General features: G+C 52.0%; 8 protein-coding genes across 15 annotated transcripts; 5 read left to right on the forward strand and 3 right to left on the reverse strand.

Moving 5' to 3' along the window:
• The first annotated feature begins 227 nt into the window (after positions 1 to 227).
• On the forward strand, positions 228 to 49,943 carry MYO15A (myosin XVA). Its single transcript, XM_055306436.1, has 65 exons — positions 228 to 3,845; positions 5,970 to 6,052; positions 6,623 to 6,686; positions 7,502 to 7,611; positions 7,957 to 8,031; positions 8,285 to 8,375; positions 11,862 to 11,867; positions 12,180 to 12,283; positions 12,410 to 12,473; positions 13,371 to 13,484; positions 13,938 to 14,099; positions 15,366 to 15,479; positions 15,950 to 16,008; positions 16,122 to 16,245; positions 16,495 to 16,590; positions 16,986 to 17,117; positions 17,558 to 17,683; positions 18,342 to 18,419; positions 19,175 to 19,323; positions 19,440 to 19,485; positions 19,646 to 19,770; positions 20,067 to 20,184; positions 20,513 to 20,688; positions 21,133 to 21,217; positions 21,950 to 22,003; positions 22,100 to 22,181; positions 22,260 to 22,390; positions 22,840 to 22,935; positions 23,923 to 24,158; positions 25,768 to 25,949; positions 26,101 to 26,173; positions 26,383 to 26,574; positions 26,898 to 27,058; positions 27,171 to 27,265; positions 27,820 to 27,946; positions 28,145 to 28,212; positions 28,289 to 28,366; positions 28,523 to 28,703; positions 28,812 to 28,944; positions 29,255 to 29,360; positions 29,534 to 29,606; positions 30,991 to 31,112; positions 31,539 to 31,598; positions 32,047 to 32,122; positions 32,453 to 32,568; positions 32,656 to 32,774; positions 33,602 to 33,743; positions 34,392 to 34,503; positions 34,593 to 34,667; positions 35,135 to 35,313; positions 35,872 to 35,987; positions 36,248 to 36,320; positions 36,599 to 36,671; positions 36,911 to 36,984; positions 37,207 to 37,289; positions 38,660 to 38,790; positions 39,755 to 39,849; positions 40,089 to 40,166; positions 40,509 to 40,605; positions 42,288 to 42,448; positions 43,759 to 43,892; positions 45,912 to 46,045; positions 46,421 to 46,554; positions 47,461 to 47,601; positions 49,823 to 49,943. The coding sequence occupies exons 1-65, from the start codon at positions 228 to 230 to the stop codon at positions 49,922 to 49,924; spliced, it is 10,614 nt and encodes a 3,537-aa protein (XP_055162411.1). The 3' UTR covers positions 49,925 to 49,943.
• A 5,270-nt stretch (positions 49,944 to 55,213) lies between these two features.
• Positions 55,214 to 80,810, forward strand: ALKBH5 (alkB homolog 5, RNA demethylase). Its single transcript, XM_055306565.1, has 4 exons — positions 55,214 to 56,576; positions 65,725 to 65,805; positions 75,477 to 75,632; positions 76,445 to 80,810. The coding sequence occupies exons 1-4, from the start codon at positions 55,807 to 55,809 to the stop codon at positions 76,620 to 76,622; spliced, it is 1,185 nt and encodes a 394-aa protein (XP_055162540.1). The 5' UTR covers positions 55,214 to 55,806; the 3' UTR covers positions 76,623 to 80,810.
• Positions 80,811 to 87,097: 6,287 nt separating this feature from the next.
• LLGL1 (LLGL scribble cell polarity complex component 1) lies at positions 87,098 to 104,862 on the forward strand. Its single transcript, XM_055305701.1, has 22 exons — positions 87,098 to 87,241; positions 90,590 to 90,687; positions 92,827 to 92,908; positions 93,001 to 93,131; positions 94,137 to 94,295; positions 94,374 to 94,536; positions 94,615 to 94,750; positions 95,079 to 95,133; positions 95,304 to 95,458; positions 95,533 to 95,756; positions 95,931 to 95,998; positions 97,070 to 97,223; positions 97,298 to 97,402; positions 98,119 to 98,411; positions 98,731 to 98,878; positions 99,106 to 99,259; positions 101,152 to 101,447; positions 101,975 to 102,239; positions 102,426 to 102,540; positions 102,697 to 102,809; positions 103,294 to 103,414; positions 103,572 to 104,862. The coding sequence occupies exons 1-22, from the start codon at positions 87,161 to 87,163 to the stop codon at positions 103,648 to 103,650; spliced, it is 3,195 nt and encodes a 1,064-aa protein (XP_055161676.1). The 5' UTR covers positions 87,098 to 87,160; the 3' UTR covers positions 103,651 to 104,862.
• Positions 104,863 to 104,880: 18 nt separating this feature from the next.
• On the reverse strand, positions 104,881 to 118,023 carry FLII (FLII actin remodeling protein). Its single transcript, XM_055305700.1, is given in 31 exon segments — positions 104,881 to 105,317; positions 105,403 to 105,468; positions 105,558 to 105,663; positions 105,760 to 105,866; positions 105,952 to 106,080; positions 106,181 to 106,241; positions 106,319 to 106,473; positions 106,612 to 106,858; positions 106,971 to 107,110; positions 107,220 to 107,408; positions 107,650 to 107,841; positions 107,927 to 108,031; positions 108,547 to 108,718; positions 108,813 to 108,896; positions 109,131 to 109,205; positions 109,325 to 109,407; positions 109,975 to 110,154; positions 110,428 to 110,640; positions 110,841 to 110,914; positions 110,917 to 110,973; positions 111,131 to 111,278; positions 111,672 to 111,756; positions 112,439 to 112,596; positions 112,690 to 112,865; positions 113,208 to 113,311; positions 113,487 to 113,648; positions 113,774 to 113,859; positions 114,175 to 114,255; positions 115,812 to 115,883; positions 116,198 to 116,308; positions 117,919 to 118,023. Coding segments are annotated over 31 exon segments (3,816 nt in total). The 5' UTR covers positions 117,982 to 118,023; the 3' UTR covers positions 104,881 to 105,182.
• A 1,167-nt stretch (positions 118,024 to 119,190) lies between these two features.
• MIEF2 (mitochondrial elongation factor 2) lies at positions 119,191 to 124,670 on the forward strand. 7 transcript variants are annotated; one of them, XR_008661989.1, is made up of 5 exons: positions 119,191 to 119,617; positions 121,667 to 121,821; positions 122,013 to 122,193; positions 122,703 to 124,122; positions 124,213 to 124,670. XR_008661989.1 is itself a non-coding variant. In XM_055306654.1 (4 exons), exons 2-4 carry the CDS (start codon positions 121,678 to 121,680, stop codon positions 123,755 to 123,757), a joined length of 1,380 nt encoding a protein of 459 aa, XP_055162629.1. In that variant the 5' UTR covers positions 119,191 to 120,729; positions 121,667 to 121,677; the 3' UTR covers positions 123,758 to 124,670. The 7 variants fall into 7 exon arrangements, 6 of the variants coding, with proteins under 6 accessions (XP_055162629.1, XP_055162630.1, XP_055162631.1 ...); XM_055306654.1 differs by having other exon boundaries at positions 119,191 to 120,729; positions 122,703 to 124,670; XM_055306655.1 differs by having other exon boundaries at positions 119,191 to 119,908; positions 120,597 to 121,821; positions 122,703 to 124,670.
• A 4,920-nt stretch (positions 124,671 to 129,590) lies between these two features.
• TOP3A (DNA topoisomerase III alpha) lies at positions 129,591 to 157,167 on the reverse strand. The gene is made up of 19 exons (XM_055306019.1): positions 156,981 to 157,167; positions 152,023 to 152,082; positions 150,638 to 150,711; positions 149,743 to 149,818; positions 148,599 to 148,707; positions 147,305 to 147,448; positions 146,989 to 147,159; positions 146,608 to 146,708; positions 145,574 to 145,648; positions 143,848 to 143,930; positions 142,481 to 142,688; positions 140,719 to 140,904; positions 140,400 to 140,529; positions 137,429 to 137,542; positions 137,156 to 137,321; positions 135,091 to 135,240; positions 133,127 to 133,249; positions 131,635 to 132,281; positions 129,591 to 130,271 (listed from the first exon to the last, which is right to left on the reverse strand). The coding sequence occupies exons 1-19, from the start codon at positions 157,158 to 157,160 to the stop codon at positions 130,093 to 130,095; spliced, it is 2,976 nt and encodes a 991-aa protein (XP_055161994.1). The 5' UTR covers positions 157,161 to 157,167; the 3' UTR covers positions 129,591 to 130,092.
• Positions 157,168 to 158,124: 957 nt separating this feature from the next.
• SMCR8 (SMCR8-C9orf72 complex subunit) lies at positions 158,125 to 170,688 on the forward strand. The gene is made up of 2 exons (XM_055306021.1): positions 158,125 to 160,497; positions 165,538 to 170,688. Exons 1-2 carry the CDS (start codon positions 158,144 to 158,146, stop codon positions 165,989 to 165,991), a joined length of 2,808 nt encoding a protein of 935 aa, XP_055161996.1. The 5' UTR covers positions 158,125 to 158,143; the 3' UTR covers positions 165,992 to 170,688.
• SHMT1 (serine hydroxymethyltransferase 1) lies at positions 170,502 to 197,315 on the reverse strand. Of its 2 annotated transcripts, none has more exons than XM_055306023.1 (12): positions 197,153 to 197,315; positions 190,047 to 190,161; positions 188,125 to 188,270; positions 183,694 to 183,809; positions 183,186 to 183,346; positions 178,967 to 179,048; positions 177,829 to 178,041; positions 176,298 to 176,414; positions 174,839 to 174,961; positions 172,565 to 172,681; positions 171,884 to 171,994; positions 170,502 to 171,538 (listed from the first exon to the last, which is right to left on the reverse strand). In XM_055306023.1, exons 2-12 carry the CDS (start codon positions 190,140 to 190,142, stop codon positions 171,366 to 171,368), a joined length of 1,455 nt encoding a protein of 484 aa, XP_055161998.1. In that variant the 5' UTR covers positions 190,143 to 190,161; positions 197,153 to 197,315; the 3' UTR covers positions 170,502 to 171,365. The 2 variants fall into 2 exon arrangements, with proteins under 2 accessions (XP_055161998.1, XP_055161997.1); XM_055306022.1 differs by having other exon boundaries at positions 197,031 to 197,315.
• Positions 197,316 to 244,828: the final 47,513 nt, after the last annotated feature.

Below are 244,828 nucleotides of genomic sequence, written 5' to 3' on the forward strand. Positions count from 1 at the left end.
GCGGCTCTGGAGGAGATGAATTATGGATCCACCCTCCCGGAATCTGGTCACAGCCAGAAGAAGCTTGGCTGTCCCTCCGCAGGCCGCCCAGACCAGTCCTGGTTGCTCCCAGCCGGAGGAGGCTGCACGTCCAGCAGCGGGCAGGAGACACACTCCGCGTGTCCCCTTGTCTCCAAGTCCAAAAGCTTGTGACCGGGCCGTAGCCCGGCGGGGTGCAGGCAGCCACCATGGCAAAGGAGGAAGAGGATGAGAAGAAAGCCAAGAAAGGGAAAAAGGGGAAGAAGGTGCCGGAGCCGGAGAAGCCCAAACGGAGCCTGAAGGGAACGTCGCGGCTGTTCATGGGCTTCCGGGACCGCACGCCCAAGATCTCCAAGAAGGGCCAGTTCCGGAGCGCCTCGGCCTTCTTCTGGGGCCTGCACACTGGCCCACAGAAGACCAAGCGCAAGAAGAAGGCGCGCACCGTGCTCAAGTCTACGTCCAAGCTCATGACGCAAATGCGCGTGGGCAAGAAGAAGCGGGCGATGAAGGGCAAGAAGCCGTCCTTCATGGTCATCCGCTTCCCGGGCCGGCGCGGCTACGGCCGCCTGCGGCCGCGCGCACAGTCGCTCAGCAAGGCGTCCACGGCCATCAACTGGCTCACCAAGAAATTCCTCCTCAAAAAGGCCGAGGAGTCCGGCAGCGAGCAGGCCACGCTGGACGCCTGGCTCAACCGCGGGGACTCCCGCGTGGGCTCCCGCAAGCTGCCCTTCCCGTCGGGCGCCGAGATCCTGCGGCACGGAGGCCGCCTCCGCAGGTTCCCGCGCAGCCGCAGCATCTACGCGTCGGGCGAGCCCGTGGGCTTCCTGCCCTTCGAGGACGAGGCCCCGTTCCGGCCCTCGGGCTCCCGCAGGTCGCTGTACGGGCTCGAGGGCTTCCAGGACCTGGGCGAGTACTATGACTACCACCGCGAGGGCGACGACTTCTACGACCGCCAGTCGCTCTACCAGTACGAGGAGGAGCAGGAGCCCTACGTGGGCTACGGCCGCTACGGCCCCTACGGCCCCGCCTGGCCGCCCTACGGAGACGGCGCCCACGGGTACCCGCCCGGGGACCCCTACGGGTACTACCCCCCGGACTATTACAGCGGCCCCTACTACCCCACCTACCCCTACGGCTACGGCTACGGCTACGACGATTATGAGCCCCCGTACGCGCCCCCGGCGGGGTACGCGTCCCCCTACAGCTACTACGACGGCTACCAGGGCGATCTGTACCCCCGCGGCTACTACCTGGACCCCTACCTACCTTATGAGGCGCCATACCCGCCCTACGACCTGCCGTACGACGTGCCCTATTTGGACCCCCACGGGGTGCCCTATGGCGCCCCCTACGGCATCCCCTACGCCGAAGGCATCTATGATAGTGGGGGCGACCAGGCCATCTACGCTCCAGAAGTGCCCTACCTTTACGCAGAGGAGCCGGCCCTCGGGTACCCGTGGGTGCCGCCGCCCATCCTGTCGCCCCACAACCCGTACGCCCACCCCATGGATGACATCGCGGAGCTGGAGGAGCCGGAGGAGGCGGGTGGCGAGCGGCAGAGCACCTCCTTCCGCCTGCCCAGCGCCGCCTTTTTCGAGCAGCAGGGCATGGACAAGCCTGCCAGGTCCAAGCTCTCCCTCGTCCGCAGGTTCCGCCTCTTCCCGCGGCCCCAGGTGAAGCTGTTCGGGAAGGAGAAGCTGGACGTGTCCCTGCCGCCCTCCCTGGACATCCCTCTGCCCTTGGGGGACGCGGACGAAGACGAGGAAGAGGAGGAGATGCCCCCGGGGCCCTCGGGGCCCTACGCGCACCCCTTTTGGGGCTTCCTCACCCCGCGCCAGCGCAACCTGCAGCGCGCCCTGTCCGCCTTCGGCGCCCACCGGGGCCTGGGCTTCGGCCCTGAGTTCGGCCGCCCCCCGCCTCGCCCGGCCACCTCCCTGGCCAGGTTCCTCAAAAAGACGCTGTCGGAAAAAAAGCCCATCCCGCGTCTCAGGAGCAGCCAGAAGGCGCGGCTGGGAGGCCCCGCGGTCCGCGAGGCGGCCTACAAGCGCTTCGGCTACAAGCTGGCGGGCATGGACCCCGAGCGGCCCAGCACGCCCATCGTGCTCAGGAGGGCCGAGGCGCGGACGCGCAACAACAACAACTCCCACCGGCCGCCCGCGCCCGCACCCGCACCCGCACCTGCACCTGCACCTGCACCTCCGCCCGCGCCCCGGCCACCCTCCCACTGGAGCGCGCTCCTCCCCCCGCCGGCCACCCAGCGGCCCCCCAGCCCCGGCCCCGGGACCCCGCCTGCCCCACCCTTTGCTCCGACCTTATCCGGCCTGCCCCGGCCCGTGTCGCCCTACGGCTCTGTCCGCCGGCACCCGCCGCCCTGGGCCGCCCCAGCTCAGGTGCCCCTCACGCCCCCCGCCAGCTGGTGGGGCTTCATGGAGCCCCCTCCTGTGGCCCCGGAGGCGCCCCCCAACCTGCTGGCCTTCCCCGGCCGCCGGCCCTCCTTCAGAGGGTCCCACCAGCGATCTGCAGCCTTTGGCCTCCCCTGGCCCCCGCTGCCCTCGCGCCAGCCCTCCCTGAGGAGCCTGCCTGGCCTGGGCTACCGCTCGCCCATGGGGGGACCGTCCCCTCAGCCATCCCTGCGCACCCGACCCTTCCAGCCTCCCTTCTCGCCCCCGCCCCGCCGGCCCCACTCGCTCCGGGAGCCCCAGTCTCCGCGCCGCATCTCTGGGCGCCTGGGCCCACCCCGCTCACCGGTGCTGGGCTCCCCGCGGCCACCCTCGCCGCCTCCTCTGTTGGGCCACGGCTCCCGATTCCGATCACTCAACCTGCCCTCGCACCTCCCGCACACGTGGCGCCGCCGAAGTGAGCCGCCCACCAGGGCTGTGAAGCCACGGGTGCGCCATCCCTTTCATCGGCCTCCTGGGCCTGGGTCCTGGCCGGCGGCAGCAGTAGCAGCCCCTGAGCGCCGGGAGAGCCAGAGGGAGCCCGAGGACTCAGAGACACCCTGGATGGTGCCCCCACTGGTCCCCAGCTGGGATGTAGATGTGCCTCCCACCCAGCGACCCCCCTCGCCCTGGCCAGGAGGTGCAGGCAGCCACCGTGGCTTTTCCAGGCCACCCCCTGTGCCGGAAAACCCCTTCCTCCAGTACGTGGGCCCTGTGCCGGCCCCGGCTTCCCAACCTGAGGACCCAGCCTCGGACTTGACTGATGTCTTCCTGGTTAGACACCACGATCCAGGGCCTGGACAGTTGGTAAAATCAGCCAGCTCGATCCCTGAGAAGCCAGAAGAAGAGGCCACTCTGGAGGGCCTTCAGCCACCAGCAGAGCCTGAGCCCTCAACCCCGACACCTCCCAAAGACTCCCCGCCACAGCGGAAGGCGCTAAGGCTCAGCCTCTCCTACCCACTGGCCACCTGTGAAAAGATGAGAGCCACGTGGCCACCATGGCGCCGCTGGGGGACACTGCCCAGCGTCCCAGCCCCCTTGGCACCTACTGGGCCCCCAGGGCCCCTGCCCAAGGCGGGTGAGCGGCGCCAAGCAGGCCCTGGGCGTTTTGCTGTGGTCATGCCACAGGTGCAAAAACTCAGTGCTTTCCAGCGAGTTCGTCCTGCCGCCCTGCAGCCTCCTGTCCAGGTTACCCAGGACCCAGAGCCCAGGCCCAAGCCAAGAGCCTGGAGTTTGCTCTGGTCTTGTTTCTGGCTGCCAGCAGAGGCCCATCGACCCTGGCCACCACTGCTCACCCGCCCCCAGTCCTGCCGCCTGGGCCCTCAAGGCAATTGCCTGCCTCATGGGGGCCCCTGGGAAGAAGTTGGCCCCAAAAGCTGGTGGAACAAGGTATGAGGGCATAGGTCAGAGGGAGAGCTTGGGGGTTCTGTCCTGGGAAGTGGAGGCAAGAAACAGCCTCACGACCCTGGTGAGGCGCTGCCTGCTTGTGCCTCAGTATTCCCATCTGTAACCTGAGGAGAACAGCCTTTGGGCTCCCCAGGAGATGCCGGCACAGGCACGCACAGTACAGAGACTCTGGAAACTTCTCCTTGTCACTTGAGGAAAGGGATCTTGTCCTAGCCTGTGCTCTGGGCAGCCTAAGTTCTGGGTTAGTCTGGATAGCACATCTGTCCCCAGCAGCCCCTCACAGATTTTGTCTGAATACAAGACCTCAGGGCTTGGCTGTCCACCCTGCCTCATCCCCACATCCATGTCCATACTATTTCTCTTGCCACCTACTGACCCTCCCCCAGGATGAAGTTCCTCTCCTGAGTTGTTGCTTGTGGGCAGTTCCCTGGGCTGCAGGATTCTGAACTGTCCAAGGATGAGGGGCTCAGGAACCAAACTTGTAGCATCCTCATTGCATGGTGAGGAAACTGAGGCCTAGAAGGTCACACGGTGGATCAGGGGCCGAGTTAGGAGCCTGTCCAGGCCCCCTGTGGAGTGCAGGGCAGGTGGCTTGTCTGAAGGGTGCCAAGCTCGTGCCTGGCTACCACGTTCATGGCGGAATGCGAGCCTGATGCTGGGTGGCCCTCAGTGGAGGGGGGTGGTCACCGGAGACTCCCCCGGGACGCCTGGGGTAGGCGGGGCATGCAGGGGTGGTGGGTGTTTCTCAGCCTCTGCAGACGATGCCCCGGGGAGCGGGTGGCTAGCCGGCCCGGCAATGGCGACCGGGGCAGCCTGGCTGTTGGGGGGGCCCTGGCCCCGGCGCCGGGTGCCCCGTGCTGTGTGGGCTGCAGCATTGTGGGAGCGGGGCGCGGGGCGCCCAGGGGTGAGGGGCAAGGATGCCTGGGCCCTCCTCACCCTGGAATACGTGAGTGGCTGAATTATTCAGGGTTTGTGGCCACTGGCGCACATGGCCAGACGGGTGGGCGGGAGGCCAGGGCCTCAAGGGTGATACTTGCTGTGCCCTACTTAGCAGCCGGTGACAGGCATGCAGCATGCAGGGCTCCCTCCTGGTGTCCCCTTTCCTTACCTGCTCCGAGAAGGATGCAGGCTGGATCCGAGAGGCTGGAAAGGCAGGATGCACACGTGTGCTTGCGGTCATGCGGGTCACATGCAGGCCTTTGTGCCTGGGATATGTCCTTAGGTATACCGTGGCCAAATAAGGGAAGCATGTATGTGTAATGTGTCTGTGCCAGGGTCTGAGCAAATGTGGCATTATTGGTGTCAAGAATGTGCACATAAATGGGCATGGTGGCAGCAGGTGGCATCAGGACTTTTGTCTTGAGCCCCCCAGGTGTGGTTGAGACAGCCTCAGCTCTCTATGCACACGAGAATGTATCAAATGGACATTGAGAGCATGTACCTATGCATGTATGCCTCTAGCCAGGCATCCCATGCCTGCATGCGTGTCCATAGGCAATTTGTAAGACTAGGGGTGTGTAGGAGTCGCATTAGCTGCAAATGCCTTTGCATTTGGGTCTGAGTGTAGGGGTCTGCATGTTTGCCCTGGGCTGGGTACAGGGGCCTGGTGCTGAGTGGGAGAGTCTCAGTGTCCACCTTCCTCAAGGCCCCATCCACCAGGACATGGATGTTCATCAGGTTGTCACATAAGCAAACATTTGGGGTCCACCTGGGGAAAGGGTATCAGTGTTGGAGAACATGAAGTTGGGAGCACTTCTGGGCAGAGGGAATAGTGTGTGTGTGTGTGTGTGTGTGTGTGTGTGTGTGTGTGTGTGTACACGTGGGCACGTGCGTGTTCTCACCCCCAGGTCAGGACACTTGAGAGCACATGGGAGCACCTGCTGCAGAAAATGCATGGGCAGAGGGCAGGCATGTGCTCCAGGAGTAAGGGTTGTATGCGGGTTCTGTGGGGCTCAGTATTCCACAGCAGGGAGGCTGCAGGACCCAGCCTGGCCTTGGCCTTGGGGATCCTTCCTCCCCAACAGGAGCAGGTCCCAGGCATGTCTAAGATAGGCGGCCACGCATGGATGCCCTCCAACCAAGCCAACCACAGACTCTCTCTCATAGATGCACTCCATCCGCAACCTGCCCACCACACGGTTCCACGAGCAGTGCCGGGAGGATGGTGTGGAGGACATGACGCAGCTGGAGTGAGTGGAGCGGGGGGTGGGGGGCTCAGCAGGGGGTCACCACAGGGTTGCACACTTCTGGCCAAAGCACCTCCTCCTGCTTGGGGTGCCTCTCACCTCCTGGCACGTTTCCAGTGCTTCTATTTCCTCATCCGTGAAGTGGGAGCCATGCAGCATCACAAAGCCAGAGTGTGTGTGTCTGAGCTGTGAGTCAGATGGGCCTGAGTTCAAATCCCAGCCTCACCACTTACTGGCTGAAAGACTTTGACACTCTGTGCCTCAGTTTCTCATCTGCAAGATGGGGGTGGATGGCAGTTACTGTGGGATGCCCAAAATGTCAGGGTTATGTTGGTCAATATCATCTCCCAGTCACAGTGACTTGGCCCTCACGTCTGCTTCCCAAGAGCATCCCCCACTCAGTGAGGTGGGGAGGTGACTATCATATACATGGAGAAACTGAGGCACAGAACAGAAGGAACTTTCCCAAGGTCTCACGGTTGGTTTCAGACACAGGACTTGAACCCAGGCCTTTTTGACCAAAGCCCTGGACTGAGGGGGGCCCTGATGTTTCCCCTCTTCCTGCCCTCCCAGAGACCTCCAAGAGACCACTGTGCTGTCTAACCTCAAGACCAGATTTGAACGGAACCTCATCTATGTAAGTCATGGGGCTGGCTCTGCCCTGAGCTCAAATCAGAAAAGTAGCTGCCTCTTGGGGCCACAGTGGGAAGCACAGATTTCTCCTGCTGAGCTCCAGATGTGTGGCTTCTGGTTTGAACTCTGGGGTTTCTATCATTGGAGTATAACATGCTAGAGCCCAGGGCTCTAAAATCCAAAGTCCTGAAACACAGAGTCTTAGAACAGTGGATGCCAGAGACACATCTGGAGACAGGAAACTCAGAAGTGTGACCGCTTACTGGGAACCTAGTAGATAAAGCTTCCAGAGACCTGGAATCCATAGGCCTGGATCCCAGGAAGAGAGAGAGGTGGAAGGGGGCCGGAGAGATGGAAGGGGGCTGCTGGCCCCACAACAGTGGGCCAGATGGCCAGAGGCCCAGAACCACAGAGCAGGAGGGAGGGCCGGCCACAAGGGCTCTTGCCACCTCAGAATGCCCCGGGCTCCCAACTCCCTCCCCACTCCAGGCAGTGGAGGTTTGACCTCACTTCAAGGCAGAACCTTCTGGAACCTGGCCCTGACTATGCATAAATGAAGTACACGATAGCTGACATAGCCACCTTTGCAGATTTGTGGCTGTGGGGTTTTGCTCACTTTAGCTGCCTCCCAGCCTCAGCCTGGTCCATTTCTCAACCAGAGTAGATCCCCCATCAAGCTTATGAGAGGGCCCCTGGGGCAAACACAGAGGCTGGGCAGCCAGACACCTGACCCCATGGAAACGGGGCTCCAGGCTCCTGGAAGCTGGGGAGGAGGGCCACGAGAAGGCATAGGCTCTGAAGCCCCTGCCTGCCCAGCAGACCTACATTGGCAGCATCCTGGTGTCGATGAACCCGTACCGAATGTTTGGAATCTATGGGCCAGAGCAGGTGCAGCAGTACAATGGGCGGGCCCTGGGAGAAAATCCCCCGTGAGTGTCTCTGGGGTTGGGGATGGGGTTCTCCTCAGGTCTCCTGGGTCCCTCTGCCTGAGCCAGGCAAGTCCCTGCCTGCCCCTAAGCCAAGGGTGGGGGCAGCTAGTGGCTGGCAGCCCACCTGTTGGGCCCAGTTGGTTTTTCCCCCAGTCTGGCCACAGTCCTCTCCACGTTGTTGGCCATGGTGGCTCCGACCAGAATGGGGGCAGGGAGCATTTCCCCAGGGTGGAGGGTGGAGCAGAATTGGCTGCCAGGGTGGACAGAGATGCTTTCCTACCTGACCCTTCAGGGGTTTGAGAGGTGGAGTCCTGTCCCAGTGATACCTGTGGCCTGTCTCTCCAGGCACCTCTTTGCAATTGCAAATCTTGCTTTCGCCAAAATGCTTGATGCCAAACAGAATCAGTGCATAATTATCAGGTGGGTTAGGCTGGGGACCTTTGTGTGCATGGGGCAGGGTGGGGGCTGGGGGAATGTATGGGAGGAATCTCAGATGACAGGTCTGCATCAGGCCAGACCTGCTGTGGGACCTGGGAAAAAATCGCTTGGCATCTCTGGGCCAGCCCGCCATGACCTCTTGTGTCATAGGAGGTTCATAGAAGGGTAGGGGTAGGGGGAGCCCAGAAGAGGCAGTGAACTGGTTGATGCTCACTCTGCTCCTTTGCGCTGTCAGCGGAGAGAGTGGCTCTGGAAAAACTGAGTCTACCAAGTTGATCCTGCGCTACCTGGCCGCCATGAACCAGAAACGAGGCATCACACAGCAGGTGAGTCTGTCTGTTGCATGGTCTGTCTGATTCCCCAGGACTTCCAAGCTTAGTGCTCCCCTAGAGACAGGCTCCTCGGCCCCAGTTGGAGGATGGGGAAGCCGAGGCTAGGGTTGTACTGTGAGGGCTCCTGGGACTCTGGCTCTTTCTGCCCCCCCCTCCCCACCCAGGGCACACCTGCCTGGCCAGAGTGGAAGCCCCATGGACATGGGCGTCACTCCATTTCTCCTACCTGGCCTTACCTTCTTGGTGGGCTGCAGTAGATGCTGGGGCACTGAGGACATGGGGCCAGGGGAGTGCAGGATTGGAGCATTGTGGAGAGGGCCACGTCTTCTCAGGTTTGGAACCTGAGAATGTGAGACCCTCAATAAAGCTTTTCCGGGGACTTACTGTTTGCCAGGCCCGGGCTAGGTGATGGGGAGGCAGGTGGCAGCAATACAACATTCCCACTCTCATGGAAATTTCATTATAGTAGAGGAAACAGAAGGAAAAAATACACAAGTAAATTATGTCTATGTGAAGAGGTGGGAAGTTGCAGAGGAAAAAAAAAGCAAGGAGGAGGGTGGGGAATTTGGGGGGATTGTAATTTGCAGCATGGTGGTCTATGAAGACTCTACTGAGAAGGTGAGGGAGGGGGCCCTGAAGACACCTGGAAGAAGACCAGACAGGCAGAGGGAAGAGCAAGTGCAAAGGCCCTGGGGTACAAGGAGGTCTAGTGTGCACAGGGGATGGCAAAGTGGTGTCATGGAGTCCAAGTGTGGGAAGACAGTGGCTTGGGCCAGGGGGTACTGATGAAGATGGTGAGCACAGCTAGACCCAGGTGCAGTTTAAAAGGTCAGCCAATGACTTGCTGAGGGACCTGTACTGGGGTGTGAGAGATGGGGTGGAGCTGTCATTAGTTGTGTGGGCAGGGCGGTGGAGGAAAGACAGGTACCCTGAGGAGTCTGCTGGGCGTCCACGGAAATGATGGGAAGGTGGTGGATACACCCATGTGCCTGGAGCTCAGAGAAGGTGAGTCTGGAGGTGAAGGCCCCTCAGCTCAGTCTCCAGAACCGAACTCTCAGACTTCCCGCCGCAGGCCATGAAGATCGGCAACGGGCCAGTGTCCCAGCCAGTGGCAGTCTGGGCAGGTGATCCAGGGACATCAGGTGGGGGCTGCGTGACCCTTAGTGGGAACTGGGTCAGCCCAGACTTGGTAGTCCAGAGGGGTCCCTTCCCCCAGGTCCCTCTGATGCCTGCCTCGGTCTGCTGCCCCTCCTATGCCAGCCTGGTCCTCTGGGGCCCTCCCTTTGCTCCAGGCAGGGTTTCAGAACCCCTCTGTTTAGACTTCTGCAAGGACTGGCTAGTAGGCAGGGAAAGGTGTGCACTGAGTACCGCCTACATGCTAGTGTTTTAGTTATGTTGTCACGTTAGGGCTGCCCTGCAGCCCTGGGAGGCAGGTTCATCTGTGTCCATATACGGACTGGGACACTGGGGTCTGGGAAGGGAGATGACTTACCTGATGTCCCCAAGTGTGTGTGTGTGTGTGTGTGTGTGTGTGTGTGTGTGTGTGTGTGAGCTGAGATCTGAAGCTCAAGGCAGAGAGCTGTCTTGGCAGGGATCAGGGAGGATGTAGCTGGGTCTGGGAGTTTCTGTGCCAGGCATTCCATAGATGCCAGTTGAGATAACCTGGGTCCATTTCCTAGCTGCTGTTCTGCCCTGCTCATGTAATCTGACGGTCCTTTCCTAGTGTCGGCTTCAGGCATGGCTGGATCCAGGGTCTTAAACAATGTCCCTTGGTTTGGCTCCACCCTCCCCATCTACAGGCATCATTCTCAACCTGGATCAGCAAGACAGTGTCACAGTGTACCACCCAGACTTCCCAACGTGCCAGTGAAAGTCTCAGGGTTCCCTCTTGCTGGACTAGATTTGGCCATAATTCTAGCTGGACCCAGCTGTGCCTCAACTGGCTGAGGCCCAGGCCACAGGCTCTGCCTCTGGGCTGAGACTGCAACAGGCGTTGCCTGGGGTGGAGAGTGACTGGGTGCCGCCCAGCCCAAACTACAGGCTATCACCCCACCTGCGGGTTGAGTAGAGGGCCCCACAGGACCACATGGGGTCCAGCCCAGCAGTCCTCTCCCCAGCCCCTGGCCGGACACTAGGAACAGAGGAGCAGCTGCCTCCCACTCAATGCCCTCAGGGGGATTCCAGAATAGGAAGTAATATAAGCCAAAATCCAGGCAGACCCCAATTCACTGAAGAGCCCCAGTTCAGCTCTTGTCTGAGAGCCCCAGTTCAGCTCTCGTCGGCTCCTGCTCTCGTCTGGCCCTTGGTCTACTCCTTTGTGCAATGGACACGGTATTTCCTGGACTAAATGGGACCATGAGAGTGAGCAGGTGAAGGGAACTGGCCCCTTCCCCAAAGTCACACTTCTGCAGAGAGTGGGCCTTCTCTGCTCCTTTTCTGAGAATTTATCCCGAGGAAATGACAACCCGAAAACACTGTGTACACAGTGACACGCATGCTTGTCACAGCGTTGTGATCTCATTCGTAGGACTCTGGAGTCCCCGGGCACCTTACCTGGCCTTTCCAAGCCTTTCTCTGATCTGTAAAATGGGTGCATTAGTACCTACCTCGCAGGATGGTTAACAACCATATAATTAGAGCAAAGGGTCTGGCACCCGGTAGGTGCCTAATAAACGGGAGCTGGGACTATCTATACCTTGGGCAGCTCTGCTGTCCTAAAACGCTGGTCCTTGTGTCACCCGTTTAGCAGATGCTCCTGGTTTGGTATAGATGCTGGGGACCTAGAGGTTTGTACACGGACAGAGATTCTTGCCTGTGGGGGCTGATGTTCTAGTGGGAGAGACAGGATACAAATAAGTGAGGTGATTTGCCAGCGGTGCTGAGGGCTGCAGGGGGAGGGATTTCTGGTCCAGAGGCTGGTGAGGGCCTGGGTGCCGAGGGAAGCGTCAGGGGGCCATGGTGCAGTGCAGAGCAAGGGAGGGGAGAAGAGGAGACAGAGTCCCCAGGAGCTTGGCTTTGCAGGGTTTGGAGTCACAGCAAGGGCTTGGCTAGAGCCTGAGTGGCGCGGAAGCCGTGAGGAGAAATGTGACCTACCACAGGTTTTCAGAGGACCCCTTGCCCCCAGAGGAGCACAGCCAGGATCAGGAAGGAAGCTCTTCCGGGAGCCCAGATGGTTGACCACTGGTGGTCCATGGGGATGGGGTAAAGATGATATCCCCAGAGCCTTTTGGCAGGTAGACCCCGCAGACTCCCACACCCCAGGGCCACACTGCAGTCCCTAGGCCCAGACAGCTGGGTTCATGGGTTTGCTCTCACCTGGCAACCTCCGCCCTGTCCACCCCAGGGGTCCAAGGGGTCTGTGGTTACTCTGTGGTCTAAGGCCCTGGTGGCCTGGAGGGAGAGGGGTTCAGTCCCATGGGTGACCTGCTTCTGTTCTTGTCCCTCTGTCTTCCTCTTCCTCCGTCCTGGGCACTCCTGAAGATAAAGGTACTTGGAGTGTGCACGTGTGCCTCTGAGTGTGTGCACACACGCGTGTGTGGTGGCAGGATGGGCAGGAAGGGGCATCCAAAGACCTGTCCTGCCTGGGGGCTGCTGTGGGAGGGGTCTGAATGTGGGGGAGCATGAGGGGCAATGGGGGACACTGGGGACACCCAAGGGTTCTACAGGGAGTCCACCTGCAGTGGCCCCTCACACAGGGGGTCTTCATGGAGGTCTGTGTCTGGGAACACCTAGGGGCAGCCCCAGCTGTGCTCCCTACTCCAGGCCCCTACAACAATTCCCACATGTTCTGGGGTCCAGATCCTGGAGGCAACACCCCTCTTGGAATCCTTTGGTAACGCCAAAACCGTCAGGAATGACAACTCCAGCCGCTTCGGGAAGTTTGTGGAGGTCTTTCTGGAAGGGTGAGTGGGACGGTGGAGGGAAGGACCCCCAGGGGCCTTGCGGCCCACCCATGTCCTCAGAGCCCACACCAGCCACTCCCCCCACCCACCTACCCTGCACAAGCTGACTGTTCTCCCCGTCTCTAGGGGCATGATTTCTGGTGCCATAACCTCCCAGTACCTGCTCGAGAAATCCAGGATTGTGTTTCAGGTGGGCCAGACCCTCCCAGGCCCTGTATGTTGGGTTGGGCTAGGGGTAGGTAGGTACTCAGAGCCTGGCACCTGCTGGGGCTGGGGAAATGTTGAATTGATGAACAGAGATGTGTGTGTGTGTGTGAGAGAGAGAGAGAGAGAGAGAGAGAGAGAGAGAGAGAGAGAGCAGGTGATCTCACCCCCTATAGCTACATTGCCCCTTTCTTGTCCCTAAAGCACATGATCCAGCCATGATCCTCCTCAGGACCTTTGTACCTATGATTTCTTCTGTCTGAGCACCTCTCCCATACACCTGCATGACCAAACCCCTCATCTCCTCCAGGTCTTCCCTGAAATGTCACCTGCTCAGGGAGGCTGTCGCATTTAAACCAACGCCCCTCTCCACCCCACCAGAACTCCCTGGCCCCTTCCCTGCTTTATTTCTCTCCGGAGCACTGTTCTCCATCTGACATGTCTTATTTTGACCAGTGATTTGCTAAGTGCTCATCTCCCCAGCCAGCGGACAGGCTCTGTGAGGTCGAGGGCTTCTGTCTCCCTTGCTCCCCACTGGGCCTTGAGAGCCTGCACCAGGGCCTGTGACACACTGGCACTCAGCCGCCCTGGTGGAGCAAACCATCAGGAGGCCCTGTGTGTTGTGTGGCCCCTCTGGACCGTGAACACAGCTTACACAGGTGTGTGTGCCCGATGTGCACAAGAGAAGAAAGACTACCTTGCTCTTATTCCTCCAAGCAAAATTAAATACTGACCTGAGCTGCCTCCCTACCACCATCTGGGGCCTGGGCTCACCTCTGGGCCCTTGTGTACCAGTATGGGCCAGCACACCTGGCCTTGTGTGTGTCTGGGGGTCTTCTACGTGGGTGGCTCCTTTCTCTGCACCCACCCTGCTACCCTACAGGCCAAAAATGAAAGGAACTACCACATCTTCTATGAGCTGCTGGCTGGGCTGCCTGCCCAGCTGCGACAAGCCTTCAGTCTACAGGAGGCTGAGACCTACTACTACCTGAACCAGGTGAGCAGTGCAGGCGTCCGAGGGCCCCCGGGTCTGGCATCCCTGCCCCATCACCCTGGGTGGGCTGAGAGAACCAACTCATGGTGTCCTAATAGCCAGCAAAGGCAATGGGGGTTGGGGGCCATGATTTTGATTGAAAGTGTCTCATCATGACAAGGGTGACAGGCATCTTTAGGGTCCTAGGGGGTGTGGGGGGCTACCTCATTTCATTTCTCTATAGCTTAGAACAGAGCTAAGCAGCCTGGAGTTATGGCATTTCCCCCTTTGAGCCTCAGTTTCCTCCTCTGTGAAATGGGGACAGCATAATACCACTTTTAAGGGATGTTGTGAGGACTAGACGAGCAAACACATGTAAAGCACTTGATCAGGGCCCGGCATGCACCACCTGCTTGGGGCCTCAGGGCTGGAGGGCCTGGCCAGGGTCCCTGACCCCTGGTGCCTGCCCTTGCCCAGGGCGGGAACTGTGAGATCTCAGGGAAGAGTGACTCAGATGACTTCCGCCGGCTCCTGGCTGCCATGGAGGTGCTGGGCTTCAGTGGTGAGGACCAGGACAGCATCTTCCGCATCCTGGCATCCATTCTGCACCTGGGCAATGTCTACTTCGAGAAGTATGAGGTGAGAGAGCCCATAGCCCCCCATGGGGCCCTGACACCCTCAGGAGGCAGGTCATCTCCTCAAAAGCTTGGGAGCCATCTATATTTGCTTTTTGGGGTACGCTGTGCATGTATCATTTGTTATCTCCCATGACCCTCCAGCCACCATTGGAGTTGCTCCTCTTTTTTTTCTTATTCATGTATGAGAGTTTTTAATATATGTGAAGGAAGTCCACCCTTTGTCTCTGATGTGAATTGCAAATATGTTTTCTAGCTTATTATTTCTATTTTGATTTGTATCCAAGTTTTTTGGTGTTTTGCTTGCTGGTTTGTCCTATTTTGTTTTGTTTTTTTGCCACGTAGATTTTGAGAGTGATTTTCAGGCATTTTATTTATGCATCATTTCTTATATAAATTTTAGACTTTTAATCACTTTTGGAGACAGTTATTTCTCTAACATTGTAACAGCTTTCTCCCATAATTTTTTATGATGTGTGTGTGTTAACATTTAATCTTTGGCTCACCAGGCATTTATCCCAGGAAGATGTGAGGTTGGAATCCAATTTCTTTTTTCCCACATGGTTACTTAGTTATGCTAATCCTGTAATTCAAGATATACAATCATGCACTAAATTCATGCACTAAATTCTCACACATATTTATGCCTAATTCCTGATTGCCTATTGTGCTTCATTAATCTATGTATTGTGTTTCTATCCCCACACTGTTTTTTTTTTAAAGATTTTATTTATTCATGAGAGACACACACACACACACACAGAGAGAGAGAGGCAGAGACACAGGCAGAGGGAGAAGCAGGCTCCATGCAGGGAGCCCGATGTGGGACTTGATCCCGGGTCTCCAGGATCACACCCTGGGCTGAAGGCGGCGCTAAACTGCTGAGCCACCTGGGCTGCCCTCCACACTGTTTTCTTTAAAAGATTTTATTTATTTATTTGTAAGAGAGTGTGTGTGTGCAGGCAAGGACAGAAGGAGGGGCAGAGGCAGAGGGAGAAGCAGGATGTGGGACTCGATTCCAGGACCCTGAGATTATGACCTGAGCCCAAGAGAGATGCTTAACCTACTGAGCCCCCCAGGTACCCCCCGAGGCCTTAATTCCCCCCAGGGGTTTAATTATTATAACTCTAACATGTTTGAGTATCTCACGGGGCCCCCTTCACTCCCCTTCTATCTCAGGATTTTCCTGGTTTTTGTAGCTTACGTTTTTTATACAAGCTTTAAACCCAGTTATCTAGTTTGAAACACGCCACTGTTGGTGTTTACATAGACAGACGCGCAGGAGACCGCCTCGGTGGTGAGTGCCCGGGAGATCCAGGCTGTGGCGGAGCTCCTGCAGATCTCTCCCGAGGGCCTGCAGAAGGCCATCACATTCAAAGTGACTGTGAGTCCCTGGGCACCGTAGGCCATCAGAGCCTCCTGCCACTGCTTGGACAGCATAGGCTTCTCCTTGCGCCTCGATTGTTCTCCCTTTTTCACACCTGCTCATGCTTAAAGGCCCAATGCAGGCATCACCCCACCCTCCAGGAAGCCACCCCTGACCCCAGTGTGAGCTGTTACCTGCCCTGGGCTCCTACACCCTGGCCCTTTTTCTCTTCCCAAGGCTGATCTCACTGGGTCTGTCTGCTTATGCCTCTGTCTCCCCCATTAGACTAGCAGCCCTGCCCCCACCAGCATAGCCAGGCAGAGGGGGGATGAGAGGGTCCTGTTCTGCCCCTGGCCAGCTGTGTGCCTGAGACCAGTCACACCATCATTCTACCTCCCTCCCTTTCCCATAACTTCCCTAATCCTCTGGGGGGCTTCCTGGAGGTGGTGGCCAGCCTGCTGTCATTCAGGGGCCCCATCCCTCCCTAGGAGACAATGCGAGAGAAGATCTTCACCCCCTTAACCGTGGAGAGTGCCGTGGATGCCAGGTGAGGCCTTGCTCCTCCCTGCCTGAGCCCCTAATGCCTGCCCTGCCCACCCTTCACCCCCCACCCTGCCTCCGGCAATGTGCCCACCTGCCCCAGCACCATCTCTGACCCAGGGATGCCATCGCCAAGGTGTTGTATGCGCTGCTCTTCAGCTGGCTCATCGCCCGGGTCAACGCACTGGTGTCCCCGCGGCAGGACACACTGTCCATTGCCATCCTGGATATCTATGGCTTTGAGGTAGGGCTGTACGGGTGGATGAGGGACAGGGGACCTAAAGCCTCCTCTCCCCTTCTCTGCCTACAGCATCCACTGTCATCTGCCCCTGATTGCCTCTTATCTCCTTCACTCACTCTCAAGCACTCCCTGAGGCCATGGAAGGCAGGGAGGGCCCGGGGAGGCTGGGGTCGGTGAGCAGAGTCTTGGGTGGGGACACCTGGGCTGCTGGCCAAGGAGGGAGCAGGCCCAGCCTCACCACCCACCTGGCAGGACCTGAGCTTCAACAGCTTCGAGCAGCTGTGCATCAACTATGCAAACGAGAACCTTCAGTACCTTTTCAACAAGATCATCTTCCAGGAGGAGCAGGTGTGCACTCCCATGCCCATAGCACTCCTGTGCCCTTCTGTCTGGCTGGTGGGCCTCCTTGGAGCCAGACAGGAAATGCTGGCTCTTTAAAGGCAAATTGGAGGTGGTCAGGCGGAGTGGAGGGAACCAGCACATTCAAAGGCCCGTGCCCTGGATGGGGAAGCTGCTGGGTGCTGAGCCAAGAAAAGCTCTCTTGGGGGATCCCAAGCTCTGCTGGGCTGTCCCAGGTGGAGGGTGGAATAGGCTCAGAGATGGTTCATGTTGCCCCTCCATGGAATGAGCTTCCTATGCAAGCAGAGGTGCCCCGGCCAGGCCCCTTCATGTGGATCCAGCCTGGGAGGTAGGGTGGATGGGGCCTGGGCAGGGCCAGGAGGCTGAGCCCCTGACACCCACAGGAGGAGTACATCCGGGAACAGATAGACTGGCGGGAGATCACCTTTGCTGACAATCAGCCATGTATCAACCTCATCTCTCTGAAGCCCTATGGCATTCTGCGCATCCTTGATGACCAGTGCTGCTTTCCCCAGGTGAGCCATTGGCACTGGGTGAGCCTGGTCTGCTCGCTCAACATCTCTGAGCCTCATGTCCTCATCAGGCCCGGGTCCCGCCTTCTTCTCTGCTCTGGCCTGGGGACAGGAGCTCAGAATACCCAACCTGCTGATCACAACCCAGGGTGACTGAGGCTGGTTAGAGGGCAATGGGCTGCCAGAGTGGGGTACCAGCTTGGGAAGTCACAGAAGGCTTCCTGGAGGAGGTGACCTTGAGGTTGGACCTCAAACTCAGATTGGAAGACACAAGTAGGGACGTCCACTTAAGCTTCCCCACCTAGGGCAGTGGGCAGTCAGAGGCAGCTGTGACTTGCTCCTCCCCTGTGCTTTTCAGGAAACAGGGCTGCAGGATTTGTCACAAGCCCAGGGGCAGGGTGCCGGGGTTCCCTGCCCATCCTCTGACCCCTGCCTGCCTCTAGGCCACAGACCACACGTTTCTGCAGAAGTGCCATTACCACCACGGCGCCAATCCGCTCTACTCCAAACCCAAGATGCCGCTGCCCGAGTTCACCATCAAGCACTATGCAGGCAAAGTCACCTACCAGGTGAGACCCAGGACAGCCCACCCAGCCTCCAGGGCCACCGCAGTTGGAGATAGAAGCACAGCGGGGACTGCAGACACTCCCACCTCTTCTAGTCCTGGGCCTGCTGATCCTCAGCTGTGTGACCTTGGGCAAATTGCTTTACCTCTCTGAGCCCATCTTGTCCTCGAAATGGGGATCATGGTAGTGCCCATCTCATGTAAGTGTGGAAGCCTAGGGCTGGGGTGGATGTTAAAGAGTAGCTGTTATTAGTAGTGATGGGGTCACTCAGTTATCTCAGACACATTCCTGCCCTGGAGGTGTCTCAGGCCAGGATTCGAAGCTTCTGTGCCCACCTGGGCCTTGTTTTCCTCATCTGTAGGACACAAAATAGCATCTTTCACTGAGGATGGGGCCAAGATCCAGACAGTCATGTGAAGCTAGAGCTAGTGCCCCCCTCCCCGGAGGATTGGGAGGGGACTATGGCAGGAGGAAGGGTCCAGATAGGGAGGTAGAGGCCCAGGGGGGGCAGGGCCAGGGTCCCCAGGGCCTGGGAGCCCCTGACCTGCTGTAGGGAGGAAGGAGGAGGCTGGGAGCAGGCAGGCTGAAGCACACTGGCATAGGCTGTGCCCCCAGGCTGTGTGGGGTCCTACCCAAGCCGCCCCACCGTTCCCCCCTGCAGGTGCACAAGTTCCTCGACAAGAACCATGACCAGGTGCGCCAGGATGTGCTGGATCTCTTTGTGCGGAGCCGGACACGGGTGAGCCTGCCGGGCCTCCTGCCACTCCGTCCCCACCCCAGAGCACCCAGCTTGCTGTCAGGCCCTCTCTCAGTCCAGGAAATGCGGAAGTGCCCCAGATATCTGGTCCTGCCTCTGGCTCCCCCTGGCTGCAGCCAGGCTGTGATCCTGATCCCAACCCAGAGTCGGCCTTGCTCTGGGCTTTCTCCCATTCCTGGTCCTGCCCCATGAAGGGCCATGCCCCTGGCCGGCCCCTCTGGATCACCCCGGCCCATCCTGGCCCTGGCCACCTAGCCGTGCCCACCCTATCCCTCCACTGAGCGGTTCTCCCAAATGGCCCTGTTGTTCTTAGCCACCCACCCTATCCTCTGAGCCTCCACCTTCTTCTCTGTCCAATGGGCACCCTCCTCCTGAGGTCGTGGTCAGAGTTCACAACGATGTGTGTCACAGGCCACCTCAGGGCCAAGTGCACAGTCAGATTGAAGAAAAAAAGCCAGCCCGACCATGGGACAGGTCTCGTGGAAGGTGCTGAGCACCAACTTGAGAGGCATGTGATCCAGGAGGACAGCAGCCTTGCAGAGAGGGCCGGGGTCTAGTGGGTTAGTTTTCTGATCCCTCTGGTTTGGAGATTGGACTCTTTTTGTTTTTAACTCTTTTTGTTGTCCCCGCCCCCCACCCCACCAACCTGTTTCCTTGTTTCTGTCTCTGCCCCCTGCTCATCTTCCTGTCTCTCGTGCCTTGACTGTGGCCCTGGCCTGCTGCCCGCCCCTGCTCAGGTGGTGGCACACCTCTTCTCCAGCCACGCCCCACAGGCCACCCCTCAGCGCCTGGGCAAGAGCAGCTCTGTCACTCGGCTCTACAAGGCACACACGGTGGCCGCTAAGTTCCAACAGTCGCTCCTGGATCTAGTGGAAAAGATGGAGAGGTGAGCATGTAGGTGGGGGGGGCACCCAGTCTCCCCTCTGACCCACTCTGTGACCCTCAGGGGTCAGCACCTCCTGCTCTGGGGCCTCACAGTGCCTTCCTTCCGCCCCTGTGCAGGTGTAACCCCTTGTTTGTACGCTGCCTGAAGCCCAACCACAAGAAGGTATGTGATGGCTGAGGCCCCTGGGAGAGCCAGATCCTCCTCATGCTGTGTGACCTTGCAAGTGGCTGTCCCTCTCTGGACTTCCATCTGCCCAGCCCACTGTGGGGACTATTTGTGGTTGGGCCCATATGCAAACTCCTTTTCTGGGCCTTCCTTACAGGAGCCAGGCCTCTTTGAGCCAGATGTGGTAATGGCACAGTTACGCTATTCAGGGGTGCTCGAGACTGTGCGAATCCGCAAGGAGGGCTTTCCAGTGCGCCTGCCCTTCCAGGTGTTCATCGACAGGTATGTCAGTCAGGGTGGTTCCTGAGCTCCACAGCTCCATACCCAGCTCCCCCATGGCCCCAGGAATACAGAACCCAGGCAGGACAAAGCCTGCCATGCACAGTTGCTCGGTTGTGTGCTGTGCGAGATCGTTACGCTAGCTGTCACATAGCGATGTACTTCTCATTCTGCTATTTTTCCTAGTTTTATTGTGTATGTTTGGGGGGAGGGGGCGGATTCCAAAGGAGTAATTTTAAGTTATTATGCACAATTTCCAGCAGATGGCAGTAAACTGTCTTATTCAACCGAAACCACAGGTACCGCTGTCTTGTGGCCCTCAAACACAACCTGCCGGCCAGTGGGGACATGTGTGTGTCGGTGCTGAGCCGCCTGTGCACGGTCATGCCAAATATGTACCGCGTTGGTGTCAGCAAGGTGAGTCCCGCCTCACGTGTGGCCCTGGGAAGCCCTGAGTTCAGGAGCTTTAGAACTGGAGCCTGTGGAATGAGAAATGGCCCAGCCAGAGAGCAGTGGCCCGGAACCAGCATGGTGGACTTGGTCAGCGGTCAGCGGAAGGTGCATCCTGACTCCAGACCTATGCTCGGGGGCTTCCCCCTGCCTGGCTCCCCATCACTGCTCCTTCAGCCTCCCCACGCTCAGCGCATCCCCAGCTCCAGGAGGCCGCCCATCTGGTCTATGTATCTCCAGGCCTCCCAGAGGAGGCCAGCCCCTCCATGCCTCAAGGCCCGCCTCCCCTCCTCAGCTGTTCCTCAAGGAGCACCTGCACCAGCTGCTGGAGAGCATGCGGGAGCGTGTCCTGCACCTGGCAGCCCTCACGCTGCAGCGCTGCCTGCGCGGCTTCCTCATCCGGCAGCGGTTCCGCTCCCTGCGCCGCAAGATCATCCTGCTGCAGAGCCGGGCCCGGGGCTACCTGGCCAGGTACAACCCACGCAGGGCAGGACTTGCTGGTGCCTCTGAAGAGGCCTTGCCTGAACTGGGGTATAAGCTCCCTGTCCCAGAGGTGTGTGAGCTGAGTGTCAGGGCCTCTCTGCAGGAAGGGTGTCCGGACTCTGTCTGCTTTTGGATGTCCTGCCCACCTGCCCCCTGGCCCCAGCCTGCATCCCGGGTCTGGGAGCCCTGGGACTACAACCTGATGGGATGTACACACTCCAGGCAGTTTCCTCCAGGACCTGCCACTTAATTTGCTGTGTGACCTTGGCTGAGTCACTGCCCCTCTCTGAGCCCCATGGGGCTTGTATAGTGAGTCATGGGCCGTGATACGCAAGCCTGGTTGGCGTGGGCATCTCTGCACCTCGGTCACTCTGCGATCCTACGCCCTGCCCTCCCCAGCCCCCAGGACACTTCTTTACTTCCCACCCCTAGGCAGCGGTATCAGCAGATGAGGAGGAGTCTGGTGAAGTTCCGGTCCCTGGTGCACACATATATAAACCACCGGCATTACCTCAAGGTGCGGACCTGTTGCTCCCCCTGCTCTGGGGAGTCAGGCAGCAGGGAGAGGGAGGAGGCCCTTAGCCCCCAGGAGGAGACTGTTGACCTCAGACAGTCTTGGGTTTGAATCCCCACTCTGCCACTCACCAGCCAGGACTTGGCCTTCCCCACCCTCACTTTGTCTGCCTAGCCCTGGGGTTGGGGGGTGGGGGTTCAGGGACATGCTGCACGGGGAGGATTTAGCCTGTGCCGGGTTCACAGTGAGGCCTTCAGGAGTTGGGTGTGATGGAATCTGTCAGCCTGAGCAGCGCCGGATATGGTTTTACTCTTACCTTAATGCCAGTGTTGGCCCGTTGTATAAACCCACCCCCAGAAAGACAAGGGTAGTCCACAGAGCCTTGAAGACCCACCTGGCCTCCACTGAAGGCTCTGTGGCATGACAGGAGGGGAGTCCACCCCGTGTCTCTGGGCGACTGCAGAAATCCTCCTGGGGGTCTTTTCCTGTCCTGAAGTATTACTTCCTCCGCCTCTTGCCTCTCTTTCTCGCTCTTTCTCCCGTGCCTCTCTGTTTCTCTGGCCAGAGCTTTGTGCCCTCTTTGCTGCCTGTAGGGGGGCCAGTTGCCCCCTTTGCTTCTCTTGCCAGCCACCTCCCGTGGGTTGGCTCGGGCTGCCCCCGGGGCCTGGCTGGGGCCTGCCGTCGCCTCTGCCCACCGTTCTCCTGCCCCCGCCTTGACCATCTGCTCTCCTGCAGCTGAGGGCAGAGCGGAGGCTGCGGGTGGAGGAGGCCCGGCTCCGGGAGCTGGAGGTGGGTGTGGGCTCTGGGTGGCAGCAGGGACCAGAGGGGAGGCCGCCAGGTGGGAGTTGTGGAAGGGCCGCCCCTCACGCTGCATGGTCCCCGCAGGAACTGAGCAAGCGGGAGGTGGTGGCCGTGGGGCACCTGGAGGTGCCCGCTGAGTTGGCGGGACTCCTGCAAGCAGTGGCGGGTACGTCAATGCAGGGCGGTGTGGGGAAGGGGTGGGCAGGCACAGAGTCTGGCACCTCACACCCCCCTCTCTCCACAGGCCTCAGAGCAGCCCGGGGACCCCGGGTGGCCCCTGTGCGGACTCCCCGGCTCCAGGCCGAGCCCCGTGTCACGCTGCCCCTTGATATCAATAACTACCCCATGGCCAAGTTTGTCCGATGCCACTTTAAGGTAAAGGCTGGCATGAACCCAAGCAGCCCTGGTCAGCAGGCACTGTTGTCAGCCTGGGGCAGGGTCCTGGCCATGCCCTGTGGCATGGGCTCATACCCAGAGCCCTTGACTTGCCGGGTCATGAGGAGTCCAGGGGCTCCAGAGGAGGGCCAGACAGACATGGAAGGCCCCCAGGGACTTAGGAAGTGGCCATTTGCCAAGTACCTCATCCCTGCTTTCATTTCGGGCTCTCCAGGAAGAGGGTCTCCAGGGGGCTCAGGTGGCCTCCACCACCAGTGAACTGAGGGCCAGTGTCTGCCTCTCTTCAGGCTTCAGTGTCCCCATCCACACTCTGGGGAAAGGAGCCCTTACCTCACTGGCTCTCATGTCCCTGCCTGGCTCAGAGAAGTGGATCCAAATGTACCCAGGAGTCCCAGCTCTGTCCCCACGCCCCTGCCCTGTGCCCGCAGGAACCTGCCTTCGGGATGCTGACACTGCCCCTGAGGACACCCCTCACACGGCTGCCAGTAGAGTGCCATGCAGAAGCTGTGAGCGTCTTCAAGTTGGTAAGGGTCCGCCCAGGCCACCTTTGAAGTTATAGCCATGAAGCCTCTTGACCTGCCCTCCTGGGTCCTCCACTAACCCAGACCATTAAGCCCAGCCTTCTTCTTTGGAGGAAAGACTTATGGGCGAGGAAGGGCATGGAATCAGGGCTCCTCTCTGGACTAGGGTTTGAGGGTTGAGAGGCTTTCTTCTCCCAGCCGTCTTCCTGGCAAAGAGGCTGCCCCAGAGTCTCCACGGAGCTTCCCAGGGACACCATGAATAGATCCAGGTCCCCTCCTCGAGGGCTTCCTAGTCTGAGGAGGGGAGGCAGAGCAGACCTGACTACTCCATGGACAGAGGTTCGACATGGAGGCTGGGAAGTCTAATTAGGTTCCTAAACCACCTCTGGACAGAATCAAAGAGGGCTTCCTGTTGGCAGGGGATGGGGGTGGGGTGGAGCATTTGAGCTAGTTTGGAAGGAGTTAGAATCTGCCAGCCAGGACAGATGGAGAAGTCACCGAGAGAAGAAAAAGTTGATGTAGTCAAAACACATCAATTAAAGGAAGTCAGAAGGGCAGGGGCCGGAGACTTGTCTGCCTTGGATTTTATTCTAAGGGCCCCAGGGAGCCAAGGAGGGTGCTTCCATGGGAGGGAGTGGTCAGATATGAATGTTTAAAAAGTGCTTTCTTGGGGCCTGGATGGAGAAGGAGGTGAGGGATGGAGGCCAGAGATGCAGGGAGGGGCTAGGGCTGTTTGGAGAGCGCTAGTGGAAGGTTCTTGATCAGGAGAGAAAAGTCAGTATGCTTTGGATCTTGAGTTTTCTCATAGTTAGCATGAACCGCCTGGTCATTTGGCACAGGACATGGCAATTACAGTGTAACATGGGGGGGGGCTGTTACATGGGCTTTCCTGGGACTCATGGGAAGGTCGAGAGAGGGGTGCATGTTGGGGATGGGGCCCTGGCCCAAACAACCTTCCAAGAGGCCCAGGAGAGTCTGTTTGTGATCTAGATCCTGCGTTTCATGGGCGACCCTCACCTGTATGGTGCCCAGGAAAACGTCTTTGGGAACTACATTGTGCAGAAGGGGCTGGCGGTGCCCGAGCTCCGGGATGAGATCTTGGCACAGCTGGCCAACCAGGTGTGGCGTAACCCCAGCTCCCACAATGCCGAGCGGGGTTGGCTCTTATTGGCTACATGCCTCAGCGGCTTCGCACCTTCCTCGCGCCTCAGCAAGTACCTGCTCAAGTGAGTGGAACCCGGCAGGGCCAGGGCTGAGAACAATGATGCGGGCCTGAGGCCCCGGGGGGATGTCAGAGGTCAGGCCAGGAGTGAGGTCTCTATGCTTGGAAGCTCAGGCGTGAGGGCCTGTTAGGGTCCGTTCTCTGTCTCCACCAGTCTCAGAACAAGAAACAAGGGCAGGTGTTTACTATGGAGGGTAGGGCTCAGGTAAACTGGATAAAGGACTTGCAAAGCTCAGAGGATGGCAAGACCAGGGCATAGGGAATTTGGGGAAAAGGCACTCATCTCTCATGTCGTGGCAGTAGAGCCAGGTGGTTAGGAGTATAGACTCTGAATGCAAGACAGTCTGGGTTCAAACCCCAGCTCAACCTTCAGAATGCCAGCATCTTGATGATACTGAAAATGACAGTGATAACATCCCCCTGCTGGGGGCAGCCCTGGTGGCGCAGCGGTTTGGTGCTGCCTGCAGCCTGGGGTGTGATCCTGGAGACCTGGGATCGAGTCCCACGTCGGGCTTCCTGCGTGGAGCCTGCTTCTCCCTCTCCCTCTGCCTGGGTCTCTGCCTCTCTCTATGTGTCTATGAATAAATAAATAAAATCTTAAAAAAAAAAAAACATCCCCCTGCTGGGTGAGAAGGATGCTTTGAGCTCAGGCAAGCCCTGTGTGCAAATCCCAGCTCTGATACTCACCTGCTGTGTGACCTGGGGCAACTCACTGCCCTTCTCTGAGTCTCTTTCCTCATCTGTAAATTAGGATTGGTAACAAGACCACCTTACAGGGTGGCTGTGAGCCTCAGAGCATGTAGAGCTTCACCTGGGCCATGCGCAGTAGGTAGGCAGCTCAGTGGGTCAGTCTTGTGAATCTGTGGCAACAGGTTAGGGCCACTGCCTTCCTTTCTGGGCTTGCAGTGGCACAGCTCTGGGTTCCCTCTTGCGACCGCCACCGAGGGGCTACTCCATTGCTGCTCCAGCAGCAGAAAGGGAGCCAGGGAGCCAGGGAGCCGGGCATGTGGAGTACCTGCCCTTGGAGGGGATCAGTTTTGTTGGCCCTGGGCCAAGCTGAACCCTCACGGCATCACTTGTGTAGAGGAGAAATTGGAGGCAGGCTCGGAGGGGCCAGATGATCCCCTGGGAGGCTTGGTGAAGGCATTGAAAGCCAAGTCTTCCAGAGTCTGAATTCTTGCCCACATCTTGCTGCAACCCCTACCTTGTCAATGACATTTTGCTCCAACAAGCTTTGGTGGACCTTCCCTGGACCTCTTTGGCATGTCCTTGGACCTTTGTTGGCTTAAGATACCTTTGGCTAGCCTGGGACCCTTTCAGCTTAGTCCTAGGACTCTGGGATCGTCTGAGATTTTTTTAGTCTAGCCTCAGAACTCTGGGGCTAACCTGAGGCCCTTTGAGTTTAGTCCTGAACCTCTGGGCTCTCCCAGGACCCCTCCAGTATCATCCCAGAGCTCTGGACTATAGCTTGGGACCCTTCCGAGCTAGCCTCAGAGCTCGGGCCTTCTCAGCTTCACCATAGAGCTCTGGGCTCAGACTAGACTTAGAATCCTCCTCTATCGTGGGCTTGCCACAGATCACTCTTCATCCTGGTTTCAACTCCTATCCATCAGGTTTGTGTCCGATTATGGGCAGAATGGCTTCCAGGCTGTGTGTCAACACCGCCTCATGCAGGCCATGGGCCGGGCCCAACAGCAGGGCTCTGGGGCTGCCCGCACCTTCCCCCCGACCCAGCTTGAGTGGATAGCAACCCAGGAGAAGGCCAGCATGGCACTGGATGTGGGCTGCTTCAATGGTGAGCTGTCCTTTCCCCACCACGCACTGCCTTCCCTCCTCCCTCTCTGCCTCACAGAAGGGCACAGGGATGGGACAAGAGTGGGGAAGCCTAAGAGTGTGTGCGGGCGGGGGAGTAGCAGGACTGAGCCCAGCACCCGCCGCTGTCCCAGGTGACCAGTTCTCCTGCCCAGTACATTCCTGGAGCACGGGGGAAGAGGTGGCTGGAGACATTCTGAGGCACAGGTTGGCTCCTGGAATAATCCCCGCCCCAGCATGCCCTCGGGTACCTGGGAAGGAGGGAGGGGGAGAGGTGGGAGACCAGACCCCCCAACACATACATACACAGGGTCCACTCTGGTCATGCTTGGGGGCTGGCTCATATTCCAGGGTTTCTCCAGGCAATACCTGTTGGTTCCATCCCTCACTTCTGTCCCTCCATGTGCTCTCACCAGGGGGCTGGCAGATGGCTGGCGGGGCTGGACAGTGGCCATGAAGAATGGGGTCCAGTGGGCCGAGCTGGCAGGCCACGACTACGTGCTGGACCTGGTGTCAGACCTAGAGCTGCTCAGGAACTTCCCGAGACAGAAGTCTTACTTCATCGTGGGTGCAGAAGGGCCCATGGCTGGCAGGGGAGGCCCGAGAGTGTAGGTGGCTACCTGGACCCTTCAGGCACTTGGTCTCCCCTTGCATGAGGCTTTCCTCCCAGCTGTTGGTTCAGAGCTGAGTTCCAAACCTAAGCTTTAAGTGACCTCTGCACCTGGTGTGGGACTCAAACTCACAACCCCAAGATCAAGAGTCAGACGCTCCGCTGAGTGGGCCAGCCAGACACCCCGGGGTCCCACCTTTAAAAGGAAAGAGCCACCCATTTTCAGAGCCCAGAGGAGATCATGGTAATGATAGTGGGGTCATTCTGGGAGGGCTATCATCTCTCAGGCGGTCAGCCGCTCCATGTTCCCCTTCCCTACAGGTTGTTTGGGAACAGCTGGGACTCAGATGAGGACACACCCACCAGGCCCCAGACCCAGGGATGCGTGCCCAGAGTGGCTGACTCCGACGGGTACTGCAGCCACAACGAGGACGGTACAAACGGGGAGAACAGGGCCCAGAGAGGGACAGCCACCCATCGAGGCCAACCAGGAGGGGCCACTGTCTCTGGTCGGGTGGGATCCTGGGGGCCATGTGGGGTGATCAGCAGGAGAAAACAACTTGGTTTTGTATCTGGCTCCCCCTCACCCCCCAGACTCAGACAGCCTGGGAGAACCCTCGGTGCCCCACAGGGGACTGGACTGCTACCTGGACAGCCTCTTCGACCCCGTGCTGTCCTACGGGGACGCGGTAGGGACGGGGCAGGGTGTTGGCAGAAAACTGGGACTGCATGTACATATCTAGTCACACACCCACAGGAGATGCAGGAGCCTCTTGCAGCCAGGGCCAGGGGGTAGCATGGGCCTAGGTCTCTGCTGGGGGCCAGGCAAAGGTTGAGGGTGCGCTCATGGCTAGAGATGCTCCTGGCTGATCCCAGAACCACCCACGGCTAAAGGTCCAAGGCCCTTCCTCCACCTGGGGTAGAAGCCAGCCCCATCAGGTACCCTTGCTCATTCTGGAAAGTCCCAGGAGTCCCTCCATGGCATGATGTGCAGCCCTGAGCAGGGCACAGCTCCTCTTTGAACCTGTTTACTCATCTGTGAGAGGGGGTGGATTGGGTGGATTTGCAGGGCTGGTGGGGTATTGACTGGGATGCTACATGAGCAGAAGCTGGGCATAAAGCAGACACTAGGCTGATGTGGGGCCCCGGGGACAGAGGAGGTGGCTGGTGTCAGATGCCCGTTGCCTTGGAACCTCGGGAGTATGGCAGTGAGGCAGATACTTGAGCCACCTACTGCCCCCAGGACCTGGAGAAGCCAACAGCCATTGCCTACCGCATGAAAGGGGGAGGCCAGCCTGGTGGAAGCGGCAGCAGCAGCACTGAAGACCCCCCCAGGAGGCCTCCAGAGCCAAAGCCAAAGCCAAAGCCAAGTCAGTGCCTGCCCCTAGAGTGGTTCCAGGGTAGGCGAGGGGAGGGGGCCCTCCTCCTTGTTCTCAGGGGCAGAATGGAGGCAGCCACTGGCCCGTTGGGACTGAGACAGCCACAGGGTGGGGGTTAGCTAGGGAATCCCCACTTCCCCCCATGTCCTGCCCCTTGGGATCCATGCCCTCTGACATGGCTCCCCGCAGTCCCAGGCCTGGATGCCTCCACACTGGCTCTGCAGCAAGCCTTCATCCACAAACAGGCCGTCCTACTGGTGAGTGCTAGCTGGGCTGTGGGAGGTGCCCTGAGTGCAGGCCTGCCTGGTCACCCCCACCACCACCTCTTCCCAGGCCCGGGAGATGACCCTACAGGCCATGGCACTCCAGCAGCAGCCGCTGGGTCCCACCCCAAGGCCCTTGCCTCCAGAGGTGAGCCTGGCCTACCCAGCTGAGCACTGTGCTACTCCAGGGTCTCACCATGCCTCTCTGGGGTAGTGGCCTCAAGCCCATCCTGAGCAAACACAGGGTCCCCGAGAATAGGCCAGTGTGTCCCAGGAAGCATACTCTACTCTTCATTCTCTGCAGAAACCCCTAGCGCCAGAGGCACAGCCCAAGTTTGTGGGCACTGGACCCCCGGCCAAGCCTGTGCTCCTGCGCTCTGCTCCAAAGCCTTTGGCCCCAGCCCCTCTGGCCAAGGCCCCAAGACCCCCCACCAAGCCTGTGGCTGCCCCCATTCTAGCTCAGGACCGGGTTTGTCCAGAAACCAGTGAGTGTCCTATCCCAGCGGGGGTGGGCGGGATTGGGCATGTAGCTGTCCCCTCCTCACACCAACTGTGGCCTTACTTTGTTCCCTACCCCTATCCCTCACCCACAGCTTCGCCCTGCCCGGATCTAGTCCGGTATTCAACCCTCAACTCGGAGCACTTCCCTCAGCCCACACAGCAGATCAAGAACATCGTGAGGCAGTACCAGCAGCCACCCCGGGGAGGCCGGCCCGAGGCCCTCAGGTCAGCTCTGCCCCCACCCCAGCCCTCTGGGCCAGTGGCCTCCTCACCACACCTGAGTGGCCACCAGCTGGGTGCTCCCTGCCCAGCAACCTTCAGGGAGTGAGTTTTTTTATGCAGAAGATCCAGATGAGCCCTTGGGGTGGAGAAAGAAAGGCCCAGACCATGCTCTAGGTTGTGCTGTGTGACCTCAGACCAGTCTATAATCCTCTCTGGGTTTTCATGTATGATGATAGAGATGGGGGTGGAGGAAAAAGTTCCCTATTCTAGAACTCTGTGGCTGGGAAGAAGAAATTCCTATGCAATCCACCAGGAAGGATGGTGGAAAGGTGTTTGTGAAGCGGCCAGACCCTCACGAGGAGGCCCTGATGATCCTCAAAGGGCAGATGAGCCACCCAGCAGCAGCATCTGGCAGCCAGGTGAGGGGCAGATTTGGGCTGGGCCCAGACAAGACAAAAGACAAAGTGGGGTGTTGGAGAGCCTCAGAAACCAGCTGCCCCTGTCAGCTATGACCCTGCTGCTGCCCCAGACCCTGTCCCCTCCCTGGGGACCCCCCATGACCCCCTGAGCACTCTCTTTTTTGGGCGGACAGGTGCCCAGAGAGGCTGTGGCCTTGGTGAAACCAGTGACCAGCACCCCAAGGCCATCCACGGGACCCACTCCAGGTGAGGGGCTAGGAGGGAGGAAGGGAGGAAGGGAGGGGCAGAGGGCTGCTGTCCAAGCATGTGAGTAAGTCTGTGTGAGTGCAGGTGAGTCCTGGTCTATGTGTCAGTGGCATGTGTGTGTCTGTGTCCCTGAGCCATGTGGACATACTGTGTGGACATTTGTGTAAGTATATCAGCACTTAACTAACAGTGACTTCAGGCCACACCCACTCTGGCCTTGCTACATCCTCACTAAAATCCTTCAAGGAAGTACCATGTTTGTCTAGGTGTTGCAGATGGGAAAACAAACACAGAGAGGTTAAGTGACTTGCTCAAGATCACACAGCTCAAAAGTGTCAGACCGGGATTATAAACTCAGCCCTCAGGGGGCACTGGATGGCTCAGTGGTTGAGTATCTGCCTTTGGCTCAGGGCACAATCCCAGGGTTTTGGGATCAAGTCCCACATCAGGCTCCCCTCAGGGAGCCTGCTTCTCCCTCTGCCTGTGTCTCTGCCTCTCTCTGTGTCTCTCATGAATAAATAAATAAAATCTTAAAAAAAAAAAAACAACCCTTCTGGCCTCACAATTGGAACCATAATCTCTGTGTCCTCTGCCTCATGGTAACCACAGTGTATCTTAGAAGTTATAAATCAGTTCACATCATGTCCCTGCCACAAACTCTCCCATGACTCCTAGGATGAACTCTAGACTTCTCAGTATGGTCTCTGAAACCCCGCATGATCTGCCCACCTCCCCAACCTCATCCTCCCCCCCCCCCATTCTCCCCTTGGCACACTCTCTTCCTGGAACACAGCAAGCCCACTCCTACTTCAGGGCCTTGCTAGGTACTTGCTGTACCTAGAATGCTCTTCCCCAAGAGATCTTTGCATGTCTGGCCCTCCTCATCATTCAGGTCTTGGCTCAATATCATCTCAGAGAAGTGAGCCGGGTCGCAGAGATGGATGGAAGGACTCTCAAAGACCAGCCCCTAGACTTTCCTAAGTAGCCCAGTTCTCTTTCCATCCCAGCTCCTAGAACTGAGATCTTTGAGCCTTTGGGGTGGAGAAAGAAAGGCCCAGAACATTTAATTGTCTGTTCTACCCACACCTATCATGAGACTGTCAACACAAGGGCAGATGCCTTGTCTATACTGCTCAGCATGGCACCCACCCCCAGGCTCTAACACAGACCTGCTGCATACACTATCTATATATGATCTATATATGCATTAAGTGAAAGATTGAGTCATTGTATGATTGTGCGTGTGTGCCCCTGTGATTGGTGTGTCTGCAGCCAGGGTTGTGGGAGACCACTTAGCCCCAGCCCCAGCCCCTTCCCTGACAAGAGGTCGCCCCCAATCCCCTTCCTCATTGGCCCTGCCTCTTTCACTCACTGTGCTTCCCAGTGCCGCCTTCGCGGTCTCTGGAGCCCCCTGAGGAACCTCTGCAGACACAGCTGCACCGCCTGGTGAACGCCAACTTCTATGGCTACCAGGACGCCCCCTGGCGGATCTTCTTGCGCAAAGAGGTACCTGGCCAGGCTGAAACCAAAGGAGGGATGCATGGGGTGGAGCCACCTCTCGGAGTGTGGGCAGGGAGGGGGGTGGGGCTAGGGTGGGGCCAGCTAGACCCTGGTCTAAGCTACACAGTGGAGTCAGAAGCCAGGGGCCCAGGTGGTACGGAGCCCACTTTATTTTTTTTTTTATTTATTTATGATAGTCACACACAGAGAGAGAGAGAGAGGCAGAGACACAGGCAGAGGGAGAAGCAGGCTCCATGCACCGGGAGCCCGATGTGGGATTCGATCCCGGGTCTCCAGGATCGCGCCCTGGGCCAAAGGCAGGCGCCAAACCGCTGCGCCACCCAGGGATCCCCGGAGCCCACTTTATCTGCAGGGTAGGAAGCAAAGTGAGAGGACTGCCCAAAGGGACTCACTGGAGCCCCAATCCCACAGGTGTTTTACCCCAAGGACACCTACAGCCACCCTGTGCAGCTAGACCTCTTGTTCCGGCAGGTGAGGTCTACTCTTTCCTTTCTGCCTCAGTGTGCTTATCTGGGCAATGGGTGCATAGACTAGCCTTCTGCAAATCTTGTTTCTATACTCTTGGATTTAGGGTCCTTGACCATAGTGAGGATGGGGAGCTGTTCTGAACTTCCCACCCTTACGGACAAGCCCACAATTTGATTTAACCAGACACACAGTTTGAGCTAGATGGGACTCAGAAGTCAAATCCCAGCCCCAGTATGTAGAGGAGGAAGCTACTGTCCAGGAAGGGCGGCATGGGTTGTGGAAGAGAAGATAAAGGAGAGGGGCCTTTGTAAATGAGATCTGATTCACACAGATGACCCCACTGCTATGAAAATAGGACCCTCCATGTCTCCACTCACACTGGAACAGTCCAGCCTGGGTTCCCAGCTGGGGGAGTCTCACAAGCCACCTGCATCATGGCTCATTCCCACAGATCCTCCACGACACACTCTCTGAGGCCTGCCTGCGCATCTCCGAGGACGAGAGGCTGAAGATGAAGGCCCTGTTTGGTACCACAGGGGATGGGAAGGGACACGGATGGGGCAGCCAGCTAGAACCGGGCCAGGCCTTCTCAGAAGGAGATTGGGGCTGACAAACCCAGCCCCATTCACCTCCCATACAGCCCTCCCTGCTCTACTTCTGGCCTCTTCCAGGGCCAGGCTGCCAGTCTGAGTTCAGTTTTGCCTAATACACTGTGTGGGCCCTAGTTGTGGTTTCCCAGTGTAGACATGGAGATCGCCCTGTTCCAGTACCTTCCTGCTGGGTGTCAGCCTTCCTCCCTGCAATGTGGGCTGGCAGTAGAGGGGAGAGAGGGTTCTGACCCGATCTGCATCCCTCAGCCCAGAACCAGCTGGACACACAGCGGCCCCTGGCACCGGAGAGCGTGAAGCGGGCCGTGGTCAGCACTGCACGTGACAGCTGGGAGCTCTACTTCTCCCGCCTCTTCCCTGCCACGGTGCGAGTGCCCTGCCGGCCCCCGCTCACCCAGGTACTCCAGGGAAGAGGCTAGAAGACTCTCAATTGTCCCTTATCTCCACCCCAGGGCAGTGTGGGCACTGGCGTGCAGATCCTGGCTGTGTCCCACATGGGCATCAAGCTCGTAAGGATGGGCAAGGGCAGCCGGGAGGCTGGCGGGCAGCTGCAGGTCCTGCGCACATACAGGTGAGCAGCGGGCGGGCAGGTGAGAATGGGGTTAGCTGGGCGTGGGCATGCCGGGCAGTAGCATCTCCTCACCGACTCTCCCCAGCTGATTGCTGAGTGCCTGTGATGTGCCAGGCTCTCTGCTGAGCCCTTTAAGCAAGTTCGTTTTACAGATGGGGAAACTGAGGCTCAGTGAGAGAAGTTGCTTGTCTCAGGTCACATAGCCAGGAAGCAGATGAGCTACAACCCTGGCCTGCCTCTTAGACTACACCCCAGCCTTGCCCTCCCAGAGCTCACTGCACAGTGGGGGTGTCTGTGTTGTGAACAGCTGAGATTTGTTATACAGCCGAGTTTTGTTGTACAGCCAGGAATGGAAAGCGTGTCCTGGCATAAGACCTCCCTGAGTCCTTGGACCCCTCCCCTGCCAGCAGCCCCTTTTGTCCTCTGTCACACAAGAACAAGAATAGAACCTCATTCCTTGGTTGCGGGAAAGCTCCTTGTTTTGAAAGAGGCAGAGAATTTGGTCAGTGGGTGAAGGAGATAGATATGTGCGGGCAAGATCTGGGAGGTTGCATTAAGAGACAAAGGAAAAAAAAGTAGAGCAAGGCCAAGGGTAGTGAGGGCTGGAGTGTCGGTTCACGGGTGATAGGAAATGAGCCAGGGCCACAGGCAGGATGGGGTACGGAGGCTGGGCAGGCTCCCAGGTCCCTGTGGCAGGCGGCAGGGCACTCAGGTGGGGCTGGGCTTTGGGAATGGTCCAGGGCAGGAGCAGAGGAGCAGGCCAGGTAGGGAGGAAGGTGCCCTCTGGCCAAGGAGCCCTGCCTTCATGCCACTTTCCCATTCTCCAGCTTTGCGGACATCCTGTTTGTGACCATTCCCTCCCAGAACATGTTGGAGTTCAACTTGGCCAGCGAGAAGGTCATCCTTTTCTCAGCCCGAGCTCATCAGGTCAAGACCCTGGTCGACGACTTCATCCTGGAACTGAAGAAGGTCAGGGTCCTTCTACAGGGGAGGTCCCTCCTCAAGGGACCAGGGATGGAAAACAGGGTTCCCCTGTGTCATTTACACACCAGCCACGCCTCCCTGAGAAGTATGGGTGTGTGCGTGTGTGTGCATGTGCACACGTGGACTGGGCAGCCCTCAGGCCTCAGCAAGGAAGCTTTGGTGAGGGAGTGGATGGGTAAGCCCCATATGTGTGCTGATGTCCACCTGTGTTCATCGGATTCCAGCCTCCAGCCCTTTACAAGGCCATCCCTTTGACTCCCATAACATTCTTCCCTCTCTCACCTAGGGAATGTCCCCTTTCCCATGAGTCAGGGTGGAATACCTGTGGAAAAGAGGAGCGGGGGGGGGGATCCCTGGGTGGCACAGCGGTTTGGCACCCGCCTTTGGCCCAGGGCGTGATCCTGGAGACCCAGGATTGAATCCCACGTCGGGCTCCCGCTGCATGGAGCCTGCTTCTCCCTCTGCCTGTGTCTCTGCCTCTCTCTCTCTCTCTCTCTCTGTGACTATCATAAATAAAAAAAAAAATAAAATAAAAACATTTAAAAAAAAAAAGAGGAGCGGGGGAGTGGCCCCAGTCCTCTGGGAGGAGGGGGATGGGACTGCAGCCACTCACCCTGCCCCTGGCTAACCCAGGACTCGGACTACGTGGTCGCAGTGAGGAACTTCCTACCTGAAGACCCAGTGCTGCTGGCCTTCCACAAGGGTGACATCATCCACCTGCAGCCCCTGGAGCCACCTCGAATGGGTCAGGGCCATGGGACACCATGGGTATGGGTGGCAGAGGCTCGGCAAGGGGGCCTCCCTGGCAGGTGCTGACATGAGCTTGACCCGCAGGCTATAGCGCCGGCTGTGTTGTCCGCAAGAAGGTCGTGTACCTGGAGGAGCTGCGGCGTAGAGGCCCCGACTTTGGTGGATACCCTGGATCCCCCAGTCCAACCTGGAAACCCTAAACAGCTCATCCTGGCTTCATGCACTCACATTGCAGATGCTCTGTGGGGGTTTCTTGGTGCCCCAGGGGGGCCTGGCCTGGCCGCCTGCTGTGGCCCCAGCCAGTTCCTCCTGGCGGCCCCCTCACCCAGCCCTCTGTCTGCATATCTGGCTGAGGGCTCTCTGTGAGTGTTAGTTACTGTTTCTGTGTATGTGGCCTGGGTCTCTCCGTCTCTCTGCCAGAGCATCCACAAGCACGTATTTTCTGGTCCACCTCCCACTGACGGAATGCCTTTCCTTACCCTGTGTTCTCAGCTGCAGAGTCTCCATGGCCTCCTGCACAGAACACTGGGGCAGGGGCAGGAGGGTGCTCCAGTATCCCTAGAGGGGCCCCTTAGTCCTGAGACGTGACCCTTTTGCTTGTCTCAGACCCTTTACCTGCCCCCTAGGCTGGAGGTTCGGGACCATCCACGGGCGTGTGGGCCGCTTCCCTTCCGACCTCGTGCAGCCTGCAGCTGCCCCTGATTTCCTACAGTTGCCGGTCGAGCCAGGCCGGGGCCGGGCTGCTGCTGTGGCCGCTGCTGTGGGCTCCACAGCTGCTGCATGGGAGGTGGGCCGCAGAAGGGAGGTGAGACCATCAGAGCCGGGCCCACGGGGCTGAGACAACGGGGTGGTCAGCTTGATGGTGGAGGCAGTTGGGAGCAAGGTCAGCCGAGGGTATGGCCTATCCCAGGATAGGCGGAACCTGATAGGGCCAGCCAGATGTGTGACCCATGGCAGGAGCAGAAATGATTGGAGGTGTGGCCAGATGGGGTCAGGATGGTGGGGGTCAGCAGGGTTGTGATGAGGTGGGGGGGACCCAAGCATATGGGGCAGGAGCAGGTGTGTGGAATGGAGCCAGGGAGGGGTGGAGTAAGGGGCTAGGTCAGCCAGGACCAAGCTTTGGGGAGATGGAGGGGGCATGGCCAGAGGCGGCAGGGGGTGGGGTCAGCTGGGCTGTGGTAGGAGTGACTTGGTGCAAGGTGTCAGGACTACCAAGTGGGGGTGAGTCTAGGTGGGTGGGGGTTAGGGGTGGCCTGAGAGGGTTTGGACAGAATCAGGCTGGGGTTGGGCATGGTAGCTTTGAGCATGAGCAGGTGGGGCAGGAGTGGCAGGACGGGACCTCTTAGCTCTGGCCCTCCTGCAGGGTCCCCTGGTCAGGGCTGGCTCCCCTGACCATGCAGACGATGGCCTGACTCTCCCACCATACTCGATGCTTGAGTTTGCCCAGAAGTATTTCCGAGACCCTCAGAGGAGACCCCAGTGAGTGGTGGTCCCAGCCCTCATGCCCACGCTGAAGAAGGCCCTTCTGGGGCTTCTGGCAGCCATCCAAGTGGGGCTGCCGCACTTCTGATGGGGGGGAGGAGAAACCACTCAGATGTGAGGTCTGCCTGCAGCCTCAGCTTCTGGGAGCCTTCCTGCCTGGTTGACAGACATTGGGTCAAGAACATTCTGGGTGGAAAGGGGATATAGCCAGAGGCTCAGAGGCAAGACTTGTGAGTAGCACCTATCTCCTGTTGCAGGGATGGCCTCAGGCTAAAATCCAAGGAAGGTCGGGAGTCCAGGACCTTGGAAGACATACTCTGCTTCACCAAGGTGTCCAGCCCCAAGTGTGGTTCCTCATCTGTAAAATGGTGATGCAAGAGCCCCTTCTAGGTCTTTGGTGGGACAAACAGCCTTGTCCTCAGTAGGACCCCTCCCAGCACCCCAAGGACCTAGTTCCTCCTAGGGCAGCATCTCCCCCCAGTGCCTAACACGCCTGGCGGCTTTTTTATGATGTGACCTCTCCTGTCATAACACAGGAGGCACCACATGGCCCTCCTTTCTGGCTTGTCCCTCCACGGTCATGACACGAGCCCTTCCTCCCCTCGCAGACCCCACTGCAAGAGTCTCTCATCGAGCTCAGTGACAGCAGCCTCAACAAGATGGCCACCGACATGTTCTTAGGTGTGGGGGTGGGGAGGGCCTGGGCCAGGTGGGATCCAGCGTGGGACCCTGCTCTTCCCAGCCCTCTGGTCCTAAGGGTCTCCCCCTCAGTTCAGGCCTGGGGCCACATTTACGGAAGAGGAACCTCCAGCTGCCCCAGGGTCGTACCCTCCCAGGGATGGCCCCAACCTTGGTGTGCCCCGGGGTGAGTGGGCAGCTGGGTGCCTGGTGGCCCCGGGTGGCACAAGTCTTTCCTACAGCTGTGATGAGATTCATGGGTGACGCTCCACTGAAAGGCCAGAGTGAACTGGATGTGCTTTACACCCTCCTGAAGGTTAGTCCAGCAGATTTTGGTGGATGCTCCCTTGTCTGCTGTGTAGCTCAGTTTCCCCATCTGTCAAGCAAAGTTGCAGGACATTGGGGTGGGGAGCCCAAAGAGGAATGCACCCTGCAGTGGGGAGGGGGCTGAGGAAGGGACACCAGGCCTTTCTCCAAGTGCACACCCTGTTTTCATGTGCCTGGTGTGTGGCACGGGCTCTGGCATGGCCTCCTTCAGCTGTGTGAGGACCACGAAGTCATGCGGGACGAGTGTTACTGCCAAGTTGTGAAGCAGATCACAGACAACACCAGCACCAAGCAGTGAGTGCGCTGGGCCGTAACCCCTGTACCCTACTCCCCACACCGTGTCATTGCTCCAAGAGGGGTCCGTTCAGTCTCTCCCCCTGTACCCAGGTCTTCCCTCCTGATTGTCTCCCACCATCCTCTTCCTCACTCAGTAGACAGAGTACATGTGTTTGGAATTGTTTGTCCAAGATTCAGTTTCTTTTACAGGTCCCAGACCTGTAAAATGGCAATGATAATCTGCAAGTCCAGATTCTTGGTTGCAAGTGACAAAAGCCCAATTCAAGCTGGTTTAAGCAAAAGAGGATTCAGGTGACTGAAACCACCAAATATGGGTTCAGGCATGGCTGGATCCAGGTATCATTGGGAAGCAGGCTTTCTCTGTAATCGAGCCCTGGTTTTCTCTGTGTTGATAGTGTTCTTAAGTAATATCTTCTGTGCATTAGCAAGATACAGCTCTGGAGAGACATTTTTCAGCTCAGTAATCTTAGGAAAAGCAAGATTGATCCAATTATAGATAAAATTCCCAAATCCAGTCCTACTGATTTGACTTGGTCCTGTGCCTATCCCTGGGCCCACTGCAAGAGCTTTGGCCAGAACTGGGTCAAATTTCTGTCCCTTAACCAATCACCATATTCAGAGGAAGGCTGATCTAACTGGCCAGATGTGGATCAACTAACCATCCTTAAACCAATCATTGTGGCCAGGGGCTACAGTGTTCTAGTTGGCAGAGCTGGCTTCCATGCCAGTCACCAACTCACAGTGACCCAGGGTGGGAGTGGATGCTTAAAGGAAGCCCAAGTGCTGTCCCCAGACCCCAGCGGACCCCACAAATGAAACCCTCACATCCAGGGCAGTGTGAAGATGAATGTCTGCACAGGACCAGCACCCAGCAAGTGCCCAGTGTGGGATGCTCTTGTTCACCAGATCTCCCACCCATCCCCATCTAGTCTACCTCCCCCACTGACTCTCCATGCCTCCGGGAATAATAGAAGCACTCGGCATGTCCTCCTGCCCCTTCCCACCCCCAGGCCTTCTCTGCCACTACGTGCACACAGGCCCAGAGGGTTCCTCCAGTCCCCCTTCAAGGACCTCCACCGAGGAGCCTCCCCAGAGAGATTATACCCAGGGAATACTTGGTATTCTGTGCAGTCCGGCATGTCACATCAGGGGCCTCATCTCCTGCTTTCCTTGTCTCCCATCCTGGATTCCCAAGCACAGTGTACCCTCTGCATGGCTTTGGCATCCACCTGCCCTCCTCTCACTAGCTAGGGAGGAGCACCCCAGAAAAGAGGAGCTGCCTGAGAGCCAGAGATGTCCAGCCCAGGCCCAGGAAACTCTAGGGCTGTGGCCACCTATGACGTGGCCCCGTGTGTGTTCCCCAACAGGGACAGCTGCCAGCGAGGCTGGAGGCTGCTGTACATCGTGACTGCCTACCACAGCTGCTCTGAGGTCCTCCAGCCACACTTTGTTTGCTTTCTCCAGGATGTGAGCCGGACCCCAGGCCTGCCTTTCCAAGGTGAGGGGCCCAGTGAGTGCTGACTCTGGGTGGTGAGCACAAGAAAGGGATTTCTAGGGGGTGCTGGAAGTGGGACTGTGTGGCATGTGGGAGGATGAAGGAGGTAGAAGGGCCAGGAGAGCTGGGTGAGGCCCCGTGTCTCTGGCCATTACCAACCAACAAGGGTCTGGAGTGGGTCTGGGCAGGGGTCAGATCCAGCTGGTGGCAGGGTCTCAGCCTTCCCCCTGGGAATCTGGAGGAAAGGAGCCTGTCCCCAGCCTCATCCTGACCCTTGTTGCCATAGCAACCCCTGGGGTCCCCCTAAGAAAAGGGTTAGGGCTGTGTGGTCATCATGGCAGTCACGCAGGAGACAGGGGACCTCACTCTGCCTGTCCCAGAATCCTCCGCTTTGATTCAGTTAACACTCCCAGACTCTGAGATGAATAGATCCTTGAGGATAGGCTCCCCTGAGGAAGGGCTCCCAGATCTGTGGAGGCAGCAGAATGTGCCCTATAGGTCTTGCCTCCACCTCCTCCCCGGAGCAGAGCGAGAGCACTCTTTAACCCAGAGAAACAGGTGGTGGCGGGTTCTGCACTGCTCTGGGTAAGGGCGGGGGTTGGCAAGGGGGTCCCAGCTGGCAGGGCACAGCCGCATCACCACAGCCACACAGCCTATGGGGGACACACCCTCTGGCAACAGCTGGAAGTGACGGCTGTTCCCAGGGTTCACAGGTAGCCAAAGGGACCATGGGCTAGACAAAAGCCTTAGCCACATGGGACGTGGGTTCAAATGCAGCTCTCACACTGCAGCTCTCAACCTTGGGCAAATCCCGCCCCTCTAGGAACTGTCTCCTCAGCTCCCACATTGGAGAACAGAAGCCCCATAGGTTGTAGAGAGAACCCAGTGGGCTCGTGGCTGGTGGCCACAAGAGCCTCTTTCTCCCACTGCCTACCCTGGGCAAGGCCTTGACTCCCTGTCTCTGCAGGGATTGCCAAGGCCTGTGAGCAGAATCTGCAGAAAACCCTGCGTTTTGGAGGCCGCGTGGAGCATCCCAGCAGCATGGAGCTTCGGGCCATGTTGGTGAGTGTGGGGTGGGGTCAGGATAAGCATGAAACACGAGCCCTGCCCAGAGACCCTGTGTGTACTGAGCACTCAGAAGTGGACAGTCAGGCCTGGCAGGTCCAGGTGCATGAGTGTTCCTGCGCATGACTGTCTAGAGCCCCTTGACTTGGGGACTTCCATAGCGGCGGGGGGGGGGGGGGCAGGGGGCAATTGCTGGCCCAGATCCCAGGACCCAGCCTCTCTCCTCTTTGTGCCAGGCGGGCCGCAGTTCCAAGAGACAGCTCTTTCTTCTCCCTGGAGGCCTTGAACGCCATCTCAAAATCAAAACATGCACTGTAAGTGAGGGAAAGTTTCTGACAGGTAGATGCCAGAGGGGTAGGGACACCCCAGTCTCTGGGGTGGGCCCCAAAGGGTGCTGAGCCCCTGTCAGTGTCTTCCAAAGCTGCACAGGGCAAGACTTATTTCTCAGGGAAGCAGACCAAGCCTCGGAGAGGTGAAGGTCATACTGCTGAGGCAGAGTTTCAACCCTGAGCCTCTCAGGCTCTAAAAGCTGTACTCCGGTGCACAAGTCCAATTCTCAGGTCTCACAGGGTCCTTCGTGTCCCTGTGGAGGGCCTGGGTGGCCTGGGAGGACAGGTCCACTCTGCTGGCCCAGCCGTACCCTTTCTTCCCCCCAGGTGGCCCTGGATGTGGTGGAAGAAATCTGTGCTGAGATGGCTCTGACACGCCCCGAGGCCTTCAGCGAGTATGTCATCTTTGTTGTCACCAACCAAGGTGAGTGGCTAGGAGGACTGAGCATGAGGGCCCAGTCTGGAGGGCCCAGGTCAGATGCCACTTCCTCCAGGAGGCCCTTGGCTGCCATGCATAAGAACTTTTCTGGGGGCCAGGCACCCCTGGCTCCAGATGTTGGTCTTGCCTACCAAATTGGAAGTTCCTAGAGGGCAGGACCTGCTCCTTACATCCTAGGAAGTTTCCTAGAGTCTAGCCTGACTTCTGGAGCCTGCTGTGCAGGGGTTACTTTCTTTCTCTGAGGCTGTGACAGTGACAGGAAGAGCCTCTCCCGCAGTTCCCCGAGCCCCTTCTTATCTGCCCAAGGCCCCTTCTGTCTGCTGCCCACTCTAGACCATGCTCTTGCCCCCTGTCACCTGTTGGTCAGCTCCGGCCACCTGCACCCAGCTCTTGTCCCTGCTGCCTGGGGGTTCTAAACTGTGTGTCCTCAGCCCTGCCTGCACTGGGCCCAGCTAAGACGGGGGAGGGTGGTAACAAAATGGTGTTAATAACTGACATTTACAGACCAGATATGGTGGCCCAGGCACAGGTCAGAGAATTTTAATTGTAGAAACTCCTCTAAGTCCTGCAACAACCCTATGAGGTAGAAACTCTGGTTACCCCCGTTGACAGATGGAGAAACAGGCCTGGGGAGGCTGACTTAGTGTCTTATGGCTGCTGTAACAAATTACCATGTATTTAGTGGCTTAAAACAGCACAAATGTATTATCTGACAGTTCTGAAGGTCATGAGTCCTGAAAGGTCAGCAAGGCTGGCTCCTTCCGGAGGCTCTAGGGGAGAATCCAATTTCTTGCCTTCTCCAGCTTGTGGACACTGCCCACACTCCTTGGGTTGTGGCCCCTTCCTCCATCTTTATAGCTAAGAGTGTAGAATCTTCAAAACTTCCTCTTTCTCTCGCCCTCCTACCTCTCCTTCTGAGGACCCTTGAGATGACATCAGGTCCACTTGGTTAATCCTGGATGACCTCCCTTTCTCAAAATCCTTAATTTAAGTACATCTGCTAAGTCCTTTTGCCATGAAGGCAAACATATTCACAGGTTCTGGGGAGTAGGACATGGACCTCTCTGGGGAAGGGGTCCATTTTTCAGCATGTCACCGAGGTTAAGGGATTTACCCAAGGTCACACAGTTAGGATTTGAACCCAGGCAGTCTGGCCTCTAGAGTCTGGACTTTCATCATCGATGCCACACCCTCTCTTTGGTAAAATGTTACTGAAGGTGTATGATGGGGAGCAGAAATGTTAAAGCAAGAAGGAAAAACTTAAACCTTCCTCACAGACTCAGACCTTGCTCCTTGCCAGCCCCGATCCTCTCCACACTCCACCCATTCCAGGAGGCCAGCAAGGGGTCTCTCCTGAAGGAGTTCTGTAGAAAGGTACCCACTTGGTCTCATGATTAGAGGCCTGGGTGCTTCTCCATGTCCCAAGCCGCCTCTGGAAAGGAGCTGGGCTCCCCCTGAGCATAACCCAGGGCACTTCCCGAGACCTAGGTACACTCTAGCTTTGCTTGGAATTATTCTCATCTCTGCTCATCAAGAGAGACCAAAAACACAGGGCACCCTGTTCCATACACATGCTCTCCCTTAGGGAGGACTCCATGTCCTGAAACAGGGAAGGGCCTTGCCCAGGGTCTGCACATATGCTCTGCAGCCACCCCCACTCTCCACAGGCCAGCATGTGTGCCCACTTAGCCGCTGTGCCTACATCCTGGACGTGGCCTCGGAGATGGAGCAGGTGGATGGGGGCTACATGCTCTGGTTCCGGCGTGTGCTCTGGGATCAGCCTCTCAAGTTTGACAATGAGCTGTACGTGACCATGCACTACAACCAGGTCAGCACATGTGGTCCACCCCACTGCTCTGGAACCTTCCGGGCTCCCCTGTGTGTAGTCGGAGTCACAGCCTTGGTATCTGATGCCTTCGTGTTTTCAGCCCCATTGACCTTCCTTCCTCCCTCCCTCCCTTCCTTTCTTTCTTCCCTTCTTTTTTTTTTTTTCTTTTTTTGGAGAGAGAGAGAGAGAGAGAGAGAGAGAGAGAGTATGTGTGTGTGTGCAAGCAGTGGGGAGGGACGGAGGGAGAGGGAGAGAGAATCTCTGGCAGATGCTCCGCTGAACATGGAGCCCGACATGGAGACTCAGTCTCACAAACCAGAGAACATGATCTGAGCTGAAATCAAGAGTCAGACACTTAATGGAATGAGCCCCTCAGGGCCCTCCCCCTCCGATTGACATGTCTAGTCCTAGTGCCTATATCCCCTGTGTGAACTCCTCAGGCAGCCTGACCATGCCACCCTCTCCACCTAATTCGTGGGCCTTTACACGCACGGTCACATCCCACCTGCCCTGTCTTTCCTGCACCTGTGTTCATCTAAGTTGATGGCAAGGCTGCCCCCAATAGCATCCCTTCCATGAGGCTGCTCTGACTTCCCCTTTACTCCTGATTCCTCCTCTGAGTGCTTGACCTGCCCCAAAAGCCTGAGCAGCTTTTGCTGGCATTGTTACTTTTGTCTTTGTGTTATTCCTTCATGAAACTCAGATAAGTCAGGATCACGGAGCTTACAAAATCTGGGTTCTCCCCTCCTGTGCTAACATTTGTGGGTGATCGGACAACATTTTATTGATCTGGTGCCAAAGTCTTGGCAATTCTGGGTACAGAATGTTGCACCTAGCCTCTACGGCCATATGCTGTGGCTGTTGACCACCAGCCCTGTGAGGTCTGGTCCAGTTTGAGTCGAGCTGTGACCTACAGGCCAGGAGCAGCTCTTGGGAACTTGGGAAAATGTAAATCCTCAAGTCTTGCCCCAGATCTAATGACTCAGAGTCTCAGAGGTGCTTCCCAGAGGTCTGCTGTAGTGACTCTGTGCACACTCAGCTTTCAGAAACCCCAGCCCCCAGCCATTCCTGAACGATACAATGCAGATGTCCATGACACTCTTCCTTGGCCACTGTGGGGACTCCCACGTGGGCTTCAGGGCCACAGCCCTCACAGCTTACCCTCACGTGCCTCTCATTGGTCTCCAAAGTCCAGCAGGCAGGGATTAGAACTATTAAAATGACACATGTTCACATCTTCCTCTGATGAATGTGATGAATGCCTGAGTGCAGGTCTGACTGCAGCCCCTCATCAGAATTCTCCCCCACAGGTCCTGCCCGACTACCTGAAGGGCCTTTTCAGCAGCGTGCCAGCCAGCCGGCCCAGCGAGCAACAGCTACAGCAAATGTCCAAGCTGGCCTCGCTGCAGCACCGGGCCAAGGACCACTCCTACCTGCCCAGTGTGTGAGCACCCCCCACCTGTCACCGCCCCTTCCCCATTCCCCGGCTCCTCCCAGAGCTGGCCATCCCAGGCCCCAGCACTCTGCTCTTGCACCAGGGTCTGTGAAGCTGGCTGGGAAGGAGGAGCAGTCCTGGCCCCGGGGCCGAAATCTTCCACCTGGCCAGCCCTGGGAGCCTGGGACTCAGCCTCCTTCCACAAGAGGTTGCTTCTGGCAGGTCTTCATAGCTCAGAGAAAAAGAGAACAATAAAAAAGCTTTGGGGATGCACAAATGTACACATTTCTGTGGCCACACAGAAAGATTCAGCCACAGAAACATTCACCGCGGTACAGCAACCCCAATCCCCAGCAGCAGTCGATTCCTTAAATAAATTCTGGGAGTCAGGCAGCCTTCAAATTGACGTCCCCAAAGAGGTGATAAATCAGTCATCCTAAGACTTTTAGTCTCAGAATGTTTTTACTCCCTTAAAAATTGGACCCCAAAGAGTTTTTGTTTATGTGGGTCACACTATCAATATACTTAACCATATTCAAAATTGAAATTGAGAAACGACTTAAAATATTGATTTATTATTTGAAAAGTAAGGATAATGTATTATACATTCATATAAGTAATTGTATGTAATAGTAATTATAATAACAGGTGAGAAGCAATTATAATTCAAGGAACATAGATTAAATTACACATTAATACAAACTACTTATAGAAAAAACAACTATTTTCCCAAAAAGTTTTAGTGAGGAGAGTGGCGTTGTTTTACATTTTGCACATCTCTTTAGCAACTGGCTTAATAGAAGACAGCTGGATCCTCAGATGTGCTTCTGCCGGCAGTCTGCCCTATCTCACATGTCATGTGGCCTCTGGCAAATTCCACCTGTGAAAGAATGAGAGGGAGAAAGGCCAGGCAACTTTTAGCGTCTTAGCGTGTTATCAAGGATGTGGCTTTGACCTCTCATGCCCTCAGCCACACCCTGAGAACACCTGGTATGAATCATGGTAAGATAACGTAGGTACAGCATATGTGTAGGAGCTCATTATATGGTAAGGATTCGGTATGTGAAGCTCTTTTTATGTTATAATTTTAAGCAAAAGGCCAAGGAAGCACATACAGCTATAATCCCAATCCTGGAAAAAAATAATCACTGAGTTTTACTTTTTTGGAAGGCATTTTCATGCCTCATCTCAGTTCATCTTTATTTTCTACTTTACAAAGAAAGAAACTGAGGCCCAGAGAGGTTACAGGGTTTCCTGAAGCTTACCCAAATAATATGTGGGGGAACTGGGATCCAAACCAGGGGAGGCCGGGGCCAGATGGCAGGCCCTCACCTCAGCAGTACAAAGGAGGGAAGATGTTGCCCTAGGGTGAGGGGTCTCTTGGAGGAAGGAGGCTCCCCTGGATTCCCCTTAACCATTCCCAGTTTGCAGCTCAGAGCAGCTGGGATGCGCTGGGACTGCTCTTGGTGTTTGATTTCAGATGCCCCAAGGCACAAAAAAAGGGGCTGCCCTGAGGGAAACTGTATGTGTCAGACAGAAGGGACTGGAGCCGGGGTCTCTTGGCCCAACGGATCCAGCCTGGAGCCCTGTGCTTCTCTGCTCTGTGCTCTGTCCAGCTGCTGGTGGTCCCCTTTGAACCCGCTCCCCCTGGCAATTCTTAAAACTATGGCCTGGGCTTTTCTTTGGGGATTGGGGCTACAAAAGGACTAACCTACCTTGGGTTCCAGCCTCGGCCCCCCAGTCACCAAGTCACCATGTGACCCAGGGCTAGTCAGGGAACTTCTCAGAGCCTCCATCCCTCCATCCTCAAACAGGGAGCCTAGTGGTACCAGCCATAGTTAGTGAGTATCTGCCCTGTACCATAGCGCCAAATGAGCTCTTGGCAGGCAGCATTTAGTCCTCTGGGGAGGTGCAGAGATCACATCCACTGGGCCTAGCACCTGCCCTGCAGTGAGGATGTGCTAAGATGGTGTGCAGAACACGAATGATAGTGGGCACTCAGGACCTCACTCTTCCCTCCACATACAGGCGAGAGATCCAGGACTACATCCCGGCCCAGCTCTACCACACCATGGCCGGCTCGGCCTGGCTCAACCTGCTTGGCCAGCACCGGCAGCAGACGCAGGCGCTCAGCCCCCACCAAGCCCGCGCCCAGTTTCTGGGTGAGTGTCTGGGGCTGGGGGAGATAATTGTGGGGCACTCTACCAAGGGGGGGGTCCTGGAGGGTGGGGTTGAGGCACTTTTTTTCTTTGCACAATGGCATTTTTGGTGCTAGCCAAGCTGAGCAACTACCTGGAAAGAACACCTTTCTAAAATGCTGACCAAGGCACCACCTAGGACCTGGGAGGCCCTGGGCAGATGGGGGCGGGGGGAGCTGGAGAGGCAGAAGGAGCCCTGGGGGCGGTGGACATGCATGCTGGACACAGCTGAGGAAGACTCAGGCTGCAGGCTGGCCATGCAGGGACATGGTTGTCATTGCTGAGCCATGCCAGCCACACTAACTGACCACCCCACCCCACTGCCTCTCCCCACCCCAGGCCTCATCAGCGCCCTGCCCATGTTCGGCTCCTCCTTCTTCTTCATCCAGAGCTGTAGCAATGCGGTGGTGCCAGCCCCCTGCATCCTTGCTGTCAATCAGAATGGCCTCAACTTCCTCAGCACTGAGACCCATGTGAGTGGCCTAAGCCTGGCCCTGCCCCTGGCTCTCCCCTCCCCGTCCTCTGAGCTGCACTCCTCTGGGAGTCATCTCGTGGCCTTTTCTCTGCGCACACATCCTTGGTGTTTTTGTCGTATTCAAGTTCTCTCTTCTCATAAGGACATGGGACAGATTTGAACTGAGACCACGCTGCTGGTCTCATTTCAGCTTCTTTTCCTCTTTAAAGGCCTTGTCTCCAAATACCATCATGCTCAGAGGGACAGGGTGTTAGGACTTTATTGGAGGTGATTCTAGGAGATGCTGGAATGAGGAAGTGAGACCAGGAAGGGACGTTTCATACACCTTGGGAACACACCTTCTGGAAGGCTGTATGAGCAGCAAATTCCTGCTGTGGGAATTGGCGCTCAGTCCAGCTGGGTGCTCTGGAGACAGCCTGAAACACACCTCTTGGAGGATGTCTTCTGTTCTGGGGGTGAGGGAGCTGGGGGGTCTACCCACCATGTTGCCCTGTCACTTAAGGCATTAACTCTCATTGCTCTGGGTTTCTGTGCATGGGCTCCTGGTTCACTCCCAGGGACAGAAAGAAAATTCCGGATAAAGAGGGGGCAGGTTTAAGAAACAGCTTTGGTGTGAAGGTCAGGGCACCACTGCCAGCTGCTGCATTCCTGGATGCCAAGCATTCAGAACAGTGCCTGGTACCCTGTAGATGGGTGGATCAGTGTTTGCTGAATCTGTTTGGCAGGTGAGGAAACGGAAGTCCAGAGAGGTAAAGCAACTTGCCCGAGGTCACACAGCAAGTCACTGGGGAACTGGTACTCCAACCTGGGTGTCCTACCTCCTCCTGATCTGATCTGCAGGGGAGAGGTAATGGTGGGTAAGACTGTCCCACCCACAAGCCTGTCTCTTCCCCTCTCCCTCCAGGAGCTGATGGTGAAGTTCCCCCTGAAGGAGATCCAGTCGACTCGGACCCAGCGACCCACGGCCAGCTCCAGCTACCCGTATGTGGAGATCGCACTGGGGGATGTGGCGGCTCAGCGCACCATGCAGCTGCAGCTGGAGCAGGTGAGTGCAGCCCCAGCACCCAGACAAGCACCCAGCCCCTCCCTCAGGCTCTCTGCTGGGCCTGGCTCCAAGATGGATTAGATCCAGGTTGTGCCCCGGGGAGCATCCAGCCCAGTGCTAGGGACAGAGCTACCCCAACCCCACCGAGCACAGAACTGCAGGTCACTAGGGTGGTCTCCCACGGAAGCATCTTGGCAGGGTTGCCTCCTCTCTTTACCACTCTGGCCTCTGCTCTCACTTCCCGTCCCTCTGCTCCCAACACGGAAGCATCTTGGAAGGGTTGCCTCCTCTCTTTACCACTCTGGCCTCTGCTCTCACTTCCCGTCCCTCTGCTCCCAACACGGAAGCATCTTGGCAGGGTTGCCTCCTCTCTTTACCACTCTGGCCTCTGCTCTCACTTCCCGTCCCTCTGCTCCCAACCCTGGCCTCTTCCAGCAACTTGATGCCAAGCTTGTCCTCGCCTCTCTGCCCTAGACCCTTTGCACTCACTGTCCCCTCTACCTGGAGTGCTCATCCCTGGTTTGTTCTAGGGCACTCTCCCTCCTTTCCTTTAATTGGGTGTCAGCACAAGCATCACCTCTTCCCAGAAGCTTTCCTTGATCCTTCTCCCTGACATCTTACTATCTCTGCCTTGGCAGACCTTGTTACGGCTTGCAGATGGGTTATTTGTTTACATATTGTCTGTCTCCCCCACCAGAATGCCAGCCCCAGAGGCCAGAGCTGTGTCTCTTTTGTCCACATTGTGTCTATAGCACAGCATCCGTCAGGTAGTAGATGCTAGTAAGTGGTTGGTAGGATGGATGGTTGGATGGGGACCTTTTTGGCTTTTCCACTTCCTTGCAGACCCCCAGCCCCTTTGTGTTGCTGCCTCTGCCTCTGGCATGCTGGGGTGGGGGTGCATTCATTCATTCACTCATTTAACACGTAAGCCACTGGACATCCCTACGTAGCAGGCTCTGCCCCGGCTTTGAGGATACTGAAGTGACTGCAACCCCCTCAACCCTGGCCCTCATCCAGCCCCATGTCCAAGAGTCTCTCCAGTAAACCATGATCAGTGCTGAGAAGTTTATAGCTGAACTATCTGGGATGTAATCAGTGAGGGCTTCCAAGAGGAGGTGACATCTGAGTATAGTGGCAGTGCAGCCAACAGACCTAGGTATGCATCTCACTCACCTCTGACAGGCTGCATGAGGGGATCTCAAGGCAACCCCACTTCTGACTGAGCTTCAGTTTCCACTCCTGTCAAGTGGGGCCACAGTGCCAGTAAGGGCTCGCATTGTAGCATGTGGGTGGGAGGGTTGGCTGGCACATTGGCTGGAGGAGGGGACGCCCATCATGCATACTCTGATCTCATCCCCAGAGGGGGCCTCCAGCGTGGGGCAAGCACCACTGACGTCAGCACAGAGCACTTCAGAGTGTGGCCTTGGGCCTCCTACCACCTGGGTCCAAGTCCCCACCACCTGCCTACCAGCTGTGAGGTCTGGGGCAAGTGGCTTCGTAGCTCTGGCCTCAGGCCTCAGTTTCGTTGCTGGTGGAATGGGGTGTAAAAGTGCCTCTTAGGGACACCGTGTGGCCTAGAAGGGGTGAGACACAGGAAGCTTTCAGGACAGTGACTGGCACACAGTTACAGCTCAGTGAGTGTCCTTTATCTTTACATCTGTCAGAACAGCTCCTGTGGCCCCTCAGGGATCCCTGCGGGGATGCCACCGCCGCCTGTGGTCTGAAAACCACAGGCAGGTGGATTTTCCACAATTCTCAGCTGCCTCTTCCTCCTGACCCCATCTGGGAGCCCTGAGGCCGGGCTACAGCTTCTTCTAGGCTCTAGGTGCCAGGTGGTAACCATGGCAACCCAGCACTAGAAACTTACCACTTACTGACTAGACTAATAGTTTTTCCATTTAAAGGGTTTATACATAATAAAATCTCATGGAATCCTCCCCACAGCCCTGTGAGGCAGGCCCTGGCAAACTGAGACCTTACCCATGAGGCCCCTGAGGGGTCACACAGGTCATATGCAGCCAAGCTGGCAGATGTACTTGGTCTCCTGGTTACTTACCCCTTCCAGCCCATAATCCAGCATTCCTCCTTCCCTCTCCTCCTGCTCCTCCCTGGACCCTCAAGGAGGTGGGGACAAGGGTGGGACTCACTAGTCCTCTCTCCCAAGCACATCTCACCCCAAGGTGATTGCTGGGCCTGTGGACTCTCACTGTCTCTCCTGCAGGGCCTGGAGCTGTGTCGAGTGGTGGCTGTGCATGTGGAGAACCTTCTCAGTGCCCGCGAGAAGCGGCTCACACTGCCCCCCAGTGAGATCACGCTGCTCTGACCCAGCCCCCAGTACTCCAGCTGCCCTCAGCCAAAAGGCTTGCTGTGTGGCCCCAGGGTAGTTACTGGGCCTCTCTGGGCCAGTGACCCCTGGAAGGGCCCAGACCTTTGGTGGGGAGACCAAGAGGCGATAGGATGAGTGACCTCAGTCCCTGGGAACCCAAGCAGACAGATCTAGAGCTGAGATGGAATTGCAGTGTGCAAATTTGGATCAAATAACAGGAGGAACTTCCAAAGGCTGGCCCATGGGCCTTCCATCACATACCCACTATGGGCCCACCCCCTGGCTCCCCACTGTGGCAGAGAAGCCCCACACCAATGGCCTAGTCAAAGGGACTTTGCATTTGGTTTACCCAGGATCTGATGTTCAAATCTCAGCCTCTCACCTGTCTTCCTTGAGTGCTCCCTACACTGCCGCTCAGCTTGGATTGTGACCTTAGTCATTTCTGTGCACATAAACTGTGTGCTTGGCAGCCATTCCTCCATCCATGCAGTTGCTGAGTAGCTGGCAAAGCAGCCTAAGGGAAGAGACAGGAATTGGATGCCCAGCTGTGCCCCTGACTCACTGCTCACAAACAGAGCTTCCAGTAGAGACCTCTGTCCTAACCTCTCCCTGCACACCCCTATCCCCCCAACTCCACACTTCTTAGGTAGCCCCAATCCCAGGCCCCCACCACTGGATGGGTCACATAAGGTTTGAGAATGGCAGAGTGGAGGGAGAGAGAAGTTTCACATCAGAGTCTGGGGAGGAAGAAGTCTGGGAAAGGCTTCCCAGAGAATGGGACATTAGGGTTGGGTTTTGAAGGATGGGTAGGCATTTGCTAGGAATAGATGGAGGGGAAGGGAGTGAACATTCCAGAGAAAACAGTGTTTATTCTCTATTGTATCCCCCAGAGCCTAGGATAATGCCTATCACAGAGTAGGCCCTTAAACAATGCTTGTTACGTGAATGAAATAATAAATAAATGTTGCTGGAAAGTACTGGTGCTTTGGGGAACTTGGGGAGGCAGGAAGCACCAGGTTTGGGAGAAAAAGGTGGATAGATATGTGAAGGCAGAAGGAGCTGGAGCCACGGTGCCTGAGGAAGGATGTATTTACTCTTCAGTACCTACGAAGCGCCTACTCTTTGCTAAGCAAATGCCAGACCCTGGGACCTGCTCACAGTTAAATTTTAACTATAAACCATGACGAGATCTGTGAGTGGGAGTTAGCCAGGTGATGGAGGGAACAGCATGTGGACAGTACTCGTGGAGGACTTGAGACCAAAGAGGCCGGCAGGGGTGGATTAAAGCTTGCAGGCTACACCAAGGGTTTAGGATTTCATCCCAAGACCCATGAATAGCCTTCTAAGGTTCTTCAGTGGGAGAGGGGGTAATCTGCTCAGCTCAGACTTTGAAGAGGTCATTCTGACCACAGATAGGGTGAATGTAGAGGGCAGGGAAACCAAAGCAGGAGCTGCTGTAGTGTCACCTGGGAAATTCTGTGCTGTGGACACTGGTGGTGACAATGGTGGTGGTGACAGGCGGGGAGAAGTTGGCTTCTCTGGGGTGTCTATCAGGCTATCCTAACACAGGGAAGGTCAAGGAGGAGCCCTTCATACGTATGTCGCAGGGCTGTCCCACGGTCAGCACCGTCGGGTTGGCTTTCTCCACGGGCAGCCCCACTGAGATGAATCCAATGCATGTAGCTGATTTGGGGAGTGAGGGAAGTAGAAAAGGAGCCAGAAAGAGTGTATTTATCCGTAGGAGGAAGGGGGCTGGCAGTGCTGCAGTCTGCCCAGGTGAGAGGCGAGAAGCCTTTTGGGTTCCAGGTGCGCCGCCGTGTGGGTGCGGCCCCTGGGAAGTGGCTGCTCCAGGTTGAGTGGCCCCGCTGATGCACATGGAACCAAGAGGAGTTTCCTATCCCTGGCCAGACTGCAGATTTATGAGCTGGAAAAGCAGTTGAAGTCTCAGTTTTGGGGGCAGTTTGCTCCATAACATTGGACAACCAAAACACCAGAGCTTTTGGATTTCAGGACCTGGGCCTTAAGACATAAGACTCATGTTTTAATAGCTGTTCTGGGGACGTGTGGTAGCATCAGCAATCTAAGTCCTGGCAAAAGGAGGTAACAGACCCCACAAGGCAGAGTGGAATGGCAGGGGTGACAAGAGAGTCAGACCCTGCTATGTCCCCCAGGCACTTATGGGTATCACACGAGGCCAGGACCTAGAAAGATAGGAACTCCAGGTAAGTGTGGGGAGGTCCAGAGCAAAAGGGACCAAGCCTCAGGGTTCTTAGCCTAGTGTGTGGTGAGAACAATACAGGGGAAATGTCTAGGTGGCATGGGAACCTGAGATAGTCAATGGGTAAAGGCTTGAGGTCCCAGATCAGTGTGCCAGGATGCACCATATTTGGGCATCGAAAAGCCACCAGAGGGCAGCCCGGGTGGCTTGGTGGTTTGGCGTGGCCTTCAGCCCAGGGCCTGATCCTGGACACCCGGGATCGAGTCCTGCATCGGGCCCCCCGCATGGAGCCTGCTTCTCCCTCTGCCTGGGTCTCTGCCTCTCTCTGTGTCTCTCGTGAATAAATAAATAAAATCTTAAAAAAAAAAAAAAAGCTACCAGAAGGACTTCATGGCTTTCCCTATGCAGGACAAGGGCTAGACTGGGTCCGGTTCTGGTGTCCACATACTCCCCTTGCTGGCTCCCCCTGCGGAGGGGTGCCTCCTGCTCAGAACCAACAAACCTATTAAGAGAATCTTCACTTGGTAACTGAAGGCCCAGGTGGTGGAGCCAGAGAGGCCGGTGTTTGCTGATTAGCAGTGTGGCCTTTTGCAAGCCCCTTGCCCTCTCTGATCCTCTGCTTCCTTCTTTGTTAACTGGAGGCACTGCCAGAAGTCTTGGAACAAATACTTTCTAAGTGGTCATTGTGTCCAGGGTGGGGGAAGACTTTTCTTCCTTTAAAAAGCCAATTCTTAGCAAGTTTTTACTCTGCACCAGGTATTGTACATACATTGACCCATTTCACCCTCAAAGTACCCCCAGTGAGGTGGGTACTATTATCGCCATTTTACATATGGGAAAGCTGAGGCCCACAGAGATGAAGCAGGTAACCACTAAGCGGCCTAGCCTATATTCAAACACAAGCAGGCTGGCTCCAGAGTGGGTGCTGTCTCTCACTGAGGCTCTGAGAGGGTTGGCTCTGGCTTAGAAGAGTCAAGAAGGAGCACACGGAGCTCTGGAGGATGGGTCTGGGATGGGAGGGGTTGTTGAGACCTAGAGAAGGGGGATACTTATCTTTGCCCAGGTGAGGGGAGCTGGGCTCCACAGAGGAGTCTCTGGAGGGATTTCCTCATTACTGAGATGGTGACCTCCCTGTCCAGCAGGTGTAGGAGCAGAGCTCAGGGCTCCCATGTTAGAGGGCAGTTTAGAGGTGAGTGCTGGGCTTTTGAAGGGCCTGAGCCCTCACAGGCCAATTGTCCCGGCTCAGGTGTTCAGTCCTGGCCGAGGAAGGACTGAAGCAGGAGGCCAGGCCGCCTGACCACAGCCTTGCCCACTGCCCACCTCATCACCTGCAGCTGCCTTCCTACCACCACCACCACCAGCACCCCACTAGGCTGTGTCAGAAAAGGGCAGGAGTCAAACTTACTACAGACTTGGTGCCTGCTCCATATTCCCCAGCACCTACTGCTTCTTGGGAAGGAAGGTGGCCCAGCAGGGACTTGGGGACAATGCTGGAGTCCCAGGTGTCCGGGATTCCCCATGCCACGGGCCCTGCTGGCCTTGCCCAGCAACGGACACAACCCACATCTCCCCACAGGAACCGACAGGCTCTTCAGTTTGGAAACTGAGATCCTGACTAGAGGTGTGCAATCCCCTCTGGTTAACATTCATGACGTCATTTCGTTCTCACAACTACCAAATGAGGTGGGTACCAAGGTTATTCCACTTTACAGACCAGAAGACTGAGATTCAGAGAGGGCAAGTCACTTGCCCAGGGTCATACAGCTCTGTCAGGAGGTCAAGAACCAAACCCGGGCCTGTCAGTTCGGTGGTTGGCAAGTTGGGGGGAGGGGCGACGGCGGAGAGGATGCAGAACGGGGCAAACGGCCAGGGAGGCCAGGCTGAAGGCAGATGCCCAGGCCAGATCACGAAGCCAGAGATGGCACTTCACTTCAGTATCCGGGGAGGCTGCTAGGAAGGTGAGCCGAGCCTCACAAAATCAAAATGAAGGAGATGGGTGGAAGGGGGCTAGCAGTGCTGGAGGAAGAAACCGCTTGGGCAAAGGCCAGGAGGCGTGACGGGGTTTCTGCAGACCCGCGCAGCGCCAGAGCGCGGCCGGCGCTGAGTTCGCGGACAGGGACGATGAAGCGAGGCCGGGAAGGTCTCGAACAAGGGCTCTGAACGCCAACAGAACAGATGGACTGGATCCCGGGAGCCGCGGGAAGTTTTCGGAAAGAAACCCCCGGCTGGGGTCCCGCCCCTGCGCGGAGCCGCCACGCCTCTGCTCTCGCACGCACCCGGTCCGACTGACTGCACGGCTTCAAAACTTTCGAAGTGTCCCTCGTAATCATCTAGAGCTCTGCCTCCACCCTGAGCCTACAGGTCCCTTTGAGCTTCCTTCTGCCGTTCAGAGGAGGAGCTCCTGTACCCATCTCCAACCCGGAGCAAGACGGACGCCAAAACCCCGCGCGTCCGCGGCTGCGCACGCCGCCACCGGGACGTGACTCGTGGAACGTCCACTCCGGGCGGCCGGGCGGCCGGGAGGCGGCGGGGGTGGGGGGCAGGGAGGTGCCCCCTCAGTCCAGCGTCCCGGGCCGTCGCCGTCTGGACGCAGAGCTGGGGCCCGGTGCTCTCGGGCCCGCAGTTTGAGAAGTTTCTGCTGGTTTCAGAAGTTTCCTAAACAGTCTGAGGGCTTTTCTCCGTTGGCGCCTCCACTCAGGCACTTACGTAGCCACCCATTTCACCCTTCAGGGGTCCTCGACGCCCTCCACGCAGCTAATTAAGTGACGGACGCAGTAGCCAAGGCGACCGCTTGATTGACAGACATGAATGCGAACCAACTTCCGGAAGCTCCCGTCTGGACCCGCCCGGGGCTTGGCCGGTGACCCAATGAAAGAACTGGAAACGGCAGAGGGGGCGGTGACCGGGCAGCCTAGGTTGTGGCGGTTCCCCGGTGGTTGCGCGTTGAAGGCTGAGGCGTTTTCGACCATTTGGACGATGCCGTGACGCAGCATAGCGACGGCGTTGACAGCGTGAGCGCACCCCTGTGGAGGGAGCCCTTCGGTCGCGGAGGTGGCGCGTCAAGGAGGCAGGTTGCTATTTGAGGGTGCTCCCTCGGAGCTCTTCAGTGAGTGGGGGAGGGGCGGCGGACGCCGAGCGGTCCCCATCTGCGCTTGCGCCGGCGCCTCCAGTGACCCGGCCTACACGCTCGCGCATGCCCGCTGCGCGCGGAGCCGCGGTGGCCGGCGGCATTGCGCGTGCGCGCTGAGGAGCCCGCTGAGGAGCGGCGCTGGCGGACGTCGGGCGGACGGCCCGTGACGTCGTGAGGAACGCTTTAAAGTGCGGGCTGGGCCGGGCGTCCGAGGGTCTGGCTGGGAGTCGGGTCGGACCTCCGCAGCGGCCCTCCGCGGCATGAGGCGCTGCCGGCGCCCTTGCTCTCTGGGACGTGGAGAAGGCGGCGGAGGAGGAAGTCCCGTTGCCGCCACCGCTGCATGACCCACCGCCCCTGAGGCCCGACCCCGCGCCCACCCCCTCGACGCCCCCCGCCGGGTCCTCCGGCCTCGCATGGGGGCCTGGCGCTGAGGAACCCCTTTCCTCCGGGGGCGCCGGGGCGCGTCCTCCGAGAGCCATGCCCGGCCGCCCCTCCCGCCCCGGAGGACCCTAGAGCAGCGTCGCGGGGGCCATGGCGGCCGCCAGCGGTTATACGGACCTGCGTGAGAAGCTCAAGTCCATGACGTCCCGGGACAACTATAAGGCGGGCAGCCGGGAGGCAGCGGCGGCCGCCGCCGCCGCCGTGGCCGCCGCTGCCGCCGCCGCCGCCGCCGCCGAGCCTTACCCGGTGTCCGGGGCCAAGCGCAAGTATCAGGAGGACTCGGACCCCGAGCGCAGCGACTATGAGGAGCAGCAGCTGCAGAAGGAGGAGGAGGCGCGCAAGGTGAAGAGCGGCATTCGCCAGATGCGCCTTTTCAGTCAGGACGAGTGCGCCAAGATCGAGGCCCGCATCGACGAGGTGGTGTCCCGCGCCGAGAAGGGCCTGTACAACGAGCACACGGTGGACCGGGCCCCGCTGCGCAACAAGTACTTCTTCGGCGAGGGCTACACGTATGGCGCCCAGCTGCAGAAGCGCGGGCCTGGCCAGGAGCGCCTCTACCCGCCGGGCGATGTGGACGAGATCCCCGAGTGGGTGCATCAGCTGGTGATCCAGAAGCTGGTGGAGCACCGCGTCATTCCCGAGGGTTTCGTCAACAGCGCCGTCATCAACGACTATCAGCCCGGCGGCTGCATCGTTTCTCACGTGGACCCCATCCACATCTTCGAGCGCCCCATCGTGTCCGTGTCCTTCTTCAGCGACTCCGCGCTCTGCTTCGGCTGCAAGTTCCAGTTCAAGCCTATCCGGGTGTCAGAACCTGTGCTTTCTCTGCCGGTGCGCAGAGGAAGCGTGACTGTGCTCAGGTAACCCATCTGGGAGGAGGGGCGGCCCTGCATCCTGTTGCCTTAGCTACCCACTCTCACCCAGGAGGCAGCAGCAAATAGGAGCCCGCGCTTTTACAGTTCTGACCCTTTCTTCTGGTTTCTGGGAGAGGAGGGTGAAGAGGAAAAAGGGGTTTGTGTTTAAAACATGTGTGGGAAGAAAGTAGGGAGCGGTCAGGGAACCAATCTAGAATTTTGTATCCTGAGGGCAGGTTTGGTGTGATCACAGACTTGGCCAAAATTAATACAAAGGCATCTTTCTAGAAGGCTCAGATTTTCAGAGTCTCTTTCTGTGTATGACTTTAGCAAGTCCCTTTTCTTTTCTGGGCCTCCGTTTCCAAATTGTTATTTTTTTAAAAAATGAGCTGTTATCTGAAAGTCTTTCCAGCTCTGCCGTTTTGGGTTGTTTTAAACAGAGGAACCGTTTAAGGATTCCTTAAGAGAAAAGGCAGAGAAAAGTCCTTGAGAGTAGTAGATACACATTCTTTGTTCCTAACATGGGGAGTGACTTCCCTAGAGTTGAACAGATTAGTGATTAGGACAGAAATAGAGTGCATCCAACTCTGAAAATTCAACCCCTGTTGGCTGCAGAAGAGCCTGTTGGCCCTTTGTAAGAATGTGTTACCTGTTACTGGTGCTATATGAAACCAAATAAAGTAAGTCTCTTTACCTGATATTTGACTTTGTAGTTGCAGAACTACAGAGTTCTGTGAACTAGGTTGTTGGCCTGTTTTGGGTCCCAGGTCCTGCTGAGAAATAGCTCTCTGTACCCTAGCCCCCAGGAAGATTGCCTGCTGGAACACCTTTGTTTATACGAAGTAGAAAGGTTATCTGGAGGCTTGTCTCCTTCTAGCCCTAAAACAAGTAACCTAGCACTGTACTTCAGTAATCCCCAAAACCTCTTAGGAGCTCTAGACTACAGCTGTTCAGAGCAGGTTGGTTGACCACCGAATTCTAGTACAGGATCAGGACACATGGAGTTTTTGTGAGCAGCTTAACCTCTGAAGTCTGTGCTATGGACACTGGTCCTGGGGAGAAGTGAGTTCCCTGGAGCCCTCTTAGTATGAGGCAGGTCATCCATCTCATTTGGGTTAAACAGCTGTGGCTGCTTCTCTATCTGGGGTGGCAGCAGAGCCTTGTGAAATCCCAAGGTTTCCTGATGGGGAAGTTTGGGAAATCAGTGATAGCAGAAGTATTACTTTGGCTTCCTTATACATCTGAAACTTAAATAGCCACTTATCTGTCAAGGGCTCCCTTTGTAATTTGGGCTTCCAAATTTGTCAGATCTAAGTGGTGCTCCCAGATTGATGTCTTAGCAAAGCCCTTTAAGATGGGATTTCCAGGGCAGACCCTCACAAGTGGCTTGCTGTGTAAGGCAGTCTGGCGTCTGACTTCACTGAAGGATTCTTGATGCTAAAAGGACTTCACACAAAGGCTATTTAGTTTTTTAAGGGCATATTAATTTCCGCATAGTCATAGGTTGCCATCAGGAGGTCTGATAGTGGTTGGGTGTGTAGTAGGGGTGATCATAAGAGGCAGTTTGTGACTTTGAGACTTTTCCCCTCTCCAGCGTACACACCCCCCTCTATTGAAGAGCAGAAGTTTCGAGTTCTTAAAATGCAGGTCTGTTAGTGATCAGCAACAGGATTGCATCATCAGGAAAATTTTCTTCATCTTTTCCTTGGAAGAGTAAAGGAAAGCTTTCCCAGTCCCTTCCAACTCCTGGATTCTGACTTGGCTTTGGAGTTAATGTGGGAGGCTCAGCTATGTCCTGAAAAGTGCTGCCCCAGGCTTTGAATCCAGCTCGGCTCTCATTTGCTTTGGGATCTCGTGGGCGTTCTCTGAGCTCGCTTTCCCATCTGTAAAGTGAGGGTAATGCCAACTTCCAAAACCTATTAGAACTAAAAGTGGTGATTTGGTGTCTATACAGAGCCCGGTACAGGGTAGGCACTTAAATGGGTATTTGCTTTCATACATAGGCATTTAATACTCCTTTGCCCTCTTGTTGGGTAGGGAAGGGGCTAGGGAGTTGGTGGAGCCTAAAATACAGCTCTTTCATTCATGGGGTTCACAGCCTAGTGGAAGCCACAGTTAAGCTAAGCCCAGGAAAGTAACTGCAGGAGTATTTTGCAGAGGGGGACCCATTTTGTAGTATAAGAATTTTTAAGGAGGAAATAAGGTGTAGAACTTGAATGGCAACTGTAAGTTAGCCGCGAAAAGAAGTTAGGGAATGCTCAGGGAGAGCACGGCAGCTTTGGTGGCAATAGCAGAGAGGAGGTGTATGTAAGGTGGGGCCTTCTAGATGCTGACTTGTGGCTAATGGAAATCGTTTTTAGTTCTCAGATTCAACCTGAAATATAGGTTCTGGTGAGGCATGCCATGGGAAAGCACTAGATCAGATCTTTTCAATAGTGGTAGTACTATTGACATTTTGGGCTGGCCAATTCTTTGTTTTGCAAGGGCTGTCCTGTGCACTGTAGAATGTTTAGAAGCATCCCTGGTCTCTGTTCACTAAATAGCAGTTTAGCCTTCATGATGACCAAAAATGTCTCAATATTGCCAGATACCACAGGGTGGGGCTTCAAAAATCATCCCAATTGAGAGCCACTGCTCTAGGATTTTGGATGCCCCCACTAATTTTAATCTTGGAGCACCTGCTCACTTGGTACTCTCAGCTTACTTGGTATGCAGGTGGGTGAACACCTGCCTTTTATAGTAGTGCCTCTCTTTAAAATGCTGCTTGGGCTCTTCCTGGTAGGTATCCTAGCTTGGAAGTGATGAGCTGTAAATCTGCATACTGGAAGAGAGGGGCTGAGGAAAATAGTGGTTCTCTGCAGGTGCGGAGGGGTTCTGGTAATTCTCATCAGACTCCTCAGTTGTTGGTGGCAGTGGAGTCTATATTCGACCAAGGTTACATGGCAGGAATATGGTTTTATATTTAATAGTTGTCAGTGTAGACATTAGCATGTGACAAACATTGACTCAGCAATGTCCAAATGTGGCATTTAGAGCAAGGCCTCACAGACCCTTCCTGAAGTGCTTTAAACTTCTTTTCAACCCCAGTTTTCTTGTTTTTGTTTTGTTGGTAACCTTTTCATGTTGAGCCTAGTTGGGTTCTCTCAATGCTGTTCTTTAGGGGAAATAAATATCTCTTTACCTTCATATCCATTCTTCCCACATTTCTTCTCCTGTTTTCTGTAGGGTAAACGGGCAGATTAAAACAGATTTTAGTTGGATTAATTAAAATAATTACCTCAAGGCTAATTGCTTACTTGCTGCTACTTTTTAATCACTGTTACGTGGTCTGTGGTTGTGGTGGCCACATGCCCAGAGACCCAGCCCTTAGCAGCCCATCTGGAAGTGATTGTTACCATCCAGCCGTGGGACACACAGAAGTGAACACAGCCTGTAGCTTCTAGGTAATAACTGATACTGGGTGGAGTGGGCACCCCTGTCCGTTCTGGGCTAAGAGCTGATCTTGTTCAGCTGTTTGAAAGCAAAATTTAGCTTTCTGGCTTAAAATAGTCGGGAAAGTAGGGCACATAGGTCCTGGGCCACATCTCTTGTGTGCAGTCTTCTGGTTCCACAGGAGGGGGAGGAACCTCAGGATGAAGTCCGGGCTGTGCATCCTCAGGAGGATCTCTGGGCCGAGGAGATTGACTGGCCTTGGTTCTGCCAGGCCTAACAAGATGGCAGAAGCAGCAAAGGAAAGGAAGTTAGCAGGTGAACAGTGGTCTTAATCATGAAGCTCAGAACAAGGAGAAAATAAATAGGCCATACAAATTTCAGGGCTGGCTGGCCATTTTCACCTGGGCAGTTGATATGCAGCCATCACTGAGATACTGTGCTAGCTCTCTTGGGTTTGGGCTCACCTTTGTGGACTTCTTCCTTGAAAGTGGTAGGTATGTGGATGTCCTTACCTGAGGCCAATGAGGCCCTCAGGATAGATTGGACCTTGTCACCAGAAAACACAGATGGGCTTTTCTCTCCACTCCTTATTGCCTACCCCCTCCCCCAACCAAAAAACCAAAAATCTGTATAGCATAGATAGTGAAATCAAGAGTTTGATTAGAGTTCCAGTGTCCCCACTGTTTGACCTTGGGTAAGTAACTTAATCTCTGTGGGCCTTAGTTTTTCTCTGCAAAAATGGGGCTATTGATGGCTTAAAATTGTTATCAAAGATTGAATTTCTTTTACACTACTGAATACTTGAAGTTTAGGTAAGATGTCTCTAGAGACGAGCTGCTTTCTGTGCTTAGCTACTCTCTAATTATATCTTGATGTGTAGAGAAACCTGGAGCAGGTTGACCTTCCTTATGTATTTAGAAAGTCCCAGGACTTCTCATAAAGTTAGGCCATATGTCATTTTAGAAGGTTGGGTTTGGTTATAATAAATGTGAGATCAAAATCCCACCCCTGTGCCCAGATGGCTGGCCTACTGTCCCCCAAAACCTACGTTTCTTAGTCCTGTTGGCCCATTAGCAGTGTGAGGCAGGCTCGTTGGGGGCTTCCCAGAACAGGTGACTGCAGTTGTAAGGAGGCTGCCAGGCAGTCCCTGTGATCTTGGCCAGTCCCTCTACCTCTGGTTCTGTTCTGTCCTGGGTGGGGTACACAGTAGATGGGGAATGGTGACTGTCTTGGGAATGTGCCTTGACTACATCTGTCTCCAAAACCGTCCTTACAGGAGAGATGTACAGTCCTGCATAGTCCTTTAGAAAAAGTTTTTCAGACTGCTCATTTAATCTGTACCTAATCCTCTGAGGAAGGATTTGCAACAGAACAATTGAGCTCAACACAGATTTCATGAGCACAGAGATGAATAAGGCCTTTGCAGCACTTTGTCTTACAGGGAAAACACAATTTCCACAAGGCCAAACCTAGTAGTAGAGAGGTGTGTGGGGATGCCTGGGTGGCTCAGTCTTTTAGCACCTGCCTTTGGCTCAGAGCATGATCCCAGGATCAGGGATCGAGTCCCATGTCCGGCTTCCTGCGGGGAGCCTGCTTCTGTCTCTGCCTCTCTCTCTCTCTCTCTCTCTCTCTCTCTCATCTCTCTCTCTGTGTGTCTCTCATGAATAAACAAATCTTAAAAAAAAAAAGAGATATGTGGGTAGGCGGGAGGTATGGTATCTATCCCCCAGACTGGGGGATTTGAGGAAAGTTTCCCTGGGGAGAAGAAAGACTCTTAAGAGTCACTGTAGGCAGGGTGCCTGGATGGCTCAGTCGTTTCAGCATCTGCCTTCTGCTCAGGTCATGATCTCAGGGTCCTGGGATCGAGTCCTAGGTTGTGCTCCCTGCTCGGCAGGGCATCTGCTTTTCCTTCTCCCTCTGCCTGCAGCCCCCTCTACTTGTGCTGTCTTGGTCTGTCTGTTAAATAAAAAACTAGTCACTGTAAGGGTAAGGTATAGTGCTAGTGGGTGACAGAACCAGGTCTATTGCTCTTAATGTTTATAACATGCTGGTCACTGCTACATGGGGTGGGGGGAGCTTGAAAGGGCTCAGCCCAGGCAGGGAGCAGGAGGCAGACCAGCATGAAGTATTTCCTCTTCTCCCGTCCCTGTGAAAACAAAGAGCAGGAGGCACTGGAATTTTTCATGCCAAGGATAAGGCCTGAACCCAGGGCATATTAAGTTTCAAGCTGGCAGAGTTGGACTTTTAGACAGTTTTCCTTATAGTAAGTAGGTTCCTTAGCAGTAAATAATCCTCTGTGGTCTCTGCTGGATACTTTCTGCTGAAGTTTAGCCAGAAGAGCTTCCCTCGGCCAGGACTCAGAGCCTCCTGCTCTCAGAGGAACCTGAGATACTGAGGAGGGGTCAGTGGGCTCTGTCGCAGCTGACAGGAAGTTCTAGAAGACCAGTGCAAATGAGCAGTTCAGGTGTGTTCTCTGTCCACACTAGTTCTTCTGAGGCCAGGGCTCAGTTGCAGAATTCTGGCATGGCTTATTATTCATTCTGGAGCCCTTGGGAGGTGGGGACAGTTAAGGTTTGACAGCTATCTGGGTTTGCTCCTTCTGCATTAAGGAATGTGGTTCCTTGTTGAAGATGGGTGGTGAGGGCCCCAGTATGCCTATAACCATGTCAAACAGATTGATTCTTGTCAACAGGCCTTAGAAATGTGCCTTGGAAAAAAAAAAAAAGTGCCTTGGAGTACCTTTGGGGAATTGGAGGCAATTCCAATTGCTCTTTGCGGGGCGGGGGGTGGGGGGTGTCCTGTGTTTATACAGGACTGTCTTGTACCCCACACCTGCATTCCTCCAGTGTGGAGTGACGAAAGCCTAGAACAAGCTCTGGAACTCATAGCCCTGGGAATGGGGTCTTTTCTGCTGGCAGATCCCTGCAAGAGGAACCCAGATCACATTTCCTTGGCAGGTACTGAACTGAAGTCTCTAGCTTGCCCCCCCCCCCCGTGGTCCAGGGCTGGCTGGCTTGTGTCATGTGCTTAGTGAATGGGAGTGCTGTGCCAGGCACACTGCATTATCTAACAATTTTCACTACAGGCCTACAGGTTCCAAGGGTACCAACCATGTAGTCCTAGAACTCTGATTCTGCCTGCAAGGGAAGAAGAGTGTCCCTTTTTAAAAAATCTTATGGGCGGCTCCGATGGCTTAGCAGTTTAGCGCCACCTTCAGCCCAGGGTGTGATCCTGGAGGCCCAGGATTGAGTCCCATGTCAGGCTCCCTGCATGGAGTCTGCTTCTCCCTCTGCCTGTCTCTTGTCTCTGCCTCTCTCTCTCTCTCTCTCTCTCTGATTCTAATAAATAAGTAAAATCTTTTAAAAAATCTTATCATTGAGTTGCTTGGGTGACTCAGTAGGTTAAGCATCTGACTCTTGATTTTGGCTGAGGTCATGATCTCAGGGTCGTGAGATTGAGCCCTGCATTGGGCTCTGTGCTCAGTGCAGATCTCTCTCTCCATCTAATCCCATGTGTCGTGTGTCTCCCCACCCGACCCTCCACCCTGGCTTGTGCACACACATGCATGTTCTCTCTCAAAGTAAGATATGAAATCTTTGTGGTCATAAAAGAATACCTAAATTGTAAAGCATGACGAACACCCAAAACCTACAGCTGTTCCCTTTTTTTTTTTTTTTGAAGGTTTTATTTATTTACTTGTGAGAGACCTAGGCAGAGGAAAACAAGCTCCCTGCAAGGAGCCCAATGCGGAACTTGATCCCAGAACACTGGGATCACACCCTGAGCCAAGGCAGACGCTCAACCACTGAGCCACCCAGGTGTCTCTCTACTGCTTTTCTTATTACAGATGCAGAAACAGTTGTAGGCCCAGCAAGTGACCTCACTAAGGTCACACAATGCTGTAGTAAGATGACAAAACTCAGATTCTAACTCAGGTCTCTCCATTTCTTCTTCTTCTTTTTTTTTTTTTAATATTTATTTATTTATGAGAGACACAGAGAGAGAGGCAGAGACACAGGCAGAGGGAGAAGCAGGCTCCATGCAGGGAGCCCGACGTGGGACTCGATCCTAGGACTCTAGGATTATGCCCTGGGCCAAAGGCGGTGCTAAACCGCTGAGCCACCGGGGCTTCCCAGGTCTCTCCATTTCTATCTCAGTGACATTTCTCACTGTAGGCTTACAGGTATTAATAGGTGTTATTTGAGAGAAGGTTCTTTGGTCAGTGCTCAGTTAAACAGTCAGCAGATTCTTCTGTAATAATTCTCAGATCTCTTAATATAGTCATGCTTTTTAAAATTTTTTTTTTAAACTCTTCAACATGGGGCAGCCCGGTGGCACAGCGGTTTAGTGCCGCCTGCAGCCTGGGGTGTGATCCTGGAGACCTGGGATCGAGTCCCATGTCGGGCTCCCTGCATGGAGCCTGCTTCTCCCTCTGCCTGTGTGTCTGCCTCTAGCTCTCTCTGTGTCTCTCATGAATAAATAAATAAAATCTTTAAAAAAATAAACTCTTCAACATGTTCCAAACTGATTTGACTGTGGATATTTGTCCATGGTCTCTTCTAGGAGTGATGTTCACAGAGAAAACAAAACATCTGGTCTAGGAGCAGCTTGGAGGGAAAATCTTTAAAGGTTCTGTGTCTCCCTCAAATCAGAAGGGATTTCCCTCTTGGACTTCTTATATTTTGTCTTACTTCTAGTTCTTCTCCATATTGGAGCAGCCTAGCCATTTAGAGGAGTTTTTCCCAGGCCTGCCTTGTTTCTAACAGTAAAATGGGTGTCTTTATAGCTGCTCTTGAGAGGGGAGCTGACTAGTAGCCATGGAGAGGAAGATTTGTGGTCCAGGGTGGTCAGGGGGAAGCTGAGCAAGATAAGGCTGAGGTGTGTCCACCTCCCACTACACCTGTGGCTGAGCATGTGAATGGCTGTGTAGAGCTGCCTCAGCTCTGTGGAGGAACTTGGGGTATGAGTGCCTCTTAGGTGCCATGCTCCTTGGTGAGGGCATGTGAGGAGGCTCAGGATGCTGAGTTTGCTTCCAGAGTTTCAAATCCAAAAGATGTTAGCTGTGAAGAGGACAGTCATCTACCCACGTTCATTGGTCTAAGCAGTTTTTTAAATCATGTAACTTGATGAAAATAAATAGATATTTGAGTGTGATGGGAATTCTTAAAATATCCCAAACACAGCTGTCTTCAAGATTTTGGATCCCCCCAAGTGGAGATTTTTGAAAGCTTGTTTTCAAGTAGACAAATTCTCTTTTTGAACATTGCACCCTTAGTTCTCTCTGGTGACTCAGGGCTGTCTGTGTCTGCCTTGGCTTCCTCTTTGTGTTGAAGGGTGGGGGGCGGGGGGGGGAAGAAGAGGAGATGCAGTTCTTGTCTTCTTACCAAGGTCTGGCCTGAGTCGCTCTAACTGCCTGTAGGGTGACTAAAGGTATACCTTCTTGGGGTGCCCTTGACAAGAAGGGCTTCTGGCTGGTGTGGGGAGACTCCTGCTGTGGTTTCTGCCTTCAAGCCTGCCTTTGCCTCATCCTAGATTTTTTTCTTGATTGGAGCATCCTAGAACTTAACAGGTGATTTCCCTTTCCATGTAGACCCTTGCACCTCTCAAAATAACAAGGCAGAGGTAGCCATAAGACCTGGACGATATTTCTGTCTCTTCACCCTGTAGGAACGTTGGTTGTCTGTTCCCTTTCCAAGCTCATATGCTCTGTGTTTATTTTCAGTGGATATGCTGCTGATGAAATCACTCACTGCATACGGCCTCAGGACATCAAGGAGCGCAGAGCGGTCATCATCCTCAGGAAGTAAGTGCCCCGGTGTCTGGCACCTGCAGGCCTGTCTGGAGATGTAGGGCTGGATTCCCTTAGAACTTGGCTCCTCTGTATCAATAGCATAGCAGCATGAAGCCTGGGGAGAGGAAAAGGCTATCAGGTCTCATACTTTTTTATTTTAATTCTTTGAGGAAAAAGCTATTTTGTCTTCATTGGAAAATTAAGTTCTGTGACTTTAACTAGGGAGTTGGGGCTAAGCAGAAGCACATGCTCCCAGTGTTCTTGCATACAGTCTTGAGAGATGATTTGGGGACCTCTTTTCCAGACCACCGCTCCCCCTCTTTCTTTCCCCATCTTCTTGGTTCTGATTTGTCACATGTGCTCTTGCTGATTATTTTTAGACTGCGCTTTAGCAGCCTGCTTTAAAAATGCCTGGGTTTTCACTTCTGGGAGGAGCAGGGAGTGAGAAGAGGAAAGGAAGGTGGGAGGTTAGGCTGCAGTGTTTAATAGTTGCATAGCTTGTTGCTGTCTCCTTTCTGGCGAGGGAGTCAGGGATGTACCGACCAACATCACCAGACCTAGCCCCTTTAGCACTTCTGGTTTTCTGCTTGTGGGGTGAATGGACTGAGCCAAACAGGTGCTGGGTGAAGACAAGCCTGTGTTTAGAGTAGAGCCCCAAGAGGCTAGATGATTGTCCAGGGTTGTATAGACCTCACTGGGGAGAGCAGAACCAGTGCCTGGACCAACCCCCGCCCCCCTGCGCTGGAACATGGTATGCTATAGCTTGCCGTCTTTATTTAAATTAGAAAAACAAAACAAAATGTTATTTTTTTAGGTTAGCTTTAGATTTAAAATTGTGAAAATAATATAGTCTCTGATTTACCCCACATACCACTTTCCCTATTGTTAACGTTTTATACTAGTGAGACGTGTTTGTTACAGTCAAGAAAGTAGTAATTGATATGTTATCATTAACTGAAGTCTCGATTTTATTTGGATTTCCTTAGTCTCTTCCTAACATACTTTGTCTGTTCCAGGACCCCACATTACATTTAGTCATCATGTCACCTTAGGTTCCTCTTGGCTGTAATAGTTTCTCAGACTTGCTTTATTCGTGATAACCCTGACTGGTCAGGTATTTTGCAGAATATCTCTCCCTTGGAATGAGGCATTTTTCTCATGGTTCGATAGGGGTTTGGGGGGGGAAGACCACAGAGGTGAAGCTACCTTCTCTTCGGTCACATCCAGGGCACATAGGACTTCTCACTGCTGATGTTGACCTTGAACACCTGGTTGAGGTTGCGTTCATTGGTTTTCTATACTCTAAGGTCACTGTTTCCCTTATCTGAGGAGGGAAGTCGTGTGCAGCCCACGCATAAGGAGTGGGGGAGTTAGCGCCACCTCCCTGAATGGGGGCTCCCTGCCCAAGTTATTTGGAATTCTTCTGTGAAGAGATTTTGTTCCTGCCTTCATTTATTTTTTTACTTATTTGTTTACTTATATCAGTATGGATTTATGGGTATTTCTTTTATGCTCCAGTAATTCTAGCTTTGGCCATTTGGAGTTCTCCCCCCCCCCTTTTTTTTTTAAGTATGTCCTTACTTTTTGGCTTCCATTTTTTAAATTTTAGTCTGTAACTTGAGTATCTTGACCTTTGGGGGCCAGAACTCCAAAATATTGTGGTGGATGAAGTCTCTTTGGTATGGCTCTACCACTTTGTCAAGTCAAAACTCAGAGTCTCTGTTGTACCATATGTAGAATGGGAATGGTAGAGGTCTGTGAACAACCATCCTGGGGGCCAGGTAGAGAGAGCACCAGGCACATCTAGGAGCTGTAGACATGGGTCTGTTTATGAACTGGCAGCATCTTGCCTTCTAGCCTAAGAATATTCTCAGAATTCATCAGAAGAAGGGTTTTTATCTGCCTTTCTACTTTCTTTTCCTGTGGTTTCCAGCACAGGCCAAAATCCAGAATACGGAAGTGATGGAACCCAGACTGTAGCTCCCTTTTGGCCTCTTTTCCCCAGTCATTTCTTTCCGGGCTGTACTAGCACTTCCAGCTGCAGCCAGGACCAAATGGCCCACCTAGGCTAGGAACTTGAAGAACTCCCAGAGTGATGTAAAACCAGAGTAGCAACCTCCCAGGTGTCCTCCCCCCTCCCCCCAAGCCTCCCACAATAACTTCTCCTAGGGAAGTCTTCACTGGACGTGCAAATGAAGTGGCCAGAGCTGGAGTGTCAGGTCATTCTTCCAGTTCCTCCCTCTTGAATGGTGGCTCCCTTACTTCCCAGGCTGGCTGAGTCGGATGCTTCTCAGTGGAGCTAGGAGCCTATACTGTTAACCAGGTCCCCCTGAAGCCTTTTGGCCAGCTGGGCCCCTGGACAGTGGTCTGACCTTGGAGAATGATCATTGGTGGGTTACTGATGCCCTTTGACCCTTTGACTCAAATGGGCCCAGGAGCCAGTCACAGACTGGGCTAGAGAGAACAGAAGCACAGAGCTTTGATATGAGGGGGCTGGGGAGGAGTGGAAAGATGGCCTCTGCTGCCCCAGGTCAGCTGAGCTAGAATATTGCCCAGCTGTAGGGAGACAATTCAGGGGACCAGATGAGAGGCCCAGGATAAAAGCCAGGCTCCTTGTTGGGCTTTGCCTGTCCATCCAGCCTCATTTCTTTAGAGTTTTCTTATTGTCTGGTAGTACTCCTCATATTAAAGTACTTAGAACTCCTGGTGTGGTCCATGGACTTGTATCCTGGGCCCTTGGAGCAATGTGGCCTCTGATGGGAATGTTTTTGTATCTAACATGTTCATCTTATTCACATCCTACCCTGCAAATGACCCACATATGCAGTGGAAACTGGTTGACCTAGCCATCCTTCGGGGCTCAGGTGTTAACTGTTCCGACATGCAGGAAGCATCAACATGTACCTATAGCCCTGTCAGTGTACCCCCTCCCCCTTTAGACAGTTATAGCCCATACTCGATACTGTGAATTTCCAACTCTGCATTCTATGGGGGGCTGGGGTGGGGTTGCTCTTCATGTAGGCCCAGCCCAGATCAGGAGGACAATGCAGGCAAATGAGGAACAGCTCCACAGTAGCTGTATGGGCTTATCTTGGAAAAGGACAAGCTGGAAAAAAAAAAAAAAGAAAGAAAAAGAAAAGGACAAGCTGGTGACAGGATGAAAAAGGGAGCACTACCCAGACATCAAGGATGTAGCCTTGACGAGTACTTGACTGACTTGCTGGTGAGGCCGCATCCTAGATGGGTGGAATCTAGGCATTGAGCCTGGCCCTATACTCCTCATAGGCAGAGGGGATGGAGCCAGTCCTGCCTTCTCAAGTTTGAGTAAAAATTGCACAGGTTGTTGTGGAAGGGCCTAGGGCACCCAGGTCAGTCAGAGCTGGGACAGTGCTTCTAAGTGCCTCATGGGGAGAAATGGGTAGGTGGCCACCAAGTGCTTTTTGATTCAACAAGATGCGGCACCCTTGAATGTAGTTGGTGCTGAGTTTTCATGTGACTGGTACCATTGTTTCTCACAGGGAGGACTAGGAGGCTGGGAGTGACCACCTGAGGGTTCCCCTTGAATGAGGCTGCAGCTTACTGTTAGAGTCTCTTTGGGGTCACAACCAGTAAATGGCTAAGATCTTGATCCTAGCTCTGCTGGTATGTAATAGTACTGACACGTAAGATGCCAGCCAACACAAGCAGAGTAAAAGGACAAAGTACGGACCCCCGGGTGGTTTAGCGGTTGGTTGAGCATCTGCCTCAGCTCAGCATGTGATCCTGGAGTTCCAGGATTGAGTCCTGTGTCGGGCTCCTCTATGGAACCTGCTTCTCCTCCCTCTGCCTGTCTCTCTGCCTCTCTGTCTCTCATGAATAAATAAATACTTAAAACAGAAAAAAGAACAAAGTATGTTTATTGGGGCCCACCAAACAACAACAACAAACAAAAATTTAAAAATCTATCTGGGGGGGGCGGGGCGTGGGTTGGGACAGGGATTGGTGGATATAGCTCCTGAGCTAGACCTTGCTAGCCAGGCAGAAATGGTAAGCTCAGGGCGACAGGGTGGCTCAGTCAGTTTAAATGTCTGCCTTCGGCTCAGGTCATGGTCCTGGGATCCTGGGATCAAGCCCTGTGTCTGACTCCCTGCTCATTGGGGAATCTGCTTCTCTCTGCTCCTCCATGTGCTCATTCTCTCTTTCGCATGTGCACACACTCTTTCAAAAATTCTTAAAAATTCTTAAAAACAAACTAAAAACTGGTAAGTTCAAAGGCTGGAAAGTGCAAAGTATAGAGGATCTCTGTAGTTGAGGGGAGGTATGGGAAGGAGGTTGGAGATCAACACTTGATGATCAGGAAATGGCTTGTGGGCCTCCAGGGCCTTTGGTTGGTAGCCAGGCCACCCAATCCCTTGTTTTTTTCAGGAGGCACCCAGGGATGCCTTAGGTCTGCCTACAAGATTTGTCTTCCTGCACGGTTAATCTCTTCATTTAATCAGATAAAGTGGCTCAAGGCAGTGTTAACAGCCCGCGTCTTTGCTTTTGGTTAAGTGAGCTCAGCTCAGTGGGTTGAAGCTGGGAAGAGCAGCTAGAGGTTCCTTTGCGAAATGTTAACCAAGGCTGATGTATACCAGGAAGCAGTGGGGTGAGAGGGATTTGCATGAGAGAGACTGTTAAGAGGCTGAGCTAAATGGCTTATTTGGTCCTTCAGACCCAAGGAATTCCAGGGTCGGGGGAGACTGTTCCTGAAAGCAGAGTAGCCCAAGTGTGAGGTTCTGTGTGTATGAGTGAAGGGTACATTCTGGGCTTCATTCCTCCAGGGGTTAGTGGCCAGCTCTTGGTTTCCCTGACTCGGCCTGAGACGCTGCCCTGCCAAGACTGGTGCCCTTGCTTGTCTCCATGATTCTCATCCCCTGGGCCAAAGGTTAGCTCGCCTTTTTTTCCTGGTCCAGTGAGTGTGTGCGTCCATGTGCATATACCCTGCACGAGGAATGGGAGAGCAGTGAGGTCACCTGGGAATGAAACTGGCTTAGGCTCCCAGCCTGGCTCTGCCCGTTCTTCACTGAATACAAGTTGGTTATCTGAGTCCTGTGTTCTCACCTGTAAATTGGGGTAGTAGTCATGCTAGGGGTGGTTAAATTGAAGAATGCTATGTGCTTCTCCTAACCCCTTCCTCACCATATTTTCTCTCTGAGTTTGATGAGTTGGGAGTAGCGGATGAGGAAGGCTGTGTCCAGTCGAGGTGTAAGGTGGTGTGAGCAGCAGAAACACAGCGAGTGGGAGGAAAGAGAAACCTGGAGATTTGTTGTTCATTGGCCCCAGTCTGGGGAAAGCAAGTGTGTTGTCTGGCTGCCTGGTGTTGTGGAGATCAGTACCTTACCAGACCTGTACAGGGGTTTCCTGGGTACCCATGATGCCGGCCCTCCGGTCTGTCCTCTGGAGCTCTGGCTTACAAGTATGTGGTAGGACATGTTGGTAATCAGGTGGAATGATCTGGATAAGCCTTAGGGGCCTGGTTATCCTGTAGGTCTGGATTTGGAGGTCTTGCTGGAAGTTCTGCTAGGACCATGGGTTTGAGGTGCCCTCTCTTTGGGTTATATCCTTCACATGCTGTTTAGGCTCTCCAGAGACCGATGTAGAAGAACTGTCTTTCAGGGAGCAAGGTGTGATGTTGGAGGGAGTTTGGTAGAAGATGGGGAGTGGTGTCGGGGGTGGGGGGGGCGGGGGGTACTGTTGCAGGAGAGACAACGGTACAGTTCTGGGCTTTGTGGGAATCTGATACTCAGGTCCTAGAGCTTAGACCTAGAGGCCGAGGTCACTCAGTAGACAAGGGGGTGCTCAGGCAGGCCTGCCACACTGCCTCTTTGCTCCATTGGGAAAGTTGAGCTTTGTAAGCACAAAGGTGCTTGGTATGAGGGTGGAGCCAGAAGTTGAGTATGATTGACCTGAGGGGCAGACTGGTTCCTTGTCTGCCTGGACCATAGTCTGCTTTGTTGTAAGACCGACAGCCCGCCTGGCTTCAGAGGCCATCCCGGGACCGTAGCTGTGGGACTTAGGCCAGTGACTTGCTCTCTGATTTAGTATTGCTTCCCATCCTTACAGTGGAATAATCCTCCTCAGCAGCTTCTCTAGAGGATTCAGTGAGGGAGAAAGGAATGTGAGGAGACCTCCTGGGACAGTCACCTCCCTCCCTTGCCCCTCAGGTCACATGTTAACGTGTTAATATTAATGCTAAGTCATCTTCCCTTTGTTTAGCCTTCCCCAGTACCTGTGTCTAATGCCTGCTTTGTCCTGGGAGCTGTCTTGACACTGTGGGTGACCTTCCATACCTGGAGTGCCTTGCTGTTACCACCCTTGATGTTGACTCAGATCTGTAAGGCAGGTTTCCTTTTCTCTTGCCACCTGAGGAGGCCCGGACCCAGCCCTTACTGGTAGAACTTCCTGACTTCAAGGTTGTGGATCTGTTTGCTGAACCCTGAGGGGGCCTAGTATGCTTCTTGGAAGTTAGCTGGCTTTTAAGGTGGGGTGTTCTCAGAAATTAAGCAGCCAGTGGGCGCTGGGTTTGGGATCTTGGCTCTAGCCTGGCTTCCTGCAGCATGGTAGCTTTTTGGAAGTGGTGGGAGGCAGGAACTTCTCCAGCTGTTCTGAGATGTACTTTCTTTTCTTCTCTTTCTCTCTCTCTCTCTCTCTCTCTTTTTTTTTTTTTAAGATTTTATTTATTCATTTGAGGCAGAGAGAGAAGGAGGCAGAGGCAGGGAGAAACAGACTTCCTGTGAAGCTGGGAGCCTGATGCGGGCCTCCATCCCAGGACCCTGGGATCACAACCTAAGCTAAAGGAAGATAGTTAACAGACTGAACCGCTCAGGCACCTCTGAGATGTACTTTTAACAACCCCAGAGGATGTGTCAGGAGCACTTTTGAGCCCCCAGAGCTTATACTATCCCCAAAGTGGGTACCGGAGGCAGGGTTTTTGGTAGGGCCACCTCTGATCATTCCTTCTTGGAGGGCTGCCTCCTGAAGGCAGTGGTACTGTCACGTGTAAGGAACAACACCTTTTGCCTCCCTGAGGCAGTTAGAAGTAGAGCCAGTCCATGTTCTTGGCCTGTCTAGTCTCAGCTCGTCCCCCCGTCTCCCTAGCCTCTCCAGTGGCCCTGCGTCCATGGTGGGGGTCTGCCACCACTGCCCCTGCCTGCCAAGACTGGCCTCCCAAGAAGGCAGCTCAAGAAGGGCAGGGGCCCCTCCAGGGATCATCAGTGTCTGCCGGTTCTGCCTCTGTGGCAGGATGTGCTCAGTGTTTTCTAGCCCCAGAGGTGTGTGGGCCAGGCTCTCCCCTTGGTGGCTCTGCTCTTCATTTTCTTACCATCTGTCAGTCACCTGAGGAAACAATTGCAGGGAGCAGGGCCCTGCCCACCAGGGCTTCACTGGGGCTTTTTCATCCTTCAATGGTTTTCCTGCCCTGAGCCACCTCACCTGCTCCTGGTATTTGTGGGGGCTTAGCATTGGAGTTAGCTCCACCGTGCCAGAGGGGGACTTCCCTACATAAAGCTTGATACCTTTGGAGGCCTTTAAGCCAAGCTTAACGGCTAATGTCTTAGTCTGATCTCTGCCACTTGGACCTTTCAGCCAGAAAGGGTTGCGGGAGGGTGGGGATGGGGGGCGGGGAATGAGGCCTAGCTTGGTAAAGAAGAGGAGGTCCTTGGGGCTCCGGTGATTTCTAATCCCCACCCTTGTGTTTGGGTGTTTCCTCACACCACCTCTTCCTGTTATCCTTCTCTAGAATCCTAGCCTTGAGGGGGCCCTAGGTGACATGGTCATTTAAGTGTCTGACTCTTGGTATCAGTATCAGTTCAGGTCATGATCTCCTGGTTGTGGGATCAAGCCCGGCATCTGGCTTCAGGCTCAGCACAGAGTCTACTTGAGATATTCTCTCTCTTCCTCCCTCCCTCCTCCCTCCCTCCCTCCCTCCCTCCCTCCCTCCCTCCCTCCCTCCCTCCCTCCTTGTCCCCCCTTCTCCTCCTCTCCACTGCCCTTGCCCCACTTATGATCATTCTTTCTCTCAAATAAATCATTAAAGGAAAAAAAGAATCATGGCTGGAAAGAGGCCACTTGATTTCTAGACCCTTAGAACTGAAAGAGACCCTAGGGCCAGCCACTTTCTCCCTTCTTTGCTTAGATGGAGAAGTAGGCCCAAAAAGGGATGGCAACTAGCCTGGATTCTAAGTGGCACCATTAGGGCTTGATCTTCTTCCTTTTTTCTGCTAGGTAGGTCGTACTTTCCTGAGCCTGGAGTGCCGAGAGTGGAGGCAGAGACTGGTGGGCCAGGCAGGTTAGCTGACTACTCTAGCTTTCCTGTCCATGGGGCCAAAGCAAACAAGCAGGGACAAGTGCAGGGAAAAGTCACAGTAGTGCTGGTCTATGCACCGCTTTGGGCTGGAGGGTGTTCAAACATCGGTTCTCAGCTAGAAGGCGCCATCTGCTGGCTTTAGGAGAAAGACCCCTGCTCAGGGTCAGAACCCTGTGGTTCCTGCTTGTCAGGCTTAAGAGTCTTACCTGGGCTTAAACCTTTCCCCCATGACTTCTAGGACTGTGACTTACCACCTTTCCAACCTAGTTTTCCTCATTTCTTTATAGCACCTCAATCGTGGGTAGGTAGAGAAACCTGTGAGGTTTGGATGCAGTTGTTACCAAGAACACCATGTGGCTTAATCCAGGGCAGCTCTCGGATTTCCCTCCCGCTGTCTTCCCTGAAGTGTTCTTGTGAGGATGCTCTGCTCTGACTACAGCACCTTTCTCAGAACCAAGTGACTATTTTTTGCACAGTTGCCTATGGGCACCTTCTGCCAGATGTGTCCCCATAACTCTCCACCCCAGACTTCTCTCCTGCTCCTTGCTGCCACCAGCCTGACTTGCTAGCCTTCTCAAAATTACACAAGAAGTCTCAGGGCATCTTTGAGGTTTCCCAGGCTAGCTTCCTCCAGGCCTGGCTTCATAAAGGACTCCTATCACTGCCCTGGACCACCTCCTTGTTCACTTTCTCTATTTCCCTCATCCATACTTGCATGTTTTCCCTTTACCGGGCAGTGTGTTCCTTAAAACTCACACCTAGTGTGCTAGGTGGGGATTTTACCCTGACTTGGTCAGCATCCTGTAACCAGCAGAAGTTGCCAGGTGCCTGTGGTGGGATCAGAGCCAAGTGTCAATGTTGAGTTAGGCCTGGGCTCTCTGGCTCTGCCACAACCTTAGCATTCCTATATGATAAAGTAGGGAGTCTTCTTTTCCCTTTTGTAGGCCTGGGCCAGAGGAACCTTCCTTCCTGTCTTGCTATTTCAGGAAGAATGAAGGTATCTGCTGGGGAGTATTTGTGGGCCCTCAGTACTCTTGCAGGTGGAGTAGAAGCCCCTGAAGAGCTTCTGGGCCCGAGTAGGGTGAGTCCAGTTGAGAGAACCCTGGATGTTTCCCGTGGTGCAGCAGGTCCCTATCATTAGACGTCTCAAACAGAAGTGTTCGTGTTCCTACTCCTAAGCCTGAACTTAAGAAAGAGGATCTTTGCAAGTCAGCCAGACCTAGTTGAACCATGAGGAGACTGAGGCATAGAGCAGAGACTGCTGGTCCTCCTCTCTCTGGCCCAGAGAGAGAATTGGTCTGATGGGGCCCACACCCTCCCCACAGGCCCATTGGTGACCCCATGCGTCTTTGCTTTGCAGGACGAGATTAGATGCACCCCGGTTGGAAACAAAGTCCCTGAGCAGCTCTGTGTTACCACCCAGCTATGCTTCAGATCGTCTCTCGGGAAACAACAGGGACCCTGCTCTGAAACCCAAGCGGTCCCATCGCAAGGCAGACCCTGATGCTGCCCACAGGTACTCAGCTTAGGACCCTCAACAAAGGACAGCAACAAATGACCTGGCTGTGGAGTGAAATGGGTTGGCGGGGGGGGGGTGCCTGGTGTGGGTGGTTAGGAGCCTTGGTTACCTACTTTTCCAAGCTTTATGTCTGCTTCCAGGTCAGTGGCATTGGTGGCATTCCCACCTAACCCAGGACCTACTTCCTATACCCCCAGAGAGCAAGGATTGGGCCGAGATTCTGACAAGGGGGGATTGCATTGTGGGCCTCCCACGACTTCCTTCTCTGTCCACCTAGACAAACACTGTTGTGGGTTATACTTAAATGTTAAGGAAGCTCGGGACGAAGACAGCAGAGCAGGGACCCATTTCAGAAGGGTAGGGGAAGGGTTCTGGGGACATGTTTAAGCTGGGACAACAAGGATGAGGAAGCTATGCGTGAATGCCTGTCTAGGCAGGAGGTACTGGGTTGAAACCCTGAGGCTGCAAGAGGGTGCTGCTTTCAGGGGCTAGTGGAGTTGGTGAGCAGAGCAAGGGTGGGCGGAGGTGACAGGAGGACCGAACAAAGTCTAGAGACTGTGATAGGGCAGCCTTAGCTATGTCCTGGGGTACTAGACTCAGCTAGGCACATCCCACAGCTAAGCATATCCCACAGGGTTAATTGGGAAGTGTTTCAGAGACTGAGCAAGGCCACTGCCCTCCGTGGGCAAAAAGATGATGCGTGTTCCTGCCATTGCTGCCCTTCCTGGAGAACCCCCAAGTTGAAGTATGCAATCACCAAGATGGTGAGGGTCTGACCCAGACGCTTCCACCTACCCCTTCCCTCGCAGGCCTCGGATCCTGGAAATGGACAAGGAAGAGAACCGGCGCTCCGTGTTGCTGCCCACACACCGTCGGAGGAGTAGCTTCAGCTCTGAGAACTACTGGCGCAAGTCCTACGAGTCTGGAGAGGACTGCTCAGAGGCAGCAGGCAGCCCTGCCCGAAAGGTGAAGATGCGCAGGCACTGAGGCGTGCCGTGCCCTCCTGGGAACTCTGGCTCATCCTCACATAGCTGCCCCCTCCTTGTGTTCAGTTTTTTTGGTTTTTTTATTTTTTGTTTTTTGTTTTGTTTTTGTTTTGTTTTTTTATTTTTGTTTTTTTTTTTTTTTTTTTTGATCCTTACATTTTTTTCCTTGGGTTTGTTGCCTGTTGAGGCTGAAGAACAGGATTGGCTGGGACCTGATTCTCATGTTCTTGGTTTTCCTCCAAAATGGAAAGGCTATTGGCATCTGTAGGGGACAGAAGCTCACACCAGAGTGGCCAGTAGAGGTGTGGGGGGCAGCTGTCCTCAAGTGGGGCTGTGTCAGGCTGGGTTTATTTAAAAGCAACAAAATATTTTGGTTAAGAAAATTCTTGTTTTGCTTTAAATGTAAATCTTTTCAGTGTTGTAAATGAAGTTCAGTCTTCAGCCCCACCCCCCACCCCCCAATGTCTGGGTTGAGGTCTCGTTTGTGCTCCTTGCTGGTTCTGCAGGAGGCCTTCTGTCTTCCCACTTCTCACCCGCTCTCCAGGCCCTGGAAGTTCATGCAAACACCCTCTTTCTCCTGCAGCAGAGTTGTTCAGGATGACTGGGTGGGGTTGAAACAGTCCTCTGCCACCCCAAAGCTATTGGCCAAGCCCCCAGGCTTCCTCTATGCCCATTGGCCTGCTCTGCCCACAGGTCCTTGGGCTGCCGCAGGGCTGGCTACAGTGGTCCTGATCTTTCTTGCCAAGAGCACGCCTCTTTGCTGCGTTGCTCCTTTCATGCATATGCGTGTGATTGTACGAAACAGTTAGACTTGCCATGTTGGGGCAGTTTTAGGAATTGTTTCTAGCTAGAGGGACGGGTGTCCTTCCAAGTCTAGCATTTGGGGTATGGAAAATTGTTGTGGTGTGTGGTAGGGTTTTTGTTTTCTTTTGTTTTTGAGTTTTTATTTTTTCCTTTGGTCTCTTGGCTTTTTCCTAACCCTTTCCTTCCTCCTACATTGGCCAGCTTGGGCCTTCTCTCCATGTCATCCCCATAGGAAGGCAACTGCCCACCCCCTCTGTCTGCCTGTAGCATGCATTCAACCAAGGCCAGAGCTCAGGTCTGCAGACTGGGTTGGCGCCTCCTCTGCCTCAGGGGCGTGGGAGTTGGGGAAGGGGCTTTTAAGAAATAAAAGGAAAAAGATAATAAAGTCTTTGGCAGTTTCCACCTACTCAGATCCTCAAAGGTTGCAAGGTATTGATCTAGATTAATTAGGAATGTTTCCTTGCCTGCCATGGCCTACCTAGGCCTGCTGAGAGCAGAAGCCCTCCCAGTCTCCGGGCTGCCACCACCCCGGGGGGGCCTTGACTCACTGAGGCCCAGGCCTGAGGCTGCAGAAATCTGGGGCAGCCGTCAAGAAGCCCCTCTCAGGGGCCAGAACTCCTTTGCCAGCGTGGATTCAAGTCGGGACTGCATAACTAAAGCAGTTGCAGTTTTATTTTTTTTACAGCTTTTTTCCCAAAAATGATTTGTAGTTGTGTGTGCAGCACTTTGCCCTGATATGTGTGCTCTACAATAAAAACCAAATCTAATATATTTTGAAACAGTTGTCTGATACTGTTATAAGAGAGGATTTGCCTTTGGTGCTTCCTTAATCCCCTTATTTTCTTCTTAACTTTGAACCTGGGCTGGGGAGGCCAGAGTTCATTGCCCACCAGGGAAGTCCTCATGGGAGGGAATAGGGCAGACGGCAGAAGGTGAACCCTCCCACTCTCAGGAGGATGGGCCATGTGTCCAGGAGCCAGGATCACAACCTGCTGAGTTTTGAAGCCCTTCCCCCTGGGTTTGATGAGATATACTGTATGCCAGCAAAGGAGGGACAGGGTGAGCAAAGGCAGGGAGAGCCTGGCCTTTGTAAAAGATAGGCAAGTGGTTTTGAGTTCTTCTCAGTTATTCTTTAGTTCCTCCTAACTCTGGCCGAGTCCTCACTGTGGTCTCATCCGTGAGCAAAAGTCTTCTGGTTCCTTCTTTCAAGATGTGTACTACAGAGTTGTGGGATACGGATACAGGCATGAGGCAGGCATGTGGGGACTGGGGTTGGGGCCCAGAGGGTTTTTAAGTCCCTTCTTATCCAGGATCGGGTCGGCATAGGTCTGGAATCTATCTCCCTTATTCACTTCCAGGGCCCAAACCAGTCTGGCTAATTCTTGCTGTGGAAAGCTAACAAGTCACTTAACCGCCCATTTAAGAGAGGAGAAGAGAGAATGTAGAGGGATCAAGTGACTGGCTGGGGCTCAGTCCTGCAAATGGGTGACAGGATGTGAAGGGCAGGGGGCCAGAGCCTCCATATGGTCTGTGGCAGGTTGGGCCTGCAGGGGTAGACTGGGCCATGGTTGTCCCAGAGAGGAGACCTTGGAGCTGAAAGGGGAAGTAACTTACTCCAAATCATCTAGATTACATGGCAGAGGAGGGTACCTCCTACTCTATGCCCAGGCTCCTGACTCAGGCATAGAATGGGCGGCTCATGTGGAGAGCTGGGGAGCTGGAACTCTACAGTAGCTGTGATAGAGTCACACCTGGGCTCTTCCTTGTCCCAAAGAGGCCCTTTGCAAGAATGAGGGACAGAAGAGGCTATCGGAAGGGGCTCTGGCCGTCATAGATCCTGCTGTCATTGGCTTCAGTCTCTGCCCAGCAGTCCCATGGCACCTCATCTCTGGACTAAGCCTGCGGGGGTCCCACACCTGACTCCCTGAATTTGACTGCCCCCACCCCAGTCTTGCACATGGTAGGCGCTCTAACATCTGACACCAGCCCTGCCTTCCTAGGGAGCCCATCCCATTCCTCTGACCCTATTGTGCTGGGGAGGATTGAGGCCCATAGTCCCCTTCATTCAAAAATATGAGTGTCCTATGTGCCAGGCTCTGCTGGGTGCTGAGGATACAAGACCGACCTGGTATGGTCTCTCTCCAACATGGCTATTCTAAATTGTGCTGATACAAAAGATGTGTAGCACGTAAATTACAAATAATAAAATACCCAGTTACACTATTATCTTTATAGCCACGTGTTCCTCACAGAATGCTTTTGTTGATCTTTTTGATAGATTCTTCTATTTGTAGCCTACCTGTGGTTGTAATTCAACCTTAATATGGCAAATGGAACTGCATCCCATTGCTGATAAGTTTTCCAGGGCTCCTGTAACAGATTACCACAAACTTGGTGGCTAAAACATCAGAAACGTATTTTCTCAGTTTGGAGGTCTGAAATCGAGATCATGGTCCAAACCATGCTCCTACTGGAGCCTCCAGCCCTTGCCTCTAACAGCTCCTGGTGGCATTCCTTGACTGTGGCCCTCTAACTCTGGTTTCTGCCTCCATGGCCACATGGCTGCCTCTTCTGTTTCCTACCAAGTTCCCTTCTGCCTGTCCTTCATTAGGACACTAGTGATTGGATTTAGGGCCCACCTGGATGATCAAAAATAATCACACCCAAGGTGAAAAAATGTACCAGTTCCAAGGTTAGGATCTGAAATCTTTGGGGGTCACTCTTCAGCCTACTACACTACTCTCTTCCCAATAAGTCTGTCATTAAATCTGGTACATGGCCTACTGATTTCTCAACGTTAGAGCAAACTGTGTTAATTGAATTGAAATCTCTTAGCCTCAGCACTATTAAATTTAATCCGCATTATTTTCTCTGCTGATTTCTTCTTAAATCTAGACCTGTGCTGTCCAATATGGCAGCCACTGGACAGTTTGGCTGTTGAACACTTGAAATATGGCTGGTTTGAATTGAGATGTGCTTTAAGTGTCAAATACACACCAGAATTTGAAGTTAGTATGAAAAAAGAATGTAAAGTATATCATTAGTTACTTTATATTGATTACATGTTGAAATGACAATATTTTGGACATACTGGGTTAAATAAAATACACTTTAATTTCACCTGTTTCCTGTTTTAAATCTGGCTACTTACAAATTTGAAATCACCTATGTGGTTTCCATTCTGTTTCTATTGGATGGCACCGGTCTAGAAAATCAACAATAAATCCATGGTGTAAACACACTCGTGTTGTGAAGGGAGGTGGACGGAAGCACATTATATGGTACGCAGTCTCCACCACACAGATACCGCAGATGTAAGGAATGAAAGCGTATAGACAATAGTAAAATGTAAAACAGCGAGTGCTTAGTTTTGAACACTACCTTTGTTTTTAGCAATTTTATAAAAATTTTTTAATTATATAAAATTATAAAATTTCAATAATGACTAATGAATTATAAAAATTCTTAAAACTCGACAGTTGGCTCTTGTGAGTAGCTTCCCATGGAGGTTTTGAACAGAGGACACGATGAGACTTAGGACCCGTCTGGCTGCTGTGTTGAGGACAAGCCAAAATCATGAAGAGACGCATTGGCCAGAGATGGAAGGGCTGCCGCTGTGGTTGGAGTCCTCCAGCCAGGTGTCCTGGTGCAGTTCCCCTTGTGCCCACAGTGGGGCAGCAGAGTCTAAGCGACTGCTTCAGAGTGGGGCAGGGGCCATCTGTCCCTAGGTTTGGGCCGAGCGCTAAGGCCCCAGAGGCAAGAACTTAGGTTTCCCACTGCTTCTGCTCTGCTTGGCCAGGGCCCCCAGGGTTAGGGGTGGGGGTGGGGGACCCAGCTCATCAGGGCATGATCGTGTGAACCTCTCCAAACACCAGGGCCCTCTGCTTTGGGCAGCTCCTGCTGGAGGCTGCCCTCTCTGACCCCCATCCAGTCTCCCCAGACCCTTGGCTTCCCTCAGCTGGTCCAGAGTGTGCTGTGTGGTCCCACTGCTTCTACCAGGCTGGGAGACTAGGACCCAACTCCACACCCTCTCCTGGATTCTGTGAGTGTGGCCCTTTACAACCTGTCCCAGTTTATTTTCACCACAGCCTCTGATACCTTACTTGGGGCCTGAGCTCAGATCCTGACTACTACATACTAGCTGTGTGACTTTGGGCAAATTACTTAACTTCTCTAACCTTGGTTTTTTCATTGGTAAAATGGCAGAGGATTAAATGAATGACAGTGGTGCCTGGCACAGACTAAATGCTCAGTGTTCATAAATGGTAGCAATTAATATTTTTTTGCCCCCATCCTGTAGATGAGTAAACTGGAGTCCAGAAAGGTGATGTACAAGAGGCAGGATGAGAACGTGGGGCCACAGGAATGAAACACAGATGAGCCTACGACGGGGTCAGCCTGAAGCCTCAAACCTGACACTCCTGCAGGCAAGGAGGCAGGTGCATGTGAATCTCCAGGTCCTGTGGCCCAGCATGAGCTGAAGAAAAGCCCAGCTCAGGATCCACGTTCAGGGGGAATGTGAGGAGGGTCAGGGCTGAGTACTGCACCCACAGCAGCACTGGGCCGGAGGTCCAGAGACCAGTCACTGGTCTCTTGAGCCCATTTCCTCCCCTGTAAAATGAGGAAAGGCTGGGTGTGCTCCAGTACTACTACTGGTCTGGCTTGTCTTTCACTGAAGGCCAGCACACTGCCTTCTGTGGACAGAGGCCCCCAGACTCACTGGCCCTCGTCAGTCTGGGCCCTAGAGAAGGCCCTGAGTGCCAGCTTCATACTGCATACTGTGCAGGATGAGGTGCTCTCTCCTCCTCATCCCCAGCCCCAGGCTCCCCAGTGGCCTCCCCATCCATCCCCCCACCTTTCTCCCTCATTTCCTTCCACCCTAGGCCCTGTCCACCCCCACCCCCAGCCCACACTCCATTCCAGGAATCCTAGGACCTGTGAGGCCCCTGGAGGAGCTGCCAGGAAGAAGCTGCATGTGTGGTTTGGGCAGCAGAGGAGGGTCGTGGCCTCACCCGGGATCTGGGCCAGCTCTTGGAAGGCAGGGCCTGCCTGGCTCAGCCAGGTTTTCCTCCCACTCCCTTGCTGTCCCTACTCTGCCTCCCACTGGGGCTTTCCCATGCCACCCCTTCTTTCCTCCTTCCCTCCTCAGGTGGGTTTGGGCAAGTCACTTCTCTGTCCTTAGCTTCCATTTACTGTCAAGTGGGATTGTCCTTGTACCTCCCTCTAGCGCTGTTGCAAGGCTTCAAGCAGATAAAGGACAGATACGGCATTTATTGGGACGTCTGCTTCAGTGGACATGCCTGATGCATGCCAGTCTGGCTCAGGGACACCCTTGGTACCCACCTGCCTCTCTGCATGCCATCTACCACCCTTTCCTACAGACTGGACTCCTAAACAGTGTGGATTATTATTGTTTGTGTGTGTGTGTGTGTGTGTGTGTGTGTTTTTAATAGGTTTATTTTTGGGGGGAGAGAATGTGTGAGCAGGGAGAAGCAGAGGAAGGAGAGAGAATCCCAAGCAAGCTCCATGCTCAGCTTGGAGCCCAACACAGGGCTCCATCTCACAATCCTCAGATCATGACCTGAGCTGAAATTGAGTCGGAGGCTTAACTGACTGAGCCATCCAGGTGTCCCAAAAATCAGGGCTCCTATGTTGTGTGTGTGTGTGTGTGTGTGTGTATTTATATATTTATATATTTAAAGACTTTATTCATGAGAAACAGGCACAGACAAAGGCAGAGGGAGAAGCAGGCTCCCTCTGGGGAGCCTGATATGGGACTTGATCCTAGGACTCCAGGATCACACCCTGAGCCAAAGGCAGATATTCAACCACTGAGCCACCCAGGTGCCCCTATATTTTTATAATATTTCAAGCACACTGGAAAGTACTTCAACAGAGAAGCCACACAGTAGTACCCACCACCCACACACGCTAACATTTTATTGTACTGGCTTCAGATCTTTCTCAAATTTTTATTTATTATTTTTAATGTGTTAAGTGCCTACTCTGTGCCAGGCACTATTTTGGGCACCATGGACCCAGCAATGAACAACAGCATTAAAAACTACCGAGACCTCAGGGGCTCACTCTCAAGCTGGGGAGACAATATACACATAAAGAAGTCAAGGGACACCTGGGTGGCTCAGTTGGTTGAGTGTCCAACTCATGATTTTGGCTCAGGTCATGATCTCAGGGTCATGAGATCCCCTGCTTCCCACTCTGCACTCAGTGGGGAGTCTGCTTGAGGTTCTCTCTCTCCTCCTTTCTCTACCCCTGCCCCCACTCACTTTTTTTTTTTTTTTTTAATTTATGAGAGACACAGAGAGACAGGCAGAGACACAAGCAGAGGGAGAAGCAGGCTCCCTGTCAGGGAGCCAGACGTGGGGCTTGATCCCAGGAGCCACCCGGGTGCTCCTCACTCTCTTTCTCTAAAATAAATACAATCTTAAAAAAAAAAAAGTCAAATAGATGGTGCAAAGAGGTCATCAGAAGAATCAGGCAGGAAAGGGCATCAGGAGTGAGGGAAATAGGTTTCTTTGAGCAAGTATCATTTAAGTTAAAACCAAAAGGTTGTGAGGGATTTGGCTAAGTGCTGGAGTAAAAGTGTTCCAGGCAGGGAATCAGTGAGTGCAAAGGTCCTGAGGTAGGACATGTCTAGCACATTTGAAGAATGGTGAAGCAGCCAGCAGGTCCTAAAGAGAGTCCTAAAGCTGGCTGGCTCTCAAGGAACATGCCCCATGCTCAACTCCTGTTTTGAATCATCTAATTTAGTCCTTTGTACATATTATAGATGAGGAAATAAGCCCAAGGTGGACAAGTGGCTTACTTGAGGTCATCCAGGTAGCAAGGAGATGTCTTGGGATTTGAAGCCAGACCTGAGTCTTACCTCGAGCTGGGCTAGGGCCCTGGAGTGCCAGAGGAGGAGGAGGAGGAGAGGAGGGAGGAGGAGGGGGAGGGCGGAGAAGGAGGGTGAGGCCACCTCACCCAGGAAATGCCAAGAAGGGAGCAGTCATTCCCTGGCCTGAGGTTGACCCGAGGCTGGGAGATTTGAAGGAGGGATATGCTCTCCCTTCCAGTGCTCCCAGAGTAGGATGGTGGCGCCCAATATCACTGAAGGTCCTGTGTTCATGGCCTTGCCTGGGCTCCCCTGAGCCTGGGTTCTCTGCATCCACCAATGAGCCTGGCCACCGGCTCTAGTGTCCTTGGCGACAGCAGTAATCCCTGGCCTGTTCTCAAGGAGGCTCTGGGGGAGGGGAGACACAGAGTCATTAGTGCCCCAGACCCTCCCAGCCTGGGATGGAACCCTCCCTGGGGCCACTCCTAAACCCTGCCCTCATGTGGGTGGGCTGTCCTAGTCTGCCACGGCTCAGTGTCTCAGTCCACCCATTTATACCGCAGTGCACCCATTTAGCCCCTTTCAAACTGATGGATGAGGCCAAGCTGGGCCTCAGCCACCCAAGAAAGGGCTGGTGTAAAATCCACATTCTGGACCCCCATTCCACAGGCACACTCATTTGGGGGACCTAAAATGTGCAAGGTTAGAGGTGTGGGGTGACTTCTGACACCTCATGAACCCCTCCTTGCTGCAGGACCCCTATCTGTCCACCCCCAGGCCTCTACCTCGGGTCAGATGCCTCTTCTGGGCTCCCACAGCCTCCTCCCACCCGTGTCTCCCCTCTTGGCACAGTAAACCCTGGGTGGTCATTGTCTCCGCTCAGCTCTGTACCCCTACCCCTGGCAGCCGTGAGCTGGGAGTGTGGTGGGGAGGCATGGAGGCTAACTGCATGATGACTAGGGCCCCTTTCAAAGACAGACAACTGGAGACTGAGGAAGGGCAGGGACTGGCCCAGGGTGCTAGACGGGAAGAGCTCACGTAGCAATTAGCATGAACTTTGTGGAACTGCTAACACACACACACAGCCCTTCCAGGGCCTTCCGCCTGCCTGGAACTTTCTAAGGGCTTTACAAGTCCTAATTCATTCCATCTCCACAGCAACCCTTTGAAGTAGGTACTGGGTCGCCACATTAACACAGGTGAGGACACTCAGAAACAGAGAGCTTAAGTTACTTGCCTCAGGCCACACAGCTTCTAACCAATGATGTGGGAATGTAAATTAACAACTTCACACTTCCCTTTGTGAGGTTCTCATTTTGCCGAGGAGGAAATTGGGGCTCTGGGTAGCAGGGCAGGGATCAGAACCCAGGCCTTGGAGTTGCCTGAGCTACTTTTGTCGGGTGTTCAGTGCACAGTGGCCGGAGGGGTCTGGCCTTCCTGTCCAGCCAGCTCAGCTGGCTCAGGTGGAAGGCCCTGCTTGCCTTGGCCCATCTGTCTTAGCTCCCCCAAATGTACAGTGGGGAATCCTGTTTCCTCCCTCACAGATAAGTTGAGGCATTAAGTCCCTTGAAACAAGGAAGGCTTTGGAATAGTGTCTGCCACGCTGGAGGGACCCTTACACTTTGCAGTGCTGATCATGGTCCCTGCACTCACCTCCCTGCTTCCCCTGCCCCCACCTTCCTCTTCCAGATGCAGCCCCAACCCTAGGGCAGGGCTGAGCTGGGCCGCTGAGGGCGTGGGCGGCCGGCGGTGGGGGACAGCCAGGCCCCCGTTGCTTGGTAGCTACCTTAGGATCAGAAGTCGGGCCTGCCTCCCTGGACACAGCTGGGGGGCGGGGCGGGGGGGGGTGCTGGCCCTTGGGCTCCACCTAAGCTCCTGGGAGTTCCCTCCTGCCCAGCCCTGAACCGGGGCAGCCTATCCTCAGCCTTGGAAGGAAAGGTTCGGCCTTGAGGCCACGGTCCAGAAGAGAAAAGGCGGCCTTCGAGGTGGGTGGGGACAGGCCGATAGTCCCTCGGAGAGTGGAGGCGGGTGCAGCTTTGTTTATATAGTGTTGCGTGCAGGGGAGGCCCTTCCCCCACCCTGGAAGAGCCCAGATCCAATCTCGGTTCGCCCCAAACGCCACCTCCGGAGGCAGGGCCTCTTACCTGCCCCTCTCTTTAGCTGGGTGGCCCGTGAATCCCGTGCTGCTACGCGTAGCCTTTTGCGATGGACCCTGAAGGATGTGTGGGAGATTCCCAGGGGCTAGGGACTGGGGAGGGCATTCCTGACTGACCACCAGTGGAGCAAAAGCGCGGTGGTGGGAGGTGTTCTGGCACACTTGCGAACAAAGCGCTGCCCCGTGGAACTGTAAACCTTGGCAATCACTGGGCCGTAATGTAGGTGGGGAAACTGAGGCTGAGGGGCCGAGAAGTTGGATCTGCCAAAACTCTCCCGGCTCTCGGGGCAGGTCCGCCTCATTACCTGAATAAGCACGCCGCTCCTCCCTGGAGGAAGGAAAGGCCTCCTCCAAGTTCGGGAACACCCGTCAGCCCCCTCCAAAGCTTGTCCCCAGCCGCCCACGCAGGAAGCCTGGCTCGCGGACTACAATCCCGGCAGGACCCGCGCCGCGGCGCATGCTCGGCGGGAGCACCTTCGCGAGCCCGGCCGAGCCCGGGGGCCCAGTCTGCCCCCATTGTCTGGCCGGCAGGGGCGGGGCGAGCGGCACCGGGGCACACCCATTGGTCGGGCTGTACGTCAGTCGCGCTCTGCGCCCGCCCCCGTGCAGGCCCCGCCCCGCGCGCCCGCGTCCGGGCCGCCTGGCGCCCCGCCCGCGCCTCAGGACCCGCGGGGCCGCGCGGCGCATCCTGCGGGCGGCGGCGGCGGCGGCGGCGGCGGGCGCGGCGCCGGCAGCCGGACGCAAGATGATGAAGTTTCGGTTCCGGCGGCAGGGCGCTGACCCGCAGCGCGAGAAGCTCAAGCAGGAGCTCTTCGCCTTCAACAAGGTGCGGCGCGGCGGTTCGGGCAGAGGGAGAGGGCGGGACGGGACGCGGCGGGCCGGGGGCCCGAGCCGGGGGCCCGAGCCGGGGGCGCGGGGGCCGGAGCCACGTCGGGCCCGGGGGGAGGGGGCGCCCAGCCGAGGCGCGGCGCGGGGGCCGGGTCGCGCGCGGGTCGACGGGCCCCACTTCTCGCCTCCTCCTCGGCTCCACTCTCGGACTCTGGGTGGGTCTGGGTCCCTCGCTGACTTTCCCAGTCCGCTCCCCCGGGTCCCGGTGGGCCTCGCTGGCCCTGGCTCTGCGGGTCTCCGTGTCCCTGGGTCGGTGTCTCTCTCTGTCCCTGTGCGACTCTTTACATGTCCTGGGTCTCTGCCCCGCCTCGGTCTGTGATCACCTCCTGTCCTAGCCTATCCTATGCCTGTGTCTGGGGAGGGGGTGTCGGCCTCTGTCCCTGTGTGTCTCTGCGTATCCCTTCTCTTTCTTCTCTCTCTGTCTCTTCATCTCTGAGTCTTTGCGTGTCTCTCCACCTCCATGGGTCTCTGTAAGGTCTCTGGAACTCTCACTCTGGCTCTCGGTCTCTGTCTCTTTATCTCTCTTCCTTTGGGGGCCCTCGGAGCCCCTGCTCAGCCCTTGGGGCAGCCCAGGGCCCCAGTTTGTTTTGCTTTCGCACCCAGGCCAGTGGGGAGGGGTGAGGAATGGAGGCAGATGTTGGGGGGTGGGGCTGGGAGATCCTTTCCCTGTTTCTTTCGTCCCCACCCCCAAGGCCCGGGGCTCTGCCTTGGGGGCTCTGCCCTGCCCTGTTTTGCTGGGGGCTCCAGAGAAGATGCCTGGCTGTGTAGATGAATACACTCCTGGGGCCTCAGTTTTCCTTGCTATAAAACGGGGCCACCTTTTTCCCTGCTCTGGCTCCCTGTATCACATGGGCCTGCTGACCTATCCTTTGGGCCAACGTGGAGATGGTTGCTCCTTCCTTTCTTTTCCTGGGTAGGGCAAGAGGGGCCACAGTACTGGGACTACCTTCCACTCCCTCCTCCCCTCCACCTTTGCACCCATGCGTGGTTGATCCAGGCCCCAGCCTTTCCCTTGCTAACTTCTGGGGTGCTGCTTCTGGGCTCAGTTTTACTCCAGACCTCTGATGGCACAGCCCCTCACTGCTCTTGGGGATTAGAGTTACTATCCCCATCATACAGGTGAGAAAATGGAGATTCAGAGAGGGATGACGACTTGCCCAGAGTCAGAGAGTGAGTCGGGGCACTTTGTCCTCGTGGACTCTTGTCGATGAGGTTTGACTTTAGCTTTGAGGTGCAGGGGTTTTTGGAAGGGCTGCTGTAGTCCTGAGCCAGACTTCAGGAGACTCTTGTTTAAGAGAAAGCTCTAGGATGGCTGGATCTGAAGTGGTCGAGGTGGAAATGTCCTTTGGGGCAGGCAGGGTTTCCTGGTGATGGCGGCTGCTGGGGCCTCAGACATGGTGGCTGAGAACTTGCAGGGGCCTGGGAGGCCCAGAGGGGTGGCTGGTGCCCGGGGGTCTCCCAGCTGGTCTCTTTCATATGCTGGGTGGCTGTGAGCAAGAGCCCCTGTGAGGTGAGAGGAGAAGGATGCTGGGGGCAGGTGTCACTTCATCAGCCAGTGAGTCAGGGTGTGAAGTGGAGATAGATGGTGGGGAGGCTGGGCTCCTCCTGGCTGGCCTTGGGTCAGCAGAAGCCAAGGGTTCCCTGCTAAGGCCGGTGAGGCCCTATTCTGAGTAGGTGGCATTGGTGGGAAGGGTGAGGCTTGGGGTAGGGGCTTGCTCACATGAGGAGATAGGTGATCACTAGAAAACAAATAGATCCCAGATTCCCGAGTGGTGGGAAGGGTCAGAAGCAAGCATGGACCTTGGACTATCTTGCATCCGAATCTCTGTCCTGCCCACAGCTTGCCTGTGGGATGTCCACTCTATGTCAGTTTAACAATCTTGAGCTCCTACTGTGTGAGGGGCCCCCTTCTTGGTATTGGGGACACTACAGTGACCAAGAGAGACAAATGCCTCTTCGGGGTGCTGATATACTCATGGGGGATATAGTAAAAAGCCACAGCAAAAGAGTAAAATGTGCAGCAGTTTGGATGATGACCAGTGCTGTGGTTACAGTAAAGTGGGGTGAGGGTAAGGAGTATAGGAATAGGGAGGCTGCTAGAGCAGGGTGGTTTAGGGAGGGCTTTGAGGAGTTGACTCCTGAGCTGAGAGCTGAGTAGTGGAGAGGAGCCCTCTCTGGGCACTGCTGGGTGTCCAGGTAGAGGGACAGTAGATGCAAAGGTCCTGAGGCAGGAGCCTGCCTAGTAAATTGGAGGAGAGCAGAAGGGCATTGGCCCAGCAGTCAAGCTAGGGGAGGGAGGGAGGAGGAGGGCAGACAGGGGCCAGGTGGTGAGGTGGGAGCCCCAAGAGGGTCCTGAGCAGAGGATGGGACTGGCTAGACCTGGTCAGCTCTGGTATGAGCGTGGGAAGCTCTCCCCCTGCACCCCCAGCCAAATGGGCTACTCTGTCCTCAGGTGGGCTCACTGCCCCTAGTGAGCACATGGGACACTGAGGTGTCGAGAATGTTTTGACTAGCCTGAATCCAACCAAGCAGGCTGCAGAGAGAGCTCAGTCCCTTCCTGGATTAGTTGAAGCAGGAGGGAGGCTGGGCCAACAGGCCTGGGGACCACAGTTTTCTTTTGAAATGTATGTGTTCCTGAGGCACTGGTCAGGAGATAGCTGGACCCATGTGTCATGTCCCACATTGGTGTCGAGGATGGGGGTGGGGTAGGTGGTGCTCCAGTCCGGCATCTGGGGATGAGTAGAAGTTCCTTGGTGGTTGTGGGAAAACTAAGGAAAGCACGAGCGGGTAGTGAGTGGAAGGAAGGAGCAAGAACCTGGTGGGCAGGGGTCTGCGCTATGGCTGTCCCTACCAGGAAGAGGGGCCCTGGGGGAGGGAGAGGGTCAAGAGCCTTGACCTAGCTGATCCTGGGTGCTGCCCTCCCATCTCCATGTGGGGCTGGTGGGCCTCAGAGGGCATGGCACCTCTCCTCCCAGAACAGGGTGCAGACCCCCTACTCCGTGGGATGGGTAGGGCTGACTCTGCTGGTACCTTGTGGGTCCTGCTTCTCTCTGTTGCCAGAGCCCTGCACACAGCGGGCCGGACACAGGTGTGAAGGACAAAGCCTTGGCCTGGGGCAGGCCTCTGCCATGTGGATTGGAGGTGTGATCGCCTGTTTTAGAGCTGAGAACACTGAGGCACGGGGCTATTGTGCAGCTCTGCTAGTGTGGAGGCTGCCTTGGGGTGGGCCTCAGGTGGGCGGGGGAGGGGGGCAGTGCCTGTGCCAATGCCCTCCCGTCCCCTGCAGACTGTGGAGCATGGCTTCCCCAACCAGCCCAGCGCCCTGGCCTTCGACCCAGAGCTTCGCATCATGGCCATCGGCACAAGGTCCGGGGCCGTCAAGATGTATCCTTTTCGAACCATGGCCTTCAGGGCTCATCAGGACCTCCTGATTGCAGCCCCCTGTGCATAGGCTCTTTGGGCCCGGCCCGGCCCTGGAGGCCGCAGTCGGCGCAGGGGTTCTGGTGGAGGTTGGTGTGGCCTCTGCTCTGAGCCTCTTCCTTACAGAAGTGTTTGTGGGGGAGGGGTCAGCTGGCGGTGGTCACAGCTGTCCCTAGCTGCATTTCAGCTAGCCAGTTACCTAGGCGACCCTGCCATCGTCCCAGCAACTGACTGGGGATGCTGGGCCAGGACACTGGCCATACACTGTACCCGCGCAAGGGTGGCGGGTGGGCCAGGGTCTCACAGTGGGCCTGGCTCCAGTGACCAGACACTCATGTGTGCGAGTGTGAAGACACATGTGTTGAGCCGAGAGGCTGGGGGCCGTGCCAGGCTCAGCATGGTGAGCGCGGCGCAGCCCCCACCTGGGTGCTGGCGGCTGCACAATGGGCCGTGTGAGCCACACAAAGCGGGCATTTTCCTGTAGGCACGGGGGGGGGGGGGGGGGGGGGTGTGCTGGAGGGGCAAGCAGGCAGCTGAATGCCTCCCTGCCTGCAGTGGAGAACCCCGCCCCTGCTGCTCTCCATGAAGCCCCTTGGGTGGGAAAACCCAGGTGGAGGGCCTGGCTGGGGGGCCTGGCTGGGGGCTGCTGGGTGAGGGGTGCTCTCCCTCACTCCTTCTCTGGCTCTCAGTACCCTCGCCAGGGACACTGGTTGGCAGCAAAATGAGTCAGTGCCTGGGGTCTTCCCTCTCCAGGGCAAGGTGGCCCGGCAGGGGTGGGTGCCTGGGCCTGTGGTTTGAGTTTGCCTTCTCTGGGGAGTGTGGCTGAGCAGGGATGCCCCTCCACTCCCATGGGCCCCTGAGGCCCCAGCGGAGCAGGGAGTGGGGTGGGGAGGGACAGGGCCTGGACCCCCGCCCCTGAGCCCCCACTGGCCCTGGGGGGCGTGCATTACCTGGCCTCTGCCCGCCCCCACGCTGCAGTCCTGCTCACTCGTGTATATCGTGTTCCTGAAGCCCTTTCTCCCTGTCAGTGGCTGCTCAGTGCCCTGCGCCCTGCAACTCCATTAGTCACTGGAGCCATCCCTCCGTGCTCCTTGTGCTCACAAAGAACCTGATGTACTGACCAGGAGACAGCCTCAGAGGAGGCTGGGGCTCTCCTCTCTCCCCTCGTTTCTTCCCCCAAACTACCCTAGCCTGGAGCCTTGGGTTGGGAAACTGAGGCTGGCCCCAGAAGCTACCCCTCCCCCTCAGGAGCAGCCTGTCTCCTTGGCAACCTTGGTTCCCGCCCAGCAGCTCCTGCCCTCTCTTTTGTCCCCTTTTCTGTGTTCTCCTGGCTCCTGCAGGGAATCCCAACTCTGGCTGGAAGCAAGGGCTCCTGTGTTGTTGCCCGGCAACGCTGACCCCTCCCAGCCCTCCCTCCCGAGGCCCCCTGCCTGACCACTGTCCAACCTGGAGCTGCTGTGACTCTGGTGCTGGCACCTGGCACTTGAGGCAGCTCACCCACCCTTTCCAAGCCTCTGTGTATTGTCTGTGAAATGGGCAAACCGAAGCCTCTCCCCGGTCACAGTGGGGGCTACTGGCTGCCTGCCCTGGAGGGAGGTTGGTTTCCTTTTCCATAACTGGAGGTTGACCTGGAGCTGTGGGAGGAGGCAGCCTGGACTCTCCTCTGCCCCAGGCTTCTGTGCCCAGGCCTGGCCTGGCCCCTCTGCCTGTGTGCTCCCAACCTGTGGGGCCTAGCTCTTATGCACATGGGAGCACACACTAGGCTGACACAGAGCGAGACACTGACCATGTGCCAGGCCTGGGCCAAGTGTGCTAGCTGTTTTTATTCTCACTTGCCCTGCATCAGACCTACAAGGTGAGAGTGGGGTTCACCAGCCCATCCTACAGATGAGGAAGTGAAGGTCACACAGCAGCACCAACTTGCAGGAGCAGAGCAAAGCCTGCGCTTAGAGCCTGGGGATATCTTGTGGGTACGAGGCAGTGCTTTCTGGAGGAGGGGTCCCATCTGGACCTCAGAAGGCTGGGCTGGCTGGGACCTGTTGGAATGGCTCTTGGGAAGGAGGATCTCCGGTGTCTGCTTCTGTCCTTGACCTGTGTATGCAGCTATGGTGCACCTGGTGTGGAGTTCACTGGCCTACACCGGGACACAGCCACCGTTACCCAGATGCACTTCCTACCCGGCCAGGTGAGCCTCTACCCTTGCCCACTCCCACAGCCCCCACACCCTCCCCACCCCAGCCCAGCCCAGCCCAGGCTCGGTCTCTGCTCATCCCCCAGGGCCGCCTGCTAACTCTGTTGGATGATAGCAGCCTTCACCTCTGGGAGATTGTCCACCACCATGGCTGCGCCCACCTGGAGGAAGCGCTCAGCTTCCAGCCACCTAGTCGGCCGGGCTTTGACAGTGCCAGGTACTGGAGGACTTGACTGGGGACCTACTGCGGGGCATGGGGGTGTGGAGCCTGCTGGATGTGGTTGGAGCCAGCCTTGCAGAGGCACCGTGGGCACACAAAGCTGCCCCTGTGCTAGAGTTCAGGGTGAAGAGTACATCGAGCTGGGCCCGATCTTGGAGAGATGTGCCACATGGACGTGGCGGGTGTTAAATAGGGGGCTCTGGCTGAGTCTGAGGTGAGCACATAGTGTCCATGCTCCGGCGACCACTGGGGCCTTTTAACGGTTGGGGCTGGGGCAACAGGCCATAGTGTGTGTAGCTGAGTGGGCAGGTTTGGGGGCAAGGAGGGTCCCACCAGGCTGTGAAGGTGCCAGCAGGACACTGTAGGGGAGTGGAGTGGGCCTGGCCCCCCGATGGGCATGTCCCTGGCCCTGCTGGCCCTTGCCAAAGCGGTCAGAGTAGCTTCCGGATTTCTGTATGGCCTCAGTGGGAGGCTTGTCCTGCCCCTGCTGGGGGCTGGGTGATACCCCCCCCCCCACATCCAGCTCTCACTGCTGCGCCTACTCCTGCCCCAGGGCTGCTCTTCCAGCATCTGCATTCAGGGTCAGTTGAGTACTCCTGCAAAGTCAGGGAGTCCTCCGTGGGCTGGTGACTGGGGTTCCTGGGTGGGACTTGGGAGGGTCATGTGTGTCCTGGTGCCCGTGATCCTGGCCCAGGCACTGGCCTAGTTCCTGCCTTCCCCTCCTGGTGCGTGGGAGGGGCTTGGGAGCCTGTCTCCAAGACCTGGGGAACCTATTTTTATCCCTCTCCTTCCCAACATCCTGATGAATAATTGAGTGAGCTAATTACGATGCCCGTAGCCGCCACCATTGCCTTTCTGGTGCGCCAGCCCACTTGATCATTGGGCCTCTGTGAGCACGCAGGGGCCCTAAGGAGCTACCAGAAGCAGCCCAGCCCCATCCACACCAGTCCTCAGCAGGTGGATGGGCTTGGGCCCTCACCTGCCTCCCCTCATCCCCTGCAGTGGCCCGCTCAGCCTCGCCCGTGTCACAGTGGTCCTGCTGGTGGCGGCTGGTGACATGGCAGCCCTGGGCACCGAGGGCGGCAGCATCTTCTTCCTGGACGTTCCCACCTTGACGCTGCTTGAGGGGCAGACTCTTGCCCCGGATGAGGTTCTTCGAAGGTGAGAGGCAGGTGGACTTCCCAGCAGCCACTTGGTGCCTGGGTGGTGCCCTACCAGCTCACCTGAGCCCCTCTGCAGCGTGCCAGACGACTACCGGTGTGGAAAGGCACTGGGCCCTGTGGAGTCACTCCAAGGACATCTGCAGGACCCCACCAGGATCCTCATCGGCTACAGCCGGGGCCTGCTGGTCATCTGGAACCAGGCGGCGCAGTGCGCAGACCGAGTCTTCCTGGGCAACCAGGTACATGGAGGAGGCCAGCATGGTAGCCGAGGCCCCCTGCTCCTGCCCCTGCTCACACTCACCCCCTCTGCCCTGCAGCAGCTGGAAAGCCTGTGCTGGGAACGCAGTGGCCGCACACTGGTCAGCTCGCACAGCGACGGCAGCTACGCCGTCTGGTCAGTAGACGCCGGCGACTCCCCGATGACACAGCCCACAGTAGCCACCACACCCTACGGTGAGTGCCGGAAAGTCCGAGGGCAGCCGCTGCCACCTGAGCATGAGGCTGACTGGTCCCCCCAAGCTCAGGCACTTGGGGCTGCCTGGCCCTGGTGGGGGTGTCCAGGAGGACTTGTGGAAGGGGGCAGTGCCACCGGATCCTCAAAGGTGAGACTGCTGGGGGTTCACGGTGGGTCAGTGGGCCTTCCCCTTGGGGACTCAGGAAGCAGCTGTGAGGTGGGAAGTGACGGAGGCAGAATAGGAATGGGAAAACCTTGAAGGAATGGGACATGGGGCCCTCTTGGTACTGGCGAGCGAGTGAGCCCGACACTGTCCCACTCCTCCAGGCCCTTTCCCCTGCAAAGCCATTAACAAGATTCTGTGGCGAAACTGTGAATCTGGGTAGGTGGGGAGCCGGTTCTCAGGTACGGGTTGGGAGGTCATGTCTACAGGGGGGAGGGGGGTGGGCTCTGGGACACAGGGCTGTCCTGCATCACCCACCCTGGGTTAGGTAGTGGGCACCTGGGGCCCGGGGGGGGGGGGTTCACATTGCTCCATTACCTGCCATGCAGGGACCACTTCATCATCTTCAGTGGCGGCATGCCCCGTGCCAGCTATGGGGACCGCCATTGCGTGAGCGTGCTCCGAGCCGAGACTCTGGTGACGCTGGACTTTACCTCCCGCATCATTGACTTCTTCACAGTGCACAGCACACGGCCTGAGGATGGTGTGTGCCCTGTCCCTCCTCGCCCTGTGCCCCGCGCCTCCTGCAGCTGGGCTCACCTAGTTCTCATCCTGCAGAGTTTGACGAACCCCAAGCCCTGGCCGTGCTGCTTGAGGAGGAGCTGGTGGTGCTCGACCTGCAGACGCCTGGCTGGCCTGCCGTGCCTGCTCCATACCTAGCCCCACTGCACTCGTCTGCCATCACCTGCTCGGCACACGTTGCCAACGTTCCCGCCAAGCTGTGGGCCCGCATTGTGAGCGCTGGCGAGCAGCAGAGTCCACAGCCTGCCTCCAGCACCTTGGTATGTGCCCAGGGTTCCCTGCAGGGCCGGGGCCTGGGGAGGGAGGATGGCCCTGGCAGTGCCCAGGCACAGGCCCAGAGGTGGCGGCTCAGAAGCACTTTGGGCCCTGGGTGCCAAGTCCAGGGTGAGGAAAAGGCATTTGTCCTGACCTTCTACTTCTGTGTATCTGCCCAGAGCTGGCCCATCACTGGGGGCCGGAACCTGGCCCAGGAGCCATCACAGCGAGGGCTACTGCTGACCGGGTAGGCAGACACGTGTGCTCCGTGGCGAGCACAGGTGTGACGTGTGTGTGCGCGCGCGCACGTGTGTATGTGGGCAGATGGGGCCTGATGCGGCCTGCACAGGAGAGCCCATTCTGGGCCTGATGGGTACTGCCCTGCCCAGTGACTTGGGCCCTGCCCCTGTTGGGGTCAGGCCATCCCCTCTCCTGCAGGGTGGATTGGGATGAAGCCGCCCTGGGCCCTGGGTTAATAAGGCCCCGCCCTGCCCTGCCTTTTGGTCTAAAACTGAGCTCCACCCACCCAGCCTGCCCTGGGACCGGAAAATCTGGGCTGGCCCACGCTGATCTGCCCAGGGCAGGTGCTGGAGAGCCCATCCTGGGCCTGGCGGGCGCTGACGTGCCCCAATGACTCAGGCCCTGACTTCCTGCCCTGCCCTGCCCCTGCTGCCTGCCTGTGCCGGGACCCTCAGGCCTCTGACTCCAGTGTCCCCTCCCTTGCTGGAGAAATCCTAATCATGGCTTCCAGTGCTTCTGGAGGTGTCCCAACCAGCCCCAGAGACTCATGCACCTTTTCACACGCTGGCTCTGGGCTTCCAGTACCGCCCAACGGCCTCTGACATGGGCTCTGCAGCTGTGTCCTGAGGCTGCACCCCCAGATTTGTCTGCTCCTGCCCCCCACTTCCCCTCCCTGCTTCCTCCCAGCCTCCCCAGGCTTCCTGCTGCTCTGCCTACATGGCTGCCTCATGCCCCAGCTGATCCTTCTGCTCTGTGGCTAACTCCCGATCACCTTTTCTGGATGCGCCTGTAGTCCTCTCTTCCCTGCATTATCTCTTCTACCATCTTCTGCTCGTCACACTGGTGATTATTTCCACCTTTTCATCCTGTTTGAGAGGCCCAGGTGCATGTGGTCTGGCATACAGTAGGCGCTCGGTGTGTGTTTGCTCTTTACAGTAGATGCCTCCTGTTTGTTGCGTGCAGTGGGAGTCTGGTCCGTGCTTGGCATCTGCAGTAGGTGCTCAGTGAGTGGTTGTTGGATGAGTGGATGTGGGGTGCAAGGGGCCCCAGACTAGGCCTGACATCACCTTCCCTGCAGCCATGAGGATGGCACCGTGCGGTTCTGGGATGCCTCAGGTGTGGCACTGCGGCCACTCTACAAGTTAAGCACAGCTGGCCTCTTCCAGACAGATTGCGAGCATGCCGACAGCCTGGCCCAGGCCACCGAGGATGACTGGCCGCCCTTTCGCAAGGTGGGCCCCTCCCCCAGCCCTGGGGAGTCTGGCCCCAGCTCTGCCCCGTGTCATCTCCCCATCCCGCCCCCCAGGTGGGCTGCTTCGACCCCTATAGTGATGATCCTCGGCTTGGGGTGCAGAAGGTGGCACTCTGCAAGTACACGGCCCAGATGGTGGTAGCTGGCACTGCAGGCCAGGTAAGGTGGAGGTGTCATCCAGGTTGGGGTCTCAGAGGGCTTTCTGGAGGAAGTGGGCCTGATCCAGATGGTCTGGTGGAGCAGGAGGGGGACCATCATGGCCAAAAGCCCAGAGATGGAAATGGGACTCCAGGTGGGGATGGCTGGGGTACGGCCAGCCAGGGAGGTGGAACCTACTAGGGGGTCTTGAGGGCTAGACTCTGGTTGTTGGGGAACCATGGAGGGTTGGGGCTGGAGTTGAGAGCCCAAGTATTAGGTGAGCTTTGGGGAAGTGGGGTCACTGCTGTGCTTCCAGCACTCACACGGTACATAGGTGTTCAGTAGGGGACTCATCGTCAGTTGTGAGACAGGCTAACGGGGAGTCCTTTGCTTCAGAGACCAATGGGCTTTGGTTACTGCTGTGCCACTGGCACTTTTGCATTATACAGGAGGTGCTCAGTGTCTGCTTATTACTAAAGGAAGACAGGCATGGGGGTAGGGGGCATATTTTGCTGCTAGACGGCAAAGCAGTGGGTCTTGGTCACCGTGTTTCCCAGTGCTTAGTGAAGGCTCTAGTATACAGTAGGCAGCCAATAGTGCTTTTTAAGCAGATGAACTGGAGACCGTACTGGGACCACCCTGGCAAGGACTTTGCAGTATGAGGTAGGGCCTGGGTGGTTTAATACCATCGTCCTCCTTGCTGACCCTGCCCCTACCCCACCCCACCGTGGGCTCAGGTGCTGGTGCTGGAGCTAAGTGATGTGCCATTGGAGCAGGCAGTCAGCGTGGCCAGTGTGGACCTCCTCCAGGACCGAGAGGGCTTCACGTGGAAGGGCCATGAGCGGCTGAGTCCACGCACGGGGCCGCTGCCGTGGCCTGCTGGCTTCCAGCCCCGGGTGCTGGTTCAGTGCCTGCCACCGGCTGCTGTGACAGCCGTCACGCTCCATGCCGAGTGGAGCCTCGTGGCCTTTGGCACCAGTCACGGCTTTGGCCTCTTTGACTATCAGCGCAGGAGCCCTGTGCTGGCCAGGTGTGTGGGGGACAGGCCCAGCCTCCTGTGGGAACCCTGGTGTTTCCCTGTAACTGTTGGGGCCCCGATTTCCCCTTCTAAGCTCTCATATGGTAAAGATAGGGTGACCTGAAGCCCCCTTCCCCTTCGGCAGCTCCGTCCTCATGGGAAGTGTCACTGGTAGAGTTTTAAACCCCTCCCCTACCTCACCCCCGCCAAGCTGCTGGGTTGCAGGACAGCCACACAGGACCTCTGGTTCCTGACCCATGGGGCCAATGGGAGCACAGTGGCTGCTCCAGGAGTCTGCTCTGTGGCCCAGCTGGTACCTTCCTGCCCACAGGTGCACACTACACCCCAACGACTCCCTGGCCATGGAGGGGCCACTGTCTCGGGTGAAGTCCCTCAAGAAGTCTTTACGCCAGTCTTTCCGGCGCATCCGCAAGAGCCGAGTCTCGGGCAAGAAGCGGGCCACTAGTGCCACCAGCAAGGTGAGCTGGGGCCAGCCTGCCCCGGGTGCCGCCTGTCTACCTCTCAGGGCTGGGCAGAGCAACGGAGCTGGGCACCGGTCCCGGCCTTGGCCCCAAGCCTGGTGTCCACTCCCCATAGTTGCTCTGGCCAGGCTGATCAAGAGGGTGCCGGGCTGCTGGGCACCAGGTTGCATGGGCACAGGCAAGGTGTTGGGAAGGCAGCATCCTGGAGGCCACTGCCTCTCCAGTTGCAGGAGGCCAATGCGCAGCTGGCTGAGCAGGCCTGCCCCCACGATGTGGAGATGACCCCAGTGCAGCGCCGCATTGAGCCCCGCTCCGCCGACGACTCCCTTTCTGGCGTCGTCCGCTGCCTCTACTTCGCTGACACGTTTCTTCGAGATGGTGAGATGGGGAGGATGCACTGGGGAGATGAGCCTTGGTTGGCCATCTAGGAGATACGGGGAGGGGGTGGGACCGGGCCTTATGGGAGGGTAGGGAAGCCTACCACATGCCACACTGAACTGGCTCCCCAAATAGTCCCCGGCCCCCCAGAATTCCCATGTGTGTGGGGCTGGTGAGGGAGCCTGGTGAGCCTCTGAGATCTGAAGAGGGAGAGGGAGCCCAAGATCTGAGGGAGGGGCATGCGAGGGTCAGCCTCACTGAGGAACCGGCTCTGCCCCTGATGGCTGGGAGCCTATGCAGGGTCCTCTATAGACTGCTGTGGCCTGGTTTATTGACTGATTCGCTGATCAGTTTTTAACTTGTGTAACAGAATTTCAGCCATATTCAAAAATAGGAGTCCATCACCCTGCACATCCGGCCTGATGCCCCCAGCCATCTGCTGCTGTCACACCATCCCCACCTCATGCTCCATTGTCTATCTTGCTGGAGTGTTGTATAGATTTTATTTATTTATTTATTCATGAGAGACACAGGGAGAGGGAGAAACAAGCTCCCTGCGGGACTCAATCTCAGGACCCTGGGTTCACGCCCTAAGCCGAAGGCAGATGCTCAATCACTGAGCCACCCAGGCATCCCTTGCTGGAGTATTTTAAATGAAAACGTTTGAGGACTTGAGTGTGTGTCCAACAGGCATAATCCACAGCCAGGGCACCCACATCGTACCTCATGGAACCAATGCTGATCCCAGTCCCGCTTGGTCCATGGTGGCTTTCTCCATTCGTCTCAAAAATGCCTTTTTAGGGCAGCCCCGGTGGCGCAGCGGTTTAGCACTGCCTGCAGCCCGGGGTATGATCCTGGAGACCCAGGATTGAGTCCCACATCAGGTTCCCTGCATGGAGCCTGCTTCTCCCTCTGCCTGTGTCTCTGCCTCTCTGTGTGTGTCTCTATGAATAAATAAATAAAAATCTTTTAAAAATTTTTTAAAAATGCCTTTTTATAGTAGATGTCGGGTCAGCATCTAGTCAGGCGGCCCTTGACCTCACTGAGACAACTTCCAGTCCCTGAGTCTGAGAGGGGCACACCCTCCTCCTGGTTTATTTGTATCTTGGGGATCCTCTGTCCAGTGGATCTTCTCACCAGCTAGACTTGGTAGCCCTAGGCCTTTACCTTGGTCCACTGTCCCTGCAAAAAGGCTGATGGGGTGCACCTTCCCAGGTGGCTGGCTGTCATGGGTCCAGGCGGCATGATGAGTTGCTGACTCTTCCCTGGGGTTTGGCTCCCCCTGACGGTTGTTGCTATGGCTGTCAGTTTATCAAGGGGACACACAGCACTGACTAATGGCTCCCTCACATTCAGTTCTGATTCTGCATTGAAGGACCTACCCCAAGTTTTAGCTCACACAGGGAAAGCTGGCCAGACAGCATCAGGCCTCAGGTCATTTTAGCCCAGGCCCAAGGGCTCCATGTCTGGCTGCAAGGTGGGAAGCATCCTTAGGTGTGGGCCGTGGCCGCTAGAGCACATCTACAGGGTGAAGGTGGTTCCCAGTTGGTCAGTGAACTGGCGATGGCACCTGATAGCGGGGGCAGGAGTTAGGGCTGTGTGACAGACCCCTGTAACCAAGTTGGGGGTTGAGGGTGCAGCAGGATGGGGGAGAGGTCAGGGTATAACTGGGGTGCCTGTTGACATCTTCGAGATGTCCTGGAGGCCCTTCCCTCTTCTGCCAGAAGGCTGTATCCAAGGACAGCAACATAGAGAAGGTGCCTCAGGGCCCGAGGCTGGCCGAGGTTCTAGGAAGGCATGGGCTGGGAGAGTGGTTCTGGAGCATCAGGAATGGAGGGGAGGAATGGGTGTCATGTGGCTGACAGCCTGCCTCACCTGCCGTTGTCCCACAGCGGCCCACCATGGCCCCACCATGTGGGCAGGTACCAACTCGGGCTCTGTGTTTGCCTACGCTCTGGAAGTGCCGGCGGCAGTGGCGGGGAGCGAGAAGCGAGCTGAGAGGGCGGTGGAGGCCGTGCTGGGCAAGGAGGTGCAGCTGATGCACCGCGCGCCTGTGGTGGCCATCGCTGTGCTGGATGGGCGTGGCCGCCCGCTGCCTGAGCCCTATGAGGCCTCTCGGGATCTGGCACAGGCCCCTGACATGCAAGGTGGTCATGCCGTGCTCATCGCATCTGAGGAGCAGTTCAAGGTAAACCATCGTGGAGACCCTGCAGGCTCCCCCTTCGGAGGCCATGGGACCCTCTAGAAAGTGCCCTGTTTATATCCCCTACGTGCTGAACCCCTCCCTCCCATCCCCAGACACCCCTAGCTAGCCAAAATGCCCCCTGGAGAATCCCAATGCTCCCTCAGCCGGCTGCATCTCCTCAGGACCCTCCTGCCTCCCTGAGTCCCCACCAGGGCCCTCTGAGCACTCTGCAGGGCTCTGCCTGACAGGAAGTCATGCTCTGAGTGGATACCATCCATCTCACCCTTAAAACCTAGTGTGACTGGTTTGGCCACAGCTGGTGGGGCCCTGAGAGGTTTCTGGGAGCAGCATGAATGCTAGGTGGACTGTGAGGAAAGGTTGGCTTGGGGCGGGAGGGTGCCCGGGCAGAGGCAGCCATGTGGCCAGGGGTGCAGGCCCACCTGGCAGGCTGGGTTCAGGGTGGAGGCTGCTGCTTGCATCCAGAATAGCCTCTGCCAGGCTCCGCTCACTGGCCACCCTTCTGCTGCCAGGTATTCACACTACCTAAGGTGAGCGCCAAGACCAAGTTCAAGCTGACGGCCCACGAGGGCTGTCGCGTACGCAAGGTGGCACTTGCCACGTTTGCCAGCGTGGCCTGCGAGGACTATGCTGAGACCTGCCTGGCCTGCCTCACGAACCTGGGCGACGTGCATGTGTTCTCAGTGCCTGGCCTGCGGCCCCAGGTGCACTATGCCTGCATCCGGAAAGAGGACATTAGTGGCATCGCCTCTTGCGTCTTCACGCGCCACGGCCAGGGTGAGGCGCAGCCTTCCCGGGGTGGGGGCCTCAGAGGGACTGGGAGAGCTGCTGGGGCATGTCAGTGGGGAGGAGGCCCCTCAGGCGGGTGTGGGACTGGCTGGCCTAGGCCCAGGAGCAGGCCGCTGGGGGCTGTGGTTGGAGCCCACCTCTTCACTGCACCCCACTCCTTGTTTGCCCACCCAGGTTTTTACCTGATTTCTCCATCGGAGTTTGAACGCTTCTCTCTGAGTGCCCGGAACATCACAGAGCCGCTCTGCTCTCTGGACATTAGCTGGCCTCGAGATACCACCCGCGCCAGGTGCATGGCGGGTGCAGCCCAAAGGCCTGTCTCTAGGGCTGGTCATATCCCCAGGCCCAGCCTCCCTGCTTGTACTCCTCTCTGATCCTGGGGCCTGGGAGAGGGTGGGCAGGGTCTGGCACTCCTGCGGCCCCCATAATGGCCCTGTCTCTGCAGCTATAGGCTCCGAGAGTCACCCAAGCTGAGCCAGGCTAATGGGACCCCAGGCATCGCCCTGGCCCCACAGAGCCGCAATGGAAGCCCAGATCCTGGCCACAGCAGGAGAGCTGGTAAGGGGGACTGGGTGGGAGAGGAAGGTGGCAGGACACCCACACAGCTCCACCCACAGACATGGGGCAAGGCTCTGTTAGGAGGCAGCAGCCCGGGGATCCCTGGGTGGCTCCGCGGTTTGGCGCCTGCCTTTGGCCTAGGGCGCGATCTTGGAGTCCCTGGATCGAGTCCCGCTTCAGGCTCCTGGCATGGAGCCTGCTTCTCCCTCTGCCTGTGTTTCTGCCTCTCTCTCTCTCTGTGTCGATCATAAATAAATAAATAAACCTTTAAAAAAAAAAAAATAAAAGGAGGCAGCAGCCCTACCATGGCTGGAAGCCCTGGGTAGGGCAGGCCAGGCGGGAGAGGGCCGGAGGTCGGGCTGTCATCCCAAGCCTCACGGTGGGCTAGGTTTGGGTCTGGAGACTCAGATCCCCAGGGGCGGGAGGTGAAGGGCACAGGGTGCCTAGGGGTCTGGGCAGGGGCCTAACCACTTCCTCTGTGCAGACACCCCAGAGCCACCTGAGACCATGCTCTCGCCCATGTCCGTTGATTCGGCCACCAGTGCCGACACCACACTGGACACGACAGGGGACGTCACAGTGGAGGACGTGAAGGATTTCTTGGGGTGAGGCAGGTGGACGGGCGGGTCCACAGGAGGGGCTCCCCTGGCTTCCCAGCCTCCCTCTCACACCCTCTGGCCTTCCTTCCGTTGGAGCTGGGTATGGAGGCCTGAGGGAAGGCCACGTCACCGGACCCTCTGATCACTGCCCCCCACCCCCTAGCTCTTCAGAGGAATCAGAGAAGAATCTGAGGAATCTGGCAGAGGATGAGGCTCGAGCCTGCGCCATCCTGATCAAATGAGGTGCTGCACGATTTAGGGGCTCTGGATCTACCTGGTCCTTACTGTTCGACAGCCTTGATTTTCATACTTGAGTCTTAGAAAAACAAGGCTGGCCTGTCAGCCTCTGGGTATCACGGGTGGGTGGTGGTTGGAATCAAGCCAGAGCAAACCACTTAGAAGTGGCAGCAGCTTGGGGTGGGGGGCTGGTTTGGCTAGCCCATTTTGGAGAGATCACCCAGGCTCCGGTGGTCAGGTCTGGTCAGGTGAGCCCAGGAAGTGGGGCCTGGATCTGGGGTCTGCATCTGGGGCCCATAGATCTGCTCCACTATTTCTTGGCTGTCTGGTGCTCCTACCCATGCAGCCTGGCCCTGCACGGAGCTCAGGCACCCCAGCTCCTGCTTTGTCTTCCTGGGCCATGCCCTAATCTCAGTGCGCTGAAATGTGGTCAGTGCCTAGACTCCGAAAGCCCGCCTCTGGCTGTCACTGCAGGACCCTTGCCCCTGAATGGGTGGAAGCAGAGTGGTGGCACCCCTACAGCCAGGCTATCTGCCCATTTGGGCCTCCTGGCTTTCTCCGACCCCTCCTCCTTTACCAGGAAGGCCAAAACTATTTGGCTACCAGCTGCCCTGCTCAGAGCTGGGATCCAGGACCCCTGGCCCCTTCGCATAGACCCACACCTGCTAATCTATGGCCTCCAGCGGGACCTTCCCACCCTGGCCCCAGGGCGGTGCGGGGCTGGCTAGTGAGCCTGGGACTCAGCCCCGAGCCTCTGGGACAGATTCACAATGGCCTATAGGAGATAGGCAGTTGGCTACCTAGAGGCCAGGTGCCACTGGGAGAGAACAGCTGGGGCTGGCAAGCCCATGCCACCTCCCACTCAACACACCGTCCTTCCCCACTCTCTTTGCAAAGAATATTTTTCTAACGCCTGAGCCAGGCTGGACAGGCATTTCTAAAACTATTTTGGTACTTGTTCCTGGGCCAGCACCCACCCCCACCCCCCAGTCTGTTGCATGAATGCATGTGTGTGTGCGTATGTGACTGGGAGCTCTGCTGGGCATCCACGACTGGGGTCCAGTCGGGTATGTGTGAGAGTGAGAGAGTGAGTGTGTGTGTGTGTGTGTGTGTGTGTGTGTGTGTGTGTGTTGGGGGGGGTCAGTCAGGATTGGTTTCCCTGTAGATTGTACCTTGAGTTTTTTTTTCCTGTCATTTTGTTAAAATTAGCGCTGTTTTAATATTAAAAATACTGATTTTTAATATTGAAAATAAAAGCATTTAATATCTCTTTAAAAGCAACCACATTGCTTTCTCTCTGGTTGGATGGGGGATCACACATAAGCTTACCCTGGAGGGACTCCCAACTGCCCAGACCCTGGAGGGCATGGGTCAGGGTCTCCCCGCTGGTGCTGCTTGGGCTGTGCTGCTGGGGACTGTGGCACTGGGGGTTAGGGGGGGTGGCCAGAGCAGGGGCCGTGGAGGGACCGAGGCCCCTCCTCGCTCTCGCCCGAGCTCAGGGCTGCGCTAGGGATACTGCAGGCAGGCAGTGGCTGCCCTAGGCCAGAGATTTGCGGAAGGTGCTCCAGGCATGGAAGCAGCGGGTGAAGGCGTGCTGCTCGTTGCCCTTGCGGACCAGGCGCAGGCGGCGGGGTTGTTCGTGCTCTTTGGATCGCATGTGCTGGATGTATACCTGGCCAGTGGGACGAGGCGTGAGCCAAGGGCAGTCTTTGCGGCCCACTAGACCCAGCCTTGGCCCTCCTCACCACCCGGCTCACCTGGCAGGCCTTTAGACTCAGTTTGATCTCCACCTGGCTTGTCTGGGTCCCCACCCACATGTAGACCTGTGGGGACAGCAGGGCAGATGGTCTCAAGGGAGCCTCAGCTCCCCATCTGCTGGGGGGTGGGCTCCCTGAACAGGGAGGAGCCTCACCTCTTGGCCATTGTCCAGCAGCATGATGTCATCATCTGCCAGGTCATCCTGGCAGAAGTCTGAGCACTTCTCCGTCACTGCGAAGTAGCCCTTCTCGTTGGAGCACCTGGAGGTCGAGGGGCGGGGAGAGGCTATGAGAGTCACACACGGGTGCCAGGACCCAGGAGGAAGTGCGGGGAAAGGGTCTGGGCCCCCGCCTTACCGGAAGAGCCGCGTATGCTTCATGTACTCGGCGTCATCATCATAAGGCTTCTGTGCCCCAATGCCTACCCAAAAGAAGTTCTCGGGCTCCTCGCCTTCATTGATGACCTGCAGGAAAGGGTCTGTCAGGCTCAGGGCCCTGGTCTGCCCCTGCCCAGTGACTGCCCACCTGCCTACCACCTGCCCTGGTCACCTGCTTGCTGTAGGAGGTGTCAAACATGGTGTTCAGGATATCTTCCGCCAGCTTGGCCTCATCTGGGTCCGACGCCCGGCCCACCCACGCATATACGATGCCCTGGTTGTCTTCGCTCTCAAAGGGAACCTGACGGGAGAGCCGGGGGTTCAGTACTGGCCAGCCCATTGCCCACAGCCCACAACCCACCACCCTGCTCCATAGTCCCTGGCCACACCCACAACTTCACCTTGAGAATGAAGCAGAACTCTGAGTTGAGGAGGCCGGAATCAGTGTTGATCTGGATGCACCTGGGGAGTGGGAGTGTCAGCAAGGAGTCACCGCTGGCCATTGCCCCCCACCCCATCTGCCCCCCCAAGCTAGGCACCGGGTGCAGAGGGCGCTGCCATTGGTGCGAATCTGGTAGAGACTGGGTTGCAAGGTGCCCTGAGACGCCTTCCTCTTGCCCCGATGGATGATGAACTTTCTCTTGAAATGGGACAGGAACTTGGGATTCTCCTGCTGCTGCGTCATGCGCACCACCTGTGGGTATGGAGATGTTAGGGGCCCCTCCCTGGACCAGACCCCCTGCCCCTTGGGCCACACCTCCCCGGGGTCTGGGTCCCTCGCCAGAGGTGGTGGAGGCATGGCCTGAAGCTGGGCGTGGCGTGGCAGGCACACCTCTAGCTTGCCGGGGAAGAGGCTCTCAAACTTCTTTTGCAGGCTGAAGGTGAAGGTGAGCCAGCCCATGTTGGAGGCTTCCCGGCCCTGCCAGAAGTACACGATGCACTGGAAATCCTCCTCGGGCTGCTTCTCCTCTGCCTCAGCTGCTGCCTCCTCACCTTCTTTCCCCTCTGCTCCTGCTTTTTCCTCCTCCTTCTCTTCCTTTTTCTCCTCCTCCTCCTCATACTCCACAGGGACCCAGTACCTGGGGGTTAGAGGGCAGTAAGCAGGGGGTTGGGGGGGGTGTGTGTGGGGACATGACTAGAGCCCGCTAGCCTCAGGGGTTGGGCCGGGTGACAGGTGCTCTGTGGTGGCACCTGCAGAGGAAGACGTAGCAGTCTTGTGTGTAGAAGTGGCCGAACTCCTCCTCCGGCAGCCTTGCGAACTTCTTGCCCTCCAGCACAAAGCCCTCCATGCCGTCCAGATCCTCGTTCCACTCCTCCATCAGCTGCTCGGCCTGCATGCGTGCATGCGACAGCCAACAGCCGCTAGTCAGAGGGCAGAGGGCAGAGGGCAGGGACCCTCCGGAGTCCCCCTCCCGCCCCGTCCCGGGCCCCGCCCCCCACCTCTGCCAGCGCCATGGGCGGCTGTCGTGGCAGGAACAGCGCGGTGAGGTCAGCCTTCATCTGATCTTTCTTCTCGGCGTCTCGCTTCACCTTCCCAGTGAGTCCCGGGCCCTGCAGCACAGCCTCCGCGTTGCGTGTGTAGTCCACTGTCAACACATCGTCCCAGTTCTTGAACTTGGCCTTGAATACCTGCCCAGAGAGAGGAAATGCGACCCAGAAAGGCTTGGGGGCGGGGCCTGGAGGTCAGGGCGGAGCCTAGTGCCAGAGGGGGCGGGGCCTGACTGGGTTGAGGGGAAGAGCCCGGGGGCGGGCCTAGTGGCCAAGGGGGCGGGGCGGGGCCTGGCAGGGCACCCAGGGCTGGCCTCATGGCAGCTGGGACCGGGCTGGGGATCTGGGGACCGGGCTGTGTAGGGGAGGCCGCACTCCGCACCTGCGCCTCTGTGCCCTCGAGACTGCGGCTGACCGAGGCGTGGCGGGGCCTGTGCAGCATCCCGCACAGCTCCTGGCCCAGCTTGAGGGCGGCGGCGCGCACCAGGCGTGGGGATTTACGGCCCAACCAGATGAACACGTCGGACCAACAGTCCAGGATGTATACGCAGCGCGTGTCCAGTAGGCTCTGCAGCTGCGAGGAAAAGACTGGAGGTCAACGCTGATGCCCGGACCCCGCGGGGGGACCCCCGGCCCCCGCCTCCCTCCGTGTGCCTCACCAGCCTCATCCTCGGCAGCAGTTCCACCTTGGGACGGGTCTTATGTTCCACAGAGAGCTTGTAGTTGATCTGTGGCAGCTCCAGATAGCCCAGGCCCAGGCCCACCTGGCAGCAGGAATGAGTAGGTGTGCCAGGGGAAGGCCTGGGGGGGGGGGGACAGGAGCCCCGCCCACCAGCCCCCCTCTACCCCAGTCTGGCCCTTGCCCTGCTGTGTGTGCTCAGGACCACCGCCTGCTCCCCTTTGGACCTCGGTTTCTTCCTTCCACCAATGCTTTAAGGACACTGTCAGTGGAAAGGATTTTAAATGAGGCTTTCTTTCCCTGCCTACCCTCTCCAGACCCTTACTGTCATTTCTAATTCTTTAACTGTCCCTTTCTTGCTTGCAACACCCTTGGGGGATTCCTGTCACCTACAGAATTAAGGTCAGCTTCTCAGGCCTGCCACCCAGGCACTTTGCAGCCTCCCTCCTGGGAACACACATTCTAGCAGGACTTCTCCAGGTCTTCTCAAAACACTTAGAGCCTCTAGACCGCGGCTCTGGCGATTTTCTGTCCAGAAGGGGGCACCCTCTCCCCACCAGAATCCAGGCAAAGAGCACTGCCACCAGCACCACAGCTCACCTTGTACAGCTTGGGCTGAGGTGGCCAGAAGTCATCAGGCACGTGCTTCTTGATCTCAGAGGGCTCCCCGCCCAGTGCCTCCCAGAACTCTGGAGGCTCCTGACCTTGCACCAGCAGGGTGATCTCTGCTTTCCCTTTCCGTTCATTCTTGTTAATTTTCTCCGCAAAGAGCCTTGGGGGGAAGGGTATGCAAAGTCCTTAATGAGTTCCCATGTCTCTTCTTAGGTAACAGTGTGTGCATAAAATACCCCACCGTGTCCTCATACCTGGCCTTGGTAGTACTACTCAGCGTGGCCTGGGCCCCCCGCCACACATAAATGTCCAGCCCTCGATCCAGCAGGAAGACAAACCTGGACAGGAGGGGCAGGAGGGGCAGCAATTGACACGGGCAGCGACTGCCCTTGTGCCTATGACCCTGCCCTAAATCCCTCATTATGGGTTTCAGCCCCCTTGGTGGTCCTTCCATGCTCGAGAGGGGGTTAAAAGGGTTGCTGGAAGGCCTCTTCTTGAACCCAAACCTGTCCCCCACTAGTAGAGAGGAAGTGTGGGCTCAAGCCCTCCCCTGCTCTAGTCATGGGGGCTACCTTGGGTCCAGGGAGGCCCCCTTGAGAGGCACAGGCTCCAACTTGATGTTCTTTTTTCCATACACGCGGTACATCCTGAGGGCGAGAGCAAGAGTGAATGGGGCAGGGACATCAGGCAGGGTCACCAAGGGCTGGTTCCTCCAATCCTTCCCAGTTGAGTCCAGGTCAGGACCACCACCCACAAACCCCCTCACCTGGTGACATAGTGTGTGTCCTCCACAGTGTAGAAGCCACTGGCTGTTCCACCCTCAATGTAGGAGATGTCATTGTCAAATACCTGTGTGTGAGGGTGTGGGCCTTCATCAGTGTGCTACCCCTCCCCCCACCAGATACCACCTGTCAGGATAGAGTTGTGGACAGATGCATCAAGTGCTACAAATCCGTGATGGAGTTATGAAAAAAAAAAATGAGACCGGTGTCTATAAACAAACACATATTCGAGTGTTAGAATGTACAAAAATGCCCATCACTCTTGTTAAGGTTTAGATACACATACAGCATGTCTAAATATGCGCACATCAGGGCATGGGACCAAGCAGGTTTATGCAAGAGGGCAAGGAGTGATTCAGTAAAATCTAGTGTGGATGGCTGTCTACACAACCAGCTGGCCAGAGATGTCAGCACAGCTTGCTACCCCGGGACTCCGTGGGCCCCGCCCCTTGGCGCCCAGTTGGCGGCCCCACCCCCTAGGCGCTATTGGTCCCATCTCCCTCTGGGCTCCCCACCTTTGGCTGTGTCTAGCTCTCCTGACCCTGCTGTCTGCCTTAGGTCTCAACCCCTGCCACTTTTGGCCTCAGCCTGGTACGCCAGCAGTCTTAGCCCCGCCCCCCCTTCCGGCGGGCACCTGCAGGAACTCCTCGCTCTCATCGCCCATCTCTTCCCGCACAGTGCGGCACTCGGCCCCCAGGTAGTTGCGCAGGTTCACGGCATGGATGGCAGAGCAAGCCTTCTTGTCCAGGGTGGCCTCCCCGCCAATCCAGTAGTAGATCTCCCAGTTCAGAGAACCGCTGTCATCCAGAAAGGTCTGGGGGCGGGGCACAGGCCATGTCAGCTCTCGCCAGGGCATCCTGGCTTCCCAGCTCACCCCAGAGAGGACCCTGGAACTGCCACAGACCCCAACCCCAGGGCGGGTTGCACTGCTACACCTCTGCCTGGGCCACCCCATTCCGCCTCCTCTACACGGTCCTCTCCTTCCCGCCTTGCCTCAGTGAACAGAAGTGTGGAGTTGGGGGTCCTGAGCCATCTAAGATAAGGTCACTGGGGGTCACGTAGCCCCCAAAGACACTCCGATCCTCACCTTGAGCACAATGTAGCAGTCAGCCTCATAGAACTTGCCATGGAAGGCTTCCTCCACCAGCACAGGCACAAAATTCTCGATCTGCCAGATGGTCAGACCAGGCAGCTGGCCCACATCTTCCGTGAAAAACTCAGAGTAGTCAAGGCGTGGCTTCTCCAGGCCCTGGTCCCAGCGCCGTGTCTTGCCCCCAGGGGCTCGGGCGTCAGTACTCTCCTGGAGTCATAGTCACAAAGCACGGCTTGCCTCTACGTGGCCACTCAGTCTGGCCTCTTTATTTGCTACCCACCTCAGGGCCTTTGCATGGGCTATTCTCACTACCTGGGATCCACTCTCCCTCTTGGCCTGGGTCACGCAATCTGTCGTAAGCAGAGTCCAGGGACATTTGCCCCTGTCCCAGCCCCTGCCTGGCTTACCTCCGGCTTTTTATTCTTTTCCTGGGCCACGTCTGACATGCCCTTCAGCACCTGCTTAGCCTGGTCATCCTGGCTGAGTCCTTACGCCTCCGGAGCCGCATCTTGCGAGCCAGGGGGTCCTTGGGCCCACTTCCTGCTTGGGGATGGAGTAAATGGTTGGGCCCTGGTCGGGCATCCAGCCAACCTGGGGCCAACCCAGCGCCCCAGGATCCAGAAGCTGTGTTTCACACTCCATTTACAGATGGCTAAGCTGAGGCCCCGAGCACCCCAGCCAGACTTGCTCTGCTTACCAGCTGCTGCCGCAGCCACTGTAGCAGGAGAAGCACCTGCCAGCCGCAGCTGGTTCTGCAGCGAGAAGTCGATGTTGTACCACTCGGCTGCACGGTCCGCGGGCTTGGGAGGCATGACCAGGCTGGGGTTCTCCCGCACATCCAGGACCTGCCTCATGGGGCAAGCAGAAGAAGCAGTGAGCCCAGGATCTACCTCCCAGTCACCCCAACCCGGGTTTCTTGCTCTTTGCAACCAGGCTCCTAGGCTCTTATCCCGGCTCTGCAGCCACCCCAGAGGGCTTCAGTTTTCCCCCTGTGAAGTGTGATCTTGCAGGCCGGGTGTGGGGCTTGAATGATGCTGTCGAGCATGGTCTGGACATGGGAAGTGGTTGGCCTTCTTCCTTCTGTGGCACTGGCACCCCTCCAGGGGCCTCTGCTGGGTCCCCCCCCCCCCACTCCATTGACACTGCTTTGTTTGGTTTTTCCTGAGAGGCCGTGGTCACCTCCGGCCTCCCCACCAGGCCCACCCTCTCCCTGCACGATGGCCCTGGCCTGTCCGGACCTCGATCTCTGTCAGGAAGTGGATGGCCTCCGGCAGGGTCACCAGGCGGTTCTTGTTCAGGACCAGTTTCCTCAGCTTTGTGCATCTGTGAGGACAAAGCTGCAGCCTCAGGGAGGTGACAGATGAGGTCAGGTGGGGGGAGGGGGGAAGCAGGGAGACTTCCAGTCTTGGAGATGGGGAGCAGGTGGGGCCAGAGGAACTGAGGCACCCAGCTCGTTAAGGCCCCAGTGGGTTCAGACAGGCTGAGAAAGGCAGGAGAGGCTGCAACAGCTACAACAGGGGGCTCCTCACAGCGAAGCAAGTGGGAAGGACTTTTAGTAACTTCTAGGGAATGTTTTTCAAAGGGGCTGCCTGCAGAAATAAAGGCCCCTGGATATGAACTACAGGACCCTAAACATTCTGTCCTCTAATTAGCCTGGAAGCCGGTGACGGAGGGATCCTCTGTGCTCTGCCTGAAGGACTTCTCAGAGTCTTGAGGAGGCCATGCCAGTGGACACTGTGGCCTCCAGAGGGAGATGCAGATGGTGCCATGTCCCAAATTCATGTGGCAGTGGGACCCCTCTAGCCTCATCCCCATCCACGTGTGGGAAGACGCGGGGTACCCACCCTGGGAATTGCTGTCACACACTGTGTGAGCTTTAGCCACAAAACCAAGTTAACCCATCCATCTTGCACGACGTGCAGAGGTCGCAAGGTGGGTTGTGGCTACGATGCTGGGGTCTTCAGTACCGTAAGCCCCCACCACCCGCCCCCACTCGCCTCAGCACCTGCACAGGCTCTCAGGGATCAGCTCCAGGTTGTTGTTGGCGGCCATGAATTCCTCCAAGCTGGCCAGCTTGCCGATGCCTGAAGGCAGCCCATCGAAATCCAGCTTGTTGGAGTTCAGGTACAGCTTCTTCAGCTTGGTTAGCTTGCAAATGGCAGACTAGAGGGGAGACAGGAGTGTGGGAGTCAGGGGCAGGAGCCGGGGTGGCTCAGCCCCCCTCCCCCTCCCGGGGGGCGGGTTGCCTGAACATACAGGCAGCGAGGTGAGCTGGTTACGGGATAGGTTCAGTGTCTCCACGTGCACCCACTGGTCAATGCATAGGGACAGCTCCGAGATCTGGTTGCTGCTGAGGTTGAGGCGCCGCAGGCTGGGGAGGGTGTACAGGCACTCGGGCACCCGTGTCAGGTCATTGCAGGACAGGTCCACATCTGGGATACGGGGAGGGGGCACATGCATGAGCAGGGGCCCCCACAGTCAGGTCCAGGGGCAGGAGCCCTAATGTGAGCCCCTCCTCTACCGCCTCTGGGCTCTGTGGCCTTAAGCAAATGACTTAATCTCTGAACCTCAGTTTCTCCATTTGGAAAAACTTCCTCATGCTGGTGGGTCTGGGCATAAAGCCAAAGCTCGTAAGTGGGTGTCAGCACTAGTTGTCACGATGAAAGAAATAACTGTCATGTAACTGCATCCTTTCCCCTCTGGGAGGTGGTCAGGACCAGAAGCAAGGAACCCCAAGGAACCAGAGCCCAGGATGCCACCCTGGGACCGCCAACCTGCGAGGTTGCTCAGGCCCTCCAGGCTGGTGGGGAGGTTGCTCTGGGTACGCTGCGTGTTCCTCAGGTGTAGGGTCTGCAGGGCCATGAGAGCCGGGAGCTGCCTGTGGGGAGACGTGGGCGCTCAGGCCAGAGGCGGGCCTGAGAGCACAGGGCTGAGAGGGGCCAAGGGGACGGGGTCAGGGTGGCCACGGCCCACACAGGAGTGTTGGGGCATTGTGGAGGGCCGGAACTCCGGGGGAGTTGAGGGACTGGGCCAGATGCCCCAGGGAGGCCCACCGGAGCTGTGCGTGCAGCAGTGGGTTCCCATTGAGCACAAGCGTCTGCAGGTGCACCAGGCGGCGCATCTGTGGGGGCAAGCTCTCCAGGCGGTTCTCGCTGAGGTCCAGGTACAGCAGGTCAGTGAGGTTGATGAAGAGCTGGTTGGGGATGGTGTCGATGCTGCGGGCGGATGGGAGTGAGGCAGGCAGGGGCTATGGGTGCCAGATGCAAGGCTCCCAGGCCCAGTACCCCACCCACCATATAGCAACCCGTACGCCCTCGCCCCTGCCCCCGCGCACAGGTACCTGTTGTGGCTGAGGTTCAGCACCAGCATGTTCTTGGCATTCTCCAGCTCCCGCGGGCACTCTGTCAGCTGGTTGTAGCTCAAGTCCTGGGTAGAAATGGGGAGGCCAAGTCAGGGGTATTGGGGCCAGTGCCAGCCTGCCAGGCCTCCGCCAGCCTTGGGGATCAGGTGGAGCACTGAGCAAGGAGTGGAGGAAGGGGTTTCAGAGCCAAAGGGAGAAAGCCAAGACCCTAAGAGAAGGGATGCCTAAGTTAGGGATCTGACTTCGTGAGTGACCTTGGGTGAGGCACACTGCGCCTCAGTTTCTCCATCTGCAACATGACATGGTATAACGGTGGCTGCGGGGACCACTACGATAGATGAAGGCTGACAGGTAGGCCAGGTGCATGGGTAACCACTAACCAGAACTGAGAGGTCGTCCAGCTTGAAGATGTCATCGGGGACTCCGGAATTCTTCAGGCTGTTGGCTCGAGCCACAATGGCCTGTGAATAAACCATGGAGGCCCATGATTTCTGGCTTCCACCCCTGGGAGCAGCAGAGAGATGAGGGAAGGATACCGCCTCAGGAAGCCCAACAGAGGGCCAAGGGCTGTCCCTTCCTGGCCTTTGCTCACTGTCCCTCTACCTGGCAAGCTCTTCCTGGTTTCCTGATGAGATCCTATTCATACCTCAAAGCCCAGCTCAAATGTGCCCCAGGGACCAGCGCAGGATCCCCAAGGAACCTGTTCTGACCAAATAATCCCTCCTCTTCCCAATTCCAGAGGGCAAGATAAGGGGGCAGCTCTGAGACACAGTATGGACATAGGGCAAGTCTGTTTTCTATCCTCTCAGGGCTGGTATGTCAGGCTATAGAAGTGCGGAAAGTCTCAGGGGCAAAGAGGACAGGCCACAGAACAGTGCCACGACTGCAAGCACCAAGATGGCTGCTGCCATCTGTGCAGTGCCAACCACAGAGGGGCAACAGGACCACCCTGACCACCTATCTACAGGGCCAAACTCCACCCTACCCCAGTTCTACCACTGCCTGCCTCGGGCAAGTAACCTTGGACCAGTGACCTGGTTCTATGGCCTAGTGTCTTCATCTGGGAACTTGGTAAGGGTCTGGATTCTATGCAAAAACCCACGAGGAAGAGTTGGATACCAGCTCGGCTGCTATCGACTGTTATTACAGTACCTGTTGTCTAAAAACAGGTGAGTTTGGGTTTTTTACCCGCTATCCCCATGCATTACTCACCGCAGGGCATTATGGTATCCCCTCCCATTTACGAACAGGGCCCTGAGGGAATCCCTGGGTGGCTCAGCGGTTTAGCGCCTGCCTTTGGCCCAGGGCGTAATCCTGGAGTCCGGGGATCAAGTCCCACATCGGGCTCCCAGCATGGAGCCTGCTTCTCCCTCTCCCTCTCCCTCTGCCTGTGTCTCTGCCTCTCTCTCTCTCTCTCTCTCTCTCTCTCTGTCTCTCATGAATAAATAAATAAAATCTTTAAAAATAAAGGAAGACAGACAAGGGGTGTTAGTCTTGTGCATGGTCTCCTAAAGACTGAAGGTACCACTTAATTCCTCAACTTTCCATTATGTGACAAAACTGTCTTTAATTTTGTCCTATAATTGCATATTATGAATGGAATGTTAGCTCTTAATTCTGCCTGGAGTTTGCATATCTGATTCCCCATTTCACAAAAAGCCCCAGAGATCCCTCTGGCAATTTGGCAATATTCGGTATCTATCAAAATTACAAATATATCTCCTCTTTGGGCCAGCAACGCTAGCCCAGACACAGACAGAGGCAGAGGGAGAAGCAGGCTCCATGCAGGGAGCCCGATGTGGGACTCGATCCCGGGATTCCAGGATCACGCCCTGGGCCAAAGGCAGGCGCTAAACCGCTGAGCCACCCAGGGATCCCCAATAAATAAAATCTATAAAAAAAAAAAAAAAGGCACGGGGCCCTGAGTCTGAGGCAGGATGGGCAGAGATGCTGGCCCTGCCTAGGGTCTGGCCCTGCCCTCACACCCCCAAACTCAACGGCCAGTGGTAGCACTCACCCTCAGTGACGGCAGGCTGGACAGCTCCCCATGAAGCGTGGTCAGGTTGTTGTGGCTCACAGACAAGTGCTCCTGAGCAAGACAGGGGAGCAGAGGCTCAGCAGTGTGGGTAGGGTGCCTACAGGCGCCCCATCTGCCACCAAAACCTTACACCATCCAGGGGGCCCTTAGCCACACAGACCCACTCCCCCTCTTGCAGCCTCCCTCCCTCACACAGCCAGTCTTTCCTTACACACCTCCTGGGACAGGGTGCTCCCTCCCTATCTGCTAGCTCTGTTTATGGCTGTCAGCGGCTTCCTTCACGTCATTTGCCTTCTATGCAAGCTCTGCCCACCTGGCCCAGCCCCATCCACAGGAACCCTCCCCGACTGCCCAAAGCCCCTTACCAGCTTCTGCAGGGCAGCCAACTCCTCTGGCAGATAGCAGAGGCCGGTGCGGTTCAGCTTCAGCCACCGCAGACTGGTCATGGCCTTGACATTCTCAGGGAAGTAGCCACCCTGGGGGTGTGTCACAGTGAGACTGGTCTGGGCAACGGGCGCTCCTGCTCTACTACCCTCTGTGGCCCCCATACCCATGGGAGCCTTGGGAGAGCAACAGAGCCACCTCTCACCAGCTGTGCACCCCTGGGCAGGTCACTTTGCCACTCTATGCCTCAACTTCAGCAATGTAACAGGGCTTACAAAAGCCCCTCATGACAAAAATGTGAAGATGTACTAATAATCAAGGTGACTGTTGGCCTAATGTCTGTCTCTTGTTGGATTCTGAGCCCTGAGGGGGCCAGGTCGGACCTGGCTTGTTCCAGGGGACATCCCCAGGGCCCAGTGGTGTGGTTAGCTTGGCTCAAATGCCCTTGTGTGCCATTCCAGGCCCCACCTAGGCCTCCAGAGATGGGGTACCCCTGAGCCTCCACCAAGGCCCCGGCCCCGCCCCACCCAGCCATCAGCATACCAGCCATTCTTGGTGTGAGGCTCCAGTTCCCCATTCGCACAGGCATTGCCTCACTCGTGTCTTCGTGAGCCTCTGAATGCCCCCCTCAGTCCCCTTAGCCTTACAGCCGGCAGTTTGAGGCGCCTTTAGCCGGTGTCCCCGGCCCCCTACAGCCACATTCCCTGCTGGTGACTCTGGAGAGGTCGATGGAGACCCCAAGTACGGATGGCAGCGATGGGGGCAGAGGAGAGTGGTGTGGCCACCTGGGCACAGTGTCAGAAGTGTGTGTACACGTGGGGAAATGCAGAAAGGGCCTTCTTGCCCGGCCCCCACCCATGCAGACGGAGCTGGACACTACCAGGAGGCTGCCCCCCCCCATCTGCTCCCCTGCCCACCCTGCCCCCAGGCTGCCCTTCCCGGGCGGGGCCAGCTCTCACTTCCACTGCTGCCCCGCCTCCTTTGGTCACCAGCACTGCCCTGCTCCTTCCTGACCCTCTAGAACCGCCTCACCTGCCCTGTGGCCCTAGTCTACCAGTCCCGCAGCTGCTCAGGCCACCGTCAGCCGAGGCCATGCACCTGCCCCAGAGTCCCCAAAGGGGTTACTAGGCAGCCCCCGCTCCACCGGATGAGAAAACCCGGGCTCCGAGAGGGGAAGTGACTTGCCCAAGACCACACAGGATGGGGTGGCGGCGGCAGGCTCGGCCCGATGAGTGTGCTCCAGACCCGCCCCCGACCGACAGCCGGTAGCAAGGCCGCCCTGAGTCAGGGCCTGGCTGGGCGTGTGACCTCAGAGGGGCGGGGACGGAGGGCGCGGAGGGCGGGAGCAGCTCGCAGACCCCCCAGGCCAGTGTGCGGCGAGGGCGGGGCCCGGCCCCCCGGCCCCCCAGCCCCCCGGCCAGGGGCGCGCGGGGGCCCCCAGCCCACACTCCCCGCGCCGCTGCGCGCCCGGCCGCCCGCCCGGCCCCCGCCGGCCCGGGTCTTCCCGCGCGGGCCGCAGCGAGCGCGTCGGGGGGCCGTTCCGGGCGGGGCCGCGAGCACCGGGGCAGCCCCCCTTCCCTCCCGCGGTCCCGGGCGGCGCGGGGCCGGGCGCGGGCGGGACAGGAAGCGGGGAGCGGCGCGGGCCCGGGCGGAAGACAAGGCCTGGAGGGAGGCCGGCCCCGCGCCCTGACGGCCCGCTCACCTTGAAGTCGTTGCCGCTCAGGTCCACGCCGCGCACGAACGGCAGCACCCCGGTGGCCTCCATGGCGCCGCTCTCGCTGCCCGGCCGGCGGGCGCGGGGGGCGGCGGGGCGAGCCGGGGGCTGGGCCGACGCCGGCCCCGCCCCTTTAACCCGCCCCCGCCCGGCCGGGCAGCAGGCGGCGCCCGGGCCGCGGCCCCGCGCGTCACCCGGGGAACCGGGAGCGCCGGGCCTCCCCGGGCCTCGGCTTCCCCCGCCGTCCGCTGACCCGAGGGCCCTCGGAAAAAGTCCGGGCTCCCCCTGCGCTCCCGCAGGCTTCTAACCTCCACGCTGATTTCAGCGACCTATGGCGGGGGGTGTCGCAGACCCTGCAGGCCCGGGCACCGCCCCCGGGGCCGCCGCAGCCGCTGAAGTCCGGCCGTGACCTCTGCAGAGATTAGGGACCCAGGCCCGGGGGCGCACGGACCTCCCCGGGCCCTGCGTGGCCACCACTGGGCCTTGGGTCCTAGGGCTCTGGGCTACCCCCAGGTCTGCTCCTGCCTCAGTTTTCTCATTTGTGAAATGCTTCCTAAGGTTGTCGCGGAAACAAACTCAGGTGTAGGTCGCAGCATACAGCAGGCGCTCGATAAGACGCACGTTATTATTCAGGCTCTCTTTACTTCCTTGCGCCCCCACCAGCCGGCACATAATAGGTCCCCAATAAATAAACGCCGAGTGAGCCACAGGTTCTATGCACCGTCACCCTTCGCGGGGGAGGAGGGGGCCTTGTGATACCCACTTCACGGGAGAGAAGACTGAGGCCAGAATGGAGCAGTGGCCCGCACAGGGTTACACGGCGCAGGTGGCCGGGCTAGCCTCCTGGGTCACGCTGTGTGCCCGGCGCGCCAACATAAAATGATAAAGCCACACTGCGCTCTCAGAGGTGACCTCAAGGGTCAGGCAAGCGGGCCTTAGGGCCAGGTACCACCTGTTTGCCGGGCCCCGGAAACAACGCGAGCCCAGACAGTTTTGTCTACTCCGCAGCCTCCCATGAGAGCACACGCGCCTTCCCACCAGGCCCTCGGGTCCGGCTCATCCCGACCCGGGTCCCAGGCGCCACACGGCCCTGCGCCTTTAAGCCCGTGTGCGTCCGGGAGGCCCGCCCCCGAGGGACCGCGCTCGTCAGCGAGGGGGCGTGGCCTGCTCCTCACTGGCTGAGCCGCGCAGTATTTTGGAACGTGGGCGGGGCCTCGGGCGCTCCGATTGGACCCGGGGCTTGTTCGTCTGCTTGCGTCGGAGGTCAGGGGCCGCCCCCGGGGCCTCGGGGTTCGGTTCCCGGGTCCTCCGAGTTCCATTCCCAGGCGGGGCCGGGCTCAGGACCCCGATCGCACCCGCTGTGTCCTGCGGTCGCTGCGCCGAAGCCGCGACGCCCGTACGGCCGGAGTGCGGCAGGGCGGCCCGGGTCCCCCAGACCCGGGCGTGGAGCGTGCGTCGGACGCAGGTCGGGGGCGTGGTCTCCGCTGGGGCCCGGGTCACGGCCGGGGAAGGAGGGAAGGGCTTTGCTCCCCGGGCCGGAGTTCCAATGTCGCCTGCCCCTTTACGCGTTGGGCGTCTCAGTGCACTTCTCGGGGCCTGGTGCCCTCCCCGCGGATGGGCCCCTCCCAGGCCCTCCCCGGGGTTCCTGCGCGCTCGGCTCAGCCCCGGCCCCGGCCCCGGGCAGCAGGTGTGGCGGAGGAGGGGAAGGGCTGGCGGCGTCTCCCGGCGCCTGGGGTGGGGGCCGGGCCGGCCGCGCGGAGTCGAGTTATTTTTAACCACCCGCGCCTGCTCCGCGTTCCGGGAGTTGGAAGGCTGCGGTTTGCGGCCTGCGCGACCCCGCCAGGGGTTGGGCTGAGTCCTGTTCAGGCAGGAGGTATTGAAAGCTTTTTACAGTTTGCAAGTGGATTCTGGGCTCCGCTGGAGATGGCTTCCAGTATTGATCATCGAGGAGGAAACTAAAAGCGGCCGCAGGGCCTCGGTGGGTCACTCCCCTAGCCTTTGACCAGCCCGGGCCCCAGAGCCGTCCTGTCCTATTTTTACTCTGGGCAAATCGGGGGGCGGGGGTTGGGGCTGACTCCGGCGGTGATTCAGGCTTCAGCTGCTCTAGGCATCTCGTCACCTGGCAACTGAGCCCTGGGCACCCACAGCGGCTCCGAGAGGACAGAAGTCCTTGGTGCCTGGGCTGGCTGCGAACCCACGGTCATCTGGTTCAGGCATCCGCAGAAAGACAGCGCTGCCTGGTGTCTGACTGGTCCTCCGGGCCTCAGCTTGCACCCCGGCCACACGCCCCCCCCCTCTGCTCTCAGGGCCTGAGGGCAGGAATTCCCCCAGAAGAACCAGAGGTTGGAGTTTGGGGGCCTAGGCCTGGGCGGGATCTCTGTCTCCACTTCCCAAGTACCCAGGCCTACCCAGCCTTATAGTTCTGGGTTCCCCACTTGTAAACCTTCACCACGCCTGTGCCATTTTACAGGTGAACAAAGCCTCATCTTCCCTTCTCTGTTGCCTAGGTTTCCAGTCTTTGACAGCTGCTCCCCCACCCCCACTGCCCCTGCATTGTCTCAAACTTGAGAGGCCCAGAGAGGCCCCTGTCCAGAGGCACTGGGCACGTTCTCTGTTTGGGATAGGGCGTGGGGTCTTTATTTTTTACCTTCTTTTTTTTTTTTAAGATTTTATTTATTTATTCATGAGAGACACGACACAGAGAGAGAGAGACACAGGCAGAGGGAGAAGCAGGCTCCACACAGGGAGCCCGACGTGGGACTCGATCCCCGGTCTCCAGGATCACGCCCTGGACTGAAGGTGGTGCTAAACCACTGAGCTGCCCAGGGATCCCTACCTACTTATTTTAAAGATTTTATTTTTAAATAATCTACACTGAACATAGGGCAGGGACTCACATCCCCCGAGATCAAGACTCAGACGCTCCACGGATGGAGCCAGCCAGATGTCCTGTTTGGGGTCTTTGGAGTTACCCTGCTTGCTGCCCCCACAGGCAGGCCTCAGCCTTCATTGATGTGCCTCCCTGGGCAGCCTGGGCCACCTCACTCGTCCCGTCCTTTGACTTGATAGCTCTTCCTCTGGGGACTAGCTACTCTATTGAGATCTGGTGGCGGGAGACTTCTGTTGAGGTCCCCTCAAAGGCCTGAGGGGCCCTGCAGGGCAGACTGCTAGGACCCCTGGTTGTGTCTTCTTTAGGCCAGGGTTCCCTCCTGCCTATGCCCAGCCCCGATTAAGAAGCAGGACGAAGCAGCCTCTTGGAGCTGGCTGCAGGCTCCAGTAGACTGACTGGACTCAGTGGGTGGGCCAGAGTCAGGACGCTTTGCAGAATGGGTCCAGGTCCCCACCACTCACTGTGTGGTTCGGCAGCCTATTTCTCTCTAAAATGGGGATAGCGATTATGAGACTTACCCCACCGTCTTAGGTCATGTCAGGGGTCCTTGAGGATAGGATGGAGAAGATGGGCCTCCTTTTCTCACCTGGCACAAGTCTCAGGGCCTTTCTACATGAGGTCCTTGTCTAGGGAGGGGGTGGGCTATTTGCAGGTTTGCAGTGTAGTAGAGGTGGGGGTTTGGACAGCCCCATCTCCTCCCAAGAAACCGTTTCTCCTGAGAAACTCCCAGGAACTCCCTTCGTCAGCTCTACTCACGGCAGCAGCCCCAGCATGATGGGGTCGGCCCCATTGCCAGCCTGGTCGCCCCCCCCCCCCCCCCACAGAGCTGTCTACATCCTCTTACAGGCAGACAGACCATGGCCGAGTTCTCCCAGAAACGGGGGAAGCAGCGTGATGAGGTCCTGGGCAGCACCGTGGACTTCCTCCTGGCCAATGCCCGCCTGGTGCTGGGCGTGGGCGGAGCCGCCGTGCTGGGAATTGCTACCCTGGCTGTGAAGCGGGTAAGGCCAGGCTGGGCTGCTCAGAGCCAGGGCTGCCCGAGGAGGACAGTGGGGCCCCAGGGGGAGGGGGTGGGGAAGTGCCCAAGGCTGGCACCTGCTTCTCTACCCCAGCAACCTGGCTGGCATTGCCCCTGGTCTTGACCTGGCCACCCAGGCTTCAGATGCTCTAATCCATGTCACTCTGCCGGCAGCTCATTGACAGGGCCACCAGCCCTCGAGATGAGGATGACGCCAAGGGGGACACCACACGTCTGGAGGAGAGCTGGAAGGAACTGAACCTGCTCACGGCCACACCGCGTCAACAGCCCCGGCCCCCACCTGCTGCCCTCAGCCAGCCCGTGTCACCTCCTGACCCCTTGCCGGCTGCCCCAGGTGAGTGGCACCCCATCCCCTCCGACCCGGTTGGGCCCTTCTCTGGTGTCACTTTGGGAGATGCACCACAGGCTCTGCCTTTGACTGAGCCTGGAACCTAGGCAAGTCCCTGCTGCTCCTTGAGGGCCACAGCCCCCCTGCATGTTTAAGGGTTTCTCTGCCCTCCTAACCTCCTGGGTTGTGCCCCCACGACCTGGACTGAGAGAGTGGTACCAGAGCATGGCAGCAGTGTTGTGACGGTGAGGGGCCCCAGATGGGGAAACTGAGGCCCAGAGCCTGTCTTCTCAGCCTACATCAAGCTGTTTTAGGGCGTCGGGGATCTGGGGGCAGTGAGAATTTGTCATCGCTTGCTCACCTTACGTGAGAACTTGAGCTAAGCACTCTCCCAGGTGGTTATTTTACAGCTGAACAAAATAAGGCCCAGGCTGTCACACAGCTAGTAATTGGGTGGAGGTCTCTTGGCTCCTGACGGGGCCTCCTGATGTGGTCCCAACCCGTTTGTTCTGCAGAGGGGCCCACAGACACGGGTCCTGAGATGTCACTGCAGCTTAGCTCTCCGGTGCCGCTGTGCCTGACGTTCCAGGAGAAGCTGCTGGCGTTTGAGCAGACCCATGTGACCATCCCCGCGGCCCACGTGGCCCTGGCCAAGCAGCTGGCCGGTGACATTGGCCTTGAGCTGCAGGCCTATCTGCGGAACAAGTTCCCGGAGCTGCCCTTTGGGGCACTGGTGCCCGGCGGGCCGCTCTACGACGGGCTGCAGGCAGGGGCGGCTGAGCGCGTGCATATCCTGGTCCCCCTGGTGCTGGAGGCGGGCCTGTGGAGCCTGGTGCCGGGGGCGGACACCGTGGCCAGGGACCCTCGCTGCTGGGCCGTGCGCAGGACTCAGCTGGAGTTCCGGCCCCGCGGGAGCAGCCCCTGGGACCGCTTCCTGGTGGGCGGCTACCTGTCTTCCCGCGTCCTGCTAGAGCTGCTCCGCAAAGCCCTGGCCTCCTGCATCAACTGGCCAGCCATCGGCAGCCTGCTCGGGTGCCTGATCCGGCCCAGCGTGGCTGCCGAGGAGCTGCTGCTCGAGGTGCAGCACGAGCGCCTCGAGCTCACAGTCGCCGTGCTGCTGGTGGTCGCCGGCGCTGCTCCCGAAGATCCCCTCCTCCTGGCCTGGCCCCTGGAGGGGTTGGCCGGGAACCTCTGGCTGCAGGACTTGTACCCCGCGGAGGCCGCCAGGCTGCGGGTCCTGGACGAGCGTGACGCTGGGACGCGCCGGCGGCTGCTGCGGCTGCTGTGCGGGGTCTGCCGCCGCCACCCATCCCTGCAGCGGCTGGACCGGCGCCACCTGACTCAGGTGGTTCTGCGCCTGGGGGAGCACGAGGCCGACTGGGCCGAGGCGGCCTTGGGGGCGCGCTTCCTGCAGGCCCTGGAGGCGCTCGTCGACAGCTTGGAGCGGGCCAGCCTCCCCTGCCAGCTCAACCCCAGCGTGAACCTCTTCGGGAGCCTGCGGGACGAGGAGATTGACGCCCTGGGCTTCGCGCTCTTCTGCGGCCTGCAGGCCCCCGAGTGGCTGCTCTAACCGGGTGGGGACAGGGCGGCCGGCGCTCATTCGGCGGTGGGTGAGCTGGACGCGCCTCCCCTCCGGGAATCTGGAGAGCACCCTGTCTCTTGCTTTAGCCAGAATAAAAAGAGGGGGCTGCCCTGTAAGCCCCCGGGTTAGCATGTACGCGGGCAGCAGTCGCGGGAGGCGCCGGGCCCAGAGAGCTTGGTTGGGCCACCTCGGGGCAGCCTGGAGCGCCGGCCACTCCCCCGGCCCCATCTGGCCTTGGGCCAACCCTGGGACCGTGGGCTCGGTCCGTCGTCACCAGCAGTGAACGCACGGACGACACGGCTTCTGCTCTCCTAGGCGGGGGATAAAGGCAGCTCCGTTTATCTGTTGAGAGGGTGAGTTAGCGTTTTCCTCGGGTGCCAGCTCCAGGTATCTCGAGGCTTCTGGTGCTGGGTGGTAAACACTGTGTTTGTGTCGTCCCCCAGGGGCCAGAGTCACCCGGGACCCCCCTGTGCCCCGGATTGCAGCTTTGGGGCTGATCTGAAGGCTGTGTCTCCCAAGTCATGTCACCTGCGTGTCCAGCCAGCTTGTTGAGCTCTCCCCTCTAGCCTGGAGCAGAGCTCCGTCGGACGTGCTGCCCACTTCGTACCTCAGGGGAAGGCCCCATTCTCTCCAACAGGGCAGATTTTCTGTTTGGGAGGCAGAGACCCCTGGAGAACCTAAGGCTCGCAGTGCCCCCCGCTTTGCCTGGAGCCAAGGATGTGCCACCGGCTACTGCTGGGCCCGGCCTCCACCGAGCCACCACGAGCGCTCCCCCGACACTGAGGCCCGCTGCTTGGGGATGGGATTCCGCCTCCCCTCCCGGGCATCCCTCCCATCTTTGGTGTCCTTCGTGCTGAAGCAAAGCTGTGCCTCTAGGAATGTGAATAAAAGGAAAAACGAGGCTGTGTGATTTGTGCTGGGCCCTTATGCATGGCTCTTTGGAGTTCTGGAAGCTTGGCCACAGGTCTTGTGGGATCGACCAGGACGAGTTAGGGCTTAATTGGAAAAGTAGATTGTGTGGAGAGATAACATTACCAGATTCCGGTGTGATGCTTCACTTTAGTGATGGAAACCAGCTAGTCAGGGACTTTTTTCCCTGAAAAATCTAAACTCTCACGGCCCAGCTGGCTCTCTGGTGGGCATGGCTGCCCCAAGCCCATCAGCCGGCACGTCAGTACCCAGAGAAATGTCATGTCTCCTGGCCTCTTGTTGTGGCTCAAGTGGTGGATGACCCTCCCCAGACAGGGAAGCAAGAGCATCTCAGTGTCTCCACGGGAGCCATGGCTGGGGCTCATATCCTTTGTCACCACAGATGACAAGTGGGCCCTGGGGAGGGCTTTGGGCCACGAGTGCTCAGCGGTCACCACAGTTGCTTTTCCCATCCAGCTTCTCTCCTTCCCATCCCCTCGTGTTTCCTGTGGAAACCTGTGCCCTGAGCTGTGACCACAGGACCACAAGCAGCACCAATGTCCTCCCTCGTCTGAGGGCCAGCACGCAGGACACATGAGACGCACATGTGTACTTCTGGATGCAGGACCAGGAGCTGCCCCTGGGGGTCATGAGGGCTCTGCCCCAGGGGCATTCAGATGCCTGGATGGCTCCACACACAGGCTGTGCGGAGGGTCAAAGGGCAGGAGACTGGCTGAGCTGAGGTCCATTCAGATCACTTGGCCTGGGGACTGGTGCACAGAGAGCCTTGAGCAGCTGCCCTGGCGGCCGAGTGTTGGCACCGGCCTGGGCAGACAGAGGCGGGGCCTTGGCACTCTTGGCAGTAAAATGGGGGATTGTGGAATACCAACTTCTCGGCGGTTGTACGAAGTAACTGCTGGTGTGCAGTGTTAGCCCAGGGGCAGGCACGAAAGAAACCACTCCCAGAACCCAACTGTGGGCCCCGGCTGCCTCCCCCCGCTGACCAGCGTCACAAAGCTCTCTCTTCTACACTAACTGTAGAATAAATCTTATCATATAGAAAATGTTTCCTTTCTATAAACCCACTCGCTGGCCCGTCTCTGCAGGAGCACTTAGCTGTGGCATAGTCCCAAGTGGGGGTACTGCTCATTCCCTAGGGTTGGCCTGTCCAGTTCTCCCAATCTTTGCTATTACAGCAATCCTCCCTGATCTGTGGTTTCGGTTCTGCGTGGTCACTGTAGACCAGAAGCACGTGATCCTCCCAATGTATCGTGTCCACAGCAGCCTCATGCTGGGTCACAACACCCACGTCATTCACCTGACCTCATCCCGCAGCCATTGTACCGCCTCACAGCCCCACAAGAAGTGGGGGGTACAGGACAATACGGTGGTTTGAGAGGAGGAGACCACATTCACGTTAGTTTTATTACAATATATTGTTATAATTCTATTATTATTTATTGTGAATTTCTTACTGTACCTAATTTCTAAACTTTCTCCTATGTATGTAGGTACAGCAAAAGCCATAGTAAAACAGTGTATATAGCGTTTGGTACTATCTGTCGTTTTTGGCATCCACTGGGGGTCTTGGGACATATCCCCCCAAAGATAACCAGGGGGACAACTGTATTTAAACTGACAGGCCCTGAAGAAAGTCTCTGTGCACACAGGCCATGGCATAGGACATTCCTGGGAGTGGAAACCATTCAGTGTTCAGACCCGGAAGGATCCTGCCAAACTGCATTCTGGAAGAACTTTGATCACCAGCCCAGAGCCCCAGGCTGAGCCTGGCAGGCGGGCAGGAAGGGGTGATGAGCAGGTGCCTCTGGGAGGCGGGAGCCCGGGGAGCACGTCCACATCCACCCCAGCCCCACTGCCCCAGGGCTGCGGACTCCTGACCTCCTCTCCGCAGGCTTTATGGCTGGGGGTGGATGATGGAAATTGCCCACTCCGAGCTGTGCTTGCCGTCTGTGGCTCGCCACACATACCTGGAGTGCACTGCGGGAAAACTCACCTTGGTGTCAGCTGAGCCACCTGGTTGCTTCAGGGGCCGGAATCTGCCTTCAAAAGCAAGTGGCTAAAAACAAACAAACAAACAAAAGCAAGTGGCTCTGGTGTCTGAGGTGTGCAAGGAAAGCACTTCCCCTTCAGATGGCGATTTAGCCTGCCGTTCATGTGGGCGACAGGGCCCAGAAGGCGCTGGGCCTGGGGCAGGGGCGGGAGTTGCAACGGGTCCCCCCGGCAGCCTGTAGTCCCAGGCTTCTGCTCCACCTCTGTCCTGTTCCCCCTAGAATGAGGGCCTTTGCAAAAGGACACTTCTGTAATTAGAAAAATAAAGATATTAAAAAAGAAACCCCAGCAACATTACAATTTGGTTGTGTTCAATTCACTGAAGCTAAGGCTGCAGTGGACAAAGCCCAGAGTGTATTCCAAACACCAACAGGAATGGCACCGGGGATGCTGTTTTGGGTCCTTTCCGCACGGCTCCCAATTTCCTGAGACAATAGTTCATCTGGTCAGGCCTTCAGGCTGGTGGGAAGGCCAGACTCTCAGGCTTGTTGGACTGTGACCTCTCAGCCTGGAGCACCACTTCCGAGCAAGTCAGGCAGTCTCAGGCAGGGATGAGGCGCAGGCCTTGGTCCCTTGGAGGAACAGCCAAGGGTGAAGGGTGGTACCACCTGGCGTGCTAGGTGCAACTGTGCCACCCTTGTGTTCTAGTCCAGGGAACTTGGACACTATGATCCTGGAGTCTGAACAGCTGATGTTTTGGGTTGCGGCAGGCCATGGAAGGAAGGACGGCTGTGAGTTTATCACAAAGGGCAGCAGGGTTCTCCTCCCATTGGCCCAAGAGCCAGTGCCCGATGTGGTGCCGTGCTGCCGCGCACAGGAGGCCTGGCCCTCGTGGAGTGGTGGGGGTGGGGGGCTGGGAATGGGGCTTATTTGTATTTTCCAGCTGCTCCAGGTGCAGTATGCATCAGGGACAGCTTCTCTCCAACGCTGTGTGGGGCGGCCCCCCTCTTGTAGTCTTTCAGACTGGGGCAGGCAGGGGTGCGGGGCATCCCTCCCATCTTCTTGGAGGGATGGCAGGTGGCTCAGTCCCTGCCCGTGGGCTCTCACCTCAGCGTGGAGAAAGATGTGGATGCTCTCAGAGCTTCAAGGTGTAGGCACAGTGGCAGACCAATCCCTGCTTGGCTGTTTATGGGGCAAAGTGCTAATCCGTGAGGTTCGAGCTCCACCCACAGACAGAGGAGGCAGGGAGGCAGATGAGAAATGTGGTGTGTGACCTGCTTGGCCTCGCGCTCAGTAAGCTGGGGTTGTTCTCACTTGGGTCCTGGATAGCACAAGCTGCAGATGGGGGTCCAGTAGTGGGGTTCACACCTTTCTAGTCACAGGTGGGGAAAGCTCAACTTCTCGTCGCCTGAACACTGCTAGGCTGAGGCCATCAAGAGACCTGGAAAAACCCGATAGGTTCTGCTCATGAACTTCCCACTGCAGTCAGGCCTTGCTGTAACCTTCCACCAGAGAGCCTCCAGGTGAGGAACACCGCCCGGTTACAAACGGGGCTGCTCAGGCTCAGGCTTAAGGTGCGAGCCCAGGGAGGCACTGCAGGTGGGGTGAGTCAGGACCTGGGCCAGGTCTGACCTTGGTAGTCCACCCCAGCGGTTTTTGGTTTGGCACATGTAGGAGTTACTTGTGGAAAGATTAAAATACACAAATCTGCCTGAAATTCAGAATCTATTAATAACTCCTATAACTCAATAACAAAACCCAAATGAAAATTGGGCAAAAGACTTGAACAGGCATTTCTCCAAAGATACACAAGTGGCCTATAACCATGTGAAAAGATGCTTGGTGTCCATCCATGGTCATTAGGAAAATGCAAATCAAAACCACAATGAGGTAACACTTCACACCCATCAGGACAGCCAGAACAAAAGTTAAGGAAAATATGCATTGGCGATGAAGTGGAGAACCCTTGTGCTTTGTTGGCCGGGGGGTGGGGTGGGGGTGGGGTGGATCATAAAACCGGGCAGCTGCTGGGAAAAACTGATCACACACAATTACCGCGTGAGCTAGCTATGTCCCAGGTACGTACCCCAAAAAAGTGAAAATTCTTTGGGTGTTCAAATATTGTACGCTGGTGACACCACTCTCAATAGCCAAGATGTGGGAACAACTCAAATGCCCATCAACTTCTGACCGGATGGACATCATGTGGTTCATCCACATGGAGTATCACTCAGTCGCAAACAGGAATCACATATGGACACATGCTCGTGGATGAACCTTACAGACAACACCAAAGTCAAAGAAGCCAAACAGAAGATCACATGCTCTTGTGATTCCATTTATACGGAGCAAGTGTCCCAAAGCAGTAAAGTCACCAAACAGAAAGTAGACTGGTGGTTGCCGAGGGTTGGGGGGAAGGGACTAAAAGGCAGGATCATGACCCACCCCACTGTTCAGATGCTCTAAGAGCAATTGTTCCAAGTGAGGGTACCGGGCCAGGAGTCCAAGACCTGAGGACGGTTCACTTCTTCACCCACCAGCAATGCGACTCTGGGCAACTCATACCCATTTCTGCTTATCTCCTAACGAACAGAATAAAGCCATACGCTGATGTATCATTCACAGATTTTTGTAAAGAGAGGCAGGGATGTGGCCACCTCTGTGAAGTGTGGAAATATTCTGAATCTCGTATGGTCTCTCTACTCTGTTCTTGGGGCAAGCTGTTCATGGGGCTGGGCACAGCTGGGCTTGCCGCCTACCGTGTGGACAGGGAGGAAGGGCTGGGGCTGAGAGGAGAGGCCAAGAGGGCCAGAGGTTGGCGAGGTCCCTTGAGCACTGGGTGATGTCTGTGTTCGCTGCTTCCACCACTGTCCACCAGACACTGCACCACAACCACCAGAGCTGAGGGACAGAAATCTTTATTAAGGCACATGAACTGTGGGGTGTCTTGAACAGTGGCATCTAGATAAAAAAAAAATAATAATAAAGCTTCTTCGACACAATTTTAGAACAAGAGCCACATTCTTACATTACACCCTCCTTTCTCAGAATGTCCATGTGTGAAGCCCCCTCCAGGCTGCCCGGAGCTTGTGCCGAGAGTGCTGGTCCCTCAAGGGGCCTTTCCAGAAGGGAAGAAAGCCCTGGACACCACAGCATGGGATGCGCCGACCCTGCCACTAAATGCCCCACAGCACCAGGAGTGAGATGCCCCAGGCCGAGGCTCACTGTCTACCAGAGATGGTCTGGATCCTGACCCCAGAGCACAAGTGGGTCAGACTCCAAAGCCACCACTTTCCTCAAGGCCTCCAGGTCAGGGAAGGACCCCTTGCGCCTAGTGAAAACAGCTTATTCATGAGATGAGGGGTAGGTCTGAGGAAGCAGCCTTCTCTTCCCACCCCTGCCTCTCAGCTGTTCTGAGGACAGAAGGGACGGGTATGTCCAGGCTGGTGGCAAAGGCTGCATTTCCGGGGTTTCTTGGGAGTGGACCCCATGTCTGCGGAACTAGCCCGGGCTCTTTTGCTTCTGGCCTCTGGCCCCTGAGTTCTTCCTCTGCCTCTTGGCCAGGTTGGGGTTCTGAAAGTCCCTGCGGGAAGAATCAGGGGAAGGCTGAGTTCAGAACAGACACATAAAGAGGCAGGAAGTCCAGGACCAAGTGCTTGGTGGAGGGTGTACCCCTAGGCTTTGCAAAGTCACATCCACCTACAGGTCGGGCTCCCTTCCCTCCTGTCAAAACGCGGTGAGTCCCCCCCCACCTTCCATGGCCCTGACACCATTCCCTGAGAACCCCAAGCCCTTAAAGACCTCAACCCACAATCACTATCCTGATAAGGGCACTGTTGTCACTTTATGCATGTCCTTTTTCCAGAAGCAGAGATTCAGCCAACTGGCCTGGGGCTGCATGGAGAAGCAGCGAAACCCCACAGGCCCAGGACCAACAGCCTGCTCCCCATTTTCCATGCAAGTTAACTGAGCTCTGGATCCTTCTAGGCCTCAATTAGGCCTTAGTTCTGGCTGCCCTGTCAGCCAGGACAACTGATCAGCTGGCCAGGAGGTCACACTGCTTCCTTCCAACAGGAGGACAAGGGGCCCGTGCACGTCTGGAGCGTGTGCAAGGCCGGACCACCTCTCACACACTTCAAACGTGAGCCTGTCATGGCCCCCTATGGCACCGGTAGCCAGCCCTACGCCTTACCGAGCCTTCTGGGTTCGTCGTGTCCATGCAGAGCTGTCAACACGTATGCCCGAATCAGTTGGAGACTACCTAACTTTTATAAGACAGCAACCCTAGGAAAGGCAGGAGAGTGCCCATCTCACTGAGAAAACTGTGAGGCTGTGAGGCTGAGCCCTTTGGTTCCAAAGCCAGGCTTGGGACCCGACTCTGCCCAACCAGAGCTCCCACGAGGCCTCCTGGCCATTCTCCTACATGAACGCAGCTTCTGCTGTGTGTGTGGACCGTTTCCAAGTGCCTCTGGGTGCACTGTCCCCCTTGTTCTGATGTCTGGGTGGCAATTCTCACTATCCCTGGTTTCAGGACACCAGGCCCAAGCCGAGTAACCCCAGCAGATTCCCAGACATCCCCAAGCTCAGCATCTCAGGAAATGCAGCTGCTGACAAGGACCTCATGAGCATACAGAAGCTAGGGGAGCCCGGGGCTGCAGGGCCAGGCAGACCTCAGGCCGGCTGGCTGTGTGACCCCAAGCAAGGGCAGGCCGTTTACCTGGGCCTCAGCTGCCTACCGGTGCAGTTGTGAGCACAGTGCCCAGCTGATGAAGGTGAAGACAATCTACCTGGCACAGTGCCGCACACCTCCAGCTCCACTGCTGCCCTCCCTCCCTCCCTCTGTCCCCAAGGTAGACAACACCATGCAGACCTGGGCTGGGGCTCTACAGGCCCTCTGCACCACACCCAGCTCAGGAGCGGCCGCCCCGCAGCGCGCCCCACCTCACCTGGGGCCACGTTCTCGTCCACCCACTGAAAGAAGCCGCACTGCTGCTCTCTCGGCTTGGCGCACGTGTGGAACTGGCGGCCCTTGTTGGGCCCATCCTTCTGCACAGTCCGGGTGACTGCAGGCTGGCTACACAGGCAGGCCATGCCCCTGCCACCATCATCTCCGGGTCTGCCAAACCCACCCCGGTGGTCCCCCATGGCAGGTGGGTGGCCCAGCGAGCTGCCCGCAGGCCTCAGTGCAGAGGCAGGAGGCCCCCTGGGTTCCAGGGCGCTGCTATCAGCCCACAGGAAGAAGTCACAGCCACCGCCACCACACTTATAGAACTGCCGGCCCTGGTTGGGACCCTCCTTCCGCACAGTGAGCAGCACGGCCTCCTGGCCACAGTTGCAGGTCACAGAATTACTTTCCCCATCAGCGGCGGCGGGCGGGGGCAGCATCCGGGGGGCGCTGTCCATTCTGTTCTGGGACTGGCTAGCTTGCAGGTAGTAAGAAGGCTGGCTGGCTGGCTGGGAAGCTCTGGGGGGGCCCTGTGAGAACCTCAGGTCCAAGATTTCCCGCAGCGTCTCGTCACATCCGCCGATGCAGCCAACAAACTCTAGGGGCATGGTGGGGGGAAGGCTGCCGCGTTTAAACTTTAACTTCAACCTAGCGAGACCAGAAGATGAGAAAAAGCACCGAGATTAATCACCCAAACAGAAATTTCGGAAAGGTTCACATCCTGTAATCAGCAGTTCTTGGGACTCTGGAGGCTCTTGGGCCCTTTCAAGATGAGGTGAGAACTATTTTGTAACATGGCTGAGAAGTTACACAGGTCCTGCTCATGTTGTAGCAGGAGTTTGCCAGAGGCTGCAGCTCACGCAATGAGCCCCGGACTGACTGGGAGCAGACACAAAAGTCCAAGTCTCCTACTGAGTCAGACATTACACCTACAGAAATGGAAAACAATGCATTTCTTTTGTTTTCTGCTTTGCAAATATGTGCTTTCTTATTATCATTTTTGCTTTGGATAAAGATAAAAATATGCTATTACGTTACCATGCAGCGTTATCTACTGTAAAATTAACAAAGATGTTTTTTGAATGCCTTCACTTTATTTTAGAATGTGGTAAAAGTATTGACAAATTTTACCCACAATGAGAGCTCTCTAGGTTCCTTCCTCAATGATTTTTAAGAGTGTAAGGGGGCCTATGACCAGTTCTACACAAGGGCTCTGAACTTTTGGCAGGAGCTTGGAAACGATACCTGACACACCCGTGCAGATTCACTTCCTCATACTCTACTGGGCAGCAATCTAGCTGGAAAGGGCAGGGAAAGGGTGCCTCCTGGCTCTTCAGATGCACAGAGGGCTCCTCCCAAGAGCCCAGGACCCTGCCCTAGGGCAGGCTTCCACACCACAAAGGCAGGAACAGGCCACAAACCAACTTAGGACTGCCGACCCAGCTGCTGCCCAGCGCAGGGAAGGCCCCTGAGCCTTGCGGGGCCCCGCTCACCTGTAAACGGGGTGAGGCTGACAAACCGGACACACACTGTCATCCCTGCTGGCCTCCAGCACAGAGTCAGGGAACCACACGGCTGAGCGACATTCCGGGAAGCCCGTGCAGCTGAGGTAGAACCTGGGGAGCACAGGGAGCAGGGTTGGGCAGGGGCCACCGGACCGCAGGGAACATACATTCCTGGGCAGCTGCCTGTCTGGCAAGGACACTACTCTGGCTGATTCATGACAGAGAAACTGGCCTGCTTTTATTCCCCATCTCCCTAAACAAAAGAAACTGCTATTGCTGACTCTGCTTCCTACTTGGAAACAACCAGCCCACCGACCATCACCTGGGCCATGGAAGGCCCAGTCCCAAGGGCTCTGCTCAGGCTCCAGGCCGACACTGCCTGACTTCCCCACATGACAAGTCCGATGGGGACCAGCAGCACCCTCAGTTCAGAGTGGGACAAACGGGTGGGGGGTGCAGCCAGGAAACCTGCCCAAGGATGCACGTGTGGGGAGCTGCAAATAGAACTTGATCTGTTTGATGATGAAAGCATCTTTATTCCTGACACCTGCACCGCACCGTTCTCGGCCAACACATCCTTATGCTTCCAGTTCACGAAACTCTAGGGCTGGAGTAGCCAATGTGAATACGATGCATCCTTTGAGTGTGCCTGGGTAGGACTAGGCCAGGGGAAAAACCTACCAACCAAACCCCAAACCCCACTTATTCAAATGGCAAATCCACGAAATGAGAAATGTAAACTGTCAAATGAGCCCTGGAGTGGTGAATTCCACAGGACACTCACTAGGCCCTCCCAGGTGACCCAAGTGCTTGGAGAGCCTGAGTTAACAGCATGGCGCTGCCTGGCACTTACATGCGGCCATCCCGCACCGCACTCAGCACACCCTGACGCTGGCTTCTGTGTTTCTAGGCAACCCAAGCCTTGCTCCCAGCTCAGGTCCAAGGTAACCTCGGGTTTCTGAGAGCCAGGCTGGCCTTCTCTCGGCCCGGGCCAGTGACAGATCAGTAGTTGGGGAAACCACCTGCTCACGTAGCAGCACAGTAGTGATACAGATGCACCCCGAGGGGAGTTGAAAAAATAATGGACCAGGATGACCTGGGATCATATTCTGCCTTTCTTGTCTGCCCCCCACCCCCTACTCCCAGCTGCCTGCTGGGGACAAGATGCCTCAGCCTTCCCTCCGGAGAAAACCAGGGTGAAAATGCTGCTCTGCAGCATGGTTATGGAGTCGAGAATATCTGTGGAGAACTATGCGCCAAGCCAGGCACAGGGATGGCATGTGATAAATGACAGCTGTCACCTCTGTTCCCCACTGCTGCCATGAACCCTCCCCAGAGGCCAGGGGCTAGCCCAGGTAGTGTCGGGATACACAGCCCACCCTGCACTGAGGTGCTGAGGAGGAGGAGGGACTTGGCATGCTCAGGTCCAGTCCAGAGCCAAAATTAGAAGCAGCAAAGCAGTGTCGGTGAGTATCTCTGACACATCAGGCTCTAGACTGGACTTCAAGCCCATTTCACCAAATCCTCACCCTTCCCACAGTAGATACCATGGCCCTAAGCTTACAGAAAAGAAAACTGGAGCTCAGCAGCTAAGTAACCTGCTTTGGGGCACAAAACTTGGGTGTGTGGCAGAGGTGGGATTTGAACTCAGACCCAACTGGATCCTCAGCTCAAGCTTTCCCACCATTGTCCACACAGTGGGTAGGCAATATCCTATGCACAAGGTACCTGGTGGAGCCACTATCCCACATTTCCTCTGAATCCCAGAGCACTTCACACCTCCAAGGACAGATCCCTGTCAGCTACCCTTCAATACCTAGTCCGGGGGCAGGAATGGCAGGCCTACCTTTACATAACGACACAAAAAAGCAATGATGGGGCCTTGCAAAGAGTGTCCAGCCAACCCAGCAAGTGCTGGGTAAGCAGATGTATGCCATGAGTTGGGCACTGACCCGCCATTCTTCTTTGTCTTGAGGACCATATCCTTGTTGCACTGCGGACACTTCTTGATGGGCTCTGGCATGCTCGGGTAGATGGCTTCTTGCTGGGCCTGGGCCACCTCTGTCCCTTCCCCAAAGTACTGGGATAAGGCCTCGTCCAATCTGAAGGAAGAGCAAAACAATCACAATAGTCTTTTTTTTTTTAAAAAAAGATTTTATTTGAGAGAGAGAACGAGAACACGTGTGCACATGAGCATGAGAAGAGGGAGAAGCTGAGTCCCCACCGAGCAGGGAGCCAGACACAGGGCTTGATCCCAGGACCTGAGATCATGAGCTGAGCCAAAGGCAGATGTTTATTTGAACCACCCAGGCGCCCCTATGATATTCTCATGTGCACACAATATGAGTGTAATCAGGGACACCAGCTGGCTGCTCAGTACAGGCTTGATGCAGAGAACAGAGGCAGACAGAGCTGTGTCTGGCTCCTGGTGCTCCCAGGGCAGATCCAGCTACAGGTATGTACTTCCACATGTTACTGGCCTCACATTAAAAAAAACCAACCAACCAACCAACCAACCAAACAACTGCACAGGGCCTGTAAGCATTCCAGAAGTGTCTGCTTGTCTGGGTTTACGTTTAAACTAGCTCAACTGCGGGATGCCTGGGTGGCTTAGCGATTGAGTGCCTGCCTTCAGCCCAGGGCATGATCCTGGAAACCTGGAATTGAGTCCCACATCAGGTTTTCTGCATGGAGCCTGCTTCTCCTTCTGCCTATGTCTCTGCCTCTCTCTCTCTGTCTCTCGTGAATAAATAAAACCTTAAGAAAAAAAATTAGTTCAATCATTTCCCTCTTTTTAAATATTTTGTTTTTGGGGTGCCTGGGTGGCTCAGCTGGTTGAGTGTCCCACCCTTGATTTCAGCTCAGGTCATGATCTAGGGTTGTAAGACTGAGCCTCTGGTCAGTCTCTGCACTCAGTGTGGAGTCTGCTCGAGATTCTCTTTCTCTCCCCCTTTCCCCCATCCCTCCCCCAACTTGCGTGTGTGGTCACACGCACTCTTGCTGTGTAAAAATAAATAAAACCTTAAAAGATTTTTTTTTAATTTTTTTTTTTATGATAGTCATACAGAGAGAGGGGGCGGGCAGAGACACAGGCAGAGGGAGAAGCAGGCTCAATGCACCGGGAGCCTGACGTGGGATTCGATCCCGGGTCTCCAGGATCGCGCCCTGGGCCAAAGGCAGGCGCCAAACCGCTGCGCCACCCAGGGATCCCCATAAAACCTTAAAAGATTTTAAGTAAGCTCTACACCCAACATAGGCCTTGAACTCAACCCTGAGATCTAGAGTTGTGCTCTCTACCAACTAAGCCAGCCAGGCACCCCAGTTCATTCATTTCTCTTCCAAGTTGGTACAGGGTAGAAAATGCCTATTTTCCTAGCAACATGCACACATACTGCTTGCTACATGGTCAGCTCCAAATAGAGAACAAACGTGTCACACCGCAGCACTGAGTTTATGGACACGAGATCATGTTGCTGTTAACTCAAGACAGAATTAAACTCCAGAGAATGACATCTCTAAAGCCTAGAATAACTAAAGCAGATTTTTCTAGTTACTGTTACTTTTTTTCTTTTTTTAAAGATTTTTATTTATTTATTCATGAAAGACACAGAGAGAAAAAGGCAGAGACACAGGCAGAGGGAGAAGCAGCAGGGAGCCTGACATGGGACTTGATCCCAGGTCTCCAGGATTACACCCTGGGCTGAAGGTGGCACTAAACCGGTGAGCCACTCAGGTTGCTAGTTACTATTTCTATGCTGAGGAAGCTCTACGGGAAGGAATAGAACTCAGGAGGAAGACCCGAAGGGGGAGGAGCTGCATGTGGACTGCCCTGCCAGGCACAACACCATTGGTGAAGCAGCAGCCTGGGGGACATTTAACCATCTGCAGGGCACACATTGCGAGGAGCAATGGTTCTGTTAAATCACCCCCATCCCCTCCCATAGATCAGGGAAAGGTTACAGCCCAGAAGACCGAGTCAAATGAACTCATGTGCAGGCAAGAAGGGTCTGGACTTACTTCTTTGCTTTGGCCACAGCTTCAATGAAAACCTGCTTGTATTTCTGGACTTGCTGCCTTAGAACCACTGACTTGTCCTTCTTGCCTTCACAGATCAGCTTCAGATCAGCTTCTAGCTCGGCCCGGAGGTCAGGCTTGGACATCTCATAGCCCATGGAGTCATAGCCTGTGGGGAAGAGAGCAGCGTTCTGCATGGCCCCAGGCAGCACCCCTGGAAAAGGGGCTTTAGCTGCACAGCTCTGCAACCACCCCCTGCAAGCTCCCCCTGCTTACCTTCCACAAGCCCCATGCCCAGATGTCCAGGGAGAAACCGTTTGTCTGCGGTGAGCCCGACATACATCCGGGCTTTGATTGTCTCGATGTGCTCCGCATGAGTGGCGTCAGTACCTGAAAGCCACTTCCAGTTACTCAGGGAAATGTAGACATTCCCCACTATGTTCCACAGGCACCTTCCTCTGCCTGAACTTTTTTTTTTAAAGATTTTATTTGGGGCAGCCCGGGTGGCATAGTGGTTTAGCGCCACCTTCAGCCCAGGGCCTGATCCAGGAGATCCGGGATCGAGTCCCACGTCAGGCTCCCTGCACGGAGCCTGCTTCTCCCTCTGCCTGTGTCTCTGCCTCTCTCTGTGTGTCTCTCATGAATAAATAAATAGAATATTTTTTTAAAAAAAGATTTTGGGGATCCCTGGGTGGCGCAGCGGGTTGGCGCCTGCCTTTGGCCCAGGGCGCGATCCTGGAGACCCGGGATTGAATCCCACGTCGGGCTCCCGGTGCATGGAGCCTGCTTCTCCCTCTGCCTATGTCTCTGCCTCTCTCTCTTTCTCTCTCTGTGACTATAATAAATAAATAAAAATTAAAAAAAAATATTAAAAAAAAATTTTATCAGAGAGAGAGAGAGAGAGAGAGAGCAAGTGAGCGCACACAAGCAGGGAGAACTGCCTCTGTCTGGACTTCTAATTCTCTAATAATCTTCATTTGCATTGGGCCCACACAGAAACAGTACCTCTCCCTCACATCCACTTACTCCCCAAAGCTGTCAATGCCGGCTTTGAAACTCCTCTAAGTCCTTCTCTGTTCCACATGACAGAGCCACGGCTGGAGCCCATATCAAGTCATCTGCATCAGTACAACACGCTCAGTCTCCCCTCTCTGTTAGCTTCCTCCACCCACCCATTTCTTCTGCTGTGGCCAAAAGGATCTTTGAAAATGGAGCTCTGCCATCAAGGAGATGCAAATCGAAACTGCAAAGAATTACCACTTCACACCCACTCGGTAGGGAGCATAACCAAAAAGCATAGAGAACAAATGCTGGTGAGAATGTGGAGAAACCTCAACTTTCGCACATTGCTGGAGGAGCATAAAATGGTATAGCAGCCATGGAAATCGGTCCAGAAGTTCCTCAAAAGGTCAACAGACAGTACCACTGGACCCGGCAATTCTAATCCTGGTTATCTCCCCAAGAGAATCGCAAACCCATCCACACACAAACCTGCACCCAAATTCTGCGCTGCAACACTATTCATAGTCACCCCAAAACGGAAACGACCCAAAAGTCCATCAAGTGGTGAATGGATAAACAAAATGTGGTCTCTGCACACAACAGAAGGCATGGAAAGGCAGGAAGAACTGACTCGTGCTACAACGTGGATGAGCCTTGGGAGCACGTGAAGTGAAAGAAGTCAGTTACAAGAGGTCACGTGCTTCATCATTCTACAGGTACAAAAGGTGTGAAACAGACAAATCTGCCGAGCCAGAAAGATTAGTGGTTGCCCAGGGCTGAAAGGATGGAAGGGAAGGGGGTATGGAGTTTCTTTCTGAGATGATGAAAATGTTCTAAAATTAAGGTGATTGTTGCACAATTTTGTGAATATACTGAACACTGAATTGTACACGTTCAGTCAGTGAATTATATGCTATGTGAATCATGTCTCAGTAAAGCTGGTGACATTCTGAAGAAACAGAATGCCTAGGCTTTATTCCTGTGTCCCCAGTACCTAGACCAAGGTCTAACTCTTGTGAGCCTCACATTTTTAATGAGTAAATCCTGATGGGTAAACTTTAATTCTACCTAAACCTACATGCTTTCTGGATAGCACAACGACGGCCAGCGGACTCCAGGGGGGACACTTCTTTCCAAGTCACAGAACTACAAAAGCCTCTGGTAGTAAGGCAGCTGTGGCCCAGGGGAACAGTTGGCTTCCAGAGTGCCACCTCCTTCTCCATCAGGCCGCTGCCCTTCTGAGCTAGATTTGCCAGAGAACATCCTCAGAACTGTGATAAACACAGACAAGGGGGTGGCAGATCAGACACAGGGGTCCTCCTTGCAAACCTGGGGTCATGGGACCTATTGGGAAAAACAGTCTGGCCCGGTTTTTTTCCAACCTCAGCTTGGTTCCTAAATGATTACGGGAAATGCTTAAACAAAAACTCAGAGCACAGCCACTTGTGGCTAAGGGCAGGGTGGCAAATGCAAACTCCACAGGGGCCTGGCAGGGAGTGAACGCAGAGCAAAGCCAAGTGTGAACAATGGAGAAGAGACAGCTGCCACCCCAATTCAACCAACTATTCCCACTGGGAAGCAAAGGCTTGGCCTGCCAGATCTCCTGGCACTTTGCAGGATGAACACACAGATGTTTATGTGGAATCTCTCAAGTTTTAAATGTGGATACTGTATTCAAAATAAAAACAAACCCCTGTGTAGGCCTCAAATCCTGAGTCCACGGACAGGACCTGGCCAGGGTGCTCCCAGTCTAGACCCTCGAGTTCTGGGACACATTGATATCCTGATTCGGCTGGTGGAGAGCAGAGGTTAAGAGCCTAAGTGTGGACTTTATTCAGACCGAGGTTTTAATAATTCGCACATTGGGGCACTTGGGTGGCTCAGTGGGGTTGAGTGTCCAGACTCTTGATTTTGGCTTGGGTCAGGATTTCAGGGCCCTGAGACAGAACCCTGCATCTGGCTCTGCACTGAGTGGAGTCTGCTTGGGATTCTCTCTCTCTGGCTCCTGTCCCCCACCATGTTTGCTCTAAAATAAATAAAATGAATCTTAAAAAAAAAAAGCAAAAACTTGCACACATCACAGCCTTAGGCAAGTTCTCAACTTCTCTAAGCCTCACTTTAGCTATAAAGAAGTCAAGAATAGGACACTCATGGGAGAGCGGTTGTGAAGACCAGAAGAGGTATGGTGCCTAACACACATGGGGTACGCAAGAAATGCTGGTTACCGCGACCACAAGCTACTGACCAATGCCGTGCTTCTCCATGAGGGCAATGAGGTCAGCTTCAGTGAGCAGCTGGGGTGGGCTGGTCTCTCCGTCCACCATCTCCACAGTGCTGGGCTGAAAGTGGGAGCCTCTCTCATAGACAGGGAGGGTCTACAGGGAGCAGTAGAAGCATCAGTCCGATCACTCGGCGAGGCAATGAGGCAAAAGACAACTGCCATTTCAAAAACCATCGCCCTGATCCATCAGACCGCACTGAGGGTGAGGAACACGACTGTCTTCCCCTCTCCCTGAGGCCCATGGGGTGAGACATGACCTCTGACCAGGCCTACACTTTATTACCTTGTCACTCCAGCGGTCGTATGGGTACACATCCAGATAGTTTCGGGCCAAAATCATGAGGCCGTGGGCCACAAAGCGTTCCTGAGCGATGTCAATCTCCACGGTGGTCTCCTGCCCCTGGGCATCCTGGGAGCAGCAAGCCAGGAAATGCCGCACGATGAACTCATACAGCCGCTGCTCATCTCCCTAGGAAGACGAGAGAAGAGTCTGCCAACTCCCTCCAGAATATTACTGTCCAAGGCCCACACACTCACTGATAGTCTGGCTGCTTTGGGCCACCTTGTAGTCTCAGATTCTGCGCAGAAGAGGACACATGGCTCCTGTAGCCCCTGCACCAGCATGGAGCGCTGCGCCAACCTGCCATGCACTGTGGGTTTAGGTATTACCTTATTCAGGCAAAGAGAAGCAAGGCAGGCATCTTGCCCTCCAGACCGAGAAGCAATTCTTATGCCATAGACCCAACCGAGGGAAAAGGTGAGACAAAAGCATAACAAGCTAACAAGAGACCCCTTGTATATAAGACACAGTAAGGTTGTAGCCAGCAGCCCAGGCTCACGGGGTTTGTGGTGATTTTCTACCAGTGAAGTAATCAAGGACCTCGTGAGGCTCTGTCAGAAGCCCCTAAGACACTCACACTCATAGCCAGTAATTCTCCTCCTGAACGTATCCAAAGAACTAAGGAGAGGCCCACACAAATATTGACACAAATGTTAACTGTTATTGTGTGTCAAAAAGTTGGAAGCAACTTAAATCTTAAAAAAACAGATTTGGCAAAATAAAATTATGGTTCATCTATATAATCCTTAAGTGTTGTACTTGAAAATATTTTAGCATATGGGGAGCTGACAAATGTTTCTTCCTTCTAATCTTTTGAATTTTCTAAATTGTCTAAAATGAATACATTTAAAGTCAGAGAAGAACAGGGCAGGCTGGGTGGCTCAGCGGTTTAGCGCCGCCTTCAGCCCAGGGTGTGATCCTGGAGACCTGGGATTGGGATCAAGTCCCACGTCAGGCTCCCTGCATGGAGCCTGCTTCTCCCTCTGCCTGTGTCTCTGCCTCTCTCTGTGTTGTCTCTCATGAGATGATGATAGATAGATAGATAGATAGATAGATAGATAGATAGATAGATAGATAGATAGAAAGAAATAAGTAAATAAATAAAATCAGAGAAGAACAGTATGTATTAATAAAAAAAGAAAACAAAGACCAAATGGGACTTAGCTTTGCCATAAGCCTGCATTTGTCAAACGAGCCCAAGTAGCCCAGCATTACCAAGCACAGGTGAAACACCTGAGTATTCAGGGCTGCCTCAAAGCCCTGCCACCACTGGACCTCAACAGGAGGCCAGCATCTGAGTGTCACAGCATCAGGACAGGAATGGAAACTGGTCCAGTCCAGGGGAGGAGGGGCAGGAGGGGATTTCTCCAGTTAAGGAGGGGCTGAGGAAACCAAGTGGTTCTTTAGGGGCAACATATGAGCTGTGCAAGGGCATAGGGAAGGGGAATGGTCTAGCCTGCACGCCGAGGGTCTGACAGAGTGGGGAAGGGGAGCTGGACAAAGTAGAGCCTGCCCTGCAGGGTGGCAGCTCACAGAGGCCAAGCAGAACCATAAAGCAGGAGAATTTTGACACTGACATCTCTTTGCTAAAATGGAATAGCTCTTTCGAAATCACTTAGTTCCTAAAGCAAGAGCCCGCAGAGTAAATTCAAGTGCTAACTGATTTCTCACTTCCTCCCGGGTTCCAGGAGGCAGGGAAACCTACCTGCAAGCTGCTGGTGTATTTGGTGGGGTGGATGGGAGGGTGAGCCTGGTCAGACTTGTTCCCATTGCGTGGAGTGGGGCCACCCCGCTCTAGAATGCTCTGGGCAAAGGCCCCCCAGCGTGGATCCCGGGTCTGCTGCTCCACCAGCACTGTTAGGTCTAAGTCTTTGGGGAAAATGTTTGTTTCAGTTCGAGGATAGCTGATGTACCTGAAAGCAAAGGCAAACACACAGGAAAAGAAAATTGTGATAATGGCACTAGAAACAACTGAGTTAGACTAGAAATACCCAGACATTTGCCATGCCCCATCTGCCTTGGCTGGCTCAACTGAAGCACCCTAGCTTTCCTCTGCTGAGAAGAATCCTCACGTGGGACCCCCCAACAGGGTGAGAAACAGCAGGCTGGCTGGATGAAACACTCCAAGAAGCCAGAGGATAAGTGAAAGGGACTGACAGGGTGGGACTCACTACTGCTCAGCCTGCCAGCAGCTGTGTGGCCCAGAACACAGTCGGTCTGCCAGGGACCCCTGTGGCCCTGAGAGCTGCAACAGAGCAGGCTTCTGAATTTGCTTCCAGCACAGGAAGAATCATGCTGCCTAATAAACCAAAATGTGGACCCTACAAGTAATTTAACATTTTTTATTAGGATGACCCAAATTTTAAGCGCTCAATGGTCACCTGTAGCACGTGGCTGCCACAAGGTTAGCGTGGACCACACTGTCACTGGATGGCCCTGGGGTGTTCACAATCCCGGAGGTGGGATGATTTATGCCGGCAAACGACTACCAAAGGTCATTGCATGCCCCCTGCCAGGGCCATGGAGGCAGCTGTTGAGAGGTCAACAGTTGCACGTGTTTTCATTCTACGGGCTCTTATTTTAGGAAATGATTTTGAAATGTCTTTTCCATATCAGAAAAGCCAATGTTAAAATTCTTCTACTTCAGAGCTCAGGTGATATCTAGACAGTTTGGATTATCCCATAAGCTCTAAAATGGTTTACCCTGGGGTGCCCGGCTGGCTCAGTGGGTAGAAAATGAGACTCTTGACCTCAGGGTTGTGAGTTCGAGTCCCATGTTGGGTGCAGAAATTCCTTAAAAATAAAATCCTTTAAGAAAATCAAATGGGGCACCTGGGTTAAGTGGTCCGACTCTTGGTCGGTTAAGTGTCCGACTCTTGATTTTGGCAAAAATCATAGTTGCAGGGTGGAGAGATGCAGCCCTGTGTTGGGCTCCATCGTGGGCATGGAGTCTACTTAAGATTTTCTCTCTCCCTCTCTCCCCCTCTCTAAAAACAAATAAATAAAATGAAATAAAATATTTCACCCTTATAAAGATGTACTGAATTCCATTCCCAAATGTGGAATATTTACCCTTGAGTGTAGAGCTTTTCGGCAATCCTCATGGTTTCTTTAGCATTTATTCTCAACTTCCGAGAAGCCAGCTTCTCAAGCTCCTGTTAAATGTGTCATAGGCAAATTAGGGTGCAGTGCAGGAGTCAGACGGCACAACACAGCCACACAACTCATCTTCACAAACATGGGGCCTGTCACTCCAGCTACTATCACACAGGGAAAAAGACTGTGCTGAGGAGAGCTTTCTGGGCCTGCCAGGCAGGGGCAGGAGCAGGGCCAGATCCCAACTTGGTGCTTCTCAGACACTGATGTGCAAACCAAGAATCACCAGGGAAGCCAACAGATTCCCCTGAGCACTGCAGATTCTGACAGAGGAGGGCTGGGAGAGAAGCCAGAAATCTGCATTTTGTAACAAGCAAGTTAATACACAGATTCTAATACAGGCAGTCTGGAAACCACACTGTGGGAACACCACTGAGTCCCTAGTAACTTCTCCTGGATGATGAACACCAGTGTTCAAGAACTCCTGGGAGATAATCGGCTGTCTTTCCCCTTGGTCACATTCCATTGGCACTGCTGGCTATACGTCAAAGCATATTCAACCACCGTTAAGCCTTTTACAGGAAATCAGTCCATAACTCTCCCCTTGTCATTGCTACCACACACACCACACAGACCAAGCCACACTCAAGACAAAAAATATATGGGCAGCCCCAATGGCTCAGCGGTTTAGTGCCGCCTTCGGCCCGGGGCATGATCCTGGAGACCCGGGATCAAATCCCACGTCGGGCTCCTTGCGTGAAGCCTGCCTCTCCCTCTGCCTGTATCTCTGCCTCTCTCTCTCTCCCCCTGTGTCTCTAATAAATACAATCTTAAAAATACACACACACACACACACACACACACACACACACACACATATACACGTCACCCACCAGTCCCTGCATGTTTCTTAGCCTGCTTGTTCATTCTCTATGTTCAATCTCCAGACTGAATCCCGACAGTAACTACAGCCTGAATTTTCCTGCAAAGTGGTGATTAGAAAGGGGCACCTCTAAGGCAGTTAACTCCCAGCTGTGTCCAACGGGGGTGGCTCTTCCTGGGTCTAAACATTTGAGAAGTCCTGTTCCCTTTAAAATAGGCTCTTAATGCAGATTTTAAAAAATGATGTTTATATAGATGATACAGAAACATTAGAAAATTTAAAAAAAGCTTGGGTGGAAAAAAGCTATTCCAACAATAATATAAAACACACATATATTAAAAAATAGGAGGGCAGCCCCGGTGGCTTAGCGGTTTAGCACCGCCTTCAGCACAGGGTGTGATCCTGGAGACCCGGGATCGAGTCCCACGTCAGGCTCCCAGCATGGAGCCTGCTTCTCTCTTTCTCTCTATCTCTAATAAATAAATAATATTAAAAAAAAATAGGAAGACACTCCGATTATATCAGAGATTACGTAAGGATAGCAAGGTGAGGGGTGATTCCTCTTTTGTTTCCCAAATCCCACACAAAGCAGCTCTATTGCATTTATTAACTTTAAAAAAGAAAAAAGAAAAAAAAAAAGTATTAGAAGACTAAGCAGGCTAAGCAGGTCCACCCTGTTTTGGGGTTTCTCTTCTTCCCAAGCACCTTCCTGCATGGCCCCGTGAAAGGTGACGCTTCCTGCCACTGGGCCACTGTCTGCCGCAGAAGTATGGTCCCAAAGGCAGGAAGTCAGAGCTGGCGCACTCATCTGGAACATACCACAGTGTCCAAAGCTTGAGGCCTCCATTTGCTCTTTGACTTAGACCTGACCTCCACCACAGTTGCCGTGGGATCCTAGGAAGCCAGAAAAAGCAGAGGCCATATTAATCTGTTGGTGCATCTTCTCCATCTTTCCTGCGGCAGCTTCTGCTCACCATTCTGGAGCAGCAAATGCCCCTGCTCCAACCATGACATGACCTCAAGTAAAGTCAGCTCGTAGCGCCCACAGTGTAGTGGAGACATCACCACCTCCCCACTCAAACCAAGGCTTTGAGGGGTGACTTCATAAACCCTAACAACAGCCTGTGCAGCTCCTAAGAACTGTTTCCTATCTACACATGCACAGTATTACTTTTTTAAAAATTCTGGGTAATGCCAAGTTAGAAATAGGAAAAATTACACACTATAAGCTAGAGAACTCAATTTTAAGATCGACTTCACACACTTTTTTTTTTTTTTTTGGAGAGAGAATGGGGTGGGCAGAGGGCAAGAATCTTAAGCATATTCCATGCTCAGTGTGGACCTTGATGCAGGACTCACTCTCACCACCCTGAGATCATGACCTGAGCCGAAAGCAAGAGTCAGATGCTTAACTGACTGAGCCACCCAGGCGCTCTACCGAACTTCACACTTAAGAGACTATATAAACAGACAAAGAACTCAGCCTAATGGATTTGTTAATGAGGAAATTTGTATTTCAAAATCCAAATTTCTCTCTGCAAATAGAGTGGACTCCAGGTGCTCTTTACAAGGAGCTCAGTGTATCTAGCTTGCTAGGTTTTCCTGCACCACATTCTGGTAAAGTAGAAAAAGCAGAGCTCTCTCTTATGAAACCAATAAATGTGCAGTGTCACAGACCTGCCAAGTGGTTGCGTGACCTCCAGGGTCAAAGGGTGGAGCAGTGATATCCTGACTTGCAAGCTGAAAGTTACTGTTCAGCAGGAAAATGGAACAGGATCACCTCTGCTAAAAGGAGTGGCTTAGAAACTTGCAGAACAGTTTTCCTAGTTCATTAAAATTGAAATCTTTCCTACCTCCATGCACAGCTGATAGAGGACAAGACAAGCTGTGTGGTTAAAGAGACGATGCCTTTTCCAGTTGAATTCTACGATGCCATCTTTGTGGTCATGAGTTACTACGGGGGAACAAACGGGAAGGCCATGACTCACAGAAGCCATGTGATAGGACAGAGAGAAGAAAGTACATTGCAGTGAAAGTCCAAAGGCACATGAAACATTACTTTGGGAATACTTTGGGTCACCAAGGAAAGTAAGCGGGTTCCGAACATCATATTAGGCTGGGATGAAGGACAGCAAGGATAAAAAAAACCTCACACATTTAATTAGTGCCATTTATGCTCCTGGTTCTTCCCCTGCCCTTAGGCTCCATGCCATAAACATTTCCCCCAGCCTTACCTTTAATTTTGTGGAAGATTTCTGGCACAAAAGCCTGAATGGCTTTGAACCTCTCCACCACGAACCCCAGGGTTGGGAACTGGCAGCTGCCATAACTGATCAGCTGTTCTGCTAACACCTCGGGAAAAATCTTCTGAAGCCTCAGGGTTTGGAACCTAGTGAAGGCAGCTCCTAGAATGTGAGGAAGGAAAGAAGGAGAAAATGGTGGATCCTAAGATCAAAGTTACCTCCACATACTTACACAAAAATCTTGGTGCCACAGCCCAACATCCACTCTGCTACGTGGACCCCCACAAGGAGTTGGCCAGCTGCTCACCAATCCTCAGGTCCAACTCCTGCCTCACGTCCACGGCATTGCTCACTCTCTGATCGGGCTCAGTCAGGTTTTCACAGGCCACTCGGACAGCTCGGGGGGTGATCTCAGAGAAACGGGCTCTCAGCACCTGCAGATTTGGCTTCACTGTGGAACAGTCACCCAGGTTAAAGTCAAACCACATTGCTGCACCCAATTTTCTGATTAGGTTAAACTGACAGCATGGTATCCATCTAACGGGAAAACGTCATTATTACCGCTAAACTTAGTGTTGTCAGAAATAACAGCAGTGTGAGTTTTAGCAATTCAAGTGAATTTCAGCTATTCTCTTGGTGAGCCTCTCAAGATCCTAATATCTCAAAAAAAGAAAAAGAAAGAAAAAAGATCCTAATATCTCACTTGCTCTCCCAGACTTTTAGAAAAAATTAAAACATTGTCAATGAAAAGGTCCAAAGGAGGAATTTCACGTCCTGACATGGAAATAACATGGGACACCTACGCTTTCTTGAAAGTTAACGTACTTAAATTCCCAAGAATCATTACAGTTTCAGCACAAACACATTTAGGGAAAATAGAAACCATCCACTCTCTGAAGCCTGAGAATGGACTGTGCATCACTTCCTTGAAGTTACCTGAAATCATTAGCCTTGTTCGAGGCATTTAAATTGGTTTCAACAACAGGCTTTGTACAAAGAATACAGCAAATTAATACCTCATTCCAGAATGATTCTTTGCTCTGTATATTCAGCATATATGTTCTCTTGCACGTGTTCAAAATGCAACTTTAAAGGAATTAAATAGGGGCAGCCCCGGTGGCACAGCGGTTTAGTGCCGCCTGCAGCCAAGGGCGTGATCTTGGAGACCCTGGATCAAGTCCCACGTCAGGCTCCCTGCATGGAGCCTGCTTCTCCCTCTGCCTGTGTCTCTGCCTCTCTCTCTCTCTGCATCCCTATGAATAAATAAATAAAATCTTAAAAAAATAAATAAAGGAATACAATACATAAAGTCTTTGCTCTCAAGGAGCTGGCCATGTACTTGGACCTAATATGTAACAAGCCATGGGCTACAGGGTCTGAGCCACTGGTTAACTCATTTAATCCTGATGCAGCCCTAACAACTGTCAGATTGGCCTGACTTTCCTGAAAGCTGGGGCTCCCAAAGACACAGAGCTGGTAAGAACGAATGGATCCAGAGGGGAGACTCTCCAGGGAAAAACTAAGCCACAGCCCACTCTCTCAGGGGAATCATCTACTTCTGTGGTCCCAAAGTGGAGAAACTCAAAAGTCTCAGCACTTACCAGCCCTGCATACGTGGATAATTTCAAACCCGATATTTTCACCTTCTCTATCACAGTCGGTCCAGATTACCAGGGCCTGGCATTGCCGAGTCTCTCGCTGCAGAGTTTTCTGAAATTCCCAGTGGGGAAAGGGCAGTGAGAACACAATCACTATCACTTGACACTTCTACGCTAAAGAGATCTGACTGAACCTAAGTGACGTTCTTGGAATATGGCAAATTGGAGAGAAGGGAGAGATCTGGGGAAACCTCTAAGGATGCCAAGGCCACTAGTATAATCCTTCGACTTAGAATCAAAGACCCATAAATGAGCTTCTAGATTGAGGCTTTAATACAACTACCCTAGTATGACAAAACCTAAAATTCAGTTCTAACATATACTCGTAACTCTCATGGCTCTGATAGTATCCTGGTAAAAAAAGAAAAGAAAAGAAAAGAGAAGAGAAGAGAAGAGAAGAGAAGAGAAGAGAAGAGAAGAGAAGAGAAGAGAAGAGAAGAGAAGAGAAGAGAAATCCCTAAATTGAGTTTTACCCCCAAGAAGGCTTCCCAATTAGCAGTGAACTAATTATATGTGCCCTGACTGCTTGGGAACTCATAACTTGCTGTCAAATGACCCTTTACACTTTGTCATCTCTCTGTGCTAATTAGGGCTGGAGCCTAGAATTAATAATTTAACAATACTATTCCTAGGATTTAAACAAGTAGTATATATAAAAAGGCTTACTTTAGTTCCTTGGCTACTTAGTTTAAGTGGCCTCATTTATATGAGTGGGAGTAATTTTTAAAATGTTACTGGGGTGTCTGGGTGACTCAGTCGGTTAAGTGTCTGACTCCTGGTTTCGGCTCAGGTTGTGATCTCAGGGTTGTGGGATCGAGCCCAAGCCAGGCTCCACACTCAGCAGGGAGTCTGCTAGGGATTCTCTCTGTCCCTCTGCCCCTTCCCCACTCACATTCTCTTTTTCTCCCTCTCTCAAATAAATAAAATCTTTAAAAAGTATGTTAAAAAATAAAATCATGGTACTAAGTTTGGTGGGAAACTGGATCTCTAAATTCTAATGCATTCAGAATGCAGAAATCACAGTTCAATTATTTTGTACTCAGGAACTGTTCAACTCCAGTGCCACACGTCTTCCAAAACACCCTACCTTGATGTCTACAAAATTCTCTGGGCAGTACTTTTCAATTTCTGCTTCAAAGAGGACAAGGGGATTGCAGCTCTGCCTAGAAAAGAAATGAAAACACAACACATCCAACCTCAGCAGAGATGACAAGTCCTCTATTTTAATGAGAAAAAATTGCTCCAGTGTGCTCATGGATAGAACCCAAACAGAAAAGGTCCCACATTAAAAGGCCAGAGGATTAAAAGCAAGGCTATGATCCTCTGCACTAAGTGCTTTCTATGACAACAGGAGGAGCTAAGAAGTAATTCTGGAACTCTTTCATTAATGTCTGCAATAGGATCAGTTAATCCAGTGACTATGTAAAATAGGTCTGGCTATTTTAAGGGAAATACACTTCAAGGTGGTTTATTCTAAATGTATGGCAAAAATTCACAATGGTTCAGTTGATTTTAGGTCACTGCTGTGGGCTCCATGGTTTTTGTTCCCTCAAAATACATAGGTTGAGATTCTAATACCAGTGTGATGCTGTTGGAAGGTGGGGACTCTCAGAGGTGATTATGTCATAAAGGTAGTGGTACCTCATGAACGGGATTTGAGCTCTTATAAAAGAAGCCCCACAGAGCTCCCTAGCTCCTTCTACCAGGTGAGGACATGGTGAAAGGTCAGCAGGGTGCAATGGGGAAGAGGGCCCCTCACTTGACTGTGCTGGCACCCTGCTCTCCTACTTTTAGCATCCAGAACTGGGAGAAATAAATTTCTGTTGTTTATAAGTCCCTCAACTTGATGACATTTTATTAGAGCAGCCCGAATGGACTAAGACAGTCATCAGTATTGTAAGCTCTACGGTAAGATCAACAGGCCTCAAAATTCCTCTAGCATTTCACAACTTACTGTAATGTCCCCTAGGAACTGTACTGACCATTTGCGAAACTGCATCTGGAAATCGTAAGCCAGCAAATGTCCAGAAACTGAAGTCATTACCATGGTAACATTCTGAATGATAACAAAATTCGAGTTAGTCTTTTAGCAATTACATTTTGTCAGATCATCCAAATAAAAGGTAGGAACGTCTATTAAAGAAAAAAAAGGGAGGTTGTCAAGGGTTTGGGAGGAGGTGGAGAAGAATGAATAGATAGAACACAAAGGGCTTCAGGGACAGTGGAAATACTCTGTATGGTATTATAATGATGGATATATGTTTTTTTTTTTTTGTCCAAATCCATAGATGTACAACTCCAAGAGAAAACCATAATGCAAACTATGGACTTTGATTGCTTATGATGTGCCAGTGTAGGTTTGACTATAACACATGTATCACTCTGGTGAATGATGCTGATCATGGGGCAGGGTGGTATCTGTGGGATATGGTGGTGGGGGGAGGGCCAGGGGTTCTACAGGGCATCTCTCTACCGCCATCTCAACTTGGCTCTAAAAACCTAAAATGGCTCTAAAAGAAATAAAGTCTATAAAAAACAAAACAAAAACCTAGTTGATTAGGAAGAAATGAACATAAATACATCTTTTTGAAGCCAAATGCGAAAGTAATATAATCACCGTTCTCATTCTAGCACCACGATGCCTGTGATGTGATTTAAAGTTCTCTCAAACTATTGGGTATTAGCATCTTTCTTGCTATAAAGAGATGGGACCACATTTAATTAAAAAGTGACCACGTGGGCACCTGATGGCTCAGAGGTTGAGTGTCTGCCTTTGGCTCAAGTTGTGATCCTGGGGTCCTGAGATGGAGTCCTGCATCAGGCTCACCGAAAAGAGCCTGCTTTTTCCTCTGCCTATGTCTCTGACCCCCTCTCTGTGTCTTTTATGAATAAACAAAATCTTAAAAATAAAGTGACCACTTTAGGGCGCCTGCGTGGCTCAGTTGGTTGAGCTCAGGTCATGATCCTGGAGTCCTGGGATCGAGCCCGACATCAGGCTCCCTGCTCAGCGGAGAGTCTGATTCTCTCTCCCTCTGCCCTTCTCCCTGCTTGTGTTCTCTCTCTCATAAATAAAATCTTAGAAAGAAAAAGTGATCTCCTTAGAAATTATAAAAAAGTCACCTGTAATCAAGGATCTTTACGTCTTAACAATCGTTATTTTTAAAGATTGTAACTTATTCTACAGTGGCCAGGCTCACTCCACTTGATCAAATAACTCTTAAGATACAAGCAGTTTAGGGATGACCTGTAGTAGTAAACAGCTGTTCTTTTCACAGCCATAACGAAAAACTCTTGGAGTATACCCCAAAGTGGCACACAGATCAAAAAGCACACTTCAGCTATATGACAGAAATATTATAGCACCTACCTGGCCATATAGATGATAATCAAATTCATAGATCTTGTTGAATTTTGAAAATCCTTCCCTCTATAACAAAACAAAAATAGATCAATTACACTGAAAACAAATAATTCCTCAGTCTAAATATGAAACAGAACAGTGGTAAGCAATAATACTGAAAAGTAATAGTGTTTCCTAAAGACAAAAACTAGGCTACATTACTGAGGCCATTTATTGAGTGGCTCCTCAAAACACTTACAAGCACGTGATTGGTAGAGTCCACGGAGTTTTTATGCTGGAAGGTAACCTCAAGGTCAGCTAATATTAACAAACTCCCATAGATGAGAATGGATGTGTCAAGGTCACATCACAAATTAAAGGCAGAAAAAGGATTACAACATAATTTTCTTCCTACACCCTATACTTCTACTACTTTCTGACTGTACAATTGCACCTGTCAATGGCTGAGCACAGGCAAGTCATTCACTTTTCGAACATCTATTTTTTTTTTTTTAAAGTTGACTATTCGGGATCCCTGGGTGGTGCAGCGGTTTGGCGCCTGCCTTTGGCCCAGGGCGCGATCCTGGAGACCCGGGATCAAGTCCCACATCGGGCTCCCGGTGCATGGAGCCTGCTTCTCCCTCTGCCTGTGTCTCTGCCTCTCTCTCTCTCTCTCTGTGTGACTATCATAAATAAATAAAAAAAATTAAAAAAAAATAAAGTTGACTATTCATCTGGATGTTCCTTGAAGGAGATGTACAGAGGCTGGAATTTTTTTTTTTTAAGATTTTATTTATTTATTCATGAGAGACCCAGAGAGAGAGGCGGAGACACAGGCAGAGGGAGAAGCATGCTCCATGCAGGGAGCCTGATGTGGGACTCGATCCCGGGACCCCAGGATCACGCCCTGAGCCTAAGGCAGGCGCTAAACTGCTGAGCCACCCAGGGATCCCGTGAATATCTATTTTTGAATAGTTCTCCTCTGGCTCTAAAACTCAGTAACACTATGAGCCCCAGTCAGAACTAGAATCCAGTCTATAAAACAATTCTTCAGCTTGCAATCATGGATGAATAAGACCTTCTCTGAGTAGATTCCACCGTCCTCTACAGGGGCATTAAATGCAGTTACATGTGAGTTCTGCACCAACATTACACAGAAGACAAGAAAATGGCCAGCTGGGGGGGATGCCTGGGTGGCTGAGTGGTTGAGCGTCTGCCTTTGGCTCAGGGCATGATCCCAGGGTCAGTCCCATATCAGGCTCCCCCCGGGAAGTCTGCTTCTCCCTCTGTCTATGTCTCTGCCTCTCTCTGTCTCTCTCATGAATAAATAAAATCTTTAAAAAAAAAAAAAAAGAAAAGAAAATGGCCAGCTGGTAAGTGGAGATGTGTTCGAGGGCCAAGAAAGGTCAGTGTTCAGAAGATTCTTCCTTAGTCTCACAGACAACTTTTCTGAGTGGGATACGAGGTTCTCTTTGAGGCATAGTGACAAATTTTAAGAAGGAATTTATTTTAGTATCTCATACTTAAGAATTCACTGGTTGCCAATATCGCCAAGAAACTCCCCTTTACAAACGCCAATTGATAGTTAAGCCCTTTTATTTATTTTTAAAGATTATTTTTTATTTATTCATTCATGAGAAACAGAAAGAGTAAGAGAGAGAGAGGCAGAGACACAGGCAGAGGGAGAAGCAGGCTCCTGCAGGGAGCCTGATGTGGGACTCCATCCCAGGTCTCCAGGATCACGCCCTGGGCCGAAGGCGGCGCTGGGCGACTCAGGCTGCCCAATAAATAAAATCTTTAAAAAAAAAAAAGCCCTGAAGCCTTCCCACTTAAATGTACCCTGATATACAACAGGGGTGAAGTCTGTTTACTCACCCTCTCCCCAGCCCAGTCCCAAGTGACTCCTGAGGTGCATACTCATCATCCCTCAGGTCTCTTGGGAACACAGTCTGAAAATCACTGTTCCAATCCTCTCCAAGTAAATGACTCTGATAACATGTATATGACCCCACAACCAGGGCTCTTGCAGGCAGTGTCCTCTCCCAGAGATAGTCTTGAGAATGTGAAATGTTTTTCCTGACATTTCAAACTTGCCCCCCTATAATTCCCATTTGAGGATGGCACACAATTATGTGTGATTCCACATTCAGATGAGGTGCTCAGGGAAAGTGGATGCTCCCAAATTAGTTTTGGAGCCTAGAGAAAGAAAAAAACCTGGTAGATTGAACAAGAATGTAGCTTTTATAATCTCTTTTGCAGTGCTCTCCACTCTATTAAAAAAAAAAATTATACAAGTCCCTTCTCTAAGCACTCTGTAGGAACTGTCACATTGTTGCCACTAAATGTACAGCAGGATTCATTAAGATTTATCTTTCTAAAGGGCACCTGGGTGGCTCAGTTGGGGTCTGCCTTTGGCTTGGGTTGTGGTCTCAGGGTCCTGGCATCAGGCCCTGAGTCAGGCTCCCTGCTCAGCAGGAGGGCAGCCCAGGTAGCTCAGCAGTTTAGTGCTGCCTTCAGCCCAGGGCGTGATCCTGGAGACCCAGGATTGAGTCCCACGTAGAGCTCCCGGCATGGAGCCTGCTTCTCCCTCTGCCTGTGTCTCTGCCTCTCTCTCTCTCTGTGTGTCTCTCATGAATAAATAAATTAAAATCTTAAAAAAAAAAAAAAAGAAGTCTGCTTCTCCCTCTGCCCCTCTCCCTCTTGCGCGCAGTGTGTTCTCTCTCTCAAATAAAGTCTTTTAAAAAATAAAGATTTATCTCCCTGAATATATAAATAAAACCATGAAAAAGTTGTACACACGTAGAAGCTTGTAGTTTTCAGCATGTTTTTGAATGCTATTGTAAATGCAATTGTTTTTAAAGATTTTATTTATTTGAGAGAAAGAGAAAGCACCAACAGGGAGAGGGAAAGAGGGAAGCAGACTCCCTGTTGAGCAGGGAGCCCCATGCACGGGGCTCCATCCTAGGACCCTGAGATCATGACCTGAGTCCAAGGTGGACACTTAACTGAGTCACCTAGGTGCCCCTGATATTGTTTTCTTAATTTTCTTTTCAGATTGTTCATTGCTACTCATTCATGTGCACTGATCTTGTATCTTACAACTTTGTTGAATGTATTAGCACTAACGTCTTTTTTGTGGCTTCAAGATTTCTATTCTACAAAGCCATGTTGTCCACAAATAGACATATTTTATTTTTAAAAAAGATTTTATTTATTTATTCATGAGAGACACAAGACAGAGGCAGAGACACAGGCAGAGGGAGAAGCAGGCTCCCCGGGGGGAGCCCGATATGGGACTGACCCTGGGATCATGCCCTGAGCCAAAGGCAGACGCTCAACTGCTGAGCCACCCCAGGCATCCCAAACAACTAGACATACTTTAAATCCTTCCTTTCCAATTTAAATTTCTTTTTCTTCCCTAATTGCTTTAGCTAAAACTTCTAGTAATCTTGGATAGCAATGCCGAAAGCAGGCAATCTTGTCTTGTTCTTGACCTTAGAGAAAAAGCTTTCAGTCTTTTACCCTCGGTGTAGCGTTAGTGATGGGATTTTCATAAATGCCTTTTATCATTAAGAGATTTAATTTTTATCACATGTGTTTTCTGCATCAATTGAGGTAAGCAATGTAGGTTTTTGTTTTTTTTAATTTATTTATGATAGTCACGGGGGGGGGGGGGGGGGGGCAGAGACATAGGCAGAGGGAGAAGCAGGCTCCATGCACCGGGAGCCCGACGTGGGATTCGATCCCGGGTCTCCAGGATCACGCCCTGGGCGAAAGGCAGGCGCTAAACCGCTGCGCCACCCAGGGATCCCAGCAATGTAGGGTTTTTTTTGTTTTTGTTTTTGTTTTTTGGCAATGCAGGCTTTAAGTGGGGGATTACTGGGGTCATATGGGTATTTTATAAAGCCACTTTGGTAGTGGAGAGTTTGAAGAGTGAAAAGACCAGGGGGAAAGCTACTGGAGTTCTGTGAGGGGTCAAAGGCCTGAACTCTACAGATACAACCTCTGCTCTTGCTCCCATTATCCACGAACTAGAAACAGAGGCCTAGGGACCTTGGGATCTTGAAAGGAGAACTTCTGCCCCCTACTCTTACAAATGGCCTCCTGAAAACATTCCACTTTAATGACAGATTTTCCTGAACAGTTCTTGTTGCCTCTCTGCCACCTCTTTTACACAACCTTCCCCTTCCTTTGCACCTCCAGTGTGTCTAGGACACATTCTCATCTCTTACTTGCCTGTTCTTTGAAATGAGCTGGTACTAGGAAGAAGTAACTGGCTGAGTTCCCTCTAATCCCAAACCCCAGGCAGTACTGCCCTGTCGACAGGCGTTTACAGATTGGGAAATCAGTGGGGCTGCAGAAGGCAGGGGGTGCGCAGAGATGAGGGCAGCTAGTTACCCGGGGGGGATGCTCGTTCAGGGCCTGACCGCCAAGCCCAAGGACTTTGGTCAGTGCTTCCTTAAACAACTTAGCTTTCGAATCACACGGAATAATGTTAAAATTAAATATGCAGGGATCCCTGGGTGGCGCAGCGGTTTAGCGCCTGCCTTTGGCCCAGGGCGTGATCCTGGAGACCCGGGATCGAATCCCACGTCGGGCTCCCGGTGCATGGAGCCTGCTTCTCCCTCTGCCTATGTCTCTGCCTCTCTCTCTTTCTCTCTCTGTGACTATCATAAATAAATAAAAATTAAAAAAAAATTAAATATGCGTTAAATATGGGTTACTCGGCGCCCCATTCTCAGACAAATCTGGGAACCGCTGCTGTGGACAAAGAGGAGCCAAGGTGTTCGAGCACACGGGTGAAGCCCGAACCACGTCTTTACATGTCTACCACTCGGAAAAGAGGACAGGAAGCCACTGCGAGGACCCAGAAGCGAGAGAAGTGGCCTCCGTCTCTGTTCCCAGCGCCCGTCCCCCAGTCCCGCGGGGTGACCGGCAGGCGCAGCTCCCTCACCGCACAGCTGATCGGAAATACGCCTCCTTACCCGCCTCATGCGGCCGTTGGACAGCAGGTCGGCGATCCCCTTGGCCGCGTCGTTTTTCTCGGCCACACAGAGAATTCTGCGCACACCTCGGAAGGCCACCTCCATGGCAGCACGGGACAAGGTCCGGGCTCCCGGCCGTAGCAGCCAGCGGAGCGCGCTGCGGGCGACCGGGAAGATCATCCCTAGGCCCCGCGCCCGCAGCCGCCCCTCGGGTGCCCACGCATGCTGGAGAAGCCAGAGGGGAGGTCCAGCCGGCGCTCGCCCTAAGGGAACTGGGGTCTTCCGGAGCCGCCAGCACCACCTCCCGCGGCCGGCTCACCTCCCCTGAGCCCGCCGAGCTTCGGACCCGCGGCCGCCCCGAACCCGCGGCCGCCCCGAGAATCCCGCTCCTAAGGCGTGGCCACGCTTCCGCCCGCCTTCTCGGGCTACATCCGCCGGGCGCGAGCCTCACAGGACCGCGAACTACAACTCCCAGACGGCCCCGCGTCCCTGGACCCATCGCACGTTTCCGCTCCTCCGCCCCACTTCCTTTCTTTCCACACAGGGGTTGGTAAGTCGGTTGGTCCTTGGGAGAGGCCGCTGGAGGGTTCTGCCCACACTTGTCGCTCGCTCACTCCAGCTGTCCCGCTCAGAAGTCTACGCGGAGGCTTCCGGGTCACGCGACGCTGACACCGCGAGTCATGTGATGCCAAGATGGCGGCGCCGCGTTAGCTGGTTCTGGGTTGTGGCGTCCGAGGAGCCGCGACGGTTTCTGCCCTCGGGCCGGCAACGCTTGACCGGCCCCTGCGGCGGCCCGTAGCCCCGCGTCAGACACCGGTCCCGGGCCGGGCTGTTGCTGTCGCGGTGGGTTAGGGGGAGTGCCGGTGACCTCGCTGCAGGTGTCCTGCGCCGTGCGCTCTCGCCCGAGGAGGAGGAGGAGGAGGAAGAGGAAGAGGAGGACAACCGGCCTACCCGGTCTTCTGGACCTGCGGAGTCCACGGGCCTCTGAGGGGACTGTGGGAGTTCGAGTCTACCAGTGTGTGAGAGGCAGCCTAGTACCCCCGGGGGCGCCAAGAAGACGGCAGGGACTTTGCTTCCTCTTCCAGAGGTTTGGCTTCCCAGCGTTGATTACCCCCGCCTTCTTTCTCACTTCCTCTCAATGTTGTCTCCGTATATCTGGAAATATGATCAGCGCCCCTGACGTGGTGGCCTTCACCAAAGAGGAGGAGTACGAGGAGGAGCCTTACAATGAGCCCGCCTTGCCCGAGGAGTACTCGGTGCCGCTCTTCCCTTTCGCCAGCCAGGGAGCCAACCCGTGGTCCAAACTGTCCGGGGCCAAGTTCTCTAGGGACTTCATCCTTATTTCCGAGTTCTCTGAGCAGGTGGGACCCCAGCCCTTGCTGACCATCCCCAATGACACCAAAGTTTTTGGTACTTTTGATCTCAATTACTTCTCCCTGCGGATCATGTCTGTGGATTACCAGGCCTCCTTTGTGGGCCACCCCCCTGGTTCTGCCTATCCCAAGCTGAACTTTGTGGAGGACTCCAAGGTGGTGCTGGGAGATTCCAAGGAGGGAGCGTTTGCATATGTGCACCACCTTACCCTGTATGACCTGGAGGCCCGGGGCTTTGTGAGGCCCTTTTGCATGGCTTATATCTCAGCAGACCAACACAAGATCATGCAGCAGTTTCAGGAGCTCTCAGCTGAATTTTCCAAAGCTTCTGAGTGCTTGAAGACAGGCAACAGGAAGGCATTTGCGGGAGAACTTGAGAAAAAACTGAAAGACTTGGATTACACCAGGACAGTGCTGCACACAGAAACGGAGATCCAGAAGAAGGCCAATGACAAAGGCTTTTACTCATCTCAGGCAATTGAGAAAGCCAACGAACTGGCTAGTGTAGAGAAATCCATCATTGAACATCAGGACCTGCTGAAGCAGATCCGCTCGTACCCTCATCGGAAGTTGAAGGGGTCTGCTCTGTGTTCTGGGGAGATGGAGCACGCCCAGGATCAGGCCAGCCAGCCAGCCACTACCTCTAACACTGATGAGTGTGCTGACACAGACCTTTACACCTGCAGACCTGCTTATACCCCTAAACTCATCAAAGCAAAGTCCACTAAGTGTTTTGACAAAAAGTTGAAGACCTTGGAAGAGCTCTGTGACACTGAATATTTTACCCAGACCCTGGCCCAGCTCAACCACATAGAACACATGTTCAGAGGAGACCTGTGCTACCTCCTGACCAGCCAGATTGACAGAGCACTTCTAAAACAACAGCACATAACCAACTTCCTCTTCGAAGATTTTGTGGAGGTTGATGACAGGGTGGTAGAGAAACAAGAGAGCACACCCCCTAAACCCACTCCAGGCAGGCTGCCTTCCAGGTCTCTGGAAGAATGTCCGATCCCTCAAGTGTTAATTAGCGTTGGTTCTTACAAGTCCAGTGTGGAGTCTGTGCCGATAAAGATGGAGCAGGAACTTGGAGATGAGTACAGGGAAGCGGAGGTGACAGAAATGAGCAGTTTTGATCCCCAGGAAAGCTTGGACTATCTAGATATGGACATGAAAGGGAGCATCAGCAGTGGCGAAAGCATCGAGGTTCTGGGCACGGAGAAGTCCACCTCTCTGCTAGATAAATCTGACAGCCAGGCCAGCCTCACCGTGCCATTGAGCCCCCAGGTGGTCCGGAGCAAGGTGGTCAGCCACAGGACCATCAGCGAGGACAGTATTGAGGTCCTCAGCACCTGCCCCTCTGAAGCCCTCATCCCTGACGATTTTAAGGCCAGCTACCCAAGTGCCATTAACGAAGAAGAATCGTATGCAGATGATAGTGAGGGAGCCATCCACTTCCAGGCAAGTGTCAGCCCACCAGAGCTGGGTGAGGCAGAGGAGGGCAGCTTAGAAAACACCTCGTCACAAGCAGACTCGTCCTGCTGCATTGGGAAGGAGAGTGAGAGTCTGCGGGTGCCCCTTTCCACCCCAGCCCACACCCCCTCGGATCAGGATGGAGTTGTGAGCATCCCCCCACAGCGCTACAGGCAGAAGGATCAGGGATTCCACGTAGACTTTGCGGTGGAAAATGCCAACCCTTCCCAAGACAACAGTTCTGAGGGCTTTCCTGCTTATGAGCTGGATCCAGACCACCTGCTGGCTAGCCGGGATGTCAGCAAGAGCAGCCTGGACAACTCTGACACTACCAGCAATCTGAGCAGTATAGCCTCCACCAGCTCAGACAGGACTCCCTCCTCTGCTTATCCTCCTGGCCCCTCTTCTGAGAGGCATAAAAAGAGGGCTGGCCAGAACGCCTTAAAATTCATCCGTCAGTACCCCTTTGCCCACCCGGCCATCTACTCCCTCCTCAGCGGGAGGACACTTGTGGTCCTGGGGGAGGACGAGGCCATAGTGAGGAAGCTGGTGACGGCACTGTCAATCTTTGTCCCTAACCACAGCCGTCATGCCAAACCTGTGAAGCACTGGATCTCCTCTCCTTTGCATATTACGGATTTTCAGAAATGGAAGCTCATCGGCCTGCAGAGGTAACTGGTCACCTATGGTGGGGAAGGGCCCTGTCCAGCTAGAGATGAGACTTCATGTGTATATTCCTCTGGGGGTGGTGAACCAGGTTTGTGTGGTGGGCTCAGAATTGGACGACCTGGCTTCCAGACAGGACCCCCAACACCAGCCCACTCTAACTTTTTGCAGATCGTTTCCTTTCTCTGGCCGCCTGTTTCCTCATCCTGCTAGTGAAGGGTTGCAGTTCCTATCCAGAGTGGTTGCCAACCCTGGTCTGTGATCTGCCCTGTCAGAATTATTCAGGAGAATTTTTTAGATCATGGATTTCTGGGTTCCATCCCCCAGAGATTCTGGTTCAATTGGTCTGGGGTAAGACCTGGAGTCTGTTTGGCATACAGGAAAGTTTGGGGAACTTCTAGATCTCAGGTTCTCTCTGATTCTCAAATTTATACTATGGTGTAAATGACCTAGGAGAGATCTGCTTCTGAGAAAGGGCTGTTGGTAGTCCTAGAAGGTGGCAGCTGTCTTTGGTGACGGGAACATCTGAAGGCTCCCGTGGCTTTTACTCCACTGTCCTATTTTCCTTAGAAGGCTGTCCTTTTTTCCCCCCCTAGAAGTCTGTTTTAATAAGGAAATGCAAGAGCCAATTCCTTCTCTCTTTGAACGCTTTCTACTTTATCTTCCCATTTGTTACTTGTGTTTTCGGAGATTCATTTTGTTTTTTCAGATACAGCTTGACCGGTGGTCTAGCCCAAGGGCCTCTTTCCCTCAGGGTACACCCTGTTCAGTTTCCCCATCCCCTTCTCTGCACCCCGCTTTGCACTTGCTGACACAGCTTCCTGGGCTACAGGGGGAGAGAAAAAGGATTTCTGTCTCACTGCCATCAGAAACTGTTTCCATTTTCCGACTTTCCTTTTGCATCTGCTATAGTGAGGTCCCCATGTCCCAAGTCACCTTGTGTCTGCTCCTTTGCAGAGTCTGTCCCATGGCTCCCGCTCTAAGTCTTGCTGCCTTAGGCTTTCGTCAGGGTCGTGGTGGTGGCTCATAAGCAAGCGTCACTTCCACATCAGGCCTTGGCTTACTGGCGGTGTTGGCAGGTGCTGGGGTACCATCTGGGGGTACATGAGCAAACCCACCACCCTGGAAGAATCCACAGTTCAGGAGGGGAAATGGGGGACCAGAGCCTTGCTGTAGGAGGGTTCCAACAGCAGGTGCATCGTGCATGCTGAGAAAACAAAGGGGGCGGTTGAGTGATGTGTGGGAAGTGAGGGAGTGGGGCGCCTGGGGAAGGCTTGGGGTGTTTGACTTGAGTCACCAGGAGGGTGAGCTTGCCAGGGGAAGAGTGATGACATGGGGACTTGGTGTGACATGGCCAAGTCACCCGGACAAGCCCCTTCCTCAGGCCACACAAGAAACCACCGTGTGGAGTCCTTGCTTCTGGGTGCAGACGCAGGCTTGGAAGTGACAGACAGCATCTGGTGTCCTTGCAGACTTTGGCCTTCCTCCCAGGGTCCCAAGCCTCTGCTGATGCCGGCTCTTTGCTTGGGTTTAACGCATCTGTTCCAGGAAGGCAAGGGCTTTTCAGGGATAGCTTTTGGCGCTGATGTTGGTGGAATAAGGGGTCAGTGTCCCTGGCACACACATAGCTCTCCTCCAGGTAACTCCCTCACCCCAATCCTTGACCTTTCCCTTTTTCTCCCCCAGAGAGGGAGAATCTAAATCGTACATCTGTCTGTTGTCAGCTGGCTTATCCAGGGCCAGACTCAGGACGGCATAGCCCTTTCCAGAAGCTTTCCCTGAAATTCCGTCCTTAGAATGCGCCGGGATGGCAGAAGGTGGTCATCTCTCAGGCCAGCTCGACTCCGTGGGGTACCTGGCTGGAGTGCTGTGTGGAGGATTCCGAGGCCCAGGCTGGGCTGCCTTGGGAAGCCTGCTGTGATCAGTTCATGAAGTGTGGGGCTGCAAAAGTGGGTAGCTGGCGTCCCTGAGGCAGAAGAGGAGGTGGGAGGTGGTCTGAATCTGGGGCCAGCCCTACCAGTGTTCATCCCCGTGACGGGCAAGCATGGTCTTCATGGGGGTCCTTGATGCCAGTCCCAGCTCTGCCAGCTTGATTCCTTTTTTTAAAACTACATTTTATTTTTTATTAAGACTACTTATTTATTTATTTATTTGAGGAGAGACAGAGGGAGGGAGGGAGAGGAGCACGGGGAGCAGGGCAGGGGGAGAAGCAGACTTCCTGCTGGGCAGGGAGCTTGACATGGGGCTCAATCCCAGGATCCCGGGATCATGACCTGAGACGAAAGCAGACACTTAACTGATGGAGCCACCTAGGGGCCCCGCGCCAGCTTGATTCCAAGGCTGTTTCTATCTGCAGGTGCAGCTGCTAAGACCTGCCACGTGAGGGTGGATGTGGAAAGGCCCATTGCATTTGGGCTGGGTCTGATCAGTGTGAGTGCGTCTCTGATAACCTAACAGGGATGCACACAGACTCAAGGGAGACAGGCTGAGGCAGCAGGCGCTGAGTGAGGCCTTAGACCCTATAAGCGTCCTCTGTGAAGGTGAGAGACCCATCAGAAGTGGCAGATGAGAGCTTTGCAGATGGCTCTGAGTGGGGAAGTGTCTTTCGTTGCTGTCCTTCTCAAACCTGGGTGGGCACAGATGTTGGCTACTGGCAAGGTCTGCCTCCAAAGGGTCCTGCTCTGGTGCGAGATACCGTGGGCAGAGGTTGGAGGCCTTGTTCCCAAGGGAGTGTGTCACTCCCAGAGTGGGGACTGGATCTGCCACAGCTCTCCCAGAGAATTCCTGGGACCCAAGCAACAAATACGACATGAACGTATTCTGAGATGAAAAGCTGTGGAGTCATGGCCCTGGGGCGGTCGGGGAGGAGCACAGTGGGTGCTGCAAGCTCTGGTCCAGATGTTCCCACTATCTGTCGTGTGGATTTGGGCCAGTTCTCTCCTTTCCTCTCATTCATTCAACAAAGCTTGTTGAACACGCCTGTGAGCAGGGCTTAGGATGCTCACCGTGTGGCACTGCAGGAAAGGGTCACATCCCCGTGCCATGCTTGCCCTTTGAAGTGCTCAGAGCTGTGGATATAGGTGGTGAGACACCCCAGCAGGCAGAACCAGTGTTGCAACTGGGAGGCAGACCGAGGCCCATCTGAGGATAAGGAGTAGGAGGAGGAGGAGAAAGGCCTCTGTGTGGCCTTTCTGCCCCTGGGGGAGCTCAGCTCTAGAGGGGGTTGATGTCATGTGCTGGGTGAATCTGGAGTCCCAGAACTGTGACCCAGGAGGGTCTGTCCCATCTCAGGTCCTTTGACTCAGGCTAAAACCAGCTCAGACAATGAACTGTTTTTAATTTAAAGACTCTCACCCCCCTCCAACTGCCACTTTCATTGGCTCTTGATTTTTTTTTCCGCTAAGGTAGGCAACCTCTGTTGCCTGGAGGTGCTCAAGAGTCGGATTCATCACTTGTGGGTATGAGATGAGCAGATAATCATGTTGGTTTCCCATCATTTTCAATCAAAATGAAGGATAATTGTATTTGTTTACCACATTGCAGGAATAAGCCCTGGACAGAACTGTCTGATGGGAGAAAGTGCTAGTGGGGGGTCAGAGGCCCTGGGTGTGTCCCTGGTCGGCCACTTTCTAGCTGGGGGACCTTAGATGAGGGACAGCCCCTCTTTGGGCCTCAGCATTGGCACCTGTCCAGAGGCTACCCCAGCATTGGGATTGGGGAAGGCAGGGGTGTCTCGGGAGCTGACTGAGGAGTCCTGTGTCCCCAAGAAGCCAGTGAGCCACCTGCCAGCCCTGCCTCCTCATCGCCCATGTGATGGGGTCCACGGCCCTCTGCTCTCTTCATGGTTTTAAGGACACCTGGCCTGTTGTAGCTCTCCGTTTTCTTGTCTCTGTGACCCTGCTCTCGTGTGGTCTGGATGCTGTCCGAGGTTCTCAGCCCACCTTTGCTGTAAGGCCCAGCTCTGAGGCCATTCCTGCAGGACTTTTGTGGCCCCAGGCCTCCCTTCTCTTGGTGTACTGTGTGCATGTCTTTTCTTCCCAGCCCCACCAGGCTCGTTCTTCACTGCCTGTTCCACGCCCCAGTCACTGCCTGGTTATATAGTAGATGCTGGTAACTGTATGAGAAGATAACAACAGCCAAGAAGGAAAAAATATAATGAGATTACCGTGGTCCCAAGTGCCTGTCAGTCCTCTGTACACAATACGTTAGGCCTAACACAAGCCCTAAATTCCGGATGTGTGTCCATCTGTGAAATCTCTGGTTGGCCAGACCTTTGCCAGACTGCAAGGTGACTGGCTGCTCTGGGAAAACTGATCCAGAGGGTTTTAAAGAGTTGCTTGCTAGGGCTGATTACCCTGACCCCCTTCCCTCATTGAGCAAGCCCTGTCTGCCTCGGCTGTACGGGCACGGTAGCGGACGGTGGGTCAGGCGGCCAAATCTGCTAGTCCCCCGTCTGCAGAAGCTCTGTACTGTGGGAGAGAGAGGAGACCAGAGACAGCACACTGACTGGTGCCAGGCTGATGATAGTGAGGGCCAGATGCTGTCCTAAACAGGACCAATTTTGTCTCTGCAGTAGCCACATGAGGCAGGACCTGGTATCTGTTTTACAGTTGGGGCTCAGAGGGGTTAAGGAACTTGGCTGAGGTCACCAAGCAAGAAAGCAGAGAAGCAGAGGGAGGGGATCGGGGACAGCCAGGTCAGGTTTGAGTTGGCATAGAAACAAGTCCAAATGGAAGGGAAAGGTATTCTGGGCAGAGTGTAGAGGCCTGTGATTTTGAGGCCTTCCTGAAAGCTTGGCATGTCTGCAAGGAAGTCATTATGGGGGTAACATGGGGCCTCAGAGGCCAGCAGGAAGCAGGTCACACAGGGCCTGTGGGACACGCCAAGGCACTTGAACTTGGTCATGAGGGTGGCGAGGCGCCCTTTGAAGAGCATCATGATCAAATTTGCCTTCCAGAAAGAGCCCAGTGAGTGTGCTGGAGCTACCCGGAGACAGGAAGCCCCGCCCCCAGCCTTTCCTCCTGACATTGGCCTGTGTGTTTCAGAGTGGCATCCCCTGCCAGTGCTGGCACCCTCCATGCCCTGAGCCGCTACAGCCGCTACACAAGTGTCCTGGACCTGGACAACAGGGCCCTGCGCTGCCCCCTCTACAGAGGCATCCTTGTGCCCCGGCTGGCAGACCACCGCACTCAGATCAAGCGGGGCAGCACCTACTACCTGCACGTCCAGAGCATGCTCACCCAGCTCTGCTCCAAGGCCTTCCTCTACACCTTTTGCCACCACTTGCACCTGCCTGCCCATGACAAGGAGACAGAGGAACTGGTTGCCAGCCGCCAGGCGAGCTTCCTGAAGCTGAACCTGGGCCTGGTGAACGAAGATGCTAAGGTGGTCCAGTACCTGGCTGAGCTGCTGAAGCTACACTACACACAGGAGGCTCCTGGAACCAGCCACCCCACACTCAGGTTCGACTACGTCCCCAGCTTTTTGTACAAGATCTGAGGTCAGCCCCAGCCACTGTGACCGAGACCTGGGACTCAGGGTATGGGGAGGGAAGGGGAGGGGTGAGCATGAGCAAGCAGGCCTCTGAGCTGTTTAGACTTCCGTTGTCATCTGTAGGAGGGAAACCAAGATGGCAGCCCTGGTTCCTGGGTGGCTTCAGGCAGTTTGGGAGTTGGACTTGGGCAGAGGCGAGCACCTGGCTCTCCGAAGGCATTGGAAAGGATGGTAACAGGTCGCTGGGCCTGGTGAGGTGTGGCCCCTGGGGTTGGGAGGGAGCCGCTTGGCTTCCTGGGAACTGGTAACCAGGCCAGGAGAGAGTCAGCATTCTCTCGATGCGGTGGGATGAGGGGCAGAAAGGTGAAGCCCAGTCAGGAGGAGTATGCCGGCACGTTTAGCTCCCAAACACTTGGGCAGCAAATCAAGGGGTGAAGCACCCCGTTCACTGGAATGGTTTAGTGGGAAACAGGACAATAGAACATCCATTGCCTCATTCAGATCCCAGCTGGGGTCCTTCACTCAGTACCCTACAGCCCAGCATCCCAGGAGGAGGCCCCTGAATGAGTGAGATGGAGGGGAGGCAGCTCTGCCTCATTGGGTGGTAGCAAACACAGAACTTTCTGGGCCCTCAGGCAGCAGGGGAAGCGAGGAGCACCCTGTCTGGTCCTTGAGTCCTCACTAGGCATGGAAGTGCCTGTGGTGGGCTTTGCAGCTGGTTCCCCTGGGTCAGCAGGAGTGGCTAGAGTTAGTCACTAGTCCTTATTTGTGAGAACCACTCTCACAGCTGGAGAGCCCAGGAAACAGGCAGGGCCATGGTGCCACGAGGTCATCAGCACTGTGTAAGTGATGAAGAACCAGCAGGCCTCTGGGGCCCAGCCCACCAGCCTTTCTGGCAGTATTGAGTCCAACTGTCCTCCTGGGGAAGGTCTGCAGACATGCTGGGACTTGGCCGAGGTCACACCCCAGTCCTCCACCCACCGCAAATCTTTGCAACCACTTCACTACCTCTCACAGGGTCTTGTGGGCACAGTGACAGCAGGGTTTTGCTTAGCTGGTCCGTCTGGGGAGGCAGCTTGTCTGGTGAGAACCCACGGCCAGGGTCTCCTTCAGGAATGAGGAATGCCACCTTGTGTGGCTGTCTTCATGGATCTGCCCCACATGGGCCTGGGATACACACTCATCACTGCTCACTCTCGCCCCCCATGCCATCCCCTCAAACACATGCACCTCACCACTGTTCACTCCTGCCCCGTGCAGGTCCCCCAGGTACGCTCACCTCACCACAGCTCGCTCCCAGCCCCATGTGAGTCCTCCCTTCAGGGAAGAAGATCCCCGGGTCACCCACCTTGACCTCCCTGACACTCCTTACACAGTTGCTGTTGGTTTGTAAATGGAGGTTTCTTGCAACCTTGAATTTTTTATACTTTTTTTTTTATGGCTGCTTTTTTTTTCTCCAAGTAGGGATAACTCTTAGCATTACTGCTTTTTAATTTGTTCTAAGACACTTGTGATAAAACAGACCTGAAGCAGCCACAAAGCGGTTGCTCCTGAGCATGTGTGTACGCATCTCCTGGCACCGTGTACTGCATAGTTTGGGGTCTTGCTGTTGAGACCTGTCTACCTGTCCGCTTTTGTGGCACAGCACTGAGGCCACATAGGGGAGCCAAGAAGGGTTTGTGTCACATCACTCCTATGGTCCCCTCCTGGCCTGGGTTCTGTGCAGGAGGGTACAGCCCATGGGCTCCTGGTCAGAGCCCACTGTCCTGGCAGGTGTGTGAGTTCGCTTCTGAGGCTATGCCTGAGAAAGAACCTTCTGTAGCAGATGGTATGTCTACATCTCATGGGTTTTCTTTGTACCTGTGCCCATTGCATATGTTCACACACAGAAGAGTTGCCAGGAACGTCTTGGCAGCTTAGAAACGTGACGTGTGTTTGCATGTGGGGAAGGCTGCGCAGGAAGCCTGTCGCACTCCATGGGCTTCCCCCTCCGTTGCTGCCTCGGTCTCTCGAGTTCAAGACACTGCTGTGTTTTCTACCTGGGAGGCTCACTGCTGTCTGCTTAGGCCTCCAGGGACATGACCTTATGACGCTTTATCTCCAAGGCACAGGAAGGCCTCTGGGGTCCAGAGGACAAGACAGAGAAGGCGATCCTTGGCACCACCATGGCTTCCCTTCTCGTTTCACACCATCATGGACTCTGCAGTTAACAGTGCCATCACCTGGGAAACTGACTGAGGCAGGAGATCAGTCATACTTGGCCTTCCAGAAGCTAAAGCCATTGGCTGCTGTGGTCTAAAGTAGTCACTCTGGAGGGGGTTGGTGTGGAAGCTCTGTCTCAGGGATGGTTCTGGAGGCCCCAGGATTCAGAGCAAGGGACCAGTCGGGTGTGAACAGAACAGGGGTGCCTTGTGCCACGGCCAGCCTCAGAGCAAATGAGTGTCTCCCTGGAGTCGTTCATTCATGAAATGAAGTTAGCTACACAGACCAGTGGGTAGACTCCAAGTTTTACATTTTGGTTAAAGTCTAACTTTTCACTGTGGCCGTTTCAAAGGATTGCTTGATGCCAAGTATGTTTCTTTCCAAAGGGATTTCATTGTGGCCCTGGGACTGAGCCAGTTTGGGCAGGCACTTGAGACAGTGGAGATGCCCTTCCCAGACCCCCTCCACTTTGGAGAACTGGAACCCACTAGAGATCCCGCACCTGTAAATCTTAAGGGTGGGGAGTCCTATGCAGTGGGGCTGATCTCTTTGCAGTGGGGCCTCAGCCTCCTTTGAGGTTTGTCTCAAATCAGACATTTAAAAAACACTTTGCAGAAAATAGAGGACATCAGTGCCTCTTACTACTTTGTCAGTCCCCACTCCCTCTGAAGGCCCAGACACCAAAAGTGTGTCTAACGTTTATTTCAACTTTACTTCCAATCTGGTACCGCTCCCCTATCCCCAACCACCCCTCTTTCAGCAGGTCCAGGTTGAGAGCAGCCTGATGAGGCTAGCGGTGCTGCGGTCATGCTTTCCAGAAGCTCTGTATAAGAGAGGAATCAAAGCCTTTGTAGCACCTTGGCCCTCGGGACGCTCCAGCCTGAGCTGTTGCCTCACGCCTCCCTGTTTCCCTGGGGACCTTGCTCCTTTAGTGGGATCCTTGGAGTTTAAAAATTGTGACTTGTCCACAATTTACCGCAATGGCTGAAATTCTCTGAATTGCACCAGAATTTGGAAATGGATTATCATAGCTTTCTCGTCATTTCCCATCAAGCTTTTAACTTCTTTGTTGCTACGTTCAAGGTATTATTTGTAGGTTTCGACCTCAAATAACATCCCAGTTCAAATCCTAGGAAGACCAACAGATGGTACTCTGAGTGCCAAGGCTGCTACAGCTCTGTGACAGGTTTCCAGAGGCTTAAAGAGATTGCGTGCACACCAACCACCCACTCTTCCAGCAGTGCTGGACGCATGCCCCCGCCTCCCTGGACCTGGTGTTGCCAAGCAGGTCAGCTTCTCATGCTGCTGCACAGCTGGTAACCCTCAGCTGCTGGGGAGCCCATGGGGAAGCATGGACAACCTTCAGAGGAACTGGTCTCCCAAGCCAGCAGTCCAGTTTTAATTTCTCATCTCCCTAGAAAGCTCAGAAGAAAGTGCCTTGGTTTGTGCTTTGAAGCCAACCAGCCAGCTTTCTGGCTTTTCCCCAATACTGTGATAGAAAGTGACAAAACTGGAATCTTTAAAAAGAGGTAACAGTATTAACAGACTGTAAGAAGGAAAAAGCATCAAATTTCTACTGGCTGGAAAGAAAACCAGTCTCAGCTGAAAAGGTCTGAGCACACCAAGTTTTCCTGAGCCCTCAGAGGAGAAAGCTGTGAGCATTGACCTAATCTAGTCCTACCTGTTAAGGTTTGGTGATGGCCAGGGGAAGGAAGAAGTGGGGTGTGGGTGGGGGGCAGAGTGAGCGCTTTGCAGTGAATACAGCTGTGGGGCATGGAGCCCCAGCTTCCTGGGAGTAATTGTTCAGCAAGGGTCTTGAGGCTCTCCTTTTGTGTTCAGTTGAAGGAGGAGCCAGGCTCCCTGAAGGGAAGACTAGCTTGGTGACATCATGGTTCCCAAAATTAAGGCAGAGAGATTTGGGGACTGTATGTCACCCACACCCCCTGGAGTCCCCAGTATCCATCACATGCTGGACCCCAGGCCCCAGGGGCACCCTCCAGGCAGGACCACGGGGTGCCTCGCCCACTGACTGCCCAACTGCTGGCTGGCTATACAGGTTGGGTTGAAAACATGCCATCTTTTAAGGCTGCAGTGAAAAGCATAGTCTGTGATGAATTCGTAGCTGTTATTTTTGGAAAGCTATTTTATTACTGCATGTCCCTCTGTCCATGCGTGTGAATGTGAGTCCTAACCACCCCAGGAGCTGCAGGCATCGCAGTGCACGCACACCTTGAACACGTGCGTGACAGCAGCTCTTGGGTGTGGCCGCATCAGAGTCTAACCAGAGTAAATGCCAAACAAATAGTATGAGAAGTGTACTTTTTAAGAAATTAATTTATTTGAGTTCAGATATTTTTGAAATATAAAAATTGGTTGTATTTTTTAAAGCTATAATTCTTGTAGACATTCTGTGGTTAAAAATTCGATTGTGCTTATTAAAAATGGTCATCTATGTTTTGCACTTCGGCTTTGTGAAAAATAAAGTTTCTCTGGGAAGGTGACATTTGGTTTCCTGATTACAGGAGGGGGTTGGTTACCTGGCACAGGGCAGGAAGCCCCCCCCCCCAACCCCCACCATTGGTTCTCACACCTGATGACACCTGGCAGCCCCCAGGGGTGGGGGATGAAAGAGATCGTTTCCAAGATGTCCTGAGCTGCTGTGGAGAACCTCCCACCATAGTGGGCGGCACCCTGTATAGAAATCACCAGAAGCTTCAAAATTTCCCTCAGTGATGACAATCCTCAGTCTTCCTTTAGCAATCCTCCACCTAACAAGACGTGAAGAAGGGGCAGCTCGTGGCAGCTCTGAACTTGGGAGGTTGTCCTCGCAGGGTGTGGGGAAAGGCCAGTAACTCAGAGAAGCGCAAGTACACCTCCTGGGGTCTTTCTAACCGTCAGCCCTGAATCCAGTCTAAGTACTTCATTTTTTCCAGAAGAACTTTTTATACAGCTAAGAGAAAGGATAATTTAAATGCCTTAGTAACTTGTCCCAGAATTATTAACAATGGGTCTTAAAAACAAATTTTGATTTGTGAAGGAGTGAGGAAAGCGGAGAAAGAAACCCCCTCGGGGCACAAAGCAGTCGATGCAGTCGGTCCCGTGTAGGGCAGCTCTCCTGTCTCTTCTCAGAAGGGCACCGGGTCCTCGAGCAGGTGGTTCCTGGGCAGGTGCGGCTCCTCTAAAAGTCAGGCAGGCCAGGCAGAGGGAAGAGAGAGGCGAAGCTCTCCACTTCCTCCCTGAGAGCCCTGATGGCCCTTTGGTGCTTCTCGTCCCCTGCCAGTTTCTCTCTGAACTCCTTTAGGGTGGCCCTGGCACCGATGTCGTTCTGAATCTGCAGAGTCAGTTCTATCCCTGTGCCGGCAAGAGACAAAATGGGTCCATGCTGCGGCTCAGTGGGCCTGAGACACACCCGAGGCTCAGCTGCCAGTATGTTCCCAGCAGCCAGCGCGGGACAGCCAGAGGTGTTAAGGCTGACCTCAGAAACGATTCTGGTGTGCCCCCTTCCTTGGGCCCGACCACTTTACAAACCTCTCAGCCTAGATGGTTTGGTAAAGTGATTTTTGCTATCTCTTGTCGTCCCCAAGCCCTCAGCCCGGACCAGGAACATCCTTCAGTGGCTGGGTGTCCAACTGCTCAGTCGCAATCAGAAATCCATACACAGTTCGGGATATCTGACTTCCAAACCTTTATCCTTACCTCTGTGAACAAACTGGGCTACTTTCTGGAACTCTTTCTCCAAAAGTCCTCGAGATGTCAGCGCTGGAGTCCCGAGACGCAGTCCGCTGGGCCGCAGTGCACTTTTGTCACCTTCAAGATAAACAGGCTTTGTCCCTGGGCCACACCCAACTCACCACTGACCGCCGTGCATTTAAGACGCTTGGCCAAAAAAATTGGCCTTTGGGTGCCAGCTGTATCTAGGAAGCTGCGTGCTGCTGATTTAAATGCCCAAAGGGAGAGAGCAGCGCATTAGGGTCACGGTACTGAAACAGGAGGTTGCTTTCAGTGGTGTGGTTCTTGCTCCCCAAAGTGAGGCTAGCATCCGTCTGTGTTAGATGCATCACCCACACTCTTCCTATAACTCCCTGAGAAACCCGGCCTGTTCCAGAGGCCCCACTTCCCTTATCCACACACCCGTGGCACCTGTGAGCAGTCCTCCCCAGTTCCTCCTCTGTCCCTGGCACAGTTACAGCTGTGTCGGAATGAGCAGGATGGGAGAGAGCCATGATTTTGCACCATGCTGCGTGATGTTGTACACACCCCTCCAAAATCCTGGAGTGTCTGTCCCCAGAGCCAAATTACCACCAGCTATAACCTTGGCCAAAAGAAATGCAGTAAGTCAGGAGAGGTACAGAAGAAGAGACCAGCAAGGATTCTTACCTGGACAGGTATTCTTGTTACAGGCAATAGAACAGGCTTCTAGAACCTTCTCAGCCCTTCCACCGTCCGTACCTTTGGAGCGGAGATCCACGAGGATCAAATGGTTGTCAGAACCACCTGGAAAACCAAGTTGGACATGTAAGAATGTGGAAAACTGACTCCGTGCCAAGTGAAGGTACCTCTCCCTCCCTAGGAAGTGAGGGTAGGGCTGAAGGAGGCTCAGGCAGACAAGGTCAGAAGGTGAGCACCCCTACTGTGGGTCCTGTAAGACTTCAATCCTCTGCTAAATAAAGGATGCCCCAGGGCCACAGGATTGTGAGAAAAGACAGTAGCTTACAATGGGTACCTGGAGATGGGCAGAGGACTGTGAGGCTGGGGGAGCTTTCCCGGCCCACGCTGCCCACTGGTAATGTGGCACCAGGTGCCGGCGAAGGGCCTGGCAGCTTGTCTGGGGAGTGACAGCTTGTTCAGTGCCCCTGGTAGCTCTTGTTGGCTCTTAATGATCACTTGGGAGTTCCCCCATGTGCCTCCGAGATCCACCTGGAAGGCTCCCTCGAAGGCAGCGTCAGAGTGGCAGGCAGCGGCTGCATTCACGGTCATGGTGGCTGACTGCAGCATTCACTGAGCACATGGTAGGTGCCAGGCTTTGCTGGTCTGCCATGTGTCTTACCCTAATCCTGCCAGGTTAACACTGGTTAAGGTGTTATCAAAGTGGTCCACATGAGCCTACTGAAGCTCCAAAGTTTCTGCAACTGGCCCAAGGCCATGCAGTGGTCTTTCAAGCACCTGCATCTTTCTGCTTCAAAATCTCATGAATCCCAGGCCATTAACTTGACCAACAGCAGTGACTTCAAAGACGGCAGTTGGACTCAGCACCTAGCTCTGGACCCCACAGCCTAGAGGTGAAGCTGTGCCCCCTTACTTCCTGTGGCTTTAGGCAGCTCAACGTCTTGGAACCCCAGATGTCCATTTATAAAATAAGAGCAATAATTCACAAGGCTGCCGTGATGTCTCAACATGGTGCCATCTGTGGCATTTTGCCCGCATTGGGCACAAAGTGGGTTATCACAAACGCTGGCTCTCCGTCACCAGTATCTAATTCCGCCAGTTGCAGTGTGTCCTCGGAGCAGAGTGAACTAGGGGTGCGGGCAGGCCTGGGAGCTCAGGAAGGTGGAGACCTCTCTCCTGAGACTCATGGGAGGCCTCAGACAGAGCCAAGCTGCGGGGCTGCCATGTGCTGTCTGTAACCAGAGGGAGTCTGGCCTAACCTTTCCCAAGACCAAGTGTGGTTCCCACACCAGCATCACCTGGGAGCTGGATGGAATACAGACGCCAAGCCAGACCTGCCAAATAAGACTTGCATTTTAATAGGGTGCCTGGGGGGTTGCTGTGTACCGCCAAGTTTGACAAAGAGTGACCCAAGGGACCTTGAAGGTTGTAGTCCGTGCCGAGATTTCTAGGGCTTTCTTCCCAAAAGATACGGAGGATGAAGGAGAAAGGAGAGAAGGGAAAAAAAAGAAGTGAACCAGAGAAGAGGCACCCCCGGGACTGCTGAGGACCCAGTGTGTGTCCCAGCTCTGCTGCTCACCAACAGTTTGGTGGGCAGCCCACTCCTTAGACTGGGGCCTGAAATCCCCGAGAAGGGCAGCAGGCCGGGCGTGGGCACCCGAGCCTGCAGAATGCCAGGACCCACCTCCCTAGACCACCCTACTTGCAGCATACACAGCAGCCTTGGAGCAGAAGAACGAAGCTGTCCCTCAAGATCACAAAGTCGGCCAAAAGAATGCCATCCTGGCTGTGTGAACCTACAGTGACACACGTGGACGGCACCCTGAGTGGGCCTCACCTGCAAAGTCCACCCCACAGGAGGTTACTCAGCGCCACTATCTTTTGTATGAAAGAAAACATGGGCACAACATACTCCCTGTGAACTCCTGGTGGGAGGGCCTGCTGTCCCCTGACCTTCAGGGGTGCCTGGAGACACCCCCCAGGGATGGCATGAGGTGTTGCTGTAGAGACGGTGCTGGGGTCCTGCTCTATTCCAGATCATGGTTCTGCTGGCCACGAGCCATGTGAGCACTGGTACCTGCCCTCCCTCAGGTGAGCTTCAGGTACGCCTTCCACAAAGCTCTCCTGTGGTCTCCCATGCCAGTGACAAACTGTCCATGGCTGCTGCCACAGCGCCCAGGGCCACTGTAGCCACAGTGTCCGAGGGCAAGGCTTCAATGCCACCCCAAGGAGCCAGGGGCACCTCCCCGGGGTTTCTGCTGGTACCTGTCACCACTTTGTAGCCCAGCTCCATCAGGGTCTCAGCCAGAACTCGGCAGTTGGCCACCACCTGGTGCTGGTAAAGTCTGAACTCCGGAGTCATGGCTTGCTTCAGGGCCACAGCGACCCCTGGCGGGAAAGAGATGGGGTCAGGAAGGCAGAGGGGACCAGGAGTCCAAGCCCCTGGTTTCCGCTCCTTGCTTTGTCCCCTCACCCCCCCAGAGGGTAGATTATACTCCTCCCCACAGATGGTATATATTTTTAACCCTACGATTACCTGGCTAAACCTCAGACCTCTCCTTTTTAAGGAGCTGCTTTTAAGGTACCTTTCAAGGTAGTTTCCTCCGGGCATGGGAGTCTGCTGTAAGATCACACAGGGAAGCTGCTCTTCTGCAGGATGGATTTTACGTCCTTTCTAAGCTCAGCATATGAACATGAGAACTCGACTGCCCAATAGAAAGCTTCTGCTTTGGTGCCAAATTATCCACATCTTCCCAACCTGAGGCCGGGAGAGTGGTGTAGACCTGTTCTACGTGCACATCTAGACTCATCCAGCCCCTTGTTCGATCCCAAGGGCTGCTTGAACAGGGCACAGAAAGTGAAGAAGACAAAATAAGCACTGCCTAAGTGTGGGCACAGAAGCCTCCCATCAGGGTTGGTGGAAATGACTGGAAAAGGCCCAGAGTGGCTGGAGAGTGGGTGATCCCATCACCCCAAGAGCTGAAGAAGCCAGACATGGAGTTTAGAGGCGTAAAGGTGGAATGGGACCTGCCCCTGACTCCCCCCAGGGGCTGAGATTCACCCACTCCCTGCTGCCCCCCTTCCCTCCTCAAAAACACAGTGCTTCTCCAGATGGAGCTTGGATACCTTCACCCTGGGCTCCTCTACCAAACTGCTTTGTTCCAAAGAAGACATTGGAGCAACTCCGAGATGACAGATTTCCCAAGCCACTTGCATACAGAAGGAATGCCACTGGCAGACTGCTGGGTGAGCTCGGTCAGCGGTGTGAGGGTCAGGGTGTTGGCACAAGCAACTCGCCCTCGCAGGGCTTGGATACTCATCCCTCACTCCCTTTGCCGTGCCGTCTTCCAATTGTTAAACTCCTTCCCCGCTGGTTCTTAAAGAGGGCCCTAGCTATTTTACAGAAGATGACCTGACAGTTTTGCGCCAGGGGCGGCCATTTGGGCAGAGTGGTCATCAATCCCCCTCCTTCCTGCCTGGCTGCAGTTGCCAGATTCCCTTTTCTTCCTCATTAGCACTTCCCAGACAGAGAGTTTGCTCTAGCTGTTCCCCAACGTGCAAGTCCTGGCACACATTTGGTGGACAGGTGAGGTGGGAATTAGGGGCCACAGATGAGCAAAGGCGCAGGAACTTCTACCACTAGCTGGCACAGGGGCTGCCATGGGTGAGGGTGCACCCCCAAGTGCCACCCGAGGGCTCTGGGCTGACTCTGATGACATTTTACCAGCAATGGCGTGGTTGTGGGGACCTCCCTGCAGGCCTGGGAACACAGCAGAGTTGATAAGCGACTCCAGGTTGTACAGGGTCTCTTTGCCGGTCTTGGGATCCACGCTGCGCACTCCTGGATAAAGGAAAATAATAAAATGGGAACAGCAGATGGGCCAGATGGACTGTCCCCTCAGTCTTCTCCCTACCCAGACTCAAATCCAGACTGGCTGTGGGCTGCTGAGCACAAGCCTGGCCTCTCGTCCTGGAGGCAAGACCTGGTCTATAATGCTGCAGAGCACAGGGCCCCTTGCTGGCAGAGCAAGAGCCAGGCCACTCTTTTGTAGATGAAATCAAAGGATAAAAGTTTCCCTCCACTGACACTGTAACAAAGAGTGTGCCTTGGGTGTATTTCCTCAAAGACGTGTCCAAGAGAGCAGTCTTCCAAGATGATTACTTTGAAGGAGAGAAGACTCGTTTGTATAATGAAATATATTAATTATATAATAATGGCTCTAATGGGGACTAGGATTCCTTTCCAAAAAAAAAAAAAGTTAATAATCAGTTGTAGTTACTAATGTGTCTACAGAGCTTCTTGTGAGCCAGGAACTTCTCTAGGCACTTTATATACATTAATTACTGCTCCCAACACTAGTCTGAAGGGACAGGTGCTATTATTACGATCCCCACTCAGGAGGTGTGGAAACGAGGCACAGAGAGGCTGTACAAGTAGCCCAGGATCACACAGTGCAGACCAGGAGCTGCCCAGGCTAGCCGTACTCAGTGGGAAGCAACAAACATTTCCCAGGCAGTTGGGAATGGCTGCCCGTCTCAGAACGTCGATACAACTAAAGAAGACCCTCAGAGACAGCAGCGCACTGAGGAGGCTAGTGGGCATGTGGGTGTGTCGAGCCCTGGCCAGGGGGCCAGGCAAGGAGACTGCAGGGGAGAGAGACCCCACCACCGAGGGCTGGTTTCTCTGCAAGTGTGTGGACATCTGATCTCACCATGGGCTGGATGATCTGATCACAAATCTGGCTTCCTCAGTGTGGGAATCCCAAAATAAAGGGAGTGCTTAGATATGGGTTTCAGGTGTTCAACAGAGAATCCTCACTAAAAGGACTACAGTGGTAACTAAGGTTTATACATCAATGTCTTGTGGTTTGATTACTGTGAGTCGTTCTCTCTGCGAGAGGCATGCTGGACCACAGTAAGTTCACCAGAGGAAGGTTGCACAGTGAGGCCTCTGATGGCCCCTGGCCAGCCACGTACACCTTCCTTTGGCTCTGACACCTGTGTCTTGTGGGGAGGACTGGTTGGCCCACAGCACCATACTTTCCTCCTCTCCCAGGACCTAGACACCAAGGAATGAGGCTAGAGCTGTGCTCCGAACTTCCTTCCAGATCTCTTCTGCAGACTTATCATTGCCCCCTCCTAAGTAGCCCTTTCAGGGACACTTCAAGGAATTTTCCCAGTTTCCCAAACTGAACATGAACCCCAGAGGAGACCAATGCCAGCACCTGGCCAGTACCCCACATCCCAGAGTGTACCTCTCCTGTAGAAGATTATGCCGGCTCGGCAGCCTCTCAGGGTTTTGTGGGTGGTGGTGGACACCACGTGGCAGTGCTCAAAGGGAGAGGGCACCACACCCGCAGCCACCAGCCCGCTGATGTGCGCCATGTCGGCCATGAGATATGCCCCGTTGTCATCCGCGATCTTCCTCAGTCGGGTGTAGTCCAGGTTTCGGGAGTAGCAGCTGGTTCCTGAGATGGCAAAGGTGACACAGTCCAGTCAGAGATACCCACAGCCAGCTGAGAGTCACCGGAAGTGCAAACCTGCAAAGGTGCCTCTGGATAGGCAGATTTGAAAGCTTGGAAATTTCTCCCTCAGCATCTCTGAGAACAGAAGTGAAAAAGACCCTTAGAAAATATCTTTGTGGGGATCCCTGGGTGGCTCAGCGGTTCGGCACCTGCCTTTGGCCCAGGGCGCAATCCTGGAGTCCCGGGATCGAGTCCCACTTCGGGCTCCCAGCATGGAGCCTGCTTCTCCCTCTGTCTGTGTCTCTGCCTCTCTCTATCTGTGTCTATCATAAATAAATAAATCTTTAAAAAAAAAAAAAAAAAGAAAACATCTTTGTGCCAAAGGCAACCACTCAGACCTGCCTCTTCATGTCAGGTGCCTCTTCACAGCAGTTGGGACAGCCCCTATTATTAACTCCATCAATTAGTTAGTGGTAACATTTCTAGATGCTTCTCTGAGAACAGCCTCAGATCTTATTCCACCTTGTACTAAGTGGGGGGCAAACAGATATTTGTCCTGAAAGAAAAGAATATACTTAGACCCAAGAGGCCCAGCTATTTGAGGCAGAGACTAGCAGTGAGCTAGAGAACATCCCCACATCATCATTTTGGGTTTTTTTTTTTTTAATTGGTACCTTTTTTTTTCTTTAAGATTTTATTTATTTATTCATGAGAGGGAGAGAGAGAGGCAGAGACACAGGCAGAGGGAGAAACAGGCTCCATGTAGGAAGCCCGATGTGGGTCTCAATCCCGGGTCTCCTGGATCACACCCTGGGCCAAAGGCAGGCACCAAACCGCTGAGCCACCCAGGTGTCCCCCCGACATCATTATTTTGTAAGAGGCCTGGGAGCTGCTGACAGGTACAGTTCCTTTACCCCTGACTCGTCACCTGCAATAATCAGCTTCGGGTGGAAGAGGCGTGCGTTTTCCTCCAGTTGATCGTAGTTGATGTAGCCAGTTTCTGGGTTCACCTGTGGAATGTCACAGAGACAGCAGGTTCGGGCTGCATCTTCCAGCACACCGTGCCTGCCTTCCCACCCAAACTCATGCCAGCTATCAAGGCCAAGATGACTTCCTCCACCTGCCCAAAGCCTGTTCGCTCCATTCTACCACAAACACAGGAAAACTGTCCTAGGATGCAACTTGAGGGTGAGATGGGGTACCGTGTATCTGGCCTACAAAAGTGGTGTGGACAGCCAAGTTATCGCTCAAGGAGGCAGGATGCCCTGAGGGGTCCCCAGAGGAAAAGTGAGCCCCTGTCCTGGGGCCTCTACCACCGAGGACAAGGAACCCAAGAGCCACTGCAGAATGAAATGGGAGCAACAAACATGCACCCCTGCAATGCAGGTGCTAAGACGCTGTTACCTTTGGGAATGAGACAATATGCTGCCTTCAGCTCTTCTAGTCCAAATACAAAGAGGCAAGAAAAAGAAATAGAGACACAAGATCAGAAGATGTAAAAAGCTAACATTACAGAAACCATGACAGTGTCCCTGGAAAATACAAGCCTCTAGGGGCAAACTATTAGAATTAGTAACTAGGTTTAGCAAGATCGCTAGATGTAGGGTCAAAAGCCAAAAACCAGTTACATCCATGCATATAAGCAGCAAAAAATGGGAAACGAAATTTTTTAAAAAATATTTTATTTATTTATGCTTGAGAGATAGAGGCAGAGACACAGGCAGAGGGAGAAGCAAGCACCATGCAGGGAGCCCGATGTGGGACTCGATCCTGGGACTCCAGGATCACGCCCTGGGCCAAAGGCAGATGCTCAACTGCTGAGCCACCCAGGCATCCCAAGGGAAACAGAATTTTAACGATACTACTAATATTACATTAGTTTCAAAATCCATAAAATATCTAATAAAAGACTTACTTATTTTAGAGACAGTGTGCAAGTAGGGGGATGGGTAGGGTGGGGGGAGAGAGAGAAGAGAAGAGAAGAGAAGAGAAGAGAAGAGAAGAGAAGAGAAGAGAAGAAGAGAAAAGGGAAAGAGACGAGCAAACTACTCGCTGAGTGTGGAGCCCCATGTGGGGCCCGATCTCACATCCCTGAGATCAGGACCTGAGCCGAAATCAAGAGTCAGATGGTTAACCAAGGAGCCACCCAGGTGCCCACACACAAAGCATTACTTAGAGAAATTTAAAAATTCAAAAAGTTACAGTGATTAAGCAGCACATGTTTGTGGAAGGAAAAGAACAGAAGAGACCCAGAAACAGCACCCCTTGTAACAGAGGGTCATCTGATCAAGGACTAAATGGTAATGCTGCAGGGAAAGGATAGTCTTCCAGTAAGTGGCACCCGGTCTGCTGGATGTCCATGTGGAAAACAGTGTTATCTAGACACCCACCCCACTGCACCCCACAGAAATCATTCCAGGTAGACCGTGGATCCATCTACATGGGAAACATAAAGCAATTTTGTTTTCCTCTTGGGCAATGCATGTCTTTGCAAACTCAGCGTATTAAAGCTGCATTAAAGCATCTATGCCAAGGGGAAGTGAAAATCAAAGCAAAAGATTTTCGTGGAGTGAGGCATGGGAGCTCTCTGGGGAGGAAGTAGTGGAGGAGCCTCATGGTCTACAGCCCCTTCCTCCTTGGGGCAACGCTCAGGTGTGGTGGCTACCCTTCCAGAATGAAAAGAAGCACTTCCAATCCCACATGGTCACAGAAGCTCATGTGCAACCAACATCATCTGGAAAGGCAGGCAGAGGACCACCTGTGGTTCTGTTTCAGAGGGAATGAACTGGTTCTTTCTCAGTCACCTGAACTTGGCAGGGAAACTGTTACCTTGAGAAAAACCAACAGGGACGCCTGCGTGGCTCAGTGGTTGAGCATCTGCCTTTGGCCCAGGGCATGATCCCAAGGTCCCAGGATCGAGTCCCACATCGGGCTCCCTGCATGGAGCCTGCTTCTCTTTCCTCTGCCTCTCTCTCTCTCTCTGTCTCTCTCTCTCTCTGTCTCTCATGAATAATAAAACTTAAAAAAAAAGAAAAGAAAAAGAAAAAAACCAACAGCTGGACCACAGCAAAAACATGGCCATAATTCTAAAAAAGTTTTTAAAGACATTATACACCCCCCCAAATGTGTTGTTCCTCCTACTCTTCTACATTTTGGCTTTTTTTAAGTTTTTTTCTCTTTTTAAAAAAAATCCTAAACATTCGACAGTAAGCCTACTGCTCCAGGGAAAATTCATGAGTATTTGTAAGAAACTGCAGAGGGGCCAGAGGAGCGTAGAGGGGCAGGAATGGGGCCTCCCCTGTCACTTGGGACCTCCGGAGAGGGGACTCGTTGGACACGGGAGAGAGGGAGGGATGGAGGTTCGAGTTGCTGTTTCCCGGGAGGATAAAATGCCTGGCTGGCTCTGCATGCCTGCAGTTGCCTGGAGGGTGAGAGAGCCCCACGGAGAGGGCAGGGGCTAGGAGAGGCCGGGCAGGGAGGCAGGCTGGGGAAGAGGAGGAACAAGGCAGCTGCTGCCGGAGGCCAGTCAGGTCTGTGTCCTCCTCTCTGCACCAGGCCCGGTGCTCACAGGCACCCCACTGGCAGGTGAGCTATGCTTCCTGCTGCCCAAGCTGGCCAAGCTCCAGGGTCCCACCACTCCACATCCCTGCAGGCCTACCACCACTGAGCCTCCAGCCTGCACCCATGGGGCTGCAGCCTGCATAGCATATGTGTCAGAGATGCGGGGCGGCTGAAGGAGACTGGGATGCGGCCCCAAGCTTGCTAACACCCAGAAGAGATTCTTGTAGTAGGGTGCAGGGGGCTGGGTATCTCTGTCGGTTAAGCATCCGACTCTTGATCTCAGCTCAGGTCTTGATCTCACGGTTTTGAGTTCAAGCCCCACATTGGGCTCTGTGCTGGGCATGGAGCCTACTCTAATTAGTTAATTAATTTAAAAAAAGAAGGGACTCTGGGGTAATGGAGGACATTGCGTTAAAGAGTAAGGCTGCCCGAGGCCTCACCTAAGATCAGAAAACAAGTCTGTGATTCCTCTCTGCCACCGTTCTTTCCATAGTGAAAGAAACTGTAGAAACCAGGTTTTGTGTTCTATGTACAAAGACAGAGCATTGTCCCGCTAGGATCACGTTTCAAAATCCATCTCCAAGGTCAGCATTGGCCAACGAAGATACTAGCAGCCAGAAATGCCTGGGCTTTCCCTAACAAGAAGTGAACTGTCACTTGCACACCAGAAGCACTCACATGGTCACTGGACCAAGCCAAAGGCTAACAACGGGTGAACAGTTAAGGGGAGGCAGCAAAGACCACAGAATGCCAGGAGGGAAAACTGGCTTGGCCTTCTTCAAAGAGTAAAATCCCGTGGCTGACACTCAGCCCAGCACAATGATGCACTGTGACCTCTGCTTGTGGTGGGACACGTGAACAAACCTGGAACGGCCCACCGCATATAAAACACCAGGAAGAAATGGTTTCTGGATGCGAGAAAGGGTTGCCAGGGGCATGGACTGCCCCATAGCCAAGTGTGAGGGTTACTGCCTTTGTCCCCAGCACCACCGGCAGCACCTTTACACATCAGCTACCATGCCCCCTGGGAGCCCACGGGTCTTCTGTGCGTTGTTCCACCAAACTGTTTATAATGACAAGGGCCCCACAGGAATACGTGCCGGCCCCACGCCAGGCACACAGCTCATATAGGCTGCAGCTAGCTGATAGGTCGGTGAGGGGCGGCGGGGTGCAGGGGCCAGCTGTCCTGGTGGGCTGTGTGCCGATGGTGGGGCTGCTGGTGCCAGGGCTAAGGATGTAGCTGGTGGCCCAGAAGTTCCGAGCATGGCTGTCCCTGATCCCCAGGGGTCTGGCTGCAGCTGACCTGGGTGCCAAGAGTCATCATCCCAGCTGGCGTTGCCCCTTGGCTCTGGAGCAGCCCCCACCACCTCCTCCGCTGCCTCCCTGACCTGTCTCCCTAGGCTTCAGCTGCCCTGGTGTGCTCTGAATGCCTGAGGAATCCCCAGGCCAGGGAGGTGACAGATGGCGAAAGGTAGGGACACTTCCTCTTGCACCTTAGGAACAGGACCACCTATTCCTACAAGGGCAGACCTGGAGACTTTCTGAGGAAAAGGACTGCAGAGCCACGGACAGAAACCCACTCTTACCTTATAGGGCATAGATTCAAAGAAGATGGACGTAGCAGAGATTTTCTTCTTGTCTGTCATGAACCCGTGTGTCAGGTGGCCCCCATCGGGCAGGTCCAGGCCCATGATGCGCCCGTGGGGCTCCACCAGGGCAGTGTACACTGCAAAGTTGGCAGGGGAGCCTGGAACGCCAGACCAGAGGAAGTACGATGACTTCTGCCTGTGAGGCCCCAAGCAGGACCCCAGAGCTTGGCCACCAGACCATCCACCAAGAGTGGACAGAACAAGCCTGGCACCACTGTGCAGCCCCCAGTTCCCTGGAGGTTCCCCTGCAGCAAACCCCGAGACCAAGGGACAGGAGTTCAGGAGGGGTGAGTCAGGGGCAAGCCAAGGTCAATGGAAAGAGACCCACAGACCCAGGAGAGGCTTAGCTTATTTTTCACTCTCATTTATGGGAAGTCCTTCTTGGGACTCCTCTCAGAGAATGCAGGGGGCTGCCCAGACCTGGCTGGATGTGGCAGTTACCTACCTGAGTAGGGCTGTACGTTGACCCCCCAGCACTCAGGATCCAGACCATAGACCTGCAGCGCTCGCTTCTGACAAAGGATCTCCAGCTCATCGATGAACTCGGTCCCACCATAATACCTGCAGGAGACAGCCGACTTAGGTCCCCTCTGGCCCCAAACCTCTGCGCTTCCTACAGAGGCCAAAGAAGCTCCCGGCTGGGGTGGAAGAATTAAAGCGGAGAAGTGGTGAGAACCAGTACCCTGAACCTCACGCCACTCGTCTTCCATTTGTGCCAAGTCGGCTGTGTGTCCGAGGAAATACCTCCTCATCTATAAGGAAAAGTCTGATGTGGGCTGCATGCATGAACCCTGAGGATACACAGTCATTATGCTGAGCGAAGTAAGCCAGTTACAACTGTGTGATTTCCCTTATATGAGGTTCCAAGGGCAGAGTTCCAGAGACAGAATGTGCAAAGGGGTTCCTAGGGGAAGGGAGAAGTGGAAAGTTCTTTTGCTTTTTGTTTTTACAGTTCTAATAAAATTTTACTCATTTGGGCAGCCCTGGTGGCTCAGGGCTTTAAATCTTTAAAAAAAAATTTTTACTCGTTTAATAGTTACATGTGAAAATTTATATTTGTCATATCTGTATATTAGTAATCATAATAATTCAGATTTTTTTTAATTTTTTTTTTTTTTTTTTATTTATGATAGTCACACAGAGAGAGAGAGAGAGGCAGAGACACAGGCAGAGGGAGAAGCAGGCTCCATGCACCGGGAGCCCGACGTGGGATTCGATCCCGGGTCTCCAGGATCGCGCCCTGGGCCAAAGGCAGGCGCCAAACCGCTGCGCCACCCAGGGATCCCAATTCAGATTTTTTTAAAAGATTTTATTTATTTATTCATTAGAGACACAGAGAGAGAGAGAGAGAGAGAGAGAGAGGCAGAGACACAGGCAGAGGGAGAAGCAGGCTCCATGCAGGGAGCCTAGCGTGGGAATTGATCCCGGGTCTCCAGGATCAAGCCCTGGGCCGAAGGCAGGGGCCAGACCACTGAGCCACCCAGGGATCCCCAGTAGATGTTTTTAACACCTGTGCCTTGTGGTCAGAGAAAATCTTAAAATTTTTAAGTATATATACTCTTTTTGGGGCACCGGGTAGCTCAGTCAGTCAAGTGTCTGACTCTTGATTTGGGCTCAGGTCATGATCTCAGGGTCCTGGGATCCAGCACCACATTGGGCTCCCTGCTCAGTGGGGAGTCTGCTTCTCTCTCTCCCTCTGCTCCCCACCCCCAGCCCCTGTACGTGCACATACTTGCTCTCTCTCTTAAAATAAATAAATCTTTAAAAAGTATATATTTATATATACATACATATGTGTGTGTGTATATATATATATATACATATATATATATATATACACACACACACACACTCTTCATCCTAGTAAAGACCAAGTAACATAGAATTGACATCTTAATCTTTTCAAGTACAGTCTACTGGTGTTAAGTACTTCACACTGCAATGTATATTCCCAATTTTGTGCAACAGACCTCTAGAACTTTCTTGTCCTGCAGAACTGAAACTCTACACCTATGAGCAGCAGCTCCCCGCTCCCTCCCCACAGCTGCTAGGAGCCATCATTCTCCTTTTCGCTAAGATCTTGACAATTCTAGACAGCTCACTGTAGCACAACACACTACCCATATTTTTGAGACTGGGTTATTGCAGGTGCCACAATGTCCTCATGGTTCATCTTCGATATAGCATGTGATGGGAATTCTTTCTTTTTTAAGACTGAAGGATATTCAATTATATGGATAGAGCACATTTTGCTTATCCATTCATCCACCCAGTGATACTTGGGTTGCTCTCACCTCTTGGCTATTGTGAATAATGCTGCAATGGACAAGTCTGGAAATCAAAAGGGGCTTCACTGAGTGATTTGGAAGGTCCCTTCCAGCATCACATTCTCTGCTTTGTCACCAAAGAAGTGTGTGGTCTCCCCAGGTTTGAAGGAGAGCAGTCCGACTGGGGAACAATTATGGAGCTTCAGGAACATCAGGGCTACAAGGGAACGTAGCAATTTGCCATTTTTCAGGGGAGTAAACACAGGACAGTGATTCAGGGTCATGATGGGGCCCCAGTGCCCCTATCTGCCTTGCCTCAGACAGAGGAGCCAAGCCACCTGCCAAGCATTTGCCACACAGATGTGGATCTGAAGCATGCAAACCTGGTTCTGTTCTTTACTCTGGGAGTTGGAGCAGCCTCCTTCACCTGCTCAAGTCTGACTCCTCATCGGGAAAGGGGGTGAGAGTTCTGACTTTGCAGTCAGGCTGCAATATACATGAAGGTGACTGTAGTCACACTCGGCCTGATGCCTAGAACACAGCATTACGTTTTACCCTCAGTGACAAGGCCACTGTCATCTCACTGATCTCCAAGAAAGACAAAAGTGTTCTCAATGAAATGGTGGCTTGGCATCTGTGAGATCCATTCCAGTTTCAGAGATGTTAAAATGTCAAAAAGTAAGTGCTCTGGGTTGATGGAAGTCAGCGAGGACTCAGCATGGTCCCCTGCTGCTGTCCCCAGCAGTGACTAGAGATTCATCTCGGGACAAGGGATTTGGAAGACTGATATGGACCTAGGATCTAGGCCATGTTCTTCAAAAGAACTTCCCCTACAAGAAAGTGGATCCTCTTCATGTGTATCAGGACAAGACTCTCAGAGGAGGAGAAATGCCTACCAGTGCTTAACTGATGCCCTCAAACCACAGTAGTAAATACAGTGTTAACTCTTACCACCATGGAGGGGCAGATATCACCACCGGCTTCACCTCTCTACAGATAGAGCAGTACCTGTGTCCACTGGGTGGGGACGAAACCCTGGGACCCATCAAAGTTTCTTTTACAAGATCAACTTAGAAATGATGGAACCCCTGAGACAGCTTGGAATTTGGAGTATGTGGGTGGTTTTTCCAATACCAACCACCAATTCTTGGATACCAACTGGGTGTCCCAACAATTCCATTCGATTCTGACACAAACTACCCAGAGTTAGCACAGACGCCACAGGTTAAGGACTCAGTTTCACAAGGCTGCCCCCACTTTGCACACCAGCCACAAGTCCTGGGCCCCCATGCTACCCATGCCACTCTCCCGCTTGGCCACGAATTTGGGGGTCCCTACAACCTCCTCTCACGCTCATCATTTCACCAGAACAATTCACAAAACTCAAGAAAGTCCTTTACGTATGATTACTGGTCTGTGAGAGAAGATTCAACTCAAGAACAGCCCAAGGAAGAGGTGCATACGGCAAGGAATATGGGAGGGCACGCCACCCTCCCAGCACCTCAACTGGTACAAGCCCTGCCGTGTCTAGCCTCCTCTGGTGCCCTGGTGTGCCCTGGAGGCTCGGGGAGAGGGCTGAAAACACTGACCCTCTAATCTCCTGTCTGGTCTTTCTGCATCTAGGGGCCCCACCCACAGTCACCTTGTGTAAACTCAAGTGTGGTCAACAAAGGGTCACTTGAGAATAAGAAAAGACACAGCTACCACCAGGCAATTCAGAGGCTTTAGAAGCTCAGAGCCAGGAACCAGCAAGAAAGACCAGATGTTAATTTTTCATAAGACCACACAGTATGAAAATGTCTACCTGTGTGCAAACCTGAGCCGTCACTGAATCTCAGTGAGTCTTGGCTTCCTCATCTGTCAAAGGTAGAAATAGCACCCCCGGCCCCGTAGGGTGGCCTCGAGGATCAAATGAGCTACTGGTTGTGAAAACACCAGATGAAGCCTTGAAGACGCAGAAAGAAGGTAGTCATTTAGGGCAGGACAAAGATTATGCCTTCAACTTGATTCTCGACCTTTCTCCGGAGAGCTTCAGGGGCTTTTCAGTGCAGAATGGCAGGCAGTTCTACTCGAGGGTGACCCTTCTTTTTGCCATGTCCTTTGGGACACAAATATACAAATCTGCAAAAACCATATGTCAAATTCTATAATCATCATATTTGATAATAACTATAAAAAACAAAAATGAATAGAACCTCTTGTGGTTCTCGGGGTGAGGGAACTGACCAAATCCAACGTTTCTAATGCAGCCACGACAGATTCAATTGTCACTTCTGGGTCACTCCTGATACAGATTCGATTACTCACTGAGCAACAAATTTCCATGGCATCATTCAGAGCACTGACCTTTTCCTAGAGGTTCGACAATGGCCCAGCAGCTCCAGACTCCTTAGGGACTAGCCTGTTATTCTAAAAAGCCCCAAAAGGGACTGCTAAAGACTCTAAGTAGAGCTGCTCCAAGAACATCAGTGCTGCCACACGCTGGGAATTGAAAATGAGTTATGACAGGATGGGAACAGAATAGAAATCCCCACGTGGTGTAGGCTCTATACCGACTCTGTAGCTCCCATCAGTATGTCAGAAGCAGGCCTTTGACGGCATTCACATACCTCTGGCCTGGGTACCCCTCAGAGTACTTGTTATTTAAGCAAGAGCCGAGGGCCTCTAAAACTGCCCGGCTGGTGAAATTCTCTGACGCGATCAGCTCCAACCCGACCCTCTGCCGGTTACTCTCCTTCTTGATGATGTTGTAAACCTGATGAGAAGAAAAGGGATGGTGAATGTCTGGCTTAGCATTTTACTCTGATCAAAGCCATAACCTATCTAAGAGAAGAGACACTATGATAGATTCATATTTTGCCCGTAAGAGCTGACCATAGCCTAAATAACCCAACTGAGAAGACTCCCGTAGCACTTAGAGAATAGAGATCTTCCTCAGATTTTAGCATTCAGGGAGGAATTAATAGAAGACAATGAATTAAGGGAAATAAATAATTGAAGAGAAAATGACCTTTCAAATAAGTATCCCACCTAATTTTTAATTTTTGTGCCACCTTGTTATTTTCATCCCTGTTTCATTGAGTTTCTCCCTCCCTGAACTTTATTCCTTGCTCTTCGTCCTTAAAATAAAAGTTGCTTTGGTAAACCCACACAGTTAGAAAGTAGGCCGGTAGCAGCTGAGGGTTGGGGGTAGCATGAGGTGACTGCTCATGGGTTTGAGGTTTCCCTTTGGGGGCATAAAAATATTCTAAAATTGATTGTGGGGTGCCTGGGTTGCTCGGTTGATGAAGTGTCTGCCTTTGGCTCAGGGTGTGATCTCAGGGTCCTGGGATCTCAGAGTCCCACATCAGGCTCTGTGCTCAACCAGGAGCCTGCTTCTCCCTTTCCCTCTGCCACTCCCCCTACTCATGTTTTCTCTCTTTCATATGAATAAATAAAATCTCTAAAAAATAAAAAATAAAATAAAATGATCGTGAACATGCTAAAAACCACCGACATGCACACTTTCAGTGGTGATTTTTGTATGGTAAGTGAATGATCTCTTGTATATAAAGTTGTTATAAAACCTTATAAATAAAAGATGCTTCTTGGTATCTAGATACACTCCTCTGAACTGGCAGGAAAGGGTCAGACCTCAGTGGACCCTCCTATACCCCTTTCCTCTGGAGCAGCCAGGACAGTGTTCTGCACTTGCAGAAACTCAGGAATATCTATATTTTCCCACAGAGGCCTTTTAAAGATTTTTAAATTTTTATTTATTTGAGAGAGAGAGAGAATGTGTGAGCAAGCAGGGAGAGGGACAGAAGGAGAGGGAGAGAGAATCTAAAGCAGGCTTTGTGCTCAGTGTGGAGTCTGACATGGTACTCGATCTCACAACCCTGAGATCATGACCTGAGCTGAAATCAAGAGTCGGACACTCAACCAACCGAGCCACCCAGGCCTCCTGCACAGAGGGCTTTTGGCCACTTTGTCATGCACCGCCCCTAAATCTGGCACTCTAAGCGCAAGGCTGTCCCGAGTAAGACTTATTTAGGAGTAGACCTGGCTATTTATTTATTTATTTTTAAAGATTTTATTTACTCATGAAAGACAAGAGAGGGAGAGAGGCAGAGACACAGACAGAGAGAGAAGCAGGCTCCATGCAGGGAGCCCGACGTGGGACTCGATCCAGGGACCCCAGGATCCCACCCTGGGCCGAAGGCAGACACTCAACTGCTGAGCCACCCAGGCATCCCAGACCTGGCAATTTATTTTTATTTTTATTTTTTAAAAGATTTTATTTATTTATTCATGAGAGACACGGGGCGGGGGGCACTAGAGGCAGAGACACAGGCAAAGACACAGGCAGAAGGAGAAGCAGGCTCTATGCAGGGAGCCTGATGCGAGACTGGATCCCAGGACTCCAGGATCACGCCCCAGGACGAAGGCAGGCACCAAACCGCTGAGCCACCCAAGCATCCCCAAACTTGGAAATTTAAACAAGAGTCTCCGCTTTACAATATCTGACCAGACCCTCCCCACGGCATCTCACCTCAGTGTCATTGTCTTTCAGGGGCTGCGCCAGCATTTTATCATGCGAGGACCACAGGTCAGTGTCCTTGTGAGTCCTGTTGACTTGAGTCATCATTGCACCAGTTCAAAGTTACCTAAAAATGGAAATGCTCCCAGCATTAAATTTAGTTAGTTAAAGCTCATGGCAACCTGTTGGTTCACCCAGGTTGCTGAAGGACTGACATGTTTTATGGCCTTTTTCTTAGAGCTGCTGCGTAAACACGAAGACCTTCTATTGTAAAACCACCGTGTGGAAGGAACTTCTGGTTCCTTTCAGAACTGTAGACGTCCGCTTGTGATCCCATGAGTACAGAGAACTACCTGCCCTCCCCATGAGGGCGGCCCAGTCCTGAGAGAGCCAGGTACCCCTCTTCCCAATTAAACCTTTCCTGGCTCCAGGGTAGGCCCCCACCTAAACTAAGTGCCTTGCAGGCAAGAACTGAGTGTTACTTTTTTTTTTCAAATCCCACACAGAACCCCAACACAGCCATACGTATTTGCCAAATGGCTGAACAAACAAACTTCCATGTCACTCTTCCCATTTTTCACGAAAAGAAAAAGTATCTCAGCTCAGGGCTGCACAGCATGTTGGCCACAGAAGCCGCCCTCAAGAAACTCAAACACACATTCTGAGTGCCTCCGCAGACTTCCTCATGGCTGCGAGTTAAGGCACACGCTTTTGCTTAAATAGAAACCCTCCTGTAAAAACTGCAGGTCAGATTCGCACGTCTGTCTTTTTTTAATCAGAAAACAGCATCCTGTTAAAATACAGCTGAGCAGAAAATGCAAGATTCTTAACCCAGGTTTCCGCAGAGAACGAGAAGGTCTGGACAGCGGCATACCCACCAGTGTGAAAGTTTAAATATTGACAGGAACCAGCCACCTCTAAGCAATAGTTGGCAGCTTTCTAGTACTTTTCCGTTAACTTACTAAGCTTTCATTTCAGTTCACTCATTAGCCAGCTATTTACCGAGGGCCTTCCCCGGGGCAGCCACAGCATTGGGACTGTGCACACAGATGGCTCCCCTCATGGGGAAGCACAGCCCCAAGCAAACAGGTGCACTCAATGCAGCTAGACAAAATGAGGAAAGTGACATGTGGGACAAGAACGGGATGCTGGCATGGTCAGGGCTCACCGTGGACAGCTGGGTCAGGGGCCTAGTAGACGACATAAATCCAGAGGACAGCTAGATGGAGAAAGAGCCAAACAGGAGAGAGCCTATCTCCCAATGAGTACTGTGAAATAATAAGAAATATAGATTGGTCTCCGCTCCTAAAACCCTTGTGATTTCCTAGGGGAGAAGAGTGCCTTTTGTTCTACTTCGGTCACTCTGGGTGGACTCCTGGCTGGTCACCACAAAGACCAAGCCATGATCAGAAGCTTGGAATGTTCCATCTGACTCCTCATTCTCCAGAAAGGGGAGAGGTGCTAGAAATCGAATTAATAATTGAACAAGTGTAAGTAATCAAGTGGGCCTTGGGGAGCTTCCATGTTGGTGAATACATCCATGTACCCAGAGGGTGGTGCACCCCCACTCTAGGGGGACAGAAGCTGCTGCACGTAGGACCCTCCCACACCTCACCCTAAGTATCTCTTTATGGCTGTTTATCTGTATCCTTCCTCTTTCACTATATAACAAACTGATAAAGATAAGCAAATGTTTCTCTGAGTTCTATGGGCTCATAAGCAAATGATTGAGTCCAAGGAGACGGGTCATGGGAACCTCCAATTTGCACCCAAGTCATACAGAAGTTGTGGGTAACCTGGAGACCTATTACTTGCTGTTGGTGTACGAAATGGGAGGCAGTCTTGTGGGACTGAGCCCTTAATCTGGGGGGGGGGGGGGTCTGCGCTAACTTCAAGTAGTACCAGAATCTAATTGAACTGTAGGACCCCCAGCCAGTGTCACAGAATTGACATGTAGAAAACCCATGTTATCTGGTGTCAGAAGCATCACGAGTGTGGTAGCAATACGAGGAAAGGGGACACACAGCAACATGGGTCGTTTTTCCTATGCAAGCTCACAGGCACTCTCGTTTGCCAAACCAACGTACCCACTAAATAAAACAGCCCAGTAATCCCAAATCATAGTGATTCTCCTTAACCTCCAGTAGAGCTAGCAAGAAACCGTCAGTAATCTTTAACCAGGAAATTCCTAACTGGGGCTTTCAAAGCAGCCATTATTTTAACTCAAGCACTAGAAGATTAGTAATAACCCACGTCTGCAAGCAGTTTGACTTCAGTGTAATGCAGACTTCTGCAGCAACAGTGGGACTATCCTTGCCAAGGGCAGGCAGGCAGCCTCGGAGGTGGCGGGCCAGACCATGTTGCCGTTACAGGGGGAGAGAGAGACGGGAAATGGCTTGGGCACTATGCCATGGCTTCTTTGTGTTGATGATCCCCGTGCTCAAGAACGGCCGTTACAACCCAAGGCTCTCTGCATCAGCCAACACGCATGCCCTGGCAGGTGGTAAACCCACCAAAAGAAACAAAAAACAAAAAACAAAACCCTAAAAACACAAGAGCCGAAACAGGTGCTCAGGTCCTAGAATCTCGAGGAGCAAAGCTTCTTTTAAATACTGATTACTCAAAAAGGATTTGAGGGTGGCAAGCAACATCGAGAAGATATTGCTCAAATGCCACATAATTAAAGTCCATTTCAAGCCCTCCTCCTCCAAAGCAGGTCAGATCCACAATCATTCTGGGAAAGGTGCCCAGTTGCACCCTGCTCAGGACAAGGAACAAAGTCCCCACCTGCTTCTCTGCGCCCACTGGCTTCCCTTCAGCAAAACACCTGCTACTTTGTACCCTGGCTGCAAATTTTTTCCTTTCCTGAGATGCTAATTGAGTCAGTTACCTCTGACACCCCAGGGGAGAGCTGTACTGTGGCTGAGACCCTGCTAGGGCCTGCTGCTCTCACGACCCACCCACGCAGAAGAGTTTTCTACCCTGTGTCCTATAACCACTCAGGGTCAAGTCTTCTCCCCCCACATGGGGTACTTAATCCACACACACCCTTATTAAACCCATACCCTTCTTTTTTTTTTTTTTTTTAAAGATTCTATTTATTTATTCATGAGAGACACAGAGAGAGAGGCAGAGACACAGGCAGAGGGAGAAGCAGGCTCCATTCAGGGAGCCCAATGTGGGACTCGACCCCAGGACCCGGGGATCATGACCTTAAGCCGAAGGCAGACGCTCAACCACGAGCCACCCAGGCATCCCATAGCCTTCTCGAGTGCAGATGAAGCTTTTTGTTTTAACTGTGAAGAAGTTTCAATTCTTTAAACAGAGTTCAATATTCTTTGTCTTGCTTGAATTAAGTCAATTAGACCTACTACAGATATGATCTATTGTCTCTATTAAGTCAGTTAGATCTCTCACATCCCAGGGCAATCTGAATTACACTTAGAAAGACAAAGACGGGGGATCCCTGGGTGGCTCAGCCGTTAAGCGCCTGCCTTTGGCTCAGGGCGTGATCCTAGTCCCGCGTCAGGCTCCCGGCATGAAGCCTGCTTCTCCCTCCTCCTGTGTCTCTGACTCTCTCTCTCTCTCCCTCTCTCTCTCTCTCTCTAAGCAAATCTTAAAAAAAAAAGACAAAGACCTTGAATGTAAACAGCTAATTTATGTGTCAACTTGAACAGATTTACAGATAACCAAGTAGCTGATAAAACAAGAAAGAGATCTTGACACTGTGTACCTTTTAAGATGCAGAGGGAAGATCATTTTTAGCTAATATTATATTTAGGGAAGACCTACTTTACATCTTTTCTTGAGGTTTGGAATTTGGCTGAAAAATAACATGCCTTGAACTTTGTCCTCATTTTTTTTTTTGAACTGTGATAAAATATACATAAGATTTACCATTTCAATCATTTTTAAATTAAAAATAATCTTTATTAAAATTTTTTTTTTTCTATTTCACCCATTCCCCCCCTTCCTTCCCTCTAGGAACCACCAGTTTGTTCTGTATTTAGGAGTCTGGACTTTTTCTTTTCTTTGCTTGTTCATTTGTTTCTTAAATTCCACATATAAATGAAACCAATATGGTCTTTGTCATTCTCTGCCACTTTAACCATTTTTAGGTGCAATTCAGGAGCATGAAATACATACATACTATTGTGCAACCATTACCACCATCCGTCTCCAGAAGTTTCTCATCACCCCAAAATGCAATTCTGGGTACCCATTAAACACCTCCATTCCCTTCTTCCAGGCAGGCTGGTAGTTAACAACTAGACTTTACTTTCTATGAATTTGACTATTTCAGGTACCCCTGTAAATAAAATCACACACTTGCACTTTTGTGTCTGGCTTCTTTCATGTACTATAAGGTTTTCAGAGTTCATCCACATTGCAGGACTTGTCAGAATCTCCCTCCCTTTCAAGTCTGGGTAGTATTCCACTGTATGGAGACACCATGCAGTATTTTGTTTATCCATCCACCCATTACCGACACGTGGGTTGCTCCCACCTTTTGGCTACTGTAAGTGATGCTGCCACAAAGATGAACAAATACCTAGTTTTCAGTCCTCTGGGTGAAGACCCCAAGTGGAATTGCAGGATCATATAGTAATTCTACATTTAGTTCAAAACAAGCTTTTGATATTTAGGAGAGCTATACTCTACTACTATTATCAGCCTACAGTGAATTCATTCACTCCTGCAACAAGTATTTATTGAGGAGCTCCTATGTCCTACGCACTGAGCAAGGAACTTACTAGAATATATACGTCAAAAAAGACAGAGGCCTTGCTTTTACGGGGAGCAAACAAGTAAACAGGAAATACAGAAGGTAATGTCAGGTGGTGGTGATTGCTATGAGGACAATAAACGGGTGGAGGGCTTCTTTAGACCAGGCCATCGAAAGTACCTGGGCTGAAACCTTATCCTCCTAAGGTGCTCCTCACCTTATTGCCCTTAGTGCAAAGACCCTAAAATGGGAAGAAATTTGACTTGTCAAGAGTCAGAAATCAGGCCCACATGCCGGAAGGGAGAACAAAGCAGAGGCACAAGAAATGACACTGAAGGACCAAGGGTGAGAGCAGGGACGGAGAACAGATTCTTCACCTTGACAGGATGTATTTTACAAGGTTTCAAACTATGTTCTAGAAACCTTGGTCTTGAGTCACTTCTCAGTCTGCCTGTGAAATCTGAAGCTAACAACTAGAGAAACCCAACAGGGGAAGACCAGGGTTCCTTATGTAAAAGAGCAGATGGTGAACATCTCCCAAACTGGATCCCTCCAACTCTCTCATGTCCCAACAGTGAAGACCACACCCAAGGAAACTGTGCTAAAGCCAGCCTCTCTACTTCCTAATGTGCAGCTCAGCTACTGACACCTCTGTTTCTCAGTCCCCTCATATAAAACCCAGGAGCGAAGACCGTTCTGATCTGGCAGGGAGAGCCAAATGAGCTACCGGACATACACAGAGTGCTTGGAACAGTGCCAGGCATGGAGGAAGTACTCAAAAGCTATCATCTAGTACCGTTATTAAAGAAATGGAGGGACCTTTGGGCCATCTTTGTTACCACTCAGTAACCTGGGCTGAGCACCCCAGGAGCACACAGCTCACTGCAGCTATTATTATCATTATAATGCTGGATATTTTTTTAAATGTATTTATTTATTCATAAGAGACAGAGAGGCAGAGACATAGGCAGGAGAAGCAGGCTTCCTGTGGGGAGCCTGATGTAGGACTCGATCCCAGGACCCTGGAATGACCTGAGCCAAAGACAAGATGCTCAACCACTGAGCCACCCAGGTGCCTCTAATGCTGGATATTTCTGTGGGGGGGACATGTCACTCACGTGTGGCATGATCCTCACCTCAACCCCAGGGAAACAGACCTGAATTTACTTGCCAAGGTCATCAACCTCCCCATGGCCCCAAATCTTCCCCAGGACTTTGTCACACAAGCGTAACCAGCCAGAAGTCTCCGGAGGGAACGATTGAATGTCATCTGTCTGTCCCATACACAGATTTTTCATTATCTAGCTTACAGAGGAGGAACCCGAGGCTCAGGGAGCTAAGTGGTCTAAGGTCCCACAACAGAGTCAGAATCTGAAGTCCAGTTTACCTTTAGTTCCAAACCACATCCTCATGACACTGCACTAAATAAAAGCACAGGTTGCCCACCTCCAGTGCATGTTCCCTCAGGTAAGAAATTCAAAAAATGATTCCATAAGAACCTGAACTGGTGTTTCCAGTCCAGCAACTGCCTGATTAAAGACACATGTTGGTGCTGGCCCCAGCTGATCAAGGGTCACTTAACTTCTAGGACCTCGAAGGCCAGGGCGTGGAGCCAAGAACCCTACAGTGCAATGTTTGTCTCCCAGCACAGTGGGGGCGGGGGGGGGGGGAGCGGCGACAGAGGACAGACTGCAGACAACAGGCGCAGCTCCTCCCCGCAGGGCTCTGTTCACACTCCAAAAGTAGCGCGAGCCTGTAAGCAGTGGTTGACAGTGCAGGCTTGGGGAGCTTCCGTTTGATTCCGGGCTCTGCCATTTTGCCATCTACAGGGTCGCGCTCAAGTCGGCTCTTCTCTCCGAGCCTCACCTTCCCCATCTGTAAAATCGGCTACGCGACAGCGCTCCGCCTGTAGCTTTGCTCAGGGGATTCTCAGGTGAAGGGGTGTACTTAAATTTAAAATGCTCTACAAGGGACGCCTGGGTGGGCTCTGCCTTCTGGAGTCACAGAATCCTCCTGGAGTCACAGGATGGAGTCCCGCATCGAGCTCCCTGCAGGGGGCCTGCTTCTTTCTCTGGCTCTCGATCTGTGTCTCTCGTGAATAAATCAATAAAATCTTTAAAAAAAAAAATGCTCTACGAAACAAGCGCTCAGTGGAGAGCTACCTTACCAGCAGCAATCAGCCTTCGCGTCTGAGTCAAAGACCACCCTCACCCCCTAGCGCACCGGCCCGTGACCGGTGCATCCGGGCTCGCCGCCCTCCCTCTGCTCACCTTTTCCGGCCTCTCAGAGCCGCGGGGGAAGCGCGGCTGCCAGGCGCACACCACAAAGCGCCCCGAGAGCGTCGAGAGCGCCGGGGGCACCGAGGTCCTGGCACCCGAAGCAGCCCACCTACCGGCACAGGGTCCCGCACAGCCCAGCGACCCCGAGACCCGCCGACCACGCTGCTGCCGCCGCGAGCAGAATCCGAGACCCACCGACCCGCGTCCGGCCCTGTGCCCGCCACGTGACACCTGCCGCGCGAGTCGGGAACCCAGAACTTGGCGCGCAGCGGCTCTCGCGCTCCACTCCGTGCCCTCTGCGGGCTGCCGGGCCCCGCCCCCGGAGGCGCCCAATCAGAGGGCGCCCCGCCCCCCGAAGCGCGGGCCCTATTGGCTGCGGCGGAGCGGTAGGCGGGGCTGTCCCCTCCCCGCGCGGCGCGGGGTAAGGCTGCACAGTGCAGCTGCGGAGCTAGACCTTCGCTGCGGCGCCCGCGGGCTAGGCGCGGGGGTTCCGGGGTGTCCGCAGAGGGCCTGTCCCAGCGCGTTTGGAATTAGGGGTGAATCTTGTTGCTTATATTTGACATTTGCATTGTCCTTTTTACAGTTTAGCACGTGATCATAGGACAAACCTGGGTTCAAATTCGGATACTATTACTCTGTGTAGAGGCCTATCTATATGAGTTTCATATTTCTCAACTTTGTTTTTTTTTAAATTTTTTTTAATTTACTTATGATAGTCACAGAGAGGGGGGGGGGCAGAGGGAGAAGCAGGCTCCATGCACCGGGAGCCCGACGTGGGATTCGATCCCGGGTCTCCAGGATCGCGCCCCGGGCCAAAGGCAGGCGCCAAACCGCTGCGCCACCCAGGGATCCCCTATTTCTCAACTTTGAATAGTAGATACTTTTATCTGCCTGACAGGACTCTCGGGAGGACTAATAGACATAGCTGAGACACTTCACATCGCGTCTGACATGTTATAAGGACTCAACATATATTAGCCTTTGCTAAGAATCCTAAAAACCAGGGGTCTGCCCAGTGTACGAAAAGAGCTGACAAAGATTCTCTTAGGGACCAAACTCTACTCACGCTTGCCCAATTTTAGGAAGAATTCAGCTAAGTCATTTTAACCAGAACACCCCCCCCCCCAAATCCCCCATATCTGATTGGATTCCTTGTCCTCCACCATCCTTGGTGATGTCAGATCCCGCTGGCCTGGTCAGTTTAGCCAGAATCCCCTTACTCCTGGTGTTTGCTCTTACTAATTTTCCACCCACTGACCCTGGCTCCTTGGCTGTAGATTCCCAATCGCCCGTCCTATATTCAGAGTTCAGCTTCATCTCTCTCCCCACCCTGCAAGCGTCCATCCAGCAAATTTGGTTTCTGGTAAGGGCTCTCTTCCTGGCTTCTATATGGGTGCCTCTCACTCTGGCTTCTATATGGGTGCCTCTCACTATGCTCTCACATGGCCTTTCCTTGGTGTGTGTGTGCACAAGGGGAGAGATAGCAAGATCTCTGGTGTCTCTTCTTATAGGGACACTAATCCTACCAGATCAAGTCCCCACCTTTGTGCCTTCACTTAACCTTAATTACCTCCTAAAGACCCTATCTCCAAATACAGTCAAATTGAAGGGGTCGGCCTCCAACATAAGAATGAGGGGGATTACACAATTCATTCCATAGCAATCAGAATGGCTAAAAATTAAAAATAGTGCTAATGACAAATTCTGGAGAAGCTAAGAAACTGGATCTCCCATATATCACTGGTAGAGATGTAAAATGGTACAACCACTCTAGAAAACAGTTTGTCAGTGTCTTTTTTTTTTAAGATTTTATTTATTTATTCATGAGAGAGACACACAGAGAGAGGCAGAGACACAGGCAGAGGGAGAAGTGGGCTCCATGCAGGGAACCTGATGTGGGACTCGATCCGGGGTCCCCAGGATCACACCCTAGGCTGAAGGAGGCACTAAACTGCTGAGCCACCCAGGCTGCCCAGTTTGTCAGTGTCTTAACAAACTAAACATACACTTTCCATATTACCTAGCAATCATACTCCCAGGCATTTACCCAGAGAAATGAAAACTTTAGTCCGCATGAGCATTCAGAGCATATTTATTTGCAATACCCTCAAACTGGAAGCAACTCAAATGTCCTTCATTAGGTGAATGGTTAAACCAACTGTTACGTGAGATTTTTATTTTTCCATTCTCTGTTCACAGAAGTCAAGATTCTAAAACCAAGAGGCAGATCCAAAATGGTAAAACAACCTTGTCCTTCAGAGAGTGATATGATAACCTAAAAAGTAGCTCTTTAAAAAGATGAAGGGGGTCAGAAGGAAGGAGATAACCAAGAGAAGAGCCAAACAAAAGGGAAACACAAAAGTTGAGTCAAAATGGAACATTTCAGCTAACACAGGGGTCCTATCAGCCCCTGATTTTAAAGAAGAAGGAGATGATCAAGAAGGTAAAAAGAAGGTAAAAAGAAGGGCGGTGCCTGGGTGGCTCAGTCGGTTGCGTGTCTGACTCTTGGTTTCGCCTCAGGTCATCATCTCATGGGTGGTGATATTAAGCCCCGAGTTGAGCTCCATGCTGAACATGGAACCTACTTAAAAAAACAAACAAACTGGGATCCCTGGGTGGCTCAGCGGTTTAGCGCCTGCCTTTGGCCTGGGGCATGATCCTGGAGTCCCAGGATCCAGTCCCACATCAGGCCCTGCATGGAGTCTGCTTCTACCTCTGCCTGTGTCTCTGCCTCTCTCTCTCTCTCTCTCTCTGTGTGTGTGTGTGTGTGTGTTTCTCATGAATAAATACATAAAATCTTTAAAAAGCAAAAAAACTCTGAACACTAAACAACATGTAATCTACTGTAATGAAAATACTTTGGGCTCAAAGTACTAATTCACTGCCAGAAAGAGAATACAAAAGAGTAAAGAAGAGCTGGAGATCTTGAGAGAGATTCACAGGACTGATGTTCCAGGTTCTAAATTGAGGACTTTGTTGTTAATAGTATTATTCCTGGGTCACCTGGGTGGCTCCGTGGTTGAGCTGCCTTTGATTCAGGGTGTGACCCTGGGATCCAGGATCGAGTCCCACATCAGGCTCCTTGCATGGAGCCTGCTTGTCCCTCTGTCTATGTCTCTGCCCCACCCCCCTCTCTCCTTCTGTGTCTCTCATGAATAAATAAATAAAATCTTTAAAATATAGGATTATTCCTGTGTTATAATTATTGTAAAAATTTCCGGTAGGGTACACACTACGTACTGAGGCAGGCCATCATCCTATTAAAAGTTTTTTTTAACCAAGTTTAAGATGAAGCTATGTGTTTGAAAGTTATAAATTCAGAGGAAGATAGAGATTGTACATTATTTCACTTAGAAAAAATTAAAATTCTTTTGTTTTGAAGCTAGGTGTTCAGCTGGAATAGTTAATGTGCCCCCCCAGGGCAATTGTGCCTTTCCCTTGACATTCCTTTGTTGTGTAATTCTTTAGAATCCTAATACTTGTCTTCATTTTAATCCTGAGGGATTAAATGGTAGACTTGTAAGAAAAAAACCTGTACTGTCACCAAAACTTTTTTTTAAGATTTTATTTAAAAGACACAAAGAGAGGCAGAGATATAGGCAGAAGGAGAAGCAGGCTCCCTGTGGGGAACCCGATGTGGGATTCAATCCCAGGACCTTAGGATCACGACCTGAGCCAAAGGCAGAGGCTCAGGTGCCCCTGTCACCAATATTTTAAAATTAAAAATTTTAAATAAAAATATGGTTATGGTTTGCTTAAGTGGTTAAACAAACATCTATACCGTGGAATACCAGCCAGCAATAAAGAGTACTGAGTTGTTGATACACATAACGATTTGGATGGATCTCAAGGGCATCATGCTGCATGAAAAAAGGCACTCTCAAAGGGTATATACTGTATGATTCCATTTGTATGACATTCTTGGGGCTCCTGGTGGCTCAATTGATTAATCATTGGACTCTTGATTTCAACTCAGGTCATGGGCTCAGGGTCGTGAGATGGAACCCCATTTCGGGCTCCATGCTGGGTTTGGAGACTACTTGAGATTCTCTCTCCCTCTCCCTCTGTCCCTTACCTGCTGCTTGTGCTGTCTCTCACTCTCTGTCTTAAAATAAAAGTAAGCTATATAACATTCTTGAAATGACATAATTATAGAGATGGAGAACAAATTGCTCATTGACAGGGTAGGATAGGGGCATGAACTAGAAAGGGGTAACATGAGAGAGAGCTTCGTGGGAAAGTTTCATATTGTTTTGATTGTGATGGTAATTACATAAATCTATACATGGTATTGAACTATACACACATATTTTATCCATGTAAATTTCCTGATTTTTATATTGTACCACAGTTATGGAAGATGTGGCCATGTAAGAAACCGAGTGAAAGGTACATAGGCCCTCTTTATACTATCTTTGAAATTTCCTGTGAATTACAATTATTTTGAAATAAAAAGATATTTTAGGAAAAGTCTTAGAGATCAAAAAGATCCACAGGTAATTTAACTGTCATCCAGAATGAAGTCCAGCACCTTTAAAAAAAGACAACAAAGTCTAGTTACTCAACAAATAACATCCACAGTGACCTGTACCCAATCAAAAGTTGGTAGACATGCCGAGAAGCAGAAAAATGTGACCCATAACTAGGAGAAAACATCAATGAATAGAAACAGATACAGAAATGATAGAGGTGTTGAAACATGCACATAAGAACATCAAAACAGCTTTTGTAATCATGCTAAACCATTTACAGATATATATGAATATAGTGAGAAGGGAAATCAGTGAAATCAAAAGCTTTAGAAAAATCAACAAAATTGTGGCACCTGGGTGGCTCAATTGTTGAGCATCCCACTCTTGATTTCGGCTCAGGTCATGATGTCAGTGTCATTTGATCAAGCCCCACATCAGGCTCTGTGCTAGGTGGGGAGTCTGCCTCAGGATTCTCTTTCTCTCCCTCTGCCTTTCCCTTTCTCTTTCGAATAAATGAATAAATCTCTTTAAAAATTAGGGGCAAGGGGGATCCCTGGCCTGCCTTTGGCCCAGGGCGCGATCCTGGAGACCCGGGATCAAATCCCACGTCGGGCTCCTGGTGCACGGAGCCTGCTTCTCTCTCTGCCTCTCTCTCTCTCTCTCTCTCTCTCTCTCTGTGACTATCATAAATAAATAAAAATTAAAAAAAAATTAGGGGCAGGGCAGCCCGGGTGGCTCGGTGGTTTACTGCAGCCTTTGGCCTAGGCTGTGATCCTGGAGACCTGGGATTGACTCCCACGTTGGGCTCCCTGCATGGAGCCTGCTTTTCCCTCTGCCTGTGTCTCTGCCTCTCTCTCTTTGTGTCTCTCATAAATAAATTTTTAAAAAATCTAAAAAATCAGGGGCAGCTGAGTGGCTGCCTTCGGCTTGGGTTGTGATCCCAGGGTCCTGGGATCAAGCTCTGCGTCAGGCTCCCTCCTTAGTGGGGAGTCTGCTTCTTCCTCTGCCCCTACCCTCCCTCTATCTCCCCCAAATTAATAAACAGATAAGATCAACAAAATTGATAAGACTGTAGCTAGAATAATCAAGAGGATAAGAGAAGACATAAATTATTAATATTAGGATGGAAAAAGTAGACATAACTACATACCATAAAACCATTGAAAGAGTAAGAGCATTAAATGAATAGACAAATTTCCACAAAGACACACTACCAAAACTCACTTAGGAAGAAATTATAAACAATCTTATATCAAGTAAAGAACTTGAATTCATATTTTTAGAAGGTTCCCACAACCATATAGTTTTCTTACCTATCAAATATTTAAGAAAGAAATAATGCCAATTCTACACAAAATCTTTCAGAAAAATAGAGTAGTAAACACCTTTCAACACATTTCATTAGCCCAGCATTACTATTACAAAAACTAGACAAAAATCATTAGAAGAAAACTATAGACCAATATCCCTTGTGAACAGAGATATGAAAGTCCTTAATAAAATAATAACAAACCAAATCCAGAAAAAAATAAACATGATCATATATTTGATCAAGGGAGTTTATCCCAGAAATGCAAAATTTATTTCAACTTTGAATATCAATCAATGCAATTCACATATTTAATAGAATAAAGGTGAAAAAATATGATCATCACAATAAATGCAGAAATAGCATTTGGTCAGATGTAGTACCAAGTACTTTACTATTATGAGTAAAGCTGTTATAAACATCCATGTGCAGGTTGTTGTGTAGCCATAGTTTTTCATTTCACTTATGTAAATATCTAGGATGGATGGATGGCTACTATGGCAAGCATAACTTTATTTTTTTTTCAAGCATAACTTTATAGTAAACTGCCAACACCGTTTCCAAAGTAGTTATATGAATTTGCACTCTCATAAATAAGGTATGAGAGTTATAGTTGTATCGCATTCTCATCCATACGGTAGTCTCCTCCTTCTCTCCATGGAATATGTTCCAAGACCCAGTGGATGCCTACACCATGGATAGTACAAACCCTAAATACACTATATTTTTTCCTAAACATATATACCTATGATAAAGTTTAATTTATAAACCAGGCACAGTAAGAGATTAACCACAACAACTAATAATAAAGTAGAACAATTATAATAATAGATGGTAATAAAAATTATGTGAATGTGAAAGTGGTCTCTCTCTCAAAATGTCTCATTGTATTCACTCTTCTTCCTGTGACAATGTGAGATGATAACACATCTGTGTGATGAGATGAATGACACAGGCATTGTGATGTAGTGTTAGGGCCACTATACATCAGAAGAAGGATAGGATGCATAAGGAGAATCATCTGCTTCTGGACCTCAGTTGATCCTGGGTAACTGAAACCATGGAAAGCAAAATGGTGGATGAGGAGGGATCTACTGGATTTGGTTTTGTCAGTGTTTTGGATTTTTTTTTTTTTTTTTTTGAGAGAGAGAGAGAGAGCATGTGTGTGCTCACAGAATGGGCTGGAAAGGTTCCTTCCTCATCTATTTTTGGGAAATGTTTATGAGAAATTATTCATTCTTCTTTAAGTATTTGGCCGAATTCCCCAGTAAAGCCATTGGGCCTAGGTTTTTCTTTGTGGGTGAAATTTTGATGACAAAATTCAATCTCTTACTTATTATTGGTTTATTTGGAGCCTCTATTTTTTTTTCTTCCATCAGATTCAGTAGTTTGTGTTTCTAGGTATTTGTCCATTTTATCTAGTTATCCAATTTATTGGCATACACTTGTTTCAGCCGTTATTTTTTTTTACATTTTTTCCTTCTCTCTCTCCTTTCCTTCTTGTACTTCCATTATATATATGTTGGTGCATTTAATAGTATTGCAGGGGATCCCTGGGTGGCGCAGCAGTTTGGCGCCTGCCTTTGGCCCAGAGCGCGATCCTGGAGACCCGGGATCGAGTCCCACGTCAGGCTCCCGGTGCATGGAGCCTGCTTCTCCCTCTGCCTATGTCTCTGCCTCTCTCTCTCTCTATCATAAATAAATAAAAATTAAAAAAAATAGTATTGCAAATTTCTCTGAGACTCTATTATTCATTTTTCTTCTTCTTCCCATTCTTTGGATTGCATAATCTCTATCAATCTATCTTCAAGTTCACTTATTTTTCCTTCTGCCATTTCTATCTACTGTTGAGAATCAATAGTGAATTTTTCATCTCGGTTATTGTACTTTTAAAGTCCAGAACCTCCATTTGGGTCTTTTTTTTATAATTTCCATCTTTTTATAAACAATCTTTATTTGGTGTGACAGTGCCATCACACCTTCATTTGCTTCTTTAATTATGACTTTCTTTAGTTCTTTGATCATATTTGTAACACCTACTTTGAAATTTTTAAAAGTTTAACATTTAGTCCCTCTGAGTCATTTTCTGTTGCCTGATTTTTTTCAGCAACAGAAATTGTTGTGTTCGGGTTATTCTTTCCTGCTTTTTTTTTTTGCGGGGGGGGGGGGTTAAATATTTTATTTATTTATTCGTGAGATACACACACACAGAGAGAGGCAGAGACAGACAGGCAGAAGGAGAGCAGGCTCCATGCAGGGAGTCTGATGCAGGTCTCCATCCCAGGACCCTGGGATCATGATCTAAGCCAGAGACAGATGCTCAACCACTGAGCCACCCAGGCATCCCTGTTGGGGTTTGTTTTTTGGTTGTTGTTTTCTGTTTTGTTTTGTTTTGTTTTTTACCTGTCTTATAATTTTTTGTTGGAAATGGGAAATTTTATTTTATTTTTTAAACAAGATTTTATTTATTTATTCATGAGAGACACACAAAGAGAGAGAGAGAGTCAGAGACACAGGCAGAGGGAGAAGTTGGCTCCATGCCAGGAGCCCAATGTGGGACTCGATCCCAGGACCCCAGGATCACATCCTGAACCAGAGGCAGACGCTTTAACCGCTGAGCCACCCAGGCATCCTGGAAATGGGAAATTTTACAAAATATATTGTAACAACCCTGAGTTATGGCCCTACCACCCTTTTCCTGGGCTTGTTGTCATTTGCTTGCTTGTTTAATTATTTTAGTGACTTACAGGATTAATGAAGTCTGTATTCACTGCCCTCCCACCTCGAATGTGAAGTCCCTGATGTTGCTCCTATGGGAGGGAGGCACCTTGGGAGGACACTGGTTTTGGAAGAGCTCTCTTTATCTCTTTCCGTGACCACTTTCAGAGATTTAGCTGCACTAAGTGCCAGCTGATTGGGGACTGTGATAGACAAATGCAACTGTCACAAACGAATTATATACCCACACTGAAGGGAATGGGCAAAAAAGGAGCTGACCGGGATCCCTGGGTGGCGCAGCAGTTTGGCGCCTGCCTTTGGCCCAGAGCGCGATCCTGGAGACCCGGGATCGAGTCCCACGTCGGGCTCCCTGCATGGAGCCTGCTTCTCCCTCTGCCTATGTCTCTGCCTCTCTCTCTCTCTCTCTGTGACTATCATAAATTAAAAAAAAAAAAAAAGGAGCTGACCTCAGTAAATGTGGAAACAATATTTTGATACTGTTAAGTTAAAGGCAAAAAGAACTACAGACAAGCATTAAACTCTAAGGATAAATAAATTTGTTTCTGGCAGGGTTATGGGTCAGCACTTCTGAAACTGCATTCATTATATGTACTCTAGGGTGGAAAAAACTTATTGTAGGTAGTGAGAGCCAGATTCCTTACTGTTGGAGAGGAGGAGAAAGTATAACAAGGCAAAGGGGAGAAAGTTAGAATGAGCCCTATGGTGCTCAAGAAATAAATGCATGCATGCATAAATAAATAAATAAATAAATAAATAAATAAATAAATGCATGTATACACAGAGAGTAGTATACCTAGATATATTTCTTAGCTCTTTCTATGGAGAAGAATGATACTCCAGTAGCAGTGAGCACATATAGTGTGCTGATCTTAGATTCTTGGATCTTGGAGAAGTGGTTGGTTCCAGAGCTGAGACAAGCAAAATACAGAAGGATCTTGGAGTATCGTGGTGCCAAAAGGAAGGAAGTGCTAAAAAAAAAAAAAAAAAAAAAGTTTTTTTTTTTTTTCTTACAACATGATGGAGGGGGGCAGTCAAAAGAACAGGAGGCATACTGAAATAGTTTCCAATTACCAAAATTGGAACAATTTGAGAAACAAAATATATTAGAATAGTATTAGATTATAACCTAAAGAATAAAACAAATACAAGTGTGAGTCCATCCTGATGTAACTAAATAATTCAATAGATCATAAATGAAGAAGAGACTTTTCCTTTCAGAAGAATTCCAATGAATACGTTTAGGAGGAATAAAGGAAATAGAAAATCTTGCTTCAGGTCAGATCCACCAGTGAATGCAAACACAAAAGGTTGGCACTTTAAAGAGAAACAGGGTATTTGCAGTCTCAGACTATGTAATTTATTAGTTATCTGGGAAAAATAATACCTTTCCAGGGGAGACACTTGGCAGACATGACGTTAACGATGTGATCAAGGTTACTATCACCAATAATAAGATATGTTGATTTCATATCAGACACTGTGAAAGGCATATTACTTCTCAGCTTTTCTTCCTTGAAATGTATAACCTTGATTGTATCAGGAGAAAACACTAGACAAACCCAAACTAAGGAGCATTCTACAAAATATCAAGCTAGAACTCCTTTAAATTGTCAAGATTGTGAAAGACAAGGAAAGAAATGAGGAACTGTCATAGACTGGAGTAGACAAGGGAGGTATGACATCTAAATGGAACACAAGATCCTGGATTGGAAACTGAAACAGACAAAAATAAATCTTAGAGCAAACACTTGTGAAGTCCAAATAAAGCATGCAGTTTAATTAATAGTAATGTACCAATATTAATTTCCTAGTTTTAATCATTGCACTGTGGGAACTGCAACTTGTTATCACCATGGAAGCTGGGAGAATAGTATAGAGAAACAGTGTACTAATTTTTTTATTGTAGTGAGATACACAGAACATAACACATCAACCATTTTAAACATTTTTAAACGTAAAATTCAACGGAATTTAGTACATTTACTATGTTATAAAGTCATCACTAACTAGAGTTTCAGAACATATTCATATTCATCAACCTAAAAGAATTCTGTAATTTTTTAAAAGATTTGTTTACTTGAGAGAGTGTAAAGGGGCAGAATGAGAGGGAGAGAGAGCCTTAAGCAGACTCTGCACTGAGCACAGAGCCTGAACAGGGCTCAGTCTCATGACCCTGAGATCACAACCTCAGCTGAAACCAAGAGCCTGACATACAACCAACTGTGCTACCCAGGGGCCCCAGAACTCCGTAATAATTTTATAATTGTTTATAAGGCTAAAATTATTTCAAACCAAAAAGTTTAAAAATTCACCCATTTATGATTTTTAAAAATTTTTTAGCATGCTGCTATAAATGAGGAAACTTCCTTAGCCTGAGAAAGGGCATCTATGACAAATCTATATGTAACATATAGGTAACATAGCATTTAAGGGTAAAAGACTGAATGCTCTCCCCTAAGATAGGGAGAAAGGCAGGGGTCATACTCTCACCACTTACATAAAACTAATATCATTTAAAACAGTGTCCAAAAACATGAAATACTTAGGGGTAAATTTAACAAGATATGTTTATTGAATGTACAGTGAAAACTCAAAGACATTGTTGGAAAAGTAAAAAAAAAAAAAAAAAAAGACTTAAATAAATGAAGACACACCAGTGTACCATGCTCATGGACTGGAAGGTTCAGTATTATATGACAGCAGTTCTTCTTAAATTTCTTCTTAAATTGATATGTGGATTTAATGCAATCAAATAAAAATCCCAGCAGGCTTTTTTTTTTTTTTTGCTTTTCTTATTTTTGTAGAAATTATAAGCTGATTTTAAAAATTTATACAGAAATGCAAAAGCCAAATCAACTTTGAAAAGTAACAAAGTTACATTACCTGATTTCAAGACCTAGACCTAGAATGGAGGTAAAGAAACCAAGTCAGTGTGGCATTTTGATTAGAATAGATGTATAAGTAGGAAGGAAGTCCAGAAACAGAACCACACAGATATGATCAATTAATTTTCAACATAAGGGTCAGTGTAATCCAATGGGGAAAGGATATTCTTTTCAAGAAATGGTGCTGAATATACTCATGGGCAAAAATAAACCTTGACCTTTATCTCACACCATATAAAAACATTTGCTTTAAATAGATAAGAGACCTAGACATAAAGGCTAAAACTGTAACAATACCTAGGAAAAATGCGTAGAATAAAACTTTCAGTCTGGAATGGCAAAGATTTCTTTGTACACAAGCATTGTGAACTACAAAAGAAAAAAGTGTAACTTACACTTTACCAAAATTTAAAGTATCTACTTTTTGAAAGATCCATTTGAGAAAATTAAACGATAAATGGGAGAATGTGAGAAAACATTTACAATACCTATATTTGCCAAAGACTCGTACCTGGAAGACATAAAAGTCTTTCACAAATCAACAACAAAAAACAACCCAATTAGAGAACGGCCAAAAGATCTGAATAGACATTTCTCCAAAGAAGATATATCAACGGCCAATAAACACATAAGAAAATGCTCAACACCATTCGTCATTTGAGAAATGCAAATTCAAACCACAAAGGGATAAGAAATTGACAAAGTGGTTTTGAGTGTTTTTGTACCATTTCAAATTCCCCTAAATTTATGAAAGTTCTAATTGCTCCACATCATCACCAACACTTGGTATGGTTACAGGGAACATAAGAAAAACTGGGATTTTGGGATGCCTGGGTGGCTCGGCGGTTGAGCATCTGCCTTCAGCTCAGGTCATGATTCTGAGATCCTAGGATCGGTCCGCATCAGGCTCCCCGCGGGGATCCTGCTTCTCCCTCTGCCTGTGTCTGCCTCTCTCTCTCTGTGTCTTTCATGAATAAGTAAATAAAATCTTAAAGAAAAAAAAAGAAAACCCAGGATTTTTCTAATGTAGGAATGCTGGCTATACTGACTCCACGTTTGACCTACCATCTCATTGTTGTTTGCTTAATAACCCCTTTGGCCTCCGTGTTACAGGCCTCCTAGTATAAACTCCATGCTTACATTCCAAGATCAGAATGTTTAGGGAGCCTGTTCTGGATTTCGGTTGGCTCACATCCAGTTTTCTCCTCCAGAGGCAAACATCCCTCTCCTCCAGAGGCAACAGATCTGTTGAACATTAGTTGTCAATCATGTATATGAGGGATCCCTGGGTGGCGCAGCGGTTTGGCGCCTGCCTTTGGCCTAGGGCACGATCCTGGAGACCCGGGATCGAATCCCACGTCGGGCTCCCAGTGCATGGAGCCTGCTTCTCCCTCTGCCTGTGTCTCTGCCTCTATCTCTCTCTCTGTGACTATCATAAGTAAATTTAAAAAAAAAATCATGTATATGAGAACACTCCCCTACACCTCCTCTCCTGTAAAACCAGTAAGTTAAAAACTGGACTTTTGCTGAGACTGGCTGCACAACTGTTTGGATATTTATCCCCCAGATCCTCCCTGTCAGTGAGTTACTCCAAAATAAAACTGCATATTCCAGACGGAGTTGGGTGGTTTGTTTTTTCAGTCTCCAACGGCCTTCTCAGTTTGGGGACACTACATTCTTTGGGCTCTGGGACATATAATCAGTAGGGAAAGAAAAGGAAGGGCAAGATGATAGTGCTGTGTTCAGTACAAAATTTGTTAATGTTTTACCCAGCAAAAAACAAAAACAAGGGGCACCTGGGTAGCTCAGTCAGTTAGGCATCTGCCTTCAGCTCAGGTCATAATCTCTGAGTCCTGGAATCAAGTCCCATATTGGGCTCCCTGCTCAGTGGGGAGCCTGCTTCTCCCTCTCCCTCTGCCTGCTGCTCTGCCTACTTGTGCTCTCTCTCTCTCTCCCTGTCCGATAAATAAATTAAATTAAAAAAAAAAAAGACGAAAATGAGAAACAATCCTCTAACACTTGGGGCCATCTTCTACACTGGACAGAAAATAAAAGCACCTCATCTTAGTTTTACAGGATTGCAAAATCCATTGGCTCCTATCCTTTGGCAAGTCAAGTTTCCTTTCCCCCAGAAAATCTTCTGTCCTCAGCCAGGCTAGTTAGACAAACCTCTGCAAAACACAGAAAGTTCACAGAGTCATTCTCCAAGTTGTGGATAATTTCTCTTAATAACAACAATCTCCTAAGCGCCCTTCCTGGTCACTCTGGTCCTTGTCTCATCTGTTCTCTGTGGCAGAATGATTTGTTTTCAAAATGCCAGGCAGCAGAGTTTCACCTCTTAAAGCTTAAAGCTCTGTGGTCCCCTAGTTCTGACACGGAAGTCATTGCCTTCCCGCCCACACTGTGAGGCAGGAAGTTGTTTGGAGACTGACCCTGTCCCCAGCTTGTGGGATGGGCTCCAAGTGGTCCGTTTATGGACAGCACGTGAGATAAGTTGATTCAATCAGAATAAACCCAAGAGTTTTGAGAGATTGTTGGGGTACCAGAAATTCTCGCTCTCTCTCTTTTCATTACCTCTAGGTAGATGTAAGTTCTGGAACTTCTGCTTCTCCTTTTTCTTACCAGGAAAGAACCCAGCCTGAGGATGAAGCCAACCATGGAGGGGATAGAGTTGAAAGAATGATGTCAAAAGAATGGAAGCCTTGACCAGTCCATTCTTGATCACTGGAATTGTCCAGTTACCTGAGCCAATAAATTTTCTTTATTATTATTATTATTATTAAAGATTCTTGTACTTATTTTATTTTATTTTTTTGTATTTATTTTAGACAGAGAGTGCAAGAGTGGGGAGAGGGAGAGAGAGAGGGAGAGACAAAATCTCAAGCAGACCCAACACTGAGTGTGAAGCCCAACATGGGGCTGGATCACATGACTCTGAGATCTTGACCAAGAGTCATACCCCTAACCAACTGAGCCACTCAGGCAGCTCTTTCTTCATTATTTAAAACAGTTTGCCTTTTTAAAAAGATTTTATTTATTTATTCATGAGACATAGAGAGAGGCAGAGACACAGCCAGAGGGAGAAGCAGGCTCCCTGTGGGGAACCCGATACAGGATTTGATCCTAGGACCCTGGGATCATGAGCTGAGCCAAAGGCAGACGCTCAACCACTGAGCCACCCAGGCATCCCTCCTTTGTTTTTTAAAGAACATATTTATACTGCTGAGTTTGTGTCTGAAACTGTTTTAAGCACTGTACTATATTAAATCATTTAAACTTTTAACAACCTTAGGAGGTAAGCCTTTTTTTATTCACTGTTTACAGATGAGGAAACTGAAATAGAAAGGTCATAGTCAGAACATGAGAGACTCCTAACTCTAGGAAATGTACAAGGGGTAGTGGAAGGGGAGGTGGTCGGGGGGGATGGGGTGACTGGGTGACAGGCACCAAGGGGGGCACTTGACAGGATGAGCACTGGATGTTATACTATATGTTGGCAAATTGACCTCCAAAAAAATATATATAAAAATACAAATTTTAGAGAAAGGAAGGTCATAGTAATTTAGCCAAGGTCAAGAGCGGTAAATGTTACAGCTATACCCTGAACCTGGTCCATGTGGTCATGGAGTTCTTGCTCTGAACCATCACTATGACTTGAGTGTAATACCCTGGTCTCTAGAGGCCGACCCCAAGTTAGGGATTTGATACAGTAGTTTATTTGGGAGATGATGTTAAGGAACATCAGTAAGGGGGCATGTGGAATCTGCTTGAGATTCTCTCTCCCTCCCCCTCTGCTCCTCCTGGTTGATTGAGCTGTCTATCACTCAAAAAAAAAAAAAGCTTCTAAAAAAAAAAGAGAGAGAGAAAGAAACATCAGTAACCAGTAGGGAAGAGAATATAGCCAACAAAGAGTATGGATCAAGTAAATTACTGCTGTGGGTAATTGGGTCTTAATCCTTTCAAAGAACTATAGCAGACACGTGTGTTCTGATCACCTGTTGCTGCAGAGCAAATCACTCCAAACTTAATGCCATAAAGCAACAGCTATAACTGATTTTGTATTATATCTCTCAGTTCTGGTGGTTGACTGGGCTCAGTTAGCAGGTTTCTTGCTGGGGCTGCAGGCTTCTTCACTCACCTGTCTGATGCTCGATGCTGGCTGAGTCATGGCCTCAGTGTGGGCTTTCAGCCAGAACATAAGCATGTGGCCTCTGTGTGTGGCCTGGCCTCCCTCACAGCATGGTGGCAGGGTTCTAACAGTGAGTGTCCCATGGAGAGGGCCAGCTACCTTTTACAACCTTACCTCGAAATTCACACAGCATCACTTCCGTTGCTTTCTGTTCATTAGAAGTGTGTCACTTAGGCCAATCCAGACTCAGAGGCTGTGGAATCAGATTTTACCTTTTGATAGGAGGAGGGTCAAAAGCCAGAACCTGTCCTGGAGTGGCTACCCCAATGTGAGAGAGAAACTCTCCTATGGTACGTTTTTCTCTTATAGGTAGTGGACTCCGTCTGTCTAGGGCAGACTTTGGCTCCTCCTCTCTATACTCCCCTTGACACTGACACCGCCTCATATGGCTTATATTAGAATTTGTATAGATGCTGAAAGATGTTATTTTCAAGCCCTTTCAGTTCAGCAGCCCCTAACCACGAGCCACAGAAGATAAAGACTACTTCTTGCTTTGGAAGGCTGGGGTGGGAGAAATGTAGCAGGAAGAAAATCAAGCTAACAGCCACATATGTACCATAATGCCACCAAGACACTTAGGTATGTCATGTGGTGTTAACATCTGCTGAGGTGTGATGGTCCTCCAAGGCAGGAACTGGGACCGTTCAGTGGAATCCTTAGCACCTGACACAGGGGCTGGCATACTCAGCACATACTGTATGAGTGAGGATGGACAAACACCTGCAACTATATCTGTGTACACAGATAATTTAGAACTATTTTATTTGTGGGGCACCTGGCTGGCTCAGGTGGCAGAGTGTGCAACTCTTGATCCCAGGATAGTGAGTTCGAGCCCCAAGTTGAGGGTAGAGTTTACTCAAAAACAAACAAATAAATAATAAAAATATTTTGTTTGTAAATAATTTGAAATTTACAGAAAATTTCAGAGAATCAGAATGATAGAATATTTGTGTGCCCTTTCCTTTACCCATAGGTCTCATATTGCTAATATTTTGCCCCATTAGCTTGATAAATAATAATATAGCTATAATAAATAATAGTATATATGTTAACAGAATGACATATAATAATCATCATTATACTATATTATATCTTATAATATATAATAGGATATGTTATATATAATTATATATTATAGCTTTAGTATATAATATAGCTACTATATATTAGTATATATTGTAGCTTTAATATATAGGTATATGTATGAATATAATAATATATTCTTATATGTAGTCACATATATGATCATATGTCATGTATTATAATTATATATAGTTTTATAATCTAAACATATGTAATTACATGTAATATATTACTTCTAATAGTATAATTTATAGCTATAATATATGATAATTATATATATATAGTTAACCCTTGATAATATGACTTTGGTTTTTTTTTTTTTAATTTGATTTATTTATTCATGAGAGACACAGAGAGGCAGAGACAGAGGCAGAGGGAGAAGCAGGCTCTATCCAGGGAGCCCAACGTGGGTCTCGATCCTGGGACTCCAGGATCAGGCCCTGGGCTGAAGGCGGCGCTAAACCGCTGAGCCACCCAGGCGGCCCAACAATATGACTTTGAACAGCATGGGTCCACTTACATAGTTCTAAAAAATTTTTAGGGGCACCTGGGTGGCTCAGTCAGTTAAGTGTCTGCCTTTGGCTCAGGTCATGATCTCTGGGTCCTGGGATGGAACCCCAAGTCAGACTCCCTGCTCAGTGGGAGTCTGCTTCTCCCTCTCCCTCTGCCTACTGTTCTACCTGCTTGTGCACTCTCTCTCTGTGTCAAATAAATTAATTAATTAAATTTTTAAGTAGAAAATATTTAAATAAATGCAGTACAGTACTATAAATGTATTTTCTCTCCCTTATGATTTTCTTAATAACATTCCCTTTTCTCTAGCTTACCTTATTATAAGAATACAATACATACTATATACAAAATATGTGTTAATCGACTGTTTATGTTATCAATAAGGCTTCCTGTCAATGGTCGGCTATTAGTGGTTAAATTTGGGAGGAATTGAAAGTGACACATATTTTTTCAACTGCACAGGAGGTTGGTACCCTTAACCCCTGTGTTGTGCAAGGGTCAACTGTACATTTTTACTGAATCACTGGAGTGTAAGGTCACCATGTATCAAGACTTGTATCCCTAAGTATTTAGTATATTTCCTTAAGAAATTCTCTTATGGGGGGATCCCTGGGTGGCACAGTGGTTTAGCGCCTATCTTTGGCCCAGGGCGCGATCCTGGAGACCCGGGATCGAATCCCACGTCGGGCTCCTGGTGCATGGAGCCTGCTTCTCCCTCTGCCTATGTCTCTGCCCCTCTCTCTCTCTCACTGTGTGCCTATCATAAATAAATAAAATAAAATAAAATAAATAAATAAAAAAGAAATTCTCTTATGGGGCACCTGAGTGGCTCAGTTGGTTAAACCCCTGTGTTGGGGCTCGATCTCATGACCTTGAGATCATGACCTGAGCCAAAACCAAGAGTCAGCCACTTAACCCACGGAGACACCCAGGCAACCAACCCATCAGTGATGACTTCACCGTTTTGAGGAATACTGGTCAGCTATTTTGTAGATACTCCCTCAACTTGGGTTTGTCTGATGATCTTCTCATGGTGAGACCAAGTGAGACCATTCTCATCACATCATACAAAGGGTCTGTGACCTCAGGATGACTTATTACAGTTGATATTGACCTTGATGGCTTGGTTGAGGGAGGTTTCTCCACTGTGAAGTCACTCTCCTTCCCAACTTCCTCACTTGTGTGACCTTGCTTCTTTTTTTAAATAGAAGGTTCCAAAAATAAATAAATAAACAAACAAACAAACAAATAAATAGAAGGTTCCTTGATTTGTGTTTTTGTGTTTGTCTGCTTCTTCATTATTAAATTCTGGTTAGGCTTTCTCTGCCAGAATGCCTGCGTGAGTGATCCTGAGTGCTTCCTGGGGCATTGCATTAGAAGATGTACCATGCCTGTTGATGTACCATTAGAAGATGTACCATTGATGTTGATGACTTCAGTACAGATGCTGTCTGATTGCCCCACTGCAGGGCTACTCTTCTTTCTTTCTATTCATAAGCAATCATACCCAGATTTTCTAAACGCTTTTTTTCTTGTGGTAAAATATGCAGAACACAAAATTTGCCATTTTGACCATTTTTAAAAAGATTTTATTTATTTATTTAAGAGAGAGGGAGAGGGAGCACCAACCGAGGGAGGAGCAGAGGGAGAAGCAGACTCTCCTTGCCAAGCAGGGAGCCCTATGCAGGGCTCGATCCCAGGATCCCAGGATCATGACCTGAGCTGAAGGCAGACGCTGAACCAACTGAGCCACCCAGTGCCCCACCCCATTTTCACCATTTTTAACTGTATGTTTAGTGACATCAAGCTTGTCACACATACTTCTGACCAACTGGCTTTAAACCAGGAGTTCCCACCACCCTTGCCTCGGGTTCAATGATTTGATAGAATGATTCACAGAACTTAGGAAGGCTCTTTACCTACTATCACTAGTTTGTGGTAAAGGATGTAACTCAGGAGCAGCCGAATAGAAGAGGTGGATGGGAAGAGGGTGGGAGGTTTCATGGACTTTCCCCTGCCCAATCTGGGTATGTCACCCTTCCAGCACCAACTCAGAAACTCTCCAGTATAGGTTGTTTATGGGTTTTTCTGGAGGTTTCATTACATAGGCATAGCTGATTAAATCACTGGCCTTGGTGATTAACCCAGTTTCTAGCCCTCCTCACCTACATGGAGATTGGGGGTTGAGGTTGAAAACTCCAGCCCTTTAATAGTGCCCTGGTTTTTCAAGGAACGGGCTCCCACTCTGATGCTATCTAGGGGCCCACTAAGTGTGGCTCCATTAGGACAAAAGATGCTCCTATCACCTGGAAATTCCAAGGGATTTCGGAACTTTGTGTCAGAAACTGGAGACAAAGTGCAAAAATTTATTTTTTATTATAAAATACACTTTACATTCTGTAGAATGTCTGCCCACGCTCTGGTAACGACCATTCTCATTCTACTTTCTGTGTATCTATGTCTATGAATTTGACTATTCCAGGTACTTTGTATATGTAGATTCAAGGAATATTTGTTCTTTTGTGTCTGGCTTATTTCACTTACCATAATGTTTTCAAGGTTCATCCATGTTGTAGGCTCCAACAGGCTTCACACCTAAAGTGGGGCTTAAACTTATGACCCCAGGATCAAGAGTCACATGCTCCACCAACTGAGCCAGCCAGGCACCCCTCAGTCCTTTTGGCCAAATAACATTCCATTATTTGTATATACCATATCTTCTTTTTCTATTCATTCATTGACACTTTTGTTATATTCACCTTTCATCTATCGTGAATAATACTAAGAATATTTTTTTAAAGATGATTTATTTATTCATTCATGAGGGACACAGAGAGAGAGAGGCAGAGACACAGGCAGAGAGAGAAGCAGGCTCCATGGAGAGAGCCCGACGTGGGACTCAATCCCAGGTCTCCAGGATCACGACCTGGGCTGAAGGCAATGCCAAACCGCTGAGCCACCCGGGCTGCCTTAATACTAAGAATATTGATGTACAAATATCTATTCAAGTCCCTGCTTTAAACTCTTTTAGATATATAACTGAAAATGGAATTACTTCTTTTGGATACATGCCTAAAAGGGAAATTGCTGGTCAGATGGTAACTGTATGATTAACTTTTGAAGGAACAGCCAATCTGTTTTCCACAGTGGTTGCACCATGTTATATCCCCACCAGAAAGTACAAGGGTTGCAATTTCTTTACCTATTTCCTGACACTTGATATGTTTTCTTTTTCTTTTTTTCATCACCATCCTGGTCTGTGAAGTGGTATCTCACTGTGGTTTTGATTTGCATTTCCCTAATGACTAATGATGTCAAATATCTTTTCATGTGCACTTTGGCAATTCGTGTACGTTCTTCGGAGAAATTACAGTCCAAGCCATTGGCTTATATTTTAATTGGGTTTTTTGTCTTTTTGTTGTGGAGTTGTAAGAGTACTTTAAATATTCTGGATACTAGGTCTTTACAGATAGATGGTTCATGAATATGTTCTCCCATTCTCTGAACTGTCTTTTTCACTTTCTTGATGCTGTCCTTTGTTATGGACTAAATTTTTAATTTTGCCACAGTCCCTTTTAGTTAACTTCGGTTTTGGTGCTTGTATTTTTGATGTCATATCTATAAATCAATTGGCCATTGGCAATCATTGATCCAAGGTCATGAAGATTTACTTCTATGTTTTCTTCTTAAATCATTGGTCAATTTTGAGGGTTTTTTTTTCATATAGCATATGGACATACAGAATTTTATTGTTTTCCATGTGGATATCTAGATGTTCCAGCAATTTTTGTTGAAACAAGGTTATGTTTCCCTACTGCATGGTCTTGACACTCATCAGAATCAATTCATCAATGATGTTTGGGTTTATTTCTGGACACTCAATTTTATACATTGGTCTAAATGTCTATTCTTATGCCAGTACCACATTGTTAGGATTACTACAGCCTTGTACTAAGCTGGAAGTGTGATTCCTACAGCTTGTCCCTCTTTTTCAAGGTTGTTTTGACTATTTGGGTCCCCTTTCATATTCCATATGAATTTGGTTTTTCTGTTTTTGCAAGAAAAGCCTTTGGGTTTTGAAGGGATTGTGTTAAATCTATAGATTGCCTTCTGTATCATTCCATTTTAACAATACTAAGTCTTCCAATCAATAAGCATGAGATATCTTTCCATTTATTTAGGTCTTCTTTAAATTTTTTTCAATAATGTTTTAGAGTTTTCACTATACAAGTTGCACCTTTTTGTGTAAATTTACTCCTACGTATTTTATTCTTTTGGATGGAGTTGTAATGGTGGTAAATGGAATTCTTTTAAAAAAAAGATTCTTTTATTTTTTACTTTTTAAAGATTTTATTTATTCATTCATGAGAGACAGAGGGAGAAGCAGGCTCCATGTAGGGAGTCCAACACGGGACTCAATCCTGAGTCTCCAGGATCAGGCCCCGGCCGAAGGCGGCGCTAAAACCGCTGAGCCCCTGGGGCTGTCCAAAAGATTTTTATTTATTTATTTATTTATTTTATGATAGTCACACAGAGAGAAGAGAGAGAGGCAGAGACACAGGCAGAGGGAGAAGCAGGCTCCATGCATCGGGAGCCGGACGCGGGACTAGATCCTGAGTCTCCAGGATCACGCCCTGGGCCAAAGGCAGGCGCCAAACCGCCGCACCACCCAGAGATCCCAAGATTTTTTTTAATTGTGAGAGAGACAGAGAGAGGAAGGGAAAGAGAGAGCAAGAGCAGGGGCAGAGGCAGAGGAAGAAGCACACACCCCATTGGGTAGGGAGCCCAATGCAGGGCTCTATCCTAGGACCCTGGAATCATGTCCTGAGCCAAAGACAGACATTTAATGGAGTGAGCCTCCCAGGCACCCACTTAATTTTACCTTTGAATTGTTTGTTGCTGGTATATGGACACTGATATTTGTGAGCTGGTCTTGTACTCCGTAACTTTGCTGAATTCTTATTTATTTATATGTAATTTTAGGGACCGCTCGGTGGCTCAATGGTTTGAGCGTTTGCCTTTGGCTTGGGTCATGAACCCTGGGTCCTGGGACCGAGTCCTGCGTCCAGCTCCCCTCAGGGAGCCTGCTTCTCCCTCTGCCTGTGTCTCTGCCTCTCTCTGTGTGTCTCTCATGAATAAAAAAATAAAATCTTTTTTAAAATGTTATTTTATTTTATTTAAATTCAATTAACATGTAATATATTATTAGGTTCAGAGGTAGAGTTCAGTGATTTATCAGTCATATAACACCGAATGCTCATTATTCACGTGCCCTCTTTCATGCCCATCACCCAGTTACCCCATTGCCTCAACCCCCTTCCCCTCCAGCAACCCTCAGTTTGTATCCTATGGTTAAGAGTCTCTTATGGCTTATCTCCCTCTCTGATTTCATCTTGCTTTATTTTTTCCTCCCTTCCCCTGTGCTCCTCTGTTTTGTTTCTTAAATTCTACATATGAGTAAAATCATATAATAATTCTTTCTCTGGGATCCCTGGGTGGCGCAGCGGTTTGGCGCTTGCCTTTGGCCCGGGGCGCGATCCTGGAGACCGGGGATCGAATCCCACGTCGGGCTCCCGGTGCATGGAGCCTGCTTCTCCCTCTGCCTGTGTCTCTGCCTCTCTGTCTCTCTCTGTGTGACTATCATAAATAAATAAATAAAATCTTTAAAAAAATAATTCTTTCTCTGATTGGCTTATTTCAGTTAGCATAATGCCCTCTAGTTCTATCCACGTCATTGTAAATGGCAAGGTTTCTTTTTTTTGATGGTTGAGTAATATTCCATTGTGTATATACATCACATCTTCCTTATTCGTTCATCTATAAATAGACATCTGGCTTCATTCCATAACTTAGCTATTGTGGACATTAACTTTGCTGAATTTTTAAATTAGCTACAATATTTTTTATGGGTTCTTTGGAGGATGTTCAATGTATAGCATCTGTGAATTGAAAGAGGTTTACTTCTTTTACAATTTAGATGAATTTGTTTCTTTTTCTACCTAAATACTCTGGCTAGAACTTACATCCAGTATGAGGTTGAATAGTAGTGGTGAAAGTGGACATCTTTGCCTTGTTCCTGATCTTAGGGGAAACGTTTTTATTTATGGAAGTATACTGTTTTCCACAGCAGCTGTACCATTTTATATTCCCACCAACAGTGCACACCCACATTCTCACCAATATTATTTTTTTATTTTTGAGGTTTTTCTTTTTTTTAATAGTAGCCATCCTAATGAATGTGAAGCAGTATCTCATTGTAGTTTTGACTTGCAAGTCCTTAATGATTAGTGATGTTGAGCATCTTTTCTTTTTTTTAAGATTTTATTTATTTATTCATGAGAGACATGGAGAGGGGCAGAGACACAGGCAGAAGGAGAAGCAGGCTCCTCACAGGGAGCCTGATGCAGAACTCGACCCCAGGATCCTGGGACCATGACCTGAGCCAAAGTGTTTTTTTCTAGTTCTCTAATTCCTTGCTTAGCTTCTCTCTGGTTCATCCATCCATTATTGAGAGTTGGATATGGAAATCCCCAACTATATTTGTAGAATTGTCTATTTCTCCCTTCAATTGTTTCAATTTTTCTTTCTATATTTTTATAGTCTGTTATTAGGTGCATAATTGTTTATAATTATTTTATCTTCCTGCTGTATTGAACATTTTATAAATATACAATGTCCTGCCTTTGTCTTGTCAACTTTAAAATCTAGTCTATTTTGTCTGATATTGGTATAGTCAACCTTGCTCTTTTGTGGTCACTATTTTCACGGGATACTCTTCCATCTTTTTATTTTTAACTTGTCTTTGGATCTAATGTGAGCCTCTTGAAGATAGCATATAGCTATATCATTTTAAAAATTCACTCTACCAAACTCTGTTTTTTGATTGAATAGTTCAATCCATTTACATTGAAAATAATTACTGATAAAAGGGGACTCACTGCTGCCATTCTGCTATTTTTTTTCTACATACCCTGTAGCTTTTATTGTTCATTTCCTACATGACTTTTTTCTTTTGTCTTTGGTTAAATATTTAAATTTTTCTCATTTTCTTATTGTATATTCTTTAGCTATTTCCTTTTTTAGCTATCATAAAAATACATTTAAATTCCTAAAGAAATAAACTCTAATTTGAATTTTTACCAGCTTAACTGCAATAACATACAAAACTACACCTTTAACAGCTGTCTTTACCCCTTTCAGTTGTTGATATCACTAAATTACATCCTTATATATTGTGTGTCCAAAACATAAACTAATAATTTTGAAATGCATTTGCCTCTTAAATCATGTAGAAAACAAAATGTGACATTACAAACCCAAATTACAACCATACTAGCTTCTAGAGTAATAAGTGTTTTGTGCGGTTTTTATAGATTTTATTTATTTATTTATTCATGAGAGACGCAGAGAGAGAAAGGCAAAGACATAGGCAGAGGGAGAAGCAGGTTCCATGCAGGAAGCCCTATGGGGGACTCCAGGATCATGCCCTGAACCAAAGGCAGACACTCAACCACTGAGCCAACCAGGCGTCCCAATAAGTGTTTTTAAAAAAAGTATTAGTCTCTTAAATCATGTAGAAAACAAAAAGTGGACTTACACACTATTGTTACAACAATACTAGCTTTTACAATTGCCTACATATTTAGACTTACTGAAATCTCTATTTCTTCATATACTTTGAGTTGTCTAGTAGCCTTTCATTTTAAACTCAAGGATATCCTTTAGCATTTGTTGCAGGGCAGGTCTAGTGGTAAGTAACTCCTGAGTACTGTATGTATCTGAGAATGTCTCAATTTCTCCTTCACTATTGAAGGACATTTTTCCTGGATACGAGAGTAAGACAGATTTTTTTTCTTTTAGCTCTGAATATTTGAATACATCATTCCATTGCCTCTGGCCTGCAAAACTTCTGATTGAATATAATGCAGTCTTGGGCAGCCCGAGTGTCTCGGGGGTTTAGCGCCGCCTTTGGCCCCGGGGTGTGATCCTGGAGACCCGGGATGGAGTCCAATGTTGGGCTCCTTGCATGGGGCCTGCTTCTCCCTCTGCCTGTGTCTGTGCCTCTCTCTCTCTCTCTCTCTCTCTCTCTCTCTCTCTGTGCCTCTCATTAATAAATAAATATATAAATCTTTTTAAAAAATGAGTTTGGAAGAGTTCCCTCTTTTAAAAAAAAGAATATAATGAAATCTTATAATTATACATAAATATATACATATTATGACATAATAATCTTATTGAATATTTTTTGTGGATGATAATTTGTTTCTCTCTTGCCTTTTTCAAAATTCCCTCTTTGTCTTTGTCTTTCAACAACTTGACTTTATATTTTTATTTTCTTTTAAAGATTTTATTTATTCATGAGAGACACATGGAGAGAGGCAGAGACATAGGCAAAGGGAGAAGCAGGTTTAGACCCCGATGTGGGACTCGATCCCAGGACTCTGGGATCATGCCCTGAGCCAAAGGAAGACTCTCAACCAGCCACCCAGATGTCCCTCAGCAACTTGACTTTAATTTGTCTCAGTAATAGGTCTCTTTGAATTTATCTAGGTTGGAGTTCTTTGAGATTCTTGGATGTTTGTAATGATGTTTCTCATCAAATTGGTATTTTTCCCCCTACCATTATTTACTTAAGTATGCTCTCTACCCCTTTATCTATCTCTTCTTCTCTTGGACTCCCACAATATGCGTGATGGTCCATTTAATGATGTCCCACTGGTCTCTTAGGCTGTATTCACTTTCCTTCAATCTTTTTTCTTTCTGTTGCTCAAACATGATACTTTTTCTTTTTCTTATCTTCAGATTTGCTGATTCTTCCTTCTGCTTGCTTAAATCTGCCTTTGAATCACTCTGTTGAATTTTTCATTTTAGTTATTACACTTTCCAACATCAAAATATTTTTTCCTTTCTTTTTAGGTTTCCTGCATCTTTATCGATATTTCCATTTTGTTCATACATTGTTTTCTTGACTTTGTCCACATCTTCCTTTTGCTTTTTGAGCATTGTTAAGATAGTTTTGATGTCTTTGTCTCATAAATATGCCATCAAATCTTTTTTAGCAATTTTTTACCTTGCTTATAGTCTTTCTCTAGATAAACCATCCTCTCCTTTTTTTTTTTCATACCCTCTTTTTTTTTATGCCTTGTGAGGGAGCTCAGAGGGACTCAGTGGTTGGGAGTCTGCCTTTAGCTCATGTCATGGTCCCAGGATTCTGGGATCAAGGTCCCAGGATTCTGGGATCCAGTTCCTCATCGGGCTCCCTGCAGGGAGCCTGCTTCTCCTTTTGCCTGTGTCTCTGCCTTTCTCTGTGTCCCCCATGAATAAAGAAATAAAGTTTAAATAACAACAACAAAAAAGATTTTATGCCTTGTGGATTTTTTTTTTTCTGAACACTACTGGACATTTGAATCTAATATTGTAATAATTCTGGAAATCTGGTTCTCTCCCTTTCCCAGAGCTTCCTGGATTTGGTTTTGATTTTTGATGTTGATTTTTGATTTTTTAATGTTGTAGCTATCTCTTTGCTGAAGATCTACCTAAGGTGTATATTTACAGCCTTTTCTGGTGTTTTTTGAGTCTGCATCTATCCTTCACATTCACAATGACTTTCTAATTTCCTTTGCATTGCGCTTGCTTCTGAACGTATTATTCTTTGATGTCTGGCTCTAAAAATGGGGAAAAAAGAAGATTAGGGATGCCTGGGTGGCTCAGTGGTTGAGCACCTGCCTGCTTCCGGCCCAGGGAGTGATCTTGGAGTCCTGGGATCGAGTCCGACACTGGGCTCCCTGCATGGAGAATGCTTCTCTCTCTGCCTATGTCTGTCTGTGTGTGTGTCTTTAAAAAGAGAGAGAGAAGAAGAAAGGATGAAAAAAAAAAATCCCAATCCTTTAAATATCCTGGAAGTCATTTCAGCCAGAGGGGGAGGAGCAACAACAATAGCCATTGTCTTTTTGTCTGAACTTCTGTGATCAGAAGCAGCAATCAGTGATTAGAGCACAATCTCCAACATTTGAAGGACGTGGTCCTTTTTGCCCACCCTAGCCCCTGCCAGCTGTGTAAAAGCTGCTTCTGGAAAATGTGCGCAGTTGCCTGCCATGGTGCTGAGGGGCAGGGGTTGGGTACTACTGCTCTGCTAAAACCTAAAATTGACGGAGATTAATCACTCTTTTCTGCCTAAGGCTTTCCTTAGAAGTTACAAGCCTTTAATAGACACCAGAGTTCCCAAATAGTAACACAAGACAGATTCTGCTGGTACAATTCTTGTGTAGGTGGGGAGACAGAGTTTCATGCTTACCACTCCACTATCTTTCCAAAATCCTCTCCTTTGTATTTGACTTTTGAAAATTTCATTGTAATGTCTTTTCATGGATCTTTCTGGATTTTTTAATACTTGTAGTTCTTTGAGTTCTTGAATATGTAGACTCATGATTTCATAAAATTTTGGAAGTGTTTTGCCTTCATTTTTTTCAGATATTGTGCCTCTTTTTTTCTTTCTTTTCTGATTCTCATTATGCATATATTGGTACATTTTATGATGTTCCATATATCCCTTAAGCTCTATTTTTCATCATTTTTTCTCTATGCTCCTCAGACTAGATAATTTCAGTTGTTCTATATTTAAGTTTGTGGATTCATTCTTTCTTTCTTTGTGTGTGGATTCTTTCTTTGGCCTGCTCAAATCTGTTTCTCAACCCCCCTAGTCAATATTTTCTTTCAGCTATTGTACTCTCCAACTCCAATATTTGATATGGTTCCTTTTTATAATTTCTATATTTTTATAAATATCTATTTGTTCGAACATTGTTCTCCTCTATTTCATTAGCTTTTTGAGCATATCTAAGGCAATTGGTTTAAAGTATTTCTCTATTAAGTTTAATACCTGGGTTCTTTCAAGATAGTTTCTCTTAATTTTTTTCCCTATGAATGGGACACATATTTTTGTTTCTTTACATTGCTTGTTTTATTTGTTTGTTTGTTTGTTTTTGTTGAAAACTGAATATTTTGAATATTATAATATGGTAACTCTGAAAATCAGATTTTCCCCTTTCTCCAGGGTCTGTTGTTTTTGATTGTTGGGGGCTGATATTCTCTCTCTCTTTCTCTATATGTGTGTGTGTGTGTGTGTGTATGGAAGAGAGAGGGGGAGAGAGATTTTTTCCAAAATATTTTGCCAAAACTGTATTCCTGATCATGTATCATCACTGAACATCATGTTCTGTTATCTCAGTAGACAAAGATTTCCATAACTGCCTGGAGCCAAAAAGAGGAGGAAGAAGGAAAAAGAAAAAACCCAAAACCTTTCTCCTAGTCTTTGCAGATTGGATCTGACTTAGGGTGCTCCTACAATACTTAACCAGGCCACCTAGAACTCTGCCTTAGCCTTCATCTCCTTCTTGTGCAGAGCCCAAGGATCAGCTAAACATACAAGCCTAGAATCCTCTCAGATCTTTTCTATGTATGCATCTGGCCCTGGGCATTCCTTTTGTAGTCAAATAGCCTGGTATATGCTACAGTCCCTCAAAGCTCTTATTCCTCCCAGTATCTCCCTTCCTTCCCAGGCCTTTGAGTCCACCTGCTGCTGTACTTGTCCACTATCCCTGGCTCAGATGACTATGGGTATTCAATGTCTTTAATGGTTTTGAAAAATCACTACCTGGGAAGTTGATTCAGCCTGAGGGAGCAAGATCAAGGCAAACCCTTGCACCATTACTTAAGTAACTGCCAAATTGGACAAAACATACAAGCACAGTATTTAGAACAAAGTCCCTGGTCCAGCAAGTTACACCAAGAATATGGGTTGCCATCCCCACAGCCAGAGAAATGAGTGATGGTAGGTAGGAAGGAAAAAATCCAATCTTTTTTTGCTTTTTCTTTTCTTATTTTACCCATCCCCCTATTCACATGACTTCTGGTAACCATCAGTTTGTTCTTTATAGCTAAGATTCTGTTTCTTGGTTTGTCTCTGCTTTTTTCTTTTGCTCATTTGTTTTGTTTCTTAAATTCTGCATATGAGTGAGATGATATGGCATTTCTCTGTCTCTGATTGACCTATTTCACTTAGAATAGTTTTGTCTAGTTCATCCATGTTGTTGCAAATGGCAATATTTCATTCTTTTTATGGCTGAATAATATTCTATTGGGTATATATATACCACGTCTTCTTTATCCATTCATCTATTGATGGACACAACCCTTTCTTACTAAAACTTAATACTTTTTTCCTTCATTAAGCACTTTTGGGTTGCTGTAAACTCTTTTTTAAAAAATTATTTCATAAGAATTATTTATTTATTTATTTTGTTTGTTTGTTTGTTTAAAAGAGAGCAGGAGGGAGGGCCAGAAGGAGAGGGAGAAGCAGACTCCCTGCTAAGTAGAGAGCTCTGTGCAGGGTTGATCCCAGGACCCTGAGATCATGACCTAAACAGAAGGTAGATGCTTAACTGACTGAGCCACCCAGGTGCCCCTGGTTGCTGTAAGCTCTTGATTAGATTCCAGAGTTCCAGAAAAAGTTGAATCTGTCAGTTTTTGCTTAATGGTTGCTTCAGTGCAGGGACTGACCCTTTGACTTCCTATACTTCCATTTTCTGTTGCTAGTTTGCTCTCTTCCTCTGCTTTTTCAAGATTTTCCTTCTTTCATTTTTTCTTTCTCTCTCTCTTTTTTCTTTTCTTTTCTTTTTCTTCTTTTTTTTTTAGAGAGAGAGTGTGTGAGCTGGAGGGAGGAGTAGAGAGAGAAGGTGAGAGAGAATCTTAAGCAGCCTCCATGCCCAGCACAGAACCCAATATGGGGCTCAACCTCATGACCCTGAGATCATTATCTGAGCCAAAATCAAAAGTCATGTGCTTAACAGATTAACCCAGGCACCCCTCAAGCTTTTCTTTCTTATTAGTCAGTTGTTTTGTTTCCAGTTACTTCTTACCATGGATGGTGCTATTAAACACATCTGCAGAGAAATGATCTGTTTTCCTTTTGTGAATGGATTTCCTTGGAATTTATTCCCAGATGAGGAAATTCTGGGCCAAAGAAAATAACAGTGGTACAGCTCTGGTTAAATATTACCAATCACTCTAGAACGATTGGCTTAATTCACCATCACACACACACACAAGACACACACACTCCTCCAATCTTTGTTTTACTCTTCAATCTGTCAGCAACTGTGTTATTTTCATCTTTTACTGAGTATCTAATATGTGCCAAATGCTTTGTCTATTTCTTTTTTTTTAATTTTTATTTATTTATGTATGATAGTCACAGAGAGAGAGAGAGGCAGAGACACAGGCAGAGGGAGAAGCAGGCTCCATGCACCGGGAGCCCGATGTGGGACTCGATCCCGAGTCTCCAGGATCGCGCCCTGGGCCAAAGGCAGGTGCCATACCGCTGCGCCACCTAAGGATCCCGCTTTGTCTATTTCTTAATGCATCTTTTTTTTTTAAAAGATATGAGCTGTTTTTTAGAGATTTTATTTATTTGTTTGTTTATTGAGAGAGAGAAAGAGGGCAGCCTGGTGGCCCAGCAGTTTAGCGCTGCCTTTGGCCCAGGGCGTGATCCTGGAGATCCAGGATGGAAACCCTCCTCGGGCTCCCTACAGGGAGCCTGCTTCTCCCTCTGCCTGTGTCTCTGCCTCTCTCTCTCTCTGTGTCTCTCATAAGTAAATAAATAAAATATTTTTTAAAATTTTAATTAAATCAATAAAATCTTAAAAAGAGAGAGAGAGAGAGAGAGAGAGAGAGAGAGAGAGAGAGAGAGAGAGAAAGGAGTGTGATCGGGGGCTGGGGCAGAGGGAGAGGGAGAGAGAATGTGAAGCAGACTCAGCACCAAGCATGGAGCCTGACTCAGGGCTCTATCACACGACCCTGAGATCATGACTTGAGCTAAAACCGGGAGTCAGACACTTATCTGACTAAGCCACCCAGGCGCCTCATTTAGTGCATATTTTCAAAGTGAGTGTTTTATTTACTAATGAAGAAACTTGGAAAGTTCAAGTTACTTGAGGTTATACAGATGAGGGCTGACTGGTCAGAACATTCGTACAGTTTCTAGGAGTCTGCAGGTCCCACGTTGGGTCATGACCTGTATCACCTCAGGAATGAAGAAAATACACAGATCCAAATTAAAACCTAGAGGGAAGAGACTTAGATGATGGTGGAGGTGATGGTGGTATTGTATTTCAAAATCCCCAAATTCCTACATAAAAACTGCTGAACCAGGATAGCACATCAAAATCTCACTGACTAGATCCACAATAAAACCAGCAGACAAGGACTCAAACTATCATGAATTGCAGTGTGCTTATGAGCCCTTCCTGGGGAATCTGTCAGAATCTTCTTGGAGGATTAAAAATAGCCCCAAATCTTTGAAAAATCCCTCTCATTATCTTCCCTTCCACAGGGCATGGGGTCTGTGGCTGCTTTGATTACTAAAATACCAGGAAATGATAATGTGCCAATTTCAGGGCTCAGGCCTTAAGAACCTTGCAGCTTTTACTTCCTAACAACCCATTCTGGGGAGAGCTAGCTGCCAGTGTCAGAAGTCAGACTACTCCAAGGAAGCCCATGCTAGCCACATGGAAAAGCTACGTGGAGAGAGGTCGAAGTCTGGCCAGCCCCTGGCGGTTTATAGCCAGCCTTTTCCAGATACCACACAGGTGAGCCAGGGTAAATAGCCTCTGGAGAATTCCAGCCCCAGCCACCATCTGACTGCAACTCTGTGAGAGATCCTATGGGAAAACCACCCAGCTCAGCCCCATCAACTCACAGAACCATGACATATTTAAAAAAATCTTGTTTTATGCCTCTATTCTTTGTGAAGGATTGTTACATAAGCACAGATGACCTGGCTACAGGAAGCAGGACCACCAGCAGCAGGAGCATCTGGTTGATCTTTAGAAATTCAGATTCTTTGGGCTAAACCCTGGCTGCAGCTCGACCCCTCCAGCCACTGTTTATGCTTCCAGCCACTCAGAGTGAACACCTGTGTGAAGCCATTCTGGATGTTTGTTGTTTCTGTTATTTGCCCTGAGTACATTCCTACTGCAACACACAGGAGGGTGGGTTTGTTTATTTTAATTGAGATATACCTGGGGGGGGGGGTAGCTCAGTGGTTGAGCGTCTGTCTTTGGCTCAGGACGTGATCCCGGAGTCCTGGGATTGAGTTCTGCATCAGGCTCCCTGCAGGGCACCTGCTAATCCCTCTGCCTGTGTCTCTGCCTCTCTCTCTGCATCTCTCATGAATGAATAGATAAAACCTTAAAAAAATTGAGATATACCTCACATATCATAAAACGCAGTACTTTGATGTGTACACTTCAGTGGTTTTTTGTATATTTGCAAGGTTCTGGCACCCTCACCACCATCCAATTTCAGAATATTTTCTTCACTCCCAAAAGGAGTCAGTAGTCACATCCCACCCTTCTCTCACTTGTTCTCCCCACCCCCTGCCTCTGGCAACCACTGATCTACTTGCTATCTCTAGGGATTCGCCTATTCTGACTGTGTCACATAAACAAAATCCTGGATTATGTTGCCCTTTGTATCTGCTTTCTTTGACGTAACGTAATACTTTCAAGGTTAATGTTCATTTCAATACATAGCTCACCATACCTTCACTGCTGTATGGCTCCTGTCTTCCCCTCCTTTACGCTGCGATCATCCCAAAGTAAATACACATTGTGTGCTCATCCACACAGATTTATAAGTATTGCTGTATGTAGTTGTCTTTTTTTAAGGTGTATATATTTATTTTTTACTTATTCTAGGCCCAGCATGGGGCTCAAACTCACGACCCTGAGATCGAGTCGCACGTTCTTCTGGCTGAGCCCAGTGTGGTTGTCTTTTAAATCAGATATGAAAAGAAGAAGAGTTACAAACCAAAACTGATCACTCTGGCTTCTGTATTTACCAGGACTCAGAACAATGCAGAGAGAAGGATGGGGAATGACAGGGGCAGGGAGAGAGGCAAACAGAGGTAGTCCACTTGATGCTAAGCTCAGAATGGTTGCAGAAACACCCTCCCACCCTGGACTGAATAGGGAAAGTGGTTGCCCTGGTGACTGCTGGCAGTCAGGAAGGAAGTCCTTCCAAGGAAGAACCTGACATATGGAGAAGGGCTGAGCAGAGAGAAAAGCAGAGCTTGATCAAACCACTCCTGAAACTCATTTTGCTGGAGTCTGTAAGTGCCCCTCTCTTGTTGGGATTTCTGTTGCCTGAGCCTGACAGTACCCTGACCGCAGGTTTCTCTTTCCCCTTACTCTTCTCATACCTCTGAGTCTTTGAATTTGGCCTCTCTCCACTTTGAACACCCTTCCCTCATGCCCACCTGGTGCAAACCTAGTTATCATTCAATATCCTTCTCCGTGAATCTTTTTTTGAGCTTCCAGGTGGGGTTGACTCATCTCTAGCACAACCCAAGTTCCCAGGGCACGCTGCTATCGCGCATACACTTCACTGTCATGATTAATTTTTTTTTAATTTATGATAGTCACAGAGAGAGACAGAGAGAGAGAGAGGCAGAGACATAGGCAGAGGGAGAAGCAGGCTCCATGCACCGGGAGCCCGATGTGGGATTCGATCCCGGGTCTTCAGGATCGCGCCCTGGGCCAAAGGCAGGCACTAAACCGCTGCACCACCCAGGGATCCCACTGTCATGATTAATTCTTGATCTGTGTGTATCACTGGACTGATGACTCTTAGGGCAAAGGGCTGGGTCCAATTTTTCTCTTGACCTTCAACCCCAAGCAACTACACTAGATGAGTACACTAGAGCTCAGTACCTACTCTTGCCATTGATTTATCCATGTTGATAAATGTAGCAGGAGCTCATTCATTTTCATTACTGTGTAAGATCCCATGATATCATGCCGTAGTTTCTTTGTCCATTCTCCTATATCAATTGATCATTGAGGTCATTTCCATCTTTTTTGCTATAATAAATAATGGTGCCCAGAACATTCCTTTATGTGCCTACTTATCTTTTTACTAGGACTTTGTTTCATTGCTGAGTGACAGAGATGTGAATAACAGTGGCATAATAGACTGGACAGTGGCCCCCGAAATACCAAGTCTTAATCCCTGGAACCTATAAATATTACCTTATTTGGAAAAAAAGGTCCTCATAGATGTGATGAAGCTAAGGATCTTCTTTTTTTTTTTCAGATTTTATTTATTTATTTGAGAGAAAGACCAAGAGGCATGAGTGGGATGGGGAGGAGCAGAGGGAGAAGCCGACTCCCCACTGAATATGGAGCCCAACGTGGGGTTTGATCCCCAGACCCTGAGATCAAGACCTAAGCCAAAGGCAGACACTTAACCAACTGAGCCACCCAGGAGCCCCTGAAGGTAAGGATCTTGAAATGAGATTTTTCTGGATTACCTGGGTGGACCCTAAATGCAGTTATATGTATCCTTGAAGGCAGAGGGAGAGTTGATGCACACTCAGAGAAGGCAGTGTGTAAGTGGAAGCAGAGATTGGAGTGATCAAGCTGCAATCTGAGGAACACTGGCAGCCACCAGAGGCTGGAAGAGGTGAGGAGCAGATTCTCCTCTAAAGCTTCTGGAGGTGGGGATGATTGGGTGGCTCAGTTACTTAAGCCTCTGACTCTCAGCTTCTGCTCAGGTCATGATCTCAGGGTTTTGAGATCAAGGCCCAGGTAGGGGTCTGAACTGAGCTCGGAATCTGCTTGAGATTCTCTCTCCTTCTCCCTCTGCCCCTCCCACTTATGCTCACTCTCTCTAAAATCAATCAATAAATAAATCTTTAAAAAAAAAAAGCTTCTGGAAGGACTGAAGTCCTGGTGACTCCTTGATTCTGGCCCAGTCATACTGATCTCAAACTTCCAGCCTCCAGACCTGCAAGATGATAAATATACCTTGCTTTAAGCACCCAATGTGTGTGAATTTGTTGCAGCAGCCACAGGAAACAAATGCAAATGGCTTGAACACAACAGAAGTTGACAATTCCTGGGTCCCTGCTGGCTCAGTCAGTAGAACATGTGACTCTTGATCTTGGGGTTATGAGTTCAAGCCCCACGTTGGGTGGAGAGATTACTTAGAAATAAAATCTAGAAAGAAAGAAGGAAGGAAAGAGAGAGAGAGAGAGAGAGAGAGAGAGAGAGAGAAAGAAAGAAAGATCTCTTACACATAAAAATCTGAGTATGGACAGTCCAGGACTGCTATAGTGTCTCCACACTGATAATTCAGGCTGATTTAGTTTTCTGCCTTCCCATCGCAAGAGTGTGTCCCTATTCTCATGCTCCAAGAAGGCACTCCAGCACACCAGCCCATTTTTAAGTAAAGGGACGATGGATGCTCTTGAGCTGTCTTTAGAGAAAACCTCCCAGGAACTGTCAGAACACTGAGGTTTCATCCCATTGGCCAGAATGTAGTCACGTGGCCACCCTCACCCCAGGGAAGCAGGACTGTGAGAAATACAGTGTGTCTTTCAGATGACGCATTGATCGGCTGAAAATTAGGAGATTTAAGAAGGAGAGAACAGATACCGGGGTGAGCAACTAGCTAACTCTTTGTGTTACTTCCTTGCTCTTGTCTTCATTTTATAAATTAAAAAAAATTTAGAAATCACCATGCCTAATTTGTGTATTTTTAAAAACATTTGAAATGAAAAGGGAAAAGAAAAAAGTTTTACCGGTTTAAAAATATCATCATGAGGGATCCCTGGGTGGCGCAGCGGTTTAGCGCCTGACTTTGGCCCAAGGCGCGATCCTGGACACCCAGGATGGAGTCCCACGTCGGGCTCCCGGTGCATGGAGCCTGCTTCTCCCTCTGCCTGTGTCTCTGCCTCTCTCTCTCTCTCTCTCTCTCTCTCTCTCTCTCTCTCTCTCTGTGACTATTATAAAAAAAAAAAAAAAAGCCTCCGGACCCCTGGCTGGCTCAGTCTCAGAAGCATGTGACTCTTGATCTTGAAGTTATGAGTTCAAGCTCCACATTTGGTGTAAAGATTACTAAAATAAATAAATAAACTTAAAAAAAAAAGAAACCTAAAAAAAAAAAAAAAGAAAAAAGAAACCTAATCTATGTGAATGGCTAAAATGGAAAAGACAGAAAACACCCAGTGAGATTGGAACCTGGTTGCACCACCACTGGTGGTATAACTCAGCTCAACTGCGTTGGAAGCAGGAGCTGCTAATGCTAAACAAATATATATATAACCTATGGCCCAACAGTCTCATTGGTAGGCAAACACACAACAAAAATATATATAATCTCCACCAAAAGATAAGTGAGACTCATAAAAGCACTATTCATAATGGCCTGGAACCGGAAATCATCCAAATGCTCATCCACAATAGAATGGAACATAGAATCATAATAAACTGTGTTCATTCGAAAATACAACTACAGGGGCATCTGACTGACTCAGTCAGTGGCACATGCGACTTTTGATCTTGGGGTTGTGGCTTCAAGCCCCACCTTGGGGTTGATGTTTACTTAATTTAAAAAAATACAGCTACACAGGACAGTATGGATAAAGCTCACGACTGAGTATTGACTGAAAAAGCCAGACCCCAAGGAGCACATGACAAAACAAGAAAGACTGGTAAATCTGGGGCTCTGTGAGTCAGGGTAGGGGTAATATTGGCAAGGGGAGGGGAGGGTGAGTGGAAGAGGGCACGAGAGGGCCTCCTGAGGTGTTGATCATATTCGGTCTCTGGAGATGAATGAATGCTGGTCACACAGGTTCGTTCAGTTTGTGAGAATTCATTGAACCGAGTAAGGCGCACTTTTCTGTATTTATTGCATAGCTCACTAAAAAGTAAACAAACAAAACCCAGAGACTGGAGCCTGGTTTCTCGCCTCTCCATCTCCATCTCGTGGTCACTTTGTGAACTACTACACCCCGCGCGCTGCGCGAGAGGAAAGCAGGTTAATTAATGCTTCCGGAAGAAGAAAAAAGCCCCCCAACCAGCCAAGACCTCACAGTGTGCAAAAGAGTCACTGTGGGGACCTACAGGCTGAAAAAGCACTGAGAACCAACTGAGCTCCAAATGTCCTCTGAACTGGGGTGGGACCAGGTCACCAACCAAGACCCCTCCCTCTCTGCTCTCAACTCTGAGAGTAGGTTAGGTGCTGCTCACCTTCCAGAATCTAGCCCCTCCCGGGCCCCGCCCCTCCCGGGCCCCGCCCCTCCCGGGCCCCGCCCCTCCAGAGCCGTCCACTTATGCTGACTCCACCCCCTTAGCCAGGTGTGGAGCATGTGACTCCGGATAGACCAATCAGACCTAAGAGTCCCTGGCTTGAGTGATTGGTTCAGGGGCGGGATTGTGATGAAAGCCGTCCAATCAGAGTGAGCCTGGCACTTCCGCTGAGCGTGCTGAATGCTCCTCTGGAAGGAGACAGCTCCAGAGGCTGTAAACCACCGTCTAACCACCTGTCTACAAGTGGCAGCAACACTGAGAGGATGAAGGGCCAGTGATGGGGAGAGAGAAATGGGGGCCTGGCCTCATCCTCTGGCCTCTGGCATAAAACCTGACTGAAGTGGAATCTAGGACTATTTGGTTATGTGGGAAAGCTTCCTTTTTGTGTTGTTTTTGTTTAAGGCAATCCCTGTGAGTGCTGTTTTTTTTGTGCCCTGCAATTGAAGGAAGCCAACAGAAAGAGTCTGATGGCTTGTGCTTCCAGAAGAATCAGCACTTGCATTGGAGGGACTTCTTAGCAGGTGCATTGGAGGGAGGGAGGGATACTATGATACAATCAGTAGTCGGGAGCTCCAGGGGGACCACGTGAAATCAAAGAGCTCTGCACTGTGACATGAGAGCAGGAAGGTTTAAAGAAGCACAATTGACTCGCAAACCACACAGGAAATAAAAGCAAGGGGTAAACTCCTCCGTTTTAGATTTTATTTTTTCGATTTCCTGTAAAGAACATGTTCAACCACAGAAGCATATAGTTTGGTAAACACTTTCACAGTTGTTTGCATCTAGTCCTATTTACTTCTTTTGTTTCTTTTAAATCAAAGCAAGTAAAAAGATATGGCAGAGATCACAGCTAGAGGGAAAGCCTTCAGGGCTGAACTGTGACTCCCTCAAGAATGGATTTTTGGTCTACATTTAGATGGAGTTCCTGCAGGACGTGTCCTGTACTTTTTTTTTTTTTAAGATTTTATTTATTTATTCATGAGAGACACACAGAGAGAGGCAGAGACACAGGCAGAGGGAGAAGCAGGCAGGCTCCCCATGGGGAGATCCATGTGAGACTGGATCCCAGGAACCAGGGATGATGACCTGAGCCAAAGGCAGATGCTCAACCACTGAGCCACCCTGCCCTGTGCTGTTAGGTTGTCCCAAGAATGCCCCCTCGATTGCTGTGCTTGGCTTGTAGGGTTATTCCTGGTATAACTTATAATTTATGGTCTGTGGCTTTGCTGAAGAATGGGAAGTAGCCTCTTCCCTTTACAGTACAACTCACCTAGCAGGGGACCCCAGAGCCAGTGGCTTCCTTTGTTGAAGTCTCCTGCAGCTAGAACATACCCCATATGCAGAGTTTAAGGACAAGGAAAGCTGTAAGCCAAGTTCTCTATGGAGCTGGCTGCTGTATTTCCTGCCCCATATCCTTTCTAAGAACATGAGGTGCTGAGTGAGCCACGGTATGTTGTGGATTTGATTGTCACTCTTAACCTGAGACCCACTCCTGCGGGCTTGTGCTAACTTTTCACCCCTAGATACTTAAGGATGCGCCTCTTTTTTTTTTTTTTTAAGATTTATTTATTTATTTATTTATTTATTTATTTATTTATTTATTTATTTATTTATGATAGAGAGAGAGGCAGAGACACAGGAGGAGGGAGAAGCAGGCTCCATGCTCGGAGCCCGACGTGGGACTCGATCCCGGGACTCGATCCCGGGACTCCAGGATCGCGCCCTGGGCCAAAGGCAGGCGCTAAACCGCTGCGCCATCCAGAGATCACCAAGGATGCACCTCTTAAAACAATACCTGGGACGCCTGGGTGGCTTGCCTGCCTGTGTCTCTGCCTCTCTCTCTCTCTCTCTGTGACTATCATAAATAAATAAATAAAAAGAATTTTTAAAATTTATTTATTCATGAGAGACACACAGAGAGAGAGAGAAAGGCAGAGACACGGTAGGACACAGGCAGAGGGAGAAGCAGGCTCCATGCAGGAAGCCCAATGTGGGATTTGATCCCAGGTCTCCAGGAACACACCCCAGGCTTCAGGCGGCGCTAAACCACTGCGCCACCGGGGCTGCCCTCCTCTAAGAATTTTAGCAAGAATTCTGCTAAGTCATTTTAGCCAGAATCTCCCACCCCGGATTTTTTTTTTTTTAAGATTTTATTTATTTATTTATTCATGAGAGACACGGTGGAGGGCGGGGGGGCAGAGACACAGGCAGAGGGAGAAGCAGGCTGCATGCAGGGAGCCTGATGGGGGACTCCAGGATCAGGCCCTGGGCTGAAGGTGACACTAAACCGCTGAACCACCCAGGGATCCCCCCACCCTGGATATCTGATGGAATTCTTCATCCCCTGCCATTCCTCAAGTAATGGCTGATCACCCTCGCCTGCTTTTAGCAAGCATTTTATTTAGCCAGAATTCTCTCTTAGCCCTGATATTTCCTTTTAATAATTTTCCATCCATTGACACCCCCCCCCACACACACACACACACCCTGCTCCTTGGCTGTGAATTCTGATTTTCTCTTTTCATATTCAGAGTTGAGCCCAGTCCAATGGGGTGGGGGGGATTGTCTCTTCTCGTCTTTTTTTTTAAATTTTTTTTATTTATTTATGATAGTCAGAGAGAGAGAGAGAGAGAGAAAGAGAGAGGCAGAGACACAGGCAGAGGGAGAAGCAGGCTCCATGCACCGGGAGCCCGACGTGGGATTCGATCCCGAGTCTTCAGGATCGCGCCCTGGGCCAAAGGCAGGCGCCAAACCGCTGCGCCACCCAGGGATCCCTTCTCATCTTATTAAAATCTCAGGCCCCAGGTGGTGACACTTGGGCCAAGCCAACTCACCAAACTGGCTTAGTACCTAACCTAATTGCAGTTTCAACCTTCTCCAGAAATGTAAGGATGTGTGTTAACCTGTCAATCAGGAATTTTCTGATAAGCACCAAAGAGGTCAGCTGTCACATGAGCTCTTTCCATTTCCCACCTAAGACCCCCTGACCCCCCCCCCTCCATCTTGCCTGGAACAGCCCTTTCTTTTGCTAATAACTTTCTTGCCCCACCCTCCTTCCTATAAAAACCTTTCATTCTGTGATATTCCTTGGAGCTCCCCTCTACTTGCTAGATGGGATGCTGCCCAATTTATGAATCCTTTAACAAACCCATTACATTTCCAAATGTACTTAGCCAAGTTATATTTCTAACACCCTATTGCAATAGTTCCCAAGTAGAATGTGTTTTTCTACTTTAACTACTGGCAGGCTCTGGTTTTCTCTGACATTTTGAGATTGGGAAGTTTTTATGGTCCAAGCCTCAAAGCAGTGTAAATCACGTCTGCTCACATTTCGTGTCCAGAACACAGTTACACAGACTCGCTGCGAGGAAACTGGGAACTGTAATTTACAAGTGCCCACAAGGGCACTTGTATTATTAAAAACCAGGCTTTATTTTTACTGTACAAAGAACATGACACAGTGGTAAATGTTAATGGCTATTGCTGGTCACTTCCCTGGTACCCATTGTTCCCTTCCTAATATGATTTCAATTTTTTATACCCCAAAAGGAAATTGATGCAGTCTTTCAGTACAGCTGGGAGAGGAGGCAGTGAGTTCAGATCAGATCTCCTACCTTGGAAGTTGGAAGCCACTCTGATGAAGTTTTGGAATATAGGTGAAGTTTGGTGAGGTGAGGTCTGGAGCTGACAACCAAGAAAGAATTCTTGAGATATCTATGGTGCAAAATGGTAGTTTTATTAAAGCATGGGGACAGGACTCGTGGGCAGGAAGAGCGGCTGCCCTGGAGCCTGTGAGGGGTGGCTGATTATATACCTGGGAATTGGGAAGGGTTTGAGGATAGCGTACTCTCTAAGGAATTTTGGAAGCAAGGTTTCCAGGACCTTGAGGGAGCTAACTATTGTTGGGAAAAGGTCACTTATTACCGTCTAATAAAACCCGAGTCATGAGACCCTTCAGATATTTATCAGTGGGCCATGTGCTTGGGGGATGATTGCAACACATGTATATTGGGGGGTAGAGATAAAGGAAATTTCTAAAGGAATTTTTATATGTTAAAGCAGACTTACAGGATCCTGGGGGTCAGACTAAGATTGTCTTTTCCCCTTAGCAAAGTATTAACATCGAGGCAGTTGAGTCCTCAGCTAGCTCTGTTCCCCATCAATTGAAATTTCCTTCACAGATAAATGACGTGGTAAAATGATTTTTTAAAAAGGAGTTAATTGGGTGCCTGGGTGACTCAGGTCAGTTAAGCGACTGCCTTTGACTCAAGTGATGATCCCAAGGTCCTGGGATTGAGCCCCCACATCAGGCTCCCTGCTCCAAGGGGGATCTGCTTCTCCCTCTCCCTCTTCCCCTTCCCTGGCTCCCGTGCACTTTCTCTCTCTCTCTCTCTCTCTCTCTCTCTCTCTCTCTCTCTCTCTCTCCCTCAAATGAATAAATACAATCTTTTTTTAAAAGGGAGCTAAAGGAGCTAATTAGGATGCCTGGGTGGCTCAGTGGTTGAGCATCTGCCTTCCACCCAGGGCATGATCCTAGGGTCTTAGGATCGAGTCCCGCCTCAGGCTCCTTGCATAGAGCCTGCTTCTCCTGTCTCTGCCTCTCTCTCTGCCTCTCTCTATGTCTCTCATGAATAGATGAATAAAATCTTTTAAAAAAAGGAGCTAATCAAGATTCATGCATAAAATGCCTTTTGAATCTGAGATTGGGTACCTTCATCCCCTACAAATAGGCTGTCCCAACAGAGGTTTTGTGACTCCCCTACCCCCAAGCCCAGCTGAGTCAGTCAGTCAGGTGACCTTCCAAGTTGGCTAGAGGAACACGGATGTAAATCAGAAATGACCACACCTGCATCCGCTAGGACTGTGGAGGAAGAGATTAGGGAGAAGGGAACTTCTCATGCTTTGCCACTTCCTGGCTCTGTGACCTCCGGGCAACTGAATGATCCCTCCTTCTCTCCAATACAAGGTTACATGACACCTGATGGACAAGACCACCATTCTGGGTGAGGTCTGCTTTACAGATAGTTGCCTCAGGTTTCTCAAAGGAAAATGGTGGAGGACAGCATTATTATTCACAAGCTTGCAGTGCCACTTGCTGGAGAACTCTCCTCCCTTGCTCCTCACACCAGGCTTGGCCCCATGACTTCCTCTGGCCTGTGGGTGTGTTAAAGTGACAATTACTCATCGTGACACCTGTTAAAGAATTGTAAAGCAAGCTTTATTCGAGGGAGTCAATCAGGGACCACTGCAGTGGGGTTTTGCAGTTGGGGAGAGAAATTGGGCTCAACTTGGAACAGAACAGTGGGAATTTGTAACCAAGGTGTAGGATGGGGGCCAGTGGATGGAAAAGGATTGAACGGAAATGTCAGGGTGAATTGTGGCCAAATGAGATTTTTGCTGAAGGTAGGCCAGGGTTTTAAGATAGCAGAGGGGAAGTTATGGAGGGTGATCTGTTATGTATGGAGGGTGATCCTCTATGGAGGATGGGGGATTCTGGCTAAACTGACTTAATGAGGTTCTTGCTTCAACTACACAATGCAAAAATGAGCACGAAGTTCAAAAGTCAAGGCATAGTTGAAAAAGAATTCAGAGGAACCTGGGTAGAGTTTGGCCAAGGAGAGATTCCTTTGTCCCATATGAGCAAAAGTGACACATGTCATTTCCCAGCAGAAGCTGTTCCAATTGATGCATAATTAGCAATGGATGTCTTTTTTCTGCCTCCTGGGAGATAAACAGTGGCCCGCATAGGACTTGTTCCTATGCTGGGGCATCGAGTGTGTGGATGATATGGGTTAGAGTGGCCAGATGACCCACAGTGGACACATAGTGTTAGAAAGAACTCTTTGGGGGCACCTGGGTGGCTCAGTCGGTGAAGCATCTGCCTTCAGCCAGGTCACTATCCCCGGGTCCTGGGATAGAGTCCAGTGTTGGGCTTCCTGTTCAGCTGGGAGTTGGTTTCCCCCTCTCCCTCTGCTCCTCCCCCTACTCTTTCTGGTGTTCTCTCTCAAATAAATAATAAAATATTAAAAAAAGAAAGAAAGAATTGTTTACTGGTAAAACCAACAGCAATCTGGGGCTCATTTGTTACTGCAGCAAAACCCAGCCCATCCTGACTTACAGGGGCATCTTTATTGCCATTCACTGGACAGGACAGGCCTCCTGCTGGCAGCTCTGACCAACTTCCTGAAGCTAAGATGAAAGCTATTTCCTGGCAGCCTCTACCCTGGCCCCAGTTCGGGCCTCAGTGAGGAACAGTGCCCAGTCACTCCCTCCCATGGGACAGCCCTGCAGTGACTTTAGGTGGAGAAACCTCTTCAGGGTCCAGAGTTTTCAGGAAGAGCTTCCACTTTATTTTTCGAGCTTTTATGGCACCAAACCCAGGACTTAGGACTATTTCAAGGGCCTTCATTTATTTTTGAGATTTAATTTTTTTTAATTACATCCCCAAGTTTTTAAAACCCTGCAAAGCCAATATTAATAAGCATTTAATTAAAGACCCACAAAATGTAACATTATACTCAATTTCTTCACCACTGAATCTAATGTTCATACACTTTTTTCAGGACAGCGGAAAACATGTGGCTTAGGTTTTCTCACTTTGTAAGAATTTCCCATAAAGTAAGATGAACACTAATTACTTAGAAAACACAGCCAGTCAGAAGTTGAGTGAATCACTTGTGGCCAAATGATTTCAGAAATGGAATCATAAAAAAATCCTTTCAAGTTTTATTTTATGGCAAAGAGTCTCATATTTTGTTAGGTGGGTGCATTTTTATGTATTTGATAGAGGATGTGGGGTGAGCATGCAAAGGCAAAGCCTTGGTAGAAGGTCTTAATTCTGCTAGTGGTCTTTTGTGGGACATGGCTTGGGACCCCTCCTTGTCTGTGATGGAGATGGCTAGTAGCTCATCAACATCCACTCTTCTCCTTCATACTCAGAGCTCCCAGGGAGTGGCTTTCAAAGTATGGCCACTGGACAGCAGGAGTGGCATCCCGTGGGAACTTGTTAGAAATGCAGGTTCTCAGATTCTCAGATTCTCTGAATCAGGAACTCTGGGGTTGGGTCCAGCATTCTGTTTTAACAACCCCTCCAGTTGATTAAGTTATGCACTCAAGTTTAAGAACCACTGCTATGCACATGTGTATGCAAGTATTTGTTTGAAAGCCTGTTTTCAATTCTGTTGGGCAGACACCTGGGAGGAAAACTGATGAGTCATATAGGAAGTCTGTGTCTAGCTTTTTGAGGAACTGCCGAGCTGTTTTTTCAGAGTGGCTGCACCATTTCACATTCCCTTGGCTGGATGCTGTCAGCAGGAGGAGGCAGTCTCAACCTCACTGTGGCTTCCACTACTGCCAAGCACAGTAAAAACATAGTTCCCCCCTCCTCAGACAGTCCCCTGTGGTAGGGGGCATTAACCCATTTACAGATAAGTAAATTGAGGAACAGAGAGAAGTGACCTCTTTTTTTTTTTTAAGATTTTATTTATTTACCCATGAGAGACACAGAAAGAGGCAGAGACACAGGGAGAGGGAGAAGCAGGCTCCACACAAAGAGCCCGATGCAGGGCTCGACCCTGGAACTCCAGAATCACACCCTGAGCTGAAGGCAGACACTCAACCACTGAGCCAGCCAGGTGTCCTGAGAAAAGTGACTTCTAAGGTCTTATGGCCAAAAATGATGATGATATTTGATATTATCATTTTTAAAAAAATACTTTATTTATTCATGAGGGACACAGAAAGAGAGGCAAAGACACAGGCAGAGGGAGGGAGAAGCAGGCTCCCTGCAAGGAGCCCGATGTGGGACTCCATCCTGGGAATCCAGAATCAGGTCCTGAGCCAAAGGCAGACGCTCAACTGCTGAGCCACCCAGGCTTCCCTGATATTATCATTTTATGTATGTAATGTAATTTATTATGTAATGATAATAAATGTTATATATAGTGCTATAATATCATTTACATATACAAAATGTATATTTATTTATGAAGGTCTCAGTTATATAGTATTGTTTCCTGGGTGCTAAAGCTGGTGCTTGCCAACCACTTAGCATTTAGCGGCTCACCCACTTGTTGGTCATCTCATGAGGTAGATGCTTTGTCATTCTCTGCCCAGCTCTCTAACTGGGCCTGGCACATGAAAGATAATCAATATTTGTTGAGTGAATGAATAGATCTGAAGGTCAGCTAGCAGGGTGGCATGGGGAGCTAGAGGCAGCTCGATGCAAACGAGTAATTTTAACAAGCCCAGAGGGCCGCCCTGGTGGTTCAGCGGTTTAGCGCCGCCTTCAGCCCAGGGCGTGATCCTGGAGACCTGGGATCCAGTCCCATGTCCGGCTCCTTGCATGGAGCCTGCTTCTCCCCCTCTGCCTGTGTCTCTGTGTCTCTCATGAATAAATAAATAAATAAAATATTAAAGAAGAAATAAAAAACAAAACAAACAAAACAAAACAAAAAAACACAAGCCCAGGAAACAGTGACAATCTGGTGGGCTAAATTAAAAAAAAAAAAAAGGATTATGCTTGATGGGTGGGGGTGAGGAAAATTGAAACTCTTCAGTTTACCCGGAGAGATTTTTTTTTAAATTTTATTTATTTATTCATCAGAGACACACAGAGAGAGGCAGAGACACAGGCAGAGGGAGAAGCAGGCTCCACACAGGGAGCCTGATGTGGGACTCGATCCCAGGACTCCAGGATCACACCCCGGGGCAAAGGCAAGCGCTAGCCACCCAGGGATCCCTACCTGGAGGGATTTAATGTGAAAAAAGTACTTCAGTAAAAGTGCAAAGACGTTGTGTAGATTAGTAAAATGTGCTCAGAATTAGAGGTGGGTTAAAAACATGACAGTCCTGGGGCACCTGGGTGGCTCAGGTGTTGAGTGTCTGCCTTTGGCTCAGGGCATGATCCCTGCAGGGAGCCTGCTTCTCCCTCTGCCTGTGTCTCTGCCTCTCTCTGTGTGTCTTTCATGAATAAATAAAATCTTAAAAAAAAATCACAGTCCATCCATATTACCATAGTTCATAGGAAGTATGGCTAATAGAAAATGGTTGGCAAGTGTGTGGTAGGTAATAATTCACTTAGTCATCATGAGACCCTCCGACATAGACACTGTGATCATTCCCCTCCTATAGCTGAGGAAGCAGTTGCAGAAACATAAAGGTCATACAGCCAGTGAGTAGGGCAGAAGGAATTTGGACATAGGCCATCTGATTCCCAAGGTCTGTGCTGTTTAGTCCACCATACACATGATGATGACCTTGACTTAAATTCATTAATGTGAACTCTGTAATCAATTATGATGTGGAGAAGGGAGGTTAAAAAGATATTAGAAGTAGGGCACCTGGCAGGTTAAAAAATATCAGGAGTGGGGCGCCTGGGTGGTTCAGGCCACCCAAGCATCTGACTCTTGATTTTGGCTCAGGTAGTGACCTCATGGGTCATGGGATCAAGCCCCATGCTGGGCTCCATTCTTAGAGTCTGCTCAAAAATTCTCTCCTTCTGCTCCTCCCCCCTGCTCGCTCTCTCTGTCTCAAATAAATAAATCTTAAAAAAGCATCTCTCCATGGTGAGATAATGGCAAGTACCTTTTTACTTTTTTCTCCTTGTGTGTTTGCACTTTTTTACATGTAAATATTAATAATTATGAAAGACTATGAAGCAGCTTTTTATTGGTGGGGGGAGGGGATAGAAAAGGGAGAAAATCAGAGGATAAGGGAAAGGGCTCAATGGTGGAAACTTCCAAGGTCCCCTCCTTGACTGGTGAGCAGGTCACTGGTCTCTGGTTGCCTCCCACGGCCAGACCAGCTACCATCCTCCTCCCCTTGGAGAACAAACAAAGCCATTGATTCCTTTTTTTAAAAAAGATTTTATTTATTTATTCATGAGAGACACAGAGACAGAGAGAGAGACAGAGACACAGGCAGAGGGAGAAGAAGGCTCCACGCAGGGAGCCCGATGTGGGACTCGATTCCGGGTCTCCAGGATCACACCCCAGGCCAAAGGCAGGCGCCAAAACTGCTGAGCCACCCAGGGATCCCTAAAGCCATTGATTCCTGATGTCCAGAGACGTGAGGGTGGAGAGGCATCTGCAAAGCAGCTTCTTCCTGGACTCCAACAAAAGGTCATTCCCTACCCCAAATTCCCGTACAGCTGCTAATCTTAGTACCCATTTTTCAGGTGAGGAGACTGGAGCTCAGGGAGGTGCCCTCACCTCTCTGTCTAAGGTCATTTCTGCAATGAGGAGGCGGGATGCTGACTCTGGTCCTAGTGATTGACAGTCAAGTCCCCTCGAGTTTTCATTTCAATGTTTATTTGAAGGAGAAGTCTGTGGTTTCTGCTATACCACCCTGCTGAAAAACTTCTATAAAATTATAGCAAGGATCCTCTTCCTTAAAAAAAAAAAAAAAAGAGTGGAAGGGGAATGTCTTAGGCTTGGGTGTGTTGATTCA

This window comes from Nyctereutes procyonoides, unplaced genomic scaffold, assembly GCF_905146905.1.
Source record: "Nyctereutes procyonoides isolate TBG_1078 unplaced genomic scaffold, NYPRO_anot_genome, whole genome shotgun sequence".
In the NCBI taxonomy this organism is placed as follows: domain Eukaryota; kingdom Metazoa; phylum Chordata; class Mammalia; order Carnivora; family Canidae; genus Nyctereutes; species Nyctereutes procyonoides.

What these genes read in the sequence shown, in the direction of transcription:
- MYO15A (XM_055306436.1), top strand. Translation starts at nt 228, where the DNA reads ATGGCAAAGGAGGAAGAGGATGAGAAGAAAGCCAAGAAAGGGAAAAAG. An exon ending in TTGTCCGATGCCACTTTAAG is followed by an intron (nt 22,391 to 22,839) that starts GTAAAGGCTGGC and finishes CTGTGCCCGCAG; the next exon opens with GAACCTGCCTTCGGGATGCT. An exon ending in GGCCACCGACATGTTCTTAG is followed by an intron (nt 36,672 to 36,910) that starts GTGTGGGGGTGG and finishes TCTTTCCTACAG; the next exon opens with CTGTGATGAGATTCATGGGT.
- ALKBH5 (XM_055306565.1), top strand. Translation starts at nt 55,807, where the DNA reads ATGGCGGCCGCCAGCGGTTATACGGACCTGCGTGAGAAGCTCAAGTCC. An exon ending in GGAAGCGTGACTGTGCTCAG is followed by an intron (nt 56,577 to 65,724) that starts GTAACCCATCTG and finishes GTTTATTTTCAG; the next exon opens with TGGATATGCTGCTGATGAAA. An exon ending in GCGGTCATCATCCTCAGGAA is followed by an intron (nt 65,806 to 75,476) that starts GTAAGTGCCCCG and finishes TTTGCTTTGCAG; the next exon opens with GACGAGATTAGATGCACCCC.
- LLGL1 (XM_055305701.1), top strand. Translation starts at nt 87,161, where the DNA reads ATGATGAAGTTTCGGTTCCGGCGGCAGGGCGCTGACCCGCAGCGCGAG. An exon ending in AGCTCTTCGCCTTCAACAAG is followed by an intron (nt 87,242 to 90,589) that starts GTGCGGCGCGGC and finishes CGTCCCCTGCAG; the next exon opens with ACTGTGGAGCATGGCTTCCC. An exon ending in AGTAGCCACCACACCCTACG is followed by an intron (nt 94,751 to 95,078) that starts GTGAGTGCCGGA and finishes CCACTCCTCCAG; the next exon opens with GCCCTTTCCCCTGCAAAGCC.
- MIEF2 (XM_055306653.1), top strand. Translation starts at nt 119,545, where the DNA reads ATGGGCCCCTCCCAGGCCCTCCCCGGGGTTCCTGCGCGCTCGGCTCAG. An exon ending in CTACCCTGGCTGTGAAGCGG is followed by an intron (nt 121,822 to 122,012) that starts GTAAGGCCAGGC and finishes CTCTGCCGGCAG; the next exon opens with CTCATTGACAGGGCCACCAG. An exon ending in CCCCTTGCCGGCTGCCCCAG is followed by an intron (nt 122,194 to 122,702) that starts GTGAGTGGCACC and finishes TTTGTTCTGCAG; the next exon opens with AGGGGCCCACAGACACGGGT.
- TOP3A (XM_055306019.1), bottom strand. Translation starts at nt 157,160, where the DNA reads ATGATCTTCCCGGTCGCCCGCAGCGCGCTCCGCTGGCTGCTACGGCCG. An exon ending in ATTATCATCTATATGGCCAG is followed by an intron (nt 150,712 to 152,022) that starts GTAGGTGCTATA and finishes GTTATCATTCAG; the next exon opens with AATGTTACCATGGTAATGAC. An exon ending in GAAAAGCTCTACACTCAAGG is followed by an intron (nt 142,689 to 143,847) that starts GTAAATATTCCA and finishes CTTTGCTTTCAG; the next exon opens with GTACATCAGCTATCCTCGAA.
- SMCR8 (XM_055306021.1), top strand. Translation starts at nt 158,144, where the DNA reads ATGATCAGCGCCCCTGACGTGGTGGCCTTCACCAAAGAGGAGGAGTAC. An exon ending in AAGCTCATCGGCCTGCAGAG is followed by an intron (nt 160,498 to 165,537) that starts GTAACTGGTCAC and finishes TGTGTGTTTCAG; the next exon opens with AGTGGCATCCCCTGCCAGTG.
- SHMT1 (XM_055306023.1), bottom strand. Translation starts at nt 190,142, where the DNA reads ATGATGACTCAAGTCAACAGGACTCACAAGGACACTGACCTGTGGTCC. An exon ending in CCCGAAGCTGATTATTGCAG is followed by an intron (nt 178,042 to 178,966) that starts GTGACGAGTCAG and finishes TTGCCATCTCAG; the next exon opens with GAACCAGCTGCTACTCCCGA. An exon ending in AGCCCAGTTTGTTCACAGAG is followed by an intron (nt 171,539 to 171,883) that starts GTAAGGATAAAG and finishes TTGCCGGCACAG; the next exon opens with GGATAGAACTGACTCTGCAG.